This window comes from Lissotriton helveticus, chromosome 1_1 (genome assembly GCF_964261635.1).
Source record: "Lissotriton helveticus chromosome 1_1, aLisHel1.1, whole genome shotgun sequence".
NCBI lineage: Eukaryota > Metazoa > Chordata > Amphibia > Caudata > Salamandridae > Lissotriton > Lissotriton helveticus.
Genome location: NC_136057.1, coordinates 279714722 through 280003079, shown reverse-complemented (window position 1 = coordinate 280003079; position 288358 = coordinate 279714722). Strand labels below are relative to the sequence as shown.

The 288358-nt window shown below is 44.4% G+C and overlaps 1 protein-coding gene across 1 annotated transcript; it reads right to left on the bottom strand.

Annotated features, from left to right (window-relative positions):
• Nucleotides 1–52374: 52374 nt before the first annotated feature.
• LOC144769367 (uncharacterized) lies at nt 52375–287498 on the bottom strand. The gene is made up of 19 exons (XM_078653424.1): nt 287409–287498; nt 214871–214980; nt 199559–199673; nt 198028–198202; nt 168848–168959; nt 165046–165152; nt 163805–163931; nt 162932–163052; nt 153178–153263; nt 146017–146210; nt 145849–145908; nt 103134–103200; nt 79990–80084; nt 78969–79097; nt 72554–72668; nt 69543–69680; nt 63313–63482; nt 61310–61398; nt 52375–53212 (listed from the first exon to the last, which is right to left on the bottom strand). Exons 2-19 carry the CDS (start codon nt 214962–214964, stop codon nt 53020–53022), a joined length of 2187 nt encoding a protein of 728 aa, XP_078509550.1. The 5' UTR covers nt 214965–214980; nt 287409–287498; the 3' UTR covers nt 52375–53019.
• Nucleotides 287499–288358: the final 860 nt, after the last annotated feature.

The window sequence follows — 288358 nt, the reverse complement described above, 5'->3', positions numbered from 1 at the left end:
TTCTTTCAGTATTCCCTGTTTAATCATGGAGTCGATCATGGGCTTTATTCCTGCAATCGTCTCTTGGGACAGCTTGTATTGTGGCGTTCTTGGATAATCAACATTTGGTTTCACTATGATCTTCACTGGCTCTACCCCTTTGACCAATCCTATCTCTTCTCCTGTAAAATCCCATACTTCTGATGATACTGCCTCGCGTAAGTCCCAAGGAAGATCCTCCACAGTTAGAGTAGGATACAGTTCTATGCATGTTCTGGAGTTCACAATTTTGAAGGTAGCATCATCATCTGTCGTTTCTACCTCTACTCCCTGAGGCGTGCAGTATATGGTACAATTTAGTTTGCACAATAAGTCCCTTCCTAACAAACACACAGGACTTGAATCACATACTACAAATTGATGTTCATTCATATAATTTCCGATCTTTACTGACACTGGTTCCGTCAAAGGGCAAGTCATTCTCTTGTTTGCGACTCCTACCACCTGAATTGTTTCCCCCGACATTGGTAGATCCGGAACCACTGCTGACCTCAAAGTTGATCGAGTAGCTCCAGTATCCACCAAGAATGTCATAGGACACCCTGCCACTTCAGCCTCAACAAACGGTCCTCTTTGATCCACTTCCAGAACTGCCCCGAGGGTACAGTCCTCTTCTTTGCTTACACGTTGGCCAGTCAATGGATCAATGTAATAACTTTTTTCCTCGTCTATGAAAAGAGGCATTTGTCTAAAAACCTTTCCCCCGGTCGAAATCTTTGGTGGCTGCGGAAACTGAGCTCGTGGAGCCGAAGTCCCCCCTTTGGCCACCTTGATTCTTGGCACTGGTACCCCTTGAACTGGAACCTCTGGAACCTCTTCCTCTTGCTCTAGTTCCCCATTCTCAGGGTTATAGGGACACTCGCGTCTCCAATGCCCCACCTGCTGACACTGGTGGCACTTTGTTGTTTTCTTTAACGTAGCAATGTCAACTCTAGGTCCCACGCTTTCCTCACTGTTCTTATTCTGATTGCTTGATTTCCGTCTCATTGTCCCTGTACCCTGCTGCTGCTGCTGTCCGCCCTTTCCAGCTGACTGCATCTGTACTACCATCAGCTTCTCTTTTAGCTTCTTTGCTTTGGAATCTATTTCATCACTGCAGTACCTGGCATACCTCAAAATCTCATCTAATGGTCTGTTTTGCCAACAAATCAAATGTTGCTGAATCATCAAACAAATATCAGGTCTCAACCCCAAAACAAACTTTGACACAAACTGTCCTATATCCTTGGGGTCCATTACATCGAGTCCACTGTATTGTTTGAATGTTTTCAGCAATCTCTCATAAAACTCATGAACTGTCTCCTTGGGTTCCTGTCTTGTTCGGTCTATTTTTACCCAATCTATGTCTTGTGGTGGGACCTTTTCCTTCAACCAAGTTATTACTCTTTCATATTTCAACATTACAATTTCAGACGGTCCATTTGTGGCAGCATTCCTTTCTGGTTCTACCGTTGGCCACTCGACACTAGTCTTGCATGCTGTCCACAAATCTCCTGGCACCACAATGTCAAACAAGGTGTTTAAATGTAATGTAATGTAATGTAATGTAAGCACACATTTTTATAGCGCAACTATCGCTCCGAGGAGCATCTTGGCGCTCCACACCCAACCCTGATGAAAATGAGTTGGTAGACAGACGGCAATAACACACTGTTCAATTATTACACCAATGCTCTACAGGCTATATCTGAGAGCGAGAAGATCCATGTTTTCAGAGATTTTCTGAAGTCAGTCTCCTTGACTATACAACGGAGCTGTGCTGGCAATTTGTTCCAGGCTTTTGATCCTAGCACAAAGAGAGACTTCCCTCCCTTAGTGGCTAATCTAAATCTGGGGACAACTAAGAGGTTTTGATTGGCAGACCTCAAACAGCGTGTTGGCATATAGCGTTGAAATCCCCTCAGAAGATATCTAGGGCCTTGAGACTGAAAGGCTCTAAAGGCGATCACAAGAATCTTAAAAAGTACCCGTTTATGGATGGGCAACCAATGTAAAGTTTTTAGTGCAGCCGAAGCAGATGATCTTTTCGGCCAGCGTAAAACCAGACGGGCTGCCGCATGTTGAACCATCTGCAGTCTATGCAGCACCGCTTTATTGGTGCCTGCATAAAGACTGTTGCAGTAGTCCAATCTAGATGTTATAAGGGCCACTGCAACAGTCTTCCTGGCCGCCAGGGGCAGCAAATCAAAAAACTTCTTCAGTGATCTGATAATCTGAAAGCACGAGCCCGCTACAGCTACTGCCTGCGGTTTAAAAGAAAGTTGGGCATCAAATTTGACTCCAAGATTTCGTGCAGAAACAATAGCACCCTCAGGCCACCATTGTGAGGGGGAAAACATATTTAGAGGGCCAAAGGATATTATTTCTGTCTTCCCCGAGTTACATTTGAGGTGATTGTTAGTCATCCACTCAAACGTAGCCCGGAGACAGTTCCTCAGGTTTTCTTCTGCCCCCGGCAACTCCCTATCCAGCACTAGAATCAGCTGAGTGTCGTCAGCGTACGCTATGACTTCAATCTGGTAAGACACAATCAACTCTAACAAGGGGACCATATAAAGATTGAATAAGACAGGACTCAAACTGGCGCCCTGTGGAACCCCTGAGTTGATGGTCTTTTCCTCAGATTTATAGTCACCTAGTACTATTACCTGACGACGCAGAGATAGGAAATTAGTAAGCCATGCCAGCACCGTACCACCTACACCTGCATTCTTCAAACGGTCGGTCAAGATTGAGTGGGCGACCGTATCGAAGGCCGCCGATAGATCGAGTAAAATCAAGACGGCCTTCTTCCCCTGGTCCAATGCCATACGTAATGTCTCGGCCGAGAACAAAAGAACGGACTCAGTCGAGTGCTTGGACCGAAACCCTGATTGGTTAGAGTGGAGAATATTATTTTCCTCTCGGAAATTTGTCAACTGATGATTGACAAATTTCTCTGTCAGTTTAAAAACTGCCGGGAGTAGGGAAATTGGTCGCAGGTTAGACAGGGTGGTTGGGTCTGACAAGGCTTTTTTTTGCAATGGCATAACCGCTGCACATTTCCAATCATCTGGAATAACAGCAGTAGCCAGCGAGGAGTTAATGATACTGTTAATCATTGGGTTTAAATCCGCAACCAAGGTTCGAAGAACTATGGGCGGGCATGGATCAAAAGGAGAACCAGATTTTATAGCCAAGATGGCTTGGTATGAGTCCTCCAGGGAAACCTGTGCAAAAGATTCCAAACAAGAAGTCCTGGATGTCAAGGCGTCTTTCCTCATTTTGTCCGAATCAACTGGAATGGGGAAGCTCGGTGGAAAATCCCTGACAATATCCAAGATCTTCTTTTCGAAATAATTAGCTATATCATTACACAATGATTGCGAGGGGGGGATCTCCTGGGAAAGCGCGATGGGATTGGTGAAACTCTTAACTATCTTGAAGATTTCCTTCTGTCCCCCTTCAGAGGAAGAGATAGCCTCCAGATAGTAGGTTTTTTTAGCCAGCTTGATTGCCGCATGATAGTTCTTACGTGCAGCTATATAGATGTCACGAGCAGCTGGCTCATATTTCCTTCGCCATCTGCGCTCTAGGGATCTTACTACACTCAATTCTATTCTCAGAGCTAATGTGAACCAGGGGGCACTCTTTTTATTTGTGGAACCATGTGTGTGACCACACTTCTTCCTTACATCTAAGGATGAGCCAAATGTTGCTAACCATTCGCAGTATTGCTGGTTATCTGTTGACGTGCACCCTGTTAAACCGGGTTTGCTAGCCCTCAACTTCTCAATGAGCAGCGGGCGCGCCAAGGCATTAATCCAATCTGGCTTATAGCCGGCCATGTTCGAATCTGCCTTAGGAATCGGAGCCTTCTGTTTTACAGAAAGGTTGAATGGGATGAGTTTGTGATCTGACCATGTCAAGGTATGTGGGGCCTTAACAGACAAACTCTCCATATTAGTACAAATGCAGTCCAGGACGTGGCCTGCTGCATGCGTGGGTTCCGATGTCAGCAGAGCAAGGCCGAGTGTGTTTATGATGTCCATAAAATCACTGGTTCCTGGCTCTTTGATGGAGTCCAGATGAAGGTTAAGGTCTCCCAATACTGTACAATGTGCGAACCGGAGAGTAAGCTCGCTCAGAGTATCTCCCACACTATCCAGAAAGACTGTCCGTGGGCCAGGTGGGGGATAAATTAAGGCACCAGAAAAGGAGAGGGTGTCATTGATGGTAAGACAAAAGGCCATGGCCTCAGCTTCTTTAATGTCAGGCAATTCAAATGTAGAACATTTGAAGGTGGTGCGATAAATAATAGCCAGGCCGCCTCCCCGCTGCAATGGTCTATCCAATCGTTGGATTGAAAAGGCGGGAGGCAAAGCTACAGCTAGGTCCGGATTGCACCACTGCCGAAGCCATGTTTCGGTGACAAATAAGCAATCCAGGTCCATTTCGATGATCAGATCATGGACATGCTGGGCATTTTTACATAGCGACCTGGCATTAAGAAGCCCCCCTCGAAGGACAGTAGATTGAGGATGAGCATGAGAGCTTAATACCGGAATAAGCTTAGCTCTACAGTGCAGACATATCACTGTATCCTTCCAATTATCTGGGGTCAAGAGATTGTAACAAGAGGGAGAGTGAGTATTAAAAGAACACAGCCAGTCCCTGGAGTTCACTGCAGGCGTCGGTTACCCTCGCCGCGGCCTCGTCGCGGACGAGCGCAGACGAGCCGGACTCTGGCTGGACTCCGGCGTGAGTCCGGCTGTCCCGCTGCGCGTTCCCGCTGCGCGGCATCAGGCAGGTTTAAATTGGTCCTAGTTCAGCCAGGCAAAAGACTGGGACGCTCACCAAAATGATGCCGCGTTTTTGTCCCTGCCTACCACCAAGATGGCTGGGTGCGTGGGTGTAGGAAGCTAAGTGGTCCGCCAAACAGCGGTGACTTTTACCATTTAAGTGCAGGTAAGCGCTCTGTGTGCTTTAAAAGAGTTATTGCGGCAATTTCGTTTTTATTTAAAAAAGATTAAACGGCGATTTTAAAAGCGCATACTAGCGCAATTTACACAGCGAGGCAGCGCGTCGTGTACAGCAGCGCAGCGTTGCTACTAACCTTGTCCAGGACCGAGCAGGCTTTCCAAGCGTCTTAAATAGGTCCTAGTTCAGCCAGGCAAAAGACTGGGACGCTCACCAAAATGGCGCCGCGTTTTTGTCCCTGCCTACCACCAAGATGGCTGGGTGCGTGGGTGTAGGAAGCTAAGTGGTCCGCCAAACAGCGGTGACTTTTACCATTTAAGTGCAGGTAAGCGCTATGTGTGTAAATCAATCCACAATACCTTCGATATTTTCACAAACCTTTCTACCTGCTTATACCACTCAACGGGATTGTCCCTTAACTTTGGAAATGAGTTGGTAAATGCAGCCAAATCTCCTCTACTCCAGGGCACATGTACATAGTTCCCATTCGATATTTCCCTCAAAGGAAATGCCTCCATCTGCATTACCCTTCCCTCCGGAGACATCACACTCGTGCTCCTCCTGACAGTACCCCGTTTGGACCATCTCTCTTCCCACTTGTCCAGATCTCTCCACACTCTTATTCCCGCTATCAGTTCTCTTATGTGTGTCTTTAACCCTGTAGTTCTCTTCTCATCTAAGTCTTGATCTGAATACTGCAACCTATGGTTACTCTGTAATGTCCTCGTTCTGGACAAGTCTACCATATACTTGCCTGCCAGTCCAGACAGTTTCTCATGAATTGCTCTTGCCTTTCGGGTAACATCTTTTGCTATGAACAGTAACTCATCTTGTTCATACAGGTCAATCCTTTCTAAAGGCAACGTTCCATCTATTATCTCATCCAGGTCAGATTTTAAGCTAGTGACATCGAGTCTTTTGGCCTTTACTGCAGCTCTCAGTATGCTAGTTCTAGGAGGTCCATTCACATCTCTCCCATCCCAGCTCCGAGTCCTACGTCTAGGCTCAGGTGAGTTATGGGGAGTCCTCCCTTGTTCCCACCTCTCCAGTTCCCATGCAGTTCCATCCTCTCTGGGTGTATGGTGAAACACTTTCCCATTTCTCGTAATCCCACCAGTCCCATCCTGCATGATTTCCCTAGATTCATGGTATGACATTCCATTACTCCCCCTTTCTTCACAATTGGTCTGTGACCTCTGATCACCCGATGTATGGCAAGATCTTTCATTGTTCCCCCTATTCCAGTGTTGCACATTCTCCCCTGGCACGTGATGAGTGCACCTAAACCTATCTCTGTATGCTAGTACCATTTGGTCTCCACCCTTTTCAAAGAGCCGAGACATCTCTTCACACTCCATGCTTCTACCATCTCGCTCCTGCTGGTCTCTCCCATCATTAGGACGTATTACTCCTCTGTTCTCTGGCCTGTTACCATCCCACTCCTGACTACTTGCACTAGCCCCGCAGTGAGACAATGTTCCGTTGCCTCGGCTTCCCCATTCTGCTTCTGTTCTTGGCCAGCTGGTTGGTGCTTCTGTGGACCCCTCCCATTCTCTCAAATCGGCCCTCAACTCCTTAAAGGATTTCGGCCGTGGTCCCCTCAGGTCCATCGGTCCTCTCTGACCCCCCTGTTCTGCTGCGGGACCCACTGCTGGATCAGATGGGGTGCTCCACGTCACTGGTCCTGGCAATTGTCTCCAGGCATTTGTCGTGTTATTTCTCCTTTCCATTTCTGCTCTCTCTCTATCTAATCTCATCTGTTCTTCCTCTCTGTCTCTCACGGGGTTGTAAATCGATACTATAGGACCTATGGTAACGGGTACTTGTAGAGCGTCTGGCAACCCACAGGACTCAACTCTCTCTGTTTCCGGTACCTTCTGCACCACAAACCTTCCGACTACTGTCGGTACTGTACTAGGCTGAGGTGTCTCCTCTCTTTTGGGCGGTGTCCACTCTGATATAGGGAGTGGTACATATCCCTCTATGGCAGGCCCATCATCCCTTGCGAGTCCCCTATCCTCCATTCTCCCAACGTTCGGAGGCGGTCTATCTATTAGCAACCTATTTATCAAGTTGTCCTCCGACTCGCTCTCCTCATCCTCTTCCATGAGCCTCTGTTCTCCTGTCACCTCTCTCACTGGGTATAACTTATCCACCTCAATAGCCTGTACCCTCCATCTCTTGGCGTCCGCATCCCATTTGGCATCTCGCACTGCCCTTACTGATCGCTTCAACCTGTCTTGGCGCCTGTTCATATTTCTGTCGTGTGCCACCCTAAGCCACGCATTAAGGGCCTCGAACTGGGTTGGTCTAGGCTGAGGATTCAATGAGGACATAATTGATTTCAGCCGATGTAACGCCTCTAACTTGAACGTTCCATACTTAGGAAACGTCAGTTCTTCATTCCCTTCCGAAATCTTATTCCATTCACTAATCCATAGTATCGTATGCAAGCCAACATTCGCTGCCATATAGTAAGCTGGTGTACCCTCTGGCGGTGCCTCTTCCCCATAATAAGAGTTCCTTCTTTTTCTCTTAAAAATCTCTCTCAAACATTTAAAACACTTCATGTTCAAAATCTACAATATTTCTATTTTCTCCGCGTTTGTTTACTTCCCGATGACAATCCACCAATCTCAGCTCGGTTCTCGCTAACTGGCCTATCAGAACGCGACTTCTCTCTGACGTCACACCAGCCGCCCAATCCCGTCGCGGCTCTTGCCGACGTCACACCAACCGTCCTATCGGGTCGCGGCTCCTCACTAACCGCCCTATCTCAGCGCGACTCTCGCTGACGTCACTCGTCCCTCTTCGCAGCGTTACCCCTCCTTTCTCAGCTCGTCTCCGCGTTTATGCATGCGTCCCATTCATACTTCGAAAAATGATTACTTCCGTCCAAGCGATCACTTTTCTTTGACTGTACGCCCACAGTCAATCTGTAATTGTCACCTTAACTGGCGAAATGTCTTTCCGTTTACGTCCAGACAATCGCCTTCTCTGATAGGTTACTTACACACAGTAACTTTCGACCCGCGTCCGTTACTCACACACTCACTCTTGCACTCCCCCTATCTCGGTTCTGCGGCGGTCAATGGTACCTCATGACCCCCTTACTCTGGTCGACAATTACTCTGGATGTTCGATACACCCGAACCACTTAAGCTCTCCCCCGAACTTAAGATTTTACCAGGTTGCGCGCGCTCACAACCTTCTCACAATCACGCTACAGGCATTCAACTCCGCAAGACATTACAATACAAATACAACACAAAACACCGCAATCTGTCCACGCATGACCCTTGTTATACTCACTCTCGTCCGATACTGCTGCTTTTCTCTCTCCGTCAGCGCCTTCTTCGGCAGGACACCTCTCGAACTCTAGGGACCTTGGGGTAAACTAACCTAGTCTAGATTACCTTCCTCAAGAAGATAACCATCCTCACTCTGCTACCAACTGATAACGCGGGATTTCTGGTCTATTGTTATCTTACCAGATCCCAGCTCAGGTCGACTGAATCGTTGGTACCTGTCATTGAGTAAAAGGCAATCCACTACTAGGTTAATCAAGAAAGAACTTACACCACTCTAAAGAACCACTTACCACTGGAAAAGGTTAAAAAGTTTAATTTAAAGCCAAAAGTATCTGGAGATACAAACATCTCAGAATAAGGTTCAAAAGATATACAGGTATCAATATAAAAAGGAACTCTCTGAATGCTCTCAATCGACAAAAGGAAATTATCAAAAATATCTCAAATACCATTAGAGTTGCAAGAATCGCTGTGAGTTGCAACTTGAGAGTCATTTACAGAAAAGAAAAATACAGGTTAGTTTGTCCCTACACTAGACTAAGTGACATCCCTACTTAACAAGATCTTTACCTAAAAAGGTGTCAGCAGTGGTGACTTCCAAAGAAGATCACACACTTCCCTTAGTCTTTGTCTCAAAGTCGAAGTCTTTCAGTTCTCTATCTGCCTACCCATCCGCTCTCTTAGGCTCCTCAAATCATCTGCTCTAACTCCACCCCGGGGTGCTATCCCTAATACAAAATCACATTTCCAATAGGAACGCCCCTTAAGACGCCTCTCACGTGGTGCAGTTTCGAGCGGCAAATTCCGTGCTGGTGCTCCTCGGGACTCTTCATTAAAGTTGACCTTGCTTCCCAGGCTTCTCTTCGACCAGGCGGTACCCCCTAAAATTCCTGAAGACTCCTACAGGCCTGTGCCTGGCGCCTCTGAACAAGGGCCTATTCATTATTTCTGATTTAAGTTCCCCTTGCACCTGCAAACAGACACTCTCTCTGTAGGCCCCAAATTCCAGCATCTACCATCTCTAGAAGTCATAAAACATCTTGGACAGACCTATCGTCCGTGCTCTGTGCGACCTCTCCTTAACGAGCTCATGCAGATCAAAGAAGCGACTTTATCTATTCAGGCCTACTAGAATTACATGAAACGGGCCTCTGCAATATGCACATTAAATTTCTTTGTTTAAACAGTATTTTAACTAACACACATTACTAAAATATAACACATCTATTTAAAACATACTTCAATTCCATGGTTAATAATACTTTGCAGTAAAATGACATTAGAATCCAAGTCACTAAAAGTGTAGCAGCATCTTTCGTTTCTTGTGAAATGCCATGTGGCCTACACATTTTCATGGTTTGCAGAATTACATTTCATTTCACTTAGTCATCTAACGTGTGACTCCAACATCATTTTAACATTTCTACAACCTCTACATTCGTTTTTCACACTTATATATGCATCTATTCTAATTAAACACTCGTATATTTTCTCTATATAAGTTGACACTCTTGTATATTCCACACTAAACTAATACTACGTGCTTGTAAATATGGTGCACTTCTACATTTTCAGATTTGTGCTCTCTCACCCTTATTTACCCTCTGCCTCTTTATTGCTCTCCAAACTTGTGTCTTTTTCACCCTACCCACTGTATCATGTTATATTACCCCTATCTTTTGCTCTCTACCATGTCTCTTGCTGTCTACCCTCTCTCTTTCTTCTAGCACTCTCTTATCCTCATACTCCTCGGTCTCCTGCTCCCTGCCCCACTGTCCCTTGCTCCATACACTGCTGGCTCTTGATTCATACCCCTCCCTCTCCTGCTTCCTACCCCTGTCTCTTGCTCTTCACCTTGCCCCTCTGCCTCTTGTCCCTTGGTCTCTTGCTCCCCCCTCTTCTCTCTTACCCCATACCTGCTCTCTTTTGCCCCATACCACTCTCTCTTTTACCCCCTCTTTTGCATCTGCTTGTCTTTTGCTACCCCCAGGCTCTTGTTTTCTTCCCCTCTGTATTTCGTTTCTTGTCCCTCTTTCTCTCTGTGCCAGTCTCTTAATACCCACCCCTCTGTCTCTTGTCCCTCTGTCTCCAGCTCTCACCCCCTGCCTCTTATCTATTTGTCTCCTGCTCCCTACCCCTCTCTTCTGCTCTCTACCCTTCTGCTCTCTCACCACACTTTATTACCTGCCCCTAGTACTTTCCCTAAATTATGGGAAGGACCGGATTATTGACAGGATAATGTGCTGCATGGCTAAATATAATTGGCTATGCCAATGCTTGTTTGGCATGGTTAGCCCCCACTTTTTCCCTGATGTGATTTCGAACTGTAAGTGCACTGTGTCCCTGCCAACAAGGTTTCCAGTGCCAGATCTCTTTCTCCAAAACTGTACCATGGTTGGCACTACTTCAGTTAACCCTATAAGTACCTAGTAAATGGCACCCCTGGTACATAGGGCGGGGGTCCTCTGGGGCTGCAGCACTGGTTGTGCCAACCCAGGGCCCCCTCACCAAGACTATGCACTCTGCCACTGCAGGCTGCGTGTCTTGGTTTCGCGGAGGGGCTGTTAAGAGCGCTGTGGGTACAAAATCATGGCTCTCTGAAGCCAGGTTGTTAGTCTCTTTTCGCCACCTATGATGTATAGATTGTCCACCAGGGAATTCATGGGTGCTTTGGAGGTATTGACCAGCCAGTGTTCTCTCAGGATGATGCAAAGGAGACCGTAGACCAGGAACTGCCCCTGGTGGTGTCCATACTAATCCACTAGTTCTTCAAAGGAGAGGAGTTGACCATTGGCAAGTAGATGCCTGGGAGATGATAGGTTGACTTGGTCAAAGCTTGGAGTGCTTACTTAGAAAGGAGGCCAGATCCACCATGAAAGGCCCAGTAGGAGAACAGAGTGAGCACAGGAAGGAGAATTGCGAGTAAGTCAATAACTTCTTCACAAACTGCCACAATGCCAGATAAGATGCCATAGCAGTTGATGCAAATCTCGAAACAATGATTGACTGGGAATTACTGGAAGGGTAGGAAAATGGTAAAGCAGGCGTGGGAGCATAACCATTTTAACAATGGCTATACTGCCTTTCACAGATAAATGGAGGGTTCTCCAGAAAGTGACTTTTGCTCTAAGAGAAGATACTGTTTTCGTGAAATTACCCTCTGTTATGTTATGTTATGTTAAGGAGTGTTTATATAGCGCCTATCACCACCGGTCTCTAAGCGCTTTCTGGGCCTCTTTGGTGTCATCCAGCCGAACTAGTAACTGGGTATCATCTGCGTAATTAAAAATTTCGCAGTTCATACACGTCCGTTCCTCCACCAGTGGTTGTAAATAAATGTTGAAGAGCAGGGGGGATAAAGCCGATCCCTGGGGCACCCCCCAAGTCACTTCACTGATCTCAGACAATTGGTCTCCTAGCTGCACTCTCTGGGTTCGACCTGACAGGAAGGATTCTAGCCACTTCAGCACCTGGCCTGAGATCCCCAATTTCGCGATCTGGCAGATCTGAAGCAGTATAATAAACATTGACGTCCAGGTATTGGAATGAACAATCTCCCATTGTAAGGGAGACTCGGCCATTACCAAGGGGTAAGGAGGTAAAGTGCGCATTAATGGGAAAATGTATGATTTTGTCCAGCTCACCCGGAGGCCCAACAGATCCTTGAAGATGGTCAGAAGTGTTCCAAGACTGGAAAGGTCCACAGAGATACAATATATCATCTGCATACACGGAGATTGTATGTGTGTTGTGGAAGTGTGGGATTCCCTATGGAACCCCCGTTTGGTGAGCAAGGGAGGCTAGGAGTTCTACCGATCAGGCAAACTGGAGCGGGTAAAGAGGACATCCTTGACACGTGACCCTTTCACTGGGATAGGTCGGACACAGGTCCTCCAGTTCGAACCCGCACTGTGGGCTCATCATAGAGCAACCTAATGAGTTTACACAAGGAAGCTAGTAGAGCCTCACTCATGGTCCGGTGAGATGACCTAACTCCAATATGGAGTCAAATAATTTAACGAGGCGTGGGGCCAAAACGGTTGCATAGTGCTTACAGAATTCTGAAGGAAGTCCATTGGTCCCAGGTGTTTTCCCAGTCTCCATCTCCCGGAATGCCATAATGGGAGTATCTATGTCGAGTCTCTTGAGCATAGCTAGGGTTGGGAGAGGGGCTGCATCCAAGGATCTTTGTATGTTTGGTTTGGAGGCAGACGGGAGCGGAGAATAGAGTGAGGCATGGAAAGATACAAAGGCCTCGTGAATGTCTTCCTAGGAATAAAGATCAACATCATCTGCACGGCGGAGATGTGGTGTAGGGGGGATGATGTAATTTGTTCTGAATTAGCCTGGCCAAGTGCCTGTGATCTAGCAAGCTATGCCTTATAATCTAAATACACCATTTGCTGTGCCTCCAGCTCCTGGAACAGGGTCAGGAAGGCCCTCTGCTCTGGGTCATCCACCGCCTGCCTGTCCCTCGCCACGTAGGACTGCTCCATCGGATGCAGAGCTTCAGAAAGGCTACGGCATTCCCCACTGACAGTGTGGATGCAGGCCCCCAGAGGACCACCTTATAGGCTTCCCATTTAGTGATCGGGGAAGGGGTAGACCCCTCATTGTGCTCGAAGTATTCCACAGTCTGGTCCAAGATCACTGCAGCAAAGGCGGGGTCCTCCGGGGCAGGGATTGGGGATAGAGACCACACCCACGGGAGGCCCATCAATGTAATGGTCCAATAGCTCCCTGCCTTGGTAATCAGGGGACAGAGATCAAGGATCAAAAGGAGTCAGAGCATACTATGCTGTCAAGACTTAATAGAAGTCATGGACAGTGTAGTAGTGTAAGTATAGCCTGACGTCAGGATTGACCTTTTGTCTGGCATGTCTAAGGGACCACTGGGGAAGCCAGGACATCAGGCTAGGGCTACATCTGCTGCAGGGCTAGTTAGAAATGGAGGATGAGTTCTGTCCATAGAGGGGTCGAGGATGCACTTAAAGTCCACCCTATAACCCATAGCAAATGAGCCCAATGAGTCAAGTGCTTTGACAGGTGGCGAAAAAAGGTCATCTGGTTGAAATTTGGTGCAGAAATGTTGCCGATCAGAAGAGGTGTGCCATCCAGCCGAGCCTCGAAGAGAACAAAATTACCCTCCCGGTCTATCTCCTGGGCCAGGACCTTTAGCGGGATACCTGCTCATATCCAGATTAGGGCTCCTCTGTCATAGTGGTGGAGCAGACTTGGCCTTTTTAGCACTATTGGAGTCAGTCAGCCTCCATGTGATTAAGGGTGGAATGTATTTTATAGGGGCTGGCAGGTGAATGCATGCCCCTAGTATTCCAGGAGATGATTTGAAATGTACGGGGTTGGAGCCTTATGGCTGATCGCCCCCTGTATATTCCCATGGGGGTGTAGGGAGTGCATGCTGGATACCATAAAACCCAGCAAATGAGACACCAACAGGGTGTAAATAAAAGAACATACTACAGATGGCACACCCTGTGGGCGTCATCCAAACCTCAACATAACCATCCCAATGCAGGGTCTGAACTTGCTAGGTGGCTGTGTAATACAAAATTGGACCAGGCTTGTAAAAAGAAAAGGGTGTTGTTAACACTGGGCAAGAAGGTATGGGGAACAGGAGCATTAGAGTTCAGGTTTAATTTGTAAGATCTATTACCAGGTGTTATCAGGGCTCGTGGCCCAGTAGCACGCCAAAACAACTAGGCAATCAGCGCACCACAATAGGCAGTCCGCTCCCTTCTCAGATAGTCCCTTAGAGGGGGCAGCCTCAGCCGATGAAGATAGATAATGTCATCCGCAGTCTGTGGGGTTACTCAAGGCATGGGGCTGAAGTCCCGCACAGTCGAGGAGAAGGATGTATTGTCGTGAGTCTCCCCTCCAGAGGGGTCAGATACTCAACGTGCGGGCTGTAAAATTATGCAACCATGTCCAGGGCAGAGCACTGGCTGTCCATAACCTGGATCAGCGATGGTGCAGCCCAAAGGGCCCTACACCACGATGCCCCCCCCCACACCGGGATTAGGGAACTCAGGGGCCTCCACTGGGGTCTGACAGCCCCCGCAGTGGCAGTTCATGCCTCCACCAAACACCAGGAGTCCTTTGGATCTGTAAAAAAATGAATCTTTGATTTCAAGTTTTGCAGGAAAGAGTGGAGCAAAGCACAGACCCAGGTCACAAAGTTGTCGCTTGACTCCCAGAAAGGATGCTCTCCTCCTCTGGACCTCCAAGGTGTAGTCTAGAAAAATGAGAATGCAGTGATTGTCCCTAATGATGGGGTCTGGTTGGCGACCCCTTCGCATGATAACATTCCGTTCCTTTTAATGAAGGATCCTGGCCATCATGTGTCGGGGAGTCTCCCCTGGTGGGGGCCAATGCACGGGGACCGTGTCGGCTTGCGCCACCAAAAAATATGGGGTAAGTTCCTCCTGTGAGAGCAGCTTACGAAGCCAGGCCTCCAAAATTGTTGCGTTCGCAGACCCTCCGTGCCTTCTGCAGGCCCACCACTCTGATTTTAATGTGGCAGGAGTAGCCCTCCGCGTTCTCCTCCTGGACCGCCAGGAACTTGACGCGCTCATTAATGCCAGCCACCTGGGCTTGAAGATTAGTTCTTTGGGGTGGTCAGGGTCGTCTCTGACTGGGTGACCCAGTCCGATAGCTTCTGATGATCATCACACAAAAGAGTCAGATCCGCTGTCACAGTCAATTTTGGCTTCAAGAGAGATTTGGGTGGTTTCATTGGCAGATTCCATTGTCTGTGGTGCAGGCTCTGTAAGAGAGGGTTGAACAGAGTTGAGTGATCTGGTGCTCCCTATCATGGTAAACAACAGGAAGGTCGGGTATCTGGGGGAGGGAGACAAACTGCACTATGGGCCTGCTTGCAACTACCAACTGCCAAATGTGTGTACGTAGTGCAGCATGAGCAGCTAGTCAGTCCCGGATCCAGCTCCAAGACCAGCGAGATGCCTCCTTCGCACCTCAATCCTCAGGGGTCCATTGACAAGGGGACCCCACTTCCCCTTTAAGCCTTCCCGGTGGGACTTGGGTAGTTTTCTTTCAGACACCATCTGCACCTTTCATGCTGCACTCTCGCAGGCTGGAACACCCACCAGAATCTGTGACTCCTTACTTCAGGGCTCAGCAGGGGTCAGCCAGACTCCCCAGACACGTCAGTATGCAAGCGTCCCCACCACAGAGAGGGGGCCTCACTGTCCTCAGGGGTGGGCCTATCTGTGTTCCATCACTGACTGTGGGGGCCAGGGGCACCCACCAGACTCCAGGGCCTCCTGCTTCAGGGCCCGGCAGGGGTCGAGCCAGCCTCCCCAGTGCACCCGATTGTCTATCGCACACCCCCACTGAAGTACTGGGTTTTTAAGAACCCAGCGGTGCCAGGGAACACACCCTAAGACTTCGAGTCCTTCCTGTCCCAGACTACAGAAACACAGAGTCTTCTTGGTGAAGTCAAAGATCGAATTTATTGGCTGCAGCCAGTAACAGGTATCCTAGAAGTACAACACGGTGTATATTCTCAGGAGACTGCTCAACTTACAAAGCCAGCCATCCATTTTTATACAAAATATTATGCTTTAGGCAAACATTCCTTATTTTACAGTTGACCATTCACATATTTTCACAACAAAGAAAAAGCAGAATCATGGTGACAAGCCCATTTTTCAGTTTGCCCAGCCCACAATCAATTTCCCGGCAAGGCCCAATACTTTCATCAGATATCGAACGGACCCCTAATAAAATCGGGCACCTCCTCATCGTAAAGCAGGCCATAAAGCAAGAAGCAGAGACAGGTGTGTGTAAGATTAGGCATAGTTGTGTGTGATGAAAGGTTTATGGCATGCGGCACCTTGATCCTAATCTCGATCGGCCACTGGGACAGGAACCGGCCGAACAGGTTTGGCTTCAGGCAGTGGAGTCAGCTTGCCCAGGTCACACAAAAGTCAGCAAAGGTGTACCTGTCCTTAAGACTCGTTTTGGCCTTAGTAATCGGCCTATGTGAGGGCAACCAATAAAATGGCTGCCATGCACAAAATGGAACCCGAGGGTTCAGGACGGAATCCTTGATTTCAGGGTGATCTCGCCACTCGAATACAGCGAAAATGCTTGTGTATAGTATACTCGTCATTCTCGGTCTGCTGATACCAAAATCGTCATGATACGACGAGGTTTATGACACGGGTCCAGAATTTTCAGTACTACAGACCCTCCTTTTGCCCTTACATAGGCAATCAACCTACACTCACGCTAATCTTAGTGCAGGTCTATATTCCTAAAATCATTGAGATGTTGCTGTAGCATCACCCTATTACTTAGCTCGTCCCTCGATACAGGTTTCCTTACACATAATGCAGCACAGAGGCCACATAAAGCAGGAGCACACTGTACGCACAGACAGAACAGGAAAAGAATGGCTAAGATCATTCCAATGACCATCAGAATCTTCCATCCCCAGGCCGATAACAGTTCCCAGAACCACCCCATCACCGACCAATCTCCGTTATCCACATGAATTGATTCAGAGATTTTATGTAGTTTGGAAATGGACTGGTATACTGTTGGAGCGTTGTCTGGAATGAAAACACAGCAACTTGATTGGATCACTTTACATACCCCACCTCGGTCTGCAAGTATGACATCTAGCGCAACTCTGTTCTGAAGAGTCATAAGACGATCCGACTGTAGCTCAGCAGTCAAGTTACTAAGGGCACCGGCAGTTTCAACTACGGTGGATTCAACCACCCTCGTTAATTGCCTTATGTTCCTGCTGTTAACCATTGGTCCCCAAAACGGCGGAAAACCCTTTAAGAAGTCTCCCAATTCTTGTCCTGCAGTGTCTTCTTTACTGAAGACACCTCTAACTATCCTTGTCTTGTGGTAATCTGCCGCAGCGGTGTAGGTGGGTGGCAACAGGAACAAAACAAAACATGTGCCCGAGAAGTCAGGGGGCAACCATGTGTAGGCTCTATCATGACCGATGAAATAGGTACCCTTAGCTGCTAGGAACGAAGGGGAAGTCTGAGACTCAAAGACATATGTCTCCGTGCAGATACTCTTTCCTAACTGAGCTCTGGGATTCTTGCCATTACCTTGCAGACATAAGTGACCTTGATGGGGTACAATCCAAATCGGGGAGGATCTCTTTGCTCGCTGGTTCTCACTCAGAGTAACTCCATATCCGGTCACGTTCCATCCAATATATGCTAGTGTCTCATCTCTCGGGATAGTCTCATAGGAAGTAGCTTCTCTAATCATATCTACTATACCCTTAACTAGAGCACTATTCTTCGGATTATCTTTTACAGAATGTAGGGGGTGGACTTCATGAGCATAGATGAACATCGTTCTGTATGCCCACACAGAACCATTATAACTGAATGGCAGGACCAGATAAGGGATACCTTTATTAGTAGTATGAGGCATAAGACCACACACCCAACAGTTAGTCGTGTTCACTACTAATTGGTGTTGGTGCAAAAGCTGAACAAAGGAGTTATTGATAAACTCTAATCTCCTAACGGACTCATGTTCAGGCAAAGGGTGAAAAGAATGTGAGGAAACAGTAGAAGGAGGCATGGGCTGTATAGTGGGTGCAAACGTCACTCGAAAATAAAATAAAACATATCCTATTAAAAACATCATTACACTAAGCAACATAAAAATGCATATTATCAAAAAACGTTTCTTGGTCATCATTATACACATTTTGGCTTTAAAGTTCATCTCTTTGGCAGGTCTCTCCATCTCGAAAAACTCCATCCTCTAACCTTGCTGCTCGCGGAGGTAGGGTGTTCCATGCTAAGGAATGCGCCTGTCAGTCCAAGGGAAACGCCCAAGGACCAACCAGAACCGTCGACCTTGTGTCTTCGGCTTGCACTCCAAAGACATGGGCCGGTCCAACGGGGCTGATCATTCTTTGTCCGCTGGAAGTTTTTAACCAAGACCCACGAACCAGGATTGATAGTGTGTCCTGGATCTTCAGACACCTGAGGCAGAGTATCGTGAACCTGTTGGTGTAAAACACGCAATTTAGCCGTCAAATCATACAAATAATCAAGCAATACCGGGTGTTCAATCTCACTGAATTTTGTCGGCCTAGGCACTCCCCATATGTTGGCCGGGCGGCCGAACACGATTTCGTAAGGACTAAGTCCCACTCGCGAGTGCACAGTCATTCTTGTCGATAAAAGTGCTAATGGTAAGGCATCGGGCCATTTGAGGCCAGAGCTCGCTTGTATCTTGGCCAGTTTCAGTTTTAACGTGCCATTGTAGCACTCTACTAGTCCAGCTGATTGGGGGTGATTTGCAGCGTGAAATTTTTGCTGGATTCCTAGCCCTTCACATACTTTCTTCATCACTCGACCCACAAATTCACTCCCATTATCACTCCAGACCATTCTCGGCAAGCCGAATCTAGGGGAAAACTCTTTGACAAGGGCTTTAGCTGTGGATAAGGCAGTGTTGTCTTTCAGGGGATATGCTTCTACCCATCTCGACAAGGCACAAACAACAACGAGTACGTATTTCAAATTGTTGCACCTTTCCATGTGGATGAAATCTAGCTGCAAAACCTCGAATGGATACGTTGGAGGCACAAAATGACCAGCTGGAGTTGGGGTTCCCCTACCAGGATTGTATTTCAGACACACCATGAAATTCTTGACCACATTCTCTGCACACTTAGGAATTCTAGCATTTTGCCATACTGGAGCCAACAACTTACAAATCCCTTTCACACTGATGTGAGCCATTCCATGGGCCATTGTAACCACTGCAAGCACATATGCATCGGGTAACAACCATCGCTGATGTTCTGACAATTCAACCCAACAACCATTCGCATCCAATTTACCCGTACTCTCTCTCCACACACTCAACTCTTTCTCTGTAGCCTCAGCTTGAATAGACTTCACACTCTCTATCGTATCTTCACACATTCCAATGTCACCAATCCATCTCGCAGGGCCTGTAACATACATTCGACTCATCACATCCCTCGCTGTTTCTTTTGCGATTTCATCAGCAAATGCATTACCACGACCAACATCATCAGTAACCTTCTTATGTGCACTGCATTTCACAATCGCGACTTGCAACGGCAAAGTAAGTGCTCGAGAAGCTCATTCACCAACTGACCATGCTGTATCTTGGCTCCATGCGAAGTCAGAAACCCACGCTCTTTCCACAATCGTCCAAAACTATGGGCCACACCAAATGCATACTGGCTGTCAGTATATATGGTCACTTTCATTCCTTTTGATAACACACACGCTCTTGTAAGTGCAATCAACTCTGCTGCTTGAGCTGAATTATGTGGGACTCGTGCAGCTTCAACAATCGTATGCAAAGTCGTAACAGCATATGCCGCAGTCGTATCACCATTCGGAAGCTTGAAGCATGAACCATCCACCCATAAGGTACCATCACACTTCGCAAGAGGAGTGTCTTTGAGATCTATTCTCCCTTTCGTTTCTTCCTATGTTTTAAGAAAACAATCATGCTGTTCAGAAACATCTGTTTCTGCTACAATCGGCAACAACGTAGCTGGATTCAACGTGTTGCATCTCTTTATGTGTACATGACTCGCTAAAAGTGTCAACTCGTAACCTGACAATCGAGCACTTGTTAAGTGCTGTGTCTTGGTCCTGTTTAACAAAATGTCCACTGCATGTGGAACCATTACAATCAACATATTATTCATCACTAAACCAGCAGACTGCCGAATAGAAACTGCTGCTGCCGCTGTGGCTCTCAAGCAACTCGGCAACGCTCTAGCTACCGGATCCAGAGTCGACGAAAAATACGCGCATGGACGTTGCTTGTCCCCAAAAGACTGTGTCAACACTGACAATGCACAACCTTCTTTCTCATGGACATACAGCGTAAAAGGCTTACTGTAGTCGGGGGTACCCAACACAGGAGCCGAACACAATGCATCACGCAATTCGGAAAAACTTTTCTGACAATCTTCAGACCATGGAAGGGGATTCGGTGTATCTTTATAAGTCAATGCTACCAAAGGTTTGGCCAGCAGAGAAAAATTCGGTATCCATTGTCTGCAATATGACGTGATACCCAAGAAAGCACGCACTTCTCTCTGTGTCATTGGCACACTCAATTTTGCAATCGCCTGAATTCTTTCTGGGGTCAGTTTCCTTCCCTCCTTCGATAAGAGATGACCTAAGTAGGTCACTTCTTGTCGACAATATTGCAATTTCGAAAGGGACACTTTGTGATGTAAATCGGACAAATGACGCTACAATGACAATGTTGCTTCTTTACAAATCTCCTCAGTATCTGCAGCAACTAGCAAATCGTCAACGTACTGAATAAGGGTAGCGCCATCAGGTAAAACAATCGTATCAAGCTGTGTTTTTAAAGCCTGACTATATATCGATGGACTTTCACAGTAGCCTTGGGGGGCGCGTTTGAACCGGAAGCTTCGGCCTCCTAAACTTAAGCCGAAAATATCCCTACTCTCCTCGGCAATTGCGATGCTGAAGAAAGCATTCTTCAAGTCAATCACCGAGAACCAAGTCGCGGAAGCTGGAATCATAGTCAATAGGGCAGTGATATCAGGAACGACTGGAAATTGTGGCACAACGATTTTGTTCACCTCTCTAAGATCAATCACAAACCTGCAAACAGGTGGCTGAGAAGGGTCAGCACGCTTCAAAACAGGCAAAACAGGACTATTGCAAACGTTGCCTCTTGTCTCCTCAATTACATCTTTTTCAATCAAATCATAAATGATCGCTTGTAACGCTTTCTCACCTTCACTAGAGATCTTATATTGGGAATGCGTGGCATTTTAACATTGGCTTTCAATGTCACAACATATGGCGGTATTTCCAAAAGACCCACATCATTAGGACCAGTAGCCCAAAGAATATCAGGAAGAGACGACAATTCTGTCGGAAGTTTACCCTTCGACAAATACATTGGGGACACCACTTTCTTGCCCAGTGTAAGTTGTACTCCCGAAGGAGAACAATACAATGTTGCATACAATCTTTTCAACAGATCTAATCCTAACAAGTTCTCACCACAACCTGTCGTCAGAATAAGGGGTGCTTCAAATTCACAAGGTCCAACAGAAAGGGACATAGGACTAGAAATCGGGTTCCTAACCGGGGCGCCAGAAAAACCTACTGAAACATTCATTTTGCCAGACAAAGGTGCGCCAGGGAGTTTAGAGTGCATAATAGAACTCTTTGTAGCACCAGTATCCAACAAAAAAGGTTCTGACACACCTGATGTAATCACCTCAACATATAGTCCACTCTGATCTACTGGAACTGAAACAACTCCCTCTCTTTGTCTATGGCTGTCCTAGCAATCATTACCTCCCATATTCTCATCTTCGACATAGTAGTCATCAGCATAGTACTGAGGCGTCCTGCCGGACGCGTTATTCTGCTGATCAAAACTATTCATAAAATTCTGAGGAGGGAATGGACGTGCGTTCTGGGGGAAATTTCCACGTCCTCTACCTCTAGGCGCTTGTGGAGTACCTCGACCTCGTGCGCTAGAAACACCATTCATACGCTGTAACAAAGCAGGACAGCTACTTTTAAAATGACCCTCTTCTTTGCAATATGCACACTGATTAGGGCCTACAGGAAAACGTGGTTGAGAAAACTCAACCTGTTGCGTGTTTCTCTGAAACTGCTGAGGTTGCTGATAAACACGCTGGTTACTACGAGGCGGATACGCCTGTTGTAAAAGAACCTTCGTCTTCAATTCTTTAGTTTTCTTGTCTGCTCTATCCTTTTCATCCTTATCTCTATTTTCATAATACTGCGCCGTAGCCAAAAGCTGTGCTGACGAGGAAACGGCCCAAGAACTCTCTGAATCTTTCAGTTTCTTACACAACTCAGGAAGCAGATTGTGCACAAACTTGTCAACGAACAACCGTTGACCACCTTCTGTACTCATGTCTTGACCACTGTGGTCGATAAACGTCTCTTCAAACCTGGTGAAGAAATCAGACACGGTTTCCTCCTTCTTTTGCTTACATACAGACAATTTGTCCCAATTTACACGCATCGCAGGCATTAAAGTCTTCATGTAAGTAACGATCTTGCCAGGAAGTTCTGCAACTAAATGTTCAGGTTTAGCACCACCAACTTGTCGGCCACCTGCAGCAGCAATATTAACCCAGGTATCACCTAACTCCTGCGCATGATCAGTATGACGAATCAATAACATGTCTATGTCAGCTAGATTCATAACACATGAGTCTGCAGTCTGAGATAGTTCCTTATAATACCCTGCAGGATTTTTACGGGGGTCAGGTAAAGTCTGCTTAAGAGCCAAAATTTCAGCTCGCTTCCAAGGAACATGTACAAAAACACGCTGAAAATGTGCTGGTATAGCATCGACGTTATTAGCGACATCAGCTGCAACGGCATCCTTCCATACCGGAGGAACCTCTCTCATTGGATATTGTCGCGCTTTCCTCCTAACAGAGGAATCATGCTCAAACAATGACCGAGAAACACCCTCACTCCTAAATGACAACAATGTCGCAACTGCTTTTTCAACATCGGAACCCACAATTGTGCCTTTTGCAAACTCGTACCGTACACGACACAGCTCAGGTGGATTGCATTCTAAATCATTTTCCTCCAATTCCTCACAAAGAAAAGCACACATTTTCTCGAAAACGTATCTCTGCTTTGGTGCTTCCCACTGATGGAAGACATCCATAACAGAATCTAGCTCATATCTTGTGGGGTCTGTAACCCATTTGTGTGCCAAATAATTCAATGTTTCCCGCTCTCTAGAGTCGGGCATTTGACTACGCAGCTGTTTGTGTGTTGAAACAGGGGTCATACTTGTTGCCCCAAAAAGAGGATACAGAAGACTAGCAACTGTATCAGTCATTCTCTGTCGAACAGAAGGAGAAGTCGACGAAAGAATCAGGAGGAAAAGCAGAGTGAGGCAAGGCAGATGCAGATGCAGACGCAGACGCAGTAACAGGAGGAATATCAGAAGAGGTAGTCGATGCAGTAGGCAAAGTCGTAGGAAGTACAGGGGGAGCAGGTAGCAAAGTCGGCGACCCTTGAGGAGGCTGCACCGTAGCAGTAGGAGCCAACTGAAGAGGAGTTGGCACTTGTGGAAGAACCTGAGGCAAAACAACCGTAGGTTGCACAACTAAAGGTTGCGGAGGTGCATTAGCACTCTGTGCATAGGGGGTGGCGAACTCAATAAGTGAGACATTAGAGGATCTTTCTCAAGTTCTTTTGCTGTATCTTGCTGAAGAAGCAGCAAAACTGGGTAACATTTATCGATCGCCATTTTACGTTGCCTGTGCAACTGCTCACTCGCTTGCTCTTCTTCGTTATCTTTATACTGCATAGCAGCTTGCATTATCGAGATACCCTTTTCTCTTTTATTTTTCTTTGCTAATTTAATTTCTTTCTGTTTGGCTTCCTTTCGCCATAGGCGGAAAGAATCAAACATCGCCGGCCGGGCTTTCTTCTTAAAGAGTCTAACCTCTAGATTATCTAATATCTCTGTGTCAAAACTACCATATTGGGGCCATTTTAAAACACCATCCTTCCTGGTGTATCGGATCCATACTTCATTATATGTGATGGGGTCCACGCCATGCTTCACATAGAGCTCATAGGTTGGAGTTCCAATCAGAGGAACCGGACACGAGTCCTCCAATCGGGAATCCCTATTACAACCAAGACAAAACAAATTTCCAAGTCTGCTAAGACCAGGCATCTTCGCTCTCTAGTCTAGCTTCAAACTTCAAAGGATTATCGAAATACGATAGTCTCGTGAATACACGAGTCCCTCTGCTTTGGTACTTGCAAGTTCCAAATCAAAGATCCCAAGGGGATACCCAAACTAAGAACCAAACTAAGGACTGGGAGACGCTCCACTCATACTTAACTGAGGCATCGATGACGTCACCAGAAGACTCGTCTATCGTTTCGCTCTACAAATCATCAAAAGGGTCCAAGACAGGGCGATAGTCAGGGCAGCAGTCCTTCGTAGCCGTCGGGAAGCGGGGAACCTCGCAGAAAAGACTTTCGGACCACAACGACATACAGGGGTCGATGAAGTGGTTGGCCTTCCTCCAGAATTTCACACGAAGCTCCTTCACGAACCTCTGGCTTGGACCGGTACCGCTGAAATCGCCCCACGTTGGGCGCCAACTGAAGTACTGGGTTTTTTAGGAACCCAGCGGTGCCAGGGAACACATCCTAAGACTTCGAGTCCTTCCTGTCCCAGACTACAGAAACACAGAGTCTTCTTGGTGAAGCCAAAGATCGAATTTATTGGCTGCAGCCAGTAACAGGTATCCTAGAAGTACAACACGGTGTATATTCTCAGGAGACTGCTCAACTTACAAAGCCAGCCATCCCTTTTTATACAAAATATTATGCTTTAGGCAAACATTCCTTATTTTACATTCACATTCACATATTTTCACAACAAAGAAAAAGCAGAATCATGGTGACAAGCCCATTTTTCAGTTCGCCCAGCCCACAATCAATTTCCCGGCAAGGCCCAATACTTTTATCAGATATCGAACGGACCCCTAATAAAATCGGGCACCTTCTCATCGTAAAGCAGGCCATAAAGCAAGAAGCAGAGACAGGTGTGTGTAAGATTAGGCATAGTTGTGTGTGATGAAAGGTTTATGGCATGCGGCACCTTGATCCTAATCTCGGTCGGCCACTGTGAAAGGAACCGGCCGAACAGGTTTGGCTTAAGGCAGTGGAGTCAGCTTGCCCAGGTCACACAAAAGTTAGCAAAGGTGTACGTGTCCTTAAGACTCGTTTTGGCCTTAGTCATCGGCCTATGTGAGGGCAACCAATAAAATGGCTGCCATGCACAAAATGGAACCCGAGGGTTCAGGACGGAATCCCTGATTTCAGGGTGATCTCGCCACTCGAATACAGCAAAAATGCTTGTGTATAGTATACTCATCATTCTCGGTCTGCTGATACCAAAATCCTCATGATACGACGAGGTTTATGACACGGGTCCAGAATTTTCAGTACTACACCACCCCCCTGGAAGGGCAGGAAGGGGGCATCATTGTCCTTATGGGGCAGTTGTAGTTCTCACTGCCAACTGGGTCCCTACTCTGCCTTCACCACCTCCAGGTGCTCGGCCAGTGCAGCCGGACATGGCCGTCTGGGAGCACAGGCAACAGCCGCAACACCATCATTGCTCGCGACCCTGCCCTGGGGCATGCCACCCACTGCTCCAGCCGCAGACAGCACAAATCCAAGCTTGTGCAAGCCCTGCAACACTCGGTGGCTCAGATCTGGGGGTACCACAGAACGCAAGGCCGTTGGTGTCCCCTCTCGCTATCAGGATAAGACAGCACCACTGCAACGACCGCCGCATGTGTCCTTCACTCCCCGCGGGTCCGGGAAGCTGCTACAGACTTCATCAGGGGGCCCACCACTCAGGATGGTCTTGGGTGTTTGAGCCCAGTATTGAAGGCCAGTTCTTAGTTGGCAGCCATGTTGGACAGGCTAGCCCAGCCCCCATTACTATTTTCATTCTTAATTAATTGAAACATTCTTGGCAAATACTTCTGCTTTGGTTCAACCTGAAACAAGTCTAAGTATTTCACCTCTAGGAGAACTATAGGAATTCCCTTGACCGTCCCTCTTAATCATGACCCCAGTTCACAAACCAATGACATAGACAGAGTCCCAGGCCATTATTTCTAGCTGACGTATTCAGGTGACAGACTTGATTTGAACACTTTAATTGTTTTTCAAAGTAAACACCTCTTCATCTATCCTGCTCATAACTCCGACGTCCTTATAACCCTCAACTCTCTTTTTCTATTTCATCCATATCTCAACTTTCTCTATATACTCTAACCAACATTTCTCTTTCTACCCTCTCTTCTTTTCTCTTTTCCTGATACTTTTTATTAGTACCCATTTTTCTATACATTCTCATGTTGCTCTCTCTCTGCTTGCATCTGTTTTTCCTAATGTTTGTTTACCTCTACCTCTCGCTGTGTTTACCTGTTTAATGCACCTCTTTTTAAACATTAACTTTACACATTAGTACTCTTCTGCCTTCCTCTACAGTTCCTTCTTCCTATCTCTTGCTACCAAACACACTAGAAAACCTATTTCTCTCCCTGTAACTTCGTCATTCTACCTCTCTTTATCTTACCTTCTGGTTTTGTAACCTTTCTCTATTTACTTTACTTCTCTCATTACCTCACATATCTTTCTGCGGCATTTCTCTTTCTAACCCCTTCTCCTTCACATCATGTCTCTAGCTGTATGTTTCAATTTATGTCTCGGTCCATCTCCTGCATCCTTCCCCAGTACCATTTCTTTTACTCAGCTGGCTTACAGGTAACTGTCTAGCCCGAGACGTACGCACATATAACGAGATGAAGAGAAACAGGGCAGGGGACGACAAATTAAGAGAATGTTAATAGATTTTAACCAATGAATGTTGAACATTCTTAGAGGCTGCACTATGATTTTCACTGTTGGGGCACCAGTAGTGAAAAGGGATAAATCAGTATCTGTGATTACAAATATTTGACAACTAAAGCTACTCGAGCTAGGTGAATATATCTTATTTTAATAGTATGCACTAGACAACAAAACATCTAACAAGTCTGCCTTAGCATGTTTTTGCTACAATGAGAAGAACAATCAAGATAGACACTGAACTCCACATAAAATGCTTGTTGTTGCAAATAATGAATTCTAGATGCAGTTGCACAAAAATGTCTTTATAAATGATTGTTCAATCTTTTCTTTAGTATATTTGGCTGGTGGTCACCAGCCAGTTTCAGATTTTGGCTGTTTTTGAGTTACCCTGTTCCCAAAGCTTTAACATATAATTCAATATTGTTTAGCATCACGAGTGCTTGAGTGAGACAAAAAGGGGTAATCATTTCAAAGTTGTTCCAAATAGGTAGCCAATGTCTTGACCAGAGCCCCACAAATCCTTAAGCTGTCACTGTCTTCTATTGCTATTTTTCATCAATACCTCTTCCATCCGCGAATGAAGCCAAGTCCATCGGAATGCACCCTGAGTCTTCTGAAGCTCTGACCATGGTGTGTCAGAGCTTTCTTGCCATCTGAGGAAAGAAGCCCTTCCTATGCCTTTAGAGCCTCATTCTAAGGCACTGTAGGGGCATATTACCAAGCAATAGCGATAATTATCGCTATTGCTTGGTTAGAGACAAAATGTTACCGCAGAGCTGCGGAGATTTTTACCGCAGATAAACCTTGGTATTACCAAGGTTTATCGCAAATGCGATAAAAAACGGCCGCAATGCACGAATATCGCTGAAAAGTCCGCGATATTCATGCATTACCGAGCTAATGATCTTAGCCATGTTATCCACCTCCCATTGGATAACATGGCTAAGAACTGCTCAGGGCAGGTGTTAGCTTTTGGAGATATTCACGCTTAGCGCGAATATCTCCAAAAGTTGGTAATAGGAGATAGCGATGTTAGCAACTGTTTCCTGTTGCTAACATCTTGGCACGCCCACTTTGCATGTCATTAGTGATAATTATCACTGACATTCAAAGTGGGGCCCAAGATGGTCGCTATCTCCTACTAGCTGTCGCTAACTGGTGTTAGCGACAGCTAGGTAATAGGGAGATAATTTTATCTCCGCTTTCTTGGCTTTTAAAGCCAAAAAAGCGGAGATAAACGCCCTTGATAATATGCCCCTTTGTGACCTCTTGGGCCGGCTAATAGAGCACTGTGGATTGCACCTTTGACCAGAGGTGCAATTTAGGGAGGGGGAGGGGGGCTAATACAAATTGCAGGAGGGTGGTGGGGGGGTTATTCTTACAGCAATAGGCAGAGAGGAGGTGCAGGGGCTCTCAGAAAGGGTGAAAACACAACAAAACCTTGTTAACAAGTAAATGGTCTTTTAAAGACCTGTGAAGTACTCGGGTGCGGCTGCAATAAGACAGTCGACAGCCCAGGAAGCTGTCTCAGCCTGGGCTGACACACACCACGAGGTGGGGCTGAAGCCCTTTGAGCCCAATTGGCATTGCGTGCCTGCCTCTGACCCAACGGAGGTCAGATCAAGGGCAGGTTAGAGTTTTTAGTGCACTCAAGGAGGTGAAGCCTTAATAGGCCTGCGATAGTGTATGCTAGATAGCTTCAGACTCCAAGGGGTAGTGCCTGGCACCCATGCCCAGTGCCTGTACCACAGACCTACTGCAGGTCTCACTGATGAATAGATCAGAGGGCCAGAGCTAGAGAGCCCTCCGTGGACTTATGGAACACCATTCTGGGCACTTCGTGACACCAAGCGTTAGAGAACTGAGCCCAGGCCTGCAGGCCAGAGCTCCAGATCTGCTGGAGCTCAGTTCCGGGACCTGGTCGAATCTTTCAACTCAGCGCAACGTCAGCAGAAGTGTATCCTGGGGAGCTTGGGAAATCAATGGTTGTGGTATGAAACCAACAGACCAGGATTTGTGAACCAGGCCTACCACAACTCTTACTGAAACCTGTCACAGCTGTCAATCCTTAAGGAACTGGGGAGCCCTCCATGAGTCGTATGGTCGGATGATGAGCCTGGCAGTCCGGATGGAGCCGAAAACCAAATCTGCCACATTCCCTTGACTGGGAGAAGGATCTTGTTGGTACGGCAGTCCCTCTCCTCCTCAACAAAAACTATCTGGTGGAAGGTAACTAGTCTTCTTGTAATCTGGATATCCAGTGAGGCAGAGAGGGGGCTTGTGAGAAGTTAGCCTGGCATATGATGTCCACTAGTTCTAGTGGGCACCTTGCACCAGTCTAATCAACTCTTATTGATGGTGGTTGTAAAGTCAACCTTATAGAACGCTATCCTAGTGGTAGCTTGGACCAGCAGTCATCAGGCTAAGACTTCAGAGAGCATATTAAGCAAGTTGTTTTACCAATTATAATCCCTTGAGTACCAAATGAAAGGACACCACACAAGGTATATATCAAATATATATGTATTTATTCTAAACACAACCCCTCTGCACTCTTTATGAGGTCAGAGGAAAAAGTACAATACAAGTTACTCAATTACTATACGATAAGTTGCACAGTATACGTTATACCCTAGGGGCCTCACAAACCATATACTAAAATAGTGGTATAAGAACCACGTGAGAATTAGAAAGCAGGCCTGGGGCCTGTGGAATCGCTGGGGCTGCTCTAAACAACCAAAGGTTAGGAAGTAGGAGGCCCACGGGAGACGTCTGCAGTGTCTAAACACAGCCGCGGGTTACCATTGACTTTCTATGGGAAACGTAGAAGTTACAAATATAAAAATTTAAGGACACTTCTGGATGGACCACGATGGAACCCTTTTAGACTAGGACACTTTGAGGGTCAAGACCCACGGGAGCACCGGAGTACTCGTGTTACCTCACCCAGGGAAGCCGGGTGCATAGGTGTCTTTTCGTGTCGGGTTTTGTCGTCGTTTTCAATAGAGATCTGCAAAGAAGTGCTGCAGGCGACCAGAGGAAAAGTGTCCGGGTGGCTCGAAGATCTGTAGAACCTGAAAGCAGAAGAGACAGAGTCTGGGTCACTTGTCAGTGGCCAGGGCGGCGATAGAAAGATGCGACCAGATGTCGGGTGATTTCAGGTGAAGATGTGAAGTTTGTCTCTTCAGCCACAAGGACCAGGAGGCGTCGACGACAACAAGGAGCTGGATTAGAGCTGTCCCACAAAGGATCTAGTTGACTGCGGTGTTGGTATCCGGACTGGCCCCAACAAGCCTGGGCAAACCCAACCCACGCAGGATGTCGAGATTGGCTTCGGTGCAGACCAGCAAGGATTGACGAACTTCTCTTTTGTAGGAAAGTTGGAGCAAGCCTGGAGCAACCAGGAAAGCAAGTTAGATTCAAAAGAAAGTCTTTGGGGGGCTCACTAGCCAATGGACTAGGAACCGCAAAGACGCGTCAAGCTGAAATGCAAAAGCGGGGCCCACGGGTCACTCGTGGAGTGGGGGCCTCTGAGTTTCAATGCAAATAATGGTCGGGTCTGGGGCTTCAAGCATACCAATGCACGACTTCGAGTTACCTCCTGAAGTGAGTGCAGCTTGCAAAATGCAGGATGTCCAGGAGTTCCAGTCCCATGTCTCTCTTGTCCGCCACGGGTCTCAGCTTTGCTGTGAGCGAAGGTCGGGGTCAGAGATATCTGGAAGTCTGTGTCCTGTGTCGCAGATTCTTCGGGATCCGGCGGGAGCCCCAAAAATGCAGACTGGCAAAGTTGCTGTTTGGTGCCTGTTTGAACAGGGTGGTCACTCCTTGACCACAAGGGAGATGTCTTACATCTTCCAGTCGAAATGGAATGTCGAAGGTCCAGGATTTATGTTTCAAAGTGTCGTCCAGGGTAATCTAAAGTCCTAGTGACTGGGCTCCTATACTTATACTAAGTTTAGGGGCTGGACTACCCTTAAGGTCCAACCTGTGGATGGACCTGGTAAGGGGGTGGTTACACCCCTTCCCCTTTGTGGAAAGCATTCACTGAAAGCAGTCCTCCCTGCCCCAATACACTAAAGACTGTCTGGGGAGGTGCTGGCACCTCCCTGGACAGGAAACCTATTGTCCAGGCCTCCCCTGCTGGAGTTTCATCCAGCAACAGGAGGTCAGACTCGTGTCTGTGCCAGCAGCATCCATTTTGTAATGCTGAGGCTCTGTTTAACTTTAACCGGGTAAAACAGTAACTACATGTCTTCTCCCTCTAGAAGGGTGGAATGCTACCCGCGCCACCAGGACTGGCGGGGGAGGGGGGTATTCCAAGTGTTTGACACCTTACACAACATATTTTGAGAACGCCAAACCAAACTTAGCATTAACCGCGAGGATTATAATGCACTTAAGAGTATATGGTATGGCTATATCATAGAACAGCTATAAGGAGATGGTTCCGAAAGCTGCAGAGAGGCTCAGCTCATGGTAGGGCACCCTCTCACATAAAACCAAGTACTCTGCCTCCAGGATTGTTAAGGCCTGCCATAGGAGTGACTTATAGGTGTATATGTGTCTATATGTATATAAAGATATAGGTATACTATATCTAAGTAAGGGGTGATTACTCCACCTTAACCAGGCTGTGTGAACAGACATGTGGTGTCAGTTTGGAAGGCAAACCAGGCGTGGCACAATACATGCTGCAGCCCCTGGTAGGCCTAGGGTGCACCTATGCACTGGGTACCTATGGCACACTATTCAGGGGCTCACAAGGGTGACCCAGTAACCAATCTGGTATGTACCTAAAGTACATGGTATCAATTTTGAGAGAGAACAGCTGGGCTGTGGGCCTGATTAGCAGGTCCCCAGCGACACTAAAGTCGAAAAACCAGAGAATCACAGCAAAAAGTGAGGGTAAGCATAGGAAGCAGACCCTACTCTCCTACAGGGCTTCTGAGTAGCGACAGCTGACGTCACAGGGCCTTGGCAGTGAAAAGATTTCAAATGAGCTCTCATCGGGACTTACAGGTCAGCTGGAATTCTGACCTCTGTTTTTATATTGGTGTGACAAATTTCGCACATCCCTTGGCGTGCCAAATGTCACATGGATGTAATTTCACAAACCCCTAGTTCGTCTTTTGACGTTTTGTGGAATGACATCCTGACAGAATGTGCTTATGTTGGTGCACCAATGCCAATGGTGTGAGGATGAGCATACCTTTTGGTAATGTCTTGTTAGAGGTGTGTTCGAAAATGAGTCATTGAGCAATAAACATTAACCTTCGAATGGACTTTGTCATCTGGTTGCTTTGTTAATGCTCCACAACTACTTACAAACTTCTATTTCTGTTTGGCAAGGTTCATCTTTGGAATTAGTGAATGGTCTGTTTCTTGGCTGGATGGTCTGTTTCCTGCCTTGATCAATCAGGGCAGTGAAATATGAAAACTGTGGTGTTTTCTCAGTGAGTAAATGGCATAGGTATGAAAAGCTCGGAAATTTGGGCCAGATTCACAGAACTAATGTAAGACAAAATCCTAAACTCACTACTTTTGGTATTCACAGAAGTTGGGATTTTGTCTTAAGTTTGCCTTAAGACAAACTTAAGAGAGACTTAAGACAAAATCCTAACTTAAGTCTGTGTTAAGTCTGTCTTAAGACAAACTTAAGACAAAATCCTAACTTCTGTGAATACCAAAAGTAGTAAGTTTAGGATTTTGTCTTAAGTTAGTTCTGTGAATCGGGCCCATAGCCTTTAAATAGTAGGTACAATGCAATTACGCTTCTTACTGAAAAGGCAATACCTGTGATGATAAACCTCTTGAGAAAATAATCTATGCTGCTCTGAAAGCTAGTAACAAGGAATATGTAGGAGCCTAACAGAGCTACCACCCATGCAAGATCTATTTTTCTGTGTGTAACAGACATACATTTTCTTTATTAAATAATTAAGAATTGAATAAAACAATTGGCTCTAAGACTATCAAACACAAACAAGCTGAGGATCCTAGGAGTAGGTTGTACCATATAGTACATACGTAACTCGAAATAACGGCCGCGCTGACAAAAGTGTCTCTTGTTTCATACAAACTCGAAGAATAATGAAACACAAGCAATCTTTATTTCCACCTTGTTTGAAATATATTTAAAATGTAGAGACATTTTCAGGATGCACACAAAAGTCATTCACCAGCCTATCAACTGAGGATATTAATACTGTCTGTGCAAAAGATTCATCTTGTTAGGTCCCGTTTGTCTCTTTCAGTAACTTATATATAATCTATTTCAGCTATAAACACATTTTTATTGAAATGTGAGAAGTATGCAGAAAAGAGTCGAATATGGGCAACTGTATTACTTTCATAATAATGAAGGATGCACTGTATCTGGATAGCTGCATAATTCCAGTGGCCCTGGTTTAATGAATGCAAATCTATAACAAGCCGTGTCTGAAAGTATCCAATAAGTATCTGCACAAACCACTGATTTCCAGAGAATGAACCTTTCTGAACACCATTGGATGAATGTGAGACTAAAGTAGAACATAGTGTTGAAAAAGTGACCACTGTATCTGAATGAATAAATCAAACATTTACTTAAATAGTTTTAAGACAAAAGTACATTTAGCTTGAATAGTAATAACATTAGAGCTTAAAAGTAATAATAAATGAGTTCTTCAGAGTTCAATTTGGGCCTAGGAAATCTTTTCTTAATCTTAATAAATACCAGGTAGAATCTGACTATCATCTCACTTATTATCTATACAAAGTCACCTGATATTGGGGTCAGGTTGTTGTATTTCTAACTTCAGGATACAGGAGATTTGCTTTTCTAATTAGATTGCAGGCTTTCTTTCAATAGGTTGCCAAGCAGATGCCGCGCAAGAGTGCCTGTTGATTAAGTGGGTACGAAGGTAAATGCTTATTACAAACTATCTAATACCAGCTACTTTCCAGAGTCACATAGGAATCTAACGCCTGAAAGAACAGACTTTTTTTTAATGCAATGATTACCTTCTGGCCACAAATTTAAGTCATTTTAAGATCAATATTAAAAATACAACTAAAACAACATTTACTTTAATAAAGTTGCTGCATTATTACATTAAATGAATAATCAATGTAGCATGTTTTCTGGAAATCAATTGCAAATCATGATGGACAAAAGTGGACTACTGTCTTTGCAATATTTTGTACAAACTGAGCAAACTGATGTTTGAATTAGTCACAGATAATATTGAGAACAACTGAAATGGCCACTGAAATGGCCACCAGAGTAATTCTCTATTGTAATGGAATCAATAACAACAAGTTTGAAAATGGCAACCATTTCAACATGACCTTATTTTCATGCTAGTAGAATGGGTGGAGAACCTTAGGGAGAATTTTCTTTAGTTTGATGGCTTTGGTATTGGACCAAATAACATTAACAGGATCAGGGAGAACATTAGGACTCACAGGACAAACTCCCAAAAGACCGAGACAATCACAATAATGTACCTGGGTCTAGCAGCTAAAGACGGGTTGTATGTAGCAAAACTTACTGGAAATCAATATTTCAAACAGAAAAAAAGAAAGCTTTTTTAGGAGGAGAACCCTCGCCTACACCGAGGTGGCATGCTTCATCAGAGGCTTGTTGTGGTGTGGGCTACAACTCCTTTTAGAGGAAGAGCTCTTAGATGTTCAACTGTCTTATGAGTGTCTTAGGCGTGGGTAAGCTAAGCAGAGTTCAAGAGATATGGTATTGATGAACCTGTTGCTGAGTCAGACCCTACAACTTTATTCTTGTCTGCCAGGGACAGGATTTAAAATAGTAAAGTGAAACAGGGAGGAAACGTATCCCCGACTACATCATGGGTTCAACCTGTTTCTGCCCTAACATTACCATGAAAAAAGATTTAGGGGCATTCATTAGGACCTATTAAAATCATTCTGCTAAAAAGTGCATCAATAAAAATATGTATAAAGATACTTGTACAATCTGTGATCATTAAGGATCAAGAAGAAAGATGCACCTTTATTTTTAGGTCTCGCCTACGCAGCACGCTTGCACTACATAGGAGGGCCTTTAGCCGTCGCTCTGCTCATTTTCAAGCACACACTTGTGCTTGTGGTGGCATCCAGCTTGCGGGAGCGAGCAGCGGCGCGCCTCAAGCACGAGTGTGTGCTTGAAAATGAGCAGACTGCTCTCACAAGCGCGCGTGCACCACTCTCAGGTTCACCTCCTGCTCCCCCTCTCTCTCACGTACACACCACTCGCTGAAGGAGCTTTCCTTCCACCAGCTGTCACCATAAAATGTGTAGAGAAAATGTCTACATCTTTAAACATGATAAAGTTATGCTGCAAAGTTACTTGAAATTTGTACAAAATTAGATGACAGGAAATAATTATTTCGATGTTAGGCGGAGGCAAACAGAACTGTTTAGGCTCCAAGGCATTTGGTAACGTGCACTAAACATGTAAAAACCTGCGAATTTCACCAAAGCATGAAACTTGACCTGGCACATACTTTTTTCACTTCTAGCAATTTTTACTAAATGTGTGTCTTATACCTGTATTAACAAAATATTTGATAAACAGACGATAGAGTGAAAGTACGGGGTCTGTAATATGCGACCTTTTTGAAAATATATTTAATTTTACACCATCTGCCAAAGCCTGTAACTCACTGCTCTCCTCAGGCTGCACATTTGCCACAGCCGGTTGGGCAGAACTCCTTCCTCTCAGCTGACAGTGACTGGGACCAGCTGCTGGAGACTCATTACAGCCGTGGTTTACAGTCACGGGAACTCTCAGGTCTCATCATCCTTCTTGCTTAATAGGTTGTCAGGTGTAGCAGTGTAGTGTTCCTTCTGTGTTGCTGGGTGCTGAATAGCGCAACTTTATTATCCATGGTGAGTCTAAACAGTTAGTCCTACGTCTGTGTCTGAGTCTGTGACTGTTCCAGTTTTTGTTTCAGAATATTGGTCATCATAGGTTCTGTGTAACCCCCACACTTCACATAGTGTTTTGTTTGTCTGCCCTTATCCAGGGCAGATCGGGCACCGACAGTCGATTCCCAGCCTCAAAATGGCTCTTTGCAGGCAGTCTCCATGCCATCACATTGAGCTACGCTGCTGGCTTGTGCTCTGTTGCCTGCTCTCTCTACAATGTAAGGGCTCATTTCATGCAAAGAGATCTTGCAGCTAGTGAGTAATGTGCTGCCTGTTTTTAACTCTGGTCCATGATATGTCTCACCAGGCTCCGTTTCCATATTACTGCCACTGGTTTGTGGGGTAAGGACACGCATTGTTCCATGGTGTAGCAAATGACCTTGGTCTGAGACTCGGTATCCCCTTCCAAATGTAACAATCAGAAATGCAAAAGCACCAGGAAGGTGGATGGCACAGGTATTCTTTTGAAGTTAGCAGGAAGCCCTTTGTTTGCCTAAACCAGCATACACAGATGAACCCTTGTTGACCACCTTTATCACTTGTGTGTTATTTTTGTGGGGTACGCACACAAGAACCAATGAAGCCATTTATTATTGGCAAGCGCTGCTGTTGTGTGAGTAGTGAACGACTGCATGCCTGAGGTGTACACAGATAGGCACATCCAGCAAAGCATAGCACTGCAGCATCGCTAAAGGACCTGACCTGCAGTGTAAGGACGCATGGGAAAAATAAATGCACATGCCATTAAGTGGTGTGGCCCTGTCTGAAGAGTTACACAGTTTGTAAAATGTCACTCTTTGCCCACACAGCTAAAACATTACAGGAGTTGGGATTTAGGAGGCAGCTGTAATAGGAAGAAGTCATTTGCAAAGTCATGTCTCACCTACAAGAGCACAATTGGCTTTGTCAATGTTTTTTAGCCATGTTGAACAGCAGTGCAGCTGCTGTGCAGCACAACTGAAACTAAAAATACAAGCATTGACATAGCCAATAGGTCTCGCCTTTGGGACCTTATAAGTATTTATCCATGCAACAGTTGATGTTGTTGCACCAAGGATATTGTGCTGCATAACTAAATACTTAAAAGCTCCCAAAGGCAAGACATATTGGCTATGCAAATGCTAGTTTCTTTCTGGCGGAAACATTGATTTGTAGTAGGTTTATCTACATCCAACCGAGCTTTAGATGTTAGACCGAGGTACATTGTTGTGATCGTCTTTGGTATTGGACCTTTATATCCATGAGTGCAATTTATATTATTAGATTAGAAATGCCAGGGTGACAACTTTACATGCCACTATTTACAGTGTTAACAATTGGCTTGCAGTTATATTTTAGCAGAAGTGTCAATAATGCAATTAGTTTTAGCATATCTTTCAATTATCCACAGAAAATGATAATTCCCACAATCGACAGCTGTTTAATATGAAGAACAGAATATAGCTTTACGGCTATTGGCTGTACATAGGGGTCACACACAGAGTATCAAAATACGTTTAACAGAATGATAAATGTAAGCAACTACAATGCAGTATCAAAATCTGAATGCCCACCCCCATGTACATTGAGGACCATTGTTTTAGATCGAACTAATTAAACAAGTTTGCAATATCACAAACATACCCAGTATTTCTCCAGATGTCTGACACAAACACAATTAAAACATTTTTAGTGAGGGCACCCTCAAATAAATTCGTGTACAATGCACATTTTAAAATGCTCCACAAAGCACTTGTGTGTAAACCGATGCTTTTTCTCATATTATAGTGCTATGATGGAGGCTGTAAAAGTTTAAAAAAAGAACAGACTAGTTCATAGTTAAACTTGATACGATCTGAATAAGTATGCTCAATATAGAGAGTAGCCAATACAATTTAAAACAAGCATTTACAATGCAATGGTCTCGGCATTATTAAAGGTAGAGCTATTGGCATTGCTCGTGACATTTTTTTTCATTTTTTTTAAACATAAATAAATGGTATGGTCATTTACAATGGCAATAGGTGAGCATTAGAGAGTAGTAGAGAGTATTCGCGGACACAGAGCCACACACACACACACACACAGCCACGTGCACACACAGACAGAGCCGCGCGCACACACAGACACAGCCACGCGCACACACAGACACAGCCGCGCGCACACACAGACACACACACATACAGAGCCACCCACACACACAGCCACCTACACACACAGCCACCTACACACACACAGAGCCACCCACACATAGATCCATCTACAAAAAACTACAGACACACACAGACAAAGCCACAGACACACACAGACAAAGCCACAGACACACACAGACAGAGCCACAGACACACACAGACAGAGCCACAGACACACACAGACAGAGCCACAGACACACACAGACAGAGCCACAGACAGAGCCCAACACACACAGAGCCCAACACACACAGAGCCACACACGCACACAGACACAGAGCCACACACACACACAGAGCCCACACACACAGACACAGAGCCACACACACAGACACAGAGCCACACACACAGACACAGAGCCACACACACACAGACACAGAGCCACACACACACAGAGCCACAGAGCCACACACACGCACAGACACAGAGCCACACACACACAGACACAGAGCCACACGCACACACAGACACAGAGCCACACACACACAGACACAGAGCCACACACACACACAGACAGAGCCACACACACACACAGACAGAGCCACACACACACAGAGCCACACACAGCAAGAAAAACTGAACAGGAGGCAGAAGGCACGAAAAGCGGCACAATCATGGGGCAGAAGGCACGAAAAGCGGCACAATCAGGGGGCATAAGGCACGAAAAGCAGCACAATCAGGGGGCAGAAGGCACGAAAACCGGCACAATCAGGGGGCAGAAGGCAAGAAAGATGGCATAATCATGGGGCAGAAAGGACGAAAAGCGGCACAATCAATTTGCCTCACAAAGGTAATCCCCACATATTCCATCTGCTCTCAGCACACGAACCCCAGGCAGCTCACAGGCTACAACAACAATACATTTCATCTCCTTTTACAGCTACGCCTATTGATTGTGTCTGCTTCCTCAACTGATCCCACACTAAATGTCAACTGGTAACTGAGCTATAACCACCCTACATTTGATCTCCTGTCAAGGCCACGCACACATATTTAATCTGCTCCCTCAGCTAGCTCCACACTAAATGTCACCTGTTCACAAAACTACAACCATGCAACATTTCATCTTACCCAAAGCCCAAGTCATACTGTATTTCCCACTATTCACACAGCACAAGCCACACTAAGGGGGTCATTAGGATCGCGGATTTCCTGCATCCTCCGGGCCGGCGGAAGCCACCGCCGGCCCGGAGGATGCGGGAAAACCACCGCGGATGCTTGAAAGACCCACCGCCAAATTAGGATGGCTGGTGGGTCTTTGAATCTGTCCGCTGCGGTCGCCTTCCGACCGCGGCGGAAAAGCATTAACATGGCTGGCGGTGTCTATCAGGCACAGCCAGCCATATTATGATGGGGTAGAAAGTATGCTTTTCCACGGCGGCTTTTCCGCCGTGGAAAAGCATACGGACCTTCACTTCGGGGGCCCGTTGCGGGCCCTCTAGGTGAAGCGGGGTGGGGGGTGCACATGGGGGGGTACCTATGGTACCCCCCTGCATTTGCGTGAACAAAGCGGCAGGCACCGCGCGGTGCCTGGCGCTTTGTGCACGCAAATGCCGTGCATGCATTTTTAACATTGCGGCGGGTGCAGCTTGAAGCTGCACCCGCCGCAATGTTAAATATAGAGGATGTGACCGCCACCCTGGCGGTCACATCCTAATCTGCATGGAGGGACCGCCGCTGCCCCTGCGGACGGTCCCTCCTACTCTATGGTGGCAGACGGACTCAGGTCCGTCCGCCATCATAATCGGCCCGTAAGTTTGACTTTCCCATAGACAAAACCCCCAAAATACTTCACATGTTCATGCAGCTAAAGCCACACAATCTAACTGCTTGTAATGCAAGTCCCACATACACAGATAACTCAAACAGGGCTAGATGTGGTAGAATTCAATATCTCACCCAGCAAAAACAATACATTTCATGTGATTAATTCACTCCACATTGCACTTATCTACATAAGGGCCACATTTCGACATTTGTTCAAATGACCAACCTGACACCGTAACCCGCTAGATCGAACAGCTCCCGATTGATCTCCATTGGCCCATTCTTAGGAAAACTGATTGAAATGGCCCCTTCATTCCATTCTTGGATTTCAAGAAAACACTCTACTGTCTTAACACCACAGACTCTTCTGACCAGAAATGTGCCCCAATATCCATCTGACAAAAAGATGGTGTGAACAGAGATGGAAAGACTGCACTGCTACTGGCTCTGTCTGCCACCTGGGGTGCCGCTGCACTCTATGACTGAGGACAGAGGTACTTAGCATCCGTCAATGCATCCTAGACAGGACCTCCTTCTGCATATCTTGATACTGCTACCTCCATTTATGTCAGCTCCTTTCAGCACTTACTGGCATACCCCGCAAGGGTACCACTTCTCTTCACCCTCTACCTCGGCTGGCTACTGGAATTGATCATATCCTTCTACCAAACCTACCGCAGTTACGCTGGTGAAGCACAAATCAAGTTACAACTGAATCCCTAAAGGATCTATAATTCTCTCCATGTGATTATTGACTGCAGTAGAGGACCAAAACTAAGAGCCCAAACTGTGGATGACTACCACCCTGCTTCCACTCTGTGGTTTATGGAACTCAACCACCACCATCCACACTGACTGATGTAAGAAATCTGGGAGTGATCATGGATTCCATTCTTCCCATTGTCCCCAAAGTGAACCAAGTAACAATAACTGGTTTAATTCATGCAAAAACGTACATGCATCTTGCCGTATTTAGCTTTACAAGGGAAAAGATAGGCTGCAAGCCTCTTTGCCATGTTTCACCCAAACTATTAAATGGTCTTTATATTGGGATGCTGCTCTTTAACCACTGACAACTACAAAGAATCCAGAATGCAGCGGCAAGATAACTCCTACACCTTCACCCATAGGAATACATCACACCATTGCTAGAAGTGATTCACTGGTTGCTTACAATCACACATTCTGCCTTCAATACACTCTGCATTGTCTACAGGGCCAACTTCAGCAAGGACCCAAGCTTGAACTAATGCTGCAAATGTACTTGTACCACAAAGACCTTCACTCTAGACTGGTGCCTCCTCTGCTGGCCCCCTCTACAAGAAGAAAACGCATTGGTGCATTCTCACTCTTCATACAAGCAGCATCATTTTGGCTTTCCCTCTTTGCTAAAGCAAGAACTAGATGTGATCACTTGAAATTTGGAAAATGAGATCCCAACCTGGCTATTTACAAACAGATGATGTAGGATCATGTCAAACAGCAAATGGATTCAGTCACTTACACAAGGAAAGTTTGAACATCAGACTCCAGACCACACCAATCCCAAGAACTGGAATAAGTTCCCCATGAGGGACTCAGGCGTGATGATGTGCACCTATCTCTCACTGAAGTGCATGCCACTCTACACATAAGTCCAGCTACACAATCATAATGGCATGAGAAAGGCAATCCACTACTCATCACACTCAAGAACAAAACACTCCCCACATAGACTACGCTCAACACCTGTGCTATTCAAACCAGACTCATCAATAATATACAGCTCAAGTGTTCTATCCCACAGTCCTCCTTGCTTCACAATATGCTTAAAACAGCAGCACTGAAAAGGGTAGGAGCGCCACTCTGGCATCACGTTGACACCAAAACACTTCCCACATAGGCCAAAATACAACCCAACAACCTTCTAATGAAGCACAATCTGGAGAGTAGATTCCCACCCATCCACTAATACATTCTGTTAGGGGTTTAAAATGTTTATAAATGCAACGACATTGCAAACATAAATATATATATAACGCCAGCTGCTCAGATTATTAAACCCACATTGCATGAATACTGTGAGACCACCAGTGGGTGGGTAGTAGTGTGTTACAATAAAGAAATACATCAATAAACATATTTGATGTGAACAAAAGGATAAACCCACACATATGAAATGCTCACACACCAAATCCAGAATGCAGATCACCTGCTCACACTGTTAACACCACTTTAAACACCACTGGCTAGCGGAACTAAACCTGCATTACAGTTCACTTGCTCGAGCAGCTAAACCAACCATACATTTCACCTACTCAAACAACTAACCCATGGCGACATTTCACATGCTCACATGAATAAACCTGTATTCATTTTCAACTGCTCATTCAGCTAGGCCTACAGTGCACTTGTGCTGCTGTCACGATAAACCCTATCCCAGAACTACATTTCACCTACACGTAATTCCACACCCACACTCTATTTCTCCTGCTCAAACACTTGAATCCACACTACATTTCCCCTGCTGGAAAAGCTAAACTTAATTGCAATCTGGACTTCACCTGCTCTCACAACTAATCCCACGCTAAATGAAACTGGCTCACTGCAAAATTCACATTTACTAAATAAACCTACTCACAGATCAACATCCATCCAACATTTCATGTTCCCTTACAGTTAGACCTAAACTACTTCGACATTTCATGTACTCAGACAGGTAAATCTACAATGCTTTTCACCTGCTACCGAGCAAAACCCATGGAACAGTTCACCTGATCACATGAGCAAATAAATGGAGTTTGACAACTCAACAAAACTAATCCCACACTACAATGCATCACTCACAAGGGTAAAGTCATACTACATTTTACGTGTTCACAGCACCAACCTCCTGCATATTTCACCTGCACCCACAGTGCAATTACATACTTCATGACATCTGGTCACACAGCTAGACTTCCCTGTCCATTTCATCTGCTCACACTTCCAGACACTCAATACATGTCACCTGTTCACACAGCCAGACCTCAACTACCTTTCAGCTACTCACAGTGAAATGTAATCCCACATTGAATTTCACCCGCTTACAAGGTTTAGGACAAACTACCTCTCAGCTAAGCATGAGCGGTAAATCCGTTACGCCCACGGATTTTTCGGATTTTTGGGGAATCCGCAATCCGCGTATTTTACGGATTTCCCACAAAATCCGAAAAAAAAAAATCCGCGGACGTAACGGGTTCAAAAGTTGAACCCCCACTCATGTAACTATTTTACAATGGCGCCAGCAAGCTGCCAGCGCCGTTGTAAAATAGTTACAAAGTTAGCTTGCACTGGAACCACTAGATAAAACGAAGCAGGTGCTGCTTTATTTTATCTAAGTGCTTCCTGTGCAAGCTAACTTTGTAACTATTTTACAACGGCGCTGGCAGCTTGCTGGCGCCATTGTAAAATACTACAGCAGCTCACTCAAGGGACCCCTGCGCCCGTAACACACACATGGTCGCTCGAACTAGTTGATGCTCAAATTCAGTGACTCATTCATTAGCCCAAAAACAATCGTGAGCGTAGTCGAGGCTGGACAGGTGTGCCTTCTTCCCAAATCTACCGTGGAAAATCAGCTGTGATGCTGGATAGACTTTGCATCCTTGACTTTCACGAGCGCAATACCCATGAGTAGGCACATTGTGTTCGCACGGGTTTTCTGCACGTTCGCGAGCGTTTTGTACAATAAAACCCTTGCGAACTTGCAGAAACCCGTGCGAACACAAAAAAAAAAAATACGCTAGGATCCGCGGATTTTGCGTATTTTCGAAATCCGCAAATCCGCAAATCCGCGGATTGCCAATACGCAAAATCCGCTCATGCTTACTCTCAGCTGCTTTGACAACTTAACCTAACTCTACGGAACATTCCATCTGTTAGCCTAGCAATTTCCACACTATATTAAATCAATAAAAGTAGGTACAGCTAAACCTGCACACCATTCACTTAACAGCCACCCTCACACTAAATTTCACCCCGTTAACCAGCCAGCTCCACAGTACATCTCACCTGCTCACAAGTAAAATCCCACACCAAACTTCGCCTGCCCACAAAGCTAAAACCCACAGCAGATTCCACCTGCTTACACAGCCAAACCCACAGATGTAACCTGCTTACCCAGCAAAACCCTCCTACATTTCACCTACTCAAAGATATCCACAATACATTTTACAATCTTCCCAGCCATCCAGATTTACATTTCCCCTCCTCACACACGTAAACCCACAGTACATTCTATTTGTTTATCTAGCCAACCCACTGCTACATCCCATCTGCTCACACAGCTAAACCCACATCGCAACATGTCTGCTGAACTATCTGCAGAATTGTCGATCGACAAGAACCTATGAACATTAATGGTTGGATGAAGTCTTGTTTTATATGTAAGGAAATCAATGCAATGTCTGATAAAAAAAATATGAAAACGATAATTGTGAGGCTGTATTTCACTGACATTAAAATGCAAGCCTGTGGGTTGCTTCATGCCAACTAATATTGAATTTGAATTTAATTTGAATTAAAAAGTTTTTATTGAGCGCACGTACACCAGGCGGTTTCATGGCGCTATTGAGGAGAAAGAATGATTCCTGAGTGAAAGGGAAGGATTTAGATTTTAAAAGCCTGCGAGAACAAATGGGTTTTTAGGGTGCGGCGGAACTCCAGGTAAGATGGTGTTGATCTGATTTGGAGAGGTAGAGAGTTCCAAAATTGCGGAGCCAGAGTGGAGAACTTAGAACCTCCCATTCTGCTCTTCTTAAACCTGGGCACCACCAAAAGGGACAGAGAAGAACAACGCAATTGTCTACTAGGGATATAGGGTACGATTTTAGACCTAATAAAGGAGGGAGCTGTTCCCGCAAGGGCCTGAAACATCATGCATCCCATCTTAAAAAAGGCCCTTTCTCTAATAGGGAGCCAGTGGAGGGATCTTAAAAGGGGAGTGGTGTGGTGTGATTAGGGTAAGCCATGTACCAGGCGGGCGGCTTGGTTCTGCACCAGTTGAAGCCGTCGGATGGAGTATGCAGGGGCGCCATTGTACAGGACATTCCCATAATCTAAACGGGAGAGGACCATAGCTATCACGATCAGTTTAAGGGCTGAGAAAGAAAAGAATCGTGAGATCTTCCGAATAGTGCGCAAGATAAAAAACCAAGAAGAAACCACCGTGCTGATCTGGGAGTGTAAAGTGAGTTGATGGTTAAGAGTGATCCCCAAGGTCTTAACAGAGAGAGAAGGAGAAGGGGAGGGACCAAGAGAGGGGGGCCAGAAAGTGGGAGACCAGGGGTTAAGTTTGCCACCAGTGAGAAGAAGCCCGGTCTTGTCAGGGTTGAGCTTAAGATGGTTAAAGCTCATCCAATCCCTGACAAAGACCATCACTGATTGAAAATTGTAAATAGAGTCAGGGGAATCGGAAAGGTTAAAAATGAGCTGGAGGTCATCGGCGTAATTAAACACCGTGACCTCCATCCTCTGCAATGCAAAGATGAGCGGAAAGATATATAAATTAAAAAGAAGGGGGGAAAGAGAAGATCCCTGGGGGACGCCACATTGAACTTTGCGGGCCTGGGAGGAAAAGTTCGCCAGATGGACCGCCTGTGAGCGATCGCTCAAAAATGATCTTAACCAGGCTAAGGCGGAACCTCCAATGCCTGCCGCCTCGACACGGGAGAGAAGGATGGTATGGTCCACCGTGTCGAAGGCGGCCGACAAATCAAGCAAAAACAGTGCCTGGGGGAGATTCGTATCTTGCCCCTCCCTAAGTGTGTCTAAGACAGATGCCACCACTTTTTCAGTGGAATGGAGAGGGCGAAATCCGGCTTGGCAAGGTGCAAGATAGCCGCTGTCCTCGATGAAGGAACTGAGGACTTTAGTAACGTGGCGTTCAAGGACTTTGGCTAGATAAGGAAGAAGAGAAATCGGGTGAAAATTTGCAAGCGCTGTAGGATCTGCGCCTGTTTTTTTTAGGATAGGGATGATGGTGGCTGCTTTGTGGCACGCGGGGACGGTACCTGACTTAAGGGTCTCATTAAGAAAAGTGAGAGGAGGGGAAGGACAAGTTAAAAAGATGTCTCGCAAGATGTGGGCCGGGCAGGGGTCGGAGGGAGATCCCGACTTGACGCAAAGTAGAGGGAGGAAGATTTCTTTAGACAGCGGGGCTATGTGTTCGAGGTGACAAGTGTTGGGTGGGGGATCGGGGGTTAGGAATGCTGGGGAGGGAGAGGGAATGTTGGCCTTGATGTCTGTAATTTTATTAATAAAGAAGTTATTCAACGAGTCGCACAAAAGCTGGGAGGGTGCCGGCTTGGATGTGGTCCTGTCTGAATAGGCCAGTTCAAAGACTGTAGCGAAGATTTCTCTGGATTGGTTCTCTGCTCGGAGAATCCTATTCGAAAAATAAGAGGTTTTGGCATCTAAGATGGCTTTTTTGCACTCTGCCTGAGTGGAGGAGTACAATAGTTTAGAGGCAGTGCAGTAGGTGCGTCTCCAAGCACGTTCGGCACGGCGGACAGCCAGTTTTTTCTTCTTAAGTTCTGGGCTGAACCATTTGTTAACGTCGTGAGCACGTCTTACCCTGATGCGTCTTAAGGGTACCAGTTGATCACAGGCGTTAGTCAGCCATTTATTTAGAGTTTCTGCCCGAGGCAGTGTGGTATGTTCCTCCAAGGCTGGACTAGAAGCTAGTAAGGAGGAGCAGAGTGCTGGAATATCAACTTTGCCCCAGTTACGAGCCCAGATGTTTTTGGGCAGGGGAGATTTTGTGGTCAGACTTAAATCCAAAGAAAAGGAAATCAGGTGGTGGTCAGACCACAGGCAAGGGGTAACAATAGGGGCATGGATAGGGATGTTAAGGGACCAAACTTGGTCCAAAGTATGACCCTCGACGTGGGTTGGGGTGTGAATGTGAGAAATGAAATTAAGGCTGAGAAGTGATTCCGTAAAATCTCTGGAGGGGGCATCTTCAGCCGGATCTGATGGCCAAAAGTTGAAGTCTCCAAGTACCAGGACCGCTGAGTTGTTCACGGCTAGTGTAGCAAGCAAGTCCTGGAAGGCTGGGAGAAAATGTGGCATATTGTTGGGAGGGCGATACATCAGAACACATGTAATTGGTGTCTGAAAGGAATTAGAGCGTGCGACTAGATAGTCCACCCCTGAGATGGGAGGATGGGATAATAATTGGAAATGTAAATCAGAGCGAATGATCAAAGCCATTCCCCCTCCTGCTTTGCCCGGGGGGGCGATCTGCCCGGAGTGCATAATAAGAGGAGGGCAAAGCCGCAAGCAAGTTAGGCAAGGAGTCCTGGCAAAACCAGGTTTCCGTGAGGAACAGTAATTTAGGTTTCTAAGTGTCCAAAAGGATAAACAGATCAAGGTGGTGTTTTACTGCTGACCGAGTGTTCAACAAAAAGGCAGAAATGATCAGTGTGTCGCTTATTTGAGAGGCGGGAGAGTCAATACAAGCGGGAGGTCGAACTAATGAGGGTAGGTTAGATGGTAGAGAGGGGAGAGGGAGAGGACTTGAGATTCCGGCCTCGACGATAAGGTCCAGTGTTGCTTGCTTCAGGTCCCAAGGGCCTTGGTAGGTGTCCAGTGTTTCAGGGGAATAAGAGACAAAATGGGCATAGTGCTGTGCCCCTGGCCCCGTTCGGCCGCGGACGGGCGCAGACGGGCCTGCCCTAGGCGCGCCCTCGGCGCGCTGACGGCGCACCCGCTGAGCTCGTCTGCTGCGCGTCCGAGGGTTGTACATTGTTATGGGGCGAGAGGAGGGGCGTGGCCTCACGTGAGTGGGCGTGGCCTGAGGGCTTGGGGAGCGATGGCGGTAGGTGAAATCAATTTCACCTACCCGCGTCAGCGCTTGCATCCGCTGCGAGGGAATATCCAACAGGGCTTTAGGGGAGAAGTGCCCAGCAAAGATTAAAAGGTCAGGTAAGAGCAATAATTCAACAAAGTACAGTTTTAAAACACAAACATCTCTCCCGGCTTCCGCCTCAGGAGTTTCGATATCCTCTGACGCGAGCTAGTATTCAGCGCGGCTTTTATGAGATTTCTAAAAAGGGGCGTGGCCTCACGTGATTGGGCGTGGCCTGAGGGCTTGGGGAGCGATGGCGGCAATCAATTTCACCTACCCGCGTCAGCGCTTGCATCCGCTGCGAGGGAATATCCAACAGGGCTTTAGGGGAGAAGTGCCCAGCAAAGATTAAAAGGTCAGGTAAGAGCAATAATTCAACAAAGTACAGTTTTAAAACACAAACATCTCTCCCGGCTTCCGCCTCAGGAGTTTCGATATCCTCTGGCGCGAGCTAGTATTCAGCGCGGCTTTTATGAGTTTTCTAAAAAGGGGCGTGGCCTCACGTGGGCAGGCGTGGCCTGAGGGCTTGGGGAGCGATGGCGGCAATCAATTTCACCTACCCGCGTCAGCGCTTGCATCCGCTGCGAGGGAATATCCAACAGGGCTTTAGGCAGACCCCCCAGGATATAGCGGCATGGATTAGCAAATTTAGCGGCACAAATATGGAAATTTAGCGGCACAAATATGGAAATTTAGCGGCATTTTTGCGGCACTTTATTTTACTCCTAATCATTCATTTTCAGCATTAAAACAATAAACTGTTTTAGCAGAGTATTCCACTTTGAAATAGGCCCTGATTAGTTTTTACATTTAAGTAACATTGCTTGCAGGCATACGTTTCTCTATGTATCTTGGATAGTGAATACATAAAAGTATACGGCCTGATTATAACACGCCCATTAAATTGCGATCCCCCTTCAAACACCTGTTTGCCCAGAGACCAAGATTGTAAGTGTTGTGATGCCTATCACACTCAATATTACCCTTTGTTCGATTTCAGCAAAGCAACCCTGCGGGAATTTAGCCAGAGGAAAAGGCATGGTATGTACAGGACTGGCACATTTTTGTGCTTTAAGGAATACAATTAACATATTATTGCCCCACAAAATCAGAATTGCCGCAAAGTATCAAGTAGATAAATAATTGAAATAAAGACTCAGCCAGCCTGTCAGGGCTCTTAGGGACATTTTAGTCTAACAGAGTCTGCGTTTCTCATGAATTAAGAGCATTGAACCTTGGGTTACTGCTCTTCTTCTCCCCACGTCTCGCCCTCTAGCTTTCCCTCTACCACTTTTATTCCTCCTCCCAGGCATCCCTCCTCTTCCTCTCACTTTCATCCTTCTATACACCGTTCACTCTTTCTCAAGTCCTCTTCGTTCTCCTCTCCTCTTTACCTTCTCGCTCCCATTCCCTCTGCATCTTTCGCTCCCTTCCTATCTTTCACTTATTCCTTCTCGCCTCTCTTGCGCATTTACTTCCCGCACTTCTCCTGTGTCTTCCCATCTCTTCTATCTTTGTCTCTCGTTTATATTCCATCTCCCCACCTCTCCCCCTCTTCTCTTCTATCCTCTTTGCCCTCCTCCCCCACTTCAGCTCTCAAGCTCTCCCTCCCCCTCTCTATTACCGCTAGGGGAACCTTGTACTCATTCCATGACGTCACAGGCTATGAAATGTAAGCATGTGTTCACATTTCACCGCAAACAGTGGAATGTAAACAGCGCTCTTTATTACATCACAATCAGAGAGACGAATGTGAACAGTTCTCATTTATTGCATCATAAACAATCAATGAAATGCAAACATGACATGTTCGCCTTCTATGACATCACAAGCAGTTCAATGTAAAAAGATAACGCTCCTTATCTGTTGTACAAAAGGCAGTTGAATGTAACTCAACAGTGTCTCAAATCTGTGATTTCACAAACAGCCGCAGAAATGGAAATAACCACTTTTAAACGGCAGAATGCAGTTTGAGTTAGCAAAATATTAGTAGTTTCAAGACTGGCTGCAGCCGTCTTTCATTTTAACGTATTTCGGGAAAATGGTCTCATATCTGGAGATCGGCTGGCCTTGGCATGGGAACTGGACGAGTCAGGCTCCGGAAGTGATGTCACAGTCTGGGATCTCTCGCCAGACCAGTCTGTGACGTCTCTCCAGGAATCGAAAGAAAGCATGCACGGAATTCAAACATCTCTCCAGGATGGGATGTTAACTAAATAATAAATCGAAAAATCATCAGAGAATAAAATAAAACAAAAAGTAATCAGCCTCTGCATCCTCCTGCCCTCCCCGTTTCGTCCCCTCATTCTTTCTCCCTCTCCCTCCCTTCCCCCTCAAATCCTTGTTCTCAGGTCTCATTCGCAGCTCTTTCAAATCTTACTTTTCAGACCCCCACTCCCTCCCCCCCTCTCCTCGCTGCTCATCTTTCCCTCCCTCTCAGTTTTTTCTTCATTTAAATGCCCGCAGTTGCCGCTGGTCCCTGGGTATTGTTAGTTGTGTCACATCAGCCACCCCTCCTTAGCCTGCCCCCCCACAGGATGCTCAGGCTGTGCGAAATCTCTTTTCTCTACCAGAGAGTCACCTAGGAGTGAAGCTGCCCCCTGTTCCCCACGAGGGCGACATGCAGGAACAGACACGTGGGGCCCGACATCCCAGCAGGTTGAGCGAGTTCATTTAACACCCCCTCCCCCCCCCCAGCTCCTGAAACATTAGCAAGACACATTTGTCACGATTGTCATTTTTGCAATGTACTGTTCCTATTGTGAAGCGCTCTGACACCTTCGGGTAAAGTCTGCGCTATATAAAAACGCACAAATAAATACCGAAGCATGTACTTCTCAGCCACTAGGGCAGAGCTGTACTGACAACACAGACCTAAAAGGGGCCTCCTTCTATGAGCTCACCAACCGTCCAAATTTCGCGGGCAGTTTTGTAAAAATCGCGGCATTTTTACAAAACTGCCAATTTCGCGATTTTTTTGCAAATCGCGAAATCGCGAAATCCTGGGGGGTCTGTTTAGGGGAGAAGTGCCCAGCAAAGATTAAAAGGTCAGGTAAGAGCAATAATTCAACAAAGTACAGTTTTAAAACACAAACATCTCTCCCGGCTTCCGCCTCAGGAGTTTCGATATCCTAATATATTGAACTACTGAACTTGTGGTGTACATTTTTCCCATTTACAGTTATGAATGGCAGCTTATTTGGGGCGTGGCTATCCGCCTAACATTGCGGCCGCAAAGTAGTTGAGCTCAGCGACAGGACTTACTTATCCAGCACATATCGGCAACCATGGGTGCCATCCGAAGCCAGTTTCTGCCCTGTCGTCCGCACATACTGCAAGGGATGCAGATTTTACAGAAAGCATCCTGTGTGATGCCCAGAAACGAGAAACACAGCAACGCCACTGGAGACGAACATTGCATGAGTACCTGAGGCCCGCTGGGCTGTCCGATGCAGACTGCAGAGCACTGAGACATCTGGGCTGCCATCAGAAACGCCCTGCGGTACCTGGCTGGGGAGTTGCTGACCCGTGCTGCTGGGCTGCGGGGGGTGCCCGTGAACGGAGGAGGGAGTGCTGTACCGACGTGCTCTACAGTGCCCCTGACCGGCGCAGCCTACCATCTCCTCCCTCTGAGCTGCGACGCGACTGAGCCTGTGCTGGTCAGGATCGCTGCCCACTCACTGAGGACCGGAGACAGCCCCGTGCACACCGGCCTGCAACAAATGATGCTGGGGTGGTGCAGCAACGGAGACAGCCCGTGCACACCGGCCTGAAATAAACAACGTTGGGGCAGCGCCTCCGCCCGTTATACCTGTGGAGAGGAGCCGGCGGGCAGGCAACAGCAGACATGTTCCACGCTGCTGGGGACCTGTGAAGTGCACATGAACACTGTAGATCATACAGGTGGTGAGTTATTGGCCCTGGAGCACCGAACGTGTGGCGAAGCACGGCTTTGTCTGGGATTTATTCTGCCTTCCGGCCTTGCATGAATGAACTATGTGGGGCGGCAGACCATGAGTACCAACCCCTGCCTGATTGAGCATCCCTTGGCAGGTTGACGCAGACGGTGGGGTCTGCCTGACCACTGGCGAAGAGGTCTACTGCAGACAGGATGGGAAACAAGAAAAAAAAACATGGCGGCTGCAAACATCCGAATATTTCGGATACGTGGGCGTGTTTAGGCGTTCTGAGTGGCTGATGACGTCACTGGGCGAAAGAACGCCAAAAACACGCCCCCGAATCCGAAAGAAACGGGGCTTTATTGGAGTGACTCCCTTCTCCTCCAATGGCTGGCCTCCATTTAGGAAGCCAGCCAATGGAGGAGAATGGAGGAGGGAGGCGGGTTCAAGCCCCCATACTCCAAATCATTAAATCTCCTCCCGGAGACTGTGCAAGCGCAGCCTTTGGTCCGCGACCTAAAAAAACACTCCTAAAAACGATAAAGGGCAAATTAAGGATTTGTGAAATTGTATTACAGCTGGTCTTATTTAAATAATTGCTTAAGTGGAAAAAATCGAAGCAGGAACATATAAATTCATTACCAACAGAACTAACACTGGAATATTCTTCTATAAAGCAAACAAAATATCTGTGGACTTACATTCCATGGACCATCAATCCCTATTGTGACAGTAGACAACGTACACAATGACATGAAATGTAGTTGATTGTATAAAAAGCACTACATAAATACCATGCAAAACAATATTTAAAGTTAGTATGTCCACAAGTGGTTGAGAACATGTTAAAGAAAGTTATTATTATTAAAATTCTTTATAGAACGCGTAGTCACCCTAAGGTATCCCAGCGCTAGAGTTATGACTTATACATTCTTACAACCTTGGAATGAATGACACCATAACCATTATAAGTTTACCTTAGGAGTACTGAAGCATTAGTAAATTTATAATCAATATTGCAAGACAAAGTAAAAGACCTGTAAGAGTAAGACATCTTGAAAATACTGTTAACAACGCTGGTGAAATTGTTTAGGAAGTTGTTCCAACAGGTGACGAAGTTTGTGTCGAATGTCTTTAAACTGCAGGCAAATTTAGTACCTATTCCATACAACACACCCACAACTGAATAATTGGAAATGTGTACCAGCTTTAAAAAAATAAGCAGGGAACTTGTACCACAGAGACACCAACTTTGTGCTACTTGCCAGGAGTCAACCAAAAACTTAGTAGGAACTTGCAATTTAGAAGAACGGCTTGCAGCGTAACAAACTCAGACTACGGGTGGGAAGAGATGCAAAGTCCCTTGGGTCTGTCCTTGTCATATGGCTCCCTAGCAGAGAACCCAAAAAGATGCAAAGTATCAAAACTGGTTCACATTTTGTCTGTTATCAATTTAAAAGTACAAGTTTGCCTTTGTATTTCTTGTGTTCATGTTTGACGATTCTGAAGATTATCCTGGATGGATGATCATGCAATGGCTTCTAGGAAGACACTTGATCAGAATGAGGTAGAGTGCAGAAGAGAGAGTTCAAGTTTGACCTTGGCTTGCATGCTCACAACTGCCACCGCTTGGGTTCAGGCCATTGCTCAGCTCTCACATGCTCCAGGCTCACGCTAGCCGGGGTGATGTGTTGGGATATGGGATCCTGGGAGCGGAGCGAGAGGCGAGCGCACAGGAGGCCCATCCGCATAGAGGTATCCGTGTCCCAACCAGAGACTATGCCAGCGATGATCCCAGCCATGAGACTGAAAAAGAGAATGGTTGCTGATATGAGAATGTGATGAGACAGCAACGTTTGTGGTGACAAAAAATAACCTAATGGAGCTGAAGAACCAGTTCAATTCTGCAGAGACTAAAAAAGTTTTGATTACAGATGATATCAGACGTGATGGACTCGGACGCAGTAGTATTTTAATATATAGTCCATGAATTTAAAATTAAACCAAATGTACTTCAATGATATAGGTTTCTTTTGTACAATTTGATTTTATTCATTATAACTGAAAGAAATCAACAAACACATACATGGCTCAGATAAGTATTTATAAATGTCATAAACCAGACAGAAAAATAATAGAGACAACATGTAATCTCTAGTAGAAAAAAAGAAACTCAACGTTTTCTAAAAAAAATGCCAATGGAAGCTAGGAGGATTTGCTAAAAAGGAGCATCGATATGTAATTCAAAGCACTGCTGTAGGCTTTCTGCAGTGTCAAATTCCATGTCACCTATAGCACAACCTACTGGTGGAGGTTGGGACTGCAGAGCATAGACTCTTCATACCTTTTCTAAACCGGATATCATAAGTGTAAATGTGCAACACACATAAGGTCTATATAAAAGGTAAACAGTCACATTTTAATTGCACTGCACATATTTAACACCTATTACTTTGGTTTTAGTATTTTTAGAATTGAATGAACATTCAGCAACAATAAGCCTGCAGTGAGAATTATTCTTTTAACAGGGTTTCCAGTGAAGAGAAAAACTGTATTCTACCCAGTCCTGTTTCACCAGCTATTAGCATTCTTAAAATGTTCCTTTGTTTAATGACATCTGCTTGGGTTTTGAGACCTATTGTGACATCATTCTCCGGAGGGCCCTTTTAAAATAGGTCCTGATCGACAGGGAAATGGAGCTTCAGTCAGAGCCATTTAGTGCAGCATTTCCTTCTTTAAGAGGCAGGCACTCCGGGACATGGTAATGCACCTTCGCACACTGCCACAACATCATCTCGAACAGCACACCCTGCTGGTGAAGACTGAACTTACAGAATTTTGAGTGCAGCGCCCCCTGCTGGAAAGGGCTAAAAGTGCGACACATCAGTTTCCCCATAAATGCTCTTAGGTATCTCAGGATAGTTTCTCCCCTAGTATGTCCTTGTAATAAACGTGAGCCTACAAACCACACGTGATCTTCAACCACAACACCAAAACAAGCTGGAAGTATCTAATGTTAGAATGAAATCACCTCTGACTTGTCAATCACTGAAGAGGCATGCATGCAGGAAGAAGCCTATAGCACAGTTGAAGTATCTCATGCTATTTAAAATTGGAAGGAAGGGATTACTAGCCATTGTTCACCTCCGCGTTCTTGCATGTGACTTAACACCCTGAGGGCCTGAAGGGCTTAAGGAAGATTTTCCACTGTTGGTTCATAAGTGTTGTTCATTAATTTTTTTCTCTTTCACTTTTAATGAATCAGAGTGAGGTCATGACAGATGTTTTTGAACTTTCTTTCATAGTGAATGTATTTCTTTGGTGGCCTCTTGTACCATTGTTGCTTCCAGATGTATCGGACCGGTGTCAGTAAGTGGTTTAAGCAACAACAGGCAGTGTTTGGACTTCACTCTTTCAGACCTACGGACTCCTTGCGGGCATCGAAGACAGGTACTGCGGAGTGCGAACTTCATTCGTACTCATTGTGTGTCATGTATGAAATTCTGATTGATGCACTGAATCATGTGGATCGATGCTTTTCCTAGGCATGCAAATGTTTCAAAGACTGAGAGGCAGTAGAAGGACCTTCGCTCTCAAGGACACTACATGTGTCTACTAAGCCATTCAATACCACTAGCATACAGTACTTGGATTGGTGGATTGTTTTTTTGGAATACACAAGGCCTCAAAGGGGGACAAGACAAAATTCAAGGCATTGATCAGCGAGTGAAAGGACGCAGCCTATGGCACACCAAGAATGATCATGTAAAGCACTAGATTAGGCTCCAGGACGGACAGCCTTCCGTGGAGCGCAGGTTCCGAGGAGCTCTGGTTCTGTGGAGCTCTGGTTCTGTGGAGCTCTGGTTCTGTGGAGCTCTGGTTCTGTGGAGCTCTGGTTCTGTGGAGCTCTGGTTCTGTGGAGCTCTTGTTCCGTGGAGCTCTGGATCCGTGGAGCTCTGGATCCGTGGAGCTTCTGGCTCCGGCTACAAAGGCCAGGAATGGCGGCTTCATGTGACAGAGGGGCAGAACCAAGATCAGCTAGACTGACAGAGGCCAGGACACCGGATGGACTGTTTTCACACTGTCTGCCTCACCCATCTCTAAACACGTTCAGAGGTGGTACCCCGACCTTCTGTTGCCAAGATGAACTCCAAAATGGCGCTGCGGGTCTCTGCACCGAGCCTGATAAGAAAACAGATGATGCTGTGAGCCTGATCGGAAGGCCTGATTGCAGAAGTGGACAGTGGTGGACTTCGAATAAAAGGAATCTACTGGCTCCCAAAGGACCAGCACTGGGGAGCAGACATTCAAGGTGCCTGCCCGGTGTGGAGGCATGGTGAGCCCAGGTATTAACTAACTAGGGAGCGATCGTGTAGGACAGTAAGTCGCGAAAGGTCCTGAAGTCCCACTCTGTGTAGATGACAGTACTAGCACATGGTACTTCTAAAGAGTTTCTCTGCTGCATAGCGATTATCTGAACTTTGCTTGGGACCCTTTTAGCTGTCGTCCTCCATAAATAAATCAAAACAAGGACCTCCAGGGGCAAGAAAGGCTTTTTGCCACATGCCATTTAGCACAGTTCTTCTTGACAAAGGGAATAGTGTATCAGAAGGCCCTTTGTGTAGTAGGCGTGACCCAGGGGGGGCACTGACGACGCTGAGAGATTTGAGGACCATGGTTGGAAGAACTGAATGCAAGGTCTCGGCGATGGAGGATACTAGGGAAGAGGTTAAGGGTTAAGGGGTAAGTGAAACTTGAAGAAATTGAATGACACAGCAAAATTAGAGAATAGAATAAATGGACAGTTGCAGGCAACAGAGAGTCAGGGAAGCTTCAGGAAAGGTACACACTCCTGAGAGAGGTGGACATGCTGGATAACATCTATGGGCCCGATTCACAGAATGAACTTAAGACTCAATCCTAAACTTACTACTATTTTGGTATTCACAGAATGCACTTACTACTTTTGGCATTCACAGAATAAATTTACTACTTTTGGTATTCACAGAAGTTAGGATTTTGTCTTAAGTTTGTCTTAAGACAAACTTAAGACAGACTTAAGACAGACTTAAGACAGACTTAAGACAAAATCCTAACTTCTGTGAATACCAAAAGTAGTAAGTTCATTCTGTGAATGCCAAAAGTAGTAAGTGCATTCTGTGAATACCAAAATAGTAGTAAGTTTAGGATTGAGTCTTAAGTTCATTATGTGAATCAGGCCCCAAGTGCCTTACAACAAAGAACCCTGGGATTTCCTGGGTTAGATGATGGGGAAAACCTAAAAAAGAGAATCCAGCATTCTTTGGACTGAAAGATGAGGGAAGAAAATGGTTCAGCATCACTGGAAGTCCAACAGACAATTCATCTACCAACAAAGGAACCTGAGAGGGGACTCAGACACTCGAACAGTTTGGTTGGACCTGGTAACTGCATGGCAGAGGGAGGAGGTCACATGTGTAGCTCCAAAACATAAACCTTAATCATCATTTCAAAGGGGCTGTTGGTCTTGGGGTGTAGCACCTCCTGTGATATCCAACGCGACTTTGGGTTCACTCTTTTACGGACCCTCAATCAGCGTGAGACACTCTGGAAAGCAAAGAGTAGATCAGATCCGAGAAGCAGATGGATGACAGAAGAGACTTAAAGATACCGTGGGCAGTGGCTAGTGGATTTGGCCTGACACCTTGGAAAGAACTTCAGTATAAATACTCTAAATCCATAGAGCCATACTGCGTTTAGTGTCCCCCTTCATTTCCTCCTCTTATTCCTACTAGAGTTTAGTACGTTTTTGCCGGAGTAAGTTTCAGGACCGCCTGCTACTGATATCAGTTCCCAGGGAAGGAAAAATACAATTGTATAGAACAATCCTAGGCAACTACAGTTCTATTTAACAATATCAATGATAATCGCTAAATGATACTCAAGAAAGGCTAAGTGCGCAACTAAACATGACTCATAAATAACTTTTATTCTTACATAATATTTAAAAATCTATGATATAGAATGTCTGTATGATTACATGACAAATTAAAAACAACATACTTCATAATCGAATTGTTTCTCATTGGGATAAAGGCAACATGATCAGAGATGAACACGGTTATGTTAACAAATCAACTGGGATTATTTGATACTTTGAATACAATAGTTGCAATTGTGGAACCATATTAAGGTAAAGTCACAACTACATCAAATTGAATAGCAGCATGATTAACAAAAGTAATTATTTCATTCATTTAGGCAGCAGAGAATGGCACTGTATTTCCCCAATAAATGTATCCATACTGAGATACAAAAGAGGGGTGGCTTTGATCATGGATAGATCTTCGTGGAATCGAGACTTGACAATATCAGGTGATTTGTTAACATAGCAGAATTTATCATTGATCATTGATAACCATTTCATGGCTGAGGAACTCCTAGATTTTTATCCAACTCCAGAAGTCCAGGGCTCAGGCATGCATTCTTCATTTAACTTCATCTCTTCTCTGTTTGCTTCGCTAGCAAAACCCTGCTCCAAAGGCATCTCGCGTCTTGACATATGAAATGATGACGCAGAGATAACCAAGGCCATATTGCTGTCCAGGCATTCTGTAAGGCTCAAGTCCTACTCCCAACTTTGGGACTTATGGTCATCCATGAGTCCCAAAGTTGGGTCCTTGCTCCATTCCTCCTCTGATCCATGAGGGAGCTAAAATTTTGCAGAGAATTTTGTTTTATAACTTTCTTGAGGATCCAATTGGGAGCTATTTAATCCAACTACTGGCTATTCTCCAATTTACAATACCCCAACAAACTAATGGAAAAGGAAGCCACAAGATAATTCAGACAGCACTTGGAAATGAACCACCTTCTGCACGACCATCATTCTGGCGTCATGACAGCCAAGCACTCAAGAACCATCATAGCCAAAATGAGAGATCTCCTACTGCCATGGGATGATTTGAGAAACTCTAATGCCACGCTTCCCGGCCTTCCATCAGACTACGATACAGCAGATCACGACACCCTTCTTTGTAAGCCCTAAAAACTGCACTGCTGTGGAGGGCTGCATTGAAATGCACCCAGCCCTTCCTTCCAACTAAGGGCCACATTCCAAGATACCCATTATCTCTGTGGGGAGATAGCGTGGCTGGGTTTTACCCTACTGGCTAGTATCGTCCGGTGAGATGATGGGGATTACAAGTTTCCACCTCGGAATGGGCAATAACATGGAGACCCAGGAACACTGGGTCAAATTCTACATATTGCTCCCTCATACCGAGAAAATAAAGGATCCTGTGTTTTTTTTCCTCACTGGATCCTAAACTACAAATATTTACCAACTGCTTAGATAAGGTGGTAAATTATGTGTTTTTTTTCCTCACGAGTTGGGGGTTGTCTGGGGGCGAGGAGTAGCTGGAGTACAGAGAACCTTTCACTTCAGCTCAGGGAGATTTTTCTGCTCCCACCCAGCTAAAATATGAAGTAGGGCAGAGGCCAGGTGCAGCAACTGCCTGCAGCCCCCCTATCACCGGCTGCGGGATTGGAATTATCAGGTCCAAAGTTTGGACCCGAAGATTCTGGCACTAGAGACATTGGACAATTCTAGCTGCCTGGAGTCGTTTTCTCTGCCCCACCCCAAGGATACAGCTCCAGTCAACTAGTACTGAGGGCCTATGTCACACTAAATCAAACGACTCTTCATTGTTTGACATAGTATTCGGGGTCCCAATGGGGTCATCCATTTTCTACCTGCTTTCAAATGTCTATGGGCGCATGCTTGCAAAATTCCTTGAGAAATATCTGGTGAGCCGAAATGTACGCTGATGATACTCAAATACACTTCTAGCTGAAAAAGAGGCCAATAAAATTGCCTGACCCTTCTTGTCATGGCCGCATTTTGCACTAAGTGAAAAAGAACTTTTTTAGTTTGAATATAGCAAAGACCGAGGTCACAGTGTAGGGGGGGGGACATTCCAATGCCATCCTCTTGGAATGACCCAACCGGCTCTGTACATCACCATGCACCACTCTGGTACTTGAAGCCATATTTGATTTAGAGATTTCTTTAATTCCCTAAATCAATTCAGTGGTCTAGAGCATCAATCTACCGCTCTTCCGTGTCCAAAAAAACCCACCCTCCGCTGCCTTTTGGCTAGGTTCGCACTATAGAAATACCACATACAAGATCCCAGAAGGGTACAGTAGATGAACTCTTAGATTGATGCATCTGCGGCTTAGCCTCAATGCCTCTCTATGAGGACTTCAGAATCCATTGTGGGCTCCGTGAGAGATGCCTCAGCTGCATTCATGTCAGTGTTCAGTTTGATTTACGTGTATGTGTGCATGAAATAGTCATGTGTAAAGCGTCTATTGGGCTGTGGTTGATTCATTATCAATGTGTACTAACAGGTTAAAACATCGAATGACCTTAGAAGTGTGACAAGGAAGAGGTGCGAGGCAATAATTCCCAAATGACTTGCCAGTGACATTCATTACACAAAAACCCACTTTTTGTCATCCCAATCCTGCACCCATCTCTCCATCCCAGCGGCGGCTTCCAGAATTCCATTATTTTCTTTTTCTGCAGTGAATATGGCAATATCTGCTCAGGAATGTTTACAAGCTGTATTGGAGAAGAGGACCCCTCTTTACACCCACTTCTGATAAAGAGGAGTTATGAAGTTAACAAATGTTAATATTTACTCTACATATTTCATTTAAGGCGACAAGGAGGTTGCCTTTTTCACCCACATGACTTTAAGACAGGGGCGAGGAAAGGGAGGACAAAGTATAAAGAAAATGGCATTCCAGGCAGTCCACTGAACCCCACTCTCTCGCCTCAGCATGGGTTCCTTATATTTGATTAGGTATCCCTGTGTGGAGGAGTGTGGCTCAATGGTTAGAGCGGCAGACCCTGATGCAGAGGTCTAGCCCGGGACCAGGGTTCAATTCCCGCCTTGGCGGGACTTGGGCTCAATTTCCTCGGACCTGACAATTCTCGCCTCGGTGCCTATTCTAATCATGGGCCCCACGCTGCAACTCTGGGCAATAGCTTGCTCAACCTCCACACCGGCCCCAACAGCGCTAGGATGCCTGGCTTCACCCTGGGGGTGCCTAGGAGTGGACACTTCACAGGGAAAGCCAGGAAGGGTTCCACAGCGGTATGAATAATAGCGCCAGGAAACCACTTGGTGACAGTGCGCTCTACAAATACCTTGACATTTACATTTACATTTATCCCTGCACGAGCAGAGATGGTTTAAGGATGGCCACACTTCAGTTTACACTGGTGGTGAAACACAGAACACAAGTTTTTTTTAGTTTTGACAAGTTGCCTATATTACATTTCTATTATTACGATAGTAAAGTGTCAGGTAGATCATGATTGTTGGATTACCTGTCTTTCACAAACCTCTCACTTTCTGTACGTTTACAACCTGGAACAGTTTTCCCTTCCAAATACTTCCTCACGAGTAGTAGTTGACGCGGACAATAGAGGCGCTGTTTTCATGCCTGTTACAAGTAATTACCCACTTGTTGTCTTTGCAAATGGTCTCTGGTGAAACCTGGAGCAGACTCTGCCATCTGTAGGACTTTGACCAGATCAGCATGTTGGTATCTCCCAGATAATCAACATTTGAATGAGTGGCAGAGAGTCCAGATGTCTGTGGGCATGACCTGCACCTTCTTCCTGCACTGCTGCCTCTGTAGAAGTGTCCACTCCTGCACGACTCATGCAAAAAGACTACTTCCATGAACTCTTTCTACTCTTGATGCAACACCCAGAAGAGGCATGATCAACAATATCTAAATGGAAGTGACACAAAATACCACCTCACACCCATCAGGAGAATGGGCAAGCGCATAGTCTGGAATGACAAATACATTAATACATATTCACTACATATAAACTCATACCTGTCCCCTGCGCCAGACACATTCATGATCTCCTGGTTCGGAATAGGAGCTGCTGGGTAGTGCGCGGCACACAGGTCTCCACAGGGTTCCTGAGAAAGAATATTTAGTGGCCACAGATGAGCACAGATCAGCAAATACAATGTGATGGCGCCCAAAGCGACTCAATTCAATCTTCATTTCATCCAGGAGGTTCTTCTTTTGTCCCAACCGGTCTCTGGTTTTATAAAGCTAAAGCTGAGAGGGTCCAGTCCAGCACTGGTAAGAGAGGCATCGGGGGCTATCATGCTTTTTTTTTGTTTGTATGGGGGCTTTCATAATTTTGTAATGCAGCTCTGCATGAGGAGGGTGTTTGGAAGTAAGGCTGGGCAGAGAGAGAGGAGCAGCCATATTACCTCCTTCACTGCCTGGGGAGGGATGGACTCTAAATGGGGATAAAGGCCCTAGATCAGCCTTAGGGAACATCGGCCATTTAACTTGTTAGTTTAAGTACTTACTGCTTTCGCCAAATCCTCAACACATTCAGGGGCATAGTTACAAAGAAGTGGCAGAGCGCGGCAACCATACGGTGCAGTCCTGCTTTTTCCCCTGCGCTGACGCTAATTTCAGCTGCCTAGCACCAATTAGACACCCTTGCACAATAGTGCAAAGGTGCCTGCATTGTGAGAATGATTGTTTATGTGCCGGAAGGTGTCCCTTCCTGCACATAAACAACCTTAAATCAATGGCGAAGTTGCAACTCATCATTTTTAAAATGATTGTTTATATGCAGGAAGGCTGCACAAACAATCAGTCATGGCGTTTTGCTGTTTCTATGTCTGCTGCAAATGTTCTAATAATCAATTCAATGATTTACCATTTATGTCGCTCCTGACACGTGTTTCACTCTTTTCACTTTTAGATGAGTAGAACAATTACTAAAACGTGAACATGGTTGTGGAAAAGAAGCCATATTTTGAATATAGAGGTGTAGAAAGTTGTAGGAAATTGTATGTACTTTGCTTCTCCTGGCAAGTCACAAAAGTGTGTACAATACCCCGCAAAGCAAGGAGTATAGGCCTGAAGCAAGGCCTGAGCGAAGTTCTTGAAGCGTATTGTCTCAGAAGTTGTTTACTACTACTAAGTTACGTTTAGGAAGGATGCTTAATCAGGCCAGTTCTTCTAACTGAAGTAGTAGTAGAGGACAGGGGAACGTTGCACATTATTTGTAGCCTTTAAAAAAAAAAGTTATTGTTATCAAGAAGACAGCTTTTTGCAATCTTAGGGATATGGTTTGGTGAAAAGAAATAAGTGGTTGGTGAACATGTGTGCAGGTGCCTATGAGAGACTGTCTTTGAAAGATGTGTTTATGAAAATGTGTGCGTTCATTGCAGAACTCCACATCCAAAGACGTGGAAAACATTATTTCGAGCTATGCAAGAAAGATGACCTATGCGGAGATTGAACCCAGATCGGCTTGAACAGCCGGCCAGAGAGGTAGAGGGTTGAAATTATTATTTTTTAAGTTGAGGACTGCCTAAGAAACAAAAACATTGATAACAAATGAGTAGTGTTATGATTAAACTAAGTGATTTGGTAATTGGGAAGGGTTTGTGGCAAAAGGTGTGTTAACACAAGCTAAGCTAAAGACAATTTTTACGATTCTTATGAGCTAGATCTGAGAGGAGTAAGTGACGAGAGTCAAATCTGGAAGTCAATGAAGATGATGTGCCAAGGAGAATTCAGAGGCGATTAATTGTCGCTCAAAATGTACATCACCTGAGCATAAGTCATATCAAATTCTGGCTCATGTTGGACCGGACGTAGCCAACCAAGAACATGCGTGGACATGTTGTACAAAACAAGTAAAGAGACATGACACCAATTAGATTGGAAAAGAGTACTTAAACTGTCTTCTAGACAATATGACTTGCAAGTTATTCATATGACAATGTGGAAAGGCAACTCTAACTAAAAGAGTCAATTATTCACATGGAGTGGGTATTAAATGGGTTTCTTCCTTCTACCTGCTCTCGAAAACCAGGGCGAAGCGACACAGTCTGGCCATCGCTCTTCCGTCCACACAAAAGGACACCATGAGCACCAAGTGTGACCACCACACAGTGCAGATGCTTCAGCAGGGGGCGAGAGAGAGTCACGGCAGCTTCAAGGATACCATCCAGACTGGTAGGCAAATCTGGGCAGATTATAGAAAATGCATGTCTTTGGTGAACTTCAAGAACTTTGCAAGAAGAAAGTAACCACTGCCAACTTTACAAATGTAAAAGACACACAATTGATGGACGGAAAGCAGAACACATCAAAATATTCACCCTCAGTCAAGAGATCTGGGTTAAATCCATCATTCTTTTGCTCACCATGCCACCCCAGTTTAGACCTGGCCATATGCAAATCAATCTTGACCCTGTGCCTCCTGGGAACAGTCCAGCCCTAACTACTAAGCCAGGTCCTTCCTGGACCGAAAACAAGCATCCTAGGACCGGTTTCGAGGTTTCAACCCTCTGCAGCCAGGATAGCTTGATTCCAGTGGCACAGTGAGCCCAGGACCCACGTCTGGGAATATCTGTCCATCAATAGTTCTTTTTGAACTTTACAAATATAGCAGCATGAGGCAGCATGCGCAAATTGATAAACTTTGACCTCTATATTGTGTATGGGGATCTCTGATCCATGAAGAATGTCTTTCAGGGGCCTCCATGGCTCCAGTGGCCATTGTTGTTGCACAGCATTTTATGACCAGGAAAAGGGGTAAACTAGAGGCACACCCAGCAATCATTTTAGGACACAGGACCTGTGATGGTGGTCAGTTTTCCTATCATCTATAGGCCCCGGTTGGTAGGTCAATTACATGGCATGGAGGCTCACAGAGCCACCACAGAGATATTTCTAAAGCACTTCTATGGTGTTCATTCAGGAGTGGATTCTTTGTGATACGGGTTTCATACATATGGTATTCTGGAAACCCAAGATACGAATGCAAAATTGTATCAGCCAATCATTAAGTGGCCCACTTGTAATCTGTTTCCCGCAAAATTGGGATAGGAGCGATCACGAATTCATGACACACATCCACAGGCAAAAAGAGGGTGGCAATATGCCAAAACATGCCAGAATAAGGTAAAAACATGAATTTAAACATTTGGAGGGCATCAAAGGTTTAATCTGGCAAGACTTGAGTCACTTACGTCTACGTTTTTTGGAAAAAAAGACATTTCAACACCGGGTGATGTGCATTTTACAAAATTGTCTAAATGACGTTGACCTATGACACTATCTAAAAAAATAACAATGTATTCCTTCTTTATATTGTTTTTATTATTACATTATAATTTCATGAATATTCTTTCAAACAACAATTCTTTTGTCTTTTTTCCCTTTTTGTATAAATATTTGATAAATAATTTGTTATACAGACATTATTTGATACAAGCCCTACATAGTATACCGAATTAATTCAAGTTAATATACAGAACCACAATTCCATTCATTCAACGCGTTTCGGCATGCGCCTTCGTCAGGAATTCTGTGTTTCTTTCACATTACTGGTAACTATAAATTAAAAAGATGTTTCAGTTAATTATTCATGTTATCTTACTTTAAAAGTCAACGTCAAACAGATCACATTATTTACATCTATAAGCACATATATTTTATCTCTTTAAATTTGACTCTTCTCCTGTACCAGTAGATCCAAGTCTCACTATGTCACCAGTCGTTCATACTTGGTTCCAAATCCATTTCTACACATAATTACATTACTGTTTTTTATCTTGCTGCAAACAACTATACATTATTTACAATATTTACATATATATATATATATATTTGGATTCAAATTCTCATTTATAAACAATTTGGCTCTACTGTAAGTTTTCCACTTAATATGTCCAAGCCTGCAAAGAGTAATGCCACAATCCTACATTGCAAAAAAAGTGGATATCCTGTCTAAAGTTGGAAACTACGGATGCTGGTTCTGAGGGATCATTTAACACCCTATTTAGCAGGAAGCCTGCTGGTAACAAGGGTCGAGACACCTACATTGATCATCTGCTCTGTTCTCACCCATTGAAGCAATAAAGATGGCATATCATCAATTTACCTGTGTTGCTGTCCAACTATAGTATGCTTTAGTTACGGGAATGATGTGACGCTGGGGTTAAGGGCCCGCTCGTGGTGGGTGTTCACAGTGCGGTATAAAAGGTGGACCAATCTAAAGGAGTAAAAAACCTCCCTAAGGAGAATCAGCTGCAAAAACCGATGTTTGCCTATAAGAGAAATAAATCCCTAAAAGATCATGTTGTAAGATCACGTATGGCAAATAGAGCATCAGACGGCCAGCAATCACTGATAAACCTGCAGCCAGTGCGGGGAACGTACAGATGTTCCAGCTGCAAATCTTGTGACACCGCAATACAGGGCTCCACTCTGCAGTTCAATAAACAAAACATTAAACCTCAAGATCTTAATAACTGCAGAAGCTCCAATGTCATCTATTTAATAATCTGTCCCTGTGGAAAGGGATATGTAGGTCAAACAGGCAGAGCAATGAATGTGAGATTAACTGAGCATCGCTCTGCGATCAGAACACAGAAAACGACAGCCCCTATGGTGAACCATTTTGTTGAAAAAGGTCATTCACCTGAGGAAATGTCTTGGTATATCCTGGAAAGGATACACCCAAAGTCAGGAACTGATCCAGATAAAATAAGAAAATTGAGGGAGGTATACTGGATTTTTCTGTTAGACACTGCGGTTCAGGGACTGAACATGGAAATCCCATGGGAGCAGGCTATAATTTAATTGGGATGAATAGTCACAGTCTTGTCCATTTATCTGTAACTATGACTAAACTGTGTATAGGCAATAAGGAAACTGTGTAGAAAACTCACTGTTGTTGTATATTCTCTTGTTGTATTTGAATACTATAAATCAATACATACTGTTTTCCCAGGTATGTCCAGCCTTCTGAGAGTCGTTAAGACCACAACACACTTTCCCCCCACTCAGATGTCTCCCTGTTATCCTGAACTCTAGCTGCACTTTGGTAATACTGAGGACTCATACCTAGAATTGATATTGCCGGACACGATTGCAAGAGTTTTTCCCGTTTAATGCCTCATGTGCCATATTCACATCATTATTTGTAATCTAGATAGTGGCATCGTACTAGATTTATAGCCCACGTTCTAATTCGGGCTGTCGAGCCAGGGTATCTCCTATGATTTGTTTAAGTAATAGGATACACAAGCCACGTGAGCTTATGAATACAGAATTTACTATCGGAAATATCAATCCCCGTAAGCTCGAGAGGTAATTGTAAATATATGCGCCGCATATCTTCATCATAAATAAATTTTTCGCACGGCATGAAGACTCAGACCAAGTATAAAGCATGTATGATATAAGGAGATACAATTAAAATTCTCCGCAATTACTTAATCGGTAAATATTACTTAAATATTGTATGGATGGCGAATCATTATAACCATACATCTAGACTCCATTCCAACATGGCGGCACTGCAAGCTAGAATTATACTGTAGTTACGTGGCATACCAGCAGTACACGGTAGTATCGCGATTTTTGATAGCGAGTTGGCGTGCAAACATTTGACCTTTAAATACAGGGTTACTTGTGGTAACCTTAATGTAAGCTGAAATACGGAAGACGAACCCGGTTGTGTTGCGGGATCATCGCTGCACAAGTAAGTTATAAGAGGGAAATGCAATTTTACGTAATGGGCTGGGATCGCGGGAAGTAGGGGTAGCCCCATCCATGAATAACGATCCGCGATGTCAGTTTGAAAGTTGGGTTATTACCTTTTAAATCCTGCACTGGCGACAGCCTTGCCCGCAGTGTATTACAACTAGACATTAGATTTGAATGGATGGCTAAGAGCTAACATCAATACAATACATCACAATGTTTATCGGACAGAATGTTAAAGCTTTGTTTATCTCGTAGGTAACACGTTTGAACCTATAAGGTGGACATTATTGTCAATGATATACACACATCGCAGATATCGATGCGAGGCGACTTCAACTTTGAGGTTCGCAAAATTAACATAAGTACTTTGTACTCTTCTAATTCGGTATAAATATTGGGTAGAGAGTAGTTATACAAATTTTTGTGTCATTTTGACAGTACCTGACAATTTATGCGGGCACGAGAGAATGAATAACTTCGAGAAGTCCGAATACAGAATTTTACAATAGAAAAGTAGCACGAGACTTGCGCAGGTATGTAGAAATATGGCCTAGTCATATAGTTGGTGGCAATCACACATATCTAGTCGGATTACAATGCCTTTGTTTTTTACTCCTTTATATTGGTCCACCTTTTATACCGCACTGTGAACACCCACCACGAGCGGGCCCTTAACCCCAGCGTCACATCATTCCCGTAACTAAAGCATACTATAGTTGGACAGCAACACAGGTAAATTGATGATATGCCATCTTTATTGCTTCAATGGGTGAGAACAGAGCAGATGATCAATGTAGGTGTCTCGACCCTTGTTACCAGCAGGCTTCCTGCTAAATAGGGTGTTAAATGATCCCTCAGAACCAGCATCCGTAGTTTCCAACTTTAGACAGGATATCCACTTTTTTTGCAATGTTGGATTGTGGCATTACTCTTTGCAGGCTTGGACATATTAAGTGGAAAACTTACAGTAGAGCCAAATTGTTTATAAATGAGAATTTGAATCAAAATGTATATATATATGTAAATATTGTAAATAATGTATAGTTGTTTGCAGCAAGATAAAAAACAGTAATGTAATTATGTGTAGAAATGGATTTGGAACCAAGTATGAATGACTGGTGACATAGTGAGACTTGGATCTACTGGTACAGGAGAAGAGTCAAATTTAAAGAGATTAAATATATGTGCTTATAGATGTAAATAATGTGATCTGTTTGACGTTGACTTTTGAAGTAAGATAACATGAATAATTAACTGAAACATCTTTTTAATTTATAGTTACCAGTAATGTGAAAGAAACACAGAATTCCTGACGAAGGCGCATGCTGAAACGCGTTGAACGAATGGAATTGTGGTTCTGTATATTAACTTGAATTAATTCGGTATACTATGTAGAGCTTGTATCTAATAATGTCTGTATAACAAATTATTTATCAAATATTTATACAAAAAGGGAAAACAAAGACAAAAAAAATGTTGTTTGAAAGAATATTCATGAAATTATAATGTAATAATAAAAACAATATAAAGAAGGAATACATTATGTTATTTTTTAGATAGTGTCATAGGTCAACGTCATTTAGACCATTTTGTAAAATGCACATAAACCGGTGTTGAAATTTTTTTTTGTTCCAAAAAAAGTATATTCCTTGCCAGGGTTTATCTAGTTTAGGCAGGGGCCCCCCTCTTTCACAGTCACTTACGTCTACACCATCTTCCTGACTCTACGTAGAGGTTAATCAAAACCGGTGAAAGGATGAAGCCTACGGAAGTATCAAAGGTGAGTGGAACACTTGAGGATCAAGAGGTCTCCTCTTGTATGAGATCTCATCTGACAGAAAGGAGGTGAACCTCCCTATGAATACACGAAGAGAGCATGGAGAATAGGGCCTGGTAGTAAACATGGTTAGACCTAGTGAATATTCTTATACGTCACAAAGCAGGGGGTCCGAGTCTCTGTGATGTGGAGGGAGTCCCAGGCCTCTTGATGGTGGTGATCTCTTTAGTGCCACAAGGGCAGAATCTTGAGTTATAAGTTGAGAGTTGTTGGCGGTGGGCAATGGGGCTTGCAGTTATACTGCCACTACTCTTTAATGTGCTATGCACAATAAATGTAGGTAAGAGATTTTTGTGATAGTTTGTTTTTAGCTGAGATGGGTTTTATGTGTGTAGCACTAGCGTCAGCATGTAAGAGGATGTGTGTGTACACACATGCGGCAGGTCCCAAAATGGGCCGTGCCTCAGTATCTGTGTGGGAGCGGTCCAAGTTTGGTTGTGCCTGCTCATGCATCAAGTTTAATTTTTCTTAAAGTGATAGTACACCCACTCCAGTCCTGCCCAAGGACGTCTCTTCTGAAAAGGGGATACAAAGTAAAAGTCACTAAATAAAACATACAGTATATGTGCAGTGAGCATGTAATGCCATGCGGTAACAATAAAGTTGACCTCTGACTTACACGCAGTGGACACATGACCATCACACAAAACACATGCAAAAGAGAAGTAAATATGATTTGCAGGAGCTAACCTTGTGGTACGGCGTTTCCAAGACTCCGGTTTATAGCTCTGAGCTCCAGGAGGTTGGGCGAGGTGTAAGTCAGTGCTTTCCAGGTGTCCGACAAAAACGGTTTTGAGGCTTTGCCCTCATCGGTTGGCTCGTAACACACTTCAAAACAACATTTACAAAGTTTACAGGTGAATTATGGGCACAGATGATCAAAGGAAGATTTTGATGTAAAGACAGTTTTGAGGAGGTGGTATAACAAGAAGCCACGCTTCTGAACTCTGTTAAGGACGTCAGAACCAGGTGACTGCATGTAGACCTGGAACCTGGAGAATGGCATCAATTTACTTTAGCCTCATAGCCCGCTGCCAATGTCGACATCAGTTGTTGAAGGCCTTGAGCGCCAGTTATAGGTCCGAGACACAGGCATGGGCCTATAAAGAGGGACAGGGCCTTTAATAACTGGTATAGCCTGAGGCAGAAGGGCTATGAGGCTGTTAAAACATTCCACCCACTGAGGGAATAATGTTCTAAATTAAAAAGAAACAAACAAAAAGACAAACATTGGAATATTGGAGCATAAGGCGCATACAGTCATTATTAGCCCAGGGCCACTTCATTGTCTTCAATTGAGCTCCCAACATTCAAATGTTCTAATATGGGTAATGCGTTTTTTGGTAAAGATTTATGAAAACAACTGTTTGCAGAAGTTTGTTTCACTTCAGAAAATCCGTCTGAAAATTGTGAATTTTGCAATAATTTAGGTTACATATATCGATTAACACTGGAAACCAGTTCAGAAGTATTTAGCCATCTTTTCTTTTACAAAGCTGGTTTGCTTAGAAAAGCGTTTTCAGCACAGAATTAACAGCAAGATGCATCAAGCGAAATACCGTTCGCAAAGGGGCAGATTCTCAGAATCTGCCCCTCTGCGACCGGTATTTATGCATTTGGGATGCATCATCCCAAATGCATAAATCGCTATTTGCGATTGCATTTAAGGAATCTCAAATTGAGATTCCTTAAATGCAATGCATGAATGTAAAATAGCTAGCGATTTCGCTGATAGGGGTCGCTATTTACCGTGAAATCAAACTTCATGGTAAATAGCGAAAACTGTGAAAAAGGCACTAAAGTGCATCTTTCAAAGTTGTATGTTACACACACACATGTCCTTGGGACATGTATGTGCGCAATACCAGTGTCCAGGTCAATTTAAGGGGTGCAACAGGGTGTCCTTTGGACACCCGTCACCCTTGAAATCGCATTCTCAAATTGTGATTAGATAATTGCTAATCGCAAATTGAGAATTCCTCACCATTCATTCCTATGGGCCTCTTGGCCCATAGGAATCAATGAGATGTCATTCCTTATTTGCGAATCACACTCTGCGAGTCGCAAATAAGGAATATTTAGGAATTGCTAATATTTTAGCAAATCCTACATGCATCTGATTTTGCGAGTCCCTAAATGCGAATCCTTAAACTTCGCAATTAAGGACTCGCAAAATCGAACGTTGATGCATCTAGCAGTAAGTCACCACTGAAAGGAGCGGAAAATCTGCTCCTAGGGTCGCAATTAGTCTTGCTGGATTCTACGAGTGTGTAAACAATGCGGCTATGAAGAGACAAACGTTTACATAGTCAAAGAAAATCTGGGGAAATTGGCAACCTTCATGAAGTGCGAAATATCATGAAAAACTGCAGACAAAATAAAATACTTCGTAAAGATCTATTAACTAATCATTGTAGTTTTAAATACAGAGTAATTCATTTCTGTATCCTGTTCTTGATATTTTTCATTAATATCACATTAATCACTTCGTTTGAGTTATTTTTTGTTGTTTGTTGTTAGAATAATCCCTATATCTGCTTCTCCTAACGTATTTTTTCCTCTCCTTAACGTTTTTCTCTTCAATAATTTATATTACTCACATGTTCCCGTCCCTTTTTTATGTTACATTTTTTTGTACTTTGGATTTTTTTCCCCTATGCCTCTTCTGAATTTTCTTTTCCATTTGATCACATCACCAGCTTGCACACCCCAAAGAGATGTATATATATTAACATGTATAGAGGGCCCTGTTCATCCACCAGACGGGTGCAATTCGAGGACTGAAAGGTGGATTTTTTCAGCAGGCAATGTGGACAATCTAAACATTTATTTGTAGGTTGGTGCATTCAAAGAGCTGTCAAGGAGAGGATGCCTCAGTTTTATTGCACTTTCATAGGGCCAGGTTGGGAAATATGGGGGGGGGGGGTGAGTGATGCGTGAGGGGAGCTACAAGATATGGATGAGATCTGCTTAAAAACTGGAGAGGATTTTGGGCCTCACATAGTGAGAAGCAAGGCAGGGGAAAAGTAAATGCAAGAAAACAAGGAGCGAATTCAAGAAAAGAACAAGGCATGGAAAACAATAAGTTATGGGGAGATGTGATAAGGAAGAAAGCAAGGAGTTAGGGAGAAACCTAAGAAAATTGTGGGAAATGTGAAAAGTAATTAGGGAAAACAAGAAGACATGGAAATGTAAGAAGTTGAAAATGTATGAAGACCGGGAAACCATAAGAGGCAGGGGCAGAGGGAATCCAATGAAGGGCAAATGCTAGGAAGGAAATGAGTAATTATAAGACGGGACAAGCGGTAGATGGATCACAAGCTGACAAAGAGAAATGTAAGAAAATGGTGGGAATAAAAGAAACTAGGGGGCGCTAGAAGGTAGGGAGAAACAAATGACAGGTGAAAAGACAGGGGGAAAAGTGAGAAGGCAGGTGAATATAAGACAACAAGTGAAAATACAGGAAGGCATGGTAAAATGAAAGAAAGAAGGGACACACCCTGAAAATGGCACTTGAAATAAAGGCGCGAAAACAAAAGATCAGGAAGAGGGTGCATTTTAGTAAAACACGAGCAGTAAGAAACTGGAGAGGTGTCCTGGCCTGCCTGCAGCTCCAGCAGTTTCTAGATTCTTTGGCTTCCAATGTTAGGCCTCCCCGGTATCTCGACAGGCAGGAGCTGCCCTCCAGAAGGTGTACTCACCTGGCACACGGCACTGCTTGGCGATGCCACATGCATACTGTATGGCGCTCACTGGCACGTTGCCATCAATGCACAGCATGGCTGCAGAGCGGATCTGCTCCTTGAACCCCGACAGCTACAGAAAGACACAAAATGGCAACGTCAAGCAAGGCGAGACTGGTCAATCACACAGACAGGGCCTGGGCCAATCTGCCATTACCCGGACATTTGAAGAGCAGATACCTCAACCAGGTCCACTGGAATTACGCAATTGTGCGATTTTCGCATAGTTAGAGACATTTTGTGTATGCCACATAATCCATCGTCTGCCACATAATCTGCAGATTTTAACAAAAAAAATAGTTTCTAGCTCAAACAGATCAAAAGTTACTAATAATGCAGCAATGTGTTTTGCCGCTCAGTGGAAGGCCCTTTGCAAAGCTGGACTGGTCACCTTTCTGTTGCTTATTGCTATATTTAGGTGTTACACTGGTACTAATGAGGTGTAACCATTGCCCAGGCAGTGTTAATGAGTGTAGAAATGACAAAATAAGGATGTACATGTACTACTAAAACAAAATGTGCTGCCTTATGCCGCATAATTTGGCTTTTCTTGCCACATAATTTCCTGAACACTGCTGCAGAATTTGGCCCTTTCCTGCCGCATAATTCCAGTGGGCCTGCTCTTAACCCACCAACCAATGAAGATCACATTATTAGAACCCACTGAAGTGAAACAAAAATAGAGCACATAACAACCAATTTGAAGCAGCCAGTTACTGAAATTGTGGGTCTTAGAGGCCAACGCAGCTAGCAAATGAACAAGGCACGACGCAAAAAAGCAATTACGGCCGGTCAATTTCACAACCCTGGATGCAGCTACCCAGTAATAGTAGGAGTAGACGATGGCCAACAAATCACGCGAAACATATCTCAAAGGCACCCATCTTAGTGCAGGCGACGTACGTATGAGTGCCTACTGCAGCCAGATAAAACTAGTATGTCACAAACTACTGCCACCAGCATGTCACCCAATATTATTATCTAATATGGTTACCTAATGTGATTGAGCAGGCACTTACCTCTAAACTGTGCGATTTGCTGGTAATGTCTACTACTAGCAAATCATGTAAGGCTAGATGCAAATGTTAACTGTAGCCAGCCAATCACATTGGAAGTAGGTAGTTTATCATAGTACTACCTGTTAAAACACATTTAAAGTGAAGAATTTAAGATCATGGTGCCAGCCAATCACATTATAGTTAGATAGCAGAAACACTAAATCCAGCAAATCAGGTTTTAAGTAACTGGGAAGAGTGCACACACCAAGACACATTACAGGTAGCTATTGGTGAACCTTGTTGTCCATATATGTTGTTATAATTAGGCAAGGGAGCAGAATGCAGTCAGCTATTCAGATTATAACTATGTAAAACAGTTTTTACACCTCATCAACGGACAGCCAATCACAGAATATATGGGTGACTCCACTACACCTGCCCAACCACCTGGCTTGTGGTTCTCTTTCCCATTGCCACCATCAAATACCAAATCCACAAGTTGTCGGTACCAGTCCACTGGAGTGAGGCTTTTATACAATATATTGAGTCACCTTGGCCAAAACTGTTGCCAGCCAAGGGTGCCTGCTGAGCAGACCACAGGTGAAGTGCTAGCCCAACACATCTGAACAAGTAAAAAGATGTTTCAGGTGACAAGCGCTACCACTTTTGAATTGCAGGTGTCTGTTCTCAGGGTGGTTGGCTACAAACTTTGAATGATTGAATGTTTCATCGCAGAAGAGACCGGTGGTTCTGGGAGCCCAGTGCTAACGCTCATACAGTACCACGGAACCTGATCCACACCGCTTCACTTCCAAGCATGCCACAAGGGATAACAGACCTCAGTGACAGAACCAAGCAACATGACCAACACCACCTCAACGAATGACACGGTAGTTGCCAACCAAACCACTCCAAGGTATCTATTTCACACTACTTCAAAGCAAGCACCAAAGGCACACACACAACTACAGCCTCTAATAGTACTAAGTAGCCTGATCCACACCACTTCTCTTTTAAGCATGCCATAAGGGATCACAAATCTCAGTGACAGAACCAAGCAACCTGATCAACACCACCTGAAGAATGACACAGTGGGTGCAAACCAAATCACACCAATGTATCTGATCCACACCACTTCAAAGCAAGCACCAAGGGCTGCAAACCAAAAACAACCTCTAATAGTACCAAGCAGCCTGATCCACAGCACTTCAGAGCGGGCACCAGAGTGTGCAAACCTAAGCACCTTACCGAACCAAAGGACTTGATGCACACCACCAAAAAGCTAGACACCGCAGTGAATGCGTGTTGGACGCCCCTTCTATAAACATTATGCACTTAATCGGATCTACAACATCATGCATCCAATACAGCCCATATCAGCCTATAGTTGGATACTGCTTCGCTCACAAAGGTGTGAACCACTAAGAAGCAACACACGCAAACTTCTAACATATGACATTAGGCAGAACACCTCGCATACATCCAACAACGCACAGACATCGGCATCATCAGACTCACAACATTCATCAGACTCACAACATCATATGCCACACACTTAATTCCAACAGAACATAGTAGACATAACTCATAGAAATACACCCAACACAGCTCACATATACAACATATGTCCCTGTACTCAAAGGCATTTGCCACCAAGGAATACAAGAAACCCCTCCATCCTCCATGGGAATGACTATCAACCTAGAAGGTGCTTGCACAATTAGAAAGGTCATCCGACATGAACCTGTAAACACCAAGATCAAACATTTCCATGGATAAGACATGGCCGCTTATCGTACACTATGACCAGAACACAACACATGTAACAGATCGCCTTAAGTCGAACAAGACTTGAGCCGGCCATTGTAACGTTGAACCATCTGAAGAGTCACCAGGCTGCAGACAGTACTCGGAGGTCAAACAAATGGCAGAATGTGGGCTCTACAGGTGGAAACAAAATATTATCAAACACCTTTACAGCAAGTAAGAATGGGCAAGAGATCTTGATAGAGAAATGTGAGGGGAATGATCTGGAGACCACAAAAATGGCTCATGAAAGACAAGGTACAGATCTTACAATATGGATGAGAGATGGCAGCGGAAATGGCAGCAGCCCGTTGATCTTTACCCAATGAGTCAAGGTATCCATTGCATGGGTGGGTACCGAAGAACTTTGACTTAGGGAGATCGCAGACCCCAATGAGCAGACTCCTTGTACCCCTTCCTGGCGGTAGACAGACACCGGTCTGTCCAGGCATATGGCAGGTTTAACAGCAGCACTTAGACATTATGCTTAGTTTCCCCAAAACATTTTGAAAGAAGAGGATATGGACGGTGTTGTGTTGTTTTTGAATAATGTTTTCGCTTTTGTTATTTTAGGTATTTACTTTTCAGTTGAGTGTAAAGCTTCTGAGGCTTTGGGTTACGTTTCTTGCTTGGGCAATGTAATACTTAAATAAAAACCTAATATTAATGATAAAGAGACACACTGCTCTATATAAGGACTCTGAGGGGAAGTCCCACGTGGCTTTCTTAACAATCTTGATTCGTTTAGGAGCGTTCACTGCCATATAGACTTTGTTGTGACATTTCTTTCTTTGTAAAGAATGCCTTAGTATAAAATCTGTCCAGCATGCTTGCTACCACAACTAACGTATAACTCTTCATAGGCTCCCAGCAAACAGACTTTGAACATTTTGTACTTTTAACTAGCGATAGTTAAAAACTTTTTTTTAACAGTGCATTGATTAAAAAGTCATTTAATCAAAACATTTCACTAGAATGTATTTTCTGGAATGTTTTAATTAATCAAAAACAATACATTTTACTTACTGTCCAGCATCATTCAGGGTCATCCGACAGAATACAATTCTATAATTAAATGTATAATGGTTTCCCTTCTCGGTATAGCTCCTGCTTCGGAACCAGGGGTCCTCCTAATATCAGCGAGTACTCATGGACTTGTATTCAGTGATTTGTTGACAGCGAGTAACATTATGGACAACAGAGCAATTTGTACTTCTCTTGGTTATACTTGGTTATACTTGGTGACGCTGTCCGTGCTGAATCACGCATGCATGCCGTGGCTGAATCAGAGCGCCACAGGTGTCATCACTCGTTTGTGCTGGACTAAGGTTTCCAGAAGCCTTTGTGAACTGGGGTGGTGGGATATCAGCCTTAGTCTGGTCCATCCCATGCTAAACCCACACAGCGCGTAGGCTAAAAACACGATTCCCAACTTAAACTCCCTTGCCTTTGAGACAATTCATTGAATTCAATTTACCCTACTTGAAAGTTTGGGGGATTTTGAACAGTTAAGACAGATCCACCAGATAGGATGTACAATAAAACCATTGTCTTCTCTTTGGGCCAACACAAGAGGATGAAGTATAGGATATGCCATGACATATATAGATATCCCCAAATGTCCTGGCATTGGCCCCTAGTGACTGGTGTGAATCAAATCCTGCTTCTGTCACTTACCCATGGTGCTAGCTTCCTCCTTCAGGGTGCTCATTGTAGTTGAAATCTAGGATGAGCAATGTTAATTTCTGACCAACTTTTCCAGAGATAATAGGCTCTATCTGTAGGGTTCATCTGTCATTGCTCATGACCAACCCTGCGGATACCTCCACCACGTGCAGGCTGCGCTCCCAACCTCGCGTCTCTCCTGGATCTCCACGAAGGAAATATCCCCACTCACATTTTCCATCCCCAGAGTTTCCGCCTGTCTTTCACAAGCGTTATTTTGTTTGGTTGTGATGTGAACATCTTTAAGGATTAACTGATCAGGAGTGCCTTTGTTCCCGTTCACTTTGAAGTCGAAGGAGTAGGGTGACCTCAGCCCTCCACTATGCCTGTGGGATGCACCGATTAGGCACCTGCCACTCTTTCCCCATCACGTCATACAACCCTGTTTGTCAACAGGTGATTAGGAAAGGAGTGGAAAGAGTCCATCAGCTTATTAAACCCATCACGGGGATTCACGTTCACCAGATGCAAGAGCTGAGGTGTCTATAAGTGAAAAACAGTGGATGTGGAATCGTAGCAAGGATGGGAGGAAAACGAGAGGAAGAAGGGAAGAAAGGAGGAAAGGCAGGAAGAAGGAAATGGAGTGAGGGGAAAGAGTGCTAAGAAGGAAGATGTGAGACACCAAATAGGAGAAAGGAAGAGAGGTGTGAAGAGAAGGAGGGAGAAAGGAAGTAATGGGATGACGAGGGTAGGGAGACAGGCTGGTGAAAAAGGAGGCAAGAAGTGAGGAAATAATGAAAAAACGGAGGAAGAAGGGAAGGAAGGGAGTCAGACAGGAATAAAAATGAAAGGAGGAGTGGAGAAGAACAAAATATGCAAGAGGAAGGTAGGCATGAAAAAAGAGGAGGCAGGAAAGCAAAAAGGGAAAGAAAGAAGGCAGGAGAAAAGGGAAGGTGGGAAGTGTGAAAGGAGGTCAAAGAGGGAGAAAGAATGGCAGCTGAAGGGAGGAAAGACTTAGATAAAGGAAAGGGCGATCGAAAGGAGGGAGGGCCTTAGGAAAGAAGGAATAGAAGCGTGGTGGTAATAAGGAAAGAGCAAGAGAAAGAAGGTAGGGTTTTTAGGAAGAAAGAGAGGAAGAAAATAGAACAAAAAAAAGAAAGAATCTAGAAAAAAATAATAAAAAAGAAGGAAGAAAGGTGTAGACAAGTAAACAAGACGGTAAGAGGGAAGAGAGGCAAGGGTAGAAATAAATGAAGCAAGACAGGCAGAAGGAAGGAATTATTGGAGAAAAGAAGTAAAAAGGAAAGGAGACACGGAATGAAGGTAGTAAGGAAAAGAAAAATGAAGATGAACGGTAGAAGGAAAAAGAGGAGAAGAAACTAAAGAACACTAACATTATTAGGGGGCAGAAATTCTCTAGGACAAGGGTACAGGCATAGGGCCTGATTTGACTGACGTGTCAATGGCCTGATTTGACTTACGTGTTAATCTATACAGGATATTCTGCCCATCTTATTATAAATGCATTAGAACGTAAGGAACTTGTAGTAAGGCGGATGGGGTATCTGTCATGTTTGTGACAGAGCCCCCCCTCCTCCAAACTCTAAATCAGACTCGTAGCCTCTTGAGCAATGTTGACTAAAGGTTTAAGGACTAGACAGGGTTTTGGGTCAAGAATACTTTAGCGGTGAGCAGTAATATTGAGAACAAGAATGGTCCTGAGCTAAGGGATGCTGATGGGGTTGTGGTGACAAGAGAAGTGTCAGATGCTGCAGCTGCTGCCTTCATCCTGCTATAGCTCCAAGTCCTTCTCTGCACACTTGCCTCCAAATACATCCATACATTCTTCCAACCTCACATCTGACTCTCCTCTCTGAATGCTGATGGAAGGGGCAGAGACTCACCTGGCGCTCTGTGATTTGCTGGTGTATGTCGAAGTCTCCTAGCCCCAGACTCAGCTCTCCGCGGTCACTGATGAAGGCGCAGTAGGTGGCCGTGCTGTGCCCCTCGAGCCGACTGATGCCCCGCTGATCCTACAATGGAAAGAAGAGTCAGATCCCTGGACCCATCTTATGCTTCTCCAAGCATCCCTCGCTTCATCAGCCAAATCCCTAGTTGTTTCCTAGTCACGGGTCCAGTGACCATCAAAGCACCTTTCATATAACCGGCATCCTATGTTTACAGTCCGTCTGCCATGCCGCAAGCTCACAGAGCCAACTGGCTTTTTCTTTCCTCATCCTTTATATACTTATGATAGTCTCCTCTCTTGGAAATGTGTGAACATTTCTGAAAATTGTTTGCTGATGCCAATGGCAACCTTCTAGAGGCTTCTGACTATTTATACTTTTACCCACATATGCCCGGTCCCATCTATATAAATCCTATTATATATTAAAAAAAAGTATGAACAACTGAGAAAACGACAACGCATATTAAACCCCTTCCCAAGGCTGCTGTGCCCTCGGATGCCCCTTCCCTCGCCACCCTTTATGAGGAGTCCCTCCATGTCCTATCAAATTTTCATTCCGCTGATCCTGCCTCTGTCGTTTATCCTTACTTAAGCATCTTCAGCAAAACTCCCAAGTCCTATAAAGCTGCTTCACATCCTAAAATATGTTTTCTGACATCTCTTTAGATATTCCCTATCCACAGAATCTCAGTACAGGATCCTCCCACAGCTCCCCACACCTCCACGCCCCCCTAGAGCTCCTCATCCATCTCCCACAGAGGATGAAGAGGAAACTAGATCTGTAGAAGAAGTAAGGGTGAGGCAGAGAAGAGTGGAGAGCAGAGGAATGTAGGAAATAGGCACGAAGTAGTTTTCAGAGGAGTTTAGTTTAGAGGGGTAGTGAGAGAACAAGAGAGGAGAGTGTACCTAGAGTTCATTGAAGTGACCGATCCCAAAGACGGCAGGAAGTGACATACCATATGACTACAGTAGCGTAGGACCGACTCCGAGAGCCTATCGCTGCCCACAGCGGAGATAAAGAGAGGGTCTGTTCCAAGCCGGCTCAGAGCATCTGGAAAGGCAGAAATGTCAGAGTCAGTTTGGAGATGCCAATGCATTTTGTGGTTGACTGTTTCTTCTAGCAGAGCTCAGACTGCACAAACATAACATTCATGGTGGCAAAACATGATTTTCTTTTAAAGGACTCAGATGAAATTATTGTCATTGGCAACACATCCCTGGGGGTGTGAAATTTAGATACTACTCCTGAGGCCTTATGGGGGTTAAAGTACACTAGGACAGGTTCTGCACTGATTAGGTACAGCCTCAGAGGAGGATCTGACCTCTTACAGAAGGGACATATGTTGGAGCACAAAAAAGTGTACCGAAGGCCTTCAGCAGGACATCATGTATGCTAAAGGAGAGATACTCCACAGAGCTGTGCAGGCCCCTGTGCACTTATTGGATATGATGACCAGCAGGGAGAGCAGAAAAGTACCCAGAGGTTAAAGGGACAGAACATGAATTTATAAGTTTACTGGCCCAAGAATCATTTACCAAGGCACTACCCAGGAATCTTTTGGGGAACAAATTAACCTCCAAGTCTGAGCAGCTCACCTGCACACCCTCAGCTTAGGTAATGACAAACAAAGGTACACCCGGCATGTGACGCTCTGCACATATATGTAGTGATCATCAAAGTTGGTGATTACTATAAGATGCAATGCAGGATTTGGATCCCTGGTTCTGCACAAACCACACAAGCTTTTTTATGCGTGTCTCATGCTGTGCATGAATACGTAGAGTGTCAATGCCTGAGCTGTAGTTCAGCTCAGGGGTTTTATCTGTTAAGGGTGTAGTTCTGAATAAAGCAGTGTGTGAGGCTACTTACACAGTTTTAGTAAATTCAGGGTAGTTACCTTGTGGCTGTACAGCACACGTTTAGAGATAGTGTCAGTAGGGGGCACAGTGCAAATCAATAAAACCAGCACTGCTTGAAAGCCACCACCCCCTCACTAATATGGTGTTTGCTTGCATTTTGGGTCTCTTGTGGTGAGGGTACAGATGATGACACTGTGGCAAACCCTGGGCAAATGTACGGACAGCTACGTTTGATAGGTTCCTCGTGGTACCTTCCACTTTTCTTCCTTTATTGGGCCTCCCATATTTCTATTCTTTTCTTGGTTTTCACGTTTTTACTGGAGTATTTCAGAATTAATAGCAATATTTCAAATGTGTCAGTATCATCAAATAGTGGTCCTCACGAATCCTGCACAAATGTGACTCATTCTGGCAGCCGATAGGGGCCACACATCCTGCCAAGTTACCACCTTCGCTGCCAGACACAATATGGCTGAAGCTTCACCCTAAATTACTCATCAGCAATGCTGGATTTGCATCATGGGACAGGGAAGGCCAAGAAAGGCTGGAGGACAATGGGCTACCGGCAGGACTGGATAGGGGGAGGCATTCTCAGGCCATACTGCCTGGTAGCAGCCCTCTGGGGCAGCGTATAGTTTTCATAACGGGACATAAATGCATTGCTGAAGCCGGCAAATACTGTGGTGTAATACTCTGAACACCGAAGCAGAATATTTCACGAGTTTCTCCTCAGCGTTTACTCGAAAACCTATGGCAGGTCAACCAGCAGATTTTCAAATTTGTGTTCTAAAATTCACCTTTTGGTCCCATTTGGTAAAAAAAAAGCTTTTGGTGGCAGAAGAAGCACCCCCCAGACTCAAACAAGCATTTGCAATGCAATCGGTCTCGCATTTGTGTAAGTTAGAGCTAATGGCGTTGTAAATGATAATGTTTTTTACTTATTTTTTATTTATTTTTTGTGTTAGTGGATTATTTAGAAAAAGAGAGTTAGAGCTATTGATGTTGTAAATGTAAATATTTTTTGCTTATGTGTTGTTGAGTGAATGTATGTGGTACTGAGTGGAATTATGTGAATAGTAATTATGTGGTATTTTGTGCATTGGATTATGTGGAAGCGGATTGTAGGTTATGGAGAGTAACTATGTGCTATGGTATTTTGTGTTGTGGAGTGGTATGTGGTGGAGTTTAATTATGTTACATGCTGTTGAATGTTTTGGTATGATGAGGAATGATGTAGTGAGTGATGTGATTGTCTTGTTGATTTGTATTATGTGGTTTGTTGTTGAATTATGTGGTGTGGAATGGAAATGTATGGAGTTGATTTGTGTGGAACACTGTTGCACTCAGTGAAATTATGTTGATTGGAATTATGTGGCATGATGTGGTGTGTGTTTATGGGAATTGTTGCTATGCAGTATAGACTGGTTTTATGTGGGGTGTATTTATGTGAGCGAGAGATAGGCTGAGTGAGGAAAGAGGTTGGAGAGATAAAAGAGGAGACGGCGAGAGTAAAGAGAGAGAAGGAGGGGAAGTAACATGCCGAGCGCTTCCTTGGGGAGGGCCTATCCTTTAGTGAGCGAAGTTTACAAGTTACAGCCTGACTTTATTTTAACTCTGTTCCTAGTCCAGTGAAGGTGAGGGAATGAAAGCACTGTATGAAAAACAGACAACATTATAGGATAGAGACACCCGGCACTGTGTAAGAGTGATTTTAGCACTGCATGATTGAGTGGGAGCAAAGCATTAACGAAAGAGATGACAACGCAGAATAGTGAGATCACTACATGAATGGCCTTCAGGGCCGTTTCTAGGTGTTTTGCCACCCTAGGCGAGAATTGAAGGTGCCAAGGCTGCTAGTGGATGAGAGGTCTGAGGGACCGGAAGCTCTGGGACAGGAGCTAAGAATGCAGAGGGTTCTAGGAAAGGCCCGGGCTGCCAGGGGGTAGGGAGTTCTGATACGACTGGAGCCGCTAGAGTGTGGGACCTTTAACGGCCAGGACAGGAGCTGTACAGACAAAAAGGGTTTCAAGAAGACCAGGACTGCTTGAGGACGGGAACTAAGAGGACGGGCTGCAAGGAGACATAGGCTCTGGGAGGACTGGGGGGCGCACCAGCTAGAGGGAGGGGTCAGTGAGATGGCTGGTGGTAGCTGCGAGAGACTGCCCAGGGCACTGGATGGTCCAAAGGGCAGGGGGCTGCTTGAGGCAGCGAGCTCCAAGAAGGCCAGAACCACTAGGTGATGGGAGGTCTGAGAACACAGGCTGGGTGTTAAGGAGAGTCTCCAAATGTACCGTGTTTCTGCCTCTCATGGGCTGAGATTTGAACTCTCAGTGCGGCCTAAGCCCTGTTACGGTTTTGAGATTGCTTGTTCTCCAAGGAACCTGTCCCTACCTTCAAGGCCCTACTGCCGAGATGATGGACAGAATGCTGAATAAATTAAAACATTCACCCCAGTCAAGAGATCTGGGTTAAATTTGACGTTCCTTGGCTCACTGTGCCACCCCAGTTTAGACCCACCCATGTGCAAATCTGTCTTGCCCCTGTTCGGAACAGTCCAGCCCGAATTGCCAGGCCAGGTCCTCCCTGGACCAGAAACATGAACCCTGGGACCGGTTTCGGGGTTTCACCCCTCATCAGCCAGGCTAGCTTGAATCCTGATCTGTGACTGGGGGTGAATGTTTGTATTGTCCAGCATGCCATCCATCATGTTCTTTTTGCAGTTGTCAACCTAAGTGGGAAGGGTATGCCCAGACATGGGTCGCATGCTCGCTACGCCACCAGATTCAAGCTATCCTGGCTAATGAGGGGTGATGCCCTGAAACAGGTCCCAGGATGCTAGTTTCTGGTCCAGGGAGGAACTGGCCAGACAGTTCAGGCTGGACTGGTCCCATGAGGCACAGGGTCAAGACTGATTTGCATGTGGCTGTGTCTAAAGTGGACTGGCGTGGCATGCAAAAAAACAATGGATTTAACCCAGATCCGTGACTGATTGGGGCAATGTTTGATTGGCTCAGCATTAGGTCCATCTTCTGTTCTTTTTGCAGTCGTCAGCTTAGGTGGCAAAGAGTGTGTGTACCTACAACATCCGAAGCCACATCCCACTGGCGTGCTTTCACTCGCCCATCTTCCTCCCTCCTCCTCGGCCCACCGACTGGGCCCAGATCACACAGAGCGCACTCCACGCGACGGGCACTGTGCTTTTTGACAACCCTACCCTATCTGAAACAACAACAGTAGGAAGCAAAACCTGTCTCTGTCTGAAACATACATGAGGCTCCTACATAAAAGGTTACAGTGAAAGTTCATTGACTCGAAAAGATTGGTGGCATTTTACAGATGATAAAGAATGTAATTACATCATGTATTAATGTTGGAGGTAACTCTGGTTTTAATGTTGTAGGATACCTGTAGAGAACTGAAATTCTATTACTAAAGAGAGTTAAAGAACGAAGGGCACAATATTACTTCTGCAAGAATGTGCAAAGGTTTCCTCGGCGATCAAAGTAAGCATTTCTGCTTCGTAATGTGACAAAGGTAAACAAACATTCTTGTCTGGAGTGTTGATAAAACATGCCATTTTAAGCATGTTTTGTGGTATCTGATAACTAAGGATGTGTGTATGAGGGCTGGAAGTTCTGCTGAGGGCACTGTGGGGGTCTGTGTGTGTGGAATAGGTGGGCAGTAGGAAAACAAAAAGAAACAGGTAAATAAGTAAGAGGCGAACTGATGGGGTAACAGTTAGCGACACCCAGGAAAGGTAAGGGGTGAAACCCAGAGCACAGGCCAAGGAGGCAGGACATAGGCACAGATGGCCATGGTGGCCTGTGGTGAGGGGGCGGGAGGTATGAACGAGCACCCCTTCTGTAGCATACATTCATGGCAAATGCAACTAGCGGGCGAAAAATGTTATTCGATGAGAGATAGGATCAGACTTTTAAAATCCGACCACTAACTTTGGGGGAAATAGGTTTGCGACAATAAAATAATGACCAGGGGTTCCTTGTTTAGTTCTGGCTTGTCGACACAGCTGACTTTACAACCATTTATAGTCATTCTTTAAATTACCCATACAGTAAGCTTCAGTCAGAGAAGTCTTTCTCTCAACTCATGCTATTGGCTGTATCCTTTCCACTCCTATGTCATGTTTGCTTGGCAATGCATAAGGGACTATTTCACATCTCTGAATCATGTCATATTACATTATTTTTCTCCTAATGCATTGTATAAGAAAAGCAATCGTTTTTTCTTTGTTTTGCACTACTATAGGCATTTTAAAAATACATCAGTCAGGTTTCAAAATGCAAGCCACACCCATTGGCTTTGCCAATGCTTGATTTATTAAGTAGGGTGGGGACGACTATCTGTGTCTTAAGGTAAGGCTTTGGTGGAGTGGATGATAGAGGGAAACTCTGCATTGCTGCTATGTAGTGTTCGCATCTCAGGAGGATCAGAGATTGTAGGGAAACGAGGGAGGCTGACAAAGGTTGTGTGAGTCAAAAGGGGAGAACTGAAGACTCGGCAGAAGAGAAGAAAATATGCTAACGAGGAGGGTAGTAATGGTGAAGGATTTGAAATTTAAAGAAAAGCCAGAATAATCCTTGACGGATTATGTGAATTTGACTCTGGACCTGTGTGGGGGGGGGGGGCTGGGGGCAGTGAGAGAATGATGGGACTGACAGCAGGTTAGGATGAGTGCACGAAGAGGATGTCAGTTAATAAGTGAGATATATCTTGCTGGCTCGAGCGGTGCTGTGAGGCTGAGGAGATTAAACCAGCAGGTGGAAGATGTCTGTGGTGCTGGGTTATCTCGATTTGCGAAGGAGTGAGTGGACTGATGATTAGATGGCATTAGTGCCCTCAGAGGCGAAGAGTGAGTGGAGTGAAGAGTGAAGCGGTGGAGAGGGAGCAGGGGGATTGGGGGTGGAGTTGGGGGGGGGGGGGGTTGGCACAATTATGAGATGATTGCCTAGATTAAGCATCCACTGCAAATATTACATCAATATCACGACAATGACAAAGTGTGCAGCCTACTCTGTGCTTGAACTGCATGTTAGGACTTAGGAGTGCAGGAAAAGGAAGCTAGCCTCCCGGTCTTTTATTAAATGTCAGATGGTCCAATACGGCAGATTTGAATACCCCTTTGGCCAATGAACATCATCCTCCTCCTCCTGCGCCCAGTCTCCATGCACAGGCCCTTTCAGGCACCAATATTTTATAGCTGTTGGACAGCAGCGCACACAGGCCGAAGCGCTGTGCCGGCCTTGTACCAGCTGTAAGAGAGGCCTGGGCAGCGCCCAGCTTTCAGGGAACAGCTTGGCCCCTCTGGGCCCAGGAAAGAAGCATGCGGTGACAGGCCGCTCCGCCCCCCCTCCCCTGACCCAGTGCCCCCATTCATGCCCATCTCTTCCTCTAGGTGATAAATCACCAAGTGTCTCATAGGAGCAGTGTGGGGGCGTCTCACCCGTGAACGGAAATCAGAAATGTCTCTGTGACCTCAGAGCCTCTGGAGTCAAGGGCCAAACTCACGTTTTTTGCCGCCCTCCCCCTTTTGCCGCCCTAGAAAGACGCCTAGGCTTGCCTAATGGTAGAAACGGCCCTAATGGCCTTTGCAACCAATTAAACCATAGCAGGTTTACTGTTATGTTTCCCCTTGTTGCCAATTTCTTTGTGGCTGAGTTTTACAAAAATAAATGTATAAGTTGTCTGTCAGACTGCTTTTTATGAGTCTCTCTCCTAATTCCTTACCCTTTTTGCAACACCTCGACCCCCAATTTTTAGGTTCCCTCAGCAAAGTTTTTCCAAACCCAGCACTGGCGACGGCCATCCTATAGGACTTGCTCCTTATTCCTCAATGTAATGTATAATATATAGTAACACAGCAGCATAGGATGGCCCTCACTTTCGTCCTTTAGGAGCTTAGGCGACCATTTAACTCTTTCAACCCTCAGCGAAGGGCTTTCCATGGTAACCCCCCCTCCTTTTCCTCCCACTTCTGTCCTGAGGAAGACCCCGGCTGAAGGGACATAACAGCCTACAATTTTCTAGGGGTCGAAACGTCGACATCTATTTTGTTAGCCAGCCTGCCCAACAGCGATTCAGCACTGTGTTATTGTTTAAAACCATGGCTACTTACTGTTTGGATACAATGTGAACAATGGGCTTCAGATATGATCCATATGTCTTTTAAGTAACGATCTTTTGTGATTTACACTTGATCTTTTATTCGCTTTCTTACCCTCACTTTAATCACAATCACTTTCACCTCTCCCTTCTTCCCTTTCCCTCCTATGGGCACTTTATATGTATCAGTGTTGAAATGATGGTAAAAAGTGATCTATGCCAAGTGTGATTAAATATCACTGTGTACAACAAGTATTTTTCGTGTTTTCCATGACATTTCTTCTGATTCATGTATTTTGTGTGTTGCTAAATTGTTTTCTGGGACCACTGTTCCTATGTACTGTTCTGCACACAGGTTCCAGAGACTTCGTTTGGGTTTACCCTTTTTAGGTAACTAGGTCCAATGATTTAGGCCACGCCCCTATTTGGTTAGACACAGCCCTTTAGCAGGTTTGTCATGCCAATTGTAGAGACCCCCCCCCCCCTAGTGTTTCCATCCCACTTAAAGCCCTGGCTGGGCGCCTCTTAAGAGTGAGAGAACTCACGTCATTTATCTTTGTGTGTCAGGCAGCACAGGAGGAGGTCAGATGCATGTGTCCAGGAGCGAGGAGGCAGAGTGGGGGGAGGTCATGGGTGCTCAATGGGGAAGGTTCCGCCAATTACTGAGGTTAGGTAAAGATAGCCTTGTAAATGTGTGCTTCAGTGTCACGCGGTTGGAGAAGTGATAATATATACATATATATATGCGCACATACACACACAAATATATCTATTCACACACACACAAAGCACTCTTTCTGCACCAGGCTGTTTGAACGTAAAGAATGGAGCAGGGACCACCAATTTAGCGTTCGTGAATTATTTTAATTCCAAAGGATAACAACCATGCGGTTGGAGATGTGATAATATATACATATATTTATGCACACATACAAATATATCTATACACACACACACAGACACACACACCAGCCTTTTCTCACTTTTTATGTACCTTACTTTTAAAAATCAGCTGTCCACTATGATTGTCATGTGACCAGGACTCGTTATGAGGTTGAAACATGTGATGGACTGTCCAATGTTAGAAAATATTTGTTGCCTGACTATCAGGTGGAGTGGCTCACTTCCACGCTCTCTGATGTATGAGTGCGTGTCCTCTTTGGAGATATTTTACTGCGGCACCCGCACATGAGCCCTGATCCGCAAGCTTGGGTGTTTTCAGTGTCACGCGGTTGGAGAAATGATAATATATGCATATATATATATATATATATATATATATATATATACACACATACACACACACACACATATTACAAGGCTACGTTTACATCTGGCCTCCTCTTGCTCTGCTTGAAAGAAAAAGATACATTATGTATGTTATTTTCAGACCTAAGAGGTGCTTGTCAAAAGGAGAACATGCCTTTCATTTCTGCTTTGCAGGATGAGTTGTTATATACAGATCATTAGCACTGTAGAAATATGTGTGTGTGTATGTACACATACACACACATAAGGCTACACAAAGACCAGGACAGATATAATGTGATCACTGGCAGCCTTTAATCCTACTTCTATGTCTGGCCTGGCCCGGTTTTTTCTTCTCAAAATCTAGTCATCACCCTGCTCAATCCACCTTTTCACCCTCTTCCTCGCCCTGTGAGGGATACCAATTTCCTACCCACTCAAGCGCTATGATATGTACATGGCGTATTCTTTTTGACCCGGTAGTGTCTCTCAAGCCCAAGGTTGTGGCTGGATTCTGGCCTACAGGACAGGCTTATAAGTCTCTCACCCCTGACTGGTCATTGGGTAATCCTAAGAGGGAGGCAGTCGTTAGGGTCAGTCATGTGGGTCCAGTGCTTAATTTGTAAAATATTAAGTGCAGGTGCTCACATTTTTTAAGGAGACCAAACCCACACACCCGTGGCTCCACCCACTCACTCCACTGACCCCACCCACTTCCTCTATTGGCTCCATCCACTCACACCCAGAACTAGTTTTGCTGAAAGTGCCATGACAAGGGTTAGACCAAAATCTACAGGTTGAAAGGTCAGGAAATGAGCCATGTGCATCGCCATAAGGATGCACTACAGGACAGTCTATACCCTGTTCTGTGCACCTGTGGCTGAGGGTCAGTCGCTAGCCACATGTCATCGAAGCACAGGTGGGCCAAGCTGTGGCACAGCAAGATCCTGAGGAGGTGCCGGTCACTAACAGGGGTGTAAGTCTGAAAACACCACACATCCAACCAGAGAGGTGGAAGACATCTCACCTCCACATCCCTAGCCAACAGGAAGCCTATCAAGACCCCATTAGCCCCTGTATACACAGTCTGACAGGATCTGACTTGCAGAACCCATGCAGGTGCTCGGCAGTGGGTAGAGAGCCATGCGAAGGACAGGGCTCCTGTCTGGAGTCCAGTGCTGCAGCAAGCTAACCCAGGTAAACTCTGAAATTAAAGCCCTGCTGTTCCTTTCTGATGATGCTTATTCTGGAATGTCACTTATTCACACCCGACTACCCCACCCCTTCTCCCTAGCTGCAACCAGACCTGACCCTCAAAAACAGAAGCATCAATCAATGCAATGCATTTGTAAGAATGCAGGCTCACAGTCGCGATATCCGATCATAACTTAATGTCTTGCAACCGCTGCACCCTAAATACAGCAGCAGCCTTGGCCCTACCACAGAGAACAAGACAAGATTCATTGTGGTATTATATATAATATTTATGCAATCCATGATTTTTAGGTGAGCCACACCAATACTTCATAGACAAAAGTTGCAGTTGAGCTCTTTTTGCAATTGTTGTTCATATTTAATTTCCTACTTAATAAGGTCCTTTAAGTGGTTTATCGCCACGCAATATCCGGTTATGTTTAGCATTACTCCATATGGAGATAAACAAAACATTAAAAAAAAATTTTTTAAAACCACATAGCATGGTTAAACAATCTTATGTAAAAAAGTCAAAGAATAATAAAACAGTCGACGCAGCGTTTCGGTGTTTTTTTCACACCTTCTTCAGGACTTTACAACATTTGACTCCATTATTTCTAGGAATAAATGAAAAAGTTTTAGTATTTCTTTTTTACAAGTTCATCAGTCTGCCCTAGTATTGCCACTACTCATTGTTATCCACCTCTAGATCTACCAGACCACTTCATTTGAACAACGTAGAATTTTCTTACATGGGGGAACTCAAACATAAGAGGTCCTATGGCTGACTTCACATTCTGTCTGTATGATGCGTGCAGTTCCCCTAGACAAGGTATTGTATTGTACCCGTTCCAATATGGCGGCCGCTAGCCATGCGGCGTCAAGATCGAATATTACCGCTATATTCTGAATTTTCATAATAATGTTCAAAGGAATAGAATATAAACACACAGCAAAAGTTGGAGAGTATGTGAATTATTGGCCGTTGGGAACTCGCTATTACCATGAGGGCGTATCTCCCAAAAATGTTATGGGATTGTACCCGTTCTAAGATGGCGGCCGCCGAAAAGCAGCATCTATCCCAAACAATACTGCCACTGTATCGCAATAAACAAAGATTGAGGTTAAAACATAACTCCAATTCAGGGTTAAGAAATATCACGCGGGCCAATCACATTATCTTTAAAAACGATAAAATCCCCGTTTTTAATACAAACAGCGGAGATTCGCATGAACGCTGAATTTTTACGTCCACATATGATCCTGTGTGAAATCCTTTTGTTTCCTGAATATTAAGGTGATACTAAAACCATTAGAATGAGAGTTAGTACGGCGTTTCTGTAAACAGCCCCATTACTTCCGGGTCGAGCCTGGCACTCCGGATATAAAAAGGGCGCTCCATAACAGGAGCATTACTCTTCGAATTTCCACGAAGACGGTGACACGGAGGAGCAGGGAGGCCATATTTGAAATACAAGGTGAGATAATATGAGGCTTAAAATTAGTAGACCCGTTTTTGTTTTAGTTTAAATGTTCCTGATAGGTAAAACCCTTAAATATAATATCCTCTAAAAAACGAGCAGTCTTGGAAGCTTTTATCATAAGTACAAGACTGGAGTTTGTCCAATTTGGGGTTTGACATATACGTAGAAAATGCCTTAGTCCAATTAAGTAGGGACAATCTTTAGATAACTATGCCAAATAACATGGACATAAGTTGTCCTCCACCGAAATTTTCAAATTAAGAAACCTTAAAATGATATAGTAATATAGTACTAATCTATGTAGGAGTAGTACAACTGTGATCTTAGAGTGAATTTTTTTTTTTTTTTTAAACGGTTACTCTTAATATACTTATAGATATTTGAACCGTGGATGAAAGAAATCCTGAAAGTGGAGCCGTGTACCATATAACTGTCGCGGACGTCCATAACATATCGGCAAAAAACACAACAAGGTTGGTAACCTGGCTTTTTAGTTATAAGGATCACCCAAACCGGCTGTTGTCTGATTAACAAAAGAATGAATTAAGGACTTCAGGGAAATACATCTCAGCTTGGATATTTATATACTTCCAGGTTTAAAGACAATAAGAAGTTCCGCCCTGACTGATGGTGGCTCCTCCGTGTATATATAATACAGAGTTGCTTAGACTTTGAGGTAATATTGATAACTGTTCATAAACTGAATAGTTGAAGACATGATCTTTTTATACCTGTTACTCAATTGAGTTTTTGTTGTTTATTATTAATATAGCTCAAGGAAATTGAAATACCTGAGCATCACGTACATACGAGTGGAACTATTTTGAAATGCATCAATTTTATAATGCAGGTATGATGAATATGTTATCTCAAAAAGATTAGTCAAAAAGTGCATCCCATGACCAAAGAAAGTGATGTATAAAAACTAAACACAGTAACTATAGGTATATGGTGCCAGACAGAATGTGAAGTCAGCCATAGGACCTCTTATGTTTGAGTTCCCCCATGTAAGAAAATTCTACGTTGTTCAAATGAAGTGGTCTGGTAGATCTAGAGGTGGATAACAATGAGTAGTGGCAATACTAGGGCAGACTGATGAACTTGTAAAAAAGAAATACTAAAACGTTTTCATTTATTCCTAGAAATAATGGAGTCAAATGTTGTAAAGTCCTGAAGAAGGTGTGAAAAAAGAAAAAAACACCGAAACGCCGCTTCGACTGTTTTATTATTCTTTGACTTTTTTACATAAGATTGTTTAACCATGCTATGTGGTTTTTTAATTTTTTTTTTTAATAATTGTGATTATGTGTTAGATTGTAACCCAGTTGGGAGGAAATAAATCCTGATCATTTTTAATGAAAAATCCTTTTCTAGTTTGGTATATTTGAATGCGTTAGTAAGTTCATGAAGTTGTAAGACAGTGCTCCACCTAGTAGGTACACCTGCCCCTGTAGAGAATGGTATAGAATTCCATCCTTCTTAAACCAGACCACCTTCATAAGCACCAAAACCAGCGATTCGCTGCCTTGCGAGACAGGGAATTGCTAATTTTTCTACTGTTCCAACCCCCTTCCCTGTTGTAAAATATCAGGGGTACCTCCTATTTGTTTTGCATATGATAAACAAAACATTCCAGTCTCCTCTAACCATTCCAAGCTTCAAATCGGGTAAACTGAGAGAAAAAGTGGTGATGAATGTTCAAGGCAACAGCAAACTAACCCTCTCCCTTCCAGCCTCCTGAGAAATTCCCAACTTAAGCAGCTACAAATTACTTCAAACAGAAACAGTGCTAATTCATCCCTTTGCCGAATGATGAAGTGGCCAGGCAGCCAGAAGATCACAGTGGGTGCGCTAGTGGAAATTACGTGAAAGGGGCACAAAGTGTGTGCGAGAGTGATAGTGGTATTTTTTTATTGAGCCAAAACACAAATAATATAGCGTGCATTGTTTACATTCTGCTGTTTTAATTCGTTTCAAGCTCAAAAGAACAATTTTTCAATGAGAAACTATCCCATGTTTTTGGAAAAAGTCAATCTCATTTTAACGCCATCAATCGCCATGAGCCATGGAGCCTGGAGGTTCTCCAAGCAAATTGCCTGAAGAGTGTATTACTCATTTGATGTTGCCTTGTGTTGGCGGGGAAGCGCAGATGGAAACTGCCACATGAAATGTGGCACAGTCCGGGCCTTTGAGATAAATGCGCAAATTTAAAATATCTGTGAGTGTTCACACACAAGGCCTGTCTGATAATCATTCAACTGCGTGATTTACATCTAAGGTTTCTAAAAGAATGGAGATGCTAGAGCCAGGGGTCCCACAGTGAACCAATTTGCGCTAAAAACACAAACCTAGATAACCTGCAAGAACTTCTGTCCATACATGTGTCACTGGGTTCTGCCTAAAACATGTACTGCAGCTGCAGACTAGTGCTGTAACCTGCCCTTTTTCATTTGCAGATTCTGATAAAAGAAAAACATGCCGGTTTACTTCTGCGGAAAAGCACTGGCACTGGCAAATTACTCTGGTAACCCATTAATTGGGAGGTCAGGTGTGGCTGAGGAAAGGGGCAGTTGAGTCATGAGGTGCTGAGCTTGAAAAAGCAGAGTTGACAGTTAACTTATACATTTATTTGCTGCAAAGAAATTGGTGAAGAGGACACACAATAGTAAATCTGTTCCAGATTAATTAATAGCAACTTGTTGTGGTACTACCTACTACTCTCTTACCTGTGACCTGCAGTCTCCTTGGCACTGCCTCCATTAGATCTCTGGCAAATAATGTGTTTTGGTGGGCCCAGGCCAAGAGCATCAGCATGCAATGCAAATGACGGGTCAAAAGGAATACTTCATGGCCTGTTTCTGCTGGGTTTTCATTTCAGTGCATGCGAGTTGTTAACAGAAAGCAGCAACACACTTTTTTATTACTTCAACGATGTCGTATTAAGGTTATTGCCAGGACGGGAACTTTCCAGGACCCTGACTGCCTTACCCGCAGCTCACCCATCAGCCCGCCCTCAACTGTAATAATTAACCAATGCGAAAGAAAATGCTCCTTGAAAGGCAGGCATGCACTACTGACATCACTAACGTGATGGAGTCCTCATGCCTGGACCTGGGTGGGCCAACCTGCAGGAAGGAGAATGACACAAGCCACAGGACAGGTAGGTACTTCTTTTTAATAAATATTGGGCTCATCTCACTGGGGAGAAAAATCCAATAGCTCCGGCCCTGTTAAAAAATTGCTGGTGCTTAGCACCTGAAAGCTCCTGCACTAATTAAGCACTGGGGTTCCCTCTCGGTTAACCTGAGATCGCTGCTTCATTTAAGCTAGTTTTGTGCTACATTTCAAAGCATCGGCTGAAAGGATTTTCAGGGGTCTGCGCCACACTTTCTCACTTAACAAAGTCGTTTGTTTCCATTTAGTGCCCTCTTGTGGTCATAAGTGGTGGTGCGGAGTTGTCTCTGCAACAAACCATCCATCACATCGGTGCTCCGGGGATTATTGCACTGAAGAAGGGTTTATGAAAGCCTATGTCGCCACCACACTGCCCAACATGCGTCTTGTTGCCACTGGATTGGAGAACGAAATCATGCACTTGTTTGATACCCAGACCCTGCCCTGCCTCAACTGGATCTTTAGGCTTCCATTTTAAAGACCAAGTACATGTAAAACTCAAGAGTCTGTTTCTGTCTCTTGGCCTTCAAGATGGTCCATCAATCACGCATACTCACCTTGTCTTTCTTTACCATAAATGCAAGGCTTTAAGTGGGCCGGGTCTCACCTGTGCTGCGCACCTGCAGTTTTTTTAAGGGGGCCTCGAAACGGGTCTCTATCAGGCTCTGTTTTGTGCCCTGGCACACGCGGTCCGTTTTTTTCCAGACTGCAGTGACATCGGGCACATCGATGTGCGCTGCTCACACTGCTCACTTATCACTAGTGGAGAAGTTACGGCATGACGCCATGCCAGTGGAGCGTTGTAGGGTTAAAGAGAGTCATTTTCTCTCTGGGTTTTCCTTCTCTTTTACAAACTCAGGAGCAGCAATATTGTCGTGGTGTCACCAGGGCTTTAAATGGAAGAGTTTTCAATATTATATACAAGCCACAGTTGCTGCTTATTTATCATATGCATATAGGGTGACCAACTCGCATGGGTGCAAATTCAGGGCGGTGAGTGTAAAAATTCAGGACAATAGGTCAACATTCAGGCCAAAAATTCAGGACAGAAGGTTAAAATTCAGGTCAAAACTTTGTGGCAAAAGGCAGGTTATACAGACACATCAGAGGAGATCGCGCAGTAGTATATAAGTAAATAGACACCCAAATGAAGTGAAAGTCAAAATAAGTTTCTATTAGATGTTAGGTAAACATTGTTATTTTCAATGCCAAAAGCTCTAACTAATACAAATGTGTGACCGCTTGCATATACTTGTTTTTAAAAGTAACTGGACAATGGGGGCTCCTTGCAAACGCCGACACTGCCTTTTGTGAAGCAGACCTTCTGACTGAGTTGCACCTACCTGTACTGCTCTACTCTCGCTCTCCTCCCGCCGCCGCAGCACGCTTCCATCTCCCGTTTGCGGCTGCTGTGAGGGGGAGAGCTCAGGCTGCCAGGACCACAGACTCCAGCCTGCACCGCGTCCGGAAGCCGCCAGCGAGAAAAAAAGCGCCAAGAGGCGCTTTAAATCCAGCCTCTTCCTTCGCGTCGCGGGAGCGCCCGGGGCTAAGCCTGGGCAAAGGGCGGGCCCTCTGTGGCCCTCAGGGGACCTAAGGAGACGGGACGGGCCACCCCCTGTCATCTATTGCACAGAAGAGATAAGAGCCACCACTTCGACAATTGGGATATACGATTCATTTTCCGCGTCCTAAAGTAAATCGGCCCTTACCATTTCTACTTGCCCGCTCTGAACCAGGTCCTTTGAGAAAGCCGCACAGGAAGGTAACGAAGTCTGTTCATTTTACTGACTATACTGACTATATTGGGTTAAAGGCTAAAAAGAACACTATCAATGTCTAAGGCAAAGAATGTCATCGCCCCGACCAATACCATGGACAACTACCTGGTACAAGTTGTTGAAAAAATTAACAATGAACGAAGGTCCTCGTTGGGCCTAGGTACCCCCTTGACTCTGCCCCAAAACGAAAACTCACAAACGGACTTAATTTATTTAGACACCCCAATTGACTTATCTCCAGCTCCACTTGGGCCGGGTGTGGGGTTTTCACAAAATGTGACACTTGAGGAAAATCTAGTTACTAATGTGGAAGCGATAGCGGGGGCTCTAGATGTTTCTTTGCATGAACCAGCCCCAGATATAGAGGTAATAGATTCAATTTCTCCACCGCCCCCTGTTCCGGCCCGAGAGTAACAAAAGACACTTCTAAGGCTGCCTCAAAAAGGGAGGGGCTAAGATCAAGTAGGAAAAGGCCAGCCACCCCGCCTCATAAGAATATCGTAGATGGGAATGTGGGTGAAGGAGATGTGAGACATGGGTGGGATGATGGTCTATTAGGAAAAATTATGGGCATGCTGGATATTAAGTTAAGCCAACTAGTAAAACCCTTAATGTCAAAAATTGACCATCTCACGGCTAAAATAAATAAAATGGAGGCTAATTTAAAAATAACACATGATAGAGTGAAGGAGTTACCGACAACCCTCAAAGAAAAACTTGTCGAAAAACCTTCATTAGAAATTGTAAATCTGGGTGTAGAAGACCCGCCACAAACTCACCATGGAAATCAGAAGTCAGGCCCAGAACAAATCAATCTCCCTGGTGCTGTCCCCACATATTCTGTCGGGGACTGTACACTCCAGGGATTCAATCTGGAAAATAATTCTGTGGAGCTAATTGTAGAAGCCTCACCCCTTATCTTGGTACTCACCAATGTCCCCCCCCTTAATACAGGCCAGATAGAACACCCTGATTCATTACTAAATAAGGCATTACAATGGCTAAGTAACAACATGCATATGGGTCCCGGGGGTAAACACAAGCTGGCAGAAGATCTGCTAACTGCAAAACGGGTAAAATGGATAGGGAGTGGGAACAAGAAATTTCCTGGGGATTGTGTAGTCGTGAATCTTAAAAGTCCCGAAGTGTTGCCGGAAATCCTTAACAATCTATTTCCTCCTCAACGGAGAACGGCAGGACTAATTCCACTCTCTCTGGATTTCTTCTACAATAGGAAAGGCTTGGCTACAAAACCGAGTGTTCTGCGAACCAAATGGTCAACATTGGCCGGTAGAAGAACAAGGGAGGGTCCATCAAATGTATGGGGATTAAATCTAGATAATAGATTTTCACCACTATCCAATCTGAATGAGTGCGATTGACTCACAACAGACAAAGGACAAATGGTGAAACATCAGTCGACTAATCTAATGTGCCAACTAGATAACCCACTATATCAACATTTAAAAAATAGAACACTAGATCATAAGGCCCCTACAAATATAAACAGCAATACACCTATAATTGGGCTAGATGGCTCAACTGACAATAGCCAAATAGTTGGAGAGGATATAAGGCTTGAGCAAGGGGAACTGTTAATTAAGGACCCTAGGGAACGTACGGAGGTGACACTAACACTTGGTCCAACTCCAGGAGAACGACCATTGACTTTTATATCTTGGAATGTAGCAGGAATAGCCAGTAAACTTTTAACTCCCGAATGGGGGAACTATATTGACAGACATGACATAGTCATGATGCAAGAAACTTGGTCAATTAACCCTGTATTTCGTATGGGGTACTTAAACTTCTATAAACCTGCAGTTAGAGGAGAGAAGGGACGTCCCTCTGGAGGACTGCTGATATGGGTTCGCCAAGCACTGACATGCACCATATCACAAAGACTTATAATATATAGAGATGTCTATAGGCAGACACAAAAGCAATCTAAGAGGCGCTGGGACAAGGAGGGTTGGAGCGAGCTAAAACAGGCCTGTACTAACAAAGATTCAAAGCGGTTTTGGGCCTTGGTTAAATGGAATAGAGGTGGGGTAGCAGCTCAACCACAAAACCATGTGTCTCAGGAAGGATGGAATGATTTTTTCCAACCCCAGTATGCCAGAAACCTGAAATATGCAGCCATATCTCTCCCTGAAACTGTTTTTTATAAAGATCAAATATTTACTGAAAAGGAGGTTAGCCTGGCATTCGACTGCGTGTCATGCGGAAAAGCACCAGGCATGGATGGCATCCCAGCAGATGTTTTTTTATCAGATCGGCCATCTTGGTGCACATACTTTACTTGGTTGGCCAATGCAATAGCAATGGGTGGAGAAGTTCCTGCCTCGTGGAAAGGGGCTGAAATTATCCCTATATTCAAAAAGGGGGATATAACAAAGGCAAAAAATTATAGACCCATTAGCTTAATTGACACCGCACAGAAATTAATGGGTCGATTGGTCCAGAATAAATTACAGCAGTGGATCGAAGACCAAAATATATTGTCGCCATTCCAAGCGGGCTTTCGCCCTTTGACTAGCAGTGTTGACCAAGTTTTTTATTTCCTAGCCACTTACTGGAGAAATGTGACACTCCGAAATAGCTGTTTGTATGCAGTCTTTGTGGACCTAAAAGCCGCATTTGATCTGGTCCCGAGAGAAAAACTATGGGAAACACTAGCCAATGTGGGAATTAGCAGAGAGCTCCTTACTTTACTTGTCCGCCTCCACGAAAATAATTTTGCAAAAATAAGGTGGGGCAAACAGGGGGAAGGGACGGCCCCTTTTCCAGTTGAACGGGGGGTGAGGCAAGGATGTGTTCTGGCCCCAACGCTCTTTTCAATCTACATAAACGGAATTGTGGAATACCTAAATAAATCCCCAACTGATGCCCCATTGGTAGCAGGTGTACACGTCCCCGTACTAATGTTCGCGGACGATACGCTTTTGCTATCACGCACGCCTAGTGGTTTACAGAAAGCGGTTGACGCTTTTGGGGACTTCTGTGACAGCCGTGGTTTGGAATTAAACACTAGCAAAACTAAATTTATGTGTCTAAGTTCCCAATCGGCTTTCAAGGGGGTAATAAAATTTAAGGGCGAACCACTGGAAAGGGTAGATGCCTTTACTTACCTAGGCATTATTCTCCAACATGATATGAAATGGAAGTCACACACTGACATGGCATTACTAAAATTTAATCAGCTAGCAGGTGCGGTCTCCATTAAACATAACACATCCTTGACAAGACCCATTAACTGTGCGCTCGAAATTTATAGCATGAAGGTACTGAGTGCATGCTTATATGGGTCTGAGCTATGGGGATTTTCGAACCTAGGTAATTTGGGGCGGGCGGAAAATAGATTTTTGCGAGGGCTTGTTGGGGCCCCACAGAGTACCCCTATAATCCCACTAAAGATGGAACTAGGCAGGAGAAATATTGAAGATATTGCTCGCCTTCGTCCTTTGTTGTATTGGAGGTGCCTAATGGTAACCCCAGAGCTAAGCCACTATGTTTCAGCTTTTCGTGATGTTGTGAATTTTGATCGATTTCACTGTATTACTTGGCTAAAAGAGCTCCGGGGTACATTAGGGAAATTGGGCCTAGATCATTTGTGGGGCAACAAGGTTGTTGCCTTATTCCCAACAAAAAAGCAACTGAAGGACATCTACTGGGACTCGGTATATGTTATATTGTATCGTAAAAGCCTGCAATCTACCCTGTCATCTCGCTTTCTGGATTCTAAACAACTTCCATCATATGAAAAATATTGGGACTTAATCGAACGTCCATTTGACAGGAAATTATATTTCCAATTTCGTGTGGGAACACTTCCAGTGAATGCTTTCAGACAAAATTGGTCTTCATCGCAGGATGCTTACTGTGATCACTGTAAAAATCAAATAGAAGACATTGCACATTTGTTCTTTGTCTGCCCCTTATATGTCACCCCTCGTCGAAAATGGTTAAAACCAGTTTGTAAAAATATGGGCACTCGCTGTTGCTCGCAAGCCCTCAGAATTTTAACATCTGATTCTTCTACATTACTGGCAATAGGCGTAGCAAAATTCTTGGCCTGGGCGTGGGTAATAAGATTACGCGCTGCTAAAGCTTAGTAGCTAACATGTATTAATAACTGCCTCCTTTAATGATGTATGTTTTTTTTTTTAAACTTTTTTACATGTCTTTTAATGTATGACTACATATTTTAGATTCTATTAGCATTCGACTTTTCTTGTTTAATATGCTTTTAATCAACTGTTTTTTATGCTTAGTATTTATTGTACTATGGTTAGGAAGCTTGCTTTTATGACTAAAAGTCGAATAAAGCTTTGAAAATGAAATTAAAAAATGTTACTTCCATCTCATGCGTTAAATTTTGTTTTCCTTGCCCTCAGGCCCACCACATGCCTCAATTGCCCTTACTGGCCCATTGTCATTCTGTATGCCACAATCAGCCGTCAGACAGAAGAACAGTGGGTCCATCAGAGTCTGTGAGAGGCTGGGGAGAGGCTGCTCTTGAGAACAGAGGAATGCGAGGTGGCCCCAGCAGGGAGCTCCCACAATACTGAGGCTTCTCAGAGGTGAGCAGTGCAGGCCTCTGTCACCCTCCAAATTACAGACAAAATGCGTCCGTAGGAGGGATCCTCATGGACAACCGACGTGACTTCCAATTAACGGACGGTCCATGAAATTTACAGACGGTTGGTCACCCTATATGCATCTAACAACCACTTGACAAAGCCAATAGTCCTGACTTGTTGTAGATATGATGTTGCTTGTTGTATCAAATATCTGGACACAATGACAGAAACAGCCAATTACAAGTCAGGCAGCACACTATGCTAAGCACAGATTTTATAGCTAACGTGTTTGCAAGCCATGCCTTTAATTACATTGGCCACGCCTCCTTGAGAGACCCCCAGTTTTTTCAGCACACTTAAAGCCTTGCATACAGTATGTGTCCTCCTATCCCCTCCTCCTACAGTGCAGAAGCAGCCCAGCTGTGCAACCAGGCAGTGCCGCATTACCCAATGTCTGTTTATCTTTCCTGCACCAAAACATACGTGTTGCCTCCTGAGCTAGACGTTCTTCTTGGGACTCTACAACATACTACTCCTCTGTGAAAGAGCTCCACAGGACAGACTGCATCTGTCTCGAACTGTATCTAAAAGAAATATACAGAGACACACACAACCAGAATGTTTGGTTAATGTTTGAGTCACCTGTCCCTGGAATGCCATATTTCTAGCTTTGAGGATGCAATGGCAGAGGCAGTCAAGTCATAAGAAGCCTTCCCACTTCATGGACCAGGTGGGGCAAACCTTTCTTTCAGTTCAGGAGTCTGAATCCACGTGTTGTTGATGGTTGGTGATGAATTGTTAGTGCTGTCCTTAAATCCAGTTCTCTTGTAGCAACAGTGATTGTGCACAGAACAGTCACAAAATACAGAATCATTAAAGTGGATGATTGGCGCGTACACTCCTTCATCAAGACTCAATCTGGAGAACTGACCTTGTTGAATCAGGCTCCAACACACACACAGTAATGACACTACCGACCAGGACAAGAAGCAGTACAGTCTTCTAGGATTTAAACACTTGTACTAATTACAATGAGTAACCACACCAGATATTAAGTCCAGCATAGGATGTAGCTTTACGGCTAGAGCAGTCAACCTCGAAGCCGGGGAACCGGGTTCAAGTCATGGCAACGACGCTCAACCTCCTGTGCTTCTGAGCAAATCACTTAATCTCCCCGTGCCCAACAAAAATGAATGTGTCCTTCTGTAACGCAACTGGTGCTCATGTAAAGTGCTCTGATACCCGATATCTTCGGGTCTAGTTCGCGCTCTATAGAAGTCTATAAATATAAATAAATTAAAAAGAGACAATAGTGAATTCAAGTCAGAACTAACATGGTTTATCTGTCCAGACGCATCATGAGCAAACTCCGATTGTGGCTTCTGTTTCTCAGAAATACGTGTACTACAAGGAAAAGGCATTTATACTCGGCTTTGGTGCTGCATAGAAATGGGCGGCTCGCCATTAAAGTGGGTTGATTTCTCTTTGCTTTCCACACTCCTGATATGAGGTTTAGCAACCAGTTCACTAGGCTTAACCACTGGCATGTGTCCAGCCAACTCCATGGTAGAGATGTCTGGGCCACTTAGATGACACTTGACAGCCAACAACCCTGCCACAAACTAGTTCTATCTGGAAACACCCAGGGAGGTGATGCCATCCATACTTGCCAGTTACGGTACAATTTGAAAAACACTTCCAGTGGAGTCGAACTTACTAGAACTTTCCCAACCTCAAAAGTGGGCTCGCAACAATTGGAGAGTTCATCATTTTTCCCATCCACCTGCATCTTGCCCATCATCTTTATCTCATAGATTTGATTTGATGTTTTGTAAAGCGATCATATGTTCGGAGTTGTCTTGGCACTAACCTATGACACTGAGTAAAGCCCTGATTAATTGTTATATAGCCACGACTTTAGGGAATGCCTAAAAATCAAAAGACTGAGGCAGATTTGATGCTGTGAGGAAGAGTGTTCCAGGTGCCTCTAATAAACCTGCCACATCCCCAGGAAACAAACTTGTGAGAGGGGACCGCCAGACTCCTGATGGTACTGGAATGCAGAACTCTGTACCACCTAAAGTTCCTCTTTAGGTGGTCTGGACCTCTCCCATTCAGGGATTTAAATGCTATGCAAAGCGCTTTAAAAATAGGGCATTTTTTCGCAGGGAGCCAATGTAGTTCATTAAGAGCCCGAGATGCAGAATGAAATTTAGGGAGGTTTAACAACATTTTGGCAGCTGAGTTTTGCAGAGTTTGTAATTTGCTTCACAATCCCGTTTGTAAATGTAAATACAGTAGTTACATTAGTCAATACGAGAAAGGATCAAAGCAATGATTACTATCTTTAGTAGTGCAAATGGAATTAAATGAAAAATCTTTGTTATGGTTTTTTTAAATAAAGCATTCTAGATGCTATATTATCAATACCGTATGCCCTTTTCATCTGATATGTAAGGAGGAGAACCCAAAGTTGACTTTTTTAATTTACCAAGACTGCTGTTGTATTATTTTGTCTTAGGTCACACATTGATTATCAGTGCCATGATTGGTCATCCTCATTACTGCATAGAGCTGGGTCTGCTATCTCAAAGGGAGGCTCTTGGGGACTGTATGGGCCACAGTTATGCTCATATGTACAGACTTCACAAATGCGTACCTGCCAGGTTTCTACCAACTCCTCCGAAGGTCTGGTACACTCTTCCGGGATTTGTCTGCCCACCGAACTGGTTGATTGACACAAAAAACACAGAAATTGTTCATTTAGCCAATAATTATAGAAAGGGAAAAAACTGAGATGCAAAAAGAAACGAGCGAAATGTTGACCAACGCAGCCATCGCCTTAGACTAGAGAATACCCTAGCCACTCATGCCATGTGCTGGGAACTGCAATCAGCTAAGTATGTCCTAACTGGCCTTCCAACACACCACAAAGGTAACCCATGTATCTCACTGCGTTGTTAGTGTGGTCCAGGTTACACGACTCCCAGTTGAGGGCATGGATGTACAACAATATTTTAGCACAATTCAAAATGAGCAAACTACATTAACAATAAGTAGTTTTCAAAAACTGTAATATACTTTTAGTTATAGTCAAACATGGTTGAGGCCGCAACAACAGCAAGGGGCAATATTCAGGAAAGAATTGCAAAATAAGGCGAGAGAAACACAAAGGAATGTTCAAATATCTTAGTGACCTTGCCTGTTTTTTACTCAAAGCTTGTTAGCCATCGTAGTTGATGCAAAAGGCTAGTGAGTTTTTAGGAGTTGACATGATCCAGTGCTTAATTTGAGCCGGCGGTTTCCGGTGCTCGGCCATGGCACTTAATTGTAAACACTGGCAATCATGAGTGTTTGCCACATGGTGGCGCTGTATGCCTAACAACAGTTGTTTACTAATTTAATATACTAAAAAAATTACTAATATCTGCTGCCAAAGCTATTTCATAGATTTTGGGGGACTAGAATAGTATGAACTGTCACTTGTCATTAGCAGCACTAGCAGGGGCAATGGGTGATGCACGCCGCCAAGCTGCTGTATCCTCCTGACGAGGGCCCTGGAACTTATGTTTTTACAAATTACGCACCGTTGACATCTGGCGTCCAGACATGTGCTGGGATTGACATGAACACCTCCTGGGATGGTTCACTGTTGAAAAGTAGAGTTTTGTCTGCTGCACTGTTCTTCAGAAGTACTACTGGGCCAACTCATCTGTTCAAGTCACACTGCTAAACCTTTCTCAGAGAACCCTGGTGGCTCTAATGTAGGGGTGCAGAGGTTACTCACAAATAAGCAGCTTCAATTGTTGACATTTTATTTCAACACCCAGGATGCTTTCCCTAGAGCACAAGACAAGGCTCCAGAGGGGTCCTCCATAACTGGACACAAAATACTCCAGATGTGGCCTCAAGAATTGGACATAATGTGCAAGAGGTCACCTTTACCAATGAGGATGATGGGGTAACAATTGTAACGTGTACATATCTCTGGAGCTGCAGTTGTTAACCAGGGGTGTGCAGATTTCTGGTTTTCCACGAAAGCCCACTCAATGGGTCTCTGACCATTTAGGAAACCACATTTTATTAGGAAATTAATCAAGTATAAATACAAAAAAAAAAAAGGTATGCTGTAAAATTAATCACTTCATAACTTGCAAATTGTTGTGTCTTTCTCAGCCCTGGATCGTGCGGCAGAAAATATGCCACACTGGAGCTGTAGTCAAATACGTCTTTATTCCTCAACATACAATCACACAATGTGAATGACTTCATACTCAACATTAACCATACCCTGTGTGGAGGGAACATGGCGGTCGGCTGAGGGGCCGGTTGGGAGAGACCCGGAGGAAGAGGTTGGACACAATCTAGACGCGATGCTCAGCTTACGTGTGAGGTGCTGAGGTGGTAGTTCGCCCTCTTTGTCTTGAACAGCAGCAACAGGGTACTGGGTGGCTACTGGATGGTATCGCGAGGAACGGCGTGTTGGTACATTGCGGCGCCTCAGCTTCGGCAGCATTTGCTGCATAGAGTGTTCTCCCACTGTGAAGTCATTGGTGGCAGCATTGGTGTAGTCAGCACATGCCAATGTGGCATAGAGGAGGTGCTACGCCTGGGGAGCCTAGAAAGAGGGTGCTGCATCTTCTAGGATAAGTAGGATTAGCAGTAGGAGACTGTGTGTTTGCAAGCATGCTCTAATGTAGACGGAGCGCAATAGGACTGAGGGTAAGTTTACTAAGGTAACTTGCCCCCAGCCAGATAGCAATTTAGATAACCAGCTGTGTCAACAGAACAAACACAGGGAACATAAGCATTCAGGATGGACAAGAGCAGCCATGGGGGAGGGAACAGCAGGAGGGTGCCACAAGATAGACATTAAGGTACCATAACTCTTTGTGGGCAGTAAAAAGTAGGAGTTCCATCCTACCAATAAAGGTGTTCACTAAACACATAAAACCTCAAAGCAGTATTCGCATGACTAATAATTCTGCCATAAATTCCACATCAATCAGAGCAGAAACTACTGCTAAATCAAAGGAGAAGCAGGACTTTCTAGCCACCAAACTCCACTAAATTACCCCCTTGCTAAAATCCCTCTTCAAGGTCAGGTCAGACCTAAGAGAAGTGTGAGGAAAGAAGTGGGGCTAGTTAGGTCCTGAAGAATCATTCGAACCGGGTAGGGATAATGAATGTGGAGGAGGGGGAACAAGGTGGGGTTTCAGTACATACGCAGTCTTCATGAAAAATTCATTCTCCTACTTAGCAATAGAGGAGTTAAACGCTGATACAGGAGGAGTTACGGCTGACCAGACTAATATCTCAGGCAGGGCTCCATTAACTGGAGAGTATGGTAATGGCGAATGTAAGGGGTTGGACTTAGTGCAGGGAATGTTAGGCCAACTAGCACAGGAAATTAAAGAGCGTTTCTCGATTTCTGAGTCGCACCAAAAGGAGATCCAGGCGACCTGCTCCAGTTTGGAAGCAAAGATTGAGAGTCTAGTACAACGTGCACGAGATTTAGAATGTGGGATTCAATGACTCCAGATAGCAGTCCAAGAAAACGCTCAAGAAGTAGTACGCTTGAAATAATGAGAGAAGATGCTGTCTGGGAAATCAGAAAAGTTGGAGAACAATGTCAGGAGGAAGGTGCAGAAGCGACAGATATCAAATCTTGTGTGATAAAACCGCTGAGAAGTGCCTTTCCACAGGAAGATGGTCTTGTTATCCTTGAGGGTGAAATCCAGCATATGCATAGAAACCCCTTTAAATTGCACCCCGGCGCTAAAACCCCCGAAGATTTTGGTGAATTTTCTATCCTATACTGTAAAAAAGAAACTGTTAAGCTTAGCTCTGAAGGAAAAATCACTGCAAGCATTGGGGACCACCTTTAAAATCAGATCGGATATCTCTACGGAGACTGCTGACAGGCAGTGGTAGTTTGGAAACAGAATAGAATAATTGAGAGGGCTGGAGGCTAATGTTCAACAATGGTTTCCCGCTATCCTGAAGGTTATGTGGCAAAAAGTGCACAATTTTTTTGATCCTGAAGATGTACACAATCTTATAGTAAAGGCAAAGAAGGGGGGAACTTCGGAAAAATAAATGAGCAAGGAAAATGAGCAATCAACACTCCCTCAGGGATGAGTTCAAGGCTGTGGATAGTCCTAGTTTCACGATTGGGAGGTTCCGGGGGGAGTGGGGAAGAGCACATGTGTTGGGGAGCATTGGGAAAAAATTACAAAAAGATTTGAGTCCTCAAGTCAGCGTAGTAGAAGAGCACCAAACAGAAGCAGCCTTTCAAAAAACATGAGCACAGAGGATGAGGGGACATTGGTCCTTGAAATAATATACTAGAATGTAAACAGGCTGAGGGTTAATGGAAAAAAAATTGGGGGCAACTGACTATCTTGCTGTATTTCAAGCAGCATAAATCATAAACAATTATGCTACAAGAAACTCGCCATAGGAAACAGGAACGTAGAGATCTTTTTTTAAAACAAAAGTGTGTGGAGAATGTAGTTGCTACTGACCAATTGCACTGTACTAAAGGTATAACCCTTATATTTAAAGCAAAACCAGGAGTGGGGTTGGTTCGGTGTAGAATGGATGAGGGAGGTCGTTATTGCAAAGGTTAGTCTGTATCAAAGTTTATATACGTTAGTGAGCTATTGTGGCCCAAATATCGATGATGTTTCACATCTGGCACATCTTTTTCCAGTTTGGTCGATTTTAATGTGCCAATTATTTTAGGTGGGGACTTTAATATCCTCTTAGATAACAATCTGGACAGATCCTCTGTACGAATACAGATCAATTCCCCAAAGATAAGTGTATATCTGGTGGATATGCTGCAAAATTACAACCTATGTGATGTTTTTCGCAGAATAAATGGGGATTGTAGAGACTAAACCTTCCACAGCAAATAGTCACTACTCCAGACTTGATTATTTCTTCATGGAGAGGAAAGAAGTGGAGAAAATGGTAGGGATAGAGCATCTCCCTAGCCATCTTTCAGACCACGCAGATCAGCTCTTAAAAGTTGAACTGAGGGACACACTGGTTAAGGAGGTGGACGATTAACAGAAGGACTTTGCTTCTGGAGGGGATGGTGGCAAAACTGGCACATGGTTCGGAAGAGTTATTGTTATAGATCCCCTCGCACATAGTATGGGATGCATATAAAGCCTAGTTAAGGGGACTTTTAAAAGTTTATCAGTAAATTTGGCAAGGGTAGAAGAAGCAGAATTACTAGGATTGGATGAAAGGATGGGGAGATTAGAAAAGGTGCTAAAAATTGAGGTATTTAGTAAGGAGGAAAGGAAGAAGAAAGTTGCAGCTCTCAAGGAGCTGCAAATAAAATTCAGGGTTAAGACAGACGAGAAGGTAGTAGAGCAAGGGAAATAGTGCAGGGGGAGTGCTGTGGAAAATTGTTGGCGTGGAAAACAAGGTTGGACAGGAATCAAAACTACATTCGGAAGGTTAATGTTCATGATACAGGTCATAAAACAGAAGAAGGATTCAGAAAAGGGGGTGGTGATGAACAGAGTGTCTGAATTAAGCAGACCACTCTTACCCAGTCCAAAGATCAGGGCTTGATCCATCACCGTTATTTAGCTCACTGCCCCATCCCAGCTCAGAACCTGGCTATATGCAAATTAGTCTGTCCCTGGACCAGTGCATCATGGGAACAGGGCAGACCAAACTACCAAGCCAATTAATCTGTCCCTGGAAGCAGGGCATGTCCCTGCTAACTTTAAGGAGACCCGTGTCATTCCGCTCCTAAAAAAATCTGGGGCAGACACGAAGAATTAAAAAAACTTCAGGCCTATCTCCCAGCTGCCTTTCCTCGCTAAAGTATTAGAACAGCACAATTCAATCAGGCAGGGTTCAGAGCTCACCATAGCACGGAACTGGTCATGCTGTCGGTACTGGACGAATGAAGACTGAGGGCTGACAAGAAAAAGCCATGTGCCCTGGTCTTGCTGGATGTTGGAAATGGGATCCCCGGCTGGCCAGGGCTTTCGCCAAAGTCAGTCAGAGACCACCACACCCAAGTCAGGGCAAGGGAGTTACACGCCAAGATAACCCCTACTCGCCCTCTAGGTAACGTGGCGCGAGCAGCAAGGCTAAACTTGGAGGCGATGTAAGTTAAGTATTTGCGCACGCACCCCAGCAACAACAACCAAAGGCCCACCACAAAGGAGACTCCACCCAAGGTTATATAAAAATAGCCTTTGTATTAGAATAAATATACATCAGATAAAACACACATCTTGTTACACTGTGCCAACAGGCACGGGCGGAATTTACAAGGGATATTGCACAGGACAGGGCCACTTGGACCACTGTCAGGGGTATCAGCACTTTTAGAACTTGTAGAAATAAAAATCACTGTAGCACACAATATAAAAAATAGAACACCCAACCAGTAATCACTGGAACAGGACCTCACTAGCACCACCTGTACTAGGGAGAAAAACAACCACCTACATATCACAATACCTGTAGGGGTGTAAAGACAAAACACATGATGCATTAACATTCAGAGGTGTAGCAATAACATTGCGCAAAACTTAGATCAGTCACCACCTGTGACAGTCCCTGTGTCCCAATGTCAGGGCCTAAACGTAGCAGTTGCCCACAAAGTGCTGGGCAACTGGTGCAGGGAAAGTTAGGGCAACGTTGGAGCCTCTCTGGGCTCAAGAACCACCACTGTGGCACTGTGGGGCCTCACTGGGCTCCTGGACAAGAACTGGTGCCCTGAGCCTCTCTCAGGCTCTTCACAAGAATGGGCAATGAGCCTCTCTGGGCTCGAAAAGCAAGGGAATGGCCCCCTCAGAGCCTCTCTGGGCTCACAAAGCAAGACTGCCGCCTACTGGGCAGTGGGGTCCCTCACGGGGGACCCGGAGCAAGGACAATTGCCCTGCAAGAGCCTCGCAGGCTCACGAACGAAATGGCCCCTCCGAGCCTCTCTGGGCTCGTAGCAAATGCAGGCTGGAGCCTCTCTCAGGCTCGTCGAGCAAAGAATGCCCCCGGAGCCCTCTCTGGGCTCGTAAAATCACTGTGGTGCCTCTCGCACCTACGGGGCGACGTCGGAGCGGCCCTCTGCCAACCGGGGCCGCTCGGAAAACAAAGATATGCCACCTCGAAGCCCTCGTGGCTTCACCCTAGCAATGGGCGCGAGAGCGCGCTACCGAGGGGGGGGGGGGGGGGGGGGGGGACACCGACAATGTGTCCCGGCGCCCCTCCCTTCTGCCTCACTCACCGGGTCTCTCGCGGCGGCTCTGCTCCTTCTCCCGGGGCTCTCCTCTCCACTCGGGGAGCCTCGGGGACCCGGCCGGCAGCTTCTCCCTTCCCGGCTCGGCTTCGGAGGCGGGACTTCCGGTCGGCCTTTCCTGGGCCGCGCTGTGATTGGCCGGGCCTCCTTACCACTTCCGGGTCGCCGCGGGCAGCGCGGCGGCTCGCTTCTTAGGCAGGCAGGCGGGCTCCCAGGATCCGAGGAGTGGGCTCCCTCGTGAATCCAATAAATCACGGGCAAAAACAAAGCGGCAATGAGCGGGGTGGCACCCGCGCCGCCAAAGCAAATATAAAGCGAGGTAGGCACTCGCTAGGCACCGCAATTTCGGGCTGATGCCGGGTGGGCATCGGCTGGCTCTCAAAGCGCTAGCAGCGCTAGCCTCTAAGAAAAGGCGCTCCCAAGCGCCACCGGGCCAAATAAAGCGCTCTCAAGCGCTACACAAGGGATTCCAGCGCTCCCCAGCGCTGAAGGGCAGAGAGCAGCGCTCTCAGTGCTGTAGGCACAGCACCAGCTCCAGCAGGGGCTGGAGGCAGGCAGGGGGGGGCAAGGCTGGGCCAGAGCCAGCACACTGGGTCTCCAGGCAGGGAGACACCCCAAGTGGCGGTCCTCCTGGCCCCAGCAGCAGCAACAGCCCGCTCTGGCAGGATCCAAAAGCAGAACACTTTCTAAGGGGACACAGCCCCTTCTTATACCAACAAATCCTTTGTTTCAAGGTGCAGGGTGGGGGGAAAACCAGTTACAGCTGGCTTTGGAGCACTCTTGATGGCCCAACCACCCATTTCTTTCACTGGGGAGGCTAGGGTCGTTAGACACACCACAGGGGGGCGGAGCCAGCATTGTGTGGGGAAAACCCAGCCCATCCAGGACACAGGTACACTCCTCCCACACATCACTCATGCTAATCTCACACTCACCACCGGGCAGACCCATCCAGACTTCCTGGAGCCTGGCATGCCAGCCAGCTCCAGCCAATCACTCTCCAGCACCCTCACTGCACACATATCTCAATGTCCAGAAGTAGTACTTCCCAACTAGACACATACATGCCGCAGACACCGTCTCGCAGCATTCACTCTCACGAGTTTACACATACTAAACTCAAGCCTGCACTCCCCACGCATCAGGAACTACTAGGGACGCACACATTCCCCATGCATTCCTATGGGAGGGCAGGCCAGCCATGCTACACACACGCACTTTCACTCTGGGACCCAGGGAAAAGTGCGCAGAGACCCAAAAATCACTGACACAGGGTCACAAATAAAAGCAAAAAGTTTACGGGTGAACCTGCCCTGCGGGCCAAGTCCAACACTGGACCTATCCACGGCATTTGATACGGTCAATCACAACCTATTAGTGTCGCGGGTCTCAGAGATGGGAATCCAGGGCACAGCTGTGGTGTGACTCACATTCTTTCTTAAAGGCCGCTCCCAGAGAGTTAAGCTTTCTATGTGTCCGACCCAGGGAGACACTCGTGCTGGGTGCCACAGGGTTCGGCTTTGTCACCCCTCCTTTTTAACGCCTACTTTCAGCCCCTGATAGCTGCACTGAACCAAATGGAGTGCTGGATCTATAACTATGCTGATGACACTCAGATTACCATCCAGATAGACAACTCCCCGTCTGCCCACTCAAGGATTTAAAACATTTTAAAATTTACTGTCAGCTGGATGATGGCCAACTCCCTAAAAATTAATCCAGACAAGACTGAGGTACTCGCTGTCACTACAGACTCTAACCCATGGAGTGAGCTCTTTTGGCCACAAGAGCTAGGCACTTATCCGGAGTCGGCCTCGGCCGTGAAAGGGTTGTGCATCAAAATTGATGCCAAGCTCTCCATGATACAACAGGTGTCGGCAGTAGTGGGCACATGTGTCGGTCTGCTGAGACAGTTGCGGAAACTGGCCCCTCTTTTCACCTTCGACACACTCAGACTGGCGGTATCAGCAATGACACTGTCACGTCTGGATTATGGCCATGCCCTATATATCGGTCTCTCGCGACAACTGCTGGCCAGACTACAGGTTGTCATGAATGATGCCGCCAGACTAATCTTCAGAGTGCCAAGACAAGCACATGTCACCCTGTTGCTATGCCAGCTGCACTGGTCAAGCAGAGAACTAAGTTTAAAGGCCTCTGCATTGCACACAAAGCCAGTTATGGCCAAGCCCCGAGATAGATCAAGGACCGCTTAGCCAACTACACCCCTAGTAGGGTGCTCCGGTCTGCGGAGGCCAGCCTATTGCTCTGCCCCCGCTTCAGCTTGTCTTCCATGGGAGGAAGAGCATTCTCAACATCTATTTCCCAAATCTGGAATAACCTGCCGGAGAATGTACGCAAGGAACAGGCCCTCCTCCCTTATAGGGAGAAGTTGAAGACAGTCCTTTTCTCAGAAGCCTAGGGTGTTAACTAACAGCTGAAATCTCCCCACTATCATGGTTAGATGCTCTCTCTTACAGTGCTTAGAGACCTGCAGGTGATAATGCGCTCTATAAATAACAATTACAAATACAAATACAAACTGTCTCAAGAACAACAAGATTAACTATGTCAAGAAATAACTGGCAGCGAAATACTGGCAGCAATTAAACAAAACAAAAAGAGGTAATGCTGCGGGTCCCGACACGATTCCTAGTGAGCTCTACTCTGCAATTGTGGATGAGATTATCTCAATCTGGATTAAGCTGTTTAATTACATATTGGTAGAGGGCTTGCCAATACTAGAATCATTGAACAAAGCAGTCATAATGCTAATCCTGAAGCCCGGTAAACACCCTCTTCAGTGCCAATCTTTTCGTCCGATATTTTTACTTAACAGTGACTATAACTTCTTTACCAGCATCTTGGCAGCCTGTATGTAAATGTAAATGTAAATGTATGAAACTTATATAGCGCAGGACTTACCCTGGGGCATCTCAGCGCTTGCTTAGGGAACCCGTCCTGGTATTCCCCTGTGAGAAACCCCGGCAGGGTATCCACAAGGTGAAAGCCAGGCATCCCGCCGCGAGGGGCCGATGTGGAGATTAAGCAAGCTACTGCCCAGAGTCGCAGAGTGTGACCCCGTGAGTCGAGTAGGCATTGGAGCGAGAATTGTCGAGTCCGTGGAATTTATGAGCCCGAGACCCGCCGAGGCGGGGAATCGAACCCTGGTCCACGGTCGATCTCAGATTCCGGGTCTGCCGCCTCTAACCACTGAGCCACACTTCTCCACATGAATAAGGTAGTGGGACATTTAATACATGAGGATCAAAAAGGCTTTCCACCAGGGAGAAATCTGACAGAGCTGAATCATGCGTTGATCCGCACAATCGATTTAGCCATAACTATTGGTGCTCCTATTGCAGTTGTGACAGTGGATGCCGCCAAGGCATTTGACCGCGTTAATTGGAGTTATTTTACGGCAGCATAGATCACTTTGGTATGGGTAATTCTGTGATAGACACATTAGAGAAGATTTATAGAACTCCTACTGCCTGAATCTTGGTGAATAAGAGCTTATCACCACCAGTGAGAATAGAAAGGGGGACTAGACAAGGGCGTCCTCTTTCACCTATTCTTTTTGATCTTTTTATTGAGCGCTTTGCTCAAAGCCTAAGATTGAATGGGGGAATAAAGGCATTCAAGGTAGAGACGTTTTCCAGAAAGATTGCGCTATTCGCAGACGATTTCATAGTTTTTACCTCAGATGTGCATTCAGCTTTATCACAACTCATGGTGGAGGCGAGGATCTTTGGCGGCCTTTCAGTTTATAAGATTAACAAAGAAAAAATGAAAATAATGATTTGGAATCAAAATGAAGGGGAAATAACAAGTCTCACAGAAATGAGATATCTGGGGATAAAATAACCGCAGACATAGAGAAGCTTGCCGCAGTTAACTTTGGGAAAACCAACCAAGATATACGAAAACTGTTTAAGAGATGGCAGAGCCTCCCACTGTCTATGAGCAGATTAATTTAGTAAAAATGTTTCTTCTACCCAAAGTTACCCTTTTGTTTGATAATATCCCCTTCAATTTTGATTAAAAGAGCATTCTAGCTTTACAGGGGAAAATAACATCCTTTGTCTGGGCCAATAAGTGAGTATGTCTCTCATGGAGGAAGTTGAGGAGGAAAGGGGGGTTGGGGCTTCCTGACCATCAACTATATTGCTGGGCTTTTCAGCTTAAAAACTAAAGAATGTTATTATCCTGTCCAGATGAGACCTTATTTGGTGCTATGTATAGAGTAATGCTCTACGGCCTGCACAAAGAAGGCTTCTCCTACAAATTTGGGGCTCCAAAATACTACAAGAAGGTCAGATTAAAATGACTTCAAGCACCAGCTAAAATATGGTTGGAGGTCAGATCACTTTTGGGCATTGCATTGTACAGTAAATTGTCTCCTATACGGTACTCACAGGTACCCCAGAATGTATGCTTGCCGCTTTTACGGACCCTTTGAGACAGAGTGGTAGAAATAGATGGGGGCAGCTGCTAGATGAGGAACAGAATGTAACCTGGGAATATTGGAGTTATAAGACTGAACGGAGAATCTCTAGGTTCAAAATTCATCAAGTAAACTCACTGCTCAAGAGTCAGGATTGGAAATTGACCTCCAAGACTGACTGGTCAAGAAGAAGGAAGTGGCAGAGTGGTATCAGCATTTACTCACAGCGGCCAATGAGAAGAGGAGAGCATAATTCTCCGCATAGTATGACTACTTGCCCGGATGCTGATGTGGAAGAGTTATGGCAAGTATTTTTATCTAGATTTTATGCAGTAGTTAAACCTGCTGCATTAAGGAAGAACCATTTTTTACTGTTCATAGAGTTTATTGGACCCCGAAAAGGTTGCCAAAAATAAGGGTAAGTGGTGACTCCAAGTCACCCGTGCATATGTATTCTAACTCTCCAGGGTTAGAAGAATTCTGGCTTGCTGTTTTATCACAGAAGAGGCAAGGTAGGGAGTGCTACTTTTGCTTTTGCATGACATGATTACTTGGGTGTTAAGGCTACTACACAGTTTAGGTGATTCACTAGACACACGTGGCGATTTTCATGATGTTTCGTGAGCGTGATAAACACTTAATCACAAGCATGATGGGACCGGCTGGTTCATCTCTTCTTTTTATATTTTTTTATACTTTTTCTTTTGTAAAAACGAACAACTCATTAGTTATAGATTATATTTGTTATTTGCAGCATTCCCCCTGACGAAGGTTTGATGCCGAAATACATTGGGTGTTGCCAGGGAATTTGCCAACGTTGTTACGCAAGGATTGTATTTGTTATTAACTCATGGACTTCGTGAATCAAGAAGAATAAAAGACAAAGAAATACTACAAAATGGTTTATGTTTATGAATGATTACACAAAATATAATTTTGGTTATCAGTCTAGCGTTTGTGTTTAAGGATAGGTGAATGTCACAGACTTTTTGAATATCTTTTGAATATCTCATTGCGTGTACATATTGAGCACCAAATTGGGCTAGTGAACAGTGCGTCCCATCATACAGTTTCTGTTGTTTTTTTCTTGCTGTGGGTAAGACCATCTCTGATTCATTGGGTATCACCATGGAGGTAAGCAGTGTCTTAATCATGGTTGGAATAAGGCAGCAAGATTTGGGGGGCTTTTCTCTACATGTAAAACAAAGAAATCTGATGTTCTATTTAATTCTGATTGCAAGAAGGGAAATATTTATGTTATAGACTCAAACCTCTACTCCTTTTTGGTGGCCTTCTTTCACAAGATTGATAGGTGGAAAAACAGAAAAGATGGCAGTGGCTTTTGGGATATGTTGAATATTTAGTAAATTGACCCGTCCAATGATTACATCTTAAAGCACTGGGCCTAGGAAACAAGTCGTACCTACGGTAGCCCAGTAATTTTTTTGCTTGAAAAAAGAGTCCAATCTTTTAAGCGTTTGGGCCTCTAGAATCCGGAGTGGGGCTTATTACTGATTGGAGATGATATGAGGACAAAAAAACATTAACCATACCCTAGCACCTCCTCGCATATAATGTATTTCCTGTTCAGAGTCCACCCTAGAACCACCAAGGTCCTGATGAGTATACCATACATATGCTACAACTTCCTCTCTGTTAACTTAAAATGGGGAACATCACAAAATCACACCTCTTTAGTCAATCGGTCAGGAGCTGGAACTTGTTGGCTGGAACGAGTGATCTGAAATGATCGAGGTCCACCCTGAGCAGACAATGGTGACATAGAACCAGGTGCTTGAGCCGAACCTGCTGGCACAGAGGCTTCACACACGGTCTCAGGACTCGACGAGTGTCGCAGTAAGTGTCTGAAATGGGATGTGTCCCAAGTGATAGATTGTCCAGGGCAATGTGCTGTCACCACTGATCCTTTGAATGCCACTATCTGTAGGGTGTCAGCGGCAAAAAGAGTGCCGTTTTCCATTTTTGTTTCTGTTTAACCCATACCCAGTCTCCTTTGTCTAAGATGTCTCCTGGGCACCCTGACCCGGATCAGCATACGTTGAAATTTTTTTTCCAAGTCGAGTTGGTGTCTCAAACCTTGTCAGTGTTGACTGATTGATCTGCAGTCCATTGTGGCAGTTTTGTTCTGATGGCTCTGCGAAATAACAAAGTGGATGGACTCACCAGTTGTGGAGTGAGGGGTTAATTGATAGGCTTGGAGGACCTGGCACATGGCTTGGTTCAGATGGATTCCCTCCATGGACACTTGTTGAATGATCCCTTTAAGGGTGCCCATGAATCGTTCAACTGCACCATTGGCATGGGGCCGGAGGGATGTACTCTTTTGGTGTATGACATTGAGTTGGAGAAAAATTCTTTGAATTCTTTGCTATTAAAAGGGTGGGCCACTGTCAGATTTAAGAATCTTGGGAATGTCCCACGTTGCAAAGATGTCATCAAGTCGTTCTATTTTTTTTGGTGAACCTTTTTATTTGTTTTTCCATGTACATATTGGATATACATTCGGTGAATGATATTGCCATTATGACATATTTCCATCAAGACTATTGTTTGTCCATGTGTGCAAAGTGTTTCTAAACATGCATGAATGCTTAGTGAGGATGGGTCTCATTTGGTTTGTTAAATTCCAGGGACTGTTTGGTGCATACTACTGCTCTTATAGCGAGCTGGATTCAGTCCATCTGTTTGTACCATCTGGGGTCAGTATCACAAAGCGAGTCTCGACCTATTTCTGCTTTTTCTGTTTAAAAATCCCTAGGGCGCTGGCCTCCCAGGTGGCGAGACCTGCCAGACCTGTGACTATCAATATCGCGGCATGCACTCCTGCCCAGTAGGGATGCAGGGTGGGGCATGACCATAGCACATGAACAAATGTAGCATCAGATATGTGGCAGAATGGGCATTCAAAGTGCGTTGCTGGGAAGAAGCGCTTGAGCCATTCCGGCTTGAGGTACGCTCAATGTTTATGTTCAGTTGGATGTTTTTAAAGCGTTGATTACGCGACACTTTTTGATGATCATGTAGCGCCCAGGCAAATTCCTCCTCCCACTTTAGCCGTAATCGCGTTAGAGGCACACATGTGAGGTCTATGATTGATTTGTATATCCAAGTGATGAGGTGTCTCCTTGTTCCCATATTTAATATCGCGTGCAGTGTGGGGTGGGTTTTGGCTCTCTCTTCGTCAGGTCCCATATCCTCCTACAGTCTGCCATAAGCTATCTATGAAGTAGAAATTGTCCTGCAGGAGCCCACTCTTCTGCTAGGCCTTCGAAAGAGGATAACTGGCCCTCTGTGAACAGGGTCTCCATCTTCGTGAGTGCATATTCTGTCCAGGTTTGTAAGTCTCTAGATGTGTAGTGGCCATGTCTCCTAGGGAGACCTGCCAGTGGTAATAATGGGGAGTATATTGGTGTGGCTCAAGAAAGACAGTGAATCCTTAACATACAGGATTTGGCTACCTTTACCAAAATGGAGTGGGAGGGATTAGGTTTGGTCCCCGGTGTGGAAATGTGCTTTTCAATGAGCACATCGGTGCAGGGGTCACCCTTCTCTGTCCATAGGTACTTAGACCAACAAAATAGAGATTGGCACTGAAGCTGGAATTCAAAGAACACATTTATAATTCACTCATGATCTGGACAACATCCACACTGCACCTTCGAGTGCTGCCTGAGGTAGTACATTGAAGTCATAGAACACAGGCTTTATATGCAGCCTTTTCTGCACTGGTAAGCATGTAGTTACAAATAGAAGGTACAAGCATACACAGGAATAACTACCAACAAACATGGGCAGATGGAGATCACTTAGTCAGCAAAGTGGGAGAGGGAACAGAACTGCTTACAGTAGCAAAGAGTAATCGGCAGTTACATCTTTAGCCAGGTGCATTCTAGCAGCTACAGGCCTTTTCTCATACATTGCTTTGGCTCAGTACAGAAGGATTTAACTAATGCTGATGACACATGCAGAATAGAAAGGCAAGCAACAGTGAAGACAGAAGAATTACATAGCTGACAAAATGGATGCCATAAACAAGATGGCTTCAGCTCATGCTAACGCTATTTATTTTCGATTTCCACACCGGGAGGATCATTCAAGTGATCTCTGGAGTCGACCGTGTCCCCACTGGTGTTTGTTTCCTCTAGGTGGCGCCCAGCTGTCCAGCAAGAGGGCATTGCAGTTGTGCTGCAACGAAGTAGGCCTCAATGGAAGGGGCGCCCAGCCCACCACGCTCTGCAGCGTTGTCATAGCTACTCTGCGGCGGCCTCTGCCCCAAATTAGTGACAGTAGTAAGGATTTTAGTTCTCAGAAAAAGGCCTGTGGGGAGATCACTGGGACATTTGCAAAATAATAAAGGAGATGGGTACCATTATCATCTTTGATAAAGCCACCATACCTATGGGGGCCAAAGAAAGCATTCGCCAGAAGGTGACCTAGGCCTCGATCCCTCGTTGGACCCAAAAGTGGTTGCCCTCGAAGAGATCCCTCAGGGTGTGGTATAGCCTGAGTCCCAGATACCTTGGAGCATTCCCACTCCATGCCAACTTGATTTCCCTCGCGTTTATCTCCCAATGGGGGGTGTCTGGGTAAAGGGGATAGTTAGAGGACTTGGCCCAATTCACTTTTAAGCCCACCACCCTCCCAAAGTCGTCGAGTGTGGTCCGGAGAGGAGTGAGGTCTGCAGTGATGTCTCTAACATATATTAGGAGATCATCTGCGTATAGAGATACACTATGGGTTTGCTCCTAAAGTGGTATACCCCAAAGTTCGACCTCCCTCTCTAAGTCTTATCGCCAATGGTTCCAGTACAAGGGCAAACAGCAACGGAGAAAGGGGACACCCCTGACGCGTACCACGGGACACCTGGATAGGTGAAGAGATAAGTCGGCCTATTCGGACCCGGGTGGTGAGGCCAGTGTATAACAATTTAATATATGCCAGGAGTTGGGGCCCCATCCCCACGCACCCCAGAACTGCAAATAAATATTGCCACGCCAAGGTGTCAAAGGCCTTTTCTAGGTCTAGAATAAGGCATGCGGGAACCAGCCCCGTACGCCATCTTGGATATGGAATAACCGACGTACATTCTGAGAGGTCTATCTCCCGGCACAAACCCACACTGGTCTTAGTGTACCAGGCGTGGGAGCACCCCCGTTACTCGATCTGCTAGGATCCTCCCTAACATTTTGCAGTCCACCGTTAGTAGGGTAATGGGCCGATATGATGACCTGAACAAAGGATTCCGATCTGGCCTAGGGAAAGTCACTAGTATCGAATCCCGTGTGGACTGAGGGGGTGTTTTCGCCTCTTGCGCTGCCCTATATACTATGTCCAGCTGTGGAGCTTGTTGCTGGGAGAAAGTGTGGTAGTATTCAATGGGGAAGCCATCGTTGCCTGTGGCTTTGTTTTTGGCTAAATGATGGATCGTGTGTTTGATCTCTGCTGTCATGATTTGCTCATCTAGTGAGGTCTGGTCTTCTTCAGTTATCTGTGGTATAGTGATGGATTGCAATATTTTTTGGATGTGTTCTTCTCTGTCGGGGAACGGTTCTCTGTACAGGTCCCTGTAGTATTCATGGAAAGCGCGCATGATATTCACTTGCGCGTAAGGGATCTCACCTGCCGTAATGACAATGGTTATGGGTTGTGTTACTAGGTCCTGCCGGACAAGCCATGCAAGCAGGGTTCCGGCTCGGTTTCCTTCCCTGTGAATTCAGACGGCGTAGGCATGGAAATTGTATCCATGTAGACCTGTGCAGGGCTCTGCGTATTTGGTCTTAGCTTCTGCTATTTGTGTATGGAGAGTCGTCTGTTTATCTGCCTCTTTAGATAGCTGAGCTAAGTGTTGCTCCGTTGCTTGTACCGCCTGCTCTAATGTTTTCTGTACCCCCACAATTTGTCGGCTGCATGCTCCACTCATGACCCCCTTGGAGGCGTCCCATTCTAGTGTTCTAGAGCCCGTGGAGTGTGCGTTTTCAGAAAAGTCATTTTGGATGTTCTCCCTATGTTCATGTTGGAACACCGGATCCTCTAACCAGTCTTGTGGGAGCCGGCAGGTGGGAAATGGTGGTGAGGGCAGGCACCATATGAGAGTCATAATGTGTGCATCGTGATCGGATATCACTCTTCTTAGATAGTCCGAGAGTTGAGCTCGGGGGAGGATCATGCATGTGCACATGAATCGGTGCAGCTGCACCCATAAATCATGGGGGATTGAATAGAAGAAATAGAGATTAGTTGCTGGATGTACACGTCGCCCTGTGTCCGTCAACGACCAGTGGCTTGCCCAGGCCTGAAACCGGGCTGTTTGCATGTGGGTTTGTGACATTGGGGCGGGTGGGTAAGATCTATCTAAGTTGAGATCCAACGTGCAATTGTAATCCCCTCCCAAAACCCAGGGTGAAAATGTGAATTGAACCAAGCTGCATGATAGGGTCTCCCAGAATATTGTTTGTTCTGTATTGGGGTGTAAATGCTACCTTTTAGTATTGGCTGTCCATCCAATAACCCCTCTAGCAGGGCGTATCTCCCATCGGGATCTATCTACTAGTCTCCAAGAAGGGGACTCCCGGGCTGAGCCAGATGAGGGCTCCTCACGCGTATACTGAATATGTTGTGGCACAAAAGGTTCCCCGCCATCGCTTTTGAAGCGTATCTAGCTCCCCCTTCATGGAGTGAGTTTCCTGTAATAATATAACCTGCGCTTGCTGGTGTTTTATATAAGCATAAATGGTGTAGCGCTTCCGAGCTGTGTGTATACCCTGTGCGTTTAGAGTGAGAAATGTAACATCTGCCGACAGGCTCATGTTGGCTGATAGGTCGCACAGTGAGGGAGGGAAGCCCCCGCGGTCCCATTTAAATACCTCATGAAGAGCTTGGTGGTGCCTGGTGTGAGTGTGCCAGCAAGTGTTTCTACCCGTTGTGATGGGGTCGATATGAGGTTATGGTAGGGCAAGCGATTAAAGTAGAACTCTTTGGGGTAGAATTCCTAATACAGGGGATCTGCTGCAACAAACAGCACATCCAAACCGGTACAACCGAGTATCCTCTAACGTTCCGTGTGGGGGGATTTTCATCTGGCTCACTGGAACCGCTGAAACTCGTTGCGCCAGGTGGGTCCTATATAGTTCTGTGTGTAGCTAGTGGGGGTCACCTGCATCTGTAGTGGTAGGGGGCAAGCACTATCAGGGCACGTATAGTGCGACGTGGAATTATGGAGCAGGGCTACTCTTGTATTCGGGGGCAATGAGTCAACAGCTGTGAGTGGGCTTTATATAAGTGTGTCAGCCGTCTGTGGTGTGACGGTAGGCAGGGTCCCAGAGTTCTCATTAGAGTTACTAGAGTCATTGGGATCTTCTTCTTCAGGCGTGAAAATGTGCGGAGTGTCTTTATGGTCCGAGGTTGCGAGGTTGGCCCCCCTTTCCGCCGCTGCTTGTATGGCCTTCCGGCGCTCCCCCATAATGTGCTCCAGTTTCGGTAGTGCCAGTTTTTTATGAAGTGGTTGCTTTATGGATTGGCTCAAGGTGTTCCGTACTCCACGTCTTGGAGCCCTGGTTGTCTTGGGCCTTGATGCTCTGGCACTCCTCTGATCTGGGCCAATCTTCCAGTTCAGGTCCATCCAGTGTGTTGCTTCCTGCGGATCAGTGAAGAATACTGTAGTATTGTTATGAATTATTTTGAGCCGGGCCAGGAACAACAGAGAGTATTGAATGTTTTGACTCCGTAGCAGTATATTATCTCAAGAAATGACGCTCGCTTCCGCTGTACCGCTCTGGAATAATCTAGGAAGAGCATGACATGTTTATCCTCTACCACAATGGGAGTTTTGTGTCTGGTCGCTTGTAATATGGCATCCCTGTCCCGAAAGTGGAGCAGCTTTACTAGCATGGGACGAGGATGCAAGCCTGGGGGCAGTTGTCGTGCCGCAATCTTGTGTGCCCTTTCGATCGAGAAGTAAGGGGCAAGTTCCGCCCGTGGCATAAAGGACCGGAACCAGGCCTCTATATACTCAACGGTATCTTTTACCTCCACTCCCTCCAGCAGGTTCAGGATACGCAAGTTACTTCTTCTAGAGCGTCCTTCCAGATCATCAGTTATGTCCTCCAGAGTCGTGACACGGGTCTGTAGGTCTTTTATGGAGTCCTGGTGTGCTTTAGTTTGAGATAGCATCACCAACAGTGTTTTTCCCCATCTGCCACCTTGTCTGCCAGCTTCCTGTAGTCATCACGTAACAGATTGAGGTCTGTGGCTAGGGTGCCCAAGCGCTCCTCCATGGTGATGCTTGAGTGCTCTATGGCCGCTAGGATCTTGTCAAGTTTTTCCAACATGATGGCATTAGGGTCTGTGATTGCCCTCAGACCTGCTGGAGCCAGGGACCCTGGTCTTGTGTGGCTAGGGGCCTGGGGTCCCCCGGCCATTCTGAGGCGTCGTATAGTTGTGGCTAGTGACGTGGGCACCCAGACACCCTGTGTGTTTGGCCAGCCAGGGGGTGCCCGGGACACCATGGCCCTGGATCGGTTCTGTCCAGATCCCTCTCCAAGTTCTGTTGTTTTCGCAACACTCTCTCGGATGGGTGGTGGGCCTTCAGGTAGTGTGCTCCGGTGGTTTCTGGCAGGACATGCCTCCCTTTCTCCTCAGTCCTTTTTCGTGGGTGCCCCAATCCGGCCTGCTCTTGTTTTGTTCTTTAACACCGAGTGCATGATTGCGATGCCTCTGCAGTAGCGATTCTCCCAGAATCTTCATTGTGTTGAGCTGCATGATTAAGATGCTTTTTAAATAGCCGCTTTTTACCATTTTATTTTCTTTTGCACTGAGCGCTGAGATCTGTACTCACCTGACGCTCCTCTTGCCCTGTGCCCCGGTCCACGGCGGGTGTTTCCCGTTTGTGTGGAGGGCGCGACGGCATAAAATTGGTGTCCCCGCTCCCATTGGCCACTCTGGGTCACAAGGGGTTTCACCTTTAGGCACAACCCTATTTAGGCGTGGTGTCTGGAATCCTGCCTGTTTGTTCTTTAACACTGAGTGCATGATTGCAATGCCTCGGCAGTAGCGTTTCTCCCAGAATCTTCATTGTGTTGAGCTGCATGATTAAGATGCTTTTTAAATAGCCGCGTTTTAACATTTTATTTTATTTTGCACTGTGCGCTGAGATCTGTACTCACCTGACACTCCTCTTGCCCTGTGCCCTGGTCCACCGCGGGTGTTTCCTGTTTGTGTGGAAGGCGCGACGGCATAAAATTGGTGTCCCCGCTCACATTGGCCACTCTGGGTCACAAGGGGTTTCACCTTTAGGCACAACCCTATTTAGGCGTGGTGTCTGGAATCCTGCCCGTTTGTTCTTTAACACTGAGTGCATGATTGCGATGCCTCGGCAGTAGCGTTTCTCCCAGAATCTTTATTGTGTTGAGCTGCATGATTAAGATGCTTTTTAAATAGCCGCTTTTTAACATTTTATTTTATTTTGCACTGTGCGCTGAGATCTGTACTCACCTGACGCTCCTCTTGCCCTGTGCCCCGGTCCACCGCGGGTGATTCCCGTTTGTGTGGAGGGCGCGACGGCATAAAATTGGTGTCCACGCTCCCCTTGGCCACTCTGGGTCACGAGGGGTTTCACCTTTAGACACAACCCTATTTAGGCGTGATGGCTCTCTTCGCGCACAGCGGATGCGCTCAGGGGGCGCGCGCCGAAGTTGCGCCAAAGTTAAGCCCGTCTGTGCCGTCCACACTGAGGACGCGCTAGGGGCCAGGCGGGCTGCTCCCCGTTTCATCCTTCCGGTAGGAAGTACTCTATATCCGCCCAATATTATACTTTCCCTCAGACCTCAGTCTAAATCCTGCCACTATCCCCCATACCCTACCGACAATTATTTCCTGCCCTGCGTTACCTGTAGTCCTGTGCTCAAAAAGAGGAAACATCCGGAAAGGCTGCAGGGAGCTACTACAGTCTGTAAGAGTTCCGTCGCGCATAAAGAGCTTGGCTTCCTTATTAATGCCAGGTCACTGTGCAAGAACAATATTGCCTTTCATGATTTTGTTTCACAAAGGAAGCCGTCCCTGGTCTTTATCACTGAGACCTGGGCTTCTGATTCCTCTGGCCCCGACCTAGTTGCTGCCACTCCAGCAGGCTATGCTCTATCGAGAATGGATAGAACAAGGCGCAGAGGGGGTGGTCTAGGCATACTACATAAGACCGCGCTCACCTGCCGGATCGATCCTCTATCTACCCTTTCCGATTCGTATGAAGCAGTATATTTTTCCATCAACTTCACTGCTACATCTTCCTTCTCCGGCATCTTATGCTACAGGTCTCCAGGTCCTAGACCCTCTTTCTCCCAGGACCTAATGAATCTTTTTGAACCATTCCTTGATAGACCTAATTTTACCTTGCTGGGCGATTTTAATTTTCATTTAGAAAATGATGCTTCCAGAGACACTACTTCCCTGGTCGACTCCCTAGCTGCCTGCGGCCTGTCACAGCTTGTGGTCGGTCCCACCCACCTGGCCGGCCATACACTTGATGGTTTTTTCAGCAATGACATCAGGCTCAAAACCGGAACTCCCATCCCTCTGTCCTGGTCTGACCATCTGGCAGTACCTTTTGAGTTGAACATTCCTCATTCTTCTTCGTTCCTCTCTGACTCTAAGAAAGGGGAAACTAGATGCAATTTTAAACAGATTACCAATGAAACCTTGGCCCCCTTCCTAACTGGACTGATATCTCGTCCCGATAACAACGTGGATTTAGCTGCTACTGCCCTGACTAATTCCATTTCTAGAGCTGTTGATACCCTAGCCCCTGCCACACAACAATACTGTGCCCGCAAGAGTCCCTCTATGGCCTGGTTCAATGACCGCCTTAGAACACTGAGAAGGGAATGCAGGAAACATGAAAGGAAATGGTCTGCCCATCCAGACTCTGCCGGAAAGAACCAACACAAACTGCTCCTTAAAGCTTATAAGACAGCAATAATTGAGGAGAAAAAAGCCTATTATAATAATCTCACGGTATCTTTAAAATCTTCGAGAGATCTTTTTAGGATTATCAGTTCGCTTTCTGCCCCTAAAAACATAGATCCCATTGTAGAATCTCAGGAGCTTTGCAACAATATTTCATCCTTTTTTCATACTAATATCACTGACATCTACTCATCCCTCGAACTTCTCAACTCTGAACTGGATATCAGTTCACCTTTGTCCATCTGCCATAAGCCTGTCACCCCGGCGGCGATTCCAGCATTCAGTCTTCTGGCTTTCCCTCCTCTAACCTATGAGGGCTTAACTCAGCTACTAGAGAACATCAAGTCAGGTTCTCCTCTCGATCCATGTCCTCTAAAAACTCTAAAATCATGTAGGGAGGTGATTGTTCCCCCCCTTCTTGAAGTGATGAACCAGGCCATTACCGAGGGAATCTTTCCCTCCGTATGGAAATCGGCGGTAGTTAAACCGCTTTTGAAAAAGGCCTTCTTGGAACCGGGAGTATTAAAAAATTTCCGCCCTATCTCCCTACTGCCGGCCCCCGCAAAGATACTGGAGGCTCATTTGAATCGCCATCTTACCGCCTTTATGGAAGACTCCAATCTTCTAGATATCTCTCAACACGGATTTCGTAGTGCCCATAGCACAGAATCCGCCCCCACTGTGTGGCCAATAAGATTCGGTCGGAAGTTGACAGAGGCCATACTACTCTTTTGGTCCTTCTCGACCTCACGGCGGCCTTTGATACCCTGTCTCCCGCGGTCTTGGTCGCCGGGCTGGGGAAGATAGGGGTTGGTGGCCCGGCACTGAGGGCCCGATTCACAGAACTAACTTAATACAAAATCCTAAACTTACTACTTTTGGTATTCACAGAAGTTAGGATTTTGTCTTAAGTTTGTCTTAAGACAAACTTAAGACAGACTTAAGACAGACTTAAGACAAAATCCTAACTTAAGACTGTCTTAAGTCTGTTTTAAGACAAACTTAAGACAAAATCCTAAATTCTGTGAATACCAAAAGTAGTAAGTTTAGGATTTTGTCTTATGTTAGTTCTGTGAATCAGGCCCTTAGTCTCCTGTCTTCCTTCCTTCATGAAAGGGAGCAACAAGTAAAGCTGGGTGATTTTCTGTCAGCCTCTAGGCCTCTGCAATGTGGGGTCCCACAGGGGTCTGCCTTGAGCCCCCTGTTGTTCAACATTTATGTGACCCCTTGGCCTCAGTTGTAAGATCTTTTGGCTTGTAGGTGTTGTCATACGCTGACGACACCCAAATTCTGGTCTCCCTTTCCCAGTCAGTGGCTGAGTCTGCCTCCAAGTTTAGATCATGTATGGAAGCAATCTCCCAGTGGATGATTCGAAACTTCCTCAAACTAAACGGAGACAAAACGGAAGTCCTGATCTTTGGGGGGAGACAGGACCTCTGGTCTAATGAATGGTGGCCGCCGTCCCTTGGAGACTGTCCGGTCCCATCCCATTCGGCCAGAAATCTGGGGTCTTGTTTGATACAACTCTCTCCTTTGACCTTCAAGTCAATATGACCGTATCTACCTGCTGCGGTATCATCAGGACCCTCCGAAAAATTGCACCTTACCTCTCCCTGGCTGCCCGGAAACAAGCAACAGTGGCTCTGGTCTCTTCGAGACTAGACTACTGTAATGCTTTATATGGAGGTATAAATAAATCTGCGGTCCATCGCCTCCAAATGGTCCAGAACGCGGCAGCTAGGATGGTCTTGGACCTCCCCCGGCTCGCCTCAATTTCTCAGGCCCGGAAAGACCTTCACTAGCTTCCTGTCCAGGCCAGAATCTCCTTTAAACTCCTCTGTCTGGCCCACGGGGCCTTCCATAGCTACGGCTCTAAAGGTGTCAGCTCCCTTCTTCAGCCTTACCGCCCAAGCAGAGTGCTACGATCTTCCTCTCATAATCTTCTTACGATTCCGAGATTCTCAAAGGCCAGATGGGGAGGCAGAGCCTTTTCCATCCTGGCGCCCCGACTCTGGAACTCCCTTTCTCCTGAACTGGCCTCTCAACCCTTGCCTAGGCTATTCTGTAAACAACTGAAAACCTGGCTCTGTCGGGATGTTTATTCATAGACCCTGTTCTTGGTGCTTAAAGACCTCTGTTCTATGTTTGTTCTTGTGCTGAAAGACTTCTGCTGTATGTCTGTTTTGTCCACGTTGTTCTGTATGGCGCCTTGATGCCCTTGGGCTAAGTCGCGCCCTATAAGACCCATTTCATTCATTCATTACTCTTGTCGCCTGTCAGATAAGTGCGAGCAGATGCAGGCCTAGTGTGTTAAGAAACCCTCTTCGATGATCCGGGCTGGAGCTATGACCCTACTTGTGACCCACTCGTGGGAGAGGCGGTTGCATCTGTTGCTGCCGGACCACTTGGGAGGTTGCCCATAGGCAAGTTGTATTGCGCATGCTGTTTATGGATGGGAGGGGGGGAAATGGGGAGCCCCAGGTTCTTCCAGTACTGTTCACCGATCAGCCCTTGTTCCCCCCCCTCTTAGACCACCTCTATGGGGAGCAATCCTGATGGCCTTGTCAGCGACCCATAGTCAGGGAGGAGCGTCTTCTCCCATGCAAATGTCTACGGTGTTACCTCTGTGTTCCGCCTGCTACTCTCAGGTGCCAGGTGATGCGGAGCTCCTCGTGTCCACTCCTCCTTTCCCCAGTCACAGGGTCACTCAATGGTGCCCCGCTTGGGGGAGCACCTTGCTCAGGTTAATGCAGTCGAGGCCCCGGACTTTCTCCAGGCACCAAGAGCCCTCCGGGGGAGACAAGGGGAGCTTCTCCATGCGGCAGGGTTTGTCCAGTAACAGTGGCCGAGGGGTGGGGTTGGGGTTTCAGTTGTGTCTTCACGCCCATGGGCTTGATCCCTTCCCCGCCCCCTGAAGGTGGGTTCGAGCTTTTCGTCTTACTCCCCGCACAGTCCCCATGAATTCCTTGCTGCCTTCCGGTGGGCCGCCGCCCCTCCTCTGTTAGCCCCCGGGTACCAGATGGCAGAGTGTGTGAGGTCTTGTGCTGGGGCCTAGCGGTCACTGAGCAGTGTCCAGGGATCACTACGGGCACGTGATTTTCACTGGCGTTTATGGCGCCTGCCAAAGGGTCCCTCGTGGTGTGCAGCCCAGTCAGGAATCCAGCGGCGCCTCTGGGTCCCGCCTTCCATAACCAATAAAAGCACTCCGGCACACCATCGCTCACCTCCGGGTGCCGGTCCGCCCCACACAGCTACCGCAATCCCGGTACTTCAGGGTCTCTCCGTCGGCATTGGGAGTCCGCGGGTGCCCACCATATTAAAGTCAGACGGCCCCTGCCGTGTGGACCGCCAAAGATGTTCCATCCTCTCCCTTTTCTTGTTGGGATCTCCGCTCCTGCTGAAGCCCCTGTCGTTTAGGAGTGCAGCGGAAGCCCTCTGGTTCTGTATGGGGCCCCCGCTGCAGTTGATGGATGCTGCTTGATGGGCACCGGGCGCGGAGCTCTGGCGAGTCGCATCCGCCATCGTGGCTAGCAAAGCCACACCCTTCCATCATCAAGCCATTCTATAACTTTGTCATGGGTTGTCAAGGAGAGGTCTTCCACCAAAAGAAAACGTGAATATTCATTCATGACTACTGTAGGATGGTATTCATTACCTAAGGCCCGAAAAAGTAAACTGCAATCCTCACCCACATATGGGCAGGAAGGTCAGACATTGTCACTGGGTGCTGCATCATCTTGGGGAGCAAACAACTGCAGATGTGGCACACCTTCAGCACTTTCTTGATTCGTTTATCTAGTTGAGGGAACCACACTATTTCTTAATGCTCTCTTGGTGGCTACAATATCACAGTGTTCTTCATGGGCCAGCTCGAGCACCCGGTGTCGTAGGCTTCCAGGTATGAAGATTCTCAAGCCTCACAGTTTTATACCCTCTTGTGTGACTGCGAGCTCATCCTGTACATTTTGAACTTTTGGAATTCTACATTCGCAAGGGGTGGCTACTTCTTCTCCATGAGTGCGTGGGAGTAAGTTCTTTTATTTTAGTCATGTCTATTTCTGCATTAGTGGCAGCAATTATTTGTTCCAGAGCCAGAGTGTCTGAGGTGCTTGATCTCACAATGGAGTTAAGTTATGCTTCAGCTGTCTTTGAAGTCAAACTGTGATGAGATAGGTGTACTCATGAAAAGTAATCTGCTGGGTTTTGGCTCCCTTCTCCACCTTCCACTCTAGGAGAAAATATCAGTGGTTTAAAGCCACACCTCCCTGGTGACTTTAAATAGGGTATGCCTCCAACGCAAATACCCACACTGCAATGTACACACAGGTTAAAAACACACCGATCTGTCCAGAGACACGTATGTGTTCTCAGGTAAAACCCCACTGACTGGCCACAGATGAAACTATGCTTTCCTGTTCACACAAGTGTGCCCCTTGCGTAAACCTAGCCCAGCCTGTTCACGCTTACCCAACCTCTCACAACAGATGTATCCTGGATCCAAGCTTTGCCAGAGGTTACTGGGGGCAATGGTGATTACCGCTGGTGTTCCCAGGCCTCTGATTTCACTACACTCCAGTGGATAATGAAGTTACTCTCTTTGTATACATGTCTCTCCAAGAGTGAGCGCTAGAGGTTTACACCAAGGGGTGGAAGAGGGTTCAGAACCCATACTGCACAACTTGAGTCTTTGCACGCAAAGTTAAGGTCCTGTCAGAGCAATAGCTGTTTAAACAAGCATTGTCAAAGTCGACAAGTCTTGTTTTTTTTAATGCATATGCTTCTTCATTGTTTGACGATTTTGTATGTGCCATTGCACAGGCCCACACACACACAAAATTGGTAAGAAGGTGAAGCTGAGAGTGGGTGGAAGAGTTGATGATTGATTATGTATGATTGGGTGTGCAACGGAGTTATAGGTGAACAAATGGATGGATGAGTGACTATGGCGTGGATGGGTAAGTGACTGGGTGTGAATGAATGTGCAAATGCATGGATGATTGAATGAATGACATTGTCTGTATGGATGTATGAAAGTGACGAATGAGTAAGCACTGGATGGATGAATGAGTTAGGCGGCAAGTATGTGGATGTGTAGCAGGCTCCAGATGCTGGCACAAGCCCTTTGTTGGCAGAAGGCTCCTTTCCCTGAAGTGTGAAAGCACCACAAAGCAATGCACGTTACATATGCATTCAATACAATACAACTAAATACATATGCTCCTAGGTTGATGGGGCTGTTGCACAGCTAATCACATTTCAACTGAAGAACATGGAAAGACTCACTCCTAAAAACAAGAAGATGCACACACAACCACAGATGAAAAAAATAGCAGACCCAGGCAAATAAGAAGAATTTTAGATGCAGAAACAAAGGCAGAATGGGAAAAGTGTTGAGAGGAAGGCTGCGAAACCAGTGGTTATTGAATACCCCGTGTCTGCAAGCAGAAACGACGTACGACATTGACGTAAGACCCCTGTTTTACAGTCATGGGCACAAATGAACTAGGCTAATAAAAGACACGAGCTGAGATAGTACCGCCTGTATTTGCTGATACTGCAGGTCATGGGGTTCATTTTTTAGAGCGAGCCATGGCAGCGCATGCGCTGCAGTGCGAGGCATGCTGTATTCGGGTATGGACTTGAATCTCCGCCCACTCTCCACCCATATTTTTCATTGGCGCGTGGCATTCTCCTTTGTAAATGCTGGCTTCTGATTCCTTTTTAGGCTTTTTAGTCCCCTCTTTAGTACCGCCTTGTCTTTATATGTAATCTTCCATGAGGACTGGCCCTTTTACTTCTGTTGTTCCACGGTATGTCTTATTTACAGTCTGCGAGCACTACTTTCTTTATTGATTTTCTCCTACTGCAGGTAGAACAGGCTTTCCTGCGATTGCGTCACTTTGCTTGCACCTTATAATCTACTTTATTTTATTTTCTATTTAGGCAGCGAAGCATGCTGTAACTGGAGCGTGCCTTTATTTTCCTTGCAACTTGCTCCTTTTAATCTGCATGATTTATTTATTAGACGCACGGCGCGCTTTAACTATAGCGGCCGCGCCACTTCCACTCTTTTTTTTTGGGACAGCCCGGCACATTGCTCCTCCTTACCCTCCTGTTCCCTGGTGAGCACTAAAGTTTAGGCATTAGCAACAACACGGGCACCATGCTGAATAGGCACCTGCTTGACTTGTTCACTTTTCCAATGCTTGTTAGACAAGACCCTGTGCACAACACCATTTCCCTAAAATTGCTGAAGGTCCCTGTAACAATATGGTAGACTATACTAAACAGCTGGCTGGGCTATGTATTTAAATGCAAGGATGAGCCAATGGGCATTGTTACAGCAGCGCACTCCTTTGTGGGGACGTGGAGGGACATACCTGAATTATTCATTGTGCAAGACCACACGACGAACCTACGATGCCGCCACCCTCAACGCACTCAAAGCCGGCCGGAACCATGCCTGCTACCGAGCCACCCCGAGACGCACCCACGGACCCTTCGCCTGCCAAGCCTGCCGTTTCACCTGCTACCGGACCTGCCCCACCCCCGCCAAGCCCAGCACCAGCAGCAACCACCTGAAGTGCATCCTGCTCAACACCCGCTCCGTCCACAGGCACGCTGTATAACTCTGGGACCTGCTCGACACGACAGCACCGGACGTCGCCTTCCTCACCGAAACCTGGATGAATGCCTCCTCGGCGCCCGACATCGCCATAGCCATCCCGGACGGATACAAGATCACCCGGAAGGACCGCGTCAACCAGACGGGAGGAAGCATCGCCATCATACACAAGAACACCATCCGCATCTCAACTAACTCCGACGAAACCTTCACAGCCACCGAACACCTGCACTTCCAGATACACACTGACCCCAAGACCACCCTCAGCGGCACCCTCATCTACAGACCACCGGGACCACGCACACAATTCAGCGAAGACATCGCAGACTTCATCAGCCCGCACGCCCTTCCCTCCGCCGACTACATCCTCCTAGGGGACCTCAACTTTCACCTGGAGAACAACAACGACAGAAACACCACCACCCTGCTGGACAACCTCGCCAACCTCGGACTCAAGCAACTGGTGAACACCCCCACCCACTACGCTGGCCACACGCTTGACCCGTCTTCTCATCCAGCAAGCACATCTCCTTCAGCCACGCCACCGGACTCCACTGGACCGACCACAGCTGCGTCCACTTCAGCTTCAGAAGAACCACGACCCACCACCACCCGCAAAAGGTCCCCCGCCGAAGCTGGAGCAAGATCACCTCCGAGCAGCTCACCGCTTCCCTCAGCCAGAACACTCCGACCAGCACAACGGACCCCAACGAAGCAGCCAGCAAGCTCACCAAGTGGCTGACCGCCTGCGCCGATGACCTCGCACCACTAAAGAACCCTCCCAGCAGACCCGGCAGCAAGAAAACCCCCTGGTTCACCAACGAACTCAAGGAATCCAAGAAGAACTGCCACACCCTCGAGAAAGCCTGGCGGCTCGACCACACCACAGACAACAGGACCGCCCTCAAGCACGCCATCTGCAAACACCATCAGCTGATCCGTGCCACCAAGAAGACGGCACTCAAAGAACGACTGGACAACAACACCCACGACAGCAAGGAACTCTTCAGCATCGTCAAAGAGTTCTCCAACCCCAGCGCCGGAAACAACGACATTACTCCCTCACAAGACCTCTGCAACTCACTCACCTCGTTCTTCCACCGCAAGATCGCCGACATACACAACAGCTTCGACGCACTGACCACGCACCCTACCATCGAACCAGCACCCGCCACCACCACCCTCTGCAACTGGACCCCGATCAGCACCGAAGACACCACCCGCACGATGAACTCCATCCACTCCGGATCACCAACCGACCCGTGCCCACACCACGTCTTCAACAAAGCCGACGCCACCATCGCACCCCATCTCCGAGACACCATCAACTCCTCCTTCCACACCGCCACCTTCCCGGAGAGCTGAAAGCACGCCGAGCTGACCGCACTCCTGAAGAAACCAACGGCGGACCCCACCGACCTCAAGAACTACCGTCCCATCTCACTCCTTCCTTTTCCGGCCAAAGTCATCGAGAAGACCGTCAACAAACAGCTTGCCGCCTTCCTCGAGACGAACGGATCCCTCGACCCCTCGCAGTCCGGGTTTCGGGCCAACCACAGCACCGAGACCACCCTAATCGCAGCCACCGACGACATCAGAACCCTGATCGACAACGGGGAGACAGCGGCCCTCATCCTCCTGGACCTCTCTGCAGCATTCGACACCGTCTGCCACCGCACCCTAGTGAAGCGCCTCAGCAACGTTGGAATCTGAGAGAAAGCGCTGGAGTGGATCATCTCGTTCCTCACCGGAAGAACCCAGAGAGTCCGCCTCCCTCCGTTCAGATCCGAGGCCACCGAAGTCATCTGCGGCGTACCACAAGGATCTTCACTCAGCCCAACCCTCTTCAACGTCTACATGAGCCCCCTCACAGCCATCGCATGCCAGCACAACATCAACATCATCTCCTACGCCGACGACACCCAGCTCATCCTCTCCCTCACCAACGACCCCACCACCGCCAGAGCCAACCTACACGAAGGGATGAAAGACGTCACCGACTGGATGAGAAACAGCCGCCTTAAACTGAACTCAGACAAGATGGAAGTCCTCATCCTGGGATCATCATCCTCCGCCTGGGACGACTCCTGGTGGCCCCCGGCCCTGGGCACCGCCCCCAAACCAACGGACTACGCACGAAACCTGGGCTTCATCCTGGACTCCTCCCTGTCAATGACCAGACAAGTCAACGCCGTCTCATCCTCGTGCTTCAACACCCTGCGAATGCTCGGCAAGATCTTCAGATGGATTCCCACGGAAACCAGGAAGACAGTCACCCAGGCACTCATCACCAGCCGACTAGACTACGCCGGAACCACAGCTAAACTTCAAAAAAGACTCCAACGCATCCAGAACGCCTCCGCACGACTCACCCTCGACATCCCCTGACACAGCCACATCACCGGACACCTGAGAGACCTGCACTGGCTCCCCGTCAGCAAGAGAATCACGTTCAGACTCCTCACCCACGCACACAAGGCTCTCCACAACCTGGGCCCCAAGTACCTCAACGACCGCATGACCTTCTACACGCCCACCCGCCAGCTACGATCGACCAGCCACGCACTCGCCACCGTACCACGCATCTGCAGAGCCACCGCCGGAGGAAGATCCTTCTCCTACCTGGCAGCCAAGACTTGGAACTCCCTCCCCACCCACCTTCGGCGAACCCAAGACCATCTCTCCTTCAGGAAGCAGCTCAAGACCTGGCTGTTCGAGCAGTAACTTACCCCTCCCCCAGCGCCTTGAGACCCACCCGGGTGAGTAGCGCGCTTTACAAATGCCGTGATTGATTGATTCATAGAGTTTCTGCTCTGGCAATTCACGAAGACCAACTCTTGCGGCAAACATACTACATTTGTACATAAAACACAGAGTTTAAACATAAGGCGTTCAATTCTGAGGTCTCTAGCACACCCCGGTTATCCGACCCACTCCAAAAACAGTTTGTCTTCCTGCTCTCAACTATACCTCCATTTGCCTGTGGACTCTCCACTGCCATCCTTTTTCCAACGTCATGAGAAATCTCAAAGTTACCTTGGACTCTGACCTAGGTTGGAAGCAAAGTTGTTCTAAGTAGTCCAGCACTTCATTCATTCCCCTCAGAATACTTAGATAAGTCTTTCCACCTTAAGTGCAAGTCCCCATTGAACTCTGTACTCTTTCGTCTTAACTATGCCAGTGTATCACAAGAGGTCCGGGACCTCTTTTGGCTACATATGATACTGCACCCTGCAAAATGGCTAGGTAAAAATGGCTAGGTAAAAAAAAAAAATTGCATTTATAATACCTATGGGCCAGATTCACAGAATGAACTTAAGACTCAATCCTAAACTTACTACTATTTTGGTATTCACAGAATGCACTTACTACTTTTGGCATTCACAGAATGAACTTACTACTTTAGGTATTCACTGAAGTTAGGATTTTGTCTTAAGTTTGTCCTAAAACAAACTTAAGACAGACTTGAGACAGACTTAAGACAAAATCCTAACTTCTGTAAATACCAAAAGTAGTAAGTTCATTCTGTGAATGCCAAAAGTAGTAAGTGCATTCTGTGAATACCAAAATAGTAGTACGTTTAGGATTGAGTCTTAAGTTCATTCTGTGAATCGGGCCCAAAAACTCCAGCTTTGCAGGGTGCAGTACCATATGTAGCCAAAAGAGGTCCCAAGGGCCCTCTTTTGACCACATATGGTACTGCAACCAGCAACATGGCTAGGTAAAAAAATACATTAGCATGTATTATACCAATGGTAATAGTGCTATGCAAATATAATTACTCCAGTGCAAATAAAAAAAACAAAAGTACAACCCATTGTCATTATCCAGTATTATGGGTGTCTTTCATAGATTCACATGCCTGAATCATTCCCCGTCGTCGAGATGGGAGCCCCGGTACATAGAAAAGTAATGTCCTATAGACATACATAGAGAAAAGTAGGCCTAAGGGCCTTGCCTTAGTAGCCTATCTATGTCCTTTTGTAAAAAGGACCAAAATCCTGAGGGTAGCCAATCAGCTACCACCTCCCTCTACAACCTTCCTGCCAGGAGCCTCAGTCTCTCAGATTTTCTACCGCACGTTGTGCTAGGGAGTCCCCACCTGAGCTCTCCTTGGATTTATCTCTCTTCTACAAAAAAACTTGGATTATTTGCTTCAACAATGGCTGAACAACAGAAGAAAGGACTGTTTAGAGCCTGTACATCATGTGGTAAGAAGAGACTGCACGTCGATGACAAGCATGAAACTTGCCTCTACTGTCTTTACCCTGATCATTCTCCCAAAAAATGTAGGATATGTAGAACATTCTCTACTAAGACTCTTAAAGACAGAGAAGGAAGACTGCTCCTCTGGTTAAACAGACTCAAAACCAGAGAAGATGATGTACTGTCCTCGGAGGGCAGTGAAATGGCTTCAGTTTCTTCGAAACTGTCCTTGAAGAGGCCAAGGGATGCTTCCCCTAGCCATTCAGACTTCCCTCATAAAAACACTACCACAAAGTCTTCTGAGGTAAGATCTGACACGTCTGTGAAGGATGCTACCACCTTCAGAAAGCCAACGCAGTCATCGTCGACGAGTTCGTCGACGTTTTCTTCGAGAAAAACCACCTATGTCACCACGTCGACGACGACAGTTTCGACGACGATGGCGTCGTCGGCCTCTTCATCAACGACGATGACCACCCAATCGTCGACGATGGGTAAGCCACTGTCATCGATTGTACTAATTAAAAAGCAGTCGACGTTTATCAAGGCTCCGTCGACGTCACCGTCGACGACGAAACAAAAAACGGCGACGCCTACGCCATCGACGAAGATACCATCGACGTCTGGCGCACCATCGACGACGGTAGGAGCATCGTCGACGCCAAAGTCACCGTCGACGACGACGAAAGCACCGTCGACGACTAAAACACCGTCGTCGACGAGAGCACCGCCGACGACGAGAGCGCCGTCGACGATAACATCGCCGACGACCGCACCGTCGACAAAGGAACCGTCGACGACCTCATCGTCGACGATTGAGAAACGATCGACGTCAACACCGTCGACGACACCGTCGACGACAACATCGTCGACGACAACATCGTCGACGCCATGGAAAAAAGCGGAGTTAATTCCATCAAAAAAGGTCACCAAACTCCCTATTACACCAGATTTGACATCACCCAGTAGGGTTCAAAAACTGCCCCCATCTTGTCTATTACAAGATGATGAATCAGAGGACTGCCCAATTCGATCAGGCTACTAGTCCGTCGGATCTCAATGTCAAATGCCAGAGTACAGACGATGATGGAGATGAGGTAATTTTTACAGAAGAAACTGTTAAGGCTCAAGTACATACTCAAGTTACTCCAATGATCTGCCTTCCGGCTGCGATAGTCACTGATCTACAGTTCTTGATCGAAGACTACAAAAAACGATTCCCAGAATCGCCAGCGGCCCCTTCCACGGAGAAATCTCAAGCGTCATCCAGACCGCAACAATCTCCAAAGTCAAGGCCACCACCTTTGGACATTCCTCAAGAAAGGGAAACAGTTCATGACATCCAATCTTCTGATGAGGAAGACGATGTACCTGAGGAAGGAGAGGTTCGAGATGACCTGTCCCATAACAGAGACGATGAGGATTATGTCGCTCATTCTCCAGCCACACCGGAACCCAACACTTCGGACTCTCCACCAGTGGATATCAACGGATTCCACAATTTAATAGAGAGAGCGGCCACTAGATTCCACATGACCATGGAATCAAAGGAAACAGATTGTTTCTTATATGACTTTAAAGATCCTATAAAAAAGACGGCTAGATCAATTCCCATAATAGATCACATCTGGGAACAAGGTCAGCAACTCATGCAAACACCTGCATCAGTTTCAATAGTGGTGCCTAGACTAGATAAAAAGTACAAGGCACCATCAACTGCACCTACATGCCTTAATGCACATCCCAAGCCGGATTCGGTAGTCACCCAAGCCGCTCAAAAGAATTCCAGAAATCCATCCTCGCCACTGTCAGCACCACCAGACAAGGAGGGCAGGAAATTGGATGGCATCGGCAAACGTTTCTCCACAACATCAGCTATGACTGTAAAAGTGGCCAGCGCTATTGAGCTGCTAGGCAGATACAATAGACAATTACGGGAAGATATCGTTCCATATCTAGCAGATGTACCCGAAGACTTGAAGGATGAGGTCCAGTCACTCCTTAAAGAAGGACAAATGTCAGCATCGGAGATCATTGCTTCCGCTGTAGATGTCGCCATGACGGGCTTCAGACAGCTGGCAGGCGCAGTAGTTTTGCGCAGACAAGGATGGCTCAAAGCGACATCCTTTCGACAAGAGGTCCAAACCAAAGTTTTGGACATACCCTATGATGGACAACACCTATTTGGGGACAAAATAGATGAGGCCTTGCAGACGATCAAGGAAGACACTGACACTGCAAGAGCTCTCGGGACTTTACAATTTAAGAACCAGTCCTTTCGAGGGCACAGAGGAAGGGGTCAACCCTCATACAGAGGATCATATCAAGGAAAATCCTCTTATCCCTACAATCAAAATCGCTCACAATATCAGCAGCGACAGCAGCAACAAGGTCGTCAGACCTCCTACGGGAGATCGAACTTCAGGGGTAAATCCCAGAAGAAAACGGCAGGCGGAAGACAATGACCATTTCCCGCAGCCAGTCCCCCCACCGTCTTGTCCACTCAAAATTGGAGGAAAATTGACACACTTACTCCACAATTGGAGATCGATAACGACAGATCGGTGGGTACGCCAATTAATCCAGCACGGTCACACGTTGGAATTCAACTCAATCCCACCGTTAACTCCTCCACGCAAAATTCCACACAGGCACCTTCGTTTACTCCTACAAGAAATCTCTTCAATGTTGAAGAAAGGAGCAATAGAGCGAGTCCCATCAGCTCAAAAAGGGAAGGGATTTTATTCCCGCCTCTTTTTAATTCAACAGAAAAAGAAGAAATGGAGGCCCATTCTAGATGTCAGGGCACTCAATACCTTCCTGAAGAGCCAATCGTTTCGAATGGTGACTATCCAGGAAATCCTAGGATCCCTAGAGGAAGGAGACTTTATGACGTCTTTGGACCTGCAAGACGCATATTACCATATCCCGATACACAAACGCCACAAAATAATTCTACGATTCGAAGTAGCAGGTCAACACTACCAATTCTGTGTCCTCCCATTCGGCCTCAAATCAGCGCCACGCATTTTCACAAAGTGCCTGGCTCCTGTGGCAGCTTTCCTGAGAAAGTAGAACCACCAGGTCTTCCCCTACCTGGACGACTGGCTGGTGAAAGCACCATCTATCACAGACGCGCAAATGTCTTCCAACGCCTGTCTCGCTATTTTCCGGCACCTAGGTCTGACTCTCAACTACGAGAAATCGACCTTACAACCCACCAAGATTATAACATTCCTGGGGGCAACTCTAAATAAGATTTCTTCCAAAGCCTTCCCATCTCAAGAAAGAAAACACAAACTGATGGCTCTGGCTACCGCAGTGTCTTCAAAACACACCATCAAAGTCCGAACTTTCAAGTCCCTTCTAGGGATGATGTCTTCTTGCATACTACTCATCCCTCACTGTCGGCTCAGAATGCGCCCCCTTCAGGAGGCCTTGACCAAACAGTGGACCCAATGTACAGGTTCTTTCGAGGATCACATCGCCATCACTCGACAAATAACCAAGGCTTTACTTTGGTGGACAACGAACAAGAACTTATCGAAAGGTCTAACGTTCTTGATACCAGCAACCACACATGTCATAACGACAGACGCTTCTCTAGAAGGATGGGGTGCAGTCCTTCAGGAATTGCAAATCAGTGGCAAGTGGACGGAACAAGAGAGGACTCTACATATCAACCTCCTAGAACTACGAGCAGTTCTACACTCTCTACAAGCATTCCTCCCTCGCATCAAAAACTCAGCAGTGCTTGTGAGGACGGACAACACGACCACAATGCACTACTTGAACAAGCAGGGAGGGACACGTTCACTGACACTGTCTCGCGAATCGCAAAAAATTTGGAACTGGCTACTACACAACAACATCAAATTAACAGCAGAGTATGTCCCAGGAAAAGACAACGTCATAGCGGACGCTCTAAGCAGGCAGAGGTCACTGTCCCACGAATGGGACCTGGACCAACAAGTTCTAAACGACATCTTCTCGGAATGGGGGAGACCGCAAATAGACCTCTTTGCCACCAGGGAGAACGCCAAATTCCACAGCTTCGCAAGCTGGCATCCCCAACCGAGGTCACTAGGAAATGCATTTTCCATTGCATGGCGCAACGTGTTTGCGTACGCATTTCCGCCATTTCCCCTGATAACCAGAGTCATTCGGAAAATGAAAATGGAACACTGCACCTTGATTCTCATTGCCCCATACTGGCCGAGACAGCATTGGTTCACGGACCTCCGCCGCCTCTCAGTCCAACCATCAATCCATCTGCATCAACATCCCTCTCTACTCTCGATGTCCAAAGGCCAAGTACTCCACCCGAATCTGGAATCTCTCAGATTATCGGCATGGCTCCTGAGTACCGAGAGTTCTGTCAACTAAACATCCCGCAGGAGTGCAGGGAAGTCCTAGCCAAGGCAAGAGCAGTTAGCACGAACAAAACTTATTCCTTAAAATGGAAACGCTTTTGTGTTTTGTGTAAAGACAACAATATCCATCCTTTCAAGATCACTCCAGAGCAGTTACTGCCATATTTACTACATCTGGCACAATCGGGACTTGCACATGCCTCTATTACAGTGCATCTGGCAGCAATCTCCCGCTTTACGAGAACTTCAAAAGGACCTTCCCCATGGTCCAACAGATTAATAAAGCAATTCCTTAAAGGGCTCTATAGATCATTTCCAAGGCCAAGACGAGTTCCACCAACGTGGCACCTTAATGTGGTACTCAACCAATTGATGAAGCACCCATTTGAGCCCATCCATAGGGCTGATATCAAATACATCTCATGGAAAACTGCACTTCTTTTGGCTTTAACCTCAGCGAGAAGGGTCAGTGAGTTACAAGCTCTTTTAATACAAGATCCTTTCATGCAGTTCAGAGAGGACAGAGTGATTTTAAGAACCAATGCTCGCTTCATTCCTAAAGTCCCCTCGGACTTCCATCTAAATGAACCACTTGTACTTCGCTCATTCTTCCCGAACCCCAGTACTGTGGCTGAAAGATCTCTTCACTCTTTGGACCTACAGAGATGTCTAAAATTTTACCTAGACAAAACAAAACATTTCAGAAAAACAAATCAGCTTTTCATCGCCTTCAGCAGACCTAGAAAAGGCATGCCACTCTCCAAACAAAGCATTTCACGATGGATATCAGCGGCAATTGCTTTTTGCCATGACAAAGCCGGACGTCCATTACATTCCAAAGTCCGAGCGCATTCCACAAGGGCTGTGTCCACATCGGCGGCACTATTCGCTGGAGTACCGATTCTGGACATCTGCAGGGCAGCGACCTGGAAATCGCCGCATACATTTACCAGGCACTACTGCCTGGATACGGAACTGATGCAGAATGCAGCTGTGGGCCAGGCCGTACTTCGCCATCTATTTCAGTAAGATGAGCCTTCCTCCTTCCCACCGTCCTGCAATGGTATGCACATTTATTTACTTTATTATTTGTATTGCTGATGGTTCCTAGTCGCATGATATGTATTATCTCAGACTATTTGTTATGTTCCATCGCAAATGTGCATAATGTATTGCTTGCTATTCTGATTCAGGCATGTGAATCTATGAAAGACACCCATAATACTGGATAAGAAATGCGTTACTTACCTGTAACAGCAGTTATCCAGTATTGGTGTCTTTCATAGATTCACATGCAACCCTCCCGCCTCCCCAGGAAGGACTCATCTCTCACTCCATAACATATGTTACGTCTACCTAGCTTGGTGCGTACGAAAATCTGAGAGACTGAGGCTCCTGGCAGGAAGCTTCTAGAGGGAGGTGGTAGCTGATTGGCTACCCTCAGGATTTTGGTCCTTTTCACAAAAGGACATAGATAGGCTACTAAGGCAAGGCCCTTAGGCCTACTTTTCTCTATGTATGTCTATAGGACATTACTTTTCTATGTACCGGGGCTCCCATCTCGACGACGGGGAATGATTCAGGCATGTGAATCTATGAAAGACACCAATACTGGATAACTGCTGTTACAGGTAAGTAACGCATTTCTTTTTAACTCCATCAGCTCTAACTTTAACAAATGCAAGACCTATTGCATTGCAAATGCTTCTATAAATCTGTTCCTTAAGACTGTTTGAGGAGATTTCCATTATAAAACAGTGACAGGAGATAAAGGGGTCTACTCTGAACTCTAGTAGTGAGAGAGTTTTCCTTATGTGTTCTTTTGAACCTTCGCAGCATAAGCCTCATCATGTCTTGCCTTCTCAGCTCTTTGGTGATACCAGGTTATGCCACTTTGCTCACCGCTTTTGGGATCCAGTGAACCACTTTCCCGAGCAGTGCCTTCTCAGCGCTATATTGTCAGTGCAATAGGAAATCAACAGTGTATCATTACTTCCCTAATGCCATCTCTTTTGTAAGTTAATGCTTTTTATTCTTTACAATATTGGTGCCATCCACCTATCAAACTAATGAAATGCGAAAGAAGAATATAAATGCTGTAGGAGGTATGCTCCCCAGTAGTGCCTTCTGTATTGTCACGAGACACACATGCAAACTAAGGCCCCTTTCTTTGGGGAATCAGTGTCTGCATATTGTGAAAAGATGAAGGATGCTCAGCAGTGACAAGTAAATAAAAACAACCCAACACCATAGCTAGAGAAACAAAAGTCAGAAGAGTTTCGCAGGATTTGTCTCTATGGGGCTACCCTCACCAGGGATAAGTAGTGCTCTTCAAATCTACTGATTGATTGATTCAGGACAGTGAAAACACCATCTCTGCTCTAACACTATTCAATCCAATGCCAAGGATCATTTTAACTGTATCTGGACTAGAGAAATGTATTATTACCATTTTTGTGTATGCAGTTTTGTAAACAAACACCTAGGGGTATATTTATAAGGATTGCCACTAAGCAGTTTTCACACTGTTTAGCTGCATTTTTTTTACTGCTGCCGACTGCCAAATCCTAACGCTGGGCCCGATTCACAGAATGAACTTAAGACTCAATCTTAAACTTACTTCTATTTTGGTATTCACGGAATGCACTTACTACTTTTGACATTCACAGAATGAATTTACTACGTTTGGTATTCACAGAAGTTAGGATTTTGTCTTAAGACAGACTTAAGACAGACTTAAGTAAGGATTTTGTCTTAGGTCTGTCTTAAGTCTGTCTTAAGACAAACTTAAGATAAAATCCTAACTTCTGTGAATACCAAAAGTAGTAAGTGAATTTTATGAATACCAAAATAGTAGTAAGTTTAAGATTGAGTCTTAAGTTCATTCTGTGAATTGGGCCCAATATGTTTGCGCCATATTTACAATACGTCGCTTAGTAGTGTGAAGATCAGATAGCGGCTGCGAAAAATAACGCAAACTCTAGCATCAGCATCGCTATATAAAACCTTTTAAATAAATGAGTAGATAAGAAAATTCACGTTAGCATAAAAAAGTGCTGGCCAGACAAACCATCACTTTATGCAAGGGCACACATGGGGATGCACCACAAATATGGTACATAAGCATCATCCCTCTGTGTTGAGACAAGACAAATCGCCATACTACCAATTTTTGCACAGCACCAGCATCAGACCTTTCATCATAGTTTACCCCAAACACATCTGATTTGGGAATTTGATTTTTTAATGGTTAAGGCATGGACAACAAAGTGGATGTATGTGAGCCAGTGAAATGTTTTACGACACCCAGTGGTGCACAGTGTCCACTGCAGGGACACTATATAGAAGTTAGTAGATGTGTTGTGAGGTTGCACAGAACCATTGAACAAGTATCCTGCGTACACTGCAATGCAAGACACCCTGGGGACAGTGGGGGCCATAGCTTTGACAGTATTTGGTATCCATTCATTGTGTGTCTGCACTTGCAATAGCAGTGCAGATTTCCTCTATGACACTCACGATATGCCCTCGGAGATGTCGTTGTTAGCTGTCAGGCTTATATTGGCATCCAGGACAGTGGAGAGAGACATGGAAAATGATGCCTGGGATACTCCTGCCACTCTGGTGGTGGTATGTTGAAAAGTTCCTGACACCAGCATGTGGAGGACAGGAAGTAGCCAGTTGTGTGGCGGGATGTTGGTGCAGGCCAGGTGCTTTCTGGTTCAGGAGGAGGACAATGGACCCCTTCTTAGGCATGCAATGGGCTAGGACCTCCTCTTGTTAGAGGTGAATGAGGTGATCCTCTGGTGGCAGATCCGTTCCCCTCTATGGCACTGCTGTTGGGGTGGATGTCCTGATCCTTCTTCCCCCCTGTCTTTGCACATTGTGCACACTCACGCTTGTCTAACCTGGAGTGTAAATAGTGCTAGTATTATGATACTGTTCAGCGTGTTGGTAGTTTAACTGTCCCAATGTATCATGTGTGCTACTGATCAGAGTAATCCCTTGTGGTAGTGGTTGTTCCATCAATTACATGTCTGTGCACTCTGGATATGTCCAACAAAGATTGTATATATGAGGTACATTAGTTAAGCAGAAGACATTAAGCACATTGCATTTGCAACCATGGCACTTGACCATACAACCATAGATATGCACACATGGCCTAATTGCTGGCGACACGTCAGCACACCTCCAAGTACGGCAGCTAGAGCGCTAGGCTATAAAAGATACCCCTTCTATCTGCACGTGTTTGCTCTCATCAACACTACCAATGCTACAGTACCCGAGCGACCCCAATGGTTTCTGGTTGTGCGTCTCTCCTTCTGCCACGGCTTCCGACGGCACCAGAGAGTCTCTGGCTTTCCGCGGTTCCCTGTTTCCAGCTTCCTGTTGCCAATAGTCGTGGCGCAACGTGCCATGGCATATTTACAATGCCACTTTACGTGGCTTTTCACAGCCTTGTAAATATGTGCCAGTTTCAAGCAGAACACTGTGTGAAAGGGGCATTCCATGGGTGTTGCTGTGGATGTTCCCATGCAAAATTCATGGAATCTGAAGCATTCCCAAATTTACAAAAAAATCGCAAACCTTGGAATGCATCAGACTCTAACACCACCGCAGGGGTGTTGTTATGGAGGCGCAGCGAGAAGAAATGTTTTCATTTCTCCTCGTTTATTACTTTTTCTATCTGTGCTGCATTCTGCAGCACACATAGAGAGAGGAAGTCGCCTCTTGGAATGGATTTTGTGCAGGAAGGTCTACTATCCTGCACAAAATAAATCAGCCCCGCAATGCAGGCACCCCTGCACCACAGTGCATGGGTACCAGCTTTGGCACATGGCAGCCCATTGTGTGCCAGCGCTGGGGAAATGGGCAGGATTGCATCATATCTTATAGATACAGAGCATTCCAGCCCTTTTCTTTTGATGCAGGGCTTCACAGCAAGATTCTGCGCCAAAACCTCATAAATGAGGCCCTTATTACAGAAGTGTGTTAGTGGTATTTTTAAAACCAGCTCAATCCTAGAGGTAAAGAACAGCTGCTAATGTGACTAAGTGGCAGTTTTTCTTTTTTAGTGACTCACAAGGAATTCCTTGTAAATATCGCGTTGTGGGTTTTGCTGGAGTTTTTACGCGGGAATACCTACCTTGCATCTCATTTTCTCTAAGTCACGTTAACCGACTTGGCTCTGTGAGAAATTGAAGCTAAATCAGTAAAACTGTCGCTAACGGGGCTTTGCGGCAACTTGTAAATATGGCAATAAACTGATGCTACGGCAGTGATAAATCCTTGTAAATATGCCCCCTACACAAAAGTCATGTTACTAGCACCGCACCATCTTTTCAGGTTCAGTGCCTCCTCCCTGATACCAGTTCTGAAGGGTTTAAAATCCTTGAAAATATCGAGATCATCTGTGTCAAGTGAATAATTGCGAATAATAACCATTTTATGAACATTTAAGGAACATACCACAAGATTTTCATTTGCCGCCTTGGCTATGAAGTCCACATTGGTGCCTCCAATGATGACCTAGATGTTAGAGGGAGGACATTAGTTGTGGTTTTCATAAACATATAGCCTCATTAGGTAATTCTTTGGATATTGCTCAGAAAAAGGTCCATATAATATAAGACTTACGGGCCGAGGGTTCTCCTTCAGTGCTGCGGTATCTTCCATCCTAGGAGAAGGGGTCATGTCTTCTCTTGCTGGCAGCGTAGAGCGCTTCTTCTGTGCATGGGGATCTCGCCTGCTCCGCCCCACATTCCGGAGCTTGCTGAGGGACACAGCAATCAGGCTGCCCACTTTAGCATTGTTCCGGATCAGGGCCAAGTCTGACTACAAGTTAATGAATATAAAATAATACAGAGTAGCACCTCTGTGCCTGACCCTATCATGAATGTCAATGTACCCAAATGCAAGGGGTAGTGGAAGTGACATCACATGACCTTTGACCTTGAATGTCATTCACATGCTAACACATGAACACATTCACACTCTCTCACGTAAACAGACACTCGCCCACAAGCATGCACACAACAAACATTTAAAAGCATTTTTATTTTATTTCCCCAGCTGCCAGAGAATGTCGAATTCCATCCAGCTAATTGTACTCCATTTTTATTTACACTATTAGTGAATAGTGAAATAGTGAAAAGAAATGTAGCCACAACAAAGAGTGGAGCCTTAATTGACGCTCATAAGGAGAAGCTGCCACTGTGTTCCTGGCACTCATTTTGCCTCCTCTGAGACCAGGGGTCGCAAAGCCACTGTCAGGGGTTGCAAGGGAAAAGTCAGGAGTCGCAGCTGCGACCCTTGGTGATCCCTAAATGATGTTCATGGACCCTAGAAGGAGATGTATATATGTGTAAAATATGTCAAATGCCTTAATGTGTGGGCTTTAAACACTATATATAAGCATTTAAGGATGAATCAATGTATTTATGTGTAAGAGGGAGCAATGTCTGAGAGGTGAAGCAATGAAGGCATACACATTTTACTTCTGCTATTTATCCCATTCTCTTCTAGATCTTAATTTTGTGATATCACATCTGCATCATTACATTTGTATCACATTTAGGTATCTTTCCCTTTGGATCACATACCTCTATGTTTTGGAATTCACTTCTACACCCCTCATGTTAATCTTACTTCAACATCAACCCTTTGGATATTACATGTATACCCTAATCTGAGAACCTCACTTTTAAATCCTTTGCTTTACATTTTTGTTATAGAACGTAGCATTTTGACCCTATTTCCAGATCCGAAATGATGAATTTCGCTTCTGTATTCTAATCTTTTGATCTCAGGTTTATATCTCACTGTTTGGATATCAGTTCTTTATGCCACACTTTGGATCAACGTTTCATAGCCTAGTCTTTAATTTAGCTTTTGTAACCCACATTTTGGAGCATACTGTTATATCCCACTGTATGGACATCGCTTCTGTATCCCACTCTATTCATCTAATTCGTTTATCTCCTTCTTTGGAGTTTACGTCAATACTCCACCCTTTGGATATATCTTATACATTGTATTCTTGTGATTCCACTTCAGTATCCCACCCTTTGGAATTTATTTATATATTGTATTTTTGTTATTCCACTTCAGTATCCCACCTTCTGGATATCATGTATATATTATATTCTTGCTATTCCATTTTAGTATCCCACCCTTTAGAATGTGTTTATATATTGTATTCCTGCGATTCCACCTCAATACTACTTCTTTATTCAATTTTCAAATATCCTGATCTTTAGGTAGCACTTCTAGATCCAGGGGCCTCATTTATGAAAAGTGACGCAGCGATGCGTCACTTTTCACTGCGCCCTCCTTGCAACATCAATGATGCGTCATATTTACAGTATGACGCATCATGGCGCAAGGAGTTACAGATACGTCAGTATTTCTGACGTATCTGTATGGCGCAAAAGTGACGCATTGCTGGAGTGTGTCAAAAAGTGACGCAACTCCAGCAATGTGTCCTTTCACATGGGGCAAGCCCCATGTGAAAGGGCCTGCGTCAGTCTTACGCCTACTGTGAGGCAGGCGTAAGAAATTGACGCATTTGTGTCCTAGAAGTGGCGCAGTGAAATCTTATAGATTTCACTGCGTCACTTCTATGACCCTTTATTGCGTCAGAACGCCCCCCCTACATACATTATACCTGGCGTAGGTATAATGTAGCGCAGGGGTTTACAAAGTGACGCATCTACCTAGATGCGTCACTTTGTAAATATGGTGCAACAAGGCACATTTTTTACGATGCTGGTGCGTCACTGTTGGACCTGGCCCTTTTTGGCACGTTCACCCTGAAACTTTTTGCTTTTTCCTAGCCTGTTTCTGGAACCTAGTGTTGGTGATTTTAGGCCTTTGCGTACTTTTTCACTGTGGTGCAGTGTAAAGTGTGTGAGCTCTCTGTGTATGTGTGGTGAGTGACCTGCACTCCCATAGGAATGCATGGGGAATATGTGTGACCATGATAGTTCCTGATGTGTGGGGAGTGCAGGGTCGAGTTTGGTATGTGCGAACTCGTGAGATTGAATGCTGCGTAATGATGTATGCGGCATGAATATCTCTAGTGTGGAAGTGCCACTTCTAGACATGGTTGTGCGTGTGTAGTGAGTCTGCTGGCACGTGATTGGCTGGAGCCTGGTTCCAGGAGTGTGCCTGGGCCTGCTTGTGGATTGACGGTCTGGTTTGAGGGTGACAGGGGCTGGGGAGCCCCCTGGAGGTTGTCTGAGTCAGCCCTTGGTTGAATGACTGCATCTGCAACTAGAGTGGTGGGAGGAGATAGCACCTGGGAGTGAATAGTACTGTGCCTGCCTGCCACAATGCTGGCTCCACCTCCTGCTGGGCGACTGTCGCCTCTGCCCCTCACACTGAAAGGAGTTCCCTATAACCAGTTGTAGCTGGTTCTCACACTGCCTGCACCCTGCTAGACAAAGGATTTTATGGTATAAAAAGGGGCTGTGTCCCCTTACAAAATGTTCTTGTTTCTGACTTGAATCCTGCCAGGGGCGTGCTGCTGCTTGGGCCCAGGGGAAGGCTTGCCTCCCTGGGCCCTGCCCAGCCCCTGGATACCTGATGGCCCTGGATGGACTTTGTTTTAGGGACCCCTCTGCTTTGCTTGGGGGCTGAAGGACTTCCTTTTGACCCACCTGCCCTCTGCTCCTAGGAGGGCCTTGTTGCTGGGTCCCTGGTTTCTGAAGGGGGCCATTCCTGAGGAGCCTTGTGCTGTCTGTGCCCCTCAGCGCTTAGAAGCGCTGTAATTTGTGCTTTAGCACTGAAGAGCACTTTATTCTTGTTCTGGCGCCTGGGAGCGCCTTATCTGCCTAGCCGGTGCCTACCCAGCGTTATGCCCGTATTTGCGGATATTTATATTATATCGAGGGTGCCCACCCCTCATTCTGCCCCCTCGTTTCACCACCGCGGCCCGAGCCGTTTTTGATAATGGCCGCCGGAGAGAAGCTTTCCCGAGGCGCCGCGCTGTGATTGGCGGGCCGCGGGAGGCTCGCCCTGGAAAGCTGCGCTGTGATTGGCCTGTGGCTGGAGGCGCGACTGAAGGGCTGTGCTGCGATTGGCCAGCGCTCGGGGAGCAGGAAGCAGCCTGCGGTGTCCGGCCCAAGGCTCCCAAGCGAAGGGGGAGCTACGGGGAAGAGAGAAGAGCCGCCCGCAGCAACGGAGGGTCCCGAGGAGCGGGAGCTCTCCTCCGGCGGCTGCCGCCAGAGCCGGTGAGTGAAGGAGGGCTGGGGCCTCCCAATGGAAAGCAGAGCGGCCGCGATTGATAGCGGGTCGCTCCACCGACAGGGGCATTGTTTAGTAGAGCACATGAGAAGGCTCCAGGGGCATTTGTTCTTTTGAGTCCCCCAGAGGGGGGGCTCCACCGAAGGTACCAGCATTTGTTAGAGAGCCCGGAGAGGCTCACGCAGTCCCGCTTGATGCCGAGTCCCCAGAGGGAGGATTCCAACGTTGTGGGCCACATTTGAGCAGAGCCCACGAGGCTCACGGCGCCGCATTTGTTCTCGAGTCCAGGAAGGACTCCAACGACGCCCCAGTTGTTGTTTGAGCCCAGAGAGGCTCTTGAGTGCCACATTTGGTTAGGAGCCCAGAGAGGCTCAAAGGGGCATTTCTTTGTTCAGGGCCTTTGAGGCTCCAACGTTGGCCCCATCCCCGTCTTCACAGCTGCCCAGCACTTCGTCGGCAGCTGCCACGTTTAGGCCCCTGACATTGGGACACAGGGCGTCCTAGCCCCAACAAGGCCAGTTGGCCTAGGGACTGCCACAGGTGGTGGCTTATGTAAGTTTTTGCGCAATTGTGTGGTTTTTCCTGCATCTCTGAATGTTTTTAGGCATCATGTGTTTTTGCGCTATTGAGTTGTGTTCTGGCACCTCTGAATGTTTTTATGCATCGTGTCTTCCTTGTTCTTACACCTCTGAGTGTTTTATGCATCATGTGTTTTTCCTTGTTCTTACACCGCTGAATGTGTTTTTATGCATCATGTGTTTTCCTTCCCTACACCTCTGAATGTTATGATGCATCATGTGTAATGTGTTCTTGCTTATACCCCTAAATGTATTTTATTCTTAGGTGGTTGTGTTTTGCCTAGTATAGTTATACAAGAGAGGTTATGTGTCCATGCGTGATCTAGGTTATTAGGATTGCGTAGTGTGTACCTACCTTTACCAGTAGTTACTGGTTGTGACCTATAATTGTTCTTTTGTGTTACACTTATTCTAAGTTCTAGAAGTGCTAGTTCTAAAAGTGCTGATTCTGACAGTGGCCCATGTGGCCCTGTCTTGTAAATAATCCCTTGTGAATATTGCCCGTGCCAGTTGGCACAATGTACATGTGTGATTTCTATCTAATGTGTTTTGACAATACAGAAGTTATTTTTATATAACCTTGTGTGGAGTTCCTTTTGTGGTGTGCCTAGGATGTGGTTGCTGTTGTGTGCTTGCGCAAATGCTTTACACATTGCCTCCGGGATAAGCCTGTCTGCTCGTGCCAAGCTACCAAGGGGGTGAGCAGGGGTTATCTTGGCGTGTGACTCCCTTGACCTGACTAGAATGGTGGTTTCTGCCTGGCTTTGGCGTCAGCCTTAGCTTACCACAAATCCCAGTTCTAACAGTCACAAACAGTGACGCACCGGTGGCGTAAATGTGACGCACGGCCTCATAAATGAGGCCCCTAGTCTTTGGATTCTATGTCAATACCCTGCTCTTAGATGTCTCTTCTAGTTCCTTTTGATTTAATGCCACTTTTGATTACATTATTGTAATTTTCTCCACCCCTAACATTTAGCCCACAATCTCCGAATTCTGTTGTCCCCTCTAACCAACACTTTCAGATGCCGGTCTTTAGATTTTAATTCCACATCCTTGCTTTCATTTCGGCTTCCTGTCCTTTGGATTATGCCTTTATCCTTGGTGCTGAACGATTTGCCTTCAACGTACCACTCTCAGATTCTCATACTCCCCTTCTCAACCATGTAGTCTTGCTTCTAAATGAATTTTAGTCTAGCCTACATTCAGTACACATTGACTTATGCACTTATGATCTGCATCTCACACCTGAATCTACTCTCATATTTCTACTTTACTCTCACATTAGCTCTAACCTTGTGAATCTTGTATTGTGTCTTCATCTGCCTTTGTATAAGTTTCACCAATTCTCAAGTTCCTTTTAGTACACAAGGTACTACTTTCTTGACTGTGCAAGATGTTCTAGAGTAGCGTCCATCTGCGGCTCCTCCGCTATGGCGGAGGAACGTCGCCCCACCTGCCAGCAGCCAAAACAATGAAAAATAAAAAGTATAATAAACACTTGTTTGTTATAATTTTATTTTTGCTCTCAGAGCTGAGGCCTGGGGGCTGGGCCATGGAGATGACAGGCTGGTGGAGATGTGGTTGCACTGCTATTCCGTGCGCATGATAGATTCGGATGGCAAAAAGGTAATGCGCACCGAAGCTCTCTCCAACCCGAGCTGCGTTTGCGGGTTGGAGAGAGCAGGCACAGACTCCCAGTCTAACTGGGAAAGCAAATCATTGGCGCTCAGGCCAATCCAGGCCCGTAGCATGAAAGGAGTGTCAGGATTTTAAAGGAGAGAGATGTGGCAGATGTTTTTTGTTTTTTTATTTGTCTTGTCATCCGTCTGCTCGTCCACCCCCCACACTCTATCGACACAGGCCGCTACTGGTAGTGTGAGCAATTTTCACTCACTGAATTACTAGACAATTGACGTCAATGTGATAGCCAGAAAATTAAAATCAGCCCATCCTCACTTTAGACATACCTCTTATCACACCGAGCATTCCAAACATTTCTTAGACTTCCTTTCCCCCTTTCATCCTTCTTCCATCCACGTATCTATCATCCCTTTCACTCCATCTTCCCAACCTGCCACTTATCCACCCATCCAACACTTGCCCCACCGAACCTACCTTTTTCCATCCATCCTTTCAAATATACATCCACGCTTCTACTCTTTGACCGATCAGTACAGTAATATCCATCCATCAGTCCTTTCACCCATTCATCCCCTCTTCATCTGTCCATTCTTCCACCTTCCCATCTATTCACTCTTTAATCTGTAAATCCTTAAACTCTATTATCCAGCCTTTAACACTTACACCTAGCCACCCATTCACCCTTCCAATGATTCATTGTTCACCCTTCCATCCTACCTTCACTTTTTTCACTTCTTCACTTCCGTCCGGTTACATTTTCTCCCCATGATGTTCTTTTTCATATTTCTATCTACCTGTCTTTTTTTCTTATCCTTGATTTTTCTTTCTTACCTTTCCCTTTCAATGTTCTTCTATTTGTCCCCCCTCTCTGCCCACAACCCTCTTGCAGTGTTGTTTATGACCATTGGGACAGCATATCTGCAGGCAGCAGAAGTTCATAAACAAGTAGCATATCTTTTATTGGGCCCCAGTCCTTCAGCTCATCGACCCCAGTGGCGGCCGCTACGTAAGCGGCTAGGGTGGGGTGGCCCAACGGGTGTCGATTGACTAGCTGAGCCCAGAAGTACAGGATATGTTTGCAAAATCTTACCATGCTAGATCATTTTATTCTCTTTTTCCTAACATGGATGGATTAAAAATAAAGGCATTGACTGGATAGATGTGCACTTAAACAGCTCTTCAACCACCACCAACCTCTGATTCTGCACTTGATGTACACTGTCATGCAGAGGTATCAAGAAGGACAAGGCTAGCAAGGTAGGGCAGATCCCAGCACACCCTCTCCACTGCCCATGTACTTCCACAGCATCAGTAAATCTGAAAAGGATACTGGCCTCCAAGGACTTCCCTCCGGTCAGTTCGTTCACCCGCCGCAGCACAAACGGAGTCACCTCCTTACCTCGGACCTCCTGCTGCCTGGGAACCAGAATCACAAACAGAAACAAGTACCAATTTATGATCCAGGCTTTAAGTAACAGTGATCACCCAGACAAATGTTCCAATTTATTCACTACTGCTTGTGACAGAAAAATCACTATGCGCATTAGCCAGTTTAGGAAACTGAGTTTACATTAGAAAACTACATTCTATTTTTTTTTTTTAAACAGAAGGATTGAATATTGCTCCATGTGATATTGAGAATAAAGTACACTTACACATACTCTTGTTTATGCAGCTTTAGATGCAAATGTAACAACTGTCCTTACAGTTGCTGTTCAAGCATCAAGCAAATGAGGTATCTGGTTCCCTCAAAGAAACTTCTTCTAATAAACTAGCATTGGAAATTCAATCGGTCTCGCGTTTGTTTGAGTTAGAGTGATTGTAAATGTTAATGTTTTTTAGCTATGTGTTATGGAGTTTATGTATGTTGTGTGTAGTGGAATTATGTGGGTTGGATTAGTTAATTGTGGAAGTGTGTGGGATGGAATTATGTGGTGTGAAGTGAATTTGTGTAGTGTAATTATGTGAGATGGTGTGCTGTGGAATCATGTGGATAGTAATTACGTGGTATTGAGTGTACTGGAATTATGCGCAGTAGTATTGTGTGTTATAGAGTGTAATTATGTGGAATGGTATTTTGTGTTGTGGAGTGGTATCTTTACAGTAACAAAGAATTTAATTACATATTAAAACATTCACCTACATAAACACACATCTGCACAATCCAGCCAGTCCCTAAATACAACACCATCTATAACAAAGGGTTAGAAAAACAAAATCACACCCAGCACAGTACAAAATAGTGCAAAACATGCCTGCTTATAAAAGATGGCTCACTAAATGAACATCTCATAATGAATTATACATGGACAAACCTACATTAAACAAGATGACTTAAAGGCAGAATTCACGGCTCCTTGGATAAAAGACGAAACCACCAGGGTCTGTTACTATTAACCACTACTTACACGGGATTAAAAGGTGGATGTGGGGGTTTGAGGGTGGGGGGGGAGGCCCCAGGTTGTCATCATCACTTGAGGGTGAAGGGACACCAAGTGCAGCGTCGCGATCACTCTCCGGACAAGCAGTGCACATGGGGGTGGCTTTGCCTGCGTCCACTAACCAGTGGTGGTTGCCAATGGGGGCCACTCTGAGGGGGATTGTCGAGGGGCGGGCAGTGAGATTCAACTGACAGCTGAACACGAGCAGAGGAAGGAAACAAAAAAGCTGCGGTGGGAGGTGTTGTGGGAACAGCAGAGGAGAGCCTCTGTTCTGCATAAGAGATGCTGGCACTGCTGTTATCCTGGGCAAGATAAGTCACAGCTGCTGAGGGCTCATACTGGAAAAATACAAAAGTGCAAGGAGGGAGACCGCATGTTTGCAGTCAGGCAGGGTTCAGACATCCTCACCCGCAGAGCGCAGCACAGTACAGAAATGCAACAGGTCCATATTCTGCCCAGAGCGCTACTGAACACATTCCACAACCTTATCAGCTTCTCCAACGAACACCAGTGCGGGCTACTTTGTCATGAACCGCCAAGGCCGCTTCAAAGCGCTATGTCATCCCCTATGCAGACCTGCACTTCAGAATGAGGGGCCCGCTCCAATGAAATTGTAAAACTAACATCAAAAATAATGCATGCATATATTAATAATACTAAAATTAATGGCTGTTTATGCAGTTCTCACATGCCCCCGCAGCCCCTGCTGCACCCAGTACTCTGGCCCGAGTGCGGATTACATCCAGAGCGGGGGCCCCTCCATCTACCTTGCAGGGGGCCCCCCTCAAGTTTCGTTATGTCACTAAGCTAGAGGTCTTCCTGTGCAAAGGAGGCGCCTGCCGCCTCGTGCTTGCAGCCCTCACCATTTGTATTGTATATCATTTATACCAGCCCCTCCCTCCCCTTCTCATGGGGGAGGTGGCTGACGAATTACATGAGAAATAGAGGTCAGGGTTTTACGAACCGTCCCCTGCTGACTGGGATTATTTAGACAAATACACAATGCCTAATTGTCACCGGCAGTGAGGGGGAATCGAAGCACACTGTGTAACTGGAGGATGGGGTGGGAGCGATGGTGAGGAGAAGGGAGACGGAGGCCGCTGGGGAAGACCCTAGTGAGACAGCAGGAAGCTAGATATGAGAAAGAAGGAAGGAGCGCGGCGGTGGGGGGCTCATGTGTTCAAGATTTAGCTTTAGTAAGTGATCGGAGCAGAATTTGGGCAGGACGGAAGGGATAGCATGGGGAAATCGCGTTGCCTTAGCACAGTTGTTTTCCCCACCCTTAAAAATCAACAAACCAATCCAGGAGGCAAGGCAAAGTAAGAAAATAGTGCCGCCAAAGTAATCCAAATGCCCTTTGGAGCGATGAGACAAGTAAGAGGGGCAGTCGCCATGGGCGTTAACTAAACCATAAAAGAAGAAACTAATGTTACCCATTTGTCACTCAGAAGAACCGGATTTAGAAAGGCACTGGAGGGAACCAATGAAAAGCCAGGGGTGTACGAGGGGCGGGATCAACGCACATAGAAGAGATACAGCAAGCCTCGCAGAGCACCGCATGGGCGCTGCTACGCTCGACCTAAAAATTATGTGTTACCCTAGTCCTTAATCGAAGCTACCTCTGGGGACGCTCTTTCACCCCTACGCAGATTTGAAAATGCCTTTCTCACTCAAGGAATGTTCCTAGAAGCTCTTAAAACAGGTCAGACAACCTGTGAGTGCCCGCAGCAAGACGTGAAAACCATCTCACTTGCAAAGCATGGCCTAATGTGATAGATCGTTACACGAGGCCAGCTGCCGCAATCTCATAAAATGCACACACGGATTCCCAGAATGGAAATAAAGAATATATCAGGTAAGGGAATTTTTCACTTTTAGGGCATAGTGACACCTAGTGGCTCAATGGCGTAATGTACAAATGACGTCTCAGGAAAGCTTTTCTTGGGGCCACAATAGGAGCACCATTGTTTTAGATTTAGAAGAGAGGTGCAAGTAGGTAGGGCTTGAAAATGGTAAAAACGGGGTCAAAAGGGCGTTGCGTCCCGGCCAGATGCCTACAAGAGGAAACGCGGAGGATTATGCTCTAGGTGAAGATGTGAGGTGGTGAAGAGCAGGGAATTATAAGTGAAATTGGAGAACTAGGGTAAGAATGGAGATAAATAGAATCATGGGTTGGAAGAAAGGGACAGGACAGTCCTATTATAAAGATCATTAAGTGAAATGTGTCCTTCCTCCAGCAGCTCGGGCCGTAGGGTGCTACACCGTAGATCACCATTACTTATTGCTTAATTTGTTTTTGTCGGTTCCTAGTGGGTCACAACACGGTGAGTAAATGTTACTATCAGTGGCGGAGAGGAGAAGCCTGAACTGCGCATGTCAGTCTGGCCACAGTGAATACACCGGCCAACCTGACATGCGCATTTCAGATGACACAGCCTCAGGAAGTCGAAATGAACTGCTGTGATGCAGTTGGGAGGTCAGGGGGTCAAAGCTCCCACCTCCCTATGGACGAACTACACCTGTCCTGGGCTAATGGCCAAAAATGACTTGCGCGGTTGTGGAAAGGATGCTTTATCCAAAAGCAAGAAGAGTTTGCGCCTGTTTAACCCACGACTTATCGGCACATTGTAGGACAACATGCCTTTCTTGAACGACAATGAGTTCTAAGCCCCAAGCCCTCCGCCCTAATAGATACCTCCCCCTGTGTTCTTTCCCTCCCTTCTTCAATAACCTTTTGTCAAACATCAACATAGTTTACCATAATTAGCGTGTTCCGTTCCATCCTTTGGTCGCCACCTCTTCATTTGCTCGCACAAGGCCGAAGATGGCAACAACTGATTCCATAGCTGCTCTCCGGTACTGATCCTTCTAAAATGCACCGTCTCTATTCCAGTCTTCTCTTGATCTTTCTTTATGCCACCAGCAAAACTCACCCTGAGGTGTTCTACCTGTCCGCCCCCTCGTCCCCACACTTCTACAGCCCCACCATTCCACTTAAGTTCTGTTGCTCAAAATCGATAGCCTGACCCCACTGCCCTTCCCTGTGTAACATGGGAAATTTACTTACATTATCCACATGGCTGATCACTCCAATACCTTTGGCCGTGAAGGAGCTTGCCACTACTCCGGCCACCTCCTTCACGGCTTTGTCAATGGCAACCGGGCTCTTAGCCCCACACCGTGACCTTCGAGGCAGCAACTGCATCTTCATCACCCCTGCCTTCTCCAATCTCCCCTTTACCTCCATCAAGGCTTTTTTAATCATTTCTTCAATAGTTGCACCAAATCATTTCCCCCAAGTTAGCCTGATAACTAGCAGGTCAGATCTATATATCCACAACATCGGCAACGTTTGCCCTATCTCAAACCCCAAGGCCATGTCATAACACAGACATCTTATCTATGTCCAGTGCCAATTGCTGATCATCATGATACTGTCTCTTTGCATGGCCCCCAACGCACTTCATAACTGTGAGACCATGGATCCACACTCAGGGCCAGATGTACGACGGCCAAAATAGCGCCTCGCAAATTGCGAGTCTTTTGCGATTCGCAATTTGTGAGGTGCTATTTTGGATATACAACAGTGTGTAACACACTGTTTGCGATTCCCAATGGGGTCACAAATAGAGAGGCTAATGAATAGTAATGAGCCTCTTGCAATTTGCGACCACATTGGGAATGGCAGGTCCTCCCAGGTATGATGGCCTGCTGGGCTCAGCAGACCACCATGTCTGGGACTGCTTTTAAATAAAGCATTTTTTTTTAATGCAGCCTGTTTTCCTTAAAGGAAAATGGGATGCCTTAAAAAAAGAAAGAAACGTTTTCGTTTAATTATCCTTTTTGCGGCCCCCATTACCCTGTTGAAGAGGGTGGTAATTTGTGAGTTTTTTGCGCCCGCAATTGGGGACATAAAACATTCTTACATAGGGTTGCGCTCGCTATTAGGAAGGGAATGCCCCTTCCTAATAGTGACTCGCGAAAACATGTTTTGCGACTCAACTCGCAAAACACTATTTTGCAACTCGCAAAATAGGGTTTGTACATACCTCATGCTGTTTTGCATGCATAAACGGGTTCGCAAACCCTTTTGCGCATGCAAAACTGGTTGTACATCTGGCACTTAATTCCTTCGGTCTGGTAGTAACTCCATTCCTTTGGGAAAGGCAAATATTACCTGCTGCTCCTTTTTTGTAAGTGAACATCTCAAATGACCCCACATTTTCCTTGATTTCCACCTCCCAAAACTGTTGGATTTCTTCTTTTGTCATCCAAGCCAGAAAGATGTTGTTACTGGTCCCATCCTAAAAGAATGGGCCCCATAACACTTCTCGGGCATCCACCATATTTTAAGCTCTTCCTTAGCACGCCCAAAACCTGCTCATCTGTCACAGGCCCTTCCCCTTCATGATAGAACAGGGCTCCTGGTCCCCTTCCTCACAACTCTACATACGGTTTACATGCTCTCCCTAGGCATATGTCCACCCTCTCTGACTTGCCCAGTTTAATCCAAGTCCCCTTTCCCTCTAGATCCAGTTTGTTCCTCTGCAGCCAACAGTGCAAATCCCCCCCACCCCCAACGACACTCACACACTTCACCACCCAAACCCTCTCTCCATTTAGTCCTTATCAACTCTGACCATGTTGGCATGCCCCCAAAAAACATCACCACATACATTGACCTCTCAGATTGACGCACATGCATATCTCACCTGGGACATAATACTTCATAATAGCTGTACTGTGATTGCTTTCCATCCATATTTCTTTTTTCCCTGTTCTCTTGCCCATCCTTCTAATTCTCCCCTAGATGGTGTGTATCTCCACAGACATTTCCCATAAAAGGCTTTGAGGAAGTGTGGTTTATTATATGGTGTGGTTGTTAGACTTCAACGTGATCTAAACTTACCAACCTGTCTTGGTTGGTAACCTTAGCTCAACCCTCGGTAGCTGTGGCTACAAGCACTCCGGATTTAACAAAGGAACAAGTTCAAAGCATTTAGGAGAAATAAAACAATTGAATACGAGAGAAACGCAATGCAAAGGAACTACACCACCAATTTATAAAAATCAGTCCTATTTGTATGAAATTTTAGACACCAAAACAAACAAAATCCACTGAAGCTGAGAAAATCATTGCTTTTCAGCCAGAATGCGAACAAGCCACCATTATGCCCACAACTTTCCCTCCAAGGATGCAGTGACTGCTAGTTAGTGAGCTACCAGATCCCCTTACGCCCGATGACTTCCTGCAGTGTATGGCATCTAGCTATCCCAGATTGCACTATTCTGCCCACACCCAAGATGGCAGGACCTTTCTCTCAGTGTGTGGAGCTTGGTAGCCCACCCTAGAGTTGTGGCTACATGAGGGCACACAGGAAAACAGGTTTGGCTGTGAGGCCAACCTGTCTACCAGAACAAAAGAGTAGCCCCTCTTTTGTGTATCCACCAGTTGGCCTTCAAAGTTGGCTTCCTCTTTGAAGCTTGCCTTTTGGGCTAACACCCAGTGTGGCTTTCAGCCAGTGAGAGGTAACACCTCTTCCAATGGCAGGCCTCTATTGAGTCCTTTCCTGGTCGTCGTTCACACTTCTCGGGAGGGCACAAAACTGTCTTGTGGCCAGCATCTGCGAATGGCCACTGGAAAACTTGGGCTATAGAGGGGCAACTTCCTAAAGGTGTCTTTAACTCAAAAAAAAGTTACATTTAATTTGACTTGGGCATCAAGTCGGGTTTAGTGCAACGAGTTAGGACAGCTGAGCTGTCAGTGTGTAACCCAACACTCTCCAATGGGTCTACTAGCTTTTCCACAGTATGTTATGTTGATTTCTATAGCGTACTAAGCACTCAAGAGGTTATCCAGACGCTTGGGCAGGTGTTTACGTTTGTGGCCCCCAAGATGCTTATACGAACAGCCAGGTCTTCAGCTTCTTGCAGAATTCAAGTGAGGAGGCGGCTCTGATGTGGAGATGGAGGTCGTTCCATGTCTTGGGTGTGATGTAGGATAATGAGCGACCTCGAGTTTTGCTTTTGCGGATGCAGGGAATGTTTGCGAGTGAAAGTGGGGCAGAGCGAAGGTGTCTGGTGAAAGTTTATGCCCAGCCTCTGACCAGTGCTGTCCAGTCCCTTCGGGGGCAGGGATGATGCGCGGTGCAGAGTGCAGACTGACGTCCTCTAGTGGAGGAACAAGTTAATGACACTGAGCCAGGGTCAGGTTCTATGGACCGCAGGCGGCATATTGGAGTTTTAAAAAAGCCAGCTATGATTTACTTGACCTCTGGAAGTGATAGGGTATGGAGGCTTACCACCCTTTACTCTACCTCCTATATCACTGGTTAAATCATCTGGCCACAAGGAGAAAGGTGACAAGTCATTGTGGATTAGCACGCACACTACTACACGAATTTTAAAAATAATCATTTTTTATTTCATTTTAGAACTGAAAATAGAGTGAATATAACCCCAGATCGGTGAAGAGCCCTAAGGCATCATCAGTAATGAAAAAACTATAATTTATAAACATTATTAAAACTAAGAAATTAAAGATGCAATACAGTTAACTATATAATACAACCTTCTCTCCAAAGTCCCCTCAATAGACACGCCCCCAATAAGAATCCTGCTAGGAGTCCAGAACCTCTGCATAAAGAGTGGATTGCACCATGCTCTTTTTACCAAAGATGTTTTTACTGTTCAATAGAACTAAAGAGGGAGGGAGTTGAAGATCTGATGAAGGAACTGAATATATTAAAATGCCCAATTGCGAGTTTTGACCTTACTGGTCAGTGAAATCACCCGCAGTAGAGCTAGACACTGTGGGGGGCCCCCAGAGCAGTTCAGTTTGTCCCTCAAGTTGGAGGGAGGCTTAGGTAAAGCATAAAGCCTTGAACTCGGCTTGAACTTGTCGAGGCAATAAGTAGTGTTCCCAAAAATGCAATCAATGTTGCTAAAATTTTTAATCAAAGGGGATTGTTACTGAAAATGATGACTCAGTCATGGACAAATCCAGGGAACCTACCTCCTGATACCAAGATATAAGAGGTTCCATTCAAATCTAAAGCAGGAAGTTAGAACTGAACTAGAAAAAAGTTAATGAAAACTTATAAAGTGCAAAAAGGTCATCCAGAGAGATCAAGGCACTAAGAAACGATAGAAGGTATGGCGGAAAAAGGATTCTTCCAATGCCCAAGGATGTCTCAGATGAGGAAAAAAAAAAAAAGAAGAGTCCGTTTTTGATGGATTCAGTTAAAGATGAGACAAAGTTATCCGACTCTCTTTGCATCACCACAGCCACTCAAATACAAGATATCAGGAGAAGTTCTTCAATGTTTAACTGAACAGGGTTGGCTTAGCAGTTGGCAGAGAAGTCAACCCCATCCAGTGACCCCCTCTGCCCCCACACCCACCCTCTGCATAAGCTCCAGGTAGATATAGGATTGACTGACATATTTGGGCACATGACACAGGTGTGGGGACATCTAGGGGATTCAAGTTTGACAACCTACATCTGGCCAGAAAAGTAGTGTTCCCGCTTCAGACCCTGCACGGAAAGTGGAGCCCGTGATCGACTGCATCAAGTACTTCTAGGAGATCTAATAGGGTTGGGAGGCGGAACACCTCCTCCATCCACCTACATGGGAAGTGGTACCCATGATTGACCACATCAAAGACTTCTAGGAGATGTAATAGGGTTGGAAGGCGGCACACTCCTTTTATCCACCTGCATGCAAAGTGGAGACCATGATCGACCACCTCAAAGACTTCTGGGGGATCGAATAGGGTTAGGAGGTGGCACACCTATTCCATCCACTGGCATGGGAAGTGGTCCCCATGATCGACCACATCAAAGACTTCTGGAGGATCGAATAGGGTTGAGAAGTGGCACGCCTCCTCCATCCAGAACGCTGAGAGCATCAGCAGTATTGTGAAGGGAGGCTGCCTTAAAGTTAGTACCAGTAGAAGCATAAATGCGACTAATCTGAATTGAGGAAATTGTGTTTCTAAAGATGACAACATACCTGGATAGGAATCAAGACCTGCAGGACTGCAGTACATTTCATAGGGCAGTTTCAGCATTCTTTAGAAGCACTCACCAACCACAAGACAGAGAGAGCGTCAAAGAAAAATAGAGAGATGAAAAAAAGACATAAAGGGAGAGTAAGCTGTAGAGCGGAGGAAGAAAATAAATGTGAGCGAAGGAGCGAGAATTAACAGAGGTGAGGAAAATAGTAAAGTGAGTAAAATGGGGTGGGTTCGAAAATAAAGAGAAAGGTTGAGGGAGAGAATGAAAGAGGATAATGTAAAGAAAGATATACCAAGATGTAGAGAAAGAAGAATAGAGAACTGGAAAAGAAAAATGAGAAAGAAGAGAGCAGGAACAGAGGAAAACAGAGTGAAGATAAGAAATGGAGGGAGGAAGCAGGCAGCGAGAGGGATTAAGGAAGAGAGAAAGAACGTGAGAAAAGAAGCAGGCAATAAAGCCAAGAATCTGGAGAACAATTAGGGAAAGTGAAAATTAGAAGAAATGGGTATAGCGAGAAGGCGGAACATGAGGAGAGGTGGGTGAAAACAAGCTTTGTAGGTATAGTGGGGGAGGCCAAGCACGAAGGAATAAAGAGGAGAAACATGTAGGTGTATGGTCCTCACCTGGCTTCACTCAGAGCTTGTTGCACAGCCTCTTCTACCTCTTGTCCTGATGCAGCCGCCTCTGCAGGGATTGGCACGGCGATCAGTACTCCGCTTCCCAGGCCCAACTCCAGGGCACTTGCTAAAGAGGGGGAAAGACCAACATTAGGATCAGGCTGGTACATCAAGGGGTGCACCTTCATGCATGCTGGGGAGAGTCAGGCATGTGCACATTTGAGGAAATCCTAAATTGTGTTTGCACAAACTCTGAGCTGGCACTCATACAGTTGAGCTGGTTAATGCACACAGTCTGCACACATATGAACGCCTGCCCTTAATTCTTTCTGGAGTTACCAATGAGCTAAGCTGCGTCTTTAATTTAATTTAATTGTGGGTTTATATAGCGCTAGGAATCGACTCCCGGAGGAGTATCTCCACGCTTCGACCGCTGGGGAACCCGTCCTGGCTCACCCTGAGTGATGGTCCCTGATGGGTATCTCTAAGGTGCGACCAAGCATCCCCGGCGGTCTGGGGGGGCCGTTGTGAAGATGAGGCAAGCTGATGCCCAGAGTTGCCGAGTGTGGTTTCTGACTAGAGTAGGCACCGAGGCGAGAATTATCGAGTCCGCTGACCCTGGTCCACGACCCTGCCACGTCGGGAATCAAACCCTGGTCCCGGGCCGTTCTCTGCTTACCGGTCTGCCGCCTCTAACCAGTGAGCCACACTTCTTCAACCAGTGAGCCACACTTCTTCAACCAGTGAGCCACACTTTTTTATCATCCTTGACCTGACCATGAAGGTGGCTTGCTGCGTTGTGCTGCGTGAAAGATTGATAAATATACCCCACAGTCTGCACACCTATGGACACCAGCCCTTAGTTCTATCTGAACTTACCAATGAGCTGAGCTGCCTCTTTGTCATCCTTGACCGTGAAGGGGGCTTGGAAGCCACTGTTGGGGGAGAAGAATGCTGGAAACTCATGTGAACCTCCAAAGGAAGCTACACACACCCCTTGTGTTTCCTGTAAAAACAGAAAGTTGATTTTACAGACAATTATTGCAATTTGTCTTGAATGCTATTTCCTTTCGAAAACTTTGTGCCCAGCATTGTAAAATGTGCGTACTTTTCTGGAAGGTACAGGCATGCTTCACTTCAACCACACTACTTATGCACCCCATAAGGACTTACAAAGCTAGCCAGATGCTGAGAGGGATGTACATGCGTCCTTGCCCATAGGACATGTCGCTTCGACACGTCTGTGGTCCCAATGGGGCTATTCAAAGATATTCGGAGTAAAATGCTGACACCAGACGGGGCTGCATCTGAACAAGACTCAAGGAGATCACACACAAGGTACCATTCACCAGAAGAATGAATAACTCATATGTTTATTGTCACCACACAGGTCTTCAGAATCACACTGATCCACCATCAAAGACATTATTGAAAAAGAGACAAATATCCCCATAAAAACAACTTGAAACATCTCAGCACCCAACAGGTGTTTTGTATTCATGATTAGCCTTTTTCCTTTGTCTACCTGCAGCATCTATTAAACAGTTTATATTCTGGACTCTTATGGCTGCATGTCTCACTCAGTTATTCAGTGAGTAAAAGGTAGCACAATGATCTGGATTGTGAGACTGAACTCTGATAGTATTTTACATCACTCGGGAAGTACTTCTCTAAGAACCATTAGAGTACTATGGAGCGGTTTTGGTCCTGAAAGTCAAAATTTGAGAGCACAATAGTTGGAGAAATACAGAAATAGCTGTTCATACATGAAGCAAGGGCAGATGCGACCTCCTGGCCAAGTTGTCGACTTTAGACCCTGGGTGCCTGGAGTCTAATGTCCCATTCGAACAAACCAGTGTTATTCGGGGCCAACAATCACATATGCCTATGCAGTGGTCTTGGCAGCAGCAATAAATCATAAATATTTGTGGTTTATAAATAAATGCCTAGGTGTTAAGCCTCAAAGCACCCATCGTAGCCAGAGGTGTTATAAATGCCTCAGCCCTAACTTCATATGCATTTTATTCACTTTTTATATTATATTTGTAAAAGGCCCTAAACAATAAATGTGATGGAAGCCAACAAGACCTGAACCAGTGACCTCTTTCTTTAGCACCTACCAGGTATTCCAGAGTGCGGCCAATGTCCAAAATGGACTTCACGCCTGCGGACACCACAGCGACAGGACTCCGGCCCAGTTCAGTGAGGTCCGCACTGACGTCCATGCCTGCAGAGTACACAAAACACAAGTGTGGCGGTGAGCTGCAGATGGACCACTTCTCATCTAGGATCCAAGGGGCCTAGACGCAATGGCATTTTGGGGTAAGTAAAGCACCCTTTAACACGCTCCTACATAGCTTTGCGACTTGGCCCCCAAACATCTAAAGTGGAAATACAATGGTCATCTGCTTTTAGTACACACAGAGAGGATTGAGTCCTCTTTGCACTCCTACTAAGATGCAGTTGGGTATTTGGGGACCGATTCAAGAAGGCATGAAAGAGTACGTAAGAGAGTACTCCTGTAGTACTATTTCCTGTACTCTGAAATACATATATCAGTTTAGACTATGCTGTACACAGTGAATAAAAGTAGGAGGCGGAAAGAAGAAATAAGCAGACTCCAAATGGAATGAGGAGGAATAACGTAGGATAGAGGAAGTGTAAGCAGGAGGAAAGAGCTCAATATCACAAGGTAATAATAGCCTGTGTTTTTTTATGGTAAGCAGCCATGACAACGCGGGCTTTACCCCGCGCTGCCATTACGACGCTGCTTTTACAACGCAAGTCATTACAATGACTTGCGCTGGAGGGCGCTGTTGGGAAAGGAATAGTTTAATTTTCTATTCCAACACCTTCCCTACTGTAACGTGGGCTGGAGTTGGAATAGAAAATTAAACTATTCCACTATCCAGCGCCTACTGCACAAGTCGTTGTAACGACTTGCGTTGTAAAAGCAGCGTCGTAATGGAGCGAGGGGTTAAAGCCCGCGTTGTCATGTCATACATCCGTTTTTTATGGCATGTCATACTACTATTCTGCTGTTTCTAGGAGCTGTCTTGAACATGTTACTATTACCAAATGTATAGTACACAATTTACCAACCTTCAGGAGGATGGAAGGAGGAGTCGACCTTGCTGGGATTCAAATTTGTGACCAGCCAATAATGCAGAGCAGGTTTCAGCCATCAGGATGGGGAGGAAGGACGGTGCAAAGTCTCACAGAAATGGAGATAAATCCAAGTACCTTTCCATGGCAAGAGGCGTTATGGTAGCGAGGAAGGAAGAGGAGTTGGCCTAACAGTGGGGGCGGTCGACCTCGAATCTGGGGAACTGGGTTCGAGTCTCGGCAATGACGCTGAACATCCTGTGATTCTGGACAAATCACTTAATCTCCCCTGCCTAACAAAAAATATGAATGTGTCCTCATGTAATGCAACTGGTGCTATGTAAAGCTCTCTGATACCAGATTCGGGTCAAGTTCGCGCTATATAAAACTCTGTTAAAAAAAAAAACAAGGAAGAGGGGTAAAACAGGTGTGGTACTTTATGTGCACAGAGAATGGTCAGAGAGTGAAGAGGATGAGCAGGAGGCTCAGAACGTTAGGGTGGACAGCTTGGGGCAAGGAAACCACTCCGGTGACCAGAAGTGGCATGATCAGAATTGAGTCCCATGCTATAGTCAACCAATTGAGCAATTTCCCACACCAGCAAGTAAGACCCAATACCTGTTACAGAGCACGCCAAATGTATTAACCCCTTGACAGTCAGGGTGCCCATGGCACCAGTGCCAGATAGTGTCTCTAGTTTTTTTGTAAGACCTTGGAGGGACACCCGCCTTAACCCTTGAGGCTTGTGCCCATGATGTGATTATGCATTCTGGGGAAATTCTTTTTATGTCAATCGCATACATAGGTCAGTAGGGCATCAAGGATTAAAATGCATTGAAATACTCCCATAGTGGTCTAAAGCTGAAGTGGAATTAGCTGGCAAAGATGGGGAGAAATGGTGGCGATGTTTGGGCAAATCCAAGCCTTCTCATCAGAAGTAAGTAGATTTAATCCATCCCAACAGGTGTACTACTGAGCAAAGGGAGCATCTACCTAAAACACTTATTCTTCTATACCTAAAGCTCTGTGGATTATTGGGGGCATTCATTCCCTGTTTCCAGCATGGAAATGCATGTAGTCCTGCTGTCACCAGCAGTACATTTGCATATGTTTTCTTGGAAGGTAAACTAGCACTAATCATTGGTGATTGCCCACAGGACAGGAGTTTGCGAGTGTTTATCAACATTTGCAGGTAGATCCACCTAGGAATGCCCACAAACCAAACCACATCCCAAAAGTTGTGAGCAGCTGTATTTAATTATTTCAAGATCTAAATTGCAAAGTTAAAAATCTGCCATTGAACTCAATGAGATTCAACAATAATAGTTTACTGCCTGTGTTCATATAAGCCTGTGAAAATTGCCATTCTCAAGGAGGTGAATAGACAAAGAAGAAAGCCCATTTGCCCAGAGGATGAACAACCATCTCTATAGGAGAAACACAGCTCATGTACAAGAGGTTTTTCTCCAACTACACAAATTCCCATTCCTTCAAATGACTACCATGTTTCTCCTAGGTGAGTTCTCAGTTTTCCAGTACATGACTGTCTTTCTCGCAAAGCAATTACTGTTTATTTCCTTCGATGGTCTGTGTCCATTCAAAGGCATGCTTAAAGGTGCAGATATGTGCCTGTTCATTGCTATGAGTCAACCTCCATCTCGGACCTCAAAAACAGTTTTGGGGAGCCGGGAGATTGGTGATAATGCTCCATCCACAAAGAGAATATTGTGCTGCTGAATTTCATCCACAGGCCAACTAACTTTCACTTCACTATCAAGTAACTCTCCCTCTTTTATCAAGTGGCTCTCCATCACCATCAAATGATTAGCCCACCTCCATTCATTCCTATGTTAGCATCCCACGCTAGAGCCTTGCACAAGCACTTGACTTGACATCACACAGAAATGCACCTATTCCTAGAAGAATCCTCTCCATATTCTCTCTCAATTTCCCTTACAGTTTCTTTTGTGAATGTGTCAGTTCCTTCACCAGAAAAAGAGTATATTCACCTAGCAGGTGATCGCCTCCCAGCAAACGTCCCCTGCCACCAAACTGCTCTTTGCCTTCCCCAGAAAGGAAATCTGTAATCATATTGCCCCATAGACGTGTCCTCTAAGCCTGGGTGTGACATTCTGATCAGTTTGCGGAGCTTTTCCCAGTCATCGCAGTGCGCAGAGTTCTGAAAAACTCACCGGATGGGAGTTTTTTCCCTTCTGTGTGCTCGCCAATGTAAAGTTGCCGAGCAAGAGCAAGGAAAATCTTACTCCAGACCACCTCCCACCGACATTTCTCTACGCGGGTGGTCGCATATGGTCGCTACCGCTCACGTTAATAAACCTTCAGTTCATATTGAGGAAGCTGCCGCTCGAGTAGAAACTCTACTCAAGTGGCAGAAAGAAGCAGCACCCTCTTGTGCTGCATGTGGTGCCGTTCCTGCTGATTTTACAGAGCAGGACATACACCCGGCGTGAAAAATCAGTGTGAACGGCATGACGTAACACATTCTGCCACTTGCGGAACTCTGCGTAGCGAGGTGGAGTTTTCACCCAGGTCTAGTTTCCTCCTCAGCATGTGGCAATCCAGACTCTAAAAAAGTCAACCTGACTTTTTCCAACAGCTTGTTTTTTTCTGCAGTCTTAACACCTGTCTCACTCCTTTCACAGTGTTCTACCCTCCCCAATAAGTGCATCCACATCGAGCAAGTAAGACTCCATCCTCATGTCATAGATAGTCAGAAATTGGATTGAGAGAATGTTAAAGAGAGGAATATTGTTTTGACGGTCAGCTACATGAAAGAAGGGCAAAAACAGCTCTTACTTGTCGCCGCACCACGATGGACTCCTCCAATTCCGCCTGTCACAAAGATGTTGATTCCAGCTTTGTGTGCAGCTATGATTGTCCCCGATACGGTGGTCCCTCCAGAAAGGCGCTGTTGGGGAAATAAAGCAGAACCAGCAGATTGATAAATTCCTGCATCCATAAGGTTTGTTGATGTCAACAGCCAGCTTACAAAGACCCACACCTTCTATAGGTTACCACTGGACAAGTTGGAGCATGGTCCTCGTGGCAGATATACAAATCACAGACAAAACCTTGTACCAGTATATTCACCAGTACAGGCTTGCACATCAAAAGAAAGATATTAACATATATATGTATGAATGCTGAACACCTTTCTAATGTAATGCTGAAAGTTTTGATTAAATATGCATAGTGGGAACAAAATGAGATCATGGAAGAAATTGCCACCTTAATGCTGGAATTACAACAACTTGAAAGTAAAGAATCCTTGGTAAAATTTTATAAGGGAAATTATTAAAAGAGTGAATAAGTTAGAAGAGATATCAAAATCAAGAAACAGAGGGAGTTTAGAGAGATCAAAAAAGATTGTCAAATGGGGATGGTATTCACTTTTAGTAGAAAATATGATACCTTGAACAAGGACAAGAGAATGCTACAGAATAAGGCTCAATCAGATAAAGAACACGTGAGCATGGGTAGTGAATCTAACAGTGAATACAGTGAGAGCAATCTATCGGAAGAAGGAGCCACATGGCAGTTGGATTAAAGATCTATCAAAAGTCAAAATATTTGGGAGGAATTCAGATTAATAAACCAGGAGAAATATCTATAACAATGGCAAAAAGACAGGGGGAAAAGGAGAGGAGGCAGAGGGAGAGGTAAAGGCACAGGCAGCAGAAAACAGGAAGAGGAAGGCACAACAAAAAACATGCCCCAATGGGAACAACATCGGGACAGCAATGGACAAAACCACCAATGTGGTCAATTTCTCTTATCGAACATTAACCAGAACTAATTAAAAGTATTGAAATTAGGTTTATATTTCTGTCCCACGAACACATTCAATTATGCTCAGAAAAGCATTGATCTTTATTATTCAAATTACACAACTGGTACACATAAGGGGTGATTATCCCACCTCAAAGACTCGGGTAGGCAGCACAAGCAATCTTAGCATCAGTGATGTTGATGTATTGATTACTTTAACACAATTGGACCAGGAGAGTGCGAACACAGGGGATACATTCTTCAATTTAGCATGTATGGGTATCAATTTGGATCAGAGTTGTCTTAATGAATTTAAGGCCAATTCGTCTTTCATTTCTACCATTTCCCATTATGCTATCGATACTTTTGAAAAAGTTGAGGTACAAGACTTCAAGAAATTGTCTTAAACAAGTAAATGGCAAGGTGACAACCTGACTCAGAGTGAAAGACAGGCTATTAGGAACCTACAGACAGATGCCAGTAATGTTATCAGGCCATTAGATAAAGGTGGCAATTTGGCCATCTTATCCAAAGATATGTATCTGAAGGAAGGTTACAACCAATTGAACAACAAAAAGTGTTGAGATGGTACAAAATAATGTGATACCATGACAAACTAATTAAGTGGAGAGAGCGTGGGCTTATTGAATTGGAGGAATCCACATTTCTGTATGGCGAAAACCCTAAAATTCCCCTTTTCTATCTGCTCCCTAAGATTCATAAGGATGCTATCAACCTCCGAGGTAGGCCAATACATTCCTCTAGGAAGTGTCTGTTGAGAATACTTCAAAGTATATTGATTATTTCCGTCATCTGTTTGACACTGCTTTAACCATTAACCATCTTACATTGAGGACAGTCGAGATCTTCTCGCCTGTATCGATGACATATATTGTGAGGATGATCATTTGTTGCTTAGCCTAGATGTAGGCAGTCTACATATTAGCATTAGCCAGGAAGATGGGATTCATGCATGCAGGCTTTTCCTTTCCTTGAGATCTGTGTAATTTCTTTTCCATACTGAAATGATTGTAGAAATGATTTGGTTTTGCCTGTATAACAATTTCTTTGTGTTTGCTGACAAGTATTTTAGGCCTGTCCAGGGCATTGCGATGGGCGCTTGTTTCGCCCCAAGTTTTGCCAACCTCTTTTTGGATTGGTGGGAAGAACATTTGGTCAGTGCCCTGGAATAATTTAATTCTCACATGGTCACTTGGATACGATAGATTGATGATTTATTTGTGGTGAGGAAATGCAGCAACTTCGAAGCCACGAAATTTGTGGAGAAGCTTTGTGTAGAAGCTCAATGCCAATAACTTGAATCACAAATTCACTAGCCACACAAGTAAAGCAGATATTGAGTTCTTAAACCAGTAGAGGTAGAAAACAACAGGCTAACTACTAGATTGTTCAGAAAGGCCATGGCAGTCAACACTCTTACATGCCCAGAGTAGTCACCCCAGGGAACTTATATACAGCATTCCATATGGTTAACTCTTACAGGCCTGTTGGAATTGTAGCATGGAAGAAGCTTCCAAACAGGAATGCAACAACATGCTAGCAAAATTTAAAGAGAGGGGTTACCCGGGTACAGCAGGTTCACAGCAAAGAATTGCTAATCTCCAGGCCAGTCACCTCAGCCTCAAATTCAAGTACCTTGAGATTCATCACTATCTACAACCATAAGGCCAGGAATGTGCGACATATTCTAGGGAAGCACTTGCAAATTCTGATGAGTGACGATAGTTTGGTTGTTGAAGATTATCCTTGAGTGACATATGGAAGAGGGAGGGACTTGAAAGATAGACTCAGCAAGACTGCAATCAGTACCATCTGTCCCTCACAGAATACTAGAGTGGGTTTCTTCATATATAAACACTGCAAAGCTTGCAAAAATAACACAAGCATCAGCAAGTACTATTCACCTCTCCGGGGTGTGAAGAGAACCACTGACACACATCTTACTTGCATTTATATGTTGTGGTTTATGTTTTATTCTGCGCTAGTGAGTAATTTATGTGGGCAGGACGATTCACCCAGTAAAAAAAAAATTGGAAAATCTTTGATTCATTAATCATGATGATAAACACTATCCTGTGGCTAAACATTTATGCTAATGACAGACTATTATACACAAAAAGAGGGGGTGAAAAAACACATTTGTTCAGACGTCTGAAATCCAGGTACATCCTTGAACTAGATAGTAAAGCCCCTATTAGGTTGAACATTGATGGGGAACTGAATGTCCAATTACGTAGAATTCTTTGCTGATATTTTTTTCTGCTTGTACGGTATTGTTTAATTGATGACCTGCTGTTCCTTCCTTCTTATATTGCTTGTGCAAGTGTGTTTTTATAATGTGTAGAATCATTTTTTTCATGTTACGCAGGGCTAGTGGAATTGGTGAAAATAAGGGCAGAGTTTATTCTAAAGCTAAGGAAAAGATTTCTTTACTTCATTTTTGTTTTTGCTTCCTGTATTCAATTTGGGTTTAAATTTGCATTACAATATGGGGTTATATCTTATTGTAAGTTATGTTGATGGACCTGGTCCACTGAGGCATAATTTGCAGATTAAGTATATATTTCTATGGTCATTGGCCAATACATACAGTCCTCTGATGCTCATTTTGAACAAGTAGGTATTATTTTCTGTCGTAATATGACACTGATATATGAATTTTATATTTTTGTTTTCGTTTTTATCCCTGGTTTTCTATTTACGTATTGTTTTCTGCAATTACATTTACTAGATTTTAGTATTCACACATCTGAGGCAACCGGTAAAATGCAAGGGAGATGGACAGATTGATAGACAATTTATTTTACTTTAGAAAGAGTATGTTGCTTTAATTTAGAAATTATGATTTATGTACTGTATCTTAATATTAATCATTATTTTGAATAACCAATAGGGTTTCATGCTGGAATGCCTGTGGCCTCCCAACTTATGCCTTGGTGCTACTACATTGGGTCTACTTACAAAATAGCCGCCATTTATGCATTTTGTTTTTGAAGTTTTACACTGGAGCGATTTGGGGATACTCATGACAGGACATTTGAGATATCATCAGTGATGTCATGAGTGATGTCACTGACCATATCATGAATGATGTTATATGTGACGTCATCAGCAGTGCATTGCGGGCGCGCAAGTTATAGTTAGCTAACCTAACTATAACGGAGGAATTTCAAAGGTTTTGTATGAGAGAAATGTTCAGCTAACTATAACGTGTGAAAATTAGGGTTTTTCAATGAATTTGCATGGTTTTTTAAATGCTAATTCCTAACTATAATGTGTGTGAAACCTATGGTTTTTTCAGTGAATTTCAAAGGTTTTGTAAAAGATAAATTATAAATGTAATATTTATTATGTCTTTCTTTTTACACTAATTTCTTATATTTTTAATATAAATATTTATATGTATTTAATTTTTTTAGATTATATTTCATATTCTTATTATAAAATAATAACAAAACTAAATTGCAAAGTAATTTTTGGATTATTTATTGCTTGACTTCGGTTGCAAGTATAACACAACTCCAGCAATGCTCTGGGGCCCTATGCTCACAAAGCTGTATCAATCCTTACACCTGCTTCAAACATGTGCAAGGTTTTGACGCAGCTTAAGCTCATAAGTGACTGAATGAAATGTTATACATTTCACTCAGTCACTTTTAGGAGGTGTTGCTGCACCCCCTTCTGCACAGGAAAGCCTCTTCTGGCGCAGGACTTTACAATTTAATGCACCCTCCAGATGCGTTACATTGTTAATAGCACACACCATGGCACATCTTTTGCACCACCGCTGTGTCACAAAAATGACGCAACGGCTGTGTAAAAGAGGCACAAGGGGATTGTAAATCCGCCCCTAACACATACAAATTCACCCAGGCAGTTTCACCAGCAGCGCAAATTGAAGCATAGACTTCTAACATATACGCAGGGCTAGTGTACATATGTTACATTCAAGTGCTTCGCACATACTACAGTATACTATAGGTAAACACCTTATAGATTTATGCTGTAGCACTTCCTTATAGCTCTGCACTTTCACATTCTCCATACACTAGTAATATATTCATTCATTCATTTATGAACTACACATTCATTCTGACAAACTTTTACACACTAACATAGAAATATAGTTCTTTCTTTGACCAGTGAAGGTAGTTCTAAAAACTGTTTTTTTTGTTTTGCATTTTTTTTGTGTTTTCTCAACAAATTCCAACCGGAACAAAAGAATGAAAAAAAGAACAACTAATGTCGAGGACAGCAATGATCCTGTATCCAGCATTTTATCAGGTCGATAGACTGTTCCCCATAACACAAACGTTTATCGCAATAAATGCAAAGAAATTTAACTTTAGTAAAGTCAGAATCAATATGTGGGTGTGGACTGCTTGCTGAAAATACTGCTGCAGATGATGTGTTTGGTGTAGCAGCAGGTGGGTTCTCGTGCAACCTCTGTCTTTCAGCTCGAGCAAAGTTCTTGGGGCGCAAGTTCTTCATGTGTCGCACCATATTTGCTGTGCCAAAGGAGTATTTTTTACATGGATCACCCCTTGAAAGAGTTGTTTGGCAAATTTTACAGATTAATTTTGCAGCATTAACCTTTTTTTGACTTTCTGGAAAAGTGAAAAACTTCCAAATTAGAGCTTCTTTGGAGCCTCTTCAGGAATTAAATATTCCTCGGAAGAACTGCTGGAAGATGACTCCATTGCTCTTATTATGGTGATCTTCCTTCTATTTGAGAAGATTCTCACAACAAATGCCTCTTCCTAGAAAGTCAAAGTCGAATAAATATAATGGGACGGAACTTTCAACACTCGCAATAGGAAAAGTTACGAACCAATCAAATCTCTACTTTTAAAGTCACATGGCTTTGCGTACGCTTATGATGCGCTTGCACAGCTCTTTCTATACGAGTACGCATGATCATCTCCCACGATTTGTGTAATTCTTTTTAAAAGTAATATAGGATTATTAAAAGTATTTTTAAAAAATCATAGTTATCCCAAATGTCTGTCCTTAGTATCTACATTAAATACATACATGTTTTAAACCAAGTTGAAACATTGCCCCCTTTCGCGTACAGAACGCTGTACATGACGTCACACCGAAGCTTTAATGTGACGTGTAACGTCAAAGCATATTCGTACCATATGCGCGGGTACACACTGAGTTCGATAAGCAGTACAAACTATGGTGCGATCACCCTCTCAGTGACAAATCAGAGCTCAGGGCACGCTAAGGACAATGATTAGAAGTGCTGACTCATTGCAGATCCGATTCTGGGCCTGCCTCTGCGCACATGATAAGACCGCCCCCATCTCTCTCTGTTGTTGATTGTTGGTGCACACACTCATACTTGCACATGCGCGGTGCACACCCGCCCATACTACCCACATCCCACCACCAAGCATGCTTGCTATCATTTAGCCTGGAAACCAATACATTAGCCAATGTGATGTCCCCCAGGGCCATCATTCTTATAGACCGTGAAAACGCTACCAATGACGGCATTGGGCTTGGTTTGGTCAGCCCCCGCGGTTCCCATATAATGCGGGCACTGACATGAGCACGCTCTCTTTTGCCTGCCTCTGCTGCGATGACAGACAGACTGTCGAAAACACCCCAAACTCAGCAAAACCGCAACCTTTCAAGACACGACAAAAGACGACAGAAACAAAGGTAAGAGAAGGCGTCACAACATCAGCCTCCACTGTAAATTGTATATGCATAATACTATTTTTTTATCCTTCATATGGCTTTCCTACCCCTCAATGGTTTTAAATTGTACTTACATAATTGAAATATTTCTTTATAAGTCACGAGGTCCTATACACCTCTAATCCTAAAAATTGTGCATGCATACATTTCTGTGTCGTATTTCTGTACTACGCCATGTGCTTAGGCCTCTATTATTATTAATTGTGCGTCCATGATAGCATTTTTTTTTCTGCGTCACGAGGCCGTCCCAGGCCTTTATTAACTTATTGATCTTCCTTTGTTTGCTGGAGCTGCAACAGTCCTAACTACGGAATATTAAGAACCCACATTAAAATTCACTTTTGATAGTAGTTACGCAACTCAGTTTACCATGACTAATCAAAACGTCCTTTTGTTTCCTTCAGCCAACATCCTTCAGAAGCAACCACGGCCTATCGAGCAACAGCAACGGAATTCTCTGCAACTTATTGAAAATACTTTGACGTATAGAAGCAGAGTTCAAGTCGAGTGATGAACTCCGGTGTCCGCACTCTTTATACAAGGTAAGCACAGCAGCCTATATATACCATGCCTTCATAGCAATGCATTAGAAATAAGTCGCCATAACGGGCGTCAGTAACGCAGTAGGCACTTCCATATAGACACCACTTGAACGCAGCACTATAACAAGTAAAATGTACCAGGTACACTGCACTCGTAAAACTGTAGTGTAACTTTTATTTATGAAAGGAGAGAGGGCCATGTTATCAAACCTTGGCAACAGAATTATCGCCACTTTATCGGCAGGAAAGTGGCGATGATGGGTTTGATAATATACTCTATGGAATTCCAATCGAAGCTCATGTTAGATGTGAAGGACATGTGACATGAGCTTCGATTGGAATTCCATAGAATATATTATCAAACCCATTATCGCCACTTTAGCGACATTTTCCTGCCGATAAAGTGGCAATAATTTTTGTCGCCAAAGGCTTGATATTATGGCCCAGAGTGCGTAGTGTACAGCAGCTTCTCTGTAAAATGTATAATTACCTCCGAGCAGTGACAACAGATAGGTTACAACAGTCTGACAAACAGATCATCAACTTTATTACGCCACTTTTGAGTCACTTTTAACATGGGTAAAGGGATGCAAAGAGCTAGTAAATCCACGTCTGGTTCAACAAAAAATCTCAACTCCAGACTCTGCGACACAGTTTTAATGTTGTTTTCTCTCTCTCTCACTCTCTGTGACATAATTTCTCTATCTCTCTTAAACTTAGACACTGCTGTCTACTTGGACGTGTAGAAGATCAGCACACCTGAAGTTGTCAACTCCACTTCCTAATGTGTTTGGCGCAAAGTTTACACAACAGTAAGCACAGAGGCCTAGATCTACAAATCCTTCATAGGAATCCATTAGAAATAATTTGGCATAAGGGGCATCAGTAACGCAGTAGGCACTTTGATATAGACACCACTTGAACGCGGCACTACAAAAAGTAAAATGTACCAGGTACACTGCACTCGTAAAACTGTAGTGTTAGCTTTATTTGTGAAATGAGAGAGGTCCATATTATCAACCCTTGGCGACAAAATATCGCCACTTTATCGGCAGCAAACTGCCGCTAAAGTGGCCATAATAGGTTTGATAATATGCTCTATGGAATTCCTATCGAAGCTCATGTTAGATGTGAAGGACATCTGACATGAGCTTCGATTGGAATTCCATAGAACATATTGTCAAACCCATTATCGCCACTTTAGCGACACTTTCCTGCCGATAAAGTGGCAATAATTTTTGTCGCCAAAGGCTTGATATTATGGCCCAGAGTGGGTAGTGTACAGCAGCTTCTCTGTAAAATTTATAATTACCTCCCAGCAGTGACAACAGATAGGTTACAACAGTCTGACAAACAGATCATCAACCTTACTACGCCACTTTTGAGTCACTTTTAACATGGGTAAAGTGATGCAAGGAGCTAGTAAATCTACGTCTGGTTCAACAAAAAATCTCAACTCCAGACTCTGCGACACAGTTTTAATGTTGTTTTCACTCTCTCTCCCTCTCTTTGACATCATTTCTCTATCTCTCTTAAACTTAGAAACTGCTGTCTACTTGGACGTGTAGAAGATCAGCCCACCTGAAGTGGTCAACTCCACTTCCTAATGTGTGTACGCCACTTTTGAGTCACTTTTAACATGGGTAAAGGGATGCAAAGAGCTAGTAAATCCACGTCTGGTTCAACAAAAAATCTCAACTCCAGACTCTGCGACACAGTTTTAATGTTGTTTTCTCTCTCTCTCACTCTCTGTGACATCATTTCTCTATCTCTCTTAAACTTAGACACTCCTGTCTACTTGGACGTGTAGAAGATCAGCCCACCTGAAGTTGTCCATCCTAGTGGCTGCAGTGTTTGGCCGCAAGCTTTATACAACGGTAAGCACAGAGGACTAGATCTACAAATCATTCATAGGAATGCATTAGAAATAAGTCGCCATAACGGGCGTCAGTAACGCAATAGACACTTCCATATAGACACCCCTTGAACGCGGCACTATAACAGAACAGGAATGTACGAGTCACACTGCACATGTAAAACTGTAGAGTTACCACAACTTGTAATGCTTCAGCTCATTTACTCACATCTACATAATTCTAAACTCTAATTTTCTTTTTTCTTTTGCAGATTACCAATCGGACACCTTTTGGAATCCATTTCACAGTTTCTTTATAACATTGTTTAACTTATTTTGCCAGTTCTAATATAGTTATAATTGAGTTTAGTTTATATTTATTGTTTAATAAAAGTTAATTGAGTTTCGTTTATATTTATTGTTTAATAATAGTTAATTACAAAAAACGGCATACTTCTTTTATTTTGTGGGGGAGGGGTATGACGGTCCACAATAAAAATAATGTTGGAATACTATAGTAAGATATTCAAGACTAGGATTGAAAACTACTGAGTTCTAACGAACTGATATAATAAATACAATGGTGAGAAACTACTAAGATGGCAGTGGACGGAGTACGTAATCAACGTTTGGCGCCTTGGCACTACCTTTCAAATACATATATAAAAAATATGACTATTAATACTGTACAAAAGTACAGCACCGGATGAATCACATGAACCAGGAAAAGAATGCGACAGATTTACTAACTGATATAAACAAAGGTTTGCTTGTTGAACTTGAAGAAAAAAATGTGAACTTCGAAACGACGCTGAGCATGCGAAGAGAGTACAACTGCTACACCAAAAAAAAAGGAAAGCTTTACATATGAAAGGCGATACATTATCGCCGGTTTTATCGATAGGAAACTGCCGATAAAGCAGTGATAATGTGCTTGATAACAGGCCCTTGTAACTTCCCATAGCAGCCCAGGTTCTGATCCTAACCTAGGCTGCAATGGTTATTCACAAGTACATATTATCAAGCCCATTATCTCCGCTTTATCGGCAGTTTCCTGCCAATAAATGCGATGATAATGTGTCGCCGTTTGTTGACAATATAGACCATTGCTCTTTTTTTTCACCAGTAAACTTAGATGCATATTATCAAGGACAGGTGTTAAAATTATCGCAGTTTTATTGGCAAGAAAAAGCTGATAAAACAGCGATAATGAGCTTCATAATACGGCCTTGTTATTTGCCATAGAACCCCATGTTAGCACCAGAACATACGCTTCTATGGGAATTCATAAGGACGTATTATCAAGCCCACCCTCCCAACATTAATTAAAAAACTCCAGACAATGCACGTACCCGAAGCTGGAAGGTCATTTTACATATCACTGCCCCAGAAAGGTGGCGTTCCCCGCGACGTGTACAGGGAGAGAGACCTCAAAACATTTCTTTTTTTTTTAAAAAGACCCTAGGTGTGCCGCTCACAGAGACTGCGGGGAGTAGGACCGTAACCCCCCCTGCATACTTCAAAATAAAACCAGAGGAGTGCCGTTCCCCAGTGCTCGGGGCACCTTACAAGCCCCCATTACGCAGAAAAATTGCCCCCGTAATTTACCCCCCGGGACCTAATGAATAAAACGGACTTCTACTTTTTTTTTCACCTTTTCCACCACGTACAAGTACTGCACGAGTACCCCGCCATTTTTTATTTAAATAAAAATTGAGCCTAAAGATCCATGTACCACCCCCTGACCAAGACTATAGGCTCAGAATGTTTCTACCCTGCCCCCTTTCCTTATTTCTCAACTTTGTTTTACTGTTTTCTTGTGACTCTGCGCTTCCGACAAACAACATGGCTGCCAATACTTCCTAGTTTGGAGTATTGACAGCCAATCAGCATGCAGCTCCTGCTCGTAATTGTAGGTATTTACATATGCGCACGCTGCGATTTTTCTTTAAAAAAAATAAAATAAAAATAGAGCCTAAACATCCATATACGACCCCCTAAGCAAGCCTAATGGGTCAGAATATCTCTACCCTCCCCCCTTCCCTTATTTCTCAACTTTGTTTTACTGTTTTCTTGTGACTCGGTTCCAGCGAGGCACAAGATGGCCGCCATCACTTCCTGGTTTTGAGTGTTGACACACAGTTTACAGCCAATCAGCATGCAGCTCGCTCTCGTAATTGAACAGATTTCAGTACGCGTACTGAACTCCAACTCTAGATATCGCTATGATTTTACTTGCAATTTTCTCAGAAACTACTGAACGGATTTACACCATTTAACAAAAAGCACAATCTGTGAACAGAACTCTACCTCTCTGCCAAATTTCGTGTAATTCCGTTCAGCCGTTCGGGCTGTAGCCCTGGCTAAAGGTCCCTATGGAAAATTGCATGGGAAAAACACGTTTTGGGACCCCCCTTTTTTCTCAGCCCCCACTTGACGAATCACCCCTAAACTTTCAGGGAAGGAGCAGAACCAAGCAGGCCAATTTTTTAGAGAAATTCACGAAGATTCGTCCACCGGCGCCAAAGTTATCCCAAATAGAATGTTGTGGAATTCCTAGGGAAACTAGGTCCTAACTATAACTACCTACTGGCGACTGCCAGTAGGTAATATATATACCATTAAGTTAAAAAAGCAACACAAGTCAAGGGAGTTACATTCAATCCATAAATATATATTTTTGTTCACAAAAATCCAAAACATGAAGAATTGTGAAACATGTTTCTGTGGGAGTAAAAATATTGCCTTAGTGTAGCTCTAATGGCTGCAGCCATATTTAAGATCAATGTTAACCAATTCTACTAAGTTGTGCTCATCTCTAACATGTAAAGCCTCACTCCATTCCTGGCACAGGATATGTGGAATTCTTGATTATTTTGCTCAGCCCTGAAAATGTACATTTTTATAACAGTTTGAAAGTCGATTCAATTTCCCAAGATTTCAGTTTATGCACCTACACAGCTTCTTTGTTTCAGTTTTGTCACATGATCCTTTATTCCTGCCATGTCTATAAAAACATAATTATTTGTGATCTAATGTTTATGCTCATGGGGTGCCAGGAGATTCCCTAATCCAGTGGTTGTTAACCTTTGGACTTCTGTGGAGCCCCACTTATGCATCACTGTAAAGCGGGCACCCCCACTGAATCATTATTGGAATCCTGGGACCACCACTGAATCATTACTGGAAACCAGGGACCCTTGCTTAGACATTTTAATGATTTGAACCACAAAAAATACAGATACAAGCATTCATCAAATTTTAATGGGAAGGTTGAAGCTTTTATAAATACAAGTGAGGCCACTCATCAGCCACTGTATATTCTGTTTGATGCACTTAAACTGCTCCCACAAATTGATCTGAGGACACAAACTAATTTCAAATTACTTCACATTTACAGATTATTTACATTTCTCAATTTTATATTTCGACTGTGCTTAATTTGAGCCACCACATATCTCCTCTTGTTTATAAAAAATAAAAAATAAACATTATACTACATAGTGATAAAATCATTAAATTTCTTAGGTAACATTTTTCTTCTGACACTCCTCCGAACTATTGGCAGATACACATTGCGTACTTTTTTTGCATTAGTATAAGAATGACTCGTAGATTTGGCCAAACAAGAGATGTCCCACCACTGTCCTTTACTCAACATCACCGCATGGCCTTTAATCTTATCAATACAAACAGGATCCCTGTATTTTGAAGATCCCTTTTGCAACAACAGAGGTTCCTTGACATGCACCCATTCGCCAACAGAAAAAGTCACATCCCTTCTTCTTTTACACTGATCAGAATCTTTTTCACATCTTTTACGATTAAATAGATCACTCGCTGACTTCGCTCTACAAGACTCTTCTGAGACATTGCAACTATCCCCAAGGCTTTGTTTTTCCAAAAAGGATTCAAAGTTGAAACTTACTTTCCTGCCTCTCATCAACTCAAATGGAATAGAACCAGAAATTGAATGAGGTGTGGTCCTATAAGCCCAAACAACATCTCTTACCACAGTTTCACAATCCATTCTGTACTTAACAGCACTCTGGATGCACTCAACCAGAACACGGTTGAATCTTTCAACCTTTCCATTGGCCTGAGGATGATAAAGCGGGGTACGCAAATGTTTCACACCTGTTTTGGCTAAAAATTCCTGCATGCTAGATGAAGTAAATTGAACACCATTATCTGATAACAATTCCTCAGGTGTACCTTCTCCACTAAACACATCTTGCAGAAAATGAATAACTGATCTAGTATTAGGCTCAGACACACCCCTAACTTCCACCCATCTAGAGAGATGATCCAACAACACAATAAAATATTTCATATTATTGGGTAACACATGAAAAGCCCAATAAAATCAATGGCTACTCTTTGCCACACTTGGTCCGGACAAGAAACAGGACCAGGCACAGGGGAACCCGCGGTGAGATGTTTGTCACTATAAGCACATTGTACACATTCTCCGACTAAAACCTCTACTTCTCGATCAATGCTGGGCCACCAAAAATCATTGCAAATTTTACGCTTAGTGGCAGTCATACCTAAATGACCCAAATGAGCAGTTTCAAGAATTTTGAGTCGAAAACATTTTGGAGGAATTAATCTCCCACCCCTGACCAGTAAATTATTCTCAATTGAAAGTGTATCAGCTATTTTGCAATATGGCTGTAAATCCACAATAATGGATTTTTCTTTGGGCCAACCAGTAACAACCAATTCCATGACCTTTTTCAGTTCATCCGATTTTAATGCATCCAAAACATTGATACCTTTAAAGGCTACATACACCTTGCCATGTATAGTTTTGGTCTCAAATTTGATTTTGGCCCAGAAAAATCCACTCAATTCGATTCTGCTCCCTTCAAATGCAGTAGTAATAACATCAGGGGGTAATAAGACCTTGTCGGACCAAGACTCTTTGTGTTTGTTGATAGAAATATTGGTAATTCTAGCTCCCGAATCAATAAGTAGTGGAATGCCACAACCAACAATTTCAAAGTGTACTAAAGGATCATTTATCTTTTCACTGGACTGAACGTTGTTGATTTCAACACAATCAACACATAACAAAATTTCTTCAACTTTCTTCTCAACAATGGCTTGATCATCTTGCCCACAGCACTCTTGAACATATCTTATAGGAAATCGTTTGCCACCTCTGCACACTATACCAAAATGTCTGATATTTTTACACTTAAAACACTCTTGTGAAACTGCGGAACAGTTCTTAAAATTAGACACATGGGAAGGTGATCCACATCTAAATCATTGTATTCTAGGTAAACTTCGTGCATAGATGTTGATTCTACCACCTCTGAAAATAGAGTTACCAGAGTTTGCACTTTTAGAATTGTAAAAATTGGATTTGGTGTCTGAATTAACAACAACTATGCCAGTAGAAGGCTTGGGATTCTCCAACTGTATAGCATCAAGTTGTGAACTCTCAATGCTTTTCGCTATATCAATAGCTTCATCTAAAGATGGAATTTTGCGAGACAAAAGTTTTTGTTGAATTTTCTTTGAATAACATCTGGAAACAATTTGGTCTCTAATAAGTTGAGATGTGAAATTCTCAAAATCACAATAACCAGCCAACACTATAAGAGCAGTAACATATGAATCAATGGATCATTAGGGGCTTGAACCCGTGTGAAAAATGTGTGCCTATTAACTACTAAATTGATTTTGCTTTCAAAGTAAGTGCTTAGTTGTTTTACCGCTATTTGAAATTCATTATTGTCTCCACTATCACTGCCAGTGTACTGAGGTAAATGATCAAACACGGTTTGTCCCTCCTCACCTAGATAATAATACAAAAGACTGCGTTTTCTATCCGGTTTAAACTTCAAACCATCAATTGCACCTAGATATGCATTAAAAGATCTGTACCATAACCTCCATTTCAAAGGAGGTTCACCTGGATCTTGTAAAAATGGGTTAGGAGTAGTAACAGTCTGCATAATGACACTGAAATAAATAAATTAGCAAGAAGAAGAAAATGTGAAATATAAAATGGAAAAATAATCAAGAAAAGAGGAGGCCAAGACAAAAAGAGAAAGAACAAAAAAATAAATGGAAGAAAGAAATGATTTTTAAATAAAATCCAATAGAAACATAACATGCATTCCCATGACTAATAAAGTTATTCTCTTCGTTTTTTATGCAATAACAACAAGTGTTCACATGGAGTGCTGTGAAACAGAAACACAATGTACACCACTGCAGGAAACCACAGTAGAATTCGATGGAAGGAATTGCACCACAGTAGAACTCGATCGAAGGAAGTGCTCAGGAAAACATCCAAAGTCATCAGAAAGATGTAGTGTGTCTGTGAAGAATGCTTCAAGAAGTGGGGATTATAAATCAGTGTGAAGTAGAGCAATCAACAGGCGATGAAACAGGTGAGTCAATACATACAATATTTAAAAGCACAAATCTCGAATCTGGCGCTGTGTTACTGAGAAGCTAGATAACAAAGCAGGAAGAGACTGTTTAAAAATAAAAATGATTTAAGTTGAAGGCACCGTGAGCCAAAACCCACTCCAGTGGTGCGGAAGCGAAAACAATTGATCCGTAGCAGATGGCACCGCGAACAACCATACGCTTGAGGGTATGCGGAGATAGAAAGCGTCAGAGTTGGAACACCAATAGTCGCGAGCAAGGGAAGGCTCAAGCGAATGCGGCGCGAGAGGTAGCGTGCACACGGGAAGAAAAATAAATAAATTGACCTATTATTTGTATTGAAATGGAAACAAAAAAGACATCCAAACCGGAACTCTGGGCCCTCAGTAAAAAAAAAATTAATACCTGGAGCAGTGAAAGTTTCTGGAGTTAAAATGAAGCAGCTTGAGGTATTCACACGCAAAGAAGCATCTCCATAAAGTAGTCAAGGTGAACAGAACGACCCCAAGCTTGTCACCAATTGTAAAGATTGGACAAGGACAAATGGGAAGTCTTTTCTTGAAGTTTATTGAGCTCGAAGTAACAGTCCTGAGGGCCCAGGATATCATCTTCAACTTTCATGTATAGCAAATACAAACAAAGATAGAACTACTATGACATAGGTCACAGAACCAATGAAAGACTTGATTCTAACCTCCAACATATAATAGAGGGAACAATAAGAAACATAAATGAAATGAAGAAGAAAGAGAATGCACAACACCACAAGAATCTACTTGTTTTATTTCCTCTGAATGTTCAATGTACTAATTGTCATAAGAATACTCTGTTTTGTTGCCTCTCTTTTGTGTTCTAATTATTTAATTAATGCCCAATTGATAGCTGGCCATCAGAGGTGGGCAACAGTGTTTCAAATTGTAGTTAATAACACATATGGTAGTTGTGTAAACGGGTCCCTAGCTGCCAATACTTGTTCAAATTCCCTTCTAGACACTGCTTACCTCACCAAGTTGAGTCGTTTTCCAATCACAGGGCCTAATTCACAGAATGAACTTAAGACTCAATCCTAAACTTACTACTATTTTGGTATTCACAGAATGCACTTACTACTTTTGGCATTCACAGAATGAACTTACTACTTTTGGTATTCACAGAAGTTAGGATTTTGTCCTAAGTTAGTCTTAAGACAGACTTAAGACAAAATACTAACTTAAGTCTGTCTTAAGTCTGTCTTAAGTTTGTCTTAAGTTTGTCTTAAGACAAAATCCTAACTTCTGTGAATACCAAAAGTAGTAAGTTCATTCTGTGAATGCCAAAAGTAGTAAGTGCATTCTGTGAATACCAAAATAGTAGTAAGTTTAGGATTGAGTCTTAAGGTCTTTCTGTAAATCGGGCCCATAGTCATTACTTAACCCCTAAGCATAAGCCCATCCCCCTTTCCGTCTGCTCTGAATGAACAATTCGCAAATAACAGACCTTAAGGTGTATGATGCCGAATACCAACTTCAGCTTTTCAGCTGATCTGGGAATAACTTTTATAGACCAGAAAATCCTTCTCAGACAATATTGGATGACACTGAAAGTTTTCCAATTGGGAGAAAGTGACAGGTGTTTGTCATTACTGGCCTTTTCAGTGGTCTCATACATATAATCTATGCATGTAAATGAGTACAACAAATTTGGAGTGCAAACCCCAAGAGAATCTCCTTAGTTTTGGCAGTCCAAGTATTAATCTCTAAAACTTGGATTACCCTGGACGATGAAAATCAAAGGGACTCAAGAACCCTCAGAGACTATTCTTATGGAAAGCATTCATGACTGTGTGAGAAGGCAAGATGGCGTCTGTGTGAGCGGTCGCTGTGGCTGTGCTCGGCGGTCTGGGTGTTCTGTGTCTCAAATACCTCCTATAGACTTAGACTAAGGTTTCATAATACGCAGACCTTCAACCGGTCGGTTTAAAGCCTAAAGTCTGAAGCCGGCTACTCTAAAGCCTAAAATCTGAAGTCTGAAACTTGAAGCCTGAGGTCTGCGGTTGAAAATCTGCAATCTGCAATCTGCGAAAAAAAAACAAGATTCCGATAAGCTACTGTTATCCTACCCTATCCTCTCCTCGATATGGCGCAGTATTTCAATACGGGGTAAGGTAAGGTAGCTACTCCGCTATTCCATTATCCCGTTCTTTTGACATGAACAATTGCAACTTATTACTCTTTCTCCTTCTGTCTCCCGTCTTCTTTAACCTTTAAAAAGACTTTAAGCACTAATCTGCAACCTTCAATCTCCCGACCTCCCGACTTCAAGTATTTAGCATTCTGCATTTAAGGCATGTTTTAAGGTCACCTCGCTTCATCTGTCTGTCGCCTGCTGTGTGTGCCGCTTGTGCTTGTTCTTGCGCCCGGACGGCGCTGACACCGAAAACTGAAAACCGACGCCTATGCCTCGTGCTCCCGTGCAGTTTGGTTCCGACATCTTCTCCTCCGTCTCTCCTGCTCTCTCTCTCTGCTCTCGGGCGTCATCTGCGAACCCGAGGGCAGGCTTGAAATCTCACGTGCGCTGCGTGTCCCGCTGCGTGCTCCACGTCTCTTGTTTCTGGTTGCCGGGGAGATAGGAAAGCCTCCGACAATTGGCAGCGAGGCAGTGAGGAGCAGGATAGCCGGGGGGAATAGAGGGGAGACCGGAAAAGGTCGGAAAATCATATCATCAGACAGATCTAAATTGAAGAAAGGGAGGTGCAATCCTGGCAAATCTAAAAATCTAAAAAAACAAACTGACATTGGCACCAAAATAGTAGTAAGTTTAGGATTGAGTCTTAAGGTCATTCTGTAAATCGGGCACATAGTCATTACTTAACCCCTAAGCAGAAGCCCATCCCCCTTTCCGTCTGCTCTGAATGAACAATTCGCAAATAACAGACCTTAAGGTGTATGATGCCGAATACCAACTTCAGCTTTTCAGCTGATCTGGGAATAACTTCTTCCCCTGCTGGGTTTAATTCAGTAATTAATTTTACATTATTTGCCTTATGTGATGAATTAACAGTAAAAAGGTAAATCCTCAAGCTCTCTCTGTCTGATCTTACGCATACTATTCTAGTAAACTATCTGAGGAAATGCAATGGAAATGGAAAAAATGGAGAAAAAGATGGTGAAAACGCACTGAATAATCATAATATTTGCCTTTGGAGTGTCCTAGAAGGATATCTTAGGAAATCATCTCCAATATCTCCGACATCTGATATGGAAATAACCGTCGAAACAGATAGTATAGACGGAGGGGGAGAGCAGTCCGCACAAAAAGAACAGAGGGATCAAAAAGAACAAAAAAAAACAGAAAATACAAACATCAACAATTCAACTCAACAATATGGCCCTCAACAAGGTGAGAGGCGATGGGGTTGGAGTTGGAGTTATCTCCTCACAAGAAGAGAGTCCTTGTCTAGATGCTCAAAATCTGTCGAATGAAGAGATCCAAGAGGATGAGGCTGAGGCCGAGGAGCCATCAAATATGAGTAGAACTAACAGACACAAAGGCCCTGAAACTAGAGGAGCCAGAGCAAATGAAAGAGATACCACTAAGAATGAATCCCAAGAGAAAGGAAAAGAGAAAGAAAAAGAGAAAACAAAGACTAAAGACAAAAACTCAGAAAAAAAATTACAAAAAGAAAAGGAAAAAACAAGACGTAAGGGGAATGAGAAAGAGAGAGAAAAAGAAAAACAAAAAGAAATGGAGCGGATGATTGGTGATAAGAGGGAGACGGGGGTAGAAAAAGAGGTGGACGAGGAAAGTGCCAAACTGGAAGTACTGGTTAAAAAAGCACAAAGATTACAGACGATAAAAAACTTAAAAGCTACAGCTAAGAACACTGGTCTTCCGGGGACCTCGCAGCCTCGAATATCGAACATTTTTAGCCCCCGACCTAAAGAGCTTTCAAGCAATGCATCAACAAATGAACTATTGCTGGAACAAGAACAGAGCCTACATCAAACTAGGAAACCAGATGATAGTTGCAATGATGCTCAAAAAATATCTTCAAATAAAACTAGCTCCAGTATGAATCATACTCTCATTACAGGAGATGGAAAAATACATGATGATCCAAAAACTGGGAGCGAAGAGTTAAGACCACTCCTGGAATCTGATACAAAGTTAACCAATCAAGGTGATTTGCTGGATCAAAAGAAGTCTAAACAGAAAATAGAGTATTTACAACCAGCGAAGCCGATGCAACGTTCTTTAGCTGGGAAAGACTCACACTTAGCAAATTTATCAATCTCCGACGAAGACTCGGAATCCGAAATATATGAAACAGGCATGTCTATCTCCAGTGACTTGAGCGAAATAAGCGACTCAAGTGAATTAAGTCCTGATGAGCAAAGAGAGTCAGCACCTCTAGAAATTACGGGCTCTAGTGACTCAAGACTAATTACTGAAAAAAGCCTCAGTGGGAAAAAAAGGAGCGGGATTGGAAAGAAATGGATAAAACATAAAAGGGGTGATAAAAGAAATTTGTTTAACGAAGAGACCACAGACCCTGGTAACAATACCGATCACGGCAAAACCAAATCCAATCGTATCCGAAAAAGCCCAATGAATAAACTATCGGGAGAAACCTCGAGTCAAAAAACAACAGAACCCTCATTGAGCGAGGTGCTTAATTCTATAAAAAACTTCCATGACGATGTTAAAAAAGACAGCCTAAAAAAAACGCATGGCACTTGAAAAGTTACAAGCTGCTGTGAAAAAATTTGCCAATATCTGTTCTGAAATGTCGGAGAGAATGGTCATGGTTGAAACTCGCACTGAGAACCTTGAAACGGATGTTATGAAACTCCCAAAAAATGAAAAAGAGCAAGATGGAATCATAAAGGATCTAATGGTCAAAGTAGAAGATCATGAAAATAGATCTAGAAGGAACAATCTAAGGTTCCTCCGAATTCCAGAGAAATTTGAGGGAGATGATGCCAGAGGGGCAATGATTACCATTCTTAAAGAATCATTCCCGGAACTGGAAGCTTGGGATATGGCAAAGGAGATACAAAGGGCTCATCGCTTCCCCTTAACTCTCTCAAAACACTCCAACAGGCAAAACCAATATCCCAGAGCAATGTTAGTTTACTTTGGTAACTTTCTCCTCCGAGAAACAATTCATGATCTTGCAAGACCAACCACACAGAGAGAACACAAGGGATTCAAGTTCTTCGCGAGACCGGATTTTGCTCACTCTACAGTGGAGCGTAGATGGAAAATGCGCCAACTATTTGATCCATTTGAAAAACTTGGAGCGAAAGTATTCTTGCAAAATCCATCACGCTTGAAAATCATATATAAGGGCTCAACAAGAAGCTTCAACAGTGAAATACAAGCGGAGGATTATCTTCGAGAAATTACAGAGACCATTCCACGAAATTCAGGAAAATAATATAAATCTTAAATCAGGACATGTAAGAGGATATGATAAACTGAATTATCTATCCCACCTCTTATTCAAGTAAAAAATTCGAGACATTATGGAAAATTAGCTTATCGGTTGAACAGGCTGGAAAATAAGCCTACCTAACTGTGATAACTGAAATGTTATTAAATTTGCTAGACCTTAGTTTATTTGAGACATGATAAATATGTCATATACATCAATAAACCAGCCCATCCCGCTGGGCTCGCTTACATTGATGTCACACCCCTGGTCGCAACGAGATCAGGTAACCTTCAAAGATGGTGGTGGGTGGGGGGTGGGCAAGAGGGGGGGTGGTCGGGCAGAAGGGGCAGTAAATGGACAAATTCATCAACGAATTGAAAGAAAAGCATCACTATATCGACACAAAGAAATGGATTGATAGATGGGTCCACTAAAAATATTATCATTAAATATATGTGGTTTAAATGACATCAAAAAGAGACAAATGGTGGCAGTAGGCCTACAGACTATTGGTGCTAACATCGTATGTTTACAGGAAACCCATATTGAAGGGTCACAATCACAAATGTTAGATTCACTAGGATATAATCTGATTGGTGCAACTACACAAGGTATGCGGGCAAGAGGGGTAGCACTTTTAGCCAAAGGAAGAGGGTTTAATTTTATTAGAACTAAATCCGATAAATTGGGAAGATGGGTGATCACAGAATTTCATTCAGATCAATTTTCATCAATGACCATCTGTACAATCTATGGGAGTAATAACGATGACCCCTTGGTAATCAATAATGTTTCTAACAAACTAACTAACTGGCCGCTACCTCTTATAATCTGTGGTGATCTTAATATAAATCTTTCTTATGACTGGTCAATAAAAGATGACTGGCATTATCATGGACGGAAATCAAAAGTTTTTAAAGCAATCAAGGAACTATGTATCACCAACGGGTTAATTGATGCGTGGCAGATTTCAACAGAAATTTCGATGATCCAGGGTATACATACTACTCTAATCCACACCATACACATGCAAGACTGGATTACTTCTTGATTTCTAGTTCAATTAAAACCTCCTCCAAAGTAGAAAAGCTACCCCGTATTATGTCGGATCATAATCCTTTGATACTCACAGTGCAGACAACATCTCTAACACAGACACCACAAGTTTGGACATTTGAGAGGTCTTTGCTCCTCGAGAGTGAATATTGCACACACATGAGAAGCTGGATTTCAAACTTCTTACTGGATAATAACGGTAGCACAACGATAGCTTTCGTCATGGAAGCCTTAAAAGCAGGTATTAGGGGTGAAACTATACAATACTCACTCAGGACTAATAAGTGTGCAAAAGAAACATTAAGACTTTTACAAGAAACCTTAAAGAGGGTGGAGGAAGATCTTATAAGGGTAACAAGAAGCTCTTATACCACAGAAGAGATAACTAATGCACAAACTCAGGTTGCAATAGCTAAGGCGGCAATCACAAATATATATATCAATAAGGGAGTAAAAAAAGCTACTGTTCACCGGGAAAAAAATTACGAGGTCAGTGAATCAGTTGGTCAACAATTAGCAATTCGGATGAGACAACAGACTACACAAAATGTAATACAGGAAATCCAAGACCCTATAATTGGCAGACTATCTGCCTCAGAGAAGATCCGAGAAGCATTCTGGCGTTTTTACAGTGCTCTCTATACTGAAGAGGGAGAAATAGACCAAGAGAAAATTACTGAATATTTAGATACAGATACCTGTGACAAACTCAACCCTGAAGACCAGCTAATCTTGGAAAAGACCCCCGACATTGAAGAAATAAGAAAAACGATAAAAGATCTCTCCCGCGGGAAGGCAACTGGAGTAGATGCTATTCCTCTTGAATTTTACATAGTATTTCTGGATCAACTACAAGAAATCTTGTTGAATTTATGCTTGCATTTATTTAGAGGAGGGCAACCCCCCAACTCATGGTCTATGGCAAAAATCGTGATATTCCCTAAGAAAAATAAACCCCCAGACCAGATGGGCTCTTATCGACCCATCACATTAATAAATGTAGATTCTAAAATCTACTCCAAACTACTTGCCAACCGTATCTCATCAATAATTCATAAAGTTACATCCAAATTTCAGCATGGCTTTATCCCTGGGAGAGACACTACCAATCATACACGGAGGGTAATTAGCTTATTTGATCATACCCAGGTGGCAGGAGACCCGATGGCATTAATACTACCCGATGCAGAGAAAGCTTTTGATCGGGTCTCCTGGCCATTCCTGTGGCAGGCGATGTCCAGGGTCGGTTTCAACCAGGCCTTAATACAGGCCATACAAAAACTTTACATTAATCCTCAGGCTACGGTGATGGTTAACGGAGATAATTCAAAAAAACTAAAAATCTCGAGAGGAACTAGGCAGGGATGCCCCTGCTTCCCGCTGCTGTTTACTCTTTATATTGACCCATTTATCAGGAGATTGCAAAATAATAGGAACATAACTGCCATTTTGACAAATAATTATTCAACAAAAATTCTCGCTTACGCAGACGATATCGCGATCGTTACTGCTAATCCAAACCAAGCTATGCCAATTATTGAGCAGGAGGCTTTAAGTTTTGGCAAAATTTCAGGCTATGCTCTTAATCGAGGGAAAACTCAAATAATCATCAACAACAAATGTGTTATAACAGATCCACACATAACAAGCTCATCCACCTATCTAGGGGTTACAATGACATCTGAATTAGAGAATCTAGTTGACCTAAACTTAAAACCTATATTAAATAAAATGCAAAAAGATCTCCGCCGTACCAATAATCTACATCTCTCTTTGATTGGACGGGTCAATGCTTTAAAAATGGTTTATTTTCCAAAACTCTTGTATATATTCAGAGCCATCAATCTAGAAATCTCAGACCAGTGGTTTAAAAGAATGGAACACATAGTCGTGGATTTTATCTGGTCATATACACAGCCCCGTCGCGCGTATAAACTGATGACACTTCCTAAAGAAAGAGGAGGATTATCCCTTCCAAACCTTAGGCTATAATATTGGGCAACAGTCTTGTTATATAACCATGAGCTTTTTCTTCTCGACGGAACAGGGACATCTGGGGATAAAGACGCTCCTACAATTCATCAAATAATATTAGGTGCAGAAGCACCGGCTATCTTTGGAGATATCTCTTCGATAGTTACCATAAAAAAGTAAGATTAAAAACACTTATAGCAGCGTTTAAAGTTTGGAAATCTGTTAGAAAAACGATCGGTTTGGGACGATTATCTTTCTATACACCTATACAAAATAATCCTCTCTTACCAGACATATTTAAAGATTCCTATATCGATAGATGGATCATAGCCGGAATTACTCATATAGGATGTTTCTTTTCCTCAGAAGGGCTATATTCTTTTGAATTTTTGAAAGACAAATATCATTTGGAATGGAGAGATTTCTCCAAATAAGAGACTTTCTATCACGACGAGTGAGGGGAGAGGACACTATGATTAAAAATACTTTAGCTGAAATTCTCACCCGCTATCAGGAAAAAATACGAATTGGGGCGCTATACCAGATATTATTGATACATTTATCGGATGACAGGCAGAAGATTATTCAGAAATGGCAAAATAAATTTATAATCTCCACAGAAGAATTTGAATATGCATATGGGCTATCGCAAACTACACTTATGTCAACTAAACTGCAAACACAATTTTATAAAATTTGTTTTTTTATGTACTATACTCCAGATAGAATCGCCAAATGGGGTAGTGGGAAAGGAACATGCTGTTTTCGATGTAACTTAAAAGATGCGGACTGTATTCATATTTTTTGATCTTGTCCATCTTTAACTCTTCTCAAATCAAAAATCGAACATTTCCTCTCATTGATTCTTAAAACCGCTGTTACTTTATCTGATCAAACAGTTGTTTTGGGTCTAACAAATTGTACTAATCAGAATTTTGGTCATGAACTGATCTTTATCTCAATGGCCGTATTAAGAATCTGTATAGCATCAGCTTGGCTAGATCCTATTGCCCCCTCATACCAACAGTGGTTTTCAAGATTGTTAGCAATTTTTAATCTAGAAATGGCAATATATAAAACTAAAGGTAGGAAACATAGAATAAAAGGCTTAAAAATGTGGTTACCCTTAATAGAATGGTCTGAATCCTAGTGACTTATATAATGATAACCTGGCTGCAATTGTCTAGTCTTAATGTGTACCTATTCAATCCAACGTTTATTGTCCTTGAATAATCATGTGTTAATTCATATACTTACTTTTTTCTTTCATTATGCATATATGCTTTTGAAATTCTATTTGTTTCACATTTAACATGCCCGATCGGAGGGGGGGGGGGTGTAGTCTTATGTGTTGTATTGTCTTTTTTCTGTAAAAAATCCAATAAATTTTTATTTTTTTTTTAAAAAGGAAAGCATTCATGATTGCAAAGAGGATTATTTTGTGAATATGGAAGAGCAGCAAGATCCCTAAAGAGAATAAATGGATTACTGAATTTTGCGCCCAATCATCACTTGAAAAGCTTTTATAAACATTGGGAAAGGCTATGTATTAAAGAACCTATGGAAACTGTTTCTTGAACATTATATATACTGAATGTCACATTGCAGTATGTTCATCTAGCCACCCCCTTTTTGCCTTCTAGTTGCCTTTTCATTTTTCTTGTGTACTCCCCTACATTCATCTTGTACCCATTTTTCTGTATCAGATGATAAAAGAGTTCTACGAATTATAATATATCTGATATATGCTATAACCTCCTTATTACTGTTGCATACCGTAGTCTAGCTATGGAATATATTACTACAAATGACATCTTTCATAATTTAGATTTTTGGAAAATTGATATTAAAAGTTAAAAAGAAATAAAAAAGGCCCTGATCTATTTAAAGCCCCTGCATAAGTGATTCAATTTTGTTCTGTTTTAATTGCAAAACTACTATTTATGGCCTATAAAGCCAATAAAATGAAACTGTCACACTTGCCATAATACAGTACCAATAAGAGGTGCTACATGAAGTGATCCAATCTCCCCAAAAGAAGGTCAGAAATACCGTCCGAGTTGCATATGTGGAATGGAATTCTCGGAATGATATCACAAGAAACATATAAATGAAGAAAGGTAACCTCAGAAAGTCGAGATTGCCAATGAGGAAAAGACTGATAGTTCTGATGAAGGAAACCCACCTGGCTGCCTGCTGAAAGAGGAAGGGCTGGCTATTACCTCTGATACTTCATATTAGGTACGTTGGGATTTCTGGGACTGAGTTGTAAAGCCATTTTGGAATCGCAGATCTTGCGAATTGCAAAATCCCAAGGTTTTCAACTGATTTTTTGGGCTTTGGCGACCCATTTAATTCGGACGGGAGGTGAGAGGGGTGAACTCCTCCTAATTGCAATTCAGTGTAGAACTGCAGCCACAAACCATCGATCATTTACCAAAACATCAAAGGTGGTAGTAATTGATCAGCACTAAAGTGGAAGGCGTTCACTGGGTCACTTTCAATTTGTGAATGGTGTCGTTAATTTTGGACTGGGGGAGGTGGGGAGTAGAGGGGGGCAGGAAGTTGTCCAGGTGACACAAGTGCCTGCTCCCCCAATGTGGTTTTAAATAACAGCACTGGCTCCTTTATATACAGAGGATATTTTGAAGAAAAGAGATTTCCAATTTAGGAATGCAAAGACATGGATTGTGGTCTGGCACCATCCCTGCACTTGTAACTAATCACAGGTGTCTATAAATAGTGACCTCCCTACTTAATATTTAGTAGGCAGATCAGCCTGCAACAAACAGGTGGGTCACTATTTTAAACAAGCATTGGCATAGCCAATAGGTCTCGCCTTTGGGACCCATTGGCTTTGGAAATTGCTTTTGGTCTGAAAATATGCTTCCAACACAAACAGCAAACCAAAGCCACGTAATGCACAGCTGTGCACATCAACAGAGAGAAACAGCTGGTAAAATTATTTGGGACACACATCAGAGCTAGGTAGACTCTATCCTATGCAATCTGTTAATAAACAATATGTATAATCTATTCTAATCTTGCTGTCACTGTCCAGTTTGATGCGCCCTTAAACCGTATGAAACACTACCAAATGCAGTATCAACAGATATGTTTAAACCCTCATTGATAATCCCAGAATTTTCAAAGGCCAGCCAGATGTCAAAAGAACTGCAGGACCAAACAGCATTGCCATACTAATGCACATAAGACATTAATAATCTTCTAAAATACAAATTGTGTGTGGTCTACTAACGATCTACCCTGTAGAAAATGTTCCCTTTTAACCTCCACATCACTTCTTCTTTGTTCCTTGGGAAAGTAACTGTTCATGTAAATGGGTGTTGGATGCACCCTTCACTAGTGGTGTTTCCAACATCGTGGGCATTGTATTCAAACCAAGCATGTAGTTTACTATGTAATGAGACCATGCCTATGACTGGCTTTTACAAATTATCACAAAACACAGATTCTCGGTAAGAGATCAGTCATGCTGAAAAAAAAGTATGCAGATTTATTTTAAAATATTGGGGGTGATTGCTGTTTGCATTTTAGGGATTAAAGTTTAAAAATAACGTTTTGGGCTAAGAAGTCACAGTTAAACAGGAACATCCTAAAACACTCAAGACTTTCTGCCCTAGGAATAAGATAGGGACTAGCTTCTAACTGCTCGGGTTCGCAACTTCGCACTAGTTTATGAGGGTTAGCCTGCCAGACCAGCACATCTGCTACTAGTGACTAAAGGGGAAAAGAAACAGAAGTGCTACATGGGGGTGGGGGCTCATAGACATCCTAGAGGAGGGTCCTGGAGAGTAGGTGGCAGAACTAGATAAAGTGAATAGGTTACACACGGGAAAAGGAGCGGCTGAGGCTTGTTTGTGTGCGGTGGTCCAGGCTAGTCTTGGGTTGGGGCAGTTCGGGTCTGCTTGCCAAGGCCCCAGCCTCGTAGGCTGGAGGACTGCAGGATGCAGCCCGGAGGCACTGTGTATAAGATGAGAGTGATTCAATATCAAGCTAGGGATTGTTGAACTAAATCACTAGTCTTAAGGGGGCCGTGGCAACTGTGTCGTCCACCCCGAGAGCATGGTCTCGACATGCTGCTTTCAACAAACAGCAGTAGATAAACAACGTGGAGGAGGCGGGGCATCCACGCTGAGGCTAGTGAAGTAGTAAGAGGACTGGTCACGCCCTGACTGCAGGCCCCGAAGTCCATCTCAGATTCATTCTTTGAAAGGGTTGTGACCCGAACGTCCTTAGATCACCGAGCCCTAAAGGCGAAAGGCTTGGACTTACCTCTGCACAAGAGCCTTCATCTTGTTTACGCACGGAGCGTTAAAAAAAAGGCTGTCGACCTAAGATACGCTTGTAGTCTTACGTCTATGTCTGGTACTGTGACAAGGGGGGCGTAGCGGATGCAAGCTGCATGTAGGGTGCGTCACTCTTCTTCCTTCCTCTTGGTGAGCCGAGGGTTGTAGCTACATGCTCAGCTGGTAAGTGGAATAATTTCTGCCCAGTCAGGGGTCTCCTGCTACTTAAAGAGCCGATCACTCTCTTACTACAGGCCCATCGAGGGCTGGAACGGTCGGTAGACTGTTCAAGAAGCTCGCGCTGCAGCAGGGGGAGGTGCCTCCGCGCCTCGCGCGACAGCTAGGGGCAGGAGGGGAGCCTGCGCGATTCACTTGCAGGAGCGATAATTGCTACCATATGGTGGCGCTCGCTCCCACAAGTGAATCTCCACACGTGCACGCGCTGCCATTGAAGGCAATGGAATGCATGCACGGTTGTGGGGAGAAAAGCTGATCGATGACATGAGGTCCTCTCGTATGCAGCGCATGCGCGCTGCGTAGGAGAGACCTAAAAATGGTTGCATAAGGTTAGTGTCAAATTTACAATCACTTTTTGCGACAAGTCTTTCAATGCGTCTGGCCCATCATGTGATGTTGGCTAAAGTAACGCAACCTTGCAAGACTTGTGAGAAATGGCACACTATTAATCCCAGGAACACAGTTTAGTCCGAGAACATCGGTTTGTGTGGAAGGGTATCTTGTGGCTCGTCATCTTGTATGAGAAAAAGATACATTCATGACACCTTAAATTTGACTACTTAGCAAAATACTCTAGATTTGGGCTTAGAAAATGGCGACTATAAAGAAAGTGGTAAGAACCATTGGTAAACAGGACAGTCTGTCTTTTATTTCATTGATAACCTCCACGCTACCTGGCTCAGCACGTAGGGAAGGTCTCTCCGCGACACCTTCACAGGGTCTTTAGTTTCTGCCAGGAACTGGAGCTCGGTATCATTGAGGCCGACATGCACTTTGCCGTGCAAAACTCCCACAGTGGCCGGCATTGACCCATTCTGCCGAACTATCTCCTCCACTTCTCTGGCCATCCTGGAAGATAAAAACTATGGATGAGTTTGTCGGCAAACAACTCAATTCATGATGTGTACCCTAATAACCTCTCTATAGGTTGAAACTTCTGCTCCCATTCTACATGCTAGAAAGAGCATGAATCTTGACTGGGCTTGGGTAGACCACTGTAGATGCAAGCATGGTGCAGAACTGGATGACAAGGCTCAACCTGCACCGGCTCAGCCCCAGGACGTCAAGAACACCAGGACCTGTTCGAAAACTGCAAGTACCTGATTACTAAACCCATGGCAGATTGGTAAGCGTTCAGTGCGGAGCCACCAGATCCTTATCCATGGAAGATTTTCAGGACAACCACTGTACAGTTCATTGATTTATAATAGTTCATTGATTCCTAATTTACAAGAATTAAGTAAACGTAATCTGTGTGGATATCCTAAAAATGTGCAAGGACCGTACCTCAGATATCACTATGAACAATGTTATGATGACAAAAAAAATTAGTACATTCATTTGTAGTACATTTGATTCACAAACTAATCAAACATTAAAAAGAGATATAACAAAGACCTTTAAAAAACTGAGAGGCTAAAAGATGTAAAGCTACCCAAATAAGAGACATTTAGAACAATGTAGAAAGAAAACAAGTATAGAAATAATGCATAAAACGAACACATTAAATTAGTAAACATGAGTAAATGAGCAAAAAGTAGATCAGAATATTGGTAATGACAAACTGGGCCCAGAAAACACCTAAAGCACATCTCAATTAGATTTCAAAGCATATACTCAATTATTAAAATCTGATATGTTCAAGGAAGAGACCCTCCATGTTGGAAAGCACCGGACAAGGGACATCAAAATGAGAATATTTAAATGTAAAAAATCTAGTTGCACACACTCGTCAACAAAAGGGACCTTAAAAAAATCTAGAAGTATTATTTACAATGAAACAAAGAAGAGTAATTGCTAAGAAACCATTTTGTTTCAAATAAAATAAAGTACACAGCGGAACAGAAGATAAAGAGGTCTCTCAAGTGTAATATACTTGTGATAACCGTGTTATTGGTTCTATGGTTATACTCTCTCAGAGATGGACATTTTAAACCTTTAAGTGGTCGGGGTGTTGTTTAGCTTAGGTGCTTTCTAATGCACCAGAGAAGACCTCTCTGAAGTCTTGTGGCAGACCTGGAGGCTTGTTATCAATTAAATTCCAGTATATTTTCAGCATAATAGAATGATATATCTTCCATCTTTACCCAGCGGTACAATCACGTTATCTGTTGCTGCCCATTCCAGCATTTGCTAACTCCCTCCCCCAACAAAGTAGTAAAGTTGCATTCGTAAATCCTATAGAGATCCCCAGTTGCTCCCTACCGGATATTGTGTGGATAGGGCATGCCGTGTGTCACGATGGTGCTCTCCAGGGCTACCACCGGCTTCCCATCATCAAGAGCTTCCTGGACGCAAGGATCAATCCTGAGGACAGCATCTGAGGGGGTCAAAAAAAGGTACATAAATGTTATCAAGAGTCCATGAAAATCCTAAGACGCAGCCTCTTTGGCTTGATCTCTGCGTGGTCAGGGTTTCTGCAATGAAGCGTTAATTATGAGTGATTTCTAGTAAAATAAATACCTTAGTTCTCCTTTTGGTTGACAGATGATTTTGTGGATCTTGCCTTTAGGTCATTTTGTCTTCTAGCTTTTGATCACTTCTATGGTAGGGGTTGGGTTTATTATTTATTTTATTTTACGGAGTTTTATGTAGCACGAACCCGACCCACAACGGATATCAGAGCATTTTACATATCACCAGTTGCGTTACATGAGGACACATTCATTCTTTGTTAGGCACGGGGAGATTAACTGATTTGCCCAGAATCACAGGATGTTCAGCGTCGTTGCCAAGACTTGAATCCAGTTCCCCAGATTCGCGGATGACCGCCCTAGCTGTTAGGCCAACTGATAGCAATGTGTTCAGGAAGTTGTCAGTCTCCTTCTACCTCACCCTACTATTCTGCCTCTAAACAGTAAATGTATGGGCTTGCTAGTGGCATACCTCCTTCATCATCTTAGTGTACGCCATCTTGGAGCGCTCGGTTATCAGCAGTAAGGTTTGCAAAAACAACAGTAGCTTTCCGGGGTAAGTGTGCTAACATTCATCGCCCTTCCGCTGGTAGATCTACAACTCATTCCAAATATTTTTAATAGTAGTGTCTGGAGACTGCCATTGTTGCACAACCATAATATTCACAGCTAACAAAATATGTAGGAGTAATAAGCCAATATTAGTGCACCATGAGGAAGAATTAATCTAGTCTTTAGCACAGTATGGAAGAAAAGGGAGGAACATCGCAGTGTTTACGCATTTTGGGGCCTTTACAGTTGGACCCTGTTCTCAATACCCAGAGGGCCTTTTTACTGATTTTACGAACCCTCCCCGTGACAACCTTGTGAAGAGACAAAGAGCATTAAATATAGGGGAAAAAAATAATTACCATCCTACAAGCCCCTGTGCGACTGTGTGTGATCCTTGTCCTGAAATGTGTTACGGTGTTCCTATCTGAGCCTTCCATCTTATATGCCATGCATGGCTTAGGAACTTGGCCACTCCGCAAGCAAAAAGTGGTCTAGAGTCAGATCTCAAGATGCGCTAGGCAACCCAATGGTTAAGTGTGCCCAGTTGCTGGCAGATCAGTTTGAGCCATTTCGTCCACGGTTTGGCGTAGGTCAGGCAAGCAAACATAACATGGGCAACACATTCCATCGGGTCTTTGCAGCATGGGAATACTGTTCGTGTTAAGTTGTATGGGTGCCAGATAGCTATTACCTCACAAACAGGAAGTGTGCCAAACCTAAAATGGATGTCTAGCATCCTGTCCCGAGGGACCTGGATTATATCTAGCTAGGGCTCCAGGTGTCTAGTCTGTTTGTGAAGATGGAATTCTACGGTTAGTCTCCCCAAATTAGGCTTACTAGATTCTTGCTGATCCACCCATTCCTAGTACTATCGTTTGAGCACATCTTTCCTTGGTGGATCCTGCTTGGCCCACTCGACTTGAAACCTATTGCTGACATCAGTTTTCTAGCATTGCTGATCCAGCCTGCCCTATTGCTTGTGTCCATCCGGATAACCTCGGATAAGGCTTCCATATAGGGTAGGAGCTCTGGGGTCCGCCTAATGCAGGCCCAAAAGAGCTGCGGGCGAAGCCTTGCTATATCACCAATGGAGCGCCTACCCATGTCAAGCATTAGGGGAGTGGGCAGAATGTTTTGGGGCAACATCACTAAATCCCTTAGGAATTTATGCTTGGATCTGCAGAGATTGTGGATCTTGTCGAAACCCCACAGCTCTGCTCCGTACAGAGCTGTTCTAACTGCTTTTGGGTCATCTCTGGCTCCTTTTTTAGAAATTAGGACCACCTCTGCACCCTTCCAATACCCGAGGACTGGGGCACCGCTAGCTATTACATGTGACAAAAAGTAGATGTAGCGGGCCCAGTTTGGAATATCAGCTATGAATAGGTTCCCCGGGATGCCATCTGGCCCTGCAGCTTTGGACGGCACTATTCAACCTATTGCAATCTCTATTTCTCCCAAGGTAAAAAATCATCATCCACAGGAAGACTGTGGAAATCATTCGCTTCCGCTACGGGCATATCCCCAGAGGTTGTTGTACACTTAAAAAATATATATTTATTACAAAAATGCTCTAATTCTGCCCTATAACTCACTTATTGAATCTTCCGTTACTTAATTAACTGAATTTTAATATGTCAGTCAGTCAGAACATCTTTATTCGGATCCAATCATAACCATAAAAACACAATATATAAAACATTACAGTAATTAATAATATAAAATACGATAGACATATATTTAAAAGATAAAATACGAATATATGTATATCAGAAAGTGGCTAGTGCGTGGGCAGTCGACAAACAATGAATACAATTAATAAAATAGAGCAGTTGACAAATTTCATGGGGGTCAGGGAACCAGCATTGACCTACGGGCCCTTATAGCCCTTATAAGAAAAGTGCCTGTGCGAAAAATCAACATTGTCTAGGTCTAACATGTGACGATATGCTTGCTCCAGGCTAATTGGTCTTCGCTTGTTAAAGTATGGGTAAAGCAGCTGTTTAGAGCATATACAGTAATATTTACAAAGAAATATAAAGTGCATGGTGGTTTCCTCACTCCGATCGTCACACAGACACAAAATTTGATTTCCATTTTTATTGAAGACTAATGGGAAAAAGAGTACAAATCTAATTATACCTGCCCTGAATCGCAACAGGATACTCCTTTCCCAGCGACTCATTGGGAGGGTCAGATACAGGTGAAGCGGAAGACTATACTGTTCTATAGCCAAGTAGTTGTACACCATGGTTTTTCTGGACTCCACCACTAACCGCTCGTTATTATAAAGTTGATTATGTTGATAAAGAGCGTCCCGAATTTCCTTTTTTGGGACTGATACGACCAGAGTGGGATCCAGGAAAAGACTTTCTCTATTTATGCTATGCAAACTAGAAGTGACACAGCTTAGCCATGGAATTTCGAGGCCTTTGTCGCACTGGAGACAATCCTTTATAATCTGTTGTGTCAGAAGTGCTGGCTCGTTCTTCCACAATGAGACCCACATAAGTGCCGGGCGTGCTCGAATAAAATCAATTATAAAATCAATGTTAAGCTCCTTGTGACATATGTATTGGGGAGTAGAGATAGGGGTGCACAGCAATTTCCTGCAGAACCTATTATCTTCTAGCTGGATTGCTGAACAATTAGCAATTCCCCAAATCTCTGCGCCGTATGTTGCCACCCCTTTTGTACCAGTATGTTGCCACCGGGGCACATTGTAATTTATATATTTTCTGGATTGCTGCGAGGGCACCCATGGTCTTAGGGCGAGGTAAACTTAAAATAGAATTGGGGGCCTTTGAGAACTTGCTCCTGGCGTGAGCGATATGCTCGCTCCAGGAGCCGTTCGCAGCAAAGGCCAACCCTAGATAAACAAAAGATTTTACAGAGGTCAGTTTTTGACCGTCTATTGTTAAGGATCCCATGTCGCGCTTCCCAGGCCCACTGCTCATAAGAAAAGATTTTTTTAAATGTACCCGGAGGTCTAATTCCTTCATGTAATGATTAAAACTTTGGATAAGAAGACGCAGGGAATTAGGGGTACGACCTATCAGAACCGCGTCATCCGCATAGAGAAGTACCGGGATGGGCTCTTTTCCAACATATGGGACATCTTTGGTAGCCATTTTCAGGGAAGAATTGAGCCCATTTATATATATGATAAAAAGCAGGGGTGCCAACACGCACCCTTGTCTGACACCCCTACCGATATTAATGGTCCCTGAAACTTCACCACCCTTCCCTATCCTTACTTGGGCTTGAAGATCACGGTGTAGGTAGGCTAGGAAGTTTACCAATGCTACGTCCAACCCACCAGCCACAAGGATAGCCCACAGCTTCGACCTAACTAGGTCAAAAGCTGTGGACAAATCCATGAAAGCCATATAGATGGGGGCCCTCCTAGCAATGTTGTATTTTCCTAGAAGTACATTTAAATTGAGGCATTGTTCGACTGTTCCTACCTTACCCCTAAACCCCAGCTGGCATGGGTCCAGAATAGCATTTACCTCTGTCCATTCCAGGTTTTTATTGTATAGGACGCTCCCTAAAGTTTTAAGTGTATTATCTATGAGAGAGATCGGCCTGTAATTACATGGGAGTGATCCATCTCCCTTCTTAAAAATCGGCACTATAATGCTTCTTGCCCAGGTTGCAGGTATAGTGGTCTGGGTTAGATTGTTAAAAAACTTTCAAGAGTAAGGGGGCCCAAAATACCGGGTTCCACTTAATCAAGTCAATTGGGAGCCCATCCGGGCTCAGGGCCTTATTGCCTAAGCTCTGATTAATAGCTTCCATTACTTCAGAGATACTTATATTTATGGGGACTGGACTGCCAGGTTTAAAAATTTCATCATGTGGGGGCGGAGGGGTATAAATACCCGAGAAGTGTTCCACCCATGCCTCACTGGCTATATTACAGCCGATGGGCGATGCTGATTGACCAGTAGATCGGACGTCACGGACCGCTGCCCAGAAGTTACTGCCCTTATTCAGGGTAGCGGCCTCAATTAATTTGTCCCATTTGTCTGTCAGAAGCTCCTTCTTCCTATCATTAGTTACCTTCTTGTAGATTTTCCTGGCCAGTTTAACCTCTGACGGGTACCTTGGAATAGCTGAGAGGGCACAGCGCAGCTTCCTATTAGCTAAAGAGCACTCCTTATTGAAACATCTAGGGTTAATTGCCATTTCTACAGAGGGTTTGGAAAGAAAGGCCTTGATCGTCTGACAGATCATCCCAAAATCCCCGACTATCTGCCCTAGTGAATGGTCAAGTGAGAGACAAGACTCTATCAATGGCAAGTTATTCCTTACTAGTTTACTAAAAATTTTAGAATTGTCGACCCCCCTCCAACATAGTCCTAAATTGTCCGATGACACTGTTAGATTTGTGGCCCCACATTCAATCTGGAAGGTTGGCCTTTGGGCGGTGTGTATCACTATTGTAATTGGGTTGTGATCACTGAAATCGGATGGTACCACCTCGGCAGCTCCCAGTTGATATTCTATTAGTGGGCATACAAAAATAAAATCTATGGTGGTGCTACAGCCCCTTCCCCTATAGGTCGGACAATTGTTCTTAGTTGACCCCCTTCCCAGATCCATAACATTAGACAAATTGTGTGATGCTATGAATCTAGACAATTCTCTACCTCTACATAATGATCGGCTGTGATAGGCTAACTCAGTTTCAGAGTCTATTTCCGAACGTTTGGCATTAAAATCCCCGCCCAGTATAAGGCCCAGTGAATCCCAATTAATATAATGGTTATCCAGTTCTGATATAAAATCAAAGAGCTTTATAAAGCTCTTAGTTGGGACTGACTGAAAATCTTTGTTATAAAAATGTATCAGATGGAAATGAATCCCTCTTTTGTACAAGACTGCTTGGTAGTCTAGACTGTCTGATGGGATTACCTTAGCTCTGCCACCAGCAGCCACATTAATTCCCAGGAAGAGACCTCCAGAGGGTCTCCCCATCCTAGGGACTTGGGATGGTACGCTGAAACAATGAAAGCCCTCGATAAATAGCTCTTCTGTGGCCCACGTTTTTTGAAACATTACAATGTCGTAGGACCTAATCATATTTACCCAATCTATATTATCAATCTTTGAGCGTAGACCTGCCACGTTCCAGCTCAAGACGCTCAGGCTAATATCTTTGTCACTTATTAGTGGGTATGACCTTTCTTCTGTATAATTAGCTCTAGGTGGGTTATTTATGTGTGGCCTGACATTTGCACCTGCATTGGGGACCATATCTAGTAGTCAATCTTGTGACTCCAGAGTGGAAAGAGCATGGTAACCGTTAGAAAGGGGCATGGCTGTTTCAATACTTCCATTTGGGATTAGAGGTGGCTTATAGAAGTAGCCCTGGGGAAGTGAGCTAATATTGGTGGGGGGAGAAAATGATTCATCCATAGTGGACAGTAAACGACGGTCCATCTGGGGTCTCCTGAAGTTTAGGACAATGCAGTCCCCTTCTATAGACTTATTTGAAGGTCCGACCCAACCCACTCGCCTAGCCATGATTATTTCATCCATCCTACGCAAGTCAAACTTTTTATGTTTATGGAGCCAGTCTGCCGATTTATTATGCAGATCGCTGCAGGACTCTGTCTGCCCCTCCCTAAGTGCCGGGATGCCTGCTAGGACGAGTACATATGGGGCAGAGGCTGGGGGGAGGTGTAGAACGTCTGGGATAGGGTTGTTCCTTTGAGCGCGGTGGGAGCCAGATTTCCCAATATTTCTATTCCCCGTGGTGATAATATTGACTGGCCTTAGGGCCTGATTTGGCTGCCTGCCCTGAGTGATACCCCCCTATCGGAGAACAGATTAGGGCTGAAGAGAATTTTTTATTTTTTTAATCTGCATCCAAGGTTGAGAATGGAGTATGGAAGAAAGGGTGAACTATGTATGGTGCATGTTGTTGTTAATCTAAAGGAGGTTAATTTGTGGGAAAGAGTGGTGGAAAACAAATTAATTTAGCTTTTCACTGTGTCCATAGCTCAGCCTCACGAACCTACGAGAATTTGTTTTTGGTGTACAGGGAGCTAATGGGTGATGGGATAACTAACAATTTACAGTCTTCATGTGTTTTAGGCCTGACAGGAATCTGTTAGCTATCAAAAAGGCAACAATGTGAATTAACAGATGTCAAACTACATTTTTCTGTCTTGGCCTCCATCTCTCTAGGGAGTCACAATTTCATGGCAAGACCAGAGGCTAGCAGTATGCATAAATTCTTTTATTGCACTACTCCTTGCAGCACTTCAAAGAATTACATCACAAAACTCAAAAACTCTAGAACATAGAATTCCCAACAAAATATAATCCAATACACAGCAGCCATCTTCCTCTTTTGTTTGCTGCTCCTTCCAGATAAGTATGCTGTGGTGTGAGCAGGACGGCAGTTGTTGTATTATTAGTGATTTAAAGTTTTGTTTTTAATGTAAAAACGCGGGTTGTGAGTTTGACTGTTTGTCATTAGGTTTGATTAGGTTCATGTTTAATGCGGTTTTAGTTAACCCAATTTATGGGTTGAAGTAGGTTTTGATGTTTAGGTAACTGTTTGTAAGAATCCAATCCAAGTATTATAAAATCAGGTTTATTCATGAGGAGCACAGTACAGCAGCTGATCTTCACAAATACTCCAAGACTTCTGTTGCCTGGAACATGGAACTCCACGAACCATCGCAACAGATTACAATTGAGGTTTCAAGCATAAACTTCTTAAAGAAAATGCATAAAAGAAACAGTAACCGAATAATAATAAGTATAAGCATACAAAAATGTTGTTTAAGTTATTTATTGTTTTATTGTTAGGCGTTGTTTAAAAAAAAAAAGTATGTTTTTTTTTGTTTTACCGTTATTTTAAATGCATGCTTCGCGAGCGCGATCTTTTCAGCTTGTGGCGTCTTGAATTCCGATAGGGAAGTTCTCGGGAGGCTGAGTTATGTCATCATGCTTCGTGCGTGGGGACGCAGGGCGGCCATATTGGGAGAAGTCTAGTACACTGATTACCGTACAAGCGGAGCGCTCGCGCTTTGACAGTGGATTCAGTCAGGATCAGCTGTTGGTAGGCGAAGCGTTAGCGATTTGGCATTTGGGAAATAAAAAAGAGGGTTTATTTAGAAGAATATATTTCAAAGAAATTAATCATTTTTGTGCAGTTGCTGATGAACCATGGAGTCAGGTGATGTGACACAGAGCTCAAATAAGAGTGATACAGATTTGAGGAAAATAGTACAGGAGGAGATTAAGAGCTCAATGAAGGATGTTCTTAAAAGTGTTTTAAAGAGAAAGAGGAGAGTTGAGGAAAACTCGGAGGATGAGTATTGGAGTTTTGAGGAGGAGCAAGAAGGTGAAAGTAGTTTTAAAGGAAAAAGAGCAAGGAAGAGTACAAATGTTGAAGTGGGAATAAGATTTTTAAAGAAAGGCGATGGTGAGCCTAGCGCCACAAGAGATGAAGGTGTCCTTCGCGGCACAAATGATGGTGTCCTTAGCGGCACAAAACATGTGAATATATCACTGGATGATAGTTCGGAAAATGGTAGTGATAATGATATCTGCTGAGAGATATTTTGCAGGAGAACGATTGGATGGTAAAGCTGCATCTGAAGGACGCTTACTTCACGATTCTGATAGCAGAAGAAAGTCGCAAATTTTTGCAATTCAGGTGGATGGGTCAGTTGTACCAGTTTACTTCTCGTCTGTTTGGTCTGGCATCAGCTCCATTGTGTTTCACCAAGATGTTGAAGCCAGCGGCGAAGTTTCTCAGGGAAAGAGGAGTGCTAATGATCATGTATCTAGACGATTTTCTGATAAAGTCTCAGGGTCAGGATTTATTGAAGGATCAGTTAGTTTTGACTATGGGTCTTATGGAGAGTTTGGGTTTCATTGTAAACAAGGAGAAGTCTGTCTTGGTACCGACTCAACGTCTAGAATTTTTAGGTTTTGAAGTAGACACTGTGGAGATGTCATTACGTTTACCAGAAAAGAAGGTGAAGAAAATAAAGTCAGAAGTGAAGGGTTTGTTAAGGAGGGAGAGAGTGGTTTTGAGATCCTTGGCAAGGGTGATTGGTTTGTTTTCTTCCTCAATTCAGGCAGTATTCCCAGGGCCTCTTCATTACAGAGCATTACAAAGGTTGAAGGCAGATGCTCTCAGGAAGGGTTTGTGGTATGGAGATCAGGTGACTATTTCAGGAGAGGCTTGGGAGGAGTTGGTTTGGTGGTTAGAAAATCTGGAGGCATGGAATGGCCGTGCGATTTTTGGGATTTGTCCGGATTTTGTGTTAGAGACAGATGCAAGCCAATTGGTTGGGGTGCATGTCTGGAGGGTCAGGAGGCTGGTGGAAGATGGTACTAGGAGGACGGTTCAGTGCACGTAAATGGTTTAGAGATGATGGCAGGCCTTTATGGGTTAAAACATTTTGGAAAAAAGTTGAGGAGTTTCAATGTCTTGTTAAAGAGGGACAATAAAACTTCCGTGCGGTACATACATCGGTTGGGTATAAGCAGGTCGAGGAACCTGTCCCAGTTGGTGAAGGAGATCTGGAGTTTTTGTTTAGAAGAGAGAATTGGTTTGCAGGCGGAATATTTTCCAGCCCAGTGCAATGTAGTAGCAGATTGGAATTTGAGGTATCTGAGGGATTACAGCAACTGGAAATTGAATGTTCAGATTTTCAGGAGGATATATCAAGTTTGAGGTCCATTGGAAGTGGACCTGTTTGCATCGAGGCTGATTTTTCAACTGTTTCGTTATTACAGTTGGAGACCGGATACTTTAGCAGAAGAGGTGGATGCATTTCAGCAGTACTGGAGGAAAATTCAAGGATATGCGTTTCCACCATTTGCGTTGATACAGAGGGTGCTGTTGATGGTGAGCCGTCAGAAGTGTCAAGTGGTGTTAGTAACGCCATTCTGGGCATCTCAGGCTTGGTTGCCAAGTCTTTTGGAGTTGGCTATGGAGGAACCTTTGTTGATTCCAGTATCAGAAGACATGCTTCTAGGAGAGGGAGGAGTGTTTCATCCATTGGTTCTAGAGGGGGCTTTGAGCCTTCTTTTATGGAGGATTTCAGAGGAGGAGAACAGTTCAAGGAACTTTCGGTGCAAGCTCAGGAGTTGCTCAGAGAATCTTGGGCCCCAGGTACCAGGAAGAGGTACTTTGGAGCTTGGAAGAAGTGGACTTGTTGGTGCTTGGAAAGGGGTTTAGATCCTGTGGAGGCATCTGCCATAAAATTGGCAAATTTTTTATCTGCTCTGTTTTTAAAAGGATGGAGTTATCGGACTATACATTTTTATAGGTCTGCGGGTGCACCATTCATAGATTAGTTGGAGGTTGTTCTATAGGTAGGGAACCTTTGATATGTAGAGTTTTGAAAGGGATTAAGTTGAGGAGAAGTCCAAGGCCTAGGTAGAATGATGGGTGGGATGTTAGTAAAATCCTAACATTATTTGAAGGTTGGCCTGCTAATAAGTATCTGAGTCTGAAGCAGTTATCTGGTAAATTTTGTATTTTATCTAGTTTAGGAGAGTGTCGGACGTAAGGGCTTTGAACATTAGTAGCCAGTGTTTTTCACCGGATGGGGTAATTTTTAGCATAACTAAAAGGACTAAATGTATGTCAAAGTCAGTTTTTTATCCAAAATTTGATGAACATCTAAAATGATGTGTGGTTAGGTGCTTGAGAGAGTATGAGGGACGAGTGTGTGAGTTCAGAAGGCATGGCGATGATCAACTTTTGATTTCTTTTGTTCGTTCTTTTAGACCAGTTACTTCCACCACCATTGCAAGGTGGGTGACATTTTGCATGTCTGAGGCTGGTGTGGACTTGAAAGAGTTTGGTGCGCATTCTGTGAGATGCGCGATGGCGAGTAAGGTTTTCTTGGCTGGTGGACGTTTGGAGGAGATCTTGCGTGCTGCCGATTGGTCAAGTGCGGATGTTTTGCGAAGTTTTATTTGAAACCTTTGGGTCATGTTTCGTCTGTGGTTCCATAACAGCTTTGAACATGCATTATGCTAGCCGCCAGTCTTGCCATGAAATGTAGATTCTCCAAGTCTGTGTAGAGAGAATATGGATTTCATTAACGACACAGAGGCTGGCATCATCCCTCCCTCCCAGTTGGAGAGGGTTTGGGGTTGTTAGGTTTTGAGGTGTATTTCTCTAATGGAAATGTTTATTTGGAGTTGGTTTTTTCATGGAAGATTTTCTGGATTTATTTCAGATGTTCAGTAGATCAAGGAAAGTTGGAGTTCTGCTACAGAAGTCTGGTTTGAATGTTCCTTCAGGAACAGTGTAGTATCTCCAAACTTAAAGGAACAGAGGAAGTAAGAGTAGTTGAATGGTAATAAGTAGAACTTTTATTCTACAGATGAAATAAAGGATGCAGCTCCAGTAAAGGTACATCAAGAATGACATAAGATCTTCCAGTTACTGTTGCCCAGCACCCAAACATTCCAATTACATATATAACATTCTAATTAAAGGAACATGCCATTACTACACATCCTCCTTCTTAACAAAAGAATCAAAAAGAACAAAAAAAACAAAATAAAAAAACAACATAAAAATCATTAACAAACTATAATGAATTCATAACACTCTGAACCCAACAATTTGTATACTGAAATTAATTTAGTAAATTCCGCATCTTCCTAAGTGAACAGAGCAGAAACATGTGAACTCATCCACAACTATCCCCCCTTTCCAAAATGCAAGAGAGAAAAGAAAACACTAAATCATCAATAATTATGTCACCAACATTTGATCATTAATAATCAAATCTCAATGCTCCGAACACAATTAACTTGAACATCACTATCATCAGACTCAGAAACAGATGAATCATCTTCATATTGAATATAAGTAACTTTTTTCTTTGAAAATTTCTTATTTTTCCGGTTGCAAACCCTTGAGAAATGACCCACCAATCCGCACTCTATACACTTTGCATGCTTAGCAGGGCATCTCTCAAAAGAAGCGGCATGTGAGTAACTCCCACACCTAAAACACACCACATCACTAAATTTCCCTTTTTCACTACCCTCACTAAATTTCTTCCTTTCATTACCCTCCCATTCCTTCCTATCGCGAAAATCACCATTTCCTCCCTCCAATTTATCTTTATACCCTGCTTTCTTCTCAATTACCTTGGCCACTACTTCCTCCTCCACCTTGTTATCCTGTGACAAAGTGACTTTTGCACATCGGTCAGACAGTTCCGCCTTTTTAACCAAAGCCACTATTTCTTTAAGACACTTGTCTCCCTCTACCCACAATTTATCCTGTAATATCTTATTCTTAGTATACATCACTACCTGGTCACGTATAAGGTCATCATGTAACTGAGCAAACTCACATTTCCTTGCTAACTTTTTCAAAGCCGAAACAAATTCCTCTACCGCCTCATCTTTCCCTTGCTTCCTATGGAAAAATGCATGCCTAGTCACAGCAATCGATACTGAGGGAGAGAAATGATCATCCAAATCTATCAAAGCACATTCAAAAACATCTGAAACACCTTCCACACTTTTATGTGAGTGCATATCCTGAAAAATACGCAAACCCTCCGGACCAAGCGAATATAACAACATCCTCTTCTTTCTTTCCGGCGAGAATGTACCATTTACGTCCTCTAAATTCGCTATATAGTTAAAAAAATAAGCCTTCCAATCCAACTAAGCAATCAACGGTTCTCCAGGAATAGCTAGAAATTCTTTGGGGGAATTGATTTGTAAATTTGAAGTCAAATGTACACCCAACGAATCCTTGTCCCCAGTACCTGAACTCCCGGCTACCAAAGACATACTCAAAAATTCACACACCAGAAAAGATAAAAAAAAAAAAAAAAAAAAAAATCAAACACTCAACTAACCACTACGTGAAAGATAAGTTAGTGAATAAAACCACTTCGTGAATGATGAACCGGCAAATATAACCACTTCGTGAATGAAAAGTCAGTAAATAAACTAATACCTCTTGAAATTAAAACACCTCATGAAATTAAGACAGTCAAATAACCACCACGTGAATGATGAATTAGTAACTAAACTAACACCTCAAGAACCTTCTAAACCTCATGAAACCTCTGCTGCATGTATACTCCAAGAAATCTCTACTGCATGTATGATATGACAATCAAAATACACTTCATGAATCATTCACAGCATACTACAGGCATGAAAGTAAATACCACTAAAACTGTTTGACATGTCATTAGTAATCGAAAATCTTTCTTGCACACTCGATATGAAGAGAGTACATGACACACAGTGTGCGTGTCACCAGCAACACAGTAAAACGATTCTCATCCAAATGCTTTCAATGTTGCTTTACTCCGTGTATTTCCAAACAAGTTTCTCCCAGCTCCTTTCTTTTTAACTTCAATAGCTCCGAATGCCGAATGACGCTCCGTTTACTGCAAAATTCAAAGTCGTGAATTCAAAGTCATGAAAAAAAAAAACGAAGTAAATGCTTCCCGACTCGTTCCTATGAGGTTACTATGGGAACAATCAACAAAGAAGATGGCGGCCGAGCGCGGCAAGCAGCGTGATGACGTGATGACACTACCCAAGATGCAACGTTCCTTCCGCGATGACGCGTAGAAGTTCACAAAAGAGGAATTTTGGACGCGCTGCTCCCACCGACGACAAGAACACTCCAACGTTCCAAAGAAGAATCATGAGCGCGCTGCACTGCTTTGTGAGAATGTTCCGTTGTTAAACGTTGGTAAATTCGTAATTTGAAATTAAACACCACGTAATCCTTCGGCAAAGAATAACGCAATCCAAGATGCGATTAAATCGGCAATCCTTCGGCAATGAACAACACACACTTCCTCTTCACGTTGCAAATTGTGGCATAATAATGGAGTAAATTGCAAATTGTGGCATAATAATGGAGTAAAGAATCATAACCACACTCCTTTTCCCAGAGAAATGTCGAAATCAGCGTCGCTCTCCGGTCCCCAAACGAAATTTCTTTTCCTTACTCTTTGAAATATCGTAACACATTCCTTTTCCCAGCGAAAGTCGAAGTCACAGCTGGCCTTCCTGGATAAAGTCAACCCTCCGTTTTCTTAGGCACTTCTGTACTTCCCAACAGGTTCTCTTCTTTTAAAGACCATCCATGTCGCCATAATTGTAGTATCTCCAAACTTAAAGGAACAGAGGAAGTAAGAGTAGTTGAATGGTAATAAGTAGAACTTTTATTCTACAGATGAAATAAAGGATGCAGCTCCAGTAAAGGTACATCAAGAATGACATGAGATCTTCCAGTTACTGTTTCCCAGCACCCAAACATTCCAATTACATATATAACATTCTAATTAAAGGAACATGCCATTACTACAAACAGCTTAAAAAGAGTAAGATGGCTGCTGTGTATTGGATTATATATTGTTGGACATTCTATGTTCTAGAGTTTTTCAGTTTTGTGATGTAATACTTTGAAGTGCTGCAAGGAGTAGTGCAATAAAAGTATTTATGCATAATACTAGCCTTCGTGTCTTTAATGAAATCCAGATTCTCTCTACACAGACTTGGAGAATCTACATTCTTCTCTTTGCCTTTCAGATGCAGTCTCTTAGCCAGATTACTAGTCTTTCCAGGTCTGACTCTAAACGGCCCATTTGCTCTTACACTTAGGAAGTAATTAGCTCTTTCCTCAGTTATGCTTTTATTCAAAACATGCTGTTTATACTGTAAATGAATGATTTGCCCCAGGCCACACACCTATTAGGCTGTTAATTGCAGCCACATTTGAGTGGGCAGTGTAGAATACAAACTTACTGAAATAATGCACTGACCCAAACCCCACCCCTGTGACATAACTCTAGTTTTGATACTTATTTCTAATACCTTTATAAAAAGTTAACGTTTCAGAGAGGATGTGGCAAAGAAATGTTTAATTTAATTTTTTAAAAGTCAGGTATTATAGAGCAACAAAACTAAATGCTTTTTCATGAAAAGGACATCTATTCTAGAAAAATTAGCTTATTTATGTACAGAGAGAAATATCTGTGGTTTCAGAAACTTGCAATCTGATCTTTGAAACAAAATTACTGTATTTATGGAATGTATTATGAAACTATTTTTGAGGCTGTTCTCAGTAAACTTAATGATTTTGGTGGCACTTACACCTACGACTCACCAGCCCTGTACAATAGTAATGCTCTTTACAACTGAGTGAAAGAGTGCTTCGTAGTACAAGATCTGTTCATCTGTACAATACTGTGTATGACAAATACAGAGCACAGCTAAGCTTTAATCAGTTTTACTTACTTCCATTCAGATTACAATATGTAATATTGTCTTGTTTAAATTAAGCTTATGCCACTTCCATTGGACAGTTTGACAGATGTAAGAATAATGGGACTCTATAGGTCTTACACTCCTGACAAGCGGAAGAAGTCAGACCACACTCCAAAGGCGGCTCCTGCTTTTATTGCCTTTTATCCCTTTTTACTTATGTCCAATCACATTGAAGACAAATCAAATGGGTGTGTTTTCTCTGTAACAGACTCTTCACTGCTATGTTGTGACTCACCGTGCAAACCTTTTCTGCCTCTTGAGTTGCCAAATGTTCTGCTTGTCTGAGGCAGAATACATGCCTTCAAATAAGAGGTCGTCTTCAGAAACATTCTGTGAAATCTGAGGCTTGAAGAAGAGAAAAGTCACAAGTTATTACTAACTCAGACCAACAAGAACAATATTTATGCAGGGAAAACTACAGACAAAAACTGTTTATGGGTAAAATGTCTTGAAAAAGCCAATTTATTAACTATGAGTGGCTTTATGGGTCAATTAATGCAATGTAAATGCTCAGTTATTGAAAAACACTAAAACTGTACACGAAAGTAATCATAGAGCCACAAGAAACTACTGACCCAGAACAACCATCGATTCAATGAGAACAAAATACTGATTATTTATCTTTGATCAAGACCATCCATTGGTAAGAAATTCATTAATGATCCAAAGTCATACATCCATGTGAAACTACTTGACGGTAATGATCTATATTTGTTTCAAAAAATGTTGGTTCAATCAATGCTCTGTCTACTAAACAATGGACTTATACTAAACCAGACCACCCACAACCTATAATGAAAAAAATGTAAAATAGCAAATTCCGAAACAACCATCTATCAGGAAGCAATTCATACACCAAACCAACCAGCAGACCATAGGCAACTACTATTCTAGACAAATAAACATCCACAGAAATGCAGGAACCCAGGCCAAGAATGAGTACCAAACTAAATTGATGATTCACGGAAAAACATTAGCACATAAAGTAATTGAAATTAAAAAGAATATATTCCACCTGTTTGTGTTTCACTTACATCCTTAATGGCTAAAGATGTAAACTTTATGCAGCATTTTCAAACACTCGTTTTCTCAAGTTAACCATGTTTCAAAACCAATAAAAATAGGCAAAGAAACTATTCTTAAATTGGGTAATTGTGACATCTGCTATTTGCAGTTCTTGGAGATGGCAGAACTCTGCTATTTAGCCCAAAATATTAACATCATTCTTATTGCACTTTTATGCTATCAATGCTTCGCCGTTTAGTCACTGAAAAACTACAATACAAGGCTTTAATTGATTGTTCTGTGTTATTCCTGTGAAGGCATTAACAGTAATTGGTGGATAGCAAGACATTAACAGTAACTGATGAATCTCCATTAACTTCAGAACTGTTGCAATAAAGAACATAAATGACAATTTTTTAATTATGACTAACTATGTAATAACAAACTAAAAGGCTTTTGGGGACTTTTGCAAGAATACCTAAAGAATTAATTTCTTCTATGTTTATCAAAAAAGAACAGTGATCAGCAGAAAGATTATGTTTTGGCAACATTTTTTGTTCATGCTACAGGTCATGACAGGAAAAATAGAACCATTCTGCATGTTTCTACTCATTCAGAGCTACAGCATTTTTAATCTGACATATTAAACTAATTCCAATTCATTTTTTTGCAACACTTAATAAATGTTTTCAGTGTGGTTAATTTCACAGTTCAGTTGAACTTTTATTCTTCGTGTCTTCCTGGCAGAGTGGTCACACGTCCATAGGTGTACTGAAATCAGGCCGTCAGAGTTCTGGTACTTATACCCAGTTGTGCCTTTGAAGTGAGGGAGGCTCAGAAGAAAGCTTTGAAGTGCACAGAAGCCCCTCTTCTTGCCCTGGCTCCAGACCCACTATAGGGTGGGGGTATGCAGCCCTTTGTGTGGGGACAGGACACAGTCTGTTCAGGTTCAGGTGTAAGCTCCTCCTTCCCATCCTGCCCAGGATGTCCCATCAGTCACACCCAAGCTTCCTTTGTGTGTAGCATGCACAGAGGAATGCACAAAGCCCAGCTGTCACCCACCCCAGATATGCAATCAGTAAAAGGCAAAAGGCACCAAAAGGTTAAAGTGGCATTTTAAGAATTAAAATTTATTTTAGATCTAACTTCACCAGATGTTGTGATTTTAAATTTTGAATCCAGCGACACCAAATATGGGGGCCCAATCTCTTCCCAGTTGGAAATTACACTTATAAGATGTAATAAGGTAATCTCAATGTTAACTCTCAAACAGTTATCCTAAACCCCTGATCATGAAACCCTTTGCTGACCCTCAAAAACTATTGGATACCGACCACCTGAGGAACAACCTTCTCCTGGACCCCGCCCAATCGGGATTCCGATCAAACCATAGAAAAGAGACCTGGTCGCAGCCACAGATGACATCAGGTCTCCCTTAGACCAAGGGGACACCGCAGCCCTGATCCTGTTTAATGTCTCAACAGCATTCGACATGGCATCCCACTGCACCCTCCTAAATAGACTCCGCCAGATGAGAATCCAAGGTGATGCCATCAGATGGATCGCATTTTTTCTGATCAGAACACACAGCATCCACCTCCTGCCCTACACCTTGGACCACAAACATCATCTGTGGCATACCCCAAGGCTCCTCCCAGAGTCCCTCCCTGGTTAATATATACATGCCCCCCGCGGCCACCTTGGACAGAGCTTATTGTATGAACGTCATCTTGTACGCAGATGATACTCAACTCATACTCCTCCTATCTGCTGACTCCATCAACACCAAATAAAGATTCCACAGGGGTATGACCAGTGTCGCCAGCTGGATACACAACAACTACCTCAAACTTGACACCGACAAAACAGAGGCGTTCATCTTCAGGAACATGACTTTCAACACCACCCCCCCACCCTCCAGGACAACACCTGGTGGCCAGCAGAACTAGGCCCCTAACTAACACCCCTAGAACACGTCAGAAACTTCAGCATCATACTTGACAGTAGGCTCACCACGAAAAGCCAGATAAATTCAGTATCCTCAGCTTGCTTCATCACCCTGCGCATGCTCCGGAAAGTCTTCGAGTGAATACCCATCAGCACCAGATGCATTGTCACCCAGGCCCTCGTCACCACCCACCTGGACTACAGCAACGCCCTATATAGGGATCCTCACCCAGCTTCTACACAGACTATAAACCATCCACAACGCAGCAGCCAGGCTCATTCTTGACCTCCAGAGGCGAGCCCATATCACCCTTCACCTCAGATCCCTCCACTTGCTCCCCATACACAAGAGATGTCAGTTTAAAATGCTGACCCATGCCTACGGAGCCCTTCACAATGTGGCACCAGTCTAGCTCAACCCCAGGCTGAACTTCCACCAACCCACCACACAGCTGCGATCTACCATCCTCACCCACACTCCTTTTTACCGCTGCAGCACGATAGGTGGCCGCTCCTTCTCCTACCTGGACCCCAAGACATGTAAGAGCCTCCCCCTCCACCTCAGGACCTCCCCCACACTGCAAGAAATCAGAAACTGTCTTAAGACTTGGCTGTTCGACTGACGACGTGCAGCAGCAGAATTACCCCTCCTCCTCTCTCCTCCCCCCAAACCCCCACAGACTTGGATACACTCACGGGTGATAAGCAGCAAATGTTTAATTAGTAAAGAAATTAGTGCCGGGCCCTCGACAGGAAGAGACAACAGCTTTTACCAACAATTGCCCCTGGCAGTGCTGCCAATGACAGCACCAACACACTACTAATCATCACACTCTTAAAAATGTGACAATTCATACTATTCCAGGGCACCCGACGCTATAGGAATGGCTTGAGGGGCAAATACTAATCATTGGAAATGTAAATTGAATCAATGAACAGATTTTGTTGTTCTCCTACGTTAATTTGGCAGACGCCACTACCATGTAGAAGACTGTCATAAGCCCCATTGCTGGAAATTAAGTGCCCTTGGCTGCGCACCAGAAACCACCGGCTCAAATTAAGCACTGTAAGCAGCGCTTTAAATATCCTCTTTGACTGAATGTTATCCTGTGGGAGAGATATGCCTTGCAGAAGTAAAAACGAGTTTAGGAGTATTTCACTACCAGGACATGTAAAACTTAAAAGTACATGTCCTACTTTTAAAATGCACTGCACTATGCCCTTGAGCTTTCCAGGGCCTACCTTATACCTTAGGAAGGTTTGGGCTGGGCAAGAGGTTTAACATGCTAGGTCGACCTTGCAGTTTAAAAATGCCCAAACAGGCTGTGCGGTGGCAGGCCTGAGACATATTTAAGGGGCTACTTGAGTAGGTGGCACCATTAGTGCTGCAGGTCCACTAGTAGCATTTAATTTACAGGCTCAGGGCACATGGTGGGCACTTTACTAGGGTCTTATAAGTAAATCAAATATGCCAATTAGGTAGGAGCCAATGCAACCATGTTTAGAAGGGAGCACATGCACTTCAGCACTGGTTAGCAGAGGTCAGAAAAAGAGGAGAAGGAAGGAAAATGTTTGGAGTTACCCTTCAAAGAGGACCATTTTTTCAATAAATTCCATAAAGCCAGGGTAGACTAAGCAATACCTTGATGGACTTCCCAGCTTAGGGCATGAGAACGTGGACAATGGCCCGCTACTGCAGGAGCACTTATCAGTACTATTCCTCTCTGAATTCAGTTGGTTCCCTTTATCTATACTCTCTGGGGCCACTGAACTGACCCATGGGGAACACTTCTTCCCACCTACAGATCCCATCAGTGCAATACCTAACATTAACACCATGGCCAACAGAGTGATGTGGCCCTTCCCACCACTTGGATCAGACTTCTGTCCCCAAGCCAATGAGAACTCTGCTCATAAGGAAAGTAGCAAACAGGCCACTAACATCTGTCAATGCCAAGGGCCATCCACCGCTAGGTGGAGGCTCTAAGTGGAGATATTGGGTGGGCCTCTCTTTCAGCCTTGGGGCTGGAAAGGAGTTACCTACTTGCTCCTGAGGTTTCTCTGACCTCTGAGGTGTTTTAGTGTGGGGGCAGTAGCCCCAGGTGCTTTGCACCCTACTTTCACCCTACCTCCCATTAGATATATGGTGGTATCCTGAAACTGGCCATTCAACCCAGGGCACACACCCTCAGGTAGACAGGGGTGAGTCCTTCTCACTCTGCCCCTCCATCTGGGATCTGGTAACCCTAGAAAACTGAACTGTCAGGGTGCCCTTGATGGCTGTCCTTCTCAGTTCTCCTGACAGCGGGGCAACTCCTTCCCCATAATGCAGTCTATGGGCATCTGGTGTCTAACTATGACACTCCTTCGGATGTATAACATTACAACGCATGCTTTTACATCGCATGCTTTTACATCGCAGTTTTTACAACGCATGCTGTTACAACGCATAGCGCTTTGGGGTGCTGGATATTGAATAGTTTAATTTACTATTCCAACTCCAGTCCCCGTGGATAGTAGGCAAGGTGTTGGATAGTAAATTAAATCTATTCCCTATCCTAGAGCGCCCCCCCAGCGCAATGCGTTGTAATGGTTTGCGTTGTAAAAGTTGCGATGTAAAAGCACTGCGTGGTAAAAGTTGCGTTGTAAAGGATGTTTCCCCCCTCCTTCGGGTCATCTCTCCACCCCATTCCAGAGATGCCAGGGCCATAGGGTGGGGAAAAGTCCTACCATGGGCCTGAGTAACCATATTCACCTGGCTGGTGTACTGCACTGGAGCAGCTAGCTTTTCCACAACCATGGTCTGCCTTGTCTAGATATCCCTCAGAGTAGTGACTGGGACCCCATTCACTTTCACCTGGTAGAAGTGACGATTCCCACCCTCAGGGACCACCACCTCACCCTCTGAGTCTCTCTTCTAACTAAGGGAGATCATGGCATGGTCTATGACCTGCCCCTGGGGACTATTTAACCCTAAGGTCCTATTGGCCACCCCTGTCGAGGTCCCACCAGTTTGTGGTTCTTTTTTACAAAGTCTCCCTGCTTTTGTCCCATCTGGGAGCTCTCAAAGCAGCGGGGTTAGAAATGGGGCGCCATGAGCCACCACTCATCAGGACCACCCCCGTTTCTTAGAATGGGAACCCTTTCTTTCCCCATTACACTTGGTATCTTTAACCTCCCCCTTACTCTGCTGGGGGGAAGCTGAAACACCCTTCTTGGTTCACTTCCAGGCATCTACTTGGACACTCTGGTACTATCTCAGAGGTCCATCTCCTCAGCAAGCTTCCTGGGGCTCAGTCAGTTGCTGCCACCTATGTGCTGGTGCAAATCTGGAAAACAGATACTGAGCATGTGCTCTCTCATGATTAAATGGTACAACTAAACTTGCTGCCCCTCACCCAGCCATTCAGTGCCTTACTGGAGCACCCAACCAAATCTACCCAGGATTGGTTGGGGAGGTTCTGACTGTCCCTAAATCTTTGGCGATACATTTTGGGAGTCAGCCCAAATTTGGCAACCAAAATGGTCTTCCTGGGGGTAGTCTTTGATTTGCCCCCCAACATCTAATGTTAGAAGTGTGTCCCTCCCAAGTGTTGGGATGTTTTTCTACAGATGACCCCCCCCCCCCCATGCTCTTCAGGAACACTGTTAATGTTCAGTGCATCCTCATAAGCAGAAAACCACTTATCAATGCCATCTCTCACCACATAACTGGGCACTAAATCATTGGATATACAAATCTTCTTTTCTGTGGGGGCGCTAGAGGGCGCACTACAGAATGGCCGCCTGAGGGTGAGGCTCCTGTAGCCTGGACGATAATCCGGCACTTATCCTTACAAACTGGCAACGGAATTGGCTGAAACTGCACAAAGCGCTAGAATATAGCAATCCCTGCCCTCGGTGAAATTTTGGAGAAACTCGGTCTGCGGGAACTGCCGCGGTGGGGCCCTGAACTTTACCCGGGCCCAGCGCTGGAGGTCCAGGGCGGGACGCAGTCGGCGATCGTGTCCAGGAAACACCGCGGCTGCACACGTGGAGTGCAGGCCGCAAGGCCTGAAGACGGAAGGGTACTATGCGTAGAGACCGAGTCATGCATGCAGGGCACCAGCGCTGATGAGCAGACCTGGCCGGCAGAGTGCCTACCACACAGAAAGACAAAGCGGGCACGGAATAACGGGTGCCACAACCGATCCAAGGTGAGATTGGCCCACAGCGTCTTCGGCGGCCGCGATTGTGCTGCGAGCTCTCCTGCACCCGGCTACAACAACGGACGGCCGGAGGTGGACTGAGAGCGGGATCCGCTGTCCTGTGCTGCGGAGGTTTGCTGTGGAAGCTGGAGGAGTATACGAGGAAGCGCCTGTGGCGTTGGCTGGCAGGTTGAGCGGACAAGACTCGGAGGTGGTCGAACGTTAAAGTTGTGGTGAACACAACGAGGAGACGCCGGCAGGTCTCATAGGAGCTGGTATGCTATCAAATTGGCTTCAGATCACTGGGAATGTCTAGTGAGACACAGTGACTGTCTTGGAACGAGCCTGAGCAGCACAGATGTGGTGACACACGGTTAGCTTAGTCCCATCGTCCGACAGTGGGGATTATATTTCTGAGCCGGGAACCCTGTGGCATGGCTGCTAATTGTTAATTGCTAATTGAGAGTCACCAACTAGCTTGGACTGCGCCACGCTCTGGGCGTACCGGTACACATATGCAGGCTGCTTGTGAAATGAAGTGAATCTGCCTGACTCTGCCACCCTTGACACCTGCTGGGACCGGGGACCCCTGACAAGATTGAGTGCTGCGGCTGGGTGGGCACATACGACGGAGGTTGGACCTGCAGGGCCTGCGCTCTGGAAGGTCACAGCACTTGCGGGGCATAGCGTTGCACGGCGCAGTGCTTAGATAAGAGCGCCCACTTCACGCCCGGCCCTGGATCTTACTCTCGGGCCACGTACGTAGTGGGCTGCGGCAACTTACCCTTGCACCATCAAAGGGGCCAGAAAAGCTCTGAAAGTTAGGCCTGTGGAGGCCATCGAAGCTGAGTAGGAGGTGACTGGAGTGCGTGGTGCCCAGGGGTGTGTAGTCATGGGACGACCGGACTCTCGCCAACCGAAACTTACCTTTGACGGTGAAAAAAAGTGCCCGAACTCCCGTAGGGACACTACACCGCCACATGGAGATGATCAAGCGACGGGCGGCCCATCCACCGCTGAGTCAAACAACCAAAAGCTACTACAAGAAATCGGGCAAGGATTTGCTACAGTGGTAGATAAAGTGGACAGAATGTTGTCCCGTATGGACGCCATAGTACACAAAATAGACCAGCATGAAGAACGCATTGAGGAGACAGAACGGAGTCTATCCGCTAATGATGACATCACGACGGGACACACAGCGCAACTAGCACGAATGGATAACCTACCGAGGGTCATAGCAGCTAAAAACGAGGATTTGGAAGCCCGCAGCAGGCGCAATAATATACGCGTCACGGGTGTGCCAGAGTCCACAAATACTGGTCGTATGGAAGACTATATTGAAAAAATGCTTTTATCTGCTATTGGTTCTGACGCCTTCTCCACTCAATTTATTGTTGAACGGGCCCATCGGTCCCTCGGTCCCGTACCGAAACCTGGGACCCCTCCCAGACCCATCATCGCCCGTTTACTGAATTATAGGGATCGTGATGTGGCACTGCGAGCGGCTCGCACTAAACAAACCCTGACTTATGATGGCGTGACGTTTTCCATCTATCCGGGCTTCACCCCGATGGTCCAGGAAGAGAGGTGCAAATTCATAGCGGTGAAGAAAAAGCTTAGAGCGGCGCAAATGGACTATGCCTTCCTATACCTGGCCCGGCTCAGAGTGACCCACCAAGGGAAACATCGATTCTTCGCTAACCTGCAACAGATTGAAGATTATCTGCGATCACTGAAGACGGCGCAGCGAGGATCGGCGAGTCGTGGTCCAGCGGGCCGGGCCCACACGCCAGAGACTGATGAAGAATCCTAAGGGCCTTCGTCGCGGCAGGGGGATACCCTCCCGTGGTTCTATGCTACTGATTGGACATGGTTTGACTATGGTACCGGGGGCTGGGAACACTTGATGTCCATCCAGCCGACTGATTGCGGAAGCTCCGGTGGTAATGTATTCCAGGCCCCACTTCCCCACCCTGACATAGCCCGGAGGTCCCCTAGGTCGTAGGGCTGAGGGAGGGGAGGTGGCTGTGTGACTAGCTAGAGATGTCCCCCAACGGGTGTTCCCCCTGGTTACGTACTTTTAACTGGATGACGACAATGTTGTGGTTGGGGATGCAGGGAGGGGGGGAGGCGATGTGTACTGGCAAGTTGGGGCTGCTTCAGTGGGAGGTGGGTGGAGAAGAGAGGGTGAGTTCGCAGGATTGTATCGCCCTGGGAACTTGTGCTACTTGTTTGTTAATGGATGAGAATGACTTGGGAATGTTTGGGGAGGGGGTGAAGACAACGGGGGGACTGTCTGACATGATTGGGATATGTCAGTGGGAGGGGGGAGGGAAGAGGGGGTCTTGTTTTGTAACGGTACGAATTCATGCACAGGTACATATCTCTAGAAAAATAAGAGTTGATGGAGACGGGAACATGATTGACCTTATGATGTTGCTCAGTTATGACATGTCAACCAACAATGATGGATGCTGATGGGGCTGGGCAGATGTCAGTGATGTCCTGGAAGGTACGTGGTCTGAATAAAGCTAGGAAGGGCAGAAATGTATTGGCGTACATAGACAGACACCATGTGCACATAGCTTTATTGCAAGAGACGCATATACATCCACGATCTAGTCACACGTTTGCGAATAAATGGGCATTAGTTAGGAAGTTCTCCTCATACTCTTCGTATGCCAGAGGGACCGCGATATTGATTAATAAAGCAGTGCAGTTTCAGGCAATTGGTGACATATTAGACCCTGACGGCCGTTATGTGGTGCTGTGGGGCAGACTTGGTACAGACACTGTTACGATTGTTAATTGCTATGCTCCAAACGTGGATACACCCGAGTTGTTTACAACACTGTGGGAGAGGTGTGGCGCCGCGGCCAGGGCGACTGACGGTGGAATCTGGGGATCAGGGTTTCGATCCCTGGTGCCGGCGGCAGGTTAGCCCAGCACCATGTGACTCTGGGCAATAGCTTGCTTAATCTTCCCGACGGCCCCCAGCGCCTAGAGACCCTTACGGGTGATTGTGCGCTTTACAAATGTGGATTATTATTATTATTATTATTAACACTTTGGGGAAAGGTGATCAGTATTGGCTCTATGCATATTATATGGGGAGGGGATTTCAATATAGCGTTGGTGGTCCAGGGATGGACAGATCTGATGGATGTCCACAATATAACAGACAGGCCAGGGATGTGTTGAGCGGAATTATAGAGGAGGGTGGACTGATAGACAGTTGGCGTTTTGCTCATCCTCTGCGAAAAGAGGGAACACATTTCACGACACATGCTAACACATGGGCTCGCCTTGACTACTGTTTAGTATCCCGGGGTCTGAGTGTAGATCTGGGAAAGGTTGTACATTTGGCCAGAACATATTCGGATCACTGTCCAGTGCTGGCACAACTGGTTATGCCTGGCTATGGTAGACCATGATCTCCATGGCGTCTCCTACCCATGGCGTTGATGGATACAGTCTTTAAGACGGAACTGGGCGAAGAGGTTGCAGCGTTCTTTCCCAGGAACAAGGGCTCTGTAGACAGTGTGGAAATGATATGGGAGGCGTTTAAAGTCACGGTAAGAGGGTACTGCATATCCAAGAGCTTTGGGGTGCTGAGGGACATCCAGAGTACTATTAGAAAGTTGGAGCAAGAATTAAAGAGTTATGAAACACAGATGGCACAGGGTGCTGATACCAGAATACATAAAGAATTTAGGGACAAGTTGTTAAAATATGAAGAAGAGGCAGCCAGGGAAGCAAAATTTAGGGGTAAACACTGGACTGCACGGCGCTACTGCGAAGGGGGGAGACCGGGCAAAGCGTTAGCAGCAATCATGAGAAACCCAAGGTTTGGTACACACGTATTGGAGGTAAACACGCCAGAAGGCGGGGTATGTCAGGATACTAAGGGAATTCAAGAACTGTTTGTGGCACACTATGGGCAACTATACACCTCACACCAAACAGGTGAAGTGAGATTTGAAGACTTCCTAGACGATATTGCGATTTGCTGGTTAAGTGACTTACATAGAACATTCCTCAGTGCTCCACTGGAGGTGGATGAGATAAGGGATGCAATAATGTCGCTAAACAATGGGAAGGTAACTGGACTTGACGGCCTACCTGCCGAGTTCTATAAATGTTACATAGGGTAAACAGACAAAATATCGACTACAAAATATCGAATGGACATAATATCGAGTACAAAATATAGGCTGGACAAAATATCGACTGGACAGAATATAGACATCAAAAATATCGTTTTGAAGGTAAGTAATCTAATATCGAATTTTAAAATATAGATAGTCAAAATATCGAAGTACATAATATAGGTTACTAAAAATATCTAACATTTAATAATATCGAATTTTTATAGTGTATTTTATGTGTTAAAAGTGTTTATTTATGTTATAATGTAATTTAAGTAATGAATTTAATGTTATTTAAATTTTGCATAATTTAATTCTGTAGCGGGTTGTGGGTTTATAGGGCAATAGGGTGGGAAGTAATTTAATTATAAAATATGTAAATTTATTTATTGGTATTTGTTTATAATTAATTGTTAATTAATCTTTATTTTGTAATTACATTTTAATTGACAATTAATTTTATTTAATTAATTGATAATTATGTTAATTTAACTAATTTAATTTCTGTAGCGGGTTATGGGTTTATAGGGGAATAGGGTGGGAAGTAATTTAATTATAATTAAATGTTAATTTATGTTATTTATTTATAATTAATTGTTAAATAACTGTTATTTGGTAAATAATAAATTTTTAATTGCCAATTAATTTTATTTAATTGATTAATTGATAATTATGTTAATTTCCCAATTTAATTTTTGTAGCGGGTTGTGGGTTTATAGGGGAATAGGGTGGGAAGTCGTTTAATTATAACTAATTACATATGTTAGTTTTTTTGGTATTTATTAGATTTTAATTGTTAAGTAACTTTTTAATTACTAATTAATTGTTAATTTGTAATTAATTAGTATTAATAGATAACTAATTGTAATGATTAATTTAAATTCGTATTTGTAATTGATTAATTATTATATTATATTAAATTGGTAATTACTTTTAAATACTTTTTTTATAGATATTAATATCTATATTTGTTTAATTAATATATGAAGTATCTACTTTCCCTACTGTTGCACTCACTGGAGTGGGAATAGTAATTTTTACCCCTACGCTATCCAACGCTTTCCCTACTGTTGCACTCACTGGAGTGGGAATAGTAATTTTTACCCCTACGCTATCCAACGGTTTCCCTACTGTTGCACTCTCTGGAGTGGGAATAGTAATTTTTACCCCTACGTTATCCAACACTTTCCCTACTGTTGCACTCTCTGGAGTGGGAATAGTAATTTGTACCCCTACGCTATCCAACCCTTTCCCTACTGTTGCACTCTTTGCAGTGGGAATAGTAATTTTTACCTCTATGCTATCCAACGCCTTACCTACTGTTGCACTTTCTGGAGTGGGAATAGTAATTTTTACCCCTACGCTATCCAACGCTTTCCCTACTTTTGCACTCTTTGGAGTGGGAATAGTAATTTTTACCCCTACGCTATCCAACGCTTTCCCTACTGTTGCACTCTCTGGAGTGGGAATAGTAATTTGTACCCCTACGCTATCCAACGCTTTCTGTACTGTTGCACTCTCTGGAGTGGGAATAGTAATTTTTCCCTCTATGCTATCCAACGCCTTATCTACTATTGCACTTTCTGGAGTGGGAATAGTAATTTGTACCCCTACGCTATCCAACACTTTCCCTACTGTTGCACTCTTTGGAGTGGGAATAGTAATTTGTACCCCTACGCTATCCAATGCTTTCCCTACTGTTGCACTCTTTGGAGTGGGAATAGTAATTGTTACCCCTACGCTATCCAACGCTTTCCCTACTGTTGCACTCTCTGGAGTGGGAATAGTAATTTTTACCACTACGCTATCCAACGCTTTCCCTACTGTTGCACTCTCTGGAGTGGGAATAGTAATTTTTACCTCTACTCTATCCAACGCCTTATCTACTGTTGCACTCTCTGGAGTGGGAATAGTAATTTTTACACTTCCGCTATCCTACGGTAATAATATTGGATATTTTTTAATTATATTATGTTACTATATATATATATATGTTTTAACAAATATGATTGTAACATTTTTTTTATAACTTTAATTAAATATTGAATTAATATAAGGTAATTTAAGTATTTTTAAGTATATTTTAGAAGTAATTTTTAATAATAATTTAATTTAACATTGTTTTTAATAAAGTCGATAATTTTATAAACTATATTTCTGTAAACGATATTTTTTACTTGATATTTTTGTACTTACCTGTTTGTAGATACAAAGTCGATATTATGTCTGTCGATATTTTTTCGCCGATATTTTTGCTATTCGATATTATGTCCCTCGATATTATGTCAGTGATCCGTTACTTAGACATTATGGCCCCTGTGTTGAATCAAGTATTTGAGGAATCGTTAGAAATTGGGGTGCTGCCTCGTTTAATGCGCAAGGTTGTGATCATGTCCCTTTTGAAGCCTGGAAAGAACGCTGCGGAGTGTGACTCCTACCGACCGCTGTCGCTGATTAATTGCGATGCAAAAATACTTGCCAATGTTCTTGCGACTCGGCTGTCTCTCATAATGACGAGGATAGTGTTACCGGATCAGGCTGGGTTTGTCCCTGGTAGGTCCACTAGTCACAACCTACGCACTCTCTTCTCCCTCATTCAAATTATAGCCCCAAATTTCCCGGTCGCTGCCATATTTCTTGACGCTACGAAAGCGTTTGATTCCGTTGAGTGGAACTACCTTTTTACTATCTAACATAGAATGGGATTCCCCAAAATGTTTGTGGCGTGGATAGAGTTGCTTTATACCAGGCCCACGGCAAGGGTGAGTATTAATGGCAGATTGTCCACTCAGATGCCCATCACTAGAGGCACTAGGCAGGGATGCCCGCTCTCCCCATTGCTCTTCACTATCGCGATCGAGCCGTTGGCATGCCGCATTCGACAATTGCATAGAGCGAGTGCGTTTAAATGTTTCCAACGACAAATTGGGGTATCATTATATGCGGATGATCTAACTCTATATGTCATGCACCCTCAAATCAATCTTAATCCTATACTACGTGAATTTCTGGTATTCGGGCGTCTCTCGGGTATCCAAATAAACTGGAAAAAAAATCGCAATTCTTTCCACTTACCCCAGCGGTGACGCGTTTCCCATTGGATTACCCGCTGGAGAGGTGTAGCTCAGACCTCCGCTACTTGGGCATCATGGTGTCTATGGATAGGGAAGAGACGATTAGATTGAATTATGGTACTGCTATTGCCAAACTGGCTGAGAATGTTACCCGTTGGATGTCGTTGCCACTGTCTATGGCGGGCAGAGCATCCCTCATCAAAATGGTAATATTGCCGCGTTTTTTATATCTCTTCCAAAATATCCCTTATTATCCAGGTGCATATTTTTTTTAAACGTTGAGATCGGAACTCCTTCGCCTGTTGTGGTGTGGTAAGCAACCGCATCTGAAGTGGTCCATCATTACCCAGCCGTATGACAAAGGTGGCTTTTACGTGCCGGACTTCGAAATATATTATATGAGTGCACAAGCGCACTACGCATATCATTGAATTATTCCAATGCCATTTATGCCGCAGTTAGCAGCTGAGGATTGGGTTGCACGACTTCTTCCTGTCAATGGCTTGATTCATGGCCCTATAGAAGCTCTGGAAACGCCTTCACCACGGTAACTTGCACTATAGACGCCTGGAGAAGGATAGCAAAGATCCTAAACACCAAATTACTGTACTCACCATGCATGCCACTCGCCTATTATCCCCAGATGACACTGTTACAGGAAAAGGGATTTCAATTAATGTGCAGGCGCATTAAGATCACTACATGGGGAGACCTATTTCTAAATGGGCAATTTCAGACGCAGGAACAGATGTTTCAGGAAGTGCACCCCACACCTTTAGAGGTCTTTTATTATGTTCGACTAAGACAGGGACTGAAAGAAATATTGCTGCAATTCCCGGATGAACCGGACATAGTGATGCCGCTACACACTATGCTGACATCGTCGGATGGCCGTCATTTGGTCTCCAGACTGTACAATACTATTAGAATTCAGCGTACAGGCATTGAGAGTTCTGCTTGCAGGTTATGGAGTACAGACATAGGCAACGAAAGCCCTGAAGAACAATGGAACTACTGTTGAAGTATTACTGCCAACATATTGTCAAGCGGCAGACTCAAAATTATTCATTTTAAATTTCTACAGAGGTTCTATTATACACCATCGAAAAAATTATGGTTTAAACTGATAGACAATGATAGATGTGAAAGGTGTCACGCAGAGGGAGCGGGTTTTATCTACTTGGCATGGGAATGTCCAGGGGTATACGAATATTGGGCTCAGGTACACGCAGCACTGCAGATCATGCTGGAGGGAGAGATTGACAGGGACCCACTCATTATGCTCCTGGGTTACACACGGCGGGCGCCCAAGCCCACCAGAAAGTTTCTTGACATTGCTCTACTGCTTGCGAAACGTAGGGTTGCATGCCGCTGGGGAAGGGGAAATTTAAGGACTGGCTGAATGATGTTATTTATTGCCAAGACCAGAATAATATTTATGCTGAACTACAGCCTGTTCAGAGTAGGCCTAGAGATATATGGAGCTCATTACAGGTGTATTTGTTGGACCACGCGACACGACAAGATGGTGGAGAGCTAGACGGCAATGTTGATGTAGCACAGATATAGTTCTGTATGCCTCTATATACCGCCTCTACAAGAGAGGAGAAATGGAAGGTACATACTGTTACGTTTGATTCGGACCTCTGTACACTTATATGTATATGCTTTGTCCTATTTGATCTATGATATTGTATATACACTACTGTAAGATATCACAACTAGACTTGCATAAAGGACTGTGAACAATGAGCCCCAGCATTAAGGACTGCATACATGTGAAATAATGAGATATGTACTGATACGGGTTGACATAAGACGCCTCTACAAATTGATTGTCATTATGAGAATGTACCAATGCTGTATTTTTTGGGAGCTGGGAGAGTGTATCTCCTTTGTCACTTAAGAAAACGAAATGAATAAAGTGTTAGAAAAAAAGTTTTTACTAGCTTCCTAAATGTCAGTAGGCAGGGACTGACCCTGATGTGAAAAGGGAGGGTGTTCCATAGTTTTGCCGTAGCAACTGTAAAGCGTTGATCTCCCCATGAAGATTTCTTAGTAGGCGGAACAGTTAGGAAGCGAGCTGAGGAGGAATGCAAGGGTCTATTGGGAGTGTACGGGCATAATGATTTTTTTAAGAACTCAGGTCCGGAGTTGTTAATCGCTTTATATGCGATACAGAGTGCTTTGAATTTAGTTCCGCTTCTGATTGGTAGCCAGTGGAGTTGGCATATGACTGGAGAAATAGATTTAAACTTAGGCGTGCCAGACAGTATTCTGGAAGCTGAGTTTTGAACAAGTTGCAGTTTATTTAGGACTTTCTCCTGGGCATTTAGGAGGAGGTCACTGAAATAGTCGATCTTCGACATAAATAATGTGCACTTGAGGGTTTTCCTGTGCTCGGAGGGAGAAAAGGAAGGAGTTTCCTAATCATTTTGAGAATGAAGAAGGATGAGGAAACCTCCAAGTTTTCATGGTGGATGAACGAGGGCTTGTCATCGAACATTATTTCAAGAATCCTGACCTTAGTAACAGGTTGAGGAGGGGTCCCAAATCGGTTGGCCACCAAGTAGTGGACCAACTGGGGGATAAACTACCAAAAGTCATTACCTCCGTTTTATCAGAGTTCAACTTCAGACAGATAAGTGACATCCAGGAGCTGATGGCTCGCATTCCCTCTTGAAAACTGGCCACCACTTCCAGTCCTCATTGTGGACTGCCAACACAAGTTGGGTGTCATCGGCATAAGAGGTTAACCTCATCCCGTGGTTTTTAATGATCCTGGCCAGGTCCTAGAAATAGATAATAAATAAGGTCGGACTTAGGGAGGATCCTTGGGGCACCCCACATGGGAGGGAAAAAAACGGAGAGCAGAATTCGCCAAGCTTAACAGACTGAGTACGATTGGTGAGAAATGAAGTTAGTAGAGCTCTGGCCTTTTGCTCAATGCCAATGGCAAAGACACGGATGATCAGAATGACATGATCGACCGTGTCGAAAGCCGCGGACAGATCCAATAGAATCAGGACTGCCGCACCACCTTTGTCTAGAATCATCCTGATCTCGTCAGATGCCTTGATGAGGGCAGTCTCAGTCCCATGACCCTTCCTAAACCCAAATTTAGTGTCGTCGAGCAGATTGTTATGGTCGATGAATTGGGCTAATTGGGTGTTCATTATTTTTTCAAAGATTTTTGATGGAAAAGGGAGACAAGCTATGGGTCTATAATTTTTCGGTTCTGAGGGGTCGAGGTTAGATTTTTTGAGTAAGGGTTGATGATGGCCTTTTTCCAAACCGAACGGTAAGAGCCAGTGTGAAACATTAGATTACAAATGTCACTGAGAATTGTGGCAATGGGATCCGGGATAGGTTTCAGAATTGAAGGGGGACAGGGGTCCAGGGGGGATCCTGATTTGATGGAGAGGATGAGCTCTCGTACCTTCTCAGATGAAACCTGACTGAATTCTGCAAATGCCGTGGGGGGAGTATTGATTAAATTGTTAGAGGTGGGCAGATCTGAATTAACCTGGGTTGAAAAGTTTGAATACATTTGACTGACCTTGTCATGTTTTTAACCTGAATTGTCAAATGTCTTTTTAATGATTTGTTTCATTACTAGATTGTGCACTGTATTATTGGAGGTCCAATTTTAATTTTCATAGATGCCCTAATTGTTTTTCTGTTTTTGTACTTTTATGGATATGCATTTTTTATCTAAATAAAGTTTATATTGAATTGAAAAAAAAAGAAATCTTCTTTTCTGCATCAGATACTGCATCAATGCTGCCTCCATCACTGCTGGACTCCACCTGTGTGGTTTGGTAGTTCCCTATTCCCATAATGTCAAGGGCTACTATATCAATGAGTTTATTTTTTAGACCAAACAAATGTTTTAGCTTTTAGGCAATTCTTTTTGATACTAACAGAGGCCTGGCAGCTGCCCCCGCCATTGCAGTTTACAAAAGCAACTGCAGGAAAAAGCATGCATTGGTAAAGCCAAACAGATGTCAGCCAGCACCAGATCTATTGTTTTTGCAGTTGCTTATTATAGTTGTTGTTATAAAGCGTTTGCATATTTGTGGCTACTTGTAACTTGAATGCTTGGTTACACTGGGTACAAGTATTTCTTCTTCACACAGAACAGATTTCTTAGGATAGTGGGGTGTGAAGTGTAGTGAGGCAACACTACCAAAACATGATAAAATAATCAGTTTAGTTAGAAATCTACACTTGAGTGCTCTAACACCTTGACATTATGAAGGGAGATCTGCAGATTCATATTTTATATTATAAATTTGTAGCTATTACCTAGGTAGCACTTTGAATAATATCTGCTTAAGAGTGGATTCTTCTATAATTCTCTGACAAAAGGCAAAGTATTGCTTATTTGAGAATAAATCCAAAATATAGAAGTGCATACTCCCGTGCCCATACATATTTTCATATGTTATGTTAAAATCATTTATAGCATGCATGGCTGCCCTACACTATTGCTACCCTGCACTTCCAAAATGAGACAACAGGCAACTGGAAATGAGGCATCAGTCAAACAGCCAGATATTAAGGTGTTTCCTGAAAATACAGTCGTTTTGAAAATGCCACAATGAGTGATACACAAGGTTGTTGAACTTAATGTCTTTTTGTATCCAACATCCTCTATGCAGCCTGGTTTACTAGGCACAATCTGTTAGTTCAACTCTGAAGCTTTTATGTGAGCTGCTATCACTTATCTTGGTCTTTCAGCATATTGTTAGTGTTTTGCTCATGTAATGTTGGAACTATTAGGCTTTATTTATTTATTTTGATTAATTGCTATTGGTTTAAAACAATGTATTTTTTGCTGCTTGTTTTATGCTTTGATAATGAAATGTATTTTTTCTACCGGTCATTAAACTTAAACAGCTCCCACTAGGAGTTAGTGTAAACAGTGAATCTGCTTAGAACCAAAAATGGATTCAAGTACGCGGCAGAGCAATCTCGTTGCTGCATTTTGGAGGATCTGGAATCTGTTAAGGTTGGACTTAGTGATGCCCAAACAAAGGATATTGCAGTAACCCAGGCAATTTGTTTTTGATAGATAGTGTAAATTCCCAATGAAATTTCAGCAAGTTTCTCAATAGACCAAGGAAGGAACAGCCTTGATTTGGTGCTAAAAGGATAACAAGTTATTGATCCAGACTTCCAAACTATTTACAATTGGCTTAGGCTTAGGGAGTGGCCCTAATATCCCAGGGCACCAGTGAGAGCCCCAGTTAGTTGTCAAAAATTAACACCTGTGATTTATTGGTGTTAAGCTTCAAGCAGTCCATACTCATCCACTCGGCCAAGATTGCCATGCAGTTTCTAAGACAATGGGGACTGCTATCCCCATGGTCAGACAGAGAAAATATCAGCTGACTATCGTGAGCATTAGACACCAGAGATACCATATGATGTTGTGAAACATTTTAGAATCAAGCGTAATTTACTGATTCATGTCCTTATATAAGTATAAATCACATTGCCCTTATATAGACATAGAAATCAAACCCATATTTAGACATAACCCATCCAGTCCAAATACAGGCATGGCTACTTCCACTAGTTCCAAAAAGCCACAACGATTTCTTGGAAAACTCGGCTTCAGCAGTCAGGGACATCCCCTTACTTGAATATTGATTTGTCCTAGAAATCATGGCGTTTTCAAAGAACTACCATTCCCTTGGGGTCCTTTGGTGACGTTATTATATCCGACTTTACGTCAAACAAGGCACCTTCAAGGTATAAATATGCCTACACTTGCCATAGCAAACACACAGTTGTTCAGGAGCAGACCGACTATCTACTTTCCCTACGCAGCTCGCTACAACAAGTGCCGAAGGAAGCCGACCCTCCAGCTGACGCACTGACAGAGAGGCTGCCTTTCTCTCGCTGAGAATCCAGCTCCAAGGTTTCCAAGCTTCCCTTGCGGGTTGTTGGGAAATCGAATCCGGAGACAGAGATACCAGACCTCCTTCATTCTAAAACCAAGGTACGGAGCTGATTAGACCCTCAGAGAAATCTTGGTTAGATTCTTATAATAATAATCCACATTTGTAAAGCGCACAATCACCCGTAAGGGTCTCTAGGCGCTGGGGGCCGTCGGGAAGATTAAGCAAGCTATTGCCCAGAGTCACAAGGTGCTGGGCTGACCTGCCGCCGGTGCCGGGGATCGAACCGTGTTCCCAGATTCCAGCGTCAGTCGCCCTGGCCGCGGCGCCACACCTCTTCCCATTCTTCGCAAAAACAGACTGAACCTATGCTACACCTTACTTACTTCTTCCCTCGTACTAGACTTAGGTCAGGTACATTGGGGTAGGCGTATTTTAGAAGCGCCAGTTGAGTACTTTTAGCCTTTGTTATGTATGTATGTATTAATCTATGGTCTAGGAAACATACAATGCTTTTACAGTATTATTTTATAATACTCTTCTTATTGTACGCATTATACTTTGCAACCAGTATTACGATTGTAGCAGTTCACTTTAATTGCATGAGAAAGAAGACTGTTCAATAAACCCTTTTATTGGAAAAAGCCCGTCTCTCTATTTCTCTACACCTCTGATAAAACGAAGCATGCACGATTAACTGAGTAAAAAATCTATATATTGTTTCCACGACTCTGAAGATCAGTTTTATTCTTGGGGAAACACAGTTGTCATGTTTATGCGGTTGTCAGAAACTAATCCCTTCTTGTATATTTGAGAAAGTTTCTAGTGACCTCTGAGCTAGCTGGCACTCACAGTTAAGTCCAATATATTCAATAGAGACCTAGTCCACCTAAGTCCTACGTCAAATCTATAGGATATATTATTCCAATGCGTAGAGCCTATTGGGAATATAGGAACTACACTATATGGCGCCCAATGTTTGGTAAGGCACTAAATTAACGCTAGATACTAGAGTAACTCAGTAGTGCTTTTCACAGAGACCCCTTCTTCCCGTAAAAATACTCCAATAGACGTTTGGAGTGGGTAAAAGGATAAAATATTCGCCATTACTGAGTAGGACGAAAATCCTATGTATTAGTTTTTGGTTTGTTCAACGTTGAAAGATAGAGTGTTCCAAAATATCTTTGTTTCCTTGAAACTTGCTCTGCGGTGGCAATAACGCGACCGGTAGAGCTGCAGCTGCAGCCCGACCGGGTTTAAACATTACAGGTTTCCAAGAAACCGACGAAGATGCTATAATCATCCAGGAAAACTTAAGGACAACCATCGCTATAAAGCTTATACAAAATGGCCTATCATCAAGAGGTGGTAGGCTAATTTTTGTCATAGAGGCACATGAATATCGGCAGACAGAGGTATTCTATTCATGGATTATTTTCCCTGAAGCAAATGCAGTATCGCATGTGTTTCACTTCTACAAAGTAGAGGATAATCCAACGGAATACGTTCCTTTCGAGGACACTGAAATTCCACTTACTTACCAAGATTATCAGCTCTGGTTTAAAGGCACTCTACAACATCAAATCACAAAACCAGGCTCGGTCCACTAGGTAGACCAGGAGCAACATGGCCGGTACTAGCCAGCTATACACCACACCCTGACATTGGAGAAATGTCAGGTGCAGAACTATTAGTTCGACTAAAACAACTAATAAAAATACATAGACACTTGATCCAATATGTCATGCGGACTCTGACAGTCCAACCTCCTATAAGGATTCCACAGCAAACCCCTCACCAGGGGAACACAAATAAAATCACACCACAGACTATACAATCAGTCATTGGTAAATTGCCTGCAAAAAGGGAACACAATCCATTCTGGATAGCTAAAAAAATAACTCAAATCACGGCAGTATTTCCTGATAGTACACCTCATGAGAAACACAAAGTTTTAACAATCTGTTTACCAATGGGGATCGCACCACACCAGGAGGACTGTGATACTTGTGGTACAATCTTTGCGGCAATCGACACAAAAACACATGGTGTTCCGTCTATGGCGGCTATACCAGATGTCCTGCAACAGATTCAAAATGAATACGGGGCAGAGCCTGCTTTAAATCTGGGTATGAAATTACTGAAAGATTTCAAACAGGTTTCAGCTATAATATTAGCTAATATTAAAGGTGAAGCAGCATCCGTGGCGATCCTCCAAAAATTAAAAGAACTTGATGTAACTGAGCAACCATACTGGCCAGAATAATTGAAAAATCCTATGAAGAAATAGGTAGAGATAGTTTGGGTGGGAAACCAGTAAAGCCCCAACTAACAGAAAGCCCTGAAAAGGTCTTTATTAAAAACACTCTCACTCCTCCTAAAAAGAAGTGGGAAAATACTAAACCAACTTCTCATGAGAAGCGTTCTCAGTCCCGAGGAAGGTCTCCTCAAAAGGAGCCCTCTGAAAAGAGGTATAACCTCAGGAACAGGGATCATTTGAGAAAACCTGATATATATCAAGACATTGATACACGTTCCTCTCGTACCTTTCAGACTTCCTCACAGAAATCGGAAAGAAGAGGATGGTCAGAACACAAGGAAGAACGCGTGAAGTCCAAAGACGATCAGCACGTTCCAAAAAATAAGAAAACCCAATTCACCAAAAAGAAGGTAGCAGGTCTAAAAATTCACACAACTCAAGAATGGAGAGTGGGCCCAGACAATGCTGGACAGCTCAGCAGAGGTCACCATAGCTTGCAAGATCTTAAAGGATCATCTGTAGACAGTGGACTTGAATGAGTACATTCAAGTTGAAACAGCTGATACCAGGGTTAGCGTGCCCCATAAGTTATTTGAAGTAACGCTCCAGATGGAGGGGGACATAACTTCCCTTCTTGACCCTCCCTCCCCACCTCCCCCTCATATGGCGGCCGCGCACAGCGGGCGCGCTGCCAGCGCGCCTAAGGCAAGCCCGTCTGCGCCCGTCCACGCCTGGACCGTGCCCAGCGCCAGAACCCCTGGCCCTCACGTCTGCGACATCGACAACACAAGTCTCTGCTACGACGCCAACACCCTCATCGCACTCAACCAAGGACGGCCCGCCAACTGCTACAAAGCCACCCCCAAGCGCACCCACGGCCCTTTCACCTGCCAAAACTGCACCTTCACCATCGACGCCAAAGCACCTATGGCAACGGGATCCTACCAACTGCAATGCATCCTGCTCAACACCCGCTCCGCTCGCAAACACGCCATCGAGCTCTGGGACCTTCTCACCACCACAGCACCAGACATCGCCTTCCTGACCGAGACCTGGCTGAACGAAACCTCCACCCCGACATCGCTACGGCCATCCCAGACGGATACAAGATCTCCCGGAGAGACCACACCAACGGAATCAGAGGAGGAATCGCCATCATCCACAAAAACACCATCAAGGTCTCCACGAACACCGACGACACCCTCACCACCGCCGAACACATGCACTTCAAGATCCACACAGACCCCAAGACCACCCTCAGAGGCACCTTGTCTACAGACCTCCCGGCCCACGCCCCCAATTCTGAAACTCCATCGCCGACTTCATCAGCACGCACGCACTGACCTCCACCAACTACATCCTGCTCGGCGACCTGAACTTCCACCTGGAAAACAACAACGACAGCAACTCCTCCACCCTGGTCGACAACCTCGCCACCCTTGGACTGAAACAGATCGTCACCACCCTGACCCACATCGCCGGTCACAGGCTCGATGCCATCTTCTCCTCTAGCCCTCACATCACCTACGACCTCAACTCTGAGCTCACCTGGACCGACCACCGCTGCGTCCACTTCACCTTCCAGAAACCCATCACCCACCATTGCACCCCACAGTTCCCCCGCCTATGATGGGGCAAAGTAACCAAGGAAATACTGGAAGCTCACCTCACAACCGACCCTCCCACCAGCCCCACTGGCCCAGAGGATGGAGGCCGCACCATCAGACTCTGGATGGAAAAATGCGCCAACACCATAGAACCTCTGCGACAACACACCGACAGAAACACCACCCAGAGAGCAAGCTGGTTCACCCCGGAGCTCCTGACCTCCAAGCACGCCTGCCGGAAACTCGAGAACATCTGGCTCAGGGACAGAACTCCCGCCAACCACACAGCCCTCAAAGACGCCACTCGCAACCACCACCGCCTCATCAGGACCACCAAAAGAGCCTCCTTCAAAGACCGCCTCGACAACAACGCACACAACAGCAAAGAAATCTTCAGCATAGTAAAAGAACTCTCCAATCCCAGATCCTGCACCAACAACATCCCGCCGTCGCAAGCCCTGTGCGACACCCTCGCAACTTTCTTCCACCACAAAATCACCGACATCCACAACAGCTTCAACACTCAAATCAACCCAACGCACCCCACCACGACGAAGACACCCACTCCCACCCACCACAACCCTCTGACCACATGGGCCAACGTGAACACCGAAGACATAATCAAGACCATGAGCACCAACCACTCAGGTGCCCCATCGGACCCTCTTCCCCACCACATCGCCAACAAAGCCAGCAGCCTCATCGCACCCCACCTGTGCAGCATCATCAACCTCTCCTTCGAAACTGCCACCTTCCCCGAGAGCTGGAGGCACGCCGAGATTAACGCCCTCCTGAAGAAACCCAAGGCGGACCCGAGCGACCTCAGGAACTTCCGGTCCATCTCCCTGCTTCCGTTTCCAGCGAAAGTCATCGAAAAGACAGTCAACAACCAACTCACCCGCTACTTAGAAGACCACAACATCCTGGACCCATCCCAGTCTGGCTTCCGCAGCAACCACAGCACTGAAACTGCCCTCATCGCCGCCACAGACGACATCTGAATGCTCCTCGACAGCGGCGAAACAGCAGCCCTCATCCTCCTGGACCTCTCCGCCACCTATTATGGATTTCAATCGGACGGTTAGTATACCGATCTCCCCATCGGCATTAGCTGAAGAGAATTGTCCCGTATTATCGGTCTTTCCACCTTTGTCCTGTGGATCCTCCTTGGATCTTTTGTCTGGGCTTCGCTCTGGCTCTCCACTGGATCCTTGTCCAGCGAGGTGCCTGGGTAAGGTGGCGTCGGCAGTTAATATCCTGGTTAATCCTCTTCTCAATCTTTCCTTGAGTACGGGCACGGTTCCTTTGGCATGGAAACATGCACTGATTCTGCCGCTACTCAAAAAGCCCACCTTAGATCCCCTGGTGCATGCTAATTATAGGCCAATTTCCCTGCTCCCTGCTCTGGCGAAGGTGATTGAGAAACATGTGCAGCTCTCGATTACCAATTTTATCGAGAGCAACAACATCTTCCATGATTCTCAATCTGGCTTCCATGCAAACTATAGCACGGAGACAGCCCTTCTTGAGGTCACCGAAGCTATCAGAGAAACTCTCGATCTTGGGGGAAAGGCTATTTTATTCATGCTGGATCTGTCGGCGGCCTTTGACACCGTCCCACATGACGGTCTCCTTTTAAGACTCTGGGAGATCGGGTTTCGTGGGACGGTGTTGGACTGGTTTAAATCTTTTCTGTCCGGTCGTCGGCAGGTGATCTGGGCACCCCCGTTCTCCGCTGAGATGCCGCCGCTAGAGGTGGGGGTTCCTCAAGGGTCCATCTTGAGCCCCACCCTTTTTAATATCTATATGGCTCCTCTGGCGGCGGTAGCGGAGGCTTTTGGTGCCCAGATCATATCCTACGCTGATGACACCCAGCTCCTGTTTACCTGCAGGAAGGGAGAGGCTTTTGATGGCGATAGGATCAAAGACTGCCTGGGGGCGGTCTTTGCGTGGTTTCAGCGGCATAGCCTGAAATGCAACTCTGATAAATCGGAGTTGCTTTTCTTTGGGTGTGCACCTGATCCATGCTGGAAAACCTGGTGGCCTCAGGATATGTTTCCTCCAGATAAGGTTGCGACACAAGCTAAAAACCTGGGTGTGCTGTGTGACGTTAGTCTTTCATTTAGACCCCAGATTTTGGGGCTGTCGGGGAAATGCTTTGGCATTTTGAAGATGCTGCGGAAGTTTCTTCCGCTTCTATCTTTACAGTACAAAAAAAACATTGTTTAAGCGTTAATCGGATCGCGATTGGATTACGCCAATGCCCTATACGTAGGATTGCCTAAATACTTGTTGGCCCGCCTGCAAATTGTGCAGAATTCGGCGGCGAGAGCCATTTTTGGCCTTCCACGCAGAGCAAAAGCATCTGAATTGCTCATGAGGTTGCATTGGCTACCCATCTCGAAAAGAATCACATTTAAGATTCTGACCCTGGCATTTAAGGCCCTTCATTCTGTGGGCCCGAATTACATCAGGAAGCGCATGGCCTTTTATGCGCCGAGGAGGACTCTGCGGTCGGCTGTGCTGGCCAAGGCTGATGTCCCACCCATCACACTTGCTCGGATGGGAGGACGGTCTTTCCGTTATCTGGCGGCACGCGGCTGGAACGAGCTCCCTGTCACCCTTCGGAAAGCCAATAGCCTCCTCTCTTTTAGAAAGGAGCTGAAGACTTGGCTTTTCTCTGTATGATTCTTTGACCACTGTGGGTTGCTGTGTCTTTGTGTCTTTTAGTCTCAGGGCGCTTTGCCAAAGCGCCTGGACACCCTTCGGGGTAGCCGTGCGCTATAAAAGAGTTTGCACATAACATAACATAACATAACCTAACCTTCGACACCGTCTGCCACCACACCCTCCGCGCTAGCCTCTTCGACGCAGGCATCCGAGATAAGGCCCTGGATTGGACCACCTCCTTCCTCACCAACAGAACCCATAGAGTCCTCCTCCCCCTGTTCAATCCGGAACCACAAAGACCATCTGCGGCGTCCCTCAGGGGTCCTCCCTTAGCCCGATGCTATTCAACGTCTACATGGCTCCCCTCGCACGCATCGTCAGACTACACGACCTCAACATAATCTCCTACGCCGACGACACCCAGCTGATCCTCTCCCTCACCAGGACCCCCTAACCGCCAAATACAAACTGCACCAGGGCATGAAGGCCGTCGCCGCCTGGATGGAAGCAAGCCGGCTGAAATTGAACATGGACAAGATGGAGATCCTCATCCTGGGTCCCAACCCCTCGGCGTGGGACAACTCCTTGTGGCCCCCCTCCCTGGGAGCCCCCCCCCCGACACCGACCAACCACGCACGCAACCTAGGAATCATCCTCGACTCTACGCTCAGCATGACCAACCAAGTCAACGCCGTCTCCTCCTCATGCTTCATCACCCTCCCTATGCTCCGCAAGATCTACAGATGGATCCCGACGAACACTCGGAAAACAGTCACCCACGCCCTCGTCAGCAGCCGACTCAACTACGGAAACACCCTCTACGCCAGAGCCCCAAACAAACTCATCAACAGACTCCAGAGAATCCAGAACGCCTCCGCTCGCCTCGTCCACGACGTCCCCCGCAGAAACCACATTACCCCCCACCTGAGAGATCTACACTGGCTCCCCGTTAACAAAAGAATCACCTTCAAACTCATGATCCACGCACACAAAGCACTACACAAGACCGGCCCGCCTACCTCAACAGCAGACTATCCTTCTACATACCCAACAGGAATCTCCGCTCCGCCGACCTGTCTCTGGCCACCGTCCCACGCATCCACAGAACCACCTCCGGAGGCAGATCCTTCTCCCACCGCGTCGCCAAGACCTGGAACGCCCTCCCCCTCCACCTACGCCAGACTGCTGACCTCCCGGCGTTCAGAAGACTGCTCAAGACCTAGCTCTTCGACCACTAGCTGCTTCTCTCCCCCCCAGCGCCTTGAGACCCTAGCGGGTGTGTAGCGCGCTCTACAAATTTCCTGATTGATTGATTGAACTAGGAAAATAAGAGCACTCTTTTGGGAGAAGCTCTCTAAGGGTTCTGACATTCTTCTAGCTGAAAAAGACAGCCCACCAAAATGTATCAGGGAGTGCCCACACGGCGAAGACATCAATATGCCAGCCTTCTTCAATCATATTCCAATTCATTTAAAATACATTTATGCCAGAAAATGGGCTGTAGCCCAGGATCCAGCATTATATAAAAATCATGTGGAATGGGATGAGGATTCTCCTCACCACAAAATCCAGTTAAAAACTCAACTAACTGCACCCATGCAGTATCCAGTTAAGTAAGAAACTAAAAAAAAAGTCAAGGAGATCTTAGATCAACTTGAATACCAAGGGGTGATTGAAACATGCACCTCATCAATAAACAATACTTTGTTTCCTGTCTCCAAACCAGACAATACATATCGTCTAGTTTTGAACTACAGACATTTAAACTCTTGTTGCAAAACCTTTGCAGTTCAAAATGCACACAGTGCAGCACTGATGAATAACATCGTGCGCAAAAAATATAAAACCACATTAGATATTTCTAACAGTTTCTTCTGTCAAAACATTGCACCTGAAAGCAGGAACTGGACGGCTTTCTCAATTATGGGGACACAGCATCACTTCTGTCGTCTCCCCCAGGGATTCAACAATAGCCGGGGTTATTTTCAGCCAGAGTAACAGAATTACTACAAACGTATGACGTTGAGGCATTATCTTATGTCGATGACATCTATCTAACAGACGATGACTTGGACAGGCACTGGAACAAAGTGAATACCATTATACTTGGATTCGCCTCTGAAGGGTACAAATTCAACTTTAAGAAATCAAGAATTGTCCACCTCAACGTACTATTCTTAAGATACGAGTTATCAAGTGCAAGGCAAAAGCGTGGCAGTCAACTTTTTAGAAAAGTGTGCGCTGCTCCAACCTCCAAAAACGCTGAAAAACGTACAGTCAATTCTAGGTTTCCTGAATTTCGGAAGAACATACATTCTAAATTACGCAGAAAGGGTTAAACCTCTCTACGAATTAATCAAACCTGATTTTACAACAACAAATTGGACTCAAAAACACACAGAAAGTTTGCGCTCAGTGCAAACAGACATGTTAGCAACATCACATTTACAGACAAGCGTAAACGTACGCAACCATGTAATCAGAATAATCCCAGGAAGATTCGGATATACGTACTTAACCTTTAATGAAGGTGAGAAAGTACCAATTGCTTACAAATCACACTTGTACACACAAGCTGAAATGAAATTCACTTCAACAGAAAAAATTCTGACAGCGGTTCAAACTGCAGTAACAAAAGAGAGAGCTCTCGCACAGGGTAAACGCATAATGGTCGTTACTCCTGTACCTGCCTTAGAGGCAGTAACAAAAGCAAGCATTCTGAATGCAAAGGCTTTACATCCAAGATGGATACAATGGGTTAACTCTCTTGCTGAAACAGACGTTGAATATGTTTTTGACCTCTACTTGAAAACTCAAGAATTTCTACAATACGAACAAGAATGTCCTCTGCCCACTGAGATTCTACCTCTAGAACAATACGGATGTAGAATTTATACAGACGGATCAGCACAACCCGAAATTGCAGGTAAAGAAGCTTATAGTGCTGCGTGCGCAATTGTGAAAGGTCGCTGGCGCAATGGTAAATTCCAACCAATGGTCACAAAAACACAATCTCTCGGAGACTGTACAGCTCAGCGAGCTGAACTACAGGCCTTCAAGATGGCGCTTGAAAATACTGATCGTGAATTCCCCACACTCATAGTGTGCGATTCGTATTACTGCGTCCAGTCTTACAATGAATACTTGCAGAACTGGGTTAAAAACGGTTTCAAAGATGCAAAGGGTGGCACAATCAAGCATAAGTTGCTTTGGGAACAAGTAGTTCAATTACAGAAAGAACTACAAAAGGCTCACGTGATCCATACACTGAGTAATCAGCGTGATGGCGTTCATGTTGCAGGGAATTCATTGGCTGATGAAGCCGCGAAGGCAGCGGTGCAAACGGCTTCCGTAGCTGCAATCACTCGTTCAAAAACAAAAATAGATGGCAAAACAATGCTAGCTGTCAATGCCACAAGCAAAGGCAGCGGAGTGGCGTTACCTCTAAAATATCCACTTGAATATGCATACATAATTGATGCCAACTCCGTCCCTTTTGCTCGAATCCCTGGAGTGGGGGATAGAGTAATTCCAAACAGGAGACGTAGAGGAGCTTTGATACATGAAACACATATGGGAGAGGGTCTGATACATCAAGGGATCTCTAAATCCATTCTGGAATTAAAAGAGACGTACTGGTGGCCAGGGATGAATGCCACATTCACGAGTTTGCAATTAATTGCCATGACTGCAACAGAGATCGCAGCAGAGAACGCCGCCAGATACCTGACTACAGTGTAGCCAGCACAGTACAGACACCATTGTTAGAAAGCATTAGGCTTTCTACACGCAGACGTAACTATGGACAAATGCGGTCCCACAACCATTAGGACAGATTCATTTGGATGTGGCCTCAGCGCTCGGCTGACGCCTGAACTGTTATATAGGATTTGCGAGTCTTTATCGGCACATACACAATCGGCACACTACATTCTGACCAGGGTCCTGCGCTTAGCTCCAAAGCTTACAAGGAGGCCATAGCCAATCTGGGTGTTGCATTGCGGTATTTGAGTCCATTCCATCCTGAGGGAAATTCTGTAGTGGAAAGAAAAAAACGTGACATAAAGCAATCTATAACAGCTAGGGTATTAGGCTCGGGTGACGGGTGGGTCAAACATCTAATAAGTGTCCAACGTAGTCCTAACAATCTGCCAAGAAATTCTCTGGGTGGAATCACTCCATATGAAATGCTATTTGGTACTAGAATGCTTGTCCAGGACCTCGATCGTCACACTTCAGTGGTGGAACAAAAACCCTTTGATATCAAAGACCGTTTGGCTGTTTTACAGGACTTAAATGAAACAAGAAGAAGTCAAAGCAACACAATGTTATGTTATGTTAATGTAGTCCTAACTCCTGAGGCGGAAAGCCGGGAGAATCGCTGCTATTCTTTTCAAACTTGTGATTGTGTAAATACTGTATTTTAACTTACCATATCCTACTGGCACTCGATCTGGTGACAGGGCACACCCCAGGATCACCCGTGCAGCGGATTTTAGCGCTGATGCGGGGCTCGTTTACTCTTGCCGCCACTTCCACGGGACACGCACTAGCCACGCCCACAACCGCTAGGCCACGCCCCTTATTGTGACGCTCATAAGCCGCGCTGACTGCGAGCGCGCCAGAGAAGTCCTAACTCCTGAGGCGGAAAGCCGGGAGAATCGCTGCTATTCTTTTCAAACTTGTGATTGTGTAAATACTGTATTTTAACTTACCATATCCTACTGGCACTCGATCTGGTGACAGGGCACACCCCAGGATCACCCGTGCAGCGGATTTTAGCGCTGATGCGGGGCTCGTTTACTCTTGCCGCCACTTCCACGGGACACGCACTAGCCACGCCCACAACCGCTAGGCCACGCCCCTTATTGTGACGCTCATAAGCCGCGCTGACTGCGAGCGCGCCAGAGAAGTCCTAACTCCTGAGGCGGAAAGCCGGGAGAATCGCTGCTATTCTTTTAAAACTTGTGATTGTGTAAATACTGTATTTTAACTTACCATATCCTACTGGCACTCAATCTGGTGACAGGGCACACCCCAGGATCACCCGTGCAGCGGATTTTAGCACTGACGCGGGGCTCGTTTACTCTTACCGCCACTTCCCCGGGACACGCACTAGCCACGCTCACAACCGCTAGGCCACGCCCCATCTCTCCTCATAATCATGTGCCTCGCAAGGACGCGCAGTGGACGAGCGCAGCGGGCGCGCCGTCTGCGCGCCTAAGGCAAGCCCGTCCGCGCCCATCCGCGCCTGGCCGGGCCCAGGGACTAGGCAGAATGGAGAAACTAACAGCTACACCTCTCACGAACTCCTCTCTCTGAAACATTCTGGCACCCCTTGCCTGGATCCCTTCACACTCTCCTGCTTAAAAGCTAATAACATCTATCCTCTCCACCTAATGGAGGAGAACTCCTTTACCACATCTCAAAGTACTACCTCCACTAACTCTACCCCAAGCCCAAACACCTTGACCCTCCGTTGTCTATATCTTAATACCAGATCTCTGGTAAAACACCAACTAGACATCTTCCTATTATTAAAATCCGATAGACCAGATATGCCATTTATATCTGAAACCTGGCTCACGGCGGACTCCTTACCGGATATTCTTACAGCTCTACCGGCAGACTATTACATTCTGCTGACAAACAGAGAACCTGGAAAACCTGGGGGCGGGGGGGGCGATGCCGCAATTATTCATAAAAACCATACATTCACCACTCTACCCCCTCTAGATCTACCAGACACGGAAAACCTTGTAATTAAATTGGACTCAGAAAAAGGAACTATAGTGCTGGTGTTGATTTATCGCCCACCCAAATCTATACCTACATTCCCAGTCTCGCTATCTGAGCAAATGGCCAGCCTAATCGTTAATTATGACAAAGTCATGCTGATTGGGGATTTAAATTATTGGTATAATGACCCGGAAGCAGGACCCCAGGCTACAGAACTTTGAGCTTCTCTCCCACATGAACTTCGCTCAATCAGTTCTGACCCCCACCCATGAAAGGGGACATATCCTGGACCAGATTTGGTCTCGTAATGTCCCACTATCTACTCCGACGATAATGCCATGTATATGGTCGGATCATCATCAATTGCAATTCTCCATCACCTCTCACGGCCATCTAAAGGCTCCCGCCTCCGCGGGGGGGGGGGCTAGCAAGGAAATGGGGCTCACTAAATAAACAAGATTTCCTGTCTACGCTGGCCAACTCTCTCCCAGCATCCTCCTCAGACATCAACCTTATGGACAAAGATTTCACTGAATGGCTCTTGGCTGCCAGCAACGAGCACGTTCCTCTAACTAAGTTCTCACGTGCTCGCCGCATGGATGCCCATAGATGGTTCACTGTAGATCTAAAAAACCAAAAATTAGAACTGCGCCAATTGGAGAGAAAATGGAGAGATGGGTACTCTGAAGAAGATAGATCATTATATACAGCTGCCCGCGGGAAGTATAAAAACTCTATCTTATCTGCTAAAGCAGTCTTCTTCTCCGAAAAAATATCAAATGCCCAAAACAAAGCCAGAGAAATCTTTAGGGTCGTAAATGACCTATGTAATGATGTTCGAACTTCTCCCTCTCAAGTTCCCACTCAAACGATGTGCAACCAGCTCAATGATTTCTTCAAGGACAAGATTGCCATCATAAAAAACAGTATTCAGCCCAGCTCGACTACTGCGGAAAGAGTGGATATCTGTAGAAATCCCCACGAACTCGAGGCTATCCCTCCTATAGATCAATCAAGATTAGCAGAATTGATGAACCAAGTAACGTCCGGGTCTCCCAACGACCCCTGTCCCCCTCTTATACTAAAGGAAGTTTACTCTATTTTACCCCAAGGAATACTTCCCCTTCTGAACGAGTCCCTATCTCAGGGAATAGTTCCTAATTCGTTCAAAAACGCCACGCTGGTCTGGTGCCGATCCTTCCAACCTATCAAACTACCGACCCATATCACTCCTCCCTTTCGGTGCAAAGATCTTAGAAGCCCATGTGGCTAGCTGCATCTCGAGCTTCATAGAGACATCCGACTATCTAGAGCCCAATCAAGCCGGCTTCCGCCAGGCGCACTCTACCGAGATGGTGATCCTAGCGGCCCTGGACACAATGAGGTCTAATGCCGATAAGGGTATACATTAGGCCTTGGTGCTTTTGGACTTATCGGCAGCGTTCGACACGGTGGATCATACTATCTTATTACACCGTGTCGAACAAGCCGGCCTGCGAGGCACGGCTCTCGGATGGGTCAAGTCCTTCCTGAATGACCGATCCCAGGCTGTCAAGCTTGAGAACTTTACGGCGCCCAAACTCTTTACCACTTGTGGCGTTCCTCAGGGCTCATCATTATCCCCCTCCTGTACAATCTGTACCTCAAACCGCTGCTGTATTCTTTAAAAAACAGGAAGGTTACAATATACAACTATGCAGACGACCTGCAGCTTATTTTCCCACTAAACTCCACAGACTCCGTTGAGGAATTTCAGGTCACTATGTTGCACATCCAAGGGTGGATGGAGATGAACCATCTAAAACTCAACCCCGGAAAGACCAAGCTGGTACTCCCGGGTAAAAGTGTAACTAGCTGGGGCCCTTATTTTTGACCGCCCTCTATGGGTTCCCGCCCGTCTCCCTCCCCATCGGTAAAAAGTCTCGGAATCACCCTTAACGCCGATCTCTCATTAAAAAGCCAGGTGGGAACTGTGATCTCTTCATGCCTCTTCCAGCTACGGAAGATTAAGAAAATTGCTCATCTACTCACGCACTCCGCCCTCATCCAAGTGGTAATTGCCTTGGTCCTCTCCCGCTTAGATTTTTCTAACTACATTTACCTAGGCATCCCCTTGGCTCTTTCCAATCGCTTGCAGATCGTGCAAAACCAAGCGGCCAGACTAATATTTAAATGCAATGGCAGGAGCTCGGCGATACCACTGCTGGCCACTCTTCATTGGCTACCTATAGCCCAACGGCTAACCTTCAAAGTAGGCTGCCTGGCCTTTAAGGCTCTTCATGGAAAAAGCCCCTAGTTTATAAACCACCTTATAAACAAACATGAACCGACCCGTAATCTCCGCTCTGCACACCTATCCCTCCTCACCCTGCCCCTCTTTAAAAAGAAACGCCTCGGCGGGTGCCGATTTGCTTATTTGGCCCCAAAGATTTGGAACTCGCTTCCCTTATCTCTCCGGAGTTGCACTAATCTAAGGGAATTCAGGGGTGCACTGAAAACCTGGTTGTTCAGACAAGCACACGGTTAGGATACTATTTACCATCTTGTCTCTTCTCTAGCGCCATGAAACCTCTGGGTGCCCGTGCGCTTTACAAATCATGAATAACATAACATAACATAAAGCGCATTATCACCCAGAGGTCTCTAAGCGCTGTCAGCGGACGTTTGGCACCAGGTGAGATGAAAGTAGCCTGCTCAGAGAGGCCCCCATGCCTCTAAGAAAAGCACAGTCTTCAGTTTCTTTCTGAATGGAAGGAGATTTGCGGGAAGGCTGTTCCATGCCTGAGGAATTGTGGTCGATAAAGCTCTTCCACCCGTGGACGAGAGATTAAACCGGGGGCAAACCAAGCAACATGCATCAGATGACAGAAGCGTCCTGCTCGGAGTATAGTTAGTCAATCGGTCCTTGATGTAACTGGGGCCTAAGCCATGGATGGCTTTATGCACAATACAGAGGCTTTTAAATTTGGTTCTATGTGTAATCGGGAGCCAGTGTAGGTCCCGCAGTAAGGGCGTGGCATGTGCATGTCTGTTTTTTTTTTTTATTAATCTGGCCGCGTCATTCATGACAACCTGGAGCCTGGCCAAAAGTTTTTTTGGTAGGCCATAGTACAAAGAGTTGCCACAATCGAGACGCGACAGGATCAATGCTGAAACTGCCAGTCTAAGGGTTGCAAAGGACAATAGTGGGTACAGTTTCCGCAGCTGTCGCATTAGACCAACACTGGTTCCGACCACAGTCGACACCTGTTGTGTCAGAGATAGCAAGGCATCAATTTTGATGCCAAGGCTTTTTACAGCCGTGGCGGGTTCAGGAAAGGGCCCAAGTTCTGAAGGCCAGAACAGATCATTCCAGGTGTTTGAGGCTTTGGTGACCGCCAAAACCTCAGTTTTGTCAGGTTTTATTTTTAACGAATTGACCGACATCCAGTTGATGGTGAACTTGAGAATATCCTGCATTCTCAAGTGAGCCTTAGATGCATGATCAATCTGGATCAGAATTTGAGTGTCGTTGGCATAGTTATAAACCCTGCACTCCATCTGGTTCAGCCCTGCAGTCAGTGGCTGCAAATAGGCATTGAAAAGCAGAGGTAATAATGCTGAACCCTGAGGCACTCCACATGCCAGAGTGGCTGGATGGGACACCAGATCTGCTAGTTGGACTCGCTGGGAGCAGTCCCTAAGGAAGGAGGTCAGCCAGGCCAGAGCCGTGTCCTGAATCCCTAGATCCGCTATCCGCAACAGTAATTGACCATGATTAACAGTATCAAATGCCGCAGATAGGTCCAGTAATACCAGAGCACACAGCACTTTTCTGTCTGCCCTAAGTCTCAAGTCATCTAGCACGGAGAGCATAACTAATTCCGTGCTGTGATGGACTCTGAACCGAGCCTGATTAGACTCGAGAATATGGTTAGATTCCAGGTGGCGGGTAAGAGATTATAAAATGTGCTGTTCCAGTATTTTTGCCAAAAAAGGCAGCTGCGAAATTGGCCTAAAATTCTTTAAATTCTTAGGATCAGCGCCCGGTGTCTTTAAGAGCGGAATCACCCGGGCTTCCTTGAAATTGGAAGGAACAAACCCTGTTTCCAAGGAGTGATTCAGGAGGGAGAGCACTTTGTCCTCAATACCCGGCCATGCCATTTTGAGAATTTTGGGAGGACATGGGTCAGCTGGAGAGCCCGATTTCACTCGCCCAGCTAAGATGGTCAGAAGCTTCTTGGTGAGTAAAGGCAAGGTGGTCAGTAAATTAGCCAACAGAAGCCAACAACCACTGAAGGGGCACCACCCGTCCCAGCAAGGCCTGTCTGCATTCCAAAGATTGGGGATCTAGTCAGAGAAAAGATTGCGGATACGAAGGAATTTAGGCCTTCTTACAGAAAACCAGTACCTGTACTAGCAATCCATGGATCAAGAACAGTGCCGCCCCTTGCTGGAAGAAAAGAGAACAGGTTTGTATCCATCGACCTGGTCAAACCACATCATGTGGCCGATAATAATTAGTAGGCCCAGTGGACTCCAAAGATGTAGCAGAAGACCAAATCTTGCTACTATCCAAGAGGTTCAGACTGAGAGACTAATAACATTTGAAGACTCTGCAGCACAAAACAAAGGACTAAGCAATAAAGCAATGGAACTTGTGCCTCTTGAGACCCAAATAACAGTTTGTCACAAAACTCCTGTCTACAATGATGTAGCATCCGACTACACTAATATGACAAAGGATCCGGTAACCCCAGCGATTTCAAATAATCCTGATGCAATTCCAACAATCGACAGAACTGCCTCTGGCCTGAAACGACGCCAGCAAATAAAACTTTTAAACATCAAGTAATATAACTCTTTCAGCAACTTGAAAAAATGTATCTGGTTTCACTATGGGTTGAACTTTGGATTGTGCTTGGCGTACTTTTTCTCCTACTTTGGCTAATCATGGTATTCAATTTTGGTATGCTGATAAAGGGAAAATATAGTAAAATGGACACAGCAAGTAAGAACATCAACTTGCTCCTGAAGCCACACAAATCATCTCATCGTGAACAAAGAGGCTTGACATCAGTTAGCATCGCAGCCGTTCCTATACCTTTTGGTATAGCATGGGATAGAACTGAACTGATTATGATTTCTATGGTCCGGCAGAGCTGCTGAAGATTCTACATCAATTTAAGGTTTCCTTGAGTGACTTTGTTTCACAAAGCACGTTTTCTGATGATTGGGACTTTGAGACTGTTAATAATATGATGTCAGATTTAGAGATGTCTGCTAAATTTACAAAACATGAATACTTAAAAAGTTTATCAGATTATGCACAAATGTATTGTTATAATCACTATGGTCATCATTACTTGCACAAATCTGCAAACCCTAGAAATGTTTATACTTTCAATCAATGGGAACATTGTCCAACGCCATCAAAAGGTAGCTCAAAAACATTCTATGATAAATTTCCATACATCTCAGGTTTTATTACCACAAATCCGGAAACATTTTACTTTAGAAATGTTAATAAGACAGGAATGAAAAGTATGTTAACCAAAATAAAGCAAATTTATTCAGCAGCCTTTTATGCCCAACTGTCCTTGTTAGGTTTCGACTTCTGGAGTGACAACATAGAAACAAAAACTGTCTGGGGCTCAAAATACTTGCAAGTGCAGGGAATAGAAGCTTTATTTCGAGCCTGCATTATTCCTGAGCAAATATTGTTTTTAAATGACACTGCAGTGTTCAACAGACATCCTGTCTTGGCCTAGCAAAGATAAAAGACTTAAACAAACCGTCTATACCTACACCTACACCTGATAGTAAAAACACTTCAGAGGAAGGGGTCGACGTAAAAACTATTTTACTTAAAAACAGAACTGATCCTAATTGAAAAAAATGGTTAATCTGGCCCACAGACACGAATAACTGTCAAGATAGATTGCTGAACAAAATATAAGGGTTTACAGTAACTAGGCCAGATCCAAGATATGTCCAGACACACCATCCAGTGGTAGTAACAACAAACAGTGTGGGAAAACTATGCCTTGAGTGGCTACATAAATCTACACTCACAGAGGTTAAAGAACACTTATCTTTACTTAAGGATGGCGTTGATTTAAGGGACTTCTTACTAGGTCCTGCGAAACGACGTCATAAATGTTTCATATACGCAGGTATATATGCCATTTATAATGAAGCGTGGAAAGAGACAGGCAGAGACTGCAAAAAGAATACGAGAAATTGATCGTATTAATTTAGAGAAAACACTCTCTGTAGTTGACAATGGGTTAACGATCCTATCATCCAGAATTCATTCTTTGGACAGCATATTATCCTCTGCCATTGACATAATGGAACAGGATTTGCTCATGCTACAGCATGGACAGTCACAATTACGTTCTATAATGCTACTAGGTTGGACGTTGCAAAATCTTCGTTCTGGATATGTGCCATGGCGTCTAATCAACACCACGTCATTGTTTTCTGTATTTAACCTTACAGATAAACAAATCACTGTGGCACAGAAAGGAGCAGACTATACGGTGCTGAGCATTGAAAAACTGGAAAGATTGCTAGTAACTGTTTCGGAAAGCCTGCAAAAGAATGGATAATACACGGGATAATCACTCTGCCTGTCACAATTTTCAACTTTCAATACTGTTTGAAACATATACCAGTTGCCGTGTATGAAAAGTTGGGTAAGGAATACATAAAGTCAACCTGGGAATTACCATACACACCCAGATGTTGGAGTGGGGGAAAAGAGGTATTTCTTAGTGGTACACATTGTAAAAGTGCACTAAGTGGTACACTTTAATGTCAGGGTATTAACTTACACGGAGCCTGTGAAGGTTCTTCGAACAACTTATCCTGCCACCTGCAAGGTTCACCAGCAGCAGTGACTGATCCAATTGTTAGGCAGCTTTCTAACGGGAGCTATATAATGTTGAATGATCACAGCTGTTGTGGAATGATGCCAGGAATCGCCTATCTCGTAACTGTGTCAGCCAGGGTCACTTGTTGTATGCAAGTAATGTTTCCTAAAGCTAAGACAGACGGGGAGTCGCCGTTATGGCTTTCACTGAACATCTCTTCTATTCGAATTGATACTTTAAGCAAAATGAAAGCCATTCTTTTACAAAAAACTGTGCAACTGACCTCACCCAAAGAGACGTATGAACTACAAGTTGCAAGGCCCTCTGCAGAGATACATGCCCTTTTATCCACAAACTGTCCAACACATTTCGTTGAAACGTTAGGTTGTATCTTAAACATGTCTGATACCAGTGGTATTGTACATGTATTTAAGACCGTTTTTTCGGGACTGTTAGCACCTTTTGAAGCAGGCCTTCGGCATTTTTCCAAACTTCGTGCACTCTGTGTTCGGCGGCCTGCCTCTAATTTTGGGACTCATGTGAGCACCAAGAATTTTATAATGGCGCAGCATTTAGATAATTGCGGTTTAATCAAATCAGGGGGAAAGAACAAAGCATATCACTTACTCAGAGTCTATTCCTGACTTGTATTCATGAAGTTTATTGCGCAACATGAATACAAGTCAGGAATAAACTCTGAGTAAGTGATATGCTTTGTTCTTTCCCCCTGATTTGATTAAACATCAATTATCTAAATGCTGCGCCATTATAAAACTACATTATTTCCATGCCACTGGGAGCACTAAAAATCACGTAGCTATAATGCGATATGTAGGGACCCTTTTTAATATTATTTACCTTGTTACAGTTTCAGGAAGCTCCTTTCCGTCCTGATGATGATCTAGATTTATATAGATCGAAACGTCGTCGACTCATACAAGAAAATTCCCCTGTTTTATTGTATATTTATGTGGATCTATCTTGTTGTTATGTGATGTCTTGTTTCACTTTTGGTCACTTATGTCACACTGTCACTTATGTGAGCACCTGAAACGTTTTCTATGAAAAACTAAAACTACAAATAAATGAACATTGTATAAATTCCCTATGCATTTAGCTCCTTAGCGTGAATTTACTAAACGCTTTTACTTTTTCATGGGACCTTGTTAGGCAATTGTCGAACCACTGTTTGTTTATATATATGATACAGATCCTGGGCCTGGCTCGTCTAAGAGACCTGAATACCACGTGGTTCCTATCATTCCGACCAATCTGGCAAGATTGCATCTTACCTGTTCTATGATACCTGCTATTTGGAGAAGAATGCGTGTTGGACGTCTGTCTAACACTTCCATCAGCACTGCCAACGGATGTTGATATCCTGCTTGGTTCGGTAACGGCCCATGAATTGTGTTGTCCCCAGCAGCTACCAATCCTGATGACGGAATTCATTGAGATCTCGCAGACGCAATCTGCTGACAGTGAGATACGTGGATCGACAGGCACACAGGTACCATCTTCATCTCCGTCTCCGACAAACATTGCTAATGCGACTAACGCTGACGGCAATGCTTCACATTTTTGTGCTCTTGGTTTACTTAATGAAGTGGTCCAACTTTCACCTACTGTGGTAGACGATTTTATTGCCAGCTTAGAAGATTTAATGTTTTCTCCGAACAACGAGAATGACTTTTGAAGTTAGCACACAGCGTTCTATGGGACTCTGTATTCGACCTTCACTTTTCAAAACAGAACTTCCAACTTTAAGAACTCTATTTTTCAACGATTAGACTTTCTAAAATTAAGCTTGTTTTTTAGCACAAAGTAATCTGCTTAAAGTAGAACTATTCGTAGAGAACAAAAATTCTTTGAAACACTTCCGAATGACAATATTTAACCTTGTTCACACCCTAAACAGTATATATATTCTGTCATGGAATGGTCTCGATTTTTTTTTCTGTATTTAAGAGCCATTTCAATGTTATTTCATGACTCATTCGGATAAGTCTCACTACATGCTTTGAATGAAAATATTGCTTTTAAAAATGCGTACAGCACAAATGCTCATCTTTCTTGTACACCCATTTCAAATGCATTCTATGTATCTTGGGAGGGATTTTATACACATCTTGCTTTAGATATGTTTTAAATGCTTAGAATTTAGTGATATCGAACATAATAAAGTAGAGTGGGTGTTGTGAAGCATTTTAGAATCAAGCGTAATTTACCGATTCATGTCCTTGTATAGGTATAAATCACATTGCTCTTATATAGACATAGAAATCAAACCCATATTTAGACATAACCCATCCAGTCCAAATACAGGCATGGCTACTTCCACTAGTTACAAAAAGCAACAACGATTTCTTGGAAAACTCAGCTTCAGCAGTCCGGGACATCCCCTTACTTGAATATTGATTTGTCCTAGAGATCATGGCGTTTTCAAAGAACTACCAATCCCTTGGGGTTCTTTGGTGACATTATTATGTCCGACTTTATGTCAAACAAGGCACCTTCAAGGTATAAATATGCCTACACTTGCCATAGCAAACACACGGTGGTTCGGGAGCAGCTCAAATATCTACTTGCCCTACGCAGCTCGATACAGCAAGTGCCGAAGTAAGCCGACCCTCCAGCTGACGCACTGACAGAGAGTCTGCCTTTCTCTCACTGAGAATCCAGCTCCAGTGTTTCCAAGCTCCACTTGCGGGGTGTTGGGAAATCGAATCCGAAAACAGGGATACCAGACCTCCTTCATTCTAAAACCAAGGTACGGAGCTGATTAGACCCTCAGGAAAATCTTGGTTAGATTCTTGGCAAAAACAGACTGAACCTATGCTATTCTTCCCTCGTACTAGACTTAGGTTAGGTACATTGGGGTAGGCGTATTTTAGAAGCACCAGTTGAGTACTTTTAGCATTTGTTATTTATGTATGTATTAATCTATGGTCTAGGAACCATACAATGCTTTTACGGTATTATTTTATAATACCCTTCTTACTGTACGCATTATACTTTGCAACCAGTATTACGATGGTAGCAGTGCACTTTACTTGCATGAGAAAGAAGACTGTTCAATAAACCCTTTTATTGAAAATGCCTGTCTCTCTATTTCTCTTCACCTCTGATGAAACGAAGCATGCACGATTGACTGAGTAAAATATCTATCTATTGTTTCCACGACTCTGAAGATCAGTTTTATTCTTGGGGAAACAAAGTTGTCATGTTTATGTGGTTGTCAGAAACTAATCACTTCTTGTGTATTCGAGAAAGTTTATAGTGACCTCTGAGCTAGCTGGCACTCACAATTAAGTCTAATATATTCAATAGAGACCTAGTCGACCTAAGTTCCACGTCAAATCTATAGGATATATTATTTCAATGCGCAGACCCTATTGGGAATATAGGAACTACACTACAATGATATGTAGTACATTTGCGGCCATGGTATTTGGCAAGGTATCACTTTACTTTCTTATAGACCTTCAGAAAAAATACTACTCCCTTCTTAGTGTCAATAAAGGGGAACGCAACTCGGACCTGAAAGTCTTTCGGAATGTGTCTAGTGATAGCCATTAGAATAGGTAAGTACTACATCCATCATGAACACACTATCTGGTAGCACATAAGTAGTCAGATAAACTGATTTAAGCATGTTTGTTAATGATTGACTTGTGCAAAGAATAAATTAGCGTCTATCATAATTTGTTTACTAGTTTTAAGTTCCTGTAGGCAATTTAGATGTTTGCCCAAGACTACCCAATACTTAATTTCGCTTGCATACTTAGAAATACCACATATTTGGTTTTGTTGGGCTCTGATGCAAGATGTAATGTGTTATGTAACCAGATTCTGATGATTCACAGCTGAGATTTAATGGGTAGAACCAACCCTCTTGACTATTTCGCAGAGGTCTCAAAGATGAGATCAAGGATGACTTTGTCCAAATGACCCCTCCAGAGTGACTCAAGGAAGCCATGTAAGCAGCTTTAAATATTGAACATAGAATCAATTAATGGGAAAAAAAGGGAAGAGCACGTCCTAGTAAATAATCCTCTTTTGTAAGACCTACTCCCTCCCATAGAACTGTAGACTCTAAGAATACTGAGGCTGGACCTATGGAAATTGATGCTGCTGGAACCTCTCTCTGAAGCTAAACAAAGTCAGAAAGGAATGTGCCTTTATTTAGGCAAAAGTGGTCAATTTGGTTAGTCAATTTCCAGACCAACCTTCCAAGAGTTCAGGAAGCACCCAAGCCCATCCCCTTTGGTGAATAAGAGCTGGGTATTTTGAATATTTCTCAGATCATTGCCTCTCATTTTATTCCGGAAAAGGGATATAACTTATTCTTGCTCCCCTTTACAGTACATTTCAGTGAAGGAAGAAGGTTTCCAGTGATGGAGTTATTAGACTCTGGAGCGGAGGCATTTTCATGGATTATGAGTGGGCCCTGGGCTATTGACTTCATATGAAGCAAAAAGTTAAAGTAGTTCATACTCTGGATGTCACCCTGGTAATATCTGGGCCTGTGAGAGAGTGTACTCTGCCCCTGCAGGGGTCAATGCATAATCATCAAGAAAACTCAACGTTTATCCCATAGCTTCTCCTACTCATCTGATAATTTTAGGACTTCTATGGTTGTCTTGTCAGAGTCCTTATATAAACTGAGCTACCTGGACTGTTTCTCTAAGATCACAATATTGTAATCAAAATTGCTTGAGAACGACAACAGCTGGGCATATATATAATTTACCCTTCATCTTGGCCTCCGTCTCAGAAAGCTCCTCCATTGTGCCTGTTTTAAGTTTGGTTCCTGAGCCACAAAAAGACATCCTAGATGTCTTTGTTCCATTTAAAACAAAGCAACTGTCATCTTATCGCTCCTTCGACCGTGCCATCACTTTAAAATCTGGAGTTGCAGTTACCTACGGTCAAATGAATTCATTTATGAGAATGTGCTAGAACAGGATCTGGAAAAAAGTTTGGAACAAGGACTGGTAACGCCCTCGTCCTTCATGGCAGGTGCTCTGTTATTTTTTGTTCTTAAGAAAATCAACAAGTGAAGACAATGTATCGACTACAGGACATTGAATGAAGTAACTGTAAAGAATGGATATTGTTTTCCTTTAATTATAGGCATCCTGGAGGCAGTTAGAGAATGTCAACTATTCACCAAGTTCGACGTCAAAGGAGCCTCCCACTTGCTTCCTATTATAAATGGGAACGGGTGGGGAAATAACCTTCAGGATGCCATTTGAACATTACCAGTATAGGATAATGCCCTTTGGATGTAACGCTCAATCAATATTCCAGCGTTTTATGGTTAATATTTTCTCTAATGTCCTGAATATTTTTGTTGTAGTATACTTAGATGACATTTATTTTTTCTTCATCATTGACAGAACTTAGAAGCGTTGCTATGGATGTTCGCAGGCATCTACGTGTAAATCCGTTTACCAGCAAGCCAGAAAAGAGGGTTTTTGTTGAGGTTCAGGAAGTTGAATATTTGGGATTTATTCTGACTCCCTCTGGCATGGTCATGGATAAGAAAATGAATGCTGTTGTATTAGAATAGCATCTCAATTTTCACTAAGAGTATCCCAGAGTTTCCTGTTTTTGCAAATTTGTACCAGCAATTTGTAAAGAGCTTTTCTGCCTACACTAGCGAAATCTATAGAATCCTTAAAAAAAATAAAACAACTTAAAATCAAGATCACTTGGGATTTCCATGCACAAAATGCCTTTCAAGCTTTGAAATCTGCCTTCACTCATGTACTGGTGCTTTGTCATTCCGATTCTGCCCAAAAATTATTGGTGGAAATGGATGCCTCCGCAGTAGCAATTAGCACGGTTTGGTTACAATTACAGGATAAGTACATGGTGGCACATCCCATTTTTCTATCTCGCCTACTGACGACAGTGCATGCTCTATAGCTGCAAGTGATATTGTTTACAGTAAAGGGCTTGGAGCCACCCATTGTTCACCACTGGAGCTCACCAGCACTGGCCGCATCATAACGCTTTTTTCAAACTTTACATTTAGCCATGCTGCACAGCCACGCTGGTGTACAACATTGTTAAAAGAGACTGGCAAATCCTGTAGCTCTCAGATAGGTGAAACCTTTTGGCTTTGCAATGCTGGTTTATTATTATCATTCACCAACTCCGGCTGAGAGTAAATGCTACAATATTGCAACAGGAACTACTAGAAATTATAAGAGCGGGCCATCATAACTTTCAAGCTCTGAAGACAATCCTATGTAGAATCAGTCGACAGGCCTGATTACCATATTTTGTTTCTCAAAATGATTTTTTGCATTTGTTAAATTACAGAATCCCAGAATGGTGTTGCAGGTGCCTTGTCCTGAAGATATCCTAGGGAATGGGAAGTTGAAAAATCAAACATAATAACCCCTAATCAAAAAAATTCCAGTGTGATATTCGTTTTGGAAAGAGTATGTTCTGCTCAACAACAATACAGGCTTGAGACAGGTAAGGAAGACAAGAAAGTTAAAGCTTGGACCTTTATGAAGGGCTTTTACTTCTTTTAAAGGGCTCTCTTCATTCCAAGTCTGCCCTTACAAAAATAAATGTTACCACTTTGCCATGGTTCTTTGCAAGTGAAACACCAAGGGGTAAACAACATACTATAATTAATCCGGTCAACTTTTTGGTAACCTCAAGGCGTCAAAAATTAAGTCTTGCCCAGTGTATGCCCAAATGAAAACTCAACACCAAAAGCCTATGGGAATTTTACAACCCATTACCCCCCAGTCTCAGGACCCTGGTTATCAATTGCCACCTTTTTCATCTCGTAACTGCCTCCCTCTAAGAGAGGAACAACTATTATGGCAACCATTGACACCTTTTGCAAAAAGGACACATTTTTCTAAATTAAAAAACCACAATAGAAATGGCTCAACGTTTCATTAAAGATATATTCAGGATCTCCCAAAACTATAATTTTGGATCAAGGTCCACAGTTTATTTTTCAATTTTGGGAATCTTTCTGCTCGGCTTTTGCAATATCATGAGACTTGTCCTCTGTGTTTTGCCCTCAATCTAACAGAATTATGGAGAGAACTAACCAAACACTGGTGCAATATTTGAGATGTTTCTGCAGTGATACTTGTGATAATTGGATTTAATTATTACCATATGCAAATATGGTCACAATAATATTATTAAGAGTGCCATAAAAATAACCCCTTTTTTCTAAGCAGGGGTTTCACTCTTACTCTAACAGACAATGTAGAATTCACAATATCTGTTCTATCTGTGGGTGACTTACGGATTTTGTACAGCACAGAGGAGCACCTGAGAACAGGTGGGCAAGAAATCAGGCAGTGAGGAAGGGGCGTGGAAATAGAATGTAGATAGTGATGATAGCTTGCATAAAATGTGAACAGCTGTGATGCGCGTTGTATGGGTGGCCCACATACAATTAGTTACTGATGACACGACCTTCAGAAGGTGGTACCCCAAAGGTTGGTTTACCTACTATCGAGACTGAGAGGTGTATTACACCCACAGTTTTTGTCAGCACGTCGCTATGTGAATTTGGCATTCAATGCAATGTTTAATTCCTTAGTCCAGTGGCGAGGTTGGTTTTCTACAGAGTAATTTGCCTTCTTGTTCCATAGAAGTGCATTCATAGTACAAAGGTGGCCATATTCTTCTTCTTCATTTCTTGATTTAAGGATCTTATTCGATTGAACCAGACATTCTTCCTCTGCACCAATTTTAGGTATTGCCCTATTTTGGCTGATGCGTTCATTGGCATGTTTTTTAATAGGAAGGCAGTCATCTCTTTGTTGTTTCAGATAACTGGATCCTTGCATATTTTTCATAGGACTTTGTTTCAGGATGCTGTATTATTGACAGAAAAATGCACGAGGTAGTGGACTGCAGTTACAAACACATAGATTAGATTCTTCAGGATTCTAGTTGCTTCTGTGGTCACATAGGCCAAGAACAGGGCTGGACTAGAAACAACAAATATTGGCAAAGCCAATAGGTCTCAGTTATTCAAGAGCTATTGGCTTTGCAATAGTGTTTTAGCAATGATGTGGCTGCGTGGCTGCTTTTCTGCACGGCAAAATGTTTGTGGCATAGAGGGAAGTAGTGTGGGGTAGCATAGAGTGGAGTGGTGTGGTGAAGACTGGAGTGGTGTACAGTGTAGTGGCGTAAAGTGTCATGGAATTGGATAGAGTGGAGTTTTGTGGGGTGTCATGGAGTGGCAGAGTGGAGTGTTGTGGAGAAGAGTGGACTGTCATGGTGGGTCATGGACTAAAGTGGAGTGGTGCCGAGTACGTAGAACAAAAGAGCATAAAATGGAAGGGCATTTAGTGAAATAGAGGGGCTTGGAGTGGTGTGTCAGAGTGGAGTAGAGTGGCATGGAGCGGAGTAGATTTGAGTGTTGTAATGTGGAATGTCAGAGTAAAAAGGTAGAGTGGAGGGTCGTAGAATGGAGTGGTATAGAGCGGAGTGGTATAGAGTGGAGTGAATAGAGTGGAATAGAGTGTCATGGATGGTCGTTGAGAGGAGGGTCGTAAAGTGGCCTATAGTGAAGTGGCATAGAGTGTCGTATAGTGGAGTGGCATAGAGTGTCAGAGTGGAATGGAGTTGAATGTTGAAAAGTGGAGTGTCAGAGTGGAGTGTCGGAGAGAGGCTTAGAGCATATAGAGTGTCATAGACTTGTGTAGAGTGGAGTGGAAAAGTGTGGAGTAGAGTAGTTTGTTAGAGCGTAGGGGAATAGAGTGGAAGGAGATAGTAGAGTGGAGTGGACGTGAGTGGAAACGAGTGATATAGAGTGCAGTGGTGTAGCACAGAAAGGAGTTACGTGTTGCAGAGTGGAGTGCTGCAGAGTGGATTAGAGTGAAGTGGGTTGCATGGAGTAAAGTGGCATAGACTGTTATAGATTTGAGTGTTGTAGAGGTCGTAGAGGGTCATAGAGTGGACGGTCAGAGGAATGTGGCAAAGAATGGAGTAGTAAAGTATCGTGGATTGTCAGAGTGCAGTGTCGTGGATATCCGTAGAGTGGAGTATCATAGAGTGGCGTGGAGGGGAGTGACGCAGAGGGGAGAGAGTGGAGTCACGCAGAGTTGAAATTTGTAGAAAGGAGTGACGTAGAGTGGAGCAGGGTGGCATAGAATGAAGTAAAATGTCAGAGAGTGGAGTGGATTGCTGTAGAGTGGAATGGAGTGATGTGCCATAGAGCTGAATGGCGTAGCATAGAATGGATTAAAGTGTCATGGAGTGGTGTAGAGTGGAGTGGCGTAGTGCATCGTAAAGAGGAGTGGAGTAGGGTGCAGTAGAGTGTTGTGTCAGATTTGAGAGGGCCATAGAGTGGAGAGGGCCAAAGAGCAGAGGCGGGGATAGAGTGGAGAGGGGGATAGAGTTGAGTGGCACTGAGTGGAGTAAAGTGCCATAGAGTATTGTGTTGTACAGTGCAGTGGAGTGCTGCAGAGTGAAGAAAAGTGGAGTGGTGCAGAGTAAAGAGGAGTGGAGTTGTGTAGAGTGTCAGATTGGATTAGCATAGCATGGAGTGGCATAAAGTGGAGTGTCAGAGTAAAATGTTGTAGAGTGTCGTTGAGGGTCATAGAGTGGAGGATCGTAAAGTGGAGCATCGTAGAGGGAGATTTATAGAGTGGAGTAGCATAGAGTAGTCTAAAGTGAAGTGGCATAGAGTGGAGTAGAATGTCGTAGATTGGAGTAAATCTTAGAGTGGAGTGTCATAGAGTGAAGTACAGGGAAGCGCCATTTTGTGGGCTACAGCGTAATACATTGGTATAGAGTGGAGAGGTATTCAGTGGAGTAGAGTGTCATGAAGTGGTGTGATGTAGAGTGGAACGGGCATAAAGTGGCGTAGCATAGAGTAGAGTAAAATATCACAGAGGGAATTGCCATAGAGAAGAATGGAGTGGCGTGGCATAGGGTGGAATGGAGTAGAAGGTCAAAAAGTGGAGCATCGTGTCATGGAACAAAGTGGAGTGGAGTGTCGTAGAGTGGAGTGGCAAAGTGAGGTACTGTGGCCTAGTGTGAAGTGATGTAGAGTGAAGTAGATATTCGTAGAGTGTCAGAGTGGTGTGGCGTTGAGGGTCTGGTATAGAGTCTAGTGGCATAGAGTGGAGTGGCATAGAGTGGCTAGAGTGGCGTAGAATAGAGCAGTGTAAAGTGGAGTAGAGTGGAGTGGCATAGAATAGAGGGGGAGTAGGGTGTTGTAGTGTGTCATGGAGTAGAGTGTTGTAAAGTGGACTGGCATAGAGTGGAGTATTGTGTTGTAGAGTGGAGTTATGTAGAATGGAGTATGCGTGGAATTGTGGCGCACTGCCATTACAAACAATTGTGATAAGAACAACACCAGCATTCAGACCACCTTCTCGGAAGGCATGAGAACCATTACTGACTGGATGAGCAACAACTTCCTCCAGTTGAATGCTGAGAAAACAGAAATTATGCTATTTAGAGAAGCAGTAACAAGGTGGTCTCCCAACTGGAGGCCATGAGAACTGGGCCCAACTCCATCCCCCACACTAGTGGTAAAGAACCTAGGGGTAAAAATGATCAAAGCAAAACTTAGAGGAGTATGTCACCTCTACCGCTAAGGCCTGTTTCCATACTCTGAGCCTACTTTGCAGAGTTCTCCCCTTAATTCCATCACCCACACGGAAAACTTTGATCCAAGCATTAGTAACAAGTCGACTAGATTACTGTAATGCTCTGCTGATTCCCGCTAAGGAATCTTCCCTGAACAGACTACAAGAAGTCCAGAACACAGCAGCTCGCTTGGTGACTAATTCCCCCCAGAACTCCTTCTCTCCCCCTACTTTGTATACTGAACTGGCTCCCCATTCAGAATAGGATTAAATTCAAGATCTGCTGCATGGTCTATAAAGCCCTTAACAACTTGGGACCTAATTACATCGCAGATAAATTGATCCGATACAACCCCTCCAGGATCCTCTGATCTGGGTCCAAAGAGCTTCTTTTCGTGCCCCCCATAAAACAAACCCGGTTAGGAGGAACATCCTTCTCTTATGTAGCTCCATCTCTCTGGAACTAGCTCCCCATTCACATTCGCCACTCCACCAACTATTTATGTTTCAGGAAGCAGTTAAAACCTCACTGTTCTAATCTCCAGGTATTGCTGTTTAGGGCTGTGTTAGCGCGGATATACTCCGGTTGGGGTGATTCATGCGCTCTACAAATGACATAAATAAATAAAAAAATAATACATTTTCAATTGAAATGACCAATACATGAGCACACACAGTTTTATTGATAAAACAATGCAGTGCCCAAACGAGAATGTGTAGAAATGGCATTACCAAGAGTATTGATTTGTTTTGCTAGTATTATATTATTTGTTCACTCCACACGTCAGAATTACAAAAAAAGTGCTGCATTTCTGCTTTGCTAACTTTGATATATTCTGAAATATTTGCACAGTTCATTTACAGACATTTAATGTTGTTGAGCGACAGAAATAATAAAATACTACAGCCTTTCCTCTTAGATTGGTAACCCCAGGATTGTCACATGAATCCTCTCACTTTTCAATCAGAGAAAGTAAAGACCAAACATCCTGGAAGACAGAGCCTGACATTTAACCGCTTTGAATAAACAGCAAATGTGACAAGATAAGAACTTAATTTAAAGGCTTGTTTACAGAAAGCAAGCACTCGTGGAAGAATACCAGGAGTGATGGTGAACAGGCTATGCTCCATGGGAGGGACTAACTCGAGCTCGACAGCCTAAAACAAATAAAGCCAGCCAATAGAAAGCAAGCTAATGTGAGCTACAAACCACAAAGACAATGGTAAGCAATGTGTGGAATGTATTCCAAGGGAAGCTTTCAGTATGCCACCAAGATGTCTTTGCAAACCAGACAACTTTGCTGTCTAGTAGACTTCGACCTAAAAGCAGCCCTGCTAAAAGAATTCAAACCAGCCACGTTTTTCTGCCCCTTCTCTTTCCATCCATCTATTCAGTCTCAGGCTCTCTTCTGCTCTTCTCTCTCTTTTCCTTACCTTTATCTTTCTTTCCCTCTTTTTTCTTCTATCTTTCTTTACTTACATTCTATGCCGTCTTTCACCTCTATTTCTCTCTCTCTCTTCTCCGTCGCTTTCTATCACTTTTACCTCTCTCTTCCCCTCCCTTTTTCTTTCTCTATCACTTTCTTGGTATGTGGACTTTGACTTCCAATAATTATGCTGACAGACATTTTTCCACACGCACTATAGCGCTTAATTAAACACCACTACATTTATAGGTGCCGAAATGTCTCTGGGAACAGTGGGGATGGTAGCAGGGCAAATACCGTCCAAAGCGTTTGTCCTGCGGTGAAATGTCCGCAAATGTCTTTCTCCTCTGTCCCTTTATGCCTATTTTCCTTCTCCCCTTTCTCCTTTTCTTCTCCTCTTCCGCAGTCTTTCCTTTACCCCTTACTTTTTCCTCTTCTCCTTAGCTCTCTTCCCCCTTACCTCGCGAATCTATGAAAGAATATCGAGGGTCAGAATATCGACAGACAAAATATCGACGTTGGAATATCGAAGGCAAGTATATCGACACCCTATCTACAATATGGTAAGTACAAAAATATCGAAAATAAAATATCGATGTTAAAAATATCGTAATTAAAAATATTGTTTTATTTTTTAAATTACAAACATGTTAAATTAAGTTACTAATACTTATATATAATTTGAACTTATTTATAAATATGTTATAATATTTAAAATGATTAAATAATACATATTTGATATTAAACATTTCATTAAATGTAAACATACAATATTTAATATATACTTAATAATAATATATATATTTTTTAATTAATTAAAAAATATTAAATACTATAAATTACAAATACATCAACACTCATAAAATTATAACATAAATAATAATTAATAATTATATTTCATAAATAAAAACAATTAAATATACTTTCAATATTTTAAAAATTAATTAAATACATTATGTAACATATTAAATACATAAATAAATATAAATAATATTGGATAGCGTAAGGGTAAAAAATACTATTCAAACTCCGGAGGGTGCAACATTAGGGAAAGCGTTGGATAGCGTGAGAGTAAAACTTACTATTCCAACTCCAAGTGATTCAACAGTAGGGAAAGCGTTGGATAGTGTAGGGGGGGAAATTATTAGTCCCTCTCCAGAGAGTGCAACAGTAGGGAAAGCGTTGGATAGCGGGTGGGTAAAAATAACTATTCCCACTCCAGTGAGTGCAACAGTAGGGAAAGCGTTGGATAGCGTATGGGTAAAAATTACTATTCCAACTCCAGAGGGTGCAACAGTAAAAAAAGCGTTGGATAGCGTAAAAAGAAAAATTACTATTCCAACTCCAAAAGGTGCAACAGTAGGGAAAGCGTTGGATAGCGTAGGTGGAAAAATTACTATTCCAACTCCAGAGGGTGCAACAGTAGGGAAAACGTTAAATAGCGTAGGGGGAAAAATTACTATTCCCACTCCAGAGAGTGCAACAGTAGGGAAAGCGTTGGATAGCGTAGGGAGAAAAATTACTATTCCAACTCCAGAGGGTGCAACAGTAAAAAAAGCGTTGGATAGCGTAAAAAGAAAAATTACTATTCCATCTCCAAAAGGTGCAACAGTAGGGAAAGCGTTGGATAGCGTAGGTGGAAAAATTACTATTCCAACTCCAATGAGTGCAACATTAGGGAAAAGGTTGGATAGCGTATGGGTTAAAATTACTATTCCAACTCTAAAGGGTGCAACAGTAGGGAAAGAGTTGTATAGCGTAGGGGGAAAAATTACTATTCCCATACCAGAAAGTGCAACAGTAGGGAAAGCGTTGGATAGCGGGTGGGTAAAAATTACTATTCCCACTCCAGTGAGTGCAACAGTAGGGAAAGCGTTGAATAGCGTACGGGTAAAAATTACTATTCCAACTCCAGAGGGTGCAACAGTAAGGAAAGCGTTGGATAGCGTAGGGGGAAAATTTACTATTCAAACTCCAAAGGGTGCAATAGTAGGGAAAGCGTTGGATAGCGCAGGTGGAAAAATTACTATTCCAACTCCAGAGGGTGCAACAGTAGGAAAAACTTTGGATAGCGTAGGGGGAAAAATTACTATTCCCACTCAAGTGAGTGCAACAGTAGGGAAAGCGTTGGATAGTGTACGGGTAAAAATTAATATTCCAACTCCAGAGGGTACAACAGTAGGGAAAACGTTGGATAGCGTACGGGTAAAAATTACTATTCCAACTCCAGAGGGTGCAACAGTAGGGAAATCGTTGGATAGCGTAGGGGTAAAATTACTATTCCAACTCCAAAGAGTGCAACAGTAGGGAAAGTGTTGGATAGCGTAGGGTGAAAAATAACTATTCAAACTCCAGAGGGTGCAACAGTAGAGAAAGCTTTGGATAGCGTAGGGGGAAAAATTACTATTCCAACTCCAAAGGGTGCAACAGTAGGGAAAGTATTTAATAGCGTAGAATTTTATTTTAACATACTTATAATTAATGTTTATATTTGAAATAATGAATAATTAATTTTTTTAATACATCATCAATAAAAAACTATTAATAATTAATAAAACCAATAACATTTGAATAATTAATTGACAATAAATTAACAACAAACACCAATAAATAATAATTATTAAATACTACTCACCAAATAATAAATTTAAAAAAAGAAACTATTTATCATAAAAATAATATATATATTTTTAATTTAAATCACAATTAAATCACAATTAAAAAACAATAAAAAATATACAAAATGTAAATTAATTTTTTTTTACCAATTAATTGATGAATTTTTCTACTGATTAAAATATAATTACAAATTACAAATATTAATTGCCAATTAAATAAATTAATTATGTATTCAAATAATTAATTGCCAATTAATAATTAATTCATACATTAATTATCCATAACAAAAAATGTATAAATAATTAAATATTTACAATTAATTTACTTCCCACCCAATACCCCTATAAACCCACAACACGCTCCGGTACTAAAACATAACATCTCTCTCCCTCTCTCTCTCTCCCCTCTCCGTGCCTGCTGAAATAAACGTGGGGAGGGGCCTTCAAAGAACAGCCTCTAAGCGAAATGTGTCCGGCTATGGTTGTGTAGATTGAATTTTGACATGCAGAATAGTCTTGCAGATTCTTTAGCTCTGTTATATACGGTTACATATTTGAGAAGAATTACAAATGTCCCTCTAAAGGAGGTATTTTAGTTTGTTCATGTTTTCAGCACATGTGCTTGCCTTTAAAGTGGTTATGTTGACTTCTCAGGTTTCAAAATTGGTGGACATAATTAGCTGTTCTAAGATATAGATCTTTAGTAGTGGATGAGCGGGAGTATTCTTTCAGAATTCTGATGTTGGTTTGGTGTACTATCAGAAGCAAGTGCTTGCCACCCACAAGATGCTTTGTTGTTGTTGCACTCCACACAAGTTAGATGGAGGAAGCCCTTACACTTTTGCATAGCAGAGTAGGGTGTTTTCCAATCTTGTCCTGGGAACTTCCAGGATTTATGTCACCATACATAGAGTTCGAAAACCTTACTCTGCCTTGTGCTACTCTCTTTCCTACTCACCTGCCCCTACTATATGCATGTTCCAATTTAATATGAAAAGACTAAACCCAAGGGAGGAAAAGTTAACTCTAGCTGCTGCTGTTATGATTTGTTTCGCTAATCTTTAGCAGACAGCTTTTACCCAATCTATGCAAGTTTTTATACATTAGTAAATAATGTCTCATTTAAATGTGTTTCAGTTAGCATGACTAGGCCATAGCCAGCTTGAATTGATAGCTATTCATATTTGCAAAATAATACAGCACATTTATTTTGTGTGGGCGAGCCTTTCTCTCGGTCTGTGTGCTTGGATGAGGCTTCAACTGTAGCATCTGTACAAGCATAGAATGTGATTTGTGTTCTCTTGAGGAAGCAATCCTCTGGATGTTTCTTTATTTCATAGCTTTCCATGGTTGCATGCAGATGTCCTGTGCATGCCATTTATTAGCTGAACAAGCAATTGTGTTGACGTGTTTCATAAAATGTCAATTTGTTTCCTTACTAGGTTATGCATAGTCTAACAAATAAAATTCAGTACCCAGTAGGTGTCTCTAGCATTATCTTATTTAACAGAATATTGATTGAAACATAACTAAAAGAAGCACAAAACGTGCTGGTTGAGACCATTTAAAACATCTGATGTACCACTTGAGTGTTATTTATTTGAGCAGTCGCTGCCTTTTCTTTTATAACGTGATGCATGTGTGTCAGTTCAACTCTTGTCACATTCTGTGGTCTAAAATCTGTTTACCAAAATCAAACAAGCATTTACAATGCAACGGTCTCGCCTTTGCAAAAGTTAGAGCTATTGGCATTGTAAATGACACATTTTTTTATTTATGTGTTGGTTTTGAAAACAGATAAATAAATGGCATTGTCATTTACAATGCCAATAGCTTAATCTCTCCCAAATGCGGGACCTATTGCATTTGCACCCACACACACACACACAGCGAGCCACACACACACACAGAGCCACACACACACAGACCACCCACACACAGAGCCACACACACACAGAGCCACACACACACAGAGCCACACACACACAGAGCCACACACACAGAGCCACACACACGCACACACACAGAGCCACACACACACACACACAGCAACACACACACACAGAGCCACACACACACAGAGTCACACACACACACAGAGCCACACACACACACAGAGCCACACACACACACAGAGCCACACACACACACAGAGCCACACACACACACAGAGCCACACACACACACAGAGCCACACACACACACAGAGCCACACACACACACAGAGCCACACACACACACAGAGCCACACACACACAGAGCCACACACACACATAGCCACACACACACAGAGCCACACACACACAGAGCCACACACACAGGGGCTCCCCGGGATGTGGCACAGCCGAGGCTCTGACGCAAGCAGCACATCTGCTTAGGGGTGGACCTGCATCCACCCAGTACAGTAGTGTGGCGGCAGGACACGCCACTGAGCAGCACATATGGGACAGAGGAGACTTCACCACAAGCATATAGGGGATCCCACTAGTAATGCACGCAGAGGGGGGTGTGCAGCACAGCGGGGAGAGCACTAGTAATATGCACGGCAGGGCGTCCATCACTTGTGGGAATCACACCGAGGAGTGCACTAGTAATGCACGTGTGAGTGCTCTCTTGTGAGAAGCACATCTCGGGAGGGGCAAGATCAAGAATGACAGCTGGGGTCAGGGTGGAGGGGCCGAGGCACAGCTAGGGATGGGTGGAGGTACTCCTGAGGGGAACACAGCTGGAGGGGGCAGTGCTGGTGATATGCACAGCTGGATATGGGTGGAGGTACTCTATCTTCCAATGAGCAGTACATCAGAGGGTGGAGGTGGGCGAGAATCACGCTGGGATTGATGACACAAGGACTCGCGCAACCAACACAAGAGCTGACAAAACATCCACGCCATCCTCATAGCATTATTGTACCCTGCATTGCCCCCTCTATCTGTAAAATGGAAGTGCACGCACACAAATTACACATTCATACGCACAGAAACAAATGCACAGGCACAAGGACACGCGCACGCACACAGAAGCTGACGAAACATTCACGCCATCCTCATGCATTATTGTACCCCTGCATTGCCCCCTCTATCTGTGAAGCGGAAGTGCACCACATTGGGTCTTTTGGATCAACAAGGGCAAAATGTTTTAGGTCTGTTTATTTTTCTCTTTGTTGTACAGTGAGTCTCATTTAATTTCACTTTCAAATTACAGTTTAGGTAAACGAGTGTCTGGCGCAGTGGGTAAAAAACTCATCTCAAGCTGGCGCTCTACAAAACATGCAAACAACGCATCTTAAGCATATGTGTCCTTACATTAAGTAGCACATTCATCTCGTAATTCAGTGAGATGGCATGGGCTATCCTGTAGTTTCTGCCGAGTCATATTGTGCTTGGGAGCAGATGTATCTGCTGTTTATTTCTTGGAAACATAAAACAAGATATTTTATTTTTAATCCGAGTGGCACAACAGAGTGAGCATTCGCCCTCCTTTCTTTATATATTTTACATACCTGCATTCTGAATTCTGTTTGAAAACTTAGGGGCAGATTAGGTTACCGGTTTTTCCGTATCCTCAGGGCCGGCAGAAGCCTCCGCCGGCCCGGAGGATACGGAAAAACCACAGCGGACCCACCAAAGACCCACCGCCACATTAGGATGGCTGGTGGGTCCAGGTTTACGTCCGCAGCTTTTCCGCCGCGGTTGGCTTACAACCGCGGCGGAAAAGCCCTAATATGGTGGCGGTGTCTCTCAGACACCGCCAGCCATATTAGGATGCCCAAAATGAAATGCTTTTCCACGGCGGGCTTTCCGCCGTGGAAAAGCATACGGAGCTTCACTGCGGGGGCCCGTTGCGGGCCCCCTGGGTGAAGGGGAGTGTGGGGGGTGCACATGGGGGGTACCTATGGTACCCCCCTGCATTTGTATGCAGTAATCGGCAGGCACCGCGCGGTGCCTGCCGCTTTCTGCATACAAATGCAATGTATGCATTTTTAACGTTGCGGCGGGTGCAGCTTGAAGCTGCACCCGCCGCAATGTTAAAAATAGAGGATGTGACCGCCAGGGTGGTGGTCAAATCCTAATTGGAGAGGAGGGAACTCCGCAGGCCATGCAGAGGTTCCCTCCTCCTCGATGGTCGCGGTCCGTCCGCGATCATAATGAGCCCCTAAGTCTGGTTCTAGTTGGAATGGGGAAAAAAACATTTAATTTGAATTCTTCAGCTTCTGTTTGTGTGATTTGATTCCAGATGGCGGTGAAGCAAAGAAGCTCATTGTGCAAATGAGGCACATAATGTGAATGTGCTCCTACAATGTAATCATTGAGACCGGAAGGGTTCATACTGTGTCTGAAAGGAGACAACGGCGACTGGATATGGCAACATTGCAGAGCCGAGTTCATTTCAGATTCAGCTGCTTTGGCGGTTGTCATGAAAACTTCCTACTTTGATCAGCAGAGGGTGGAGAGAAAATCTTCTTAAAGGCCTAGGATTGCATCTCTGTTGTTTACTGTGCACTTGGCTTCAGTCCACGCCCTCATCTGGAAGAAGCAATAGGGATAGGAGCATTTTGCACCTTGACCTGTCCAGACGGGAGAGCGTATTTTTTTGTCTCTGTTACTAAGGGCAGTGAGTGCTCTTTGACCTCTAGAACACTGCCTGCTGAGGCTTTCACTGAGAGCGGAGGTAGTGTGTAAATCTTTCTGTGGCATTCCAGCTTATTTCAGATGAAAATAGATTTGCAAAAAAGACCCAGACTAGCTGTTAAGGAATACGGCTGAAATAGTAGAACCTGGGAGAAGTTGCGTATTGTAAGTGATCATTTTTTCTTGAAACCCTGGGGAAGCATTAAACCTGCTGCATGCACAGTGATGAGCAGCAATTAGAAGACACAATGAGAGCCCAGCCGTTTCTAGAGCTTCAATGTAAGGACCAACCGAATTTAATCCCACAACATTTAAGTTATGTAGGAAAAATCGCAGTAAGTGATCAAGCACTGCCTGCTGAGGCTCTCACTGAGAGCGGAGGTAGTGTGTAAATCGTTCTGCAGCATTCCAGCTTATTTCAGATGAAAACAGATTTGCAAAAAAGACCCGGACCAGCTGTTAAGGAATACGGCTGAAATAGTAGAACTTTGGAGAAGTTGCGTTTCGTAAGCGATCATTTTCTCTTGAAACCCTGAGGAAGCATTAAACAGCTGCATGCATGGTGATGAGCAGCAATTAGAAAACGCAATGAGAGCCCAGCCGTTTCTAGAGCTTCAATTTAAGGACCAACCGAATCTAATCCCACAACGTTTATTTTATGTAGGAGAAATCACAGTAAGTGATGAAGTTGAATGTATGAAGTATTTTTTTAAGCAGTGTGGGTGGCAAAAATGTACTGCTCCGAAAAAAAAGATTACAAAAAATAAGACCATGTACGGGAGGCAATGGAGGAGTGGGTCAGAAAAGCAGGCGGGAGGTTAAAGTAACAAGTGCTGGCCGTGACATCGTAATTTTCTCTTTACCTGCCGTCCCACGTGGACGGACTCGGCCTGACTTACTGCTGTAGTAAAAGGTTCCTTATCTTATTTATCGGGCGAAACAGATGGCCCCATAAAGAAGATAAGAAAGCTTTTACGCCAGCAGGAAGTCAAGGAACCCCGTCTGAAAAGGACGGGGCTTGTAGAGAAAGAAGAAAGTCACTAAGACCTCTTCTCCAATGGCTGGTCACCATTTAGCATAAACGGTGACGCCAGCCAATGGAAAAGAGGGGCGGGGCTTAACCTCGCTAGTGAAAAATACCCAATATCATTAAATCTCGCCAGCTAGACTGCGCATGTGCGCAGTCTTTCGCAGGCCGAGACCTAAAAAGAAGCACAAAACAACAGCATGATGTGAAAGGCTGTCTCAGTGTTGGTCTATCCCCTGCACCTTACTCAGAGTTTTGATCCATCATAGTTGTCGAAGTACAGGTGTTACCTACTTCGTCCAGGGGCCAGGGGTTGTGGGGTTCCCCTCGGAGGTCCCCTTCAAGATGACGTGTGCTGCCACTGGGCTGCCCGATCTTGCGCTGCTCGCCTGATGCCTGGCGTGTGAACGCCCAAAATATAGAATCCAAAATGTAGACAGGCCAGAATGTCGACTCCAAAATATAGATAGGCCAGAATATCGAATCACCAAAATATAGTTGTCAGAAAATCGAAATTGGGGTAGGAAATATCGATTTCCATAATATCGAATTTAAAATATCGATTTCCGTAATATCGATTTTTTTTTAGTGTTATGTATGGTAGTATATGTGTTAAAATTATGTATTATTTTTGTAAATGTATGTTTAATTTTTTTTAAGTAATGAATGTTATGTAATGTAGTTTTTACCTAATTTAATTCCGTAATGGGTTGTTTGGGGAATAGGGTGGGAAGTAATTTAATTATAGTAAATTAAATATTCATTTTTATTTATAATTATTGATAATTAATTGATTGATAATTAATCATTAATTGGTAAATAATTTTCATTAATTGGTAATTAATTTTTATTCATTGGTAATTAATTTTTGTTAATTAATTAATTGCTAATTATGTTAATTGTATTATTTATTATTTGAAGCGTGTTGCGGGTTTATATGGGAATAGGGTGGGAAGTAATTTAACTGTAATAAAGTAAATAATTATTTTTATTTATATGTATTTATAATTAATTGCTTGATAATTATTTATTGGTAATTGCTGTTTATTAATTGGTAATTACTTTTTATTAATTGGTAATTAATTGTTATTAATTGTTTAGTTGATAATTATGTTAATTATATTTTTTATTATTTTGAGCGGGTTGTGGATTTATAGGGGAATAGGGTGGGAAGTAATTTAATTGTAATAAAGTAAATAATTTTTATTTATATGTATCGATAATTAATTGATAAATAATTATTAATTGGTAATCGATTTATATTAATTGGTAATTCATTTTTTTAATTGGTAATTATTTTTATTGATTGGTAATTATTTTTAATTAATTTTGTATTGGTATTGATAATTAATGTAATCTTATTTTAATATTAAATCATTACTTTCCTGACTGTTGCACTCTCTGGAGTGGGAATAGTCATTTTTATCCCTACGCTATCCAACGCTTTCCCTACTGTTGCACTCCCTGGAGTGGGAATAGTCATTTTTACCCACCCGCTATCCAACCCTTTCCCTACTGTTGCACTCACTGGAGTGGGAATAGTAATTTTTACCCTCCTGCTATCCAACACTTTCCCTACTGTTGCACTCAGTGGAGTGGGAATAGTAATTTCTACCCCTACACTATCCAATGCTTTCCCTACTGCTGCACTCACTGGAGTGGGAATAGTCATTTTTACCCTCCCGCTATCCAACGCTTTCCATACTGTTGCACTCACTGGAGTGGGAATAGTAATGTTTAACCTCCCGCTATCCAACATTTTCCCTACTGTTGCACTCTTTGGAGTGGGAATAGTAATTTTTACCCCTATGCTATCCAACGTTTTCCCTACTGTGGCACTCACTGGAGTGGGAATAGAAATTTTTACCCACCCGCTATCCAACGCTCTCCCTACTGTTGCACTCACTGAAGTGGGAATAGTAATTTTTACCCTCCCGCTATCTAATGCTTTCCCTACTGTTGCACTCAATGGAGTGGGAATAGTCATTTTTACCCTCCGCTATTCAACGTTTTCCCTACTGTTGCACTCTTTGGAGTGGGAATAGTAATTTTTACCCCTACGCTATCCAATGTTTTCCCTACTGTTGCACTCACTGGAGTGGGAATAGTAATTTGTACCCCTACGCTAGCCTTCGCTTTCCCTGCTGTTGCACTCACTGGAGTGGGAATAGTAATTTTTACCTTCCCGCTATCCAACGCTTTCCCTAATGTTGCACTCTCTGGAGTGGAAATAGTAATTTTTACCCTCCCGCTATTCAACGCTTTCCTTACTGTAGCACTCTTTGGAGTGGGAATAGTAATTTTTATCCCTACGCTATCCAACGTTTTCCCTACTGTTGCACTCTATAGAGTGGGAATAGTAATGTTTACCCCTACGCTATCCAACGTTTTTCCTACTGTCGCACTCACTCACTGGAGTGGGAATAGTAATTTTTACCCTCCCGCTATCCGACGCTTTCCCTAATGTTGCACTCTCTGGAGTGGAAATAGTAATTTTTTATCCTCCCGCTATCCAATGCTTTCCCTACTGTAGCACTCTTTGGAGTGGGAATAGTAATTTTTACCCTCTACTATCCAACAAATTCTCTACTTTTTTTTACATTACATTTATTATTTCTACATTTTAAGCTTTTTTACATTATTTTAAGTATGTTTTATTTAATTGTTTTTAATATTTAATTACTTTTATATTATTTTTAATACATTTAAAAAATTCGATATTTTAGTTAACTATATTTTAACTATCGATATTTTGGATTCGATATTTTGGTACTTACCTGTTTGTAGATAGGGATTCTATATATTGTACTTTGATATTTTGGAGTTGATATTTTGGGCATTCTATATTATGTCCCTCGCTATTTAGTCACTGAACCGCCTGGGGACCGCCCTGGTCGACGGGGATCCCGGGGATTCGCCCCTCCGTCTTGAATGTGCCAGGGATTTGCCAGGAAGTGTCTCTCCGTGGAGGCCCATACCGAGAGAGAATGATTTCCCGTCCAGAGAGTACTGACTCAGGCCAAAGACACCCCTTGAGTATGATCTTCGCTGCCCGGGCTATGCCTGCCTGAGCCTCAGGCGCTGCCATTTTGGGACACGCACGACTTTTGGCCGAAGGAGCACGGGCCTCGTTGATCAGCCCAGGCATGTTCATCGCCTTGTTTGCCTGACGCTCGAGGATTCTTTGACCTGACGCCTCCTGCTCACAGGGGAGGAAACAGACACGATGGCTACATCAGGGGGCCCCAAGCCATCCACTCTGCACAAACTGTCGAAGTTTGCCCACTCCAAGCCTGACGAAACCGAGGGGAAGCAGGAAGATGCAGAGGCAAAGCAGCATTCTGACGAAGGGGGCCCAATACTGGCGGACATAATGGAAGCGATCCAGGGGATCCGTACGGCACTGGAACACAAGATTGACACCGTCTCAATTGATGTCAACCTGATCTGCGCAGATCTGAAGAAAATGGGGGAACAGGTTAAGGCGAACAAAGGCTCTATCACCACGCTCACAACCTCCATGACACGGCTGGATTCGGTGGTCAAGCAACTGCAGGCCCAGACAATTGATCTCGGTGCCCGACTGGAAGATTACCAAGGGTGCGCAAGGAGAAACAACGTGTGTATCTTTGGGGTTCCCGAATGGGCGGAGGGGCAGGCCACCGAACTGTTCTTGGAGGACCAGATCCAAAATCATCTGCAACCTTGGTCTCTCTCCAACTACTTCTCCATTGAACGTCCCCACAGAGTGCCTGGGGGCCTTCTGAAACCGGACCCCCCACCTCGTCTCATTCTGGCGCGGATCTTTATTTTTCGGGATCGAGACATCATCCTCTGGGCCGCGAGAAGTGACCCTCCTTGAAGCTCGAGAATTCAATTATCACCTTTAAAGTGCAGCAGAGGTGCTGCTCATATCTGGGAATAAAGCGTGCTCTCAGGGGACACATCTGAAGTATGCCATGCTCTTCTCAGACTCCTGTTATGTATCTAAGTACGCACTACAGTTTCCTGGGCCTGGTGGGAGGAAGAACTACTGTTCTTTGATCCTAATGAGTGATACTTCCATAGTCGCTACCCCCCTGGGCTGACTCAAAATAATTACCTGGAATGTGAACGGTCTGGGCGACCGAATTAAAAGTGGACTAGTTCTGCAATATCTAAAACGACACGCCCTTGATCTCGTACTTCTTCAAGAAACACATATCCCTGGTACCACATACAACGCATTGAACCGCTGGGACTACAAACACCTTGCACACGCATGTTACACTAGGGGATCCAGATGGGTAGGCATCCTAGCTCGCACCACCTTTCCTTTCAGGTCATTACAATTTCACGCGTTCCGGCTGGGAGGTTTGTCACGGTCTCCGGATGTTGAGAAGGCCGCTCAGTATACATATCCCCCAAATTTCATTCCTCCACCCAGACCGCTCTAGGCCCTCATATGCTGAACTTACCAGAAGGGGACATCATATTAGGGGGTGACTAACGCCGCCCTGGTTGGAGACTTGGATCGTTTACCGCCCCAATGTACTGAACCACAGGGGAAACTCTTGACAGACTTTATAATGGCCCTAGAACTGGTTGACGCGTGGCGTACACAGCATCCCTCAGATAGTCAGTACACCTTCCTTTCAGGGATCCATAGGAGCCTGTCACGTATTGATTATCTTTTTTGCCCAGCTTCACAACATTCTATGATTGGTGGCATAACCTTTCTGCCTAGTGGCATATCCGTCCACTCTCCGATTCTGGCTTATTACGGTGGAGTTCCCTTCTGCTCTTTTTGGGAGATGGCCCTTAATCGTTGGTATCTCTGAGTCTCGGAGATACGGGACAAGCTGATAAAGGCCACGTCGGAATACTTTGCGGAAATCAAGGGCTCCGTCGACTCAGATGTCACGTTATGGGAAGCGTACAAGACTGTGATCAGGGGTTGTGGGTGGCAGCAGTGGCAGGACATCAAAGAGAGAAACGTCAGTGATTAGAAGATATAGAACTAGAGGTGACCGCTCTCGAACACGACTTAATCGAGTCCACCTCCCCATACACTTCCTACAGACTTGAGGTAAAAGCAAAGGGAATACCACGGTATAGCCAAGGAGGCAGCACTACTGCTCTACTCAATACCGGGTATACGAAATAGGAGACAAGGCCAGTAAGCTGTTGGCATGGTTAGACAAGCGGGAATCGGCCAGTAGATGGGTGGCTGAAATTATTTCCCTTGCGGAGAAGCGCCTCTAAGTCCCCACATCCACTTCCACACTTCCACTCAGGAAGAAGCCGCTGACCTACTTTTGACCCTCCCCCTGCTGAGGTTAGATCCCCAGGATGTTGTCGACCTTGACACTCCCCTTGATCCTGAGAAGGTATCAAAGGCGATTGGGGCACTGCGCTCTGGGAAGGCCGTGCGTCCTAGTGGCCTTCCAATCGAACTCTATGAGGCGGTCTCCTCAGTCCTGGCTCCATACCGGATACGTGTGTATGGTGAAAGCGCAGACCATGGGAGTTTGCCTAAGACACAGCGCTTGGCTAACATTGCGGTCATCCACAAACAGGGGAAACCACAAGACCACTGCGGTACATATCGACCAATATCCCTCCTCGACCCAGAGGTCAATATTCCCCCTGCTGAGGTTAGATCCCCAGGATGTTGTCGACCTTGACACTCCCCTTGATCCTGAGAAGGTATCAAAGGCGATTGGGGCACTGCGCTCTGGGAAGGCCGTGCGTCCTAGTGGCCTTCCAATCGAACTCTATGAGGCGGTCTCCTCAGTCCTGGCTCCATACCGGATACGTGTGTATGGTGAAAGCGCAGACCATGGAAGTTTGCCTAAGACACAGCGCTTGGCTAACATTGCGGTCATCCACAAACAGGGGAAACCACAAGACCACTGCGGTACATATCGACCAATATCCCTCCTCGACCCAGAGGTCAATATTCTGGCTAAACTTCTGGCCCTTCGCCTATCGCCTCACCTCCACAAACAAATACACCCAGACCAATCCGGCTTCATGCCAACAAAAAATAAGGCGCTCAACCTCCGTCGCCTTTTTGGAGTATTGGACAGAGCCTCCACCATTCAAGAAGACGCGGTTATTTTGTCCCTGGACGCTAAAATGGCGTTCAACATGGTGGAATTGCCTTTCTTGTGCTCCTCCCTGGAACAATACGTTTTATGTCCTGGGTGCGTTTATTATATGCCAAACCTTTGGCCCGCGTTTCGGTAAATGGTGGCAGATTGGCGATTTTTGAGCTGGGTAAGGGCACGAGGCAGGGCTGCCTCCTGTCACCGCTGTTTGTTCTAGCACTGGCGGTATGGATCAGGGGAGACCCTTCTATTTGTGGCCTGAATTGGGCCCCGGACTAGTCGGACAGAATATCCCTCTATGCCGGCAATATTCTTTTATACCTGGTCAAACCACGATCTTTGCTCCACGAGGTGCTCCACAGTCTCACTCTTTTCCGAAAATACTCGGGCTTCACCATCAACTGAGACAAGTCATTAATCTATGTCCTCAGTGGAGACCCCCCCACGACTTCTTCCAGGTTGCACGGCTAGAAAGGCTAGCATAGTCACCGAAGGCTTCCGCTACCTGGGTCTCTATGCCGTATATACGGGCTGACATACAACACTGGAGGGCACTGCTCCTTACCTTGCTTGGTAGAGCTGCCCTCTTCAAAATGGTGGCACACCCCCGTTTTCTATACGCCCTCTAGAACACACCCTACCCTGTCTCATCACAATATTTTCAAACAATTGATTCCGAGATCCGGTCTTTGTTATGGAATGGTCGTACGCCCCGAATTGCCCTGACAAAACTCTTGCGCAGCTCGTACGATGGTGGTATTGCTCTTCCTGCAATCAAAATATATTATTGGGCCTCACAATTGGTGGTCCTTAACCACTGGGCACACCGTCCCATTACGGACCCAGCGAATGGAATGGATCGGTTCAACATGGAGGCGGATAATTATATGAGGGTGTTCTATGAAAGGTCTAAGCAACTACCATTATGTACGCCTACATTCACCACAGTCTCCATCTGGCACGAGGCCACTGCCGCGCTAGACTGGAAGGGCAAAATTTCTCGAGCTACTCCATAGCTGGAGTCCTGTCAACTGGCTATGCTTTCGAGTATGCCTGGGTTTGACAAGTTGGAATTGATTGGTCTTTCCACCGTGGGGGACATGTGGGCAAAGGGTGCGGTAATTCCATTTGATCAATTACGGATAAAGTACCAGCTGCAAGAGTGGGAGACATTCCGTTACCTGCAAGCATGTAGTGCATTAAATTAAGCCATCCCCGATGGTTCCGACTTACCCGTTTCTTCACCTCTGGAAAACAGGCTCGTCGAAGACTACCTCCCAGATAAAGCTATTTACCTAACTTACCGTAAAATACTCAATAATTTTCCGGAACCACCCGACAAACTTTGCACGAAATGGGCAGACTATATAGGGGAAATACCGGACGAGGATTGGAGGGAGGCCTTAGCATCTCCAAGGGAGGTGGTAATCCGTTCCCGCTTTAAGCTTAACAACTCAGAATACTCCACAAGGCTTATACACCTCCACAGCACTCATTGTGGATTGTGGCTCCTTGGCTACCTTCCTGCATCAATCGTGGGACTGTCCAGTTCTTCAACATTATTGGAATAAGATTTTATCTACCATGTCCCAAATATTTCTGAAACTAATAGAATCCTCCCCTAGACATTGCATTTTAAATATCTGGGATGCAACCGACCTCACCCGCACTGAACAATTATGGGTCTCCCTAGACTGCATTATTGCAAAACGTAACATTGCCAGAACATGGAAGGGAGGAATTGTACCCAGATGCGCAGATTGGGCTGAGGACATGGACTGGTGCATGCAGACTGATATATACGAGAGTAGAGGCTGCCCAGGCAAATGGACTAAAATATGGGGCCCATGGAACGAGCACAGAGGACTTTTATGTACTCCCTTTGCGGATGATGCCCCTTATAATGTGGACTTGGAGTCACCTTAAGGATTGGATGTCGCTGCATGCCAATATTGTTCACTTTATTATTTATTTTAACTCCATTAGTTGTATATGATATATATCTATTTTACGTTATGTGCTAATCCTCACAATTGCTCTTTTTTAGGTTGTTGTTTTTATTGTATTGTTATTTTGTGTTTCCTTAATAAAAAGATTTATAAAAAAAATTATGTAAAACATTTAGTAAAATTGTAGCAATAAATTGAAATAGCATATAAATTATCTAAAAATGTAATTTTTATAATTCTGTAGCCTACAAATATATGTCAGAAAATGCAACATACATCCAATCACAAAATGGGAAACTAGCATTAAGTAATTGTGAATAGACCGATAGTAATAAAATCTTCTAGCCAACCACAATTTCTCAAAATCTACTAAACAGATTAACACAAAATCACAAAAAGCACAATTTGCGGACCAAGCCTAGCTACATGACAAATCTGAGGTTATCCCGTTGATCGTTTTTTGCAGTAGCTGTTTCTAAAGAAGTGTGTAGAAACGGGGATTTTGTATTTCTGGGAGCCCCCTTTTGTTCTAGTCATCAAGTAGCACTTTTTTTTAACACTTCAGTGAGATTCATCCAACAGAGCCAGAGGTATTAGCAACACAAAAAACACTTTTTCTATGGAAAAGCAATCCTAACTATAACTATCTAGTGGCGACTATGACCAGATAATATACAAATATATATTCTCTGAAAACAAACAAAGGTTAAAGTAAAGTTACAGCTGGTGAACATGTCAGTGACAATATTAACGTTTTGAACTAAACAAAAATTAAGAAATTCACCAGTTACAGTTATCTGAGCTAACTGAAACTTGTGCCCCTACCATGCACTGCTTATGACCTCACATATTACATCTCTCCTTATTTATGACATCACAGATTACATCAATGCTGTTTTTTAATTAAGGAAGGGTGCGTGGCCCCCCTCCCCAAGCCTTATTAGGCCCTAGGGACTCCATCCCCAAGTACCACTACTAAAAGTAAAGGGGAGAGGAGCCATGTCCCCCCTTCCCGAGGTTTTTCTGGCTCCAAGGACCCTATCCCCCAGGACCCGCATTTCTTGAATGGGGGTGCCGGGGTGTCAATGCAGGGCACACACCATACACTCATTGGGGGTGGGGGTGAAGCCCTGAGGAGTCCGCAGGCCCAGCTGACTCCTCACATGCTGCAGGAGCCAGCATTACTCCTGCCTGCATAGAGCAGCTACTAATGCTGCTCCCTCTGGGTGGGAGTAATATTTTGATCTGTTTCTCTGCCCGCATCTGTGAAGGCAAAGAAACAGATCAAAGGTCTGCTCCCAGTCGGTGGGACCATTTTTAATGCTCCCGCCAGCTGGGAACAGACTTTCGATTTGCTCTTGCTTGGCAGTAGATTCAAAAAGGCTCCCGTCACGCGGAAGCACAGGCAGGGAAACTGCTATGTCCTGGCAGTGGGATTCTGAGGACATAGCTATTGAGCCAGCCCCAGAGCCTTTAATGGCTCTTGGAGGGGGGTCATGCAGCCCCCTTCCAAGTTTTCATTAATTTTAGCCCGAGTTTTGGCTCCCCGGGGCTTTGGAGGCTCGGCGAGGAGGCCGTGTGGCCCTCCTCTCCCCGTTAATATTGAAATCAGCCCCAAGGTTGGGCTCCTCTGGCCCATAGAAGCTCGGGAAGGAGGCTGTGCTGCTCCATCCCCTTATATTCAAATTTTAGCCCCTGGGGTGGGAGTCCCGGGGCCATTATTTGCTAAGGGGGTGGAGCACATGGCCCTCTCCCATTTTTTCATGATTTAGGTGGCCTATCCGGGGCCTATGATTAATGAATGCAGCCGGTTGTCTTTTTTCCAGGAGTCTTGTGGGATTTGCCACAATTTTTGGCCATTTATTTTTATTTTTGGCCCAAAGGGGAATCACTCTGGTTCCCCCACCATGGGGTCCAGGTGGAAAGTGTATCCCTACCTTGCCCCATTATATATATATATATATATATATATATATATATATATATATATATATATATATATATATATATATATATATATATATATATATATATATATATATATATTTTTTTTTTTTTTTTTTTTACTTCAGGACAGGGAACGAAGTCCCAGAGTTCTGTAAACCATGCGCTAACTAGTCAAAAGTAGCACATTTTGGAATGCGTTGTGAAGATTCGTTAAATGGGGCCAAAGTTATTAGCAACACAAGAAAAAGCTTTTCCTATGGAACAAAAGACCTAACTATAAATACCCAGTGGGGACTGCTACAGGGAGCTAAATATATATATTTTATTTAATGCAATATCCTGGCAGATCACTTATTCTGTCAAGCATTCCAAAAAGTTTCTAGCAAGAACTATTACAGTCCAAATCTTCTAACCACAGGGTGAGTCAAAATGGGATATAATGACTAAAGTTCTTGACAACAAAAGTAATCTGTGAGATTCCGTGTAACAAAATACATATCAGCAGGATTTAGCACGGTGTAGTAACAATCCACCCTTAAGAAAATGACAACATTGCACAAATTTACAGTGGTTGAAACAATACCAATTCTCTCCAAGGGGGAAATGATATATATATATATATAGTGTACATTTTCTATCAGTCCGCTTTGTTTGAGTGGCTCACCAACGTGAAAGCCATTGCCTTGACAGTGAGTGGTCAGATTCCATGTAAGACAATACCTGCCTACAGGCTTTAGCAGGGTATAATAACAACCCACTCTTAAAAGTTTTTTAGATTTAACACACGCTTTTCACAATAAATAATCCACACCTACTGCCTTTGTCACAACTTTTCATTATAAACAGATCAGACTTATCATTCCTCAATGAACTTATAGGCTTTAGTATTGGCCATAACCAGCAGATGTATGACGTTTCAACGCATGCTTTTACAACGCATGCCTTTATGACGCAAGTTTTACAACGCAAGTCGTTACAACGACTTGCGTTGGGGGGCGCTGAATAGTGAATAGTTTAATTTACTATTCCAACTCCAGTCCCCGTGGATAGTGGGGAAGGTGTGGGAAACTATTCCCTATCCCTATAAGTGGAGTGGTGTGGCTCACTGGTTAGAGGCGGCAGACCCGGGAGCAGAGGTCAGCCCAGGACCAGGGTTCAATTCCCGACGCGGCAGGGTCATGGACCAGGGTCAGCGGGCTCGACAATTCTCACCTCGGTGCCTACTCAAACCTGGGGTCCCACTCGGCAACTCTGGGCATTAGCTTGCCTAATCTCCACAACGGCCCTATCAACGCCGGGGATGCCTGGCTCCACCTTGGGGATTCCCAGTAGGGACCATCCCACAGGGAAAGCCAGGACGGGTTCCCCAGCAGTATACAGCGCCGGGACGCCCCTTTGCTGGGGCAGCTGTGCGCTTTACAAGTATACGACATTTAACATTTATCCTAGAGCGCCCCCCAGCGCAAGTCGTTGTAATGGTTGCGTCGTAAAGGTACTTCGTTGTAAAAGTTGCGTTGAAAAGGATGTTCCCCTAACCAGCTCATGACTAATGTATTTAGCATAAACCTTCGCGCCATGCAGCCATCAGGCATAGAGTCGTAAAACTAAAACGGTATACAACGTTCCAGTCGGCAAAGCAAAATACTATTTTCCTTAAAAGGAGGTAATACGGATTATCATAGTGGAAATCTTCTATTTCCACAGTTTATCAGAGCGAGTACACAACAGCCATAGCCTTATCCACTATTGTAATCTGTGGCATTCCATGTAACAAAATATCTCCCTACAGGCTCTAGTACAGGGTAATAACAATCCACCTTCAAATGCATATTGAATTTACCAAAATGATTTAGGCAATAAATGTCAGGCCTACTGCCTTTATCATAACTTCATGTAATAAACAGATCAGGCCTTTAGTTTTAATCATTGGTTTGCCACCATAGCCAATTGAGCCCTGATGTATTGAGCATACGCTTTCCCACAGGTACATGCGATACAAGCACACAACTTCTGCCCACATGCTGTGCCTGGAAAATAAATATGTGGGCGGAGTCTAACCCCTCTCTAAGCAGTATGTCTGAAGGCACTTTTTCTGTTGACCACATAAGGGAAGCAACAGTTGTGTTGTCCAGCCAGACCTAAAAAGAGCAGTACGTATGTGAGTGAAAGACAAATGGGAATGGATAGGTAGCTCTGGGGCCTGGAAGTGAACCAATATGTTCATGCAGAGCCACATAAATCAGGGACTTCAAACATAGAGCCAGGGGCGCCAGATACTTGCCAGATGTACACGAGCCAGCTCTGTGGTGCATATTTGTTAATAAAGCTGATCATGTGTGGCCATCAAGGAGGCCTGAATTATTCTATTCTTTTTTTTAGAAAACATCTAAATTCTGGGGCTGGTAGTTTTGTTTCTAACAAAGAATGGGCTAAAAACATCAGCGTGCAAAGTGGGGTCTAAAGCGGTCATGTCTCACGGACATTGGGAAACTGTGCATAAGGCAGCAGAAAAGGACACACAGATGTCCTATAAAGAAGACATCATAAATCTTGAGAGACATATGGTGTTACAATGATTGTAGCGCCCTGATACAGCCGGGTCTGGTGGCTCAGTGGACTAATGCATCCACCGCAGGGGGCTGTGTTCAACCTCATGGTCACAGGTTCAAATCCTGGCGGGTCCACTCAGGCTTTCATCCATCTGAGGTCGATAAAATGAGTACCAGTGAGTCAAACTACTCTGCGCACTCTACTTTTCTCGGGTCTTTGCTCATCCCAGCCAGGTTTTTCCCTTGCATTCTGGGGATTGTAGTCCTCTTGTATCCCTTTTTAAATCCATGCCTACAATGCAAAGGAAATGCCTGTACTGGGTAAATTACTCATGAATTACTCAGAAACGTGAAACCGTGACTGACCCCAAAACGAAACATTAAAAAAAAGCATCACTTGCCGTAATGTATTTTCAAAATGTGGGTTTTCTGAAGATCTGTCCGCAGGTGGATGAAGAACCCACGAAGGGTTTAGAAACTACCGTCCCCGAGACTACAAGAGGTGCAAAGTTTGGTAGCGAGAGAGCCTTACCTTCGGAACTTCAGATGCCAAATGATTTGCCACCAGGGCCTTCCACCCCTCTTGTCTCACAGATGATACCGAAAGGGACCGGTGAACTTTGCCCTGTGAACGTCGGGGGGCGGGGCAGTGAGTACCCCGCTGGCTGGATTGTATTCAGCTGCGAGCCCCTGGCTTATCATTAACGACTCGTGCACAGAGAGACAGATAGCGCACTGGATCATTGTTCATGTTATCTTCGCCTCTTTGCTGGAGGACTGGTGATACTGGAAACCCTCTATGGAAGCTCAGAGGGTTAATGCATTTAGGGCCATAGTTATCAAGTTTCCCTACTCCATGTATGAAGTACAACTCCAATTGCGTTTGTTCCTATGAATTCTAGGACTGGCAGTCCTGTTTTTATAATGGAATACGCAAGACTACAGCTCAAATAAAAAGCATTGAAAATGCAATAGGCCTCGCCCTCGTTTAAGTTAAAGCAATTATGTTTGTAATTAGGTGGCTTTTTAGCTTTTCTTTTATTAGTGTCTTTCAAATTTTCATATGTATATGTATGCATGCATTTATATTTGTATTTATATAGATATGCAGATGTATATATATGTTTATATATGTATGTATATATTTATCTATACTACTATAATAAAGGAAGAACTTTCAGCCTTTGAGGCGGGTAAACTCGGGAACCACAGCGCCAATCCACACACCCGATACACTGTTGGAATCGTCAGGGTGTGTAGATGGTTATAGGCTATATAAATTTTAAAAAAAGTTATTTAAAAAATTTACAGTAAAAAAAAGTAGTCCCTCCGAAGTAGCACCGGCCGCGACGTGCGTGCTTACGTCAGGAGCGCGGGGAGGAGTGGCGTCCAGGAGCGCGACGAGGAGCGGCGGACATGGCGCGGGGGAGGAGCGTTGACGTGAGGAGTAGCGGACAGGTGAGCGGCGGTGCGAGCAGCGGA

Bases quoted from the DNA above. Each gene is read 5' to 3' on its own strand.
- LOC144769367 (XM_078653424.1), bottom strand. From the start codon at position 214,964: ATGTTTCTGAAGACGACCTCTTATTTGAAGGCATGTATTCTGCCTCAG. The intron at 165,153-168,847 runs GTAAGAGCTGTT...TGTACTCTGCAG, and splicing joins CCATCGTGGTGCGGCGACAA to GCATGGACGTCAGTGCGGAC. The intron at 163,053-163,804 runs GTAAGTTCAGAT...CCCCCTCTTTAG, and splicing joins AGAGGCAGCTCAGCTCATTG to CAAGTGCCCTGGAGTTGGGC.